Raw genomic sequence first — 288,358 nt, 5'->3', positions numbered from 1 at the left:
GGCCTTTTGCTGGTAGCCTCTGTTGACTGAAGCCCCAGAAGCTGGCCAGGGAGATGTATTAATGGCGGGACCTAATCGCTATTGCGTTTTACTGAAATTCCATTTCAGCTGCAGAAATGCCGAACGCCTGCTGGTGCAGTGTAATTTCTTCAAGCATTACCTACTAAAGGACATCATATTTCATCTCTCCATGCCTGAGGTTTATCCAAACAAAGGAAATGGGTTGTTACCAAGGAAAGCATAACTCAAAATTCCAATTATGACTGTTAAACCACATGTGAAATTACTTTTAATAATTAAAAATGGCTCCTGCCATTCTGCAGGCCTTGCTTCATATTAGGTCTGGTGCCATTTTCAGGAAAGCTAATAATCCCCAGTAAATCCCAATGACCTTAATTGTCTTCCCAGGCACCCTTCAATGACCTTTATCGCTTAGACGGTTAAAATCTAAAATAAATGATACTCATATATCTGATGTGCCAGCGTCTCATCTTCCTTGATGTTATGCGTGTTTCCGTGAGAGCCTTCCTCTGAAGACATGAGCGCACGCTTTGCAAAGAATTCTTATTATGTGTATTTTTTTTTAAATCAAATTCTAAGGTAGAGAGGGAGAAATGCCAACAAGAAAATTGTCATTTGGGAAAAGAGGTTAAAGACCACAGCAAGCCAAGGGATTGAAATGAATGGAGGTGTATATGTGGGTTAGTAATTATGAATTCCACTGAGGAAACACAAACGTGGCATCCAACCATAAAAGAGCACAGCAAAATCTACTCCCAGAAGCAAGAAATTAATGCAAGTCTTTTGCATCACAGATAAACATTCTTTTTTGCAGAAGATTTAAGGAGCCTGTGCTGTCAAGGACAGAGCACCTCTTGGCTATTTCCTGGAGAAGTCATTTTTAATATATAAATCTCATACCTAGGAATCTTCTTGGATCCAACTTCTTTACTGTTTCCCTAGAGATTGCACATTGCATCATAAATTCAAATGTTTTTTTTTTTATAAATTGGAATAATGGATGTGACTTTCATGTGATCGTGGTCTGCATTTCTGCATAATGATGCACCATTCTTCTTTGGAAAGGCTGCTCTGTTCTTAGGTGCCTTAATTGAATCAGCCATTCATGTATTCATTCAACAAATATTTCCTGAGCATATGTTGTGGATCAGGACTGTATTTATTGCTTAAAATGTGCAGATGATGGGTACATCATCTTAAAGAGAGTGTAGATGAGAGGAGGAGAGACATCCCAGTAGCTAGAAAGCTAAAGAATGACAAACAGACATGGTGATGTTGTTAGACTCACATCATTCAGCAGCTTATCTTTCAAATTCCAACTGCCCTAGGAAGCCAGAGAAAGAGAAATATGGTTTCCTTCTAGTTCCTCCTGCCATTTTAACAAAAGTCAGGAGGCAACACCAGGAATCAGAACGCGGTCCTTGGGACCTCGTCACCCTTGTTTAGGTCTCGCTCAAGGGCCTCTGTCCATGGTACCTAAGGAAGCCTGTCCAGTCTGGCTTTCCACAGCCATACCTAAACACCCACACCCATCAGAGCACCCGGATCCCTTCACCTTGGTGAATGTGTTCTCTCTGTTTTGGCCAGCTTTTTTTTTTTGCCACTGTGACAATAAGACATGACAAGAACGACAAGGTAGAGGAGGAAAATTGATTTTGACTCATGGTTTCAGAGGTTCAGTCCATAGATGGCCAAGTCCATTGCTCTAGACCCAAGCTGAGGCAGAACATCATGGCAGGAGGGCATGATGGAGAAATGTAGCTCAGGACATGGCAACCAGGAAGCAGGGAGAGCTGTTCTCACTGAACAAATATAAACCCCAAAGGTGTGATACCCCACCCCCGTGACCTACCTCCTCCAGCCACACCTTACTTCTCTACAGCTTACCACCCAGTTAGTCCCTATCATTGGATTAATCCACTGATTAGGTTGAGCTCTCTTAATCCAATCATCTTTCCTCTTTATATTCTTGCATGATATTGTGGCTCTCATGATCCAATCATCTTTCCTCTTTATATTCTTGCATGATATTACACATGAGCTTTGTGGGAACACCACATGTCCAAACCATAACACTCACCTACCCTGAACCCAGTGATTTCCAATTGTTTTTCTCCCATCAACCTGAGTTGAATTCTTCATGGTTTTATGAGACCATCAGTGAGCTCTCTAGGGCCCACTCATATGCCTTTCTTTTATCCCATATCTCTCTTTCACATGGATCTTCAACCACATGGTTTCCTTTGTGGGCCTCAAACAAGCCATCCTAGTGTCCATTAAAAGGCTTTAACCCATGATTTCTGGTTGCCTGAAGAACTTCTCCAGACAGTTTCAATCCATTTTCTCTTCTGTATCTGTTTTACAAAGTTCTCAGTTTGACTTGAGAAAGAACTTGCTTAAGGACCAAATTTATATATATATATATATATATATATATATATATATATACATATATATATATATATTATATATGCGCCAGTCTTACCACCCAGTTGACAATCTATTATTTATATCAGTTATTCATATGTCTTCTCCACCAGAATATAAGCTCCGCAAAAGAAGGCACTTTGCCTTTACGATTCATCCTAAAACCCTACTCCTTGTAAACAACAATTAGCTCTTGGCCTTGATGGCAGCCAGCTTCCAAAATGGCCCAGTGATTCATCTCTTCGTAGTGTTCACACCCTTGCAAGGCCCTCTAGGACTTCCCTGTGTAACTAATGAATTTTATGGAAATTGCAACATATAAGAGTCAAGGCTCCACCATGATAGGAATTATGGCTACTACTGACCTCCCTGTTGATTTTCTCACTCTGAGTGAGGCCAGAAATCTTGTCATGAGGACATTCAAGCAGCCCATGGAGAGTGCCCCACAGGGAGGAACTGAGGATTCCCACCAATGACCAGCACCATGTGAGTGAACCATGTGTGAAATTGGTCCTCTAGCCACCATCAGATCTTCTGGTGCTCCAGCCCTGGTTGATAATTTGGTTATGGTGTTAAAACAGACTCTTAGCTGAAACCCCCAAACAGACTGCCTCTGAGTTCCTGATGCATGAAATCTGGGTGGAATATTAAATATTTATTTTGTCTAAGTGCTAAATTTGGGGGACCATTAGTTTGCTACATCAGAAAACTGATATCACCATGCTTTGCTAACTTCTATGTCTTATTCTTGAGACAGAGCCTATCACGTAGTAGGCCTTCAACATTCGCTGGCTATGCTAAGTAAGGGAAACAGATTGACAAAAACGCCTTCATTCCATTTAACTGCGTTAAAATGAAGACTAATGACAGCCTCACCTCAGGAATACAAGATGTAGCCAACTTTTAAGAAAGGTTTTATTTTATTAAAGATGGCTATGTTGAGATCAGTATCTCATAGTTGCATAATCATGGAGGCTGAGCTGCTTTCTGATTTAACTCCTACATATCTTTGTCTTAGCAGAGAAACTGACCAGAAAGGCTTTGTCCTCCTCATTCTTTCTTTAAGGTCTTTAAATTCTATTTGCAGGTAGCTTTGCTTTCCCATCTTTTTCTTTATTGCTTCTCTAGCTTTTGTCGTGATAACAGATGCATTTTTTTAGAATCTTTCAAATTCTGCCATTTTGCTGAAGAAGAAGGAAAAAAAAAGATTTAAATCAAATTGTGGTTCATTTGTGGGACTCTCTGCAGACATTTATAACTGACAAGTGAATGCATCAGTTGCTTTAAATAGCCTGACTGTAGTCATTCATAACAAAACAAAGAGGAGCCGGCTGACTGATGGGGACTGACGGATGAGCCTTTCTGTGGAGTTGGGGAGGGTACCAACTTTAATTTTAGAATATCAGCTTTTACAGAAATCTCTGAAATATTTGTTGTGCCGATTCTGATTCAAATTTAAAGCACAAAGCAACGTGTTTAGCCCAACGGGTTGAATATGGCTTCTTTTCAATCTGCTTTTCTTCTCTGCACAGCCTGGCCAACATGCCAAACATTTATTTCTCACTCTACCATAAGCTCATTTTTATTAGCAGTGATGAGCTATCTCCATTTCCTTAGTATGCTTTCCATGAGAAGCAGGCCTTATTTGAAATTTATTTCATGTTGGAGGCATTTACGTAGTTCTACAACCACAGCAGGTCTTCAGCTGCCAATTTAAAAATGGAGAGACACTTTGAAAAGTGTGGGTTATTTTAACAATACTTTACACTCAGGATTCTCATTTTGTTGTGTGCAGATAGAATGAGGTGTCATTAAGATCCAGACCATCATGATATCTTGCAGTGTGGAATATTTAAGCCTCAGTAGTTTTTGACCACAAATTCACAATTCAAAAGAAAATATATTCAGGGTTAGGAAAACAGCAGGTGCAAAGAGAGTTATAACTAGCTCTTTTGACTATTAGGAGAAAAATAAAATTGGCAGCAATAGACTTGTTCAACTTCTGCATTTCTATTCTTAATGGTAATGATATGACCAAGTGCTACACATTAGCACTGTCAATAGGGATAGCCAATTGCATAGCATTATTGGCACCATCCTACAAATAGAAAAAGAGAGCATGAAAAAGAGAGGCCTTCGGGGTTATCAATCATTGACTTGGTGTAGCAATGTGAGATTAGCACTTTGCAACGTGCAGTGATATTAAACTTCAAGCTAGTTCAAGGTTTCTCAGTAGCTTCACTATTGACATTTGGAGCTGGATAATTCTTCCATATGGGGAACTGTCATATGCAACATAGGGTATGTAGCTGCATACCTATTCTGTAGATGCATCCTCTATTCTGTAGATACCAGGAGCATCACCCCACTCCCAGTAATCAAAAATATCTCCAGATGTTGTCAAATGGCCCCTGGGGACTTCTGCTCTAGATTATTACATGAGGAAAAAACATAAGACTTGGAGAAGATTAAGACATACACTGTCTCAGCTGGGTGCGGTGGCACATACCTGGAATCCCAGTGGCTCAGGAGGCTGAGGCAGGAGGATCGTGAGTTCAAAGTCAGCTTCAGCAACAGAGAGGTATTGAGCAACTCAGTGAGACCCTGTCTCTAAATAAAAAATAGGGCTGGGGATGTGGCTCAGTGGTCGAGTGCCCCTGAATTCAATCCCAGGTACACACACACACACACACACACACACACACAAGACATACACTGTTTCTACCATAAAGATCCCCATGAAAAAGCAAGTAGCACCATTGACCCAGAGAGAAACAGAGACTCCCAAAGCTTTGAGGGGTTTGAGGTGGTAGCTAGGCCCCCTTTATTTCATGTATGGAACTCTCAATTGCTGGGAGGAGTGTAGATTTGCTCGGCCACAGACTTCATTATACCAGACGTGAAACTCCACATTCCACTGCTTAAATGCTGTTCTTTCTTCCCATCTAAAGACAACCCTGTCACTGCACAGCTTGGGTTTAAGTCTTCATTTGCTAGAAAATGCATTGGGTTTGCATGATCTTTGTTCAAGAAAATAACTGATGGAGCTGCAAAGAAAAAGAACCCCCTTATCCTGAGCAATCATTGAACACTTCAGGGTAGGGAATAGTGAGAACTCTAATGTTAAATTTTGTCTTTTCTATTAAATGATCCCGATATCTAAACTTATCTGATAAGTTTAAAGATTCCATCTTTTAAGTGCAGCATATTCGATGCAAATGTACAGAATCTAGTCCTATCACCTGGGTTCAAATATTGGTTCAAGCTATGTCAGCATGAGCCAATTGAGCAGCTTTTTATTTATTTATTTATTTATTTATTTTTTTAAAGAGAGAGAGGAGAGGGAGGGGGAGAGAGAGAGAGAGAGAGAATTTTTTAATGTTTATTGTTTAGTTTTCGGCAGACACAACATCTTTGTTTGTATGTGGTGCTGAGGATCGAACCCGGGCCGCACGCATGCCAGGCGAGCACACTACCGCTTGAGCCACATCCCCAGCCCCTGAGCAGCTTTTTAAAAGCATGAATTTTCTATTTGTGGGAGATAAAGAAGATCATTAAACCCAACTCATAAGATTGCCTTAAACATAAAATGAGATAATGCCTACAGGTAGTTGGGCTCAATTTCTATTACATAACATCATTCTAAATACATGTTTGGTTGCTGCTGTTGCTGTTATTATTAGTAGCATTAATAATAAATTGAATGAAAATCAGAAAAGCTAATTATGCATGCAGAGATGTAAGCACTCTTCTTTGTAAATCACCCAACAATAAGACAAAGTCAGAAATAAGAATCTATGAGTTGGCTGGGCGTGGTGGCATACGCCTGTCTTCCCAGTGGCTCAGGAGTCTGAGCCAGGAGAATTGCAAGTTCAAAGCCAGCCTCCGCAAAAGCGAGGCACTAAGCAACTCAGTGAGACCCTGTCTCTAAATAAAAATCTAAAATAGGGCTGAGGATGTGGCTCAGTGGTCAGTGCCCCTGAGTTCAAACCCAGTTACCTGCCCCCCCACCACCAAAAAAGAATCTATAAGTTAATGGGAAGAATTCTTAGTATGGCTAGGAAGAAGAAAGGAATTGTAGCAATAATCATGAAAGTGAATGGCAAGGGAAAGACCTTAAGATACAAATCACACACAAAATTGTTACAGTTTAAAATATACATCATTAAAGAAGATGGTTTGGATTTGATGTGAAATAGGACAAGGTCATGCAAGTCTGTATAAATGTGGAAAACACGATTTTCTACATTTTTAGAATTTCCACTCATCGAACAGCACCTACAATGCCCTTCTCGTGGCTTCACCAAGTAGGCTGGTAATGTGACTCAAACATAACGCAAATGGCTTGGTATCTTTGCCTTCACCCATTCAAACCGCTTCACTCTCTTGAGACTCTGAACCATTCATGAAATATAATAAAGGGCTCTAATATGTAGTTAGGAAAGAGATGAAAAATGCCATGCCTTTTCTGTAAATGCTTTGAAATGAAAAAAAAATTAAATGATAGGTGGGAGATGGTCCCTGAAACAACTTCAATTTGCAGACTTTGGACTTATTTCAGAATTTTCCTGTTACCCCAGAGCTATTGCTAATAAATAAAAATGACAATATTGTCAATTTCATTTTGTCTGTTGGCACTGTGCATATGGGAGTATCTAGGTGCATAATTTGGTTGCTGTGCTCATTAAACTTTATTAGCATCCATTGGAGAATTCTTGGCTCTGGATTTTGTGCAAAATACAGACCCAGTGTTTGCAGTTCCGTTCCTTAGGTAGCCATGAGTAGGACTTGAAACTTTATTACAAATTGCCAAAATATTACACTTTCCTTGTATATATGCTAAAAAAATACTACATTATTTAAGATTGTTTTTTAAAAAAGAAAAATTGAGTTACTATCGTATTGAAATGAGCCACCATTGAAGTCCTGCTGTTCCTTCAGCAAAATGCTATGCTTCCTTGCATAATAAATAGCAAATCCTCATAATTTATCATCTGGTTGCTCCTTGTCCTGATAATTTCTCATGTGGAAGTAAACGAATCCATGCCTCTTTTAAAGAACATAGGGTGGACCAAAAAGAACACTTAAGTTCAGAGTTTTTTCAGAGCTTAATTTGACTGCTCCTCGGCTACATGAGCTTGCATAAGATGTACCTTTGGAGTCTGTCAAACAGAGGTCAAGCCATCTTCCCTGCCTGCCTTCCTCTGAGAGTCAGGCTGAGAATCTAATGGGACGGCATACATGGGTCACTTGGTGAAATGGGACGCATGAAGAGAAAGGTAAAATACAGCTGGAAGGGGCAAAGGGCACCTGTGCTGGGTGTCACCACAGTTTAGACATGTCTGAGGGTGACCTCTGGTTGGTGTACCTCCTGTCCCGGGAAGGTGTTTGCATGAGAGACTCTGTGTCTGCTTACATAGAAGCCATAATGAGAAAAGTCTGGGTCAGGCACCACTCTCTTAAGCAAGAAAAGCAAAGCACCACAAACTGTGGGTCATTGGAGATAATGAATGGTCATGCAACCACTGGTCATCCCTCTTGTTGGGTTTCTCTTCCAGCCCCTCCTCTCTGGCCTCTGGGAGCTCCACCCTAACCCTTCTGGAAGTTCCAGTAGGGAATCCCTTTCCTTGCCTGTCCACCTCCTAGAGGTCACCTCCAATCTGTCAGCTCCTTCCTAGAGCCTTCCCAGCCTCCATTCTGTGCCACCTGTCCTTTGTGCCTCTGATGCTCCTGCCTCCTTCTTGCGGGAACTCTGTGCTCACCCACATGGATGATCTGGGAAGGTCTCCTTTCAAACCCCTTCCTTTGCTCTCATGGGCAAAGTCCCCACCATCACAATCACACACACTTCAGATGTCCCTTGCATAGGCATTATGGGGCCTTCCAGAGTGCCCCGCAGGGACCTGTGGCCCTCCCAGGACATCATGGCTCATAGGAACATTGAGAACTTTTTTTTTTTTTTTTTGGACGACACAAGAAAATCCATTTACTTTTCTTCTTACAATGCTTTCGAAATTGGAATCCAAAAGCTTCTGCACTCTGAAGGTAGGATAAGAGAAGGAATGAAATCCATCAAAGGGGAGGAGAAATGTTGCTAAAAGCATAAAAAATGCTGCTTGGTGGGAATAAGTGCATGAGCCCAAGAGACAGCACCCCTGTTCACATGGAAATTAAATTCTTAGGGAAGAGAGATACAGAATGAACACAACGAAGTGGCTACTTTCAAGCGCTGGGCCAACAGAACTTGCTGATCCTTATACGAAGGGAGGTGGGGGGTGGAAGTGGGGAGATTCCTTTTACTTGAGCATCTGCTGTGTGATGCAAGGTGCTAGGCTCTGCAGAGGTGCTGAGGACAAGGCAGAGACCAGGTACCCGCATAGTGACCGGAGCTCGGTGAAAAGAGAGACCCAGAAGGGCATGAGCAAACACAGAGGGATTACAGGGCTGGGGTCTTCTGGAAAATTGAAGGAGCACATCAGAAAGATTTCAGACATGTCACTCAAAGTAACAGGCAAGAGTTTATTAGAAGTGGTATAAAATGGGGAAAGGGGACACTACCAAGGGAGAGAGTGGGTCCTCTCAGAGAGGAGAGGAACTGTGTGCCTCTCCTGCCATCCAGTTTTATTGCATGTCCTAGAGAAGTGTACAGAGAATCCAGCCCAGGTGCACCTCTTGACTTTTGAGTGACAGCAGGATGACATTAGGCTTTCAAGTCCCCATAGCCATAACCACTCTAGGCCACTCTAGGCCATGCTAAATGGTTGTAATTGGAATCTGATATGAGAGATTTTATGGTTAGGGAGAATTATCCTTATCTCCCCAATTCTGGGATCTGGTCTGTAGAAGGGTCACAAAAGTGTCTGGGTAACTGTGTCCTTGTCATTGGCATTTGGGGGCCTACATTTCTCCAGCAGATGACAGGTAGTTTTCTGAGGAATGTGACACAGTGTGTCACCGTAAGCCAGGCAGGACTGCAGGTCAATTGCTTTTTTAAAAAGTGAGAGCATGCAGGGGTGAGCACAATTGTGCTGGCCAAATTTATAGAATTATTCCCTTAACCTCATGTTCCCACTATTCATATCTGTCCCCTATCAGACCCAGGGTTCTGCTGTGAGTAGGAAAGAACAAACCAATGATCAACACACTTGGGAAAAGACACCTAAATGCACTCCTTCTCAGAGACATGCAAATCCAAACTATAAGAAAGCCTGTCTTCTACAAAATTGGGTGGGGGGCGGATTTTAAGAAGCTGATGGTAAAACTTAATGGTATGCTGAGGTTACCTGAAAGGCTGTCTCAGTCGTTAACTGCATTAAAGAGAGACATCAAAACTTACTCAGTGAAGTTTGCAAGAAAGCAGGTATTTCCTACCATTGTTGGAGAAATGGAATGGAAATTGGTATTCGCTTTTCAGGGGAAAAAAGAAAAGTGTTTCTATATCTCTTAAAATTAAAACCATTCCATTAGGCAGCTCAGTTATTGAATACACGTTTAAATATAAAAAAAGCAAATTACAGAGGTGTTCAATGAGGTAGACTGAGGAGGTCCACTAGAGTATTGTCTATGATAACAGCAAAAACCAGACCCAATTTAAATGCCTCTTAACACAACGTTCATTCAATGGTCTATCTGAAGCCATAGAGTAGGCGATCCTAATTTAAAAATAAATCCCATGCATTTATGTGTACCAACATATGTGGACATTAAAACATATTCATACTTGAAAATACATTCAGTATATAGAAATTATATTTATAAAATGAAACTATACACATCTTTACATACGTGTTTATAATAAGCAGGAGCCAAGACGTTTTAGGATTTCCAAAGCCATAGAGGGCATTTACTTTGCCTGTCTTCCTTGATTATTATAAAATGATACTGTATTAGTACAACATTTGCAAAATTAAAAATTAAGACAAATTAAAAGGTCTGTTCAGTAACAATGATATTCAGTAAGGATATTCAGGCTGTAGGACTGCATGCTTCCACAAAAGCCTAAGCCCCCAATTCTCTTGATCATTTGATGTTTTCTTAATGGATGTGAAATTCAGATATATGTCAGACAAAAGGGAGGAGAACATCTTTGAAATGCAAAGCAACTTAACTGTAATACTTAAGGGTTTTATTCAGCGCAAGGTCAATATGAATCAACGCTAGGATGAGATTTTCTGCAAAGCTCTCTTCATCATTAACTGCATTAAAAGAGACATAGAATCATCAACTAGGAAAAAGAGGGGGGGGCACTTTCTTCTTGGGCTGCTCACACTATACCTGAAGTATCATACCAGGTGCGTACAGCACAGTTGAAGCTTCTGAAAAGAAAGTGTAGCCATTCAGTGGCTTGAAACGATGCCCAACAGGGAATAGCAAACTGAGCAGAAGTTATTTAACCAGGAGAACAGAGTACTTAAAGGACACATGGTGCATGACGTTGAGCATTTTTTTTTTTTTTTTTTTTTTTTAAAGAGAGAGTGGGGGGGGAGAGAGAGAGAGAGAGAGAGAGAGAATTTTTTTTAATATTTATTTTTTAGTTCTCGGCTGACACAACATCTTTGTTTGTACGTGGTGCTGAGGATCGAACCCGGGCCGCACGCATGCCAGGCGAGCGCGCTACCGCTTGAGCCACATCCCCAGCCCCGTTGAGCATTTTAAGATGAGTATATAGCAGACAAAAAGGGCTTATTTGTTTGCACATAAAATACATAAAACAGAAACCCCATTATTGCATGTCACACTGACACACAAATACTTCCCATCTTTGAGATAAATTATTGTCCTGTTGGACAGCTGGACAGAGACCAAAATTTTGTGTTTCCCTTTTCCCTGGTATTATATCTGAGAACAGTCTGCAAACCAGGAACTGCACCTCCTAGCCCCAATCAGCTGTGGATATTTGAAGGAGGCCTCATCAAGAGAATATTCATGAAAGAATAGGGGATCACTTGCACATATGACACATCTCACACACACAAACACACACACATGCGCGCACACACACACACACACAAATAACTTACAAATGTGATTCCATATGCCTTTCTCCCTCTGGTTAGAAAGAATGAAGAGGTGTAGCACCATTTTGGAAACCCATGTTAACTATGACAGTGGTTCCATCAGCCTGGGTCCCTAAGCTGACCAGGTGCAGGAGGACACCCTCCCAACTTGCTAACCACTCTGGCAGTACTGTGTAGTAAGAATTCAACTTCGACTATGTTTGAGCCATTCAGCTGTGAGGTGTGTTGCTAAAGCAGCTAACGCCTCTTAGTTCACGCCACAGACTATGAAAGTCAAAGTCAGCTGGTCATGGAGAGTCCAAAAGCAACTACACCACGCGGTGTGCTTCAACCAAGTTGGAAACCCAGGTCAACTCATTCGAATCCAAGTCTTTTCTCTCGCATCTCCCTGGAATCGATGTCCTATGAAAGGGACAGAGATTGCCACTCAACACAGAAGAACTCTCTAGCGGGCCCCTTTTGCATTTCTTCGAGAGGCAGTGTGTACTGTGTTTCAGGAGATGTTCAAGAGGGAACATCAGAGAAAGAAAACAGTGGGGGAGTGTCAGGTAAATGATTTAATGTTTCTTACAACCTCAGGTGCCATGACTCAGTGCACGCTGGAAGCGCTCGAGCGCTATTTATTATACAAACACTGTGCACACAGCAGCCATTTGAGAACCCCGCCGTCTCCTTAGCAAGGTATAATGGGGATGCTAAGCAACTGAGCCAGAAACAAAAAATGAATAAGAACTTTGACTTGAGAAAGTTCCGACGAATTTTTCGCTTGGAAAGGCTCATACGATTGAGACTTGTTTATGAGCATATGAATGATTCTTTGAGGAAATAAAATTCATAGAGAATCTTTTAACTATGAAAGAGCTTCTACAAACATAGGATCCCATGCTTCTGTCTTTATCTTAGATCCCACCAGGATGAAGACCATGTCCAGGGGGCCATGAGCAATGGGGGAACGTGTCAGAGCAGATCTCTTTGTTGGATAATAGTAAACTTTATATATGAGAATGGAAGCTGTCAGGGTCAGATGGCGATTTTGAGTTTGAGTCTGTGATTACAATTATATCAGGAACCTCAACATAAGATAGACAGGGTTGGCATTAAGCTAGGAAAATCACAAATCCACGACACGGACACCTCCCTTCTCCCAGCAGGTCTGTCTGCCCCTGGTTGATACCCTGTTCACTCCTTCATTTTCTAGAAGGCAAAAATTTTAAAAATAAAAGTAGAAACAAGGGTGATTTTGAGTTATGCATAAAACAGCCCTGGCTCAAGCCAGACAGCTACCCTATTTTTTTTTGTCCTTAACAGTTATCAAGCTATTATTGAACATGTACCCAAAAGAGACATGAGACAGCTTTAAGTTAGCTACAGCAATGCCCTTATCTGGAGTTTCTTTGACCTTGGTTTGGGTTATACAGATCTGTTGTGGTCCCAAGGTATTAAGTGGAAAACCCCAGAAGAAAATAATACATATATATTAAGTTGTGTGCTATTCTAAGGAGCATGATGAAATCTCACACCGTCCCTCTTCATCCTGCCAAGGTGAGAATCTTTTCTGGGCCAGCAGAGCTATGCCGGGTACAGGGCCTGCTCCTCGGCCACTTAGTAATGGCCAAGTTATCTCAGTCATCTGATGGATGGTGCACACATTGTGGTACTTGTGTTTTGTAACACTTCATAGTGCCCCAAAAATGCAAACGCATGTCCCCAGCAGTTGTGATATTACAGCAGAAGTCAGGAAGTGCTTTCTTTGATGAAAAGGGGAAAATACAATATGATATTTGGAGACAGTTCATGTGCATATAACTTTCCTTAGATTTCACTGCAATAACTTTTCTTTTTTATTATCGTTATCAGTTGCTTACTATGACTAATTTCTAAATTAAACTTTATCATAGGTCTTTGTGCTTAGAAAAAAAAGAACATGGTATATATAGAATTCTGTGCTGGCCAATGATTCAGGCATTCACTGGGGGTCTCAAAACATATCTTCCACAGAAAATGGGGGAAGGGCTGTAGATTGGCACCATGTCATGAGGTTTTGGGGTGATTTTATTCACTTGATGAACACTTTTTTTAAGAGAATTTTTTAAGACCTTTTTTTGTTTGTTTATTTTTATGTGGTGCTGAGGATTGAACCCAGTGCCTCATACTCTACTGCTGAGCCACAACCCCAGCCCCTTGATGAACATTTTTTAATCTCATAGTATGTGTCAAACACTGATCTGAGTGTCAAGGAAGCAGTAATAGAGGGAATAATAGCAAGAAACCCAAACAAATCAACAAACAAACAAAAAAAATCACCATCCTCTTAAAGGGCACATTCTAGTAGTGAGAAAGACAATTAACTAAAAATAAAATGTGCACTGTATTGGATTGGTTAATAAAAAAATAATGACTTCTTAAGTCAAAACAGGCTGGAAGAAATTTTAGACAAGCTAATCAGGAAATGCCTTACTGAGAACAGAGTTTGGGACAGATTTGTGGAGGAATGGAGGGAGCCAGCCAGACAGATGTCTGGGAAACCTCATTCCAGGAAGAAGGATAACTAGGGCCAAGGGCTGAGCTATGTCGGCATCAAAGGCTGACCTTCTGGGGCAAGGGCTGCAGGGGAAGAGAAGGTGCCATCAGAAAGACAGCAGGAGACAGGACCCATCCCTCAGTCCAGGGTGAGAACTCAGGAGGAGCACAGGCAGAAGGTTGGCAGGATCTAACTAACTTTTTTTTTTCTTTTTTTGTACCAGGGATTAAACTCAGGTCACATATAAGGTAGATGCTATTTATAGAATGTGTCTTTCGATTGCTTCTATTTCCTAGGAAAAGTAGGGATCAAGGTCAACATTTGTGAATAATGATGAGGGGAAAAACATAACAGAGGCTGAGGTAGGAAGGAGTGTTTATAGTAGGCATTCAGACTGTGACACTGAACTCCACGTACCAACACCATTGGCTTTATAGGAGCTTGTTAGGAATGCAGAATCATAGTCTCCCAGATATACCTGCAAAATCCAAATGTGCATTTTATCAGGAGCGCCCCTGCAGTCAGGCACGGTGGCACATGCTTGTAATCCTAGCAGCTAGGGAGGCTGAGGCAAGGAGGATTGAGAGATCAAAGCCAACCTCAGCAATTGAGTGAGGGCCTAAGCTCTCAGGGAGATCCTGTCTCTAAATAAAATACAAAAAAAGGGCTGAGAATGTTGCTCTGTGGTTAAGAACCCCTGGGTTCAATTCCCAGTTTTTTTTTAAAAAAAATGATGATAATAAAAATGAGTGCTCATATGATTTTTTTTTTTTATTGGTGGTACTGGGATTGAGTACTGGGATTGAGTACTGGGATTGAGTACTGGGATTGAGCATGTAAGGGAAGCCCTCTACCGACTGAGCTATATCCCCAACCCAAGTGCCCATGTGCACTTTGCCTATTACTGTTTGAGAGGCACTAAGAGACTAAGAGAGAGAAGGGATTAAGGATATATAGGATGTTTGGCTGGAAGCAATAAAGGCCTATTTGAGATTAGTGATGAATTTCAAATCAAATCAGTCAGGACCTCTTTGCGTCCTCTCCAGGCAATTTCAGTGGTGTGGGTGGAAGCATCGACCACATCCAGATGTGAGTGTAACTCGGATTGTGGTTTTTCCAGGAGAATTATGATGTAGTTACAAAACAATGGCTATGATAATACGTAAAATACAACAAAATAGTAAATGATATAAAATTTAAGAAAAAGTACACAAGAAAGAGAAGGACCGGGGAGTCAGTGAAGAATGGTAAACTCTTGGTGGTTTTGGTGCCTTAGATATTCTTAGGGGGTTTGAGGTGTCGCTGGGGTTTGGGTACCACACAGAAGGAGCTGGAAAGTAACATTTGTGGCTGGAGAATGGAATGTGGTGTGTTTTTGATAAATAACATGGTCAAGTCTATGTCCATGGAACATGGTACGGAGTGCCCGAGACAGAGTAGAACAAGGCCGATGGAGAAGAGGCCACAGAATTAAGAGATGTACCTTGGAAACGTCATCCTGGCTACAGACACTAATAAGAATTGTGATACTGGTAATGTCCAAAAAATTGAGCAAATAGGAGGAGGAAGAACAGACCATGATGCAGGATAACCTGAAGGTGGATGGGAATCAGAGGAAGCGGGTGGTGCAATCTGTTGTTGGGTGGAACAGTGAGACTGTGGAGGCCGCAGGAAGGAATGGTCTGTGGGTGGCAGCGAAGAGGTGGGATAGTTACCCTGTCACCGGGTGCCATGATGCACAAGTGACGAGTGACAGAAGAGAAAAGAACCAGCCCTTAGATGGCCTCAGTGAGAAGAATGTTATTATCAGAGCAGGAGGTAAAGGAGGCTGAGGAGGCTGAGTGTGGATTGGCTGCTGGTTGACCTCCTTCTCCAATGGAAGGACTTTAGCGATGGGGACGGAGAGACAGGGCTCAGAAATGGCAATCGGGAAAGGGTCTGGAGCAGATGGCGGGCAGCGATGCAGAAGTCCTCTCCACCTTGTGATGGCCAACCTACGTCAGGCAGAGGGTGTTTGGAGGTCGTTGGTATTGAGCGGGAAGAGGAGAGGAGGTGACTCCTGCCACGGGAAGTTGGATTCTGGGGTTCCCCTTGGGTGGTACCATCGGAGGCAAGACATCCGGCTGAAGCAGCGTCTTGCTCTTGATGGGGGACAGATGAGGCTGGACACCCAGGAAATAGCAGGAAGCAGGTTTATGGGCTGCAGCTGGTTCAAAGGGGGACTTTCGCCCAAATCAATTCATCCCTCTGAACCCCGAGTCTAGAAATTCTTAGAACTTTTAACCCAGTGTGTAGAGGCAGTGGGACTCAGAGGCTCACAATTTGCAGAAGTCTATATAAAAATAGTTTTGTTTTTTTGTTTTTGTTTTTTAACTGTAGGGGTTAACTAGGCCTGAATACAAAAACAAACCAAGGACACTCTGTTTGGAAAATTAGTGCTTGGAAAAGAGAGGGTTCCCCACCTCTGCCACCCCGCAGCTGGTTTCCAAGGAACCTAGTTAGCACCATTCACTCTTACCTTTTGGATCCTGAAGGACTTTCCCTAGGATCTAACCACTTTCCTTGGAAGTGTAAAGGCCCCTGTGAAGGCTCCAAGCCCCAAGGCTAGAGGCCACTCTGCTTCTCTAAACACACATCTGGCCTGAAAACTCTCCCACACCAACATATATCATTTTAGACTAGATAATTTGTGACACCAGATAGCCCCATAATGTGGTGAAAGACTAGTGAAGGGGGGGGTGCTCAGCATCTGGAGTGCCCATCTCCTCTGGGCCCCCAGCCAAATTCAGTTATTGCAAGATAGAGCCTCAGGAAATAGGAAGCCTAACTACATTGAACTCTTTTTGCAAAAAATTCTTGCTGATAGTCTAAGGAACAGTTATGGTGAGGGTCCCTGGAGAAGCTTAATTAAGATTTTCGGTAGAGGAGGGGGTGCCACTACACTCTGAGGTGGCAGGGACCCCCCTGGCCCCTGCTGGAGGGAGCCTCCCGGGGTTGGATTTCCCTTCAAGCATGGACACTCTGGACCTATGCATAGGGCATCCTGCATGGGGCTGCTTGTAGCAATGGTGTGTTTGACTCACTTATAACAAATGGTAGTCCAGCATCCGAGAAATTCAGAGCTTCATGAAGACAGAAATAACCCCCCAAAACTCACTGCAAGAAGGAAAACGTTGTTGTAGCCGACAGGCCCCTGACAAAAGGAAGCAGCACGGAATTTAATAGCTTGCTGAGTCCTGCCAGCCATGTTGCTTAGCCATTTGATTAACCTTTGTTTTTGACACCTGCCTCTTTATGACCGGTTGTGATTGATTGACACCTGTCATTCTGATGTTAAAAAAAAGGACCTTCACATGGTGATTAGAATCAAACTTCATGCAGGTTTTTCTGTTTGCTTCTTAGTAAATCCAGAGAGAGAGAGAGAGAGAGAGAGAGAGAGAGAGGGAGGAGACAGAGAAAGAGCGAGCCCTCCTGGGGAAACTGCAGAGACCCAAGGGGGATGCAGAAAAGAAACTGGTGCTAAGCTCTGCTCCTTGATGCAGGCGCCCAAATGGAACGTGACGTCTTTCTCCTTGATCCCTCTTTCTGGGCCTGAAACACTATCCGTAGGGCATTAAATATGATCCTGTCAGCCAAAGAGTGGCCCAAGATCCTTCTCCCTCCTTCAGTTGATGCTCATTGAACTGTCATGGAATCCAAAACCAAAAACCTCGTCAACAATTCCATCATCCACGTGTCCATCTCCGTGGGACCTTCCAGGGTTTCCCGAGGAGCAAAACTTCATGTTTTTAAAGTTCAACTTACATTTGATGCTGGGAAATTGCGATAAACACAATGAAGTCTTTTGTGTTCTTTTGGTTTTTACCATTACATAAAATTGAAGGACCAAAGAGAACAGTGTATATTTCACAGAGTTTGATACGGTGTTTGGTCCTAACCGGAGGGAATCAACCAACATGTCTTTAAAAAGAGACTCTTGGGGCTCCTCGAGCAGCACATGCAAGCATTTGTTCACTTTCTTGTCACATTTCTGTTTGGCCCTTGCCATGTGCTAGGCTCTTGTCAAGGAACTAAATAGCTTCTTAAAATAATGGTCTGCAGGAAGTAAACCTATTCCATTTGGAAAAGTCAATATCAAGGAGATGTAACTCATGCACCAAGTATCGGCCAGGTTTCTTTCAGGACATCATGATCATGTTAAAAATATGGAGCTAACAATTGTGCATTTAACTAATTACGCTGAGAAAATGAGATGAAGACAGCGTCTTTTGTTCATTGAAAATGTATCTGACTGTTGTACTAGAATTCTTACTTAACTGCTATCAGAAATCCTGGCCAAACTCATTTAAGCAAAAATAATAACAGTGAAAAGTTAAAGCATATATTGTCTGATATAACTGCAAAATTTGAGGAGGACAGCTTCAGGCACAACTTGATCCAGAAAATTAACACTCTTGCTCTCTTTTTAACTTCTCAGCCAGCCTGTCTCTGCTGTTGTTTTATAGTCCCAAACTACCAGTATGGTTCTCTTTAAAAATGTTGGAAGAAAGCTTATGGGATCTCCTGGCTCAGATTAAAACAATTTACCAACATAACACTAAGGAAAAACTAGAGTTCTCTCTGCTGCCTGCCCCCAACATCTCCTTATCAATCCTAAGGAACATTCTGATTCTCTTTGTTGTCTACCTTCTTTAGACCAATCTCTTTTTGGAAGGGATGAAATATTAGCTAAGCCAAAGCTGCATAGTGGAAAAATATGGGGTACTGTGACTTATTTCTCTCTGGTACCTAGGGGATAAGGAGTATCCTTAAAAAAAGAATGCTAGGGAAAAAAAATAAGAGCCCAGCACACCCACTCTGCACACCAGGACAAATAACATTGAGGCAATCAGTTTTCAGCAGATACATTATTTCTGGCACAGCTATACAAAAACACCCTATAAGGAAATTATAATTATGTTGCCAGAAATATGTCACAGGATGGAAAATATTCCCAGTGAATGTCTATGCTTAAAAAGTCGTATATTAAACACTTGATACAATGAGATTCTATTGGACCCCATTTTGATATTACAAGATAAAAACTCTATATGGTCTGCACGCAGAGGAACCCTAGTGTAAGCAGACACACCAACCCATAAAGTGTGACCATCTTTGAGAGTTTAAATCATCAGGCTGTTCTGTTCTTATTTTTGCATAATTACTTTAGGTACTTTTCAAAATGAAAGATGTCACTTGTGAGATGGAAGGAAAAGCAACTCTCTTGTTAACATACAAACCTAGGAGTTCAGGGTAAAAGAATCGCCTGTTAAAATGTGAACCTCGGAGTTGAGGTCTACTTCTAAAGGATAATGTTGCCATGGTACCTCTCCGCACTGGTTTCTCACGGATGCACCAGAATCCCAGAGTTTTCTGCCCTTAGATCTGAGCCCTGAGGAGGTTTATATTCACTGTGATTCCCCACATCGTTCAGAAATTGCAAGATGAGATACCAGGAGAATTAGAATCCTGCCTAAAAGAGGTTTCACTGGGTCAAGTACGACCTTCTTGCAATGTGGACTCTCATTTTGAGCTGCAAAACATTTTTTCAAAGAATTCTTCGACCACGGAAATAAAGATGTTCTTTTTGTCATTTTAGAATCCCCAATTCAGCAAAATCTAGTGCGTACAATAATAAACAGATGGAGAAAACAAGACAAGAAAATATTCGGGGTAGGTACAGCAGTGATTAAAGTTTAATATTTTGTCTGGGGGGGTCAAAATAATCTTTTCGGGGAAAGCGACTGTCAGCACAGCTGGGAGACGGCTGTTGATTCTTTTCTGTCGTGTTGTATAAACATTCCAACTTTCTCATTGCAGTATGGTGCTTTGAAATCTACATACCAGTGGAGGTTTGAAAGGATGTACATACATTAGTACTGTAGTAATCCAATTTTTTTGTAAAGGGAGAGATTATTAATATTGATGGAATCATCCTATCTGCCTTTGCAAATCTCCCCATAGATGATTCTAACGCTGAAATATTTACTGAGTTTCTATGATTTCACTGAGTTAGACACTATAGAATACCAATACATGATCAGGAGGGGGTTTTGATGATAAGAAGTTTTCCTAGTCAAAGGTAAATATAGTTTCACTTAGAATAGGAAAGATTTAGTAAGAACTTATTCCTTTTTTTTTTTTTTTTTTAGTACTGGAGATTGAACCACTGAGCCATACCCGCAGCCCTTTTTGTCTTTTATTTTCAAACAGGGCTTCACTAAATTACTTAGGGTCTCACTAAAGTGCTGAGGCTGGCTTCCAACTTGTAATCCTCCTGCCTCAGCTTCCTGAGATGCTGGATTACACTGTGCACCACTCCACCCAGGTAAAGAATACACTCCTTATCTCTGGGATCCCTTTTCAAATAACTTTGTAGTGTACAAAGTTTGTTTCAGCCTTTGGATTTGGAGAGGAATCGAGGCCTAGGGTCAACTCGCTGGCCTGGCCTGTTTTATGTGACCACTCATTTCTCCGCAAGAAGGTGAACCACCGAGTACTTCCTTTCAGATTTCTAAGTAACCAGGAAGTAGTATTTAAGAATTTAAGAGGTATGGAGGGAAGATTTAACAAAGCAGATCAAGCTTCAACAGCTCCTTGTAGACTGAGAGGAAGCTCTCAAGCAACGAAGAGATAAAGAAGGTTCCAGAAACGACGTGAAAGGATCAGCATGATAAAAATTGGAATGATGCGGAGATGCAAGGCTTAAAATGACTGGCATCCTAGTTTGTCTCAAGCTTTGAGCAGAAAAAAGAAATGAAATCACAGGATACTGGAGAGAGAAAGAGAGAGACAAGTGTAGATTCCATCAATAATTGATGCAATCAGTGACAGATGTTACGGACCCAAAAGTGGGCTGTGCAAAGAGAGGGTAATGAAAGGTAGAGTTTGAATAGAGCAAACTGGAAAAGACACCGTGTGGTTGTAACATTGTGTGTTTTTAAAAGATTATTTAACTGCTGGCTGATCACAGAGGAAGAAGGTTTTGTGTAAAAGTGAAGCAGAGATAGCAACTGGGAGAGCCAGTGGTTTAGGTGATAGATCCTGGTAGCTTGGTGCAGGATATTAACAGTGCAGCACTGGAGATGCTCAATAATTGTTTTTCTATTTAAAAAAAAAAATGATACTATGGATTGAACCCAGCAGTCTATACAATTGGACTATATCCCCCGACATTTTTATTTTAAGACAGTCTCACTAAATTGCTGAGGCTGGCTTCAAACGTGCAATCCTCCTGCCTCAGCCTCCCGAATCACTGGGATGACAGGCATGTGCCACCACGCCAAGCTCAATAATAAATATTTTAAAGACAGACATGAGAGAACTTGGTGATAAATTATATGTGAGGTACAAGGGAAAGAAATTCAGTGATAACTCCTAAAATTTGAACCCCCAAACCCCAACAGGGTTGTGCTATGGACGTATTAACACACACAGTCTTCTTGGCAACCTTATGAAACGTTACTGTCATCATCACTACCCGCATGGTGCCAACAAGGAACACGAGTTACAGGGAGATTAGCGACTACTGAGACCACTCTGTTAGCACTCAGCAAAGGCAGGACTCAGACTTGGACACCTGCCTCTAGAGTCACCTTAACTACTACACTATTCCAAGATGGCACAAATACCAAGAGGCAACAGGGATTGGACAGGTGTGGAGATCCAGAGGGAACTCAGGAGAGGAACATCTTGACAATATAAACTTAGGAATCATTCAGTGGGTGACATTTAAAGCCATGGGCAGGATGCAATGTCCTAGGGCAGGGATTGAAGACACTTATTCTGAAAAGTGTCAGATATTTTAGGTCTTGCAGACCATATTGTCTCCATGGTTTGAAAGCAGCATGGACAACCCCGGCAATGTCATTTGGAAGGAACATGGAAAACAAAAGTAAATGAATAGGTTTGGCTGTATCCTAATACAATTCTCTTTACAAAAATAGGCAGTGGGGGAGGATTTGGCCTCTGGTCCTGGTTTGCAGGCACAGTCTTGGGGAGCTAAATGACTAGAGATGCAAGAGGTAATCAAACTCTTTCCATTACTGAAGGTGGAGGTGCCCATGGAAAAATAGCAAAGGAGACTGAGGAAGGGAGGAGACCAGAAAGATGGCCAAGAGGAGAATGAATGTCCATCAAAAGAGCCCCAGGGAGGGTGGTCAGGAGGTAAAGTCACACATGAGAGAGGTGAAAGAAAATTTGGTCATTTGCTTAAAGATCCTGACTCTTACAGAATAAAAACCAACCTGAGGCTCAAGAGGGTGAAATGATTTACTTAAAATCTTTTTGAGGAATATAATACGTTGGTAGGGCAGTTGCATTATTATGTAAGCTGGCTGTTCTAAAGCGTACACAAATATCATGTAATTTAGCTTCAGGTAAAGCACGATTTGGCCAACCACAGAATCCCACAGAGTGAGCTCTTGAACGTGCAGTGTGGTTCAACAAATATTGGCTGGACACCATCTGTGTTTCTGCAGGTGTATCTGACTTGCAGCTGCAGAGTTAAAAGAGATGGTGCCTACCCTCAAGGACGGTAGGTCAAAAGGGAAACTGGAAAAAGAAATAGATATTTTCAAAAACTTAAGTTGAGGATTTGGGGCAGAGGCTAGTCAGGTGCTATGTACTAGGTTGTGCCACCTCCAAAGTTCCTGTAGTTGGATGCAAAGCCATTAAGGGGGTAATTAGGTTGATGGCCCAATGTGATGGTACTTGGACATAGGGCCATCTTTAGGGGACCATTAGGGTTATAAGAGTTCATGGGAATGGGACCCTCATGATGAGACTGGTAGCTTTGTAAGGGAGAGAAAGAGAGAGAGCCTCACACTCTGTTTTCCATGTGCGGACACAGTGAGAATATCACCATCCGCAATTTGGAAAATAGCTCTCACTAGCCACAAAATCAGCCATGACCTTGATCTTGGATCTCTAGCTTCCACAATCTGTGAGGAACAAATATGAGCTGTTCAGACCACATTCTTCATGTAATCTTGTTGAGGAACAAGATGACTAAGACTCAGATGCCCTGAGAACACAGAGGAGGGACACCTTCTCTGGGCTTCAGGGAAAATTTCCTGGATGAAGAGTTCCCCCAAATATCTCCTTTAACCTGAGTTAGTACCTCCCCACCCAGAGCTATCGATAGTTCTGGACTTGCTAGCCTTTCCTTCACCACCACACATCTTCCTTTAATTAAGTTTAATTGGCTCCTTCATGTTTTCCATCCCTCCACAAAGTCCTCCCACAAATGTCTTGATGCCAGAGCGCCATATTGTTTGTGGTCCCTTTTCCACGAACCTCACACACCATGAGTCAGAGCGGACAGGTGAATTACAGTTTTAGTGAATGAATGAAGGCAGGAGAAATTGGCTCCATTCCCCCAGCGCTTCAGTGAAGGATGGACAGGGATACCCAGGCAAAGAAGAAGAATCTTGACATAAACAAGGTCTGAACGTCACCAGTATTCAAATGTCAAATTTGTCCGAATGAATATCGCACCCTGACAAATGGAGTGCGATATTCATTCGGACAAGAGGAAGCAGTTTAAGGAAAGGTGCTCACCTAGAGAGCCACATGGAGCATGTGGGCAAGAACAGGGAGACAGGAAGGTCTGAAGCAGACAGGTGGGGGGGTCTGAGACACAGGTACAGTGTTTGCTGTGTACCAGGAAGCACCCCAAGTTATTTATCATATTAACTCCTTCCGTGCCCATCACGGCCTTTTGAGATAAGCAGTATACTGTGATTCCGTTTTTCAGAACAGGAAACAGAGGCACAGAATTGGGGAGAAGCCTCTTCAAGGTTGTATAACTAGTGAGGCCTGAAGCCAAAATAGGATCCTGGACAATCAGCCTCCAGAGTGGCCTTTGTCGAGAGAGGTGGTGACCACCTTACTCAGGCCCTGCAAGCGTAGCCTAGGAAGCCTGAGTCTTAGTAAGCAGATGACTGGAAGCCATCGATGGTGACAGCAATCTGTGTAGCTTTCCCTTAAAGTGGGGAAGGCTCCTGGAGCTGTGACACTTCAGTGGAGACATCTTGAGAAACCAGGGATGACGAAGGAGGAAACAGATACCAGAAATACTTGTGGGGTAGGACTGTCAGGGTGGGTTACCAGCAGAAAGTGAAACAGAGTGACCTAAAATGAGTTGGCCTGCATGGTGGTGCATGCCTGTAATCCCCGCGGCTCGGGAGGCTGAGGCAGGAGAATCATGAGTTCAAAGCCAGCCTCAGCAAAAGAGAGGCATTGAGAAACTTAGTGAGACCCCCCCCCCCCCCTCTAAATAAAGTTGGAAAGGTGGTTTAGGCGATTAGCTGAGACAGAATCTAAGCAGGGAATGTGCAAGGAGACAGTGATCCAGCTAGATTTATCTATGCTAATTCCCAGGTGCCTTGGGACAATCACAGGCAGGTATCCCAAAGGCAGTTAGCATTGCAGTCTGAAACCTAGGGAAGAGGACTCTGCTAGACTTAAGAAGTCAGGAGTCCTCAGTGTGCAGGCGGTGGTTAAAGCAGGAGAACAATGACTCTGCTATTGTCAAATTTATGTGCATGAATATACCTGTCGGCGTGCTTGCAGCTCTGGAAGCCCAATTATTAAAAGCCTGCCACCGGGACTTTCTCAGCTGAATCTGCAAAATATATTACAAAATGGCAGAGTAACTCTATTGGTCTCAGGCTCTTGATGTGTCCCCAGTGATTTTAACAAGAAATAGTAGCACAGTCTCCTACACAAATACCCAAAGAAAAGCAAAAAATAAAATGCCATCAATAAAAATAAAATATCTCCCTTGCCAAACATAAAGGATATCGGAGTAGAAGTTGAATTCTGACGCTTTTCTTGCACTCTTTTGGCAAAATTCTTTCTTCCAACATATGAAATGAGGCGGCCTCCATTTGCCCTAACTCTGTATTTTTTTAGTTGTGACTCATAAAACTTCCTACATGGTACTGAGGAATTTCTGACAAGGGCAGACTTAATTAATGTTTCCAGCTGTGTGGAATGTTCTGAGCCCCAGGCTGTGAAGAGAGGTGTACTAAATAGGAGGTATCTATCCATTCAGGTCTAACAGCTCTTGATCTCAGCTCCAAGATCTGTGGAATTGGGGTAAAAGCAGCAATGCTTGAACCCTTCATTGCCCTTCTTGCGTCTATTTTCAAAATTGAGGGTTGCAGCCAAATCTTGTGTATTAGTCTGTGAGCAAGACGCGTGCGTATTCCCGAGACCCAGGGAATCAGACAGTGGCGGAGCTTTCTTCATACAGCGCTGATCCCGCAGCGGCTTTCACCCATGAGCAAGGTAACTGAGGCAGCAGGAAGGGCTGGATCATAGCACAGATTTCCCGGGTGAGGTCTATCACACTTTTAGAATCCCATACAAGGTTTCTAGATGAGCTCCCTGGAGTTAAAGCACACAGGGGTTGGAAACCTTGAGATGAGTTTAAAGTCTGATGGAATGCTGATTTGCATGTAATTTGGATCAAGCACTTGGTCCATCCAGGATAGCTGTATAATCTTTAGTAAACCATGAACAAAGCAATAAACTAGCCTTGCTATTAACAGTGAGTCACTAGTACTTACTAGTACTGAATTACCAGCACTGAATCACTTACCTATTGCTACAGAGCAGAGCATCCCCAGATCTGGAGGCTGAAAACAGTGCTTATGCATTATTGCAATCATGCATTTGCAGGGCAGCTGGGGACTCTGGGTTTGGCTGCCCTGGCTCTGTGGGACACTGGTGTTTCATGCTTCTCTAAGCCACTTCCTGGAACCCGCCAGCTTGCCTGAGAAATGCCCTTCTGGTGATGCTGATAGCTGAAGGAGAAGAGCAAGAGAAACATGAAACACTTAGGTATATAGTCCCTCTGGCCCCATCCATCAGTTAAAGTAAATGACATGGCCCAGATCACAGTCACTTCAAAGTCACACGGCAAAGGAGAGATATACCAGCCCACATCCCAGGAGGGATGGAGACTTGGGACCATTGAAGTCATCGAGCATAGTTAGGACAACAGTTAAAACACAAAAGTGTTTTGCTAAGTTGTAAAGACAGTGTTTTCTCATTAATCAAATTTCAAAGAACCATAATTAATCAAATTAATGTACTTACCTAATTAGCAGCAATTTAAAGGCCAATTTTTTAAAAGATTTATACTGCTTAATTATCTGCTCTGTTTCAGAAACTCAATACATATTCGTTCATCATTATCATAGCACCTTGCATTTTTATAAAACAATAACAAAAATGCTTGATATTATAACAATACATATACTATACATATACATAAAACTTTCGTGTGATTTTGTTATTTTATTTTTATTTTGGGGTACTGGGGATTGAACTCAGGGGCACTCGACCACTGAGCCACATCCTCAGCCCTATTTTGTATTTTATTTAGAGCCTCGCTTTTGCTGAGGCTGGCTTTGAACCTGAGATCCTCCTACCTCAGCCTCCCAACCCGCTGGGATTACAGGTGTGCACCACCACGCCCGACTTCCATGTGTTATTTTTGCAGACCAATGTAAGGCCGTTAAAGGGTGTACAAAGACAGTCTTGATGTGTCCTGGGTCTGCTAAAAAAAATAAAATAAATTAAATAATTGCCTGGCTGACCTCTGGTGCTAAAGAAATATCATCTTTGCTGTTCAATCCATGTTCTAAAGGGAAAAGACTCTATCCTCCCCCCACCCCACTCCAGTCATAGGTGTAAAAGGAGTAATTCTCAACGCTCCGGAATTCATGCATTATTCTTGAGTCAGGCGCTTGTACCCAGATCAGCTTGGGTAAGCACCACCGAGAAGCCAGGGCACAGTTCAGTCACTTTTCTCTGTAAGCAGAGTTTTTAGGATAAAGTGCTGAGAAAGGACAGAGTGTCCGAGGCATAAGCAGGCGGCACATGCCTAAAGGTAGCTGGAGAGAATTTCCACGGCGTGCGTATTCTCACCCCGTCCACAGTTTGCTCATCCAGCTTCATAAGTTTATTATATGTGCATCTATTCTTTACATTACAGAAGCAGTGCCCCAATCAGAAAAATCCCTTTCTTTCTCTTCCATTTTTCTTATCCTGCCTTCCTGAGGACTGAGGGGTGGGGATGTGGATAGCTTAGCCCCCCTCACACATTCCAGTCCTCTTTGGAAAGTGGCCTTGGAAACCAGCCAGGTTACATTGTTATCCTTCTGTCAATTACCAATGTGCCAGACACCCAAAGCTCTGGGGAGGACGTGCGATTATTACAAGGGACACCCAAGAGAAAGTGCCCAGTGTCATCTTCGACTTGCCAGGCGACCTTTAGAAAATCAGATGTGTAAGAGAGGGAGGATGAATTGTTCTCGGGGCCAGTCATGCAAATGACTTGAAACCACCAAAGATAGAAAGCAATCACGGCCAGGAGAATTCCAGAGAATTCTTCCCCCCTCCCCTTGCCCATGAAAGAAAGAGAACCTGTTCCAAATAATAGCTGAAGACCGTCCCCAGATATTAGTCAAAATTTACCACCCTGCTTCTATTCATGTGTCTAAATCCCAGATGCCTTCTCCCTGCCAAAAACCCATGTCTCCAATACCCGTCCTTTCATTTTTTGGTGAAGCACTAATGGTTTTATAAAATAACTTCTAAAAAATCCCTAATCCCAATGCCGGCAAACCTTTGTTTCCCCTTGGAGATTGGGCTGTGGAGGGTCAGAGATAGAATAGAATCAGAAATGCAGACAAGTCTATTTCCATCATGTGTCTACAGCAACTCCTTTTGGGGTCCTCCTCTTCCGAGGGGACTGTGTTTTCCAAAGCAGGGATGAAAGGAGGGAATTCTTCACGGCCGGAGGATTTGCCTGCTCAGAATCTGTGTCAATTAAGAGATGCTCTGAACTGCCCACGGAGCTGGGTAAGAAGAAAGCCAACCCAGACTCACCACCAACGAGGTGGTAAGAACCCACCACTTTCTTGGGTCTCTTATATACGTGTCCTTTAAAGGGCAACAGAATGACTTTGTAATTCAGCTTACGTAAGAAGTAAAGGTCACCGGCTATCACCTCCCCCATGAGCAGAGCCAGTCTTCGTTCTGAGTGGGTATGCATCTCACCCTCAGCACCTCATCAGCTAAGAGGTCCTTTTGAACTTGGACATCCAGGGTCTTTATTAGAGTTAGGTTACATAGGCGGCAGTGATTGGATCATTGCCCACACAATTGAACTCGATCTCCAACTCCCTCTGTCCTCCCTGGAAGTCAACTCTCTAATCTCATGCTTGACCTCCCCGCTAACCAGGTCCCAGCCTGTCATCTCATGGGTATGAACTCATGAAAATTCCAAGGATGTAGAAGTTCCAAGGAAAAAAAACCTGAAATTCCAAGGACGTAAAAGTTCCCCCTCAGAAGCATAAAAGCCAAATTCTTCTCATGCAGCCTGTCCTGAAATAGGAATTTACATGTGTAAGTAAATACAAACCCATTCCGAGTGCATGTTTTTGTGTATCTTCTTGAAATATCTACACATGCAACTTGGCTCTAGTGATAAACCATCGGGAAGATTGAAATAGAAGGCGTTGGAGGGACCCAAGGAGACGCAAACCCAATCAACAAACGTAAAAGTTCCTACAGTTTTTTTATCGGCAGAAACAAACATGGGGTGGTGTCTCAATAGGGCCATCTCACTCCAAGCTCAGTAACTTGCCAAAAGCATGGAAGAAGTCCCCAACACAGGTTATACATATGGCTAAGGTTTATCACAGCAAATGCACACAGAAAAAGCTAGCCAGGAAGAGGTTCAGCAAGCCGACCCCAATCAGGCATCGGTTTTGGGGTCCTTCTGTATCTGGGATCATACAGGACACACTTGTCCTCTGACAGGAAGCTACAGCAAGATTCTCTGGAATGTCTTTGCCCAGCGAAGCCCAGTCGAGCCTCAGGGTCTGAGGCAGTCATTGATTCTAGTCACATCACAACTCCCTGCTATGCTCTGGCCACAGCCATGGAAACTCCGGTAATGAAGTCAGGCCCACCGCATCAATCTTGATGTGTGTGCAAGGCTATTTTGACAAGCTAGTATGGCATGGCCTGTTGCTCCAGGTGTGCACAACGAAATCATCAATCATTAACGTAAGGAATCTTCTGAGGAGGGACGTATTCCCCGTGGGTTGGTGGGCCCAGGTGGATCATGATTTCAGGTTTCCGTTGAGACGGGTAAAGAACGAGCTATATAGAACCTTCTGTGCTAACTGCCAGCGGTAGTTAGCATGACTGAGACCTACGAGCCGCCAAAAGGTGCGCACAACACAAAAATCTTAAAATCGTGAGCAAGTGGGGTGGGAATTCTAGCTGGATCCGAGCAATGCTTAGGGCATCACAGGCTGGAGAGAGTCCTACCTTGTTAATCAAAGGGACTGGAATAAATGCACCTCTAAGGAACATATGGACTCGTGCATGGCTGGGGGATTCTGACATCTGGTTCCATCCAATGCAATGAATCCTGTCCTAGTTTTCATGACCACGATGCAAGCTGAATGAGGGCAGCCCACTTCAGTCCCCACTGCCAGGCTACGGCTCATGCCAAGTGTTCAGGAAGCAAACGATGAAATCATAAGTTAAGAATCCAAAAACCCTGATGCAATTTTTTTAAAAAAAATTTAAATTTGTTTTAATTAGTTATACATGACAGTAGAATGCATTTATGCACTTTGATATATCATACATAGATGGGGTATAATTTCTCATTTTTCTGAGGGTACATGTTGCAGAATCATATTGGTCAGGCAGTCACATATATACATACAGTAATCATGTCTATTTCCTTCTACTGTCTTTCCTATCCCCACATCCCCTTCCCTCCCCTCCCATCACTTCCCTCTACCTAATCTAAGGTAACCCTATTCTTCCCTAGTGCCCCCCTCCTTGTGGTGAATCAGCATCTGCATATTAGAGAAAACATTCGGTCTTTTGGTTTTGTGGGATTGGCTTATTTCACTTTTCATGATATTCTCCAACTCCAACCATTTACTGGCAAATGCCATAATGTCCCTGAGTAATATTCCATTGAGTATATATGCCACATTTTCTTTATGCAATCATCTATTGAGGGACACCTAGGTTGATTCCATAGTCTACGTATTGTGAATTGAACTGCTATAAACATTGATGTGGCATGTCCCTGTAGTATGATGATCTTAAGTCCTTTGGGTATAAAACAAGGAGTGGGATAGCTGGGTCAAATGGTGGTTCCATTCCCCATTTTCTAAGGAATCTCCATACTGCTTTCCATAGTGGTTGCATCAATTTGCAGTCCCACCACAATGTGTGAGTGTGCCTTTTCCCCCACATCCTCGCCAACATTTATTGTTGCTTGTGTTCTTGATGATTGCCATTCTGAAAGGAGTGAGATGAAATCTTAGAGCAGTTTTGATTTGCATTTCTCTAATTGCTAGAGACGTTGAACACTTTTTCATATATTTGTTGATCAGTTGTATTTCTTCTTCTGTGAAGTGTCTGTTCAGTTCCTTGGCCCATTTATTGATGAGGTTATTAAAAGTCTGTTGTGAGACTGAGGTTGTGGCTCAGTGGTAGAGCAACTTGCCTACCATGAGTGAGGCACCAGATTCAATCCTCAACACTACAAAAAAATAAATAAACAAAATAAAGAGATTGTGTCTATCTACAACTAAATTTTTTTAAAAAACAAAAATTAGTTGTAAAATATCTATCTCTGATCTACTTAGAACACTGCAGATCACATGCATCCTCCATACCCCACCCACTGAGGGACTCCAGGTATCATAATGAGGTATTTGACACACCTCGACGTGTGACTGTGGACCACTTACATCAGGATTATCTGGTTATCTTGACAAGAGTGCACCTTCCTGATTTCCATTCCCAAATGGAGCTGGGGGTTGGAAAAGGGCATGTTGACATGTCCTTCGGTGATTCTTGTGTCCATTAAAACAGAAGCTCTGACATAAGTCCTTAGTGCTAATTGCCCATAGGCTAAATAAATGAAGTACTCACAATGGGTCACGTCTAAATATGTACCCGTGGCTGGTTTAACAACAGAATAATTACGGACTGGGTCCCTTTTGTAGAGTATTATCTCCATGTTGAAGGTCATAGGGTGGAGGGATATCCTGCCTCTGATTCTCAGTGACGGGAAAAGTTTAATTTTTAAGCGTGCTTAAACCTTATTTCATCTTCTGTATAGGGAGAATAGAGATGTCTAACTGGCAGCATATTTTAAAAGATTAATGAGGTAATGCATGCAAAACACTTAGCACAGTGAAATGGTAATTTTAAAATGACAAGGTTTTATTAGTGAGATTTCAGGCAGGCAGAAAACAGAGACTATAGGCAGTGAGCTCAGGCCAGAGGATTTACCTGAGGGCGTTCATTCTTGGAACACAGTCACGGTCCAGACTTCTGTCTGTTTGTATTTTTTTATTAAAATTTTTGTGTTTCTTCCCTATGAATGCTAGCCTTATCTGAGTCAAAATCCATACCTTTTCCTTCCCATTTCTCAGCCCCTATCACCCTGTGCTTGAGAATCTTTTTTTTTTTTTTTTGCAATGATTTTCACTGCTAAGGTTTCAATGTGGTTTGTTCCCCAAAGTTTCATGTTTCTGAAGCCTGGTTTCCAGTGTTTGGGTTCTGAGGTGGTGGAACCTTGAAGAATGGGGCCCTCGTGGCAGATAAGTAGGTCATCTATAGATTAATGTTCCTCTCACAAAGTGGATTGAGTCTCTGAGTCTTAAGAGAGTGAGTTGTTACAAAATAAGGCCACACCAAGTGCTTGTCCCCATTTTTTGCAAGTGGCCGGTTCTCCAACTTCTCCACTGTGTCTAATACCTCCAAAAATCCCTCACGAGGATGCCAGTGACATGTTATTTGGACCCTGTAGACACCAGAATCATGAGCCAAATAAACCTCTCTTCTTTTTGCATTATCCCACCTCAGATATTTGGTTATAGCAACACAGAACAGATGAATACACTCATTATGCCCTTTGAGACAGGCACTTTGTCCCTTAGTATTTGTATCTCCAGCAATCATTACAGTCTGTGACAACAGTTGTTATATGATAAATACTTTTAAATGAACTAATGAAGAAATAAGAATGAATGATGCTTTAAGAAATATTTGGTCTGGGCCATCTGTAGGCATGACAGCAGACACGACTCAGTTTGAATTTGTGTAATGCTACCTTGTGAGTCAATTTAGGTGATGCATCTTTATTTTTTTATTGTTATTATTATTATCATTTTTTTTTTTGGTACCAGGAGTTGAACTCAGGGGTGCTTAACCACTGAACCACATCCCCAGCCCTTTTGCGTATTTTATATAGAGACAGGGTCTCACCGAGTTTCGAGGGCCTCCCTAAGTTGCAGAGGCTGGCTTTGAACTCTCGATCCTCCTGCCTCAGCCTCCCGAGTCGCTGGCATTACAGGCATGCATCTTTAAAGTGATGCTTTCTTCTTCTCATGGCACCTTTATTTATCCCATCCTTTCTGTTTGACCACTTGATTCACACGGACTCATCTGGAAGACCGTGTTCTTGAAGAGACAATCATGAGAGAAGGTCTCCTTCTTCAACATCTGAGGTTATATCCTCTCAGGATTAATACCCTGAATTAGGAATGCTGGTCTTGACCCACGATGACAACATCAGTCAGTTCCTTCTACTCTAGAAATGAGAGCATTTTAATTCAGAAATCTGCCAGGCAGTTTCCCATGTGCTGATGAACACCATGACAGTGAAGTAAGTTGGCAGAGACCACTGCTCTCCTGCATCTATTATTCTAGAAAGGGAAGGAAGGACCTTGTATTCTTATTCCCTGTACATCCTTCTCCCCCTCTATTTTTTTTTTTTTTTAGTACTTAAATATACCGAAATGTGGAATAGCTTTGTGTCTTCTAGTCCTTCTCAAAATTTGGAACTCAGCAAAAGAGACAAGGTGAAGCAATAATCATGAAAAAGAACACATAAAATAGTGAGTACCCTTTGTTTAAATTCCCACAAAAGCCTCAGGTTTTATTGCAGTATAAAAGCCACTGATGTAATGCTTGCTGGATTTGCTTAGCGGGGGCACCCCATGAAGATTCTTTGAGCAGGAAAAACAGCTGGTTTGCCAAATCTGCACATTTGGCTGTACAACTGGCTCTATTGGTAGCTTCGGGCTAGCAATATTTCTTTTTTTTTTTTTTCCTGACAATTTACATGCTGCTCCAGCCCAAGGTGTCTGAAACAAAGTCTTTGCATAAACACAGTTAGAAAAGAACTTGGCTCCCAACCCTGGTCAGAACACGGCTTTGAAAAGGAAATTCACACTGCTCTATGGTAATGTGATAAGGCTACACCCTTTCAGCACAAATTTGCTCTGCGAGGCTTATTATTTTAGATGGAATTATGCAAAAATAGAATGTCAGTAATCCATATTGTCTGCCTTAATACCATTATTCCCATTACAGTATCATGCTTACCTGAGCTGCTTGCTTTTGGAGGCTAGAACCCTCCAGATGCATGAAGACAGAGATAACTGCGCAGGAAGAGGGTTGCATACAAATTGTGCTATGTTGGCACAGATTCTCTCCTCGGCTCCTTGCAGACAAAGCAGTTTAATTCCGTGTGTGTGTGTGTGTGTGTGTTTTCTTAAAACAATGCCCCCCCCCAAATAGATCATTTTCTTGGATCTCCAAATTCCTAACTACTTAAAAGCCAGATTTGATCAAACTAATTAAAATTTCTTTGTGGACAATCACTTTGGGAGCCCAGTCAACTTCTGGAGAATACATAAATAGAATTTTAACTTTATCTGATTTACTCTAAAACAGAATCAAGTGAGCGCATTTGAAACCAAGTACAACAACTGTCTGTGCTATCTTCGGGCTTGTATTTATTTTCTAAACAATTGATTTTCCATATTATCCTTAGGTCCCAGGGCACGTCGTGTAAATACATCACAGTGAGATATAAAGTGAGCTGGGAAAATTAATTGAATTATATAGAAATTCTCTAGGGTGGTAAAAATCTATGATATGAAACATTTGAAAGTTGAAAAAAAAATCTATAACATCCATTCAAATTCAGTCATGGTCAAAGAAAACATCATTACAACTATCTTCCCAACGGGAAAATAATAGATTGTATTATGAGAATCTCTGGAACAAAAGACCTTATTATTTTTTAAAATTTGGAGTAGGGATTGGAGGTATATACTTAGAGCATGTACTTAGTATGCACAAGGCCCTGGGTTCAATTTCCAGCATCAGAAAACCAAAACAAAAGAAAATTTGGAAAAAAATCACAGAATTACCTAAAAATTGCAAGAATAATAACAGAGAACTTTCTCCCAGATCATTTGACAGAAAATTGATGACCCTCTGCCATATTACCAACCAGTAGCTTTGAAACAAAGACCCCTATGTTATCATGTGCGATTATCAAAGTCAGCAAATGAGAATTGATAAATTACTGCCATTTGAAGCTCAGATCTCATTGAAAATTCACCAGTTGCATCAAGAATGTCCTTTCTAGCCAAAGGACAATTCAGAATCACAAGCATCACTTAGCCGTGATGTCTCTTTAATATCTCTTGAGTGTGGAGCACTTCCCCTGTCCTTCCTTGAATTCATGACCTTGACACTTTGGAAAATTACTGGCAACTTATTTTTAAGACCACCACTCCGTCTGAGTTTGTGCCAGGGCACCTGGTGATTCAATTTAGTCGACACATCTTTCAAGCAGTGCTCTTTGCATGGAATCTTTACTTTTCCCATGATTACTCTTTGCCTCCTTTTGACCCCTTGGTCCACATGGTGCCTGTCAATTTTCTCCACTGTAAACTTTTCCCTTTCATAATTACCAGTTATTTTATTGGGAAGTACTTAGAAACTGTATAGAAAACCACTCTTTGTAAAACTCTCAATGCTTGTGTTCGAGTTTTTATCAACCCGTGGTTCTCTATTTCGTTGCATTGTTTACAATTGGTTGCTTTGTTTATTTTGCCTCTGACTTGGCTCTTGAAACTTCCTTCTGTCTTTACCCTCTTGAAATGTTCCCACCATATTTTGAGTTTTTTCTTGTTGCCTGTCATGGCAAGATGCTTCAGGATCACCTTGACAATTTCCCTACCTCTGCGAGGTTAGACTATTTCTCCATGAAGTCTGTGGATGATATTTAGAAGCCAAGATCTGGGTGCTAAGTGTGCACATTGAACACTCAACACCCAAACCACAGCCAGTGACAGCTTATACCACCACTCACAGGTCCTCTAAAGGAAAAAACAAAAACTAGGCAATAAGTACACACACACACACACACACACACACATGCTAAATGCGTACATTAGTATGAGTATGTGTTTCCATATCCATCTTACATAATTGAAGACTGTGAATTCTCAGCAATGCCTATAATTTCAACCCAACATCCTGGAGTTCAGTCTAGCTTTCTCCTTTCCCATATTTGTCTCTGTTAGTTTTAATTGATTTACTGAGGTTATCAACACCCCCCCCATATCTAATTAATACCCAATGGTGCTGCCACCCTGTCATTCACACTAATGCCCTCCTCCCCATTTGAACAGAGACCCCCTCACGATTGGCGTCACTGCATGTGATCAACCTCAATATCCCACTTGGGCCCTGGCAGCCTCACCAGGCCACGCTTCTGGATGGATGCTCTTCCCCCTCATCAGAGTCCAGCACACCCCTGGAGTAGCCTCACACGTTGACGTTTTACTCCACCTGGGTGCCCTCCTGTGGGTCAAAGAGGACACCAATGGACTTTTGGCATCAATGTTTACTTTTCAATTCCACCTGAAGATTTACGATTGAACTGTTCTAAAAGAGAAAAACTTGGGGGAGGGGGCAATGAAAGGGGAAAAGAAAATGGAGGGAAAAGGAGAATGGATGAGGAAAAGCTAATAAAGTCCCCACTTATTACTGCTGTGACATATTGATGTATTAGTCAGCTTTGTATCACTAGAAGATAATACTGGAGGCAGCTAACCTTATAAAGAAAAAAGATTTATTTAGCTCATAGTGTTGGAATCTGAATGTACGCTAGCACAGGCTGGGCAGCCATTCCCGGGCTGCTCCACCTCCTGGTGCAAATGGCAAAGGCCACTGCACTTACTTGGAGTGGACAAGAGATTACATTTCTAACCAGGAGCAGAAAACACTGGGAGGGGCTGACTTTTCAGCAATCCTCCCATGACGAGGAGCCCCCCTCAGGGCTGTATTCCAGGGGCACCTCCCCAGTCACCTAAGGTCTGCCACTGGGCCCACCTACTAAAGACCCAGGTCCCCCCAGTGCCAACCTGAGGGCACGGCCTTTAACACATCCTTGACTTTGTTGAACACTCAACACCCAAACCACAGCAAGTGACAGTGTACCACAGGATGCCATGAAGCATCCATAGGACACAATTGTCACATGCATCTTGGAAGCTCTTGGCGTTCCTAACAATATTGGAAGTGTGCTCCTCTAGAACCCATGACATCAGTGAGGGCTCAGCATACTTGGAGGGCTGTTATTTTGCCAGCCCAGTGTCAAGGATTCTATCAGACGGCAGATTTCAAGGCTCATTTTAACACTGAACCCTGGAAAATACCTGGAAGGGCACTAGAAGCTAATATTCAGGGACGTTTTAATTTCCGTTTTTCTGTGTTGACGCCTCTCGCAAATACGAGGAGGGAAAGTCTTCCTGTTTGCAACACGGGTCAGTAGTCCTATGTTAAAAAAGTAATAATTAAAAGCTGACAGATATTTCCATAATTTATAGCAATGTGATTTATTTTTAATAGATACTGGCCTGTTATGAAGCAATTAATCATGTCAAACATAGCCATACGTTACAGAATGGGTCATTTAATATATTATCTTATGGCACTTTACTTGTTAGAGTTTTTGAAGCTATTAAAAAACCTTCTCAGCCAGCACTTTTTTTTTTTTGCTTTGAAAAGATACTTGTTTATTTATTTATTTGTTTTTGCATTTCCAGTGAAGTGAATCCATTTCAGTACTTAATGGCCGCCTGAGTTGAGCAGGTATAGATGATTCATGATTGTATCTCATCTATTTATATTTACCTAGGGGTTATTTTCTTTTCTCCATGAATACCTAGACAAAACCAAAATAAAAAAAAGAAGAAGAAGAAGAAGAAGAAGAAGAAGAAGAAGATGATAACAGCGTGGTGTAGAGATGCCATCTTCTGTTGAATGTTTTCAAATTGTTGATTTAAACATTACAATGACATCGAGATGACTCAAGAATGAAGCTGGATTCTACTGTGATTAGTACAAACCAACCACCTAGAAGAGCATTCATCTGTTCTAACTGTGTTCCTCACAAGGGCAGGGTCTTGACTGACGGTTTTGGTTTTGGGGGTTTGGAGACCCTTAACGTCTTCGTAGAGAACAAACACCCACATCCCCAGGCTTTGGTACTGCCATCCCCTTCCAGTTCACACCACCCCACAAAAGACCTGCTCTTCCATGAACAAGGTGAAATACTGACAGGTCTAGCCTATCAAAAATGTGAATGTGCTTACCAGCGCACAACGGGACGTGGTGTGTCCCCAAAAGCTCAGGTGAGACAATGCAAGAAGGTTCAGAGGAGAAATGATGGGTCATGAGTCTTAATGCAATCAGTGAGTTGATCCCCTGATGTGATTAACTGGGTGGTGACTGGAGGCAGGTGGGGTGTGGCTGGAGGAGGTGGGTCCTTGGGGTCCTGCCTTTGGGGTATATATTTGTATCTGGAGAGTGGAGTCCCTCTCTGCTTCCTGATCACCATGTGAGCTGCTTCCCTCTGCCACACTCTTCTGCCATGATGCTCTGCCTCAACTGGAGCCCCCAGGAATAGAGCCGGCTGTTTATGGACTGAGACCTCTGAAAACGTGAGCCCCTAAATAAACTTCCTTCTGTAAAATTGTTCTTGTCAGGTCTTTTAGTCACAGCAGCAGAAAAGCTAAAAAAAAAAAAAAAAAACCACTGTCACTGAGGTATTTGGTCACATGAGACCCCCTGCTCTTCCTTTCGAATCACCTTGGTGACGTTTTATTTATAAGCTGGTTGCAGTATACCCCGCAATAGGCCAGGTGTCACTGATGAAGGAAAAAACAGCATTTAGCAAGCCTCAGTATCTCTCCACAGCCAAGCACACCATATCTGTACCTAGGTTGCTATGGATTCCATCTGGTTGGAGAGTGTCCCCCATGGGTTCACATGTTGAGACACTAAGAGGGGAGAATATTAGCCCAACTATTGTGCATAGGGTGGAGTCTACAGGAGGTGATGAGGGTTAGGTAAGCCCAAGTGATTGAATACCGGTTGCTCTGGAAGAGAGACAGAACTGAGACACACACACATACATACATGCACACTCCCTGTTTCTAGCCATGTGATGTCCCAAGCCACCTCAGAACTCAGCCAGCAGGAAGGTCATCACCCAATATGTCTTCTTGAACCTCCAGAACTGTGAGCTAAGAAACTTCTTTTCTTTACCAAGTTATTCAGCTTCAGGTGATTCATTACAGTAACAAAAAATAGACTAATCCACGTGTTTTCTGTACATTTCCTAGTATTGTTTATCTCTGAAGGTTGTCATTTTTTAAAAAACAGTTAATTTTTTTTAACCTTTATTTTGTTTATTTAGGTGTTTTTGTTGTTTTATGTGGTGCTGGTGAGCAAACCCAATGCCTCACACATACTAAGCAAGTGCTCTACCACTGAGCAAAGAGACTCTTTCTGTCCATGTGGGAAGGCACACTACTAGTGGGCATTTCAGACCAGCCATGGAAGTAAGATGCTTCTGGAAGATTTCACGTTACTCCCAGCAGAAAAGACCATTCAAGTATCGAATACCTTTTCACATATAGATGACTGCTTTTTCCCTTCAACAGAACATTCAGCTGTCGGATAAGGCCATAGAGCTTGATCCACTGGATTCAAGTCCTGACTCCCAACTTCTACTTGCTGAGTGCCTTTGAACAAGTTCCTCAGCCCTCTGTGCCTTGACTGCTTCCAAAGAATGGAGAGTCATCAAGTAAGAAATGTAAGGACGTAATCAAACACTATTACTTTTAGTGGTGGAACCATGTGTTTGCCTAACAGATAAAGGGGGCAAAGGGACTTGGAGCAAGATGCCTAGGAACCAAATCCAGCCACTCAACTGTGGCTAATGAGGCATCGGTAAAGTTGCTTATCTCCTCAGTGTGTGTGTGCTAGTGAGCTTTTTGTCACTGTGACCAAAATACCCAACAAGAACATCTTGGGAGAGTTTACTCTGGGCTAATAGTTGCAGAGATTTAGTCCGAGATGGGCCAAGTCTGTTGCCCTGGGCCTGAGACAAGGCAAACATCATGGCGGAATGGCGTGATAGTGGAGCATTGCTCCCTTCTCAGCGGACCAGGAAACACAGAGAGGAAGGAGAAGGGGTTGCAGGACAGATGGACAGTCCCAGGTCATACCACCTGTCTCAGTTACCACCCAGTTCATCCAAAATAGGATGAACCAATTAAGCTTCAGCTTACATAATCTAACCACTTCACCTCTGAACATTCCTGCACTAAACAAGAGCTTTGGGGGAACACCTCCTATCCGAACTATGACATTAGTGTTTTTTTTTTCATCTGCAAAATTAAGATTATAATCATACCTACTTCATAGAGTTACTAGAAGATTAAAGAAATGCACATAAGAACATGTTAATATCATCATTCAATAGTAAGAATGCAATGAACATTAACTCTAACAGTAGAAACGCCTACATTTAATAGAACTATTGTATTTCATTAATTGATGCACCCATGTCTGTGTATGATGGAGAAGCCCAGCAAATATTTCTGCCTATTATATCCCATGATGTCCTATAGCCCACACTTTTAATTTTCCTTCCTTTCAAAAGCCAAGATACATCAAGTTTAATAACTGTTTTTTTTTAAAGAGAGAGAGAATTTTTTAATATTTATTTTTTAGTTTTCAGCGGACACAACATCTTTGTTTGTATGTGGTGCTGAGGATCGAACCCGGGCCGCACGCATGCCAGGCGAGCGTGCTACCGATTGAGCCACATCCCCAGCCCCTAATAACTGTTTTTAATGTTGAAGGCATTATAGACCAACGCTGATGGGGAGAAATGCAGGTGGATTCATTTCAAAGGCATCAATATCAGAATTGGTCCTGAGAACGCCGATAGTGAAAGTCCCCTTGTGCACGTGTCGTGTTCGCAGGTGGTAAACGGGGCTGTAATGAGAAGAGACCACATGCAAAGTACTGTGGGGTGTCTGCCAGAATGAGTTAGTGGGACCACAGTAATAACTGAAGCAGTAAGTCCTCAGGCCTTGTTTAAAAGCAACATCCCTCTTCATGGACAGGCCGAGGGGTATTTCCATTTCCATAACATAACTTATAAACAAAAAACAGGGATTTCAATAAAACATGTGCCTTTGACAGGAACGAGTTTTATTTTTATTTTGTTTAGTACGGAAAAAGAAAGAAGGAGACCTGTGATTTGCATATGGTGATTTACATAAAGTCTAGTATTTTATTTCCCCCTTGGACTTGGAAGAATCAAGATAACCTCCCATCGCTCCTGCCAGTCTACGTAGGATTCTTCTAAAAATTACTCATTGTTAACAACAGGCCAGTTATCATTTATCATTTCATTTCATTTCTTTATCACCAGAGTGGTGTAGACAGTTATTATTCCTATCTCTTAAAGATGAGGAAATGAAGGAAATAGAATATTGGATACCTTGCCCAAGGGACCCCATGAAACAAAATCAGTCAGCCCACCTCTAGAGTTTTTTTTTTTTTTTTGGCGGGGGTGGGGGCAGACCAGGGATTGAACTCAGAGGTGGTTTACTGCTGAGCTAAGTGCCCGACACTTTTTTTATATTTTATTTAGAGACAGGGTCTCACTAAGTTGCTTAGGACCTTGCTAAGTTGCTGAGGCTGGTTTTGAACTTGCAATCCTCTTGCCTCAGCCCCCAAAGCCACGGGGAGTACAGGCATGGGGCACTGTACTTGGCTCAAGGATTATTATTATTATTATTAATTTGGGGTACGGGGAATTGAACCCAGAGGCGCTCAACCACTGAGCCCCATCCCCACCCCGATTTTGCATTGTATTTAGAGACAGGGTCTCATTGAGTTGCTTAGCACCTCATTGTTGCTGAAGCTGGCTTTGAACTCATGATCCTCCTGCCTCAATCTCCCAAACTGCTAGGATTACAGGCATGGGCCACCGTGCCTCTCTAAAGGATTCTTAATACTTACTGCACCCCTTTTGTATATTAAAGCTAAGGCACTCTGAAAACAAAAGATTTTTCTATCATCCTTATAGAACTTCTTTTTCTCTTATTCCTTCTAACTGGACTGAACAAGCACACTATACTATCAAGTATGTGTGTGTGAGTGTGTGTGTGTGTGTACAATTTATAGCTTGTGGCAATGATGTTGCCTATTTGCAGTTCAATGATATGTGAAATCAGCTGGCTGTCTTGGTCTAGTGACTTGGACAGAGGTGCTCACATTCTATAAAAAAAATAGTGGTCCATATCTAATGGGTATTCAAGGTGGCAGGCACTGGCGAGAGAGGGTAAGAGGTGGGCACACTATAAATGGGATCACTTCACCCTTAGCAAAAGTCTCTATTGTCTCGAGTCATGGGTGAGAAGAATAAGGGTATTCTTTTTTTTTTTTTTTTGCATTACCAAAGATGGTCTCTATCTTTCTTAATATATTATGCAAAGTGTACACAAATCTGTCCCTGTCTGAAAAATAAAAAAGAATGTCAAGGCCGAGGTGGAGAAGGGAGTAGCCTCCTTTGGCTGCTATGGGTATCTGATCCAAGTCCAGTGGTGCTCAATGTTTGTCTGTGCCCTTGTAGCTATTAGCACGGCATTCACAAATAAGGAAACAAACCTGAGATTTGTAAGGGAACCGACCGAAGATGTTGAAGACCTACCCGCAGCCTCCTCTGTTTCAACCAAGGGGTTAAATCTGACATTCTCTCACCATCAATGGAAAAATTTTCATCCATAAATTCCCACCTACAAAGAAAGGGAGAAAGGGGAAGGAAACAGCCTTTTTAGTGAATGCAATTTATTAGCATTGCCTGAGCCTGTGCAAGAATGTAAACGAGGACTTTTTTGTGAAATGTCTTCTAATACATTCAAATGAGTTCCTCCAAATCCTCATGTTCTTTCTGAGCTGATTTAGTTGCACACTGCTGCTGGGAAAACACCGGGGAGGGTGTGTGAACTGCTTACATCTGTAATCCAAATGATAGCAATTTAATGTGAAATGTTTGGCAAATATTGGCGGGCTGATTATTTACCAAACGCTATTCCTGCTTTTTTGGATCAAAAGGGGATAATTTATTAATTACATTGGAAAACAAAGGCTTCATTACCCTGCTATTATTAAAATTTGAGAAACCACCTGTTTTCTTGCATTTTAATTGAATCCAAGGTTCTCATTAAGAATAAAAAAAACCCAACAACTTCTCAATCAAACTTCAACAAGTGGGAATTGGCTAGTTCCGAGTGGGCTGTATAAATTATTAAATAGTGGAAAATATGAAGATATGATTCATGATAGCTATTTATAGACACGTTTGCAAGAATTTCTTAGTTTTAAAAAAAAAATCTTGTTTAATTTCCAAAGGCCACAGTTTGCCTTTCTCTCTCTCTCTCTCTCTCTCTCTCTCTCTCTCTCTCTCTCTCTCTCTCTCAGTTGTAGATGGATACAGTATCCCCGTTTTATTCATTCATTTTTGTATGTGGTGCTGAGAATCGAACCTAGCATGTCATGCATGTGAGGCAAGCACTCAGCCACTGAGCTACAACCCCAGCCCCTTGCCTCTCTTTTTCATCGAATTGAATAAATGGTATTAGGAAAATAGCTGATACTGATTAGGCTCCTTGGACATATTCTGTCAAAACCTGATAGGACCTAATTGATTTAATCCTCTAAACAAGTCCATCTGAAGAGACACATTACCCTCATTATTAAAGATGTTGAAACTGAGGCACAGAGTAATTGAGCAACCTGACCAAGGTCACACACAAGTAATTATCAGAAGCAGGGTTAGGACCCTACCCGTCTGGCTCCAAGTTTTCATTCTTAAATTCCAGCAAAATGCATTATGCTCCCAATAAATATTTAATGAGCTCAATTATTATTTTCGGAATGTGGAATGTGGAAGGACAATTGTCAGACTCATTACTTTGAATTCCATTTACACCTCTTCTATCAATGTAATAATTTGTGTTTTTCAGCTTCATATATTTTTATTAGGTTATTGCCTGTACCATGGTTTATCTAAGGTGAAACAAAGGAAGCTGTTGAATTTTACAGGAATGCATAAAAACAGTTGAGGGTGGATACTTGGCTGACCTTACTCCTTTTTTTCCCTAAATGGTCATTATTGCTTTTATTTTATTTTATTTTTCAATATGGTCACTTCTTTAACATTCACTTGCATGTTGTAAATTTTAGGAAAAGCTGGATCTCAGAGAAAAGTCCCTACTTCAGATGGAGTTTAGTAGCCACTTGCTGACTAGGGGTCAGCAGATGGGGTCCCCGCATGTTATTCTATTGCCAGAATCAAGAACTTCTAGAAAGTCTCATATTGCTCCCTGGACCTGACCAATGAACTAGGATGCCCAGTCACATATAGATATTAGCCAACCAGGAGTGGATGCTGCTGTGACTCTCATTTGTATAATTGGAACCGAATGAGATTCCAGGCAGGGAAATTCCCGTATTCCATTTAGCCCCTCTGTTGGCTTCCTAGGGACACACTTGGTTTTTGTGCCCAAGGCTGTGTGACGGAGCAGTTTTCAAACTCCCATTTTTCTGGAAGTATTTTCTACTGACTTTCACTGACAATATGAGGTGATAGCCTCACGAAGCCCTATCTGCAGTATCCTAGACAAGTCATGTTCTATTGGGATGGTAACTTGTCAAGGAGCCATGGGCACACTGGATCTCTAATACCTTTGACAGAACTATTTAACCAATGTGAACACTATCTCACGGACATGCCCAGTCCTTCTCTGAATAGCTCTGATTATTTTAAGCTAACTCTCAAAGGAAGACAAATGCTCCTTCCTCTGGTTTCTTTGTGTGGTGAGAGTACCCTCAGGGATCCAGGTTCCTGTATGGTTGTGTGACATCCCTGCTTAAGTGTAGGTGGAGCCTAGGACCTCTGATTGAAAGTATCCAGCAAAGGGGCGATGGGATGTCCCTGCTTGGTTATCTTTTACAAGATTGGTACATGGGTCTTGCTGAAGCCAGAATTAGACAGGCAGTCCATATAGATAGGTGAATTGAGTCAGACTGGATCGAGGAGGCCAATTTGAGTTTGGGAAGTTGGAGACTGTTCCTCTGGGGGATTGAAATGCCTCCAAAGCCCTTCCTTCACCCTCATCAGGATAGCCTGTCCCTGCTCCAACATGTTGCTAAGGTAACGGGTCCCAGGAATTGTCCCTCCCTACAGGGAGCTATAGAAGTTGTTAATTAATGTGTCCTGGGCTGCTCCATCTGGCCCTTCCCCCATCCATCTGCTTCTCACCTCTTGGCCATCCCACCTGAGCATCTCCTGGGCCTAGTGACAGACGCAGGAAGGAGAGAGATAAGGGGAAGAGGGCAGGAGAACAAAGGAAGCCCAGGACATAGAAAAAGGCAGAATGCCTCACTTGTGGGGACACCAGGACACCAGCTGTGGCCCCCTTCTCCCTCCCAGGAGAAGTCTATGTTACCCCCTTTTTAAATAAACCCTGCTTTATCTGCGTGCCTCTCTAAGTATGACTTGCTTCTCTAAGTCATACTTCAACATGTGAGGGAGCAGGACTCATCACCAATAACCGGTGGTATCATTGGTAGGAGACTCTCTTGCTGGCTTTGAAGTAAGCCACCATGTTATGAGCTGCCCTTTGGAGAAGACTGAGAGCACTGCATGGTGGCCCAATTCAACACCCCAAAAAACATGGAGGTCCTTGGTCCAAAAGCCTGCAAGGAACTGGATGCCCTTACCAATTCTTGCCTACAATGGACCAAACAAATGTTTCCAATACTTCAGTCACTTTTACCATTTCACACACAATGTGTATTTGAGTTATGTTTAATTTCCTTTGGCCCTCCTCCTACTATTTTCAGATTTTGATTTCCTGGTCCTTTGACTAACATGTACAATCGAAATACTGCCCACCAAACTAATAGAAATAAAAGAACTAGCAAAAATCACAGTGAAACCAACACCTCCATCCAACAGCATAAACGAGTAAGGAAAGTGACTATGAGTATAATATGATCAGTAAATTTCATGTGCTAAAAGGTGATACCTAGATTGCTTGACTCTAAAAAAGTAAATAAATAACTGATTTTTAAACCCACGAACCATTAACCAGAAAATGATCTTGTATCACGTCAAAAATAAAATATTACCTCAAAAAATAAGTCACATAAATAATTGAATCAAGGGCACTATGCCAAATCCTAGAGAAGAACACCAAGATGGCCCTTGAAGATTTATTATGTGTGGACTATGGAAAATATTTAAGATAAATGAAGAAAGGACACAATTTGAGAAGTTAGGAAAATAACAAAGGAAAATCCAATGGGGGAGGGGTAGCATGGAAAGATTAACAACATAAATTAATCGCACTAAACAAAATACCCTGAAGAACACGTAAGGCACCAGCTGCCCATTGATATGGACTGAGCATCTTCTATGAGGTTCTGAATTTGCTGTGTCATTCATCACATTTATGTGAGATTCCAAGGTATATATTCATCCTATATTTTGTTCCCAGACCCAAACCCAGGGACTCCACAGCTGGTTATTTCTTGTCATTTACTAATATCAATATAGAAAGACAGCTTAGACAACAAGTGTGCTAAGTGTTAATGAATTTTAAACCCCAGAGATTTCAGTTGTCAAAGACTTTTTTCTTCATTACCATCCTTGAAAATTAGCATTTGGAAAAGAGTGTTGAAAACCAATTATTTTTACATACGATAATTATAAATTGGGGAGTGGATTTTTTTTTAAAAAAATCGTGTTCCAAAGATGTTTCCACAAAACACACTGGTGATATTAAATGTTTTCGTGTGTATATTCTCTTCCTCAAAAGGACTTCTTTTAAGTCTTTTTTTTTTTTACTCCAGGGACATTTCATCTCAATATGAAAGTAATATTATACCTCATCTGGAATATTTGCAGACCGTAGTCTTCATTTATCAGAAAGCACACGTTGAAGTCATTTGGACTATTTTGGTTTTCCTTGTGAAGCAGAAGTATTCATCATGCTAGTTAAGGTTTATATTACCCTGTAGCAAAGCAATTTGTCATATGCCTACATCAGCTATTTCTTTGGTTATTAACATTTTCTTGCCGTGGTACATGCAGGAGCATACCAAGTTGCTATCTAATGAATCTACTTTATTATCTGACGTGCAGAACAAGGAAACTATATATGAAGACATAGGATTTGAAAACAGTGATAGAGGATATAGAACTACATTAATTAAAAGGGTATCTGGAAATACCTTACGAGAATTTAACACGTTTCACATGTAATACAAACCACCACTTATGAATCTTTTTGTCCCTTTTAGAAATAGCTTTCATTTCTTCAGTTGGGTCCACTGTAAAAGGACGCTTGGTTGAAGCTGTGAAAGCCTAAGTTGGGTCTTGAAGAGTGACCATGATTAAGGGACCGTGTCCCGCAGTCAGGCACTGATGCCACTCTCTTCCAAGTATTCGGTTGTGTCTGTGAATATTTATTAAGCATTTATTACTCTGTCCTTCTGTCTGTCTGACACTAGGGTGGTTTCTTCCTACATTTTCAAAATTCACATGTTGCTTCTGGCTTCAAGAAGTCTGCAATCTTAACGGAGAGCGTAGATTTGTTCAGAGAAAGAATGTTATTAGACATTTCAATGTAATCTAATATAAAGTCGAAAGAAGTATCAGGGAGTGCAACACACCCTTTTCACACAGGGACTTAAGCAAGCAACCTAAACAATGAACCAGTCCATTGGGAGCATGTTACGGTTTGGATCTGGAATGTCTCTCAACGGCTCATGTGTTAGGAACTGTAGCAAGGTTCAGAGGTGAAATGATTGGATCATGAGGGCTCTGACATAATCAGTGGATTAATCCACTTGATGGATTAACATGTGTATGGACTACTGGGTGGTAACTGTAGGCAGGTGGGGCATGAATGAAGGAAGGAGGTCCTTGGGGGTTGCCTTGGACTATATCTACCCCTGGCCCCCTGTTCCTCTTTCTCTGCTTCCTGGTTGCCATAAGCTGAGACCTTCCGCCATGATGTTTCTGCTCTGGAACCAGTTTACCACAATTCTCTGAAATCATGAGCTAAAATAAATCTTTCCTCCTCTAAGTTGTTCTTGTGAGGTATTTTGGCCATGCAAAGAAAATCTGACTGACACAGGGTGGCAGCATGGGGACCGGGGGAGGAGGACCTTTCGTAAATTGAAGGAAGAAATTTAGTTCCATTCAAAGGGAGTAAAGCCATTCTGGTGTTCTACATCACTCTGTTTATTACTTTTTGATAAAGGGGACCAATGTTGCCATATGTTCAAATTTTCTAAAACAGCTGATTATCTTGAAAGTTCTCAATTTATATATTCAAACTAAGATTTTGAAGGGGATATTCTGGGTAGTCTTAGTGACTACCGACTAACAAAGTGTTGACCGTTTCAGATTTATATGATAACCATTTACATGATAACTCATGCTCTTTCAGGTCGGTCTGAAGAACCCAACCTTTGTCATATGAGATACTACTTCCTTTAAGAGGTTCAAGATCTACGAAGAGCTGACAGTGTGTGTGTGTGTGTGTGCAAAGCTAGCTCATGGTTCAATTGAGCTTTATCAGTCTTTTCTCTATGGTATCATTAGAACTAGATGAGTGTTCAAATGATTGTACGTTTCCATAACAACAAAAACACCTTACAATCCTTGAAGAGCCATGCTCTGTTGAGGGCCACAGCCAAGTCAGGATGATGCATGGCATTTTTGCCAGAAGTAGTGGTTGAGAGGTGACGCCAGCGAGCCATTAAGATGATGACTTTTGAGTTTTCGTGGAGTTCCCGTTGAGTTCCGGTTGAGCTCTCGTGGGGATTCCTGAAGAGTTCGCATTGGTTGGGGAAGTGCCTGAGGAGGGATTTCCGGTTGGTGGTTCCTAGAGGAGCCACGTGGCATTCGGGAGAGTTCCTGGGGAGCGTGTGTGGAGTGTGCTGGTGGAGTTCAGAAATAAAGTTTGTTCCTCTTGAGTGGCTCATGATTTGTGCCCAGCCAGTCTCCCCCCTTCTGTTTAATTAAACAACAAGCAACGTGGCTTAGGGACTGTGCCGGTTAGGCTGTCCAATACTACATATGGTCCTTACCCGTCATTGGATGAGCTGACCTCAAGGCGTCAGCCTCCTGTCTTAGGTTGGTACCACTGCAATTGGATCATACCCGTCACTGACTACCGGTCCAGCATACAGCCATACTTGTGGATAGGCCTATGCACCAGTGGGGGGGTGAGGTTCTTTGCCTCACCTCTGTTGGCCCCCAAATTTGGCCTTTGCACCAGTGGGGGGGTGAGGTTCTTTGCCTCACCTCTGTTGGCCCCCAAATTTTAGACCATCACTAGCAGAAGGGAGGAGGATACAGAAATGCCACGACACCAAGCCAATTGACGGCTCCTTTGGAAAAATTGTACCACCGATGATACCATCTGCAAATATACCCCAGCACTACACAATTCACTGCACCAACAGATAGTTCACAATGCATACAAGTGATACATAGTCCAGGCAAGTTCTGCAAGCAGTTCAAAGCAGAGGAATCTATCAATATGTCCATTTCCTCCCAAAGTAAATTGACTCCTTGATTGAGCATTACTTGTTGAGTTATTATTCATTGATACATCAGTTCATACAGTTTACTGTGATAGCTATTGAAGAAGCTGTAGTTTGTTTTTATCTTTGTCTGTGCTCTTCAAATTTTGCTACATACTACATTCACCTGGGCAGTTTTAAATAATACCAGTGACTATTACATAGCCTTTACCAATGATACCAGAAACTTCGGTGGTATGGGCTCCAACTGTCATTATTGAAAGCTTTCTAAAAGATTCCTATGGATAGCCAAGTGTAGGAATAGGTGATTAAGACCTATTTGAGTCATACTTTGCAGCACATTAAAATCCGTCTGGAAGCTTTTGCAAATCAAGATACTCAGGCCATACACTGTCAGTTATCTATTGCATCAATAACAAACATTACATAACTTATTGTTTTAAAATAACAATTACCACATTGGTCATTTAAGTTGGGCTCAGCTAGATGGTTCTTCTTACTAAGTCTCATTCAGGGTTACTCATATAATCATCCAGTGAATGACCTAAAATAAACACACATGTCTGGTGATCGGCAGATTATTAGATAAGAGCATCTCATTTTTTTTTTTTTTGCACGTGGCCTCTCCAATTGCCCAGATTGGATTTGTTATCCAACAAACATGATTTCTGCTTTCCAAACATAGGCAAAATGATCAAGCTGTAATGTCCAAGTCTTTTCAAGTCTCTGTTTACACCATGTTTACGTAGAGCCTATTGGACAAAACAATTCACACAATGATGCTCAGATTTTAAACATAAAGAAATAAATTCCATCTCCTGAGGGGTAAAGTGGCAAATAGTGTTGCAAAAAAAATAATAATAAAATATTATGCAGTCATCTTTGACCGCTTTCTATTCCAATCAAATCGAAAATTTTGGAAGTAGGATATGGGCAGACAATTTTTCAGGACAACACAACATTTCACCAAGTTGAGAACTAGTGATTTTGATAAGGGTTTCTCAAACATTCATGTATATCAGAACCACACACAAATTTGATTGAAGTACAGATTTGTGAGCCCTATCACCAGAGATACTGAGCTACTGACTCAATACCTCAGTACCTACGGAGTGGGAGTTGGATACTTTGCTATTCTAACAAACTCCCAGGTGGTGTTGCTACTGTAGGCTCTCCATCTGCATTGTGAATGGCATTAATTTAAACTATGTTGCAAAATCACACACACACACACACACACACATATGTATATGTATGTATTGGATTTTTTTATATATATACACATATGTGTGTGTGAATAATGTAGACATGTGCATATATATGTAGATCTAAAACAGTAAGATGGTTTTTACTCATTGATTGGATTCGGATTCCCAACTTGTCAATTTTGCTACAGTGACAAGGGTTAAACTTCCCACACCATTCAGAGGGACCAAACTCACACTACATTCAGGGACAGGGGACGAAGTCCATACTCAGTAGATCAACACTGGACATCATGGGGTCCTTGATATCATTTCTATTTTAACCCTTTAACTTGTTTCAGGTAACTCAATGCCTCAGCCCTTCCCCTTTACCTCAGGACTGGAGGATCCTGCTTTGAGTCTCTAATTCTTGGTACCTACCTGACCCTCATCTCTGTTCCCAGACTGAGAGCTGACATCTTGCCTTGTTCCCCACCTTCCTTTAAATAACTAGGCCTTCCCAATCACTCTTGGAAGGCTTCTTGCTTTCTGCCACTATATTTTTATACACATAAGCCACCAACATGGTATATGATTTGCCTCCCGGGTTTCTTCCTTGAGGCTGTTGATGGTATTTTTTCCTAGATTGGTTATTTTCCATTAGCAATCCCAAAATTCTGACTCCCTAGTCTCTGAGCTTCCTCTGCCCAAGGAAGGTGATCACTTCTGCTCTGCATCACGAGCTCCTACTGTATACTAGTAGCTCCCAAGGTTGAGCCCCTGGACCAGCACCATCACCATCACCTAGGAACTTCTCTCCTAGTACTGGGAATTTTGGAGCCCCACCCTGAGTCTAACAAACCAGAAACTGCCGAGGTACAGTTCCGTAATCTGTTTCCTCCACCTTTCAGATGACTTCAATGTACACAAAGTTTGAGAAACCCTGTGCATTAGTCGGGTTTGTGTTCCAGTGATCAACGTTCCCTTAGAGGAGGGAAATTCAATTTGTGCCCATGATTTCAGAGTTTTAGTCCATGGTTGGCTGACTATTGCTCTGGGCTCCAAGTAAGGCAGAACATCATGGCGGAAGAAAGCTGCTCAGAACATGGCCACAGGAAGCAGAGAGAGGGAGAGAGGAAGGGGCCACAGGGAAGTTGAACCATTACAGGGAGAGTTCCCGGTGACCCACCTGCTCCAGCCACACCCCACCTGCCTACAATGGCCACCCCGTCCGTCCATTCAAAGAAGGAGGGACTGATTAGGTGAAAACTCTCACAATCACATCATCTCACCTCCAAACATTACCTGCATTTACACAGGAGATTTGGGGGGACACCTCACCTCCAGACTACAACACTCCGATGTAGAAAAAGGCCCCTGGTGGACACCAACAGGAAGTCTACACAGAGGTGAAGAGAGGGGGTCCGTTTGTTCCCCCTACTCTGGGCCACATCATCTGGCAGTTTTCAGGTGTCCACACTCACAGTTCTTGTCAGGTAACCGTGGCCCTCCCTCGGTTCCATTTCACTCTGGAGGCAGGACAACATTATATCCTCTTCCCACTTCATGCTTAAGAGCAGAAGTGGCTTCCTGCTGCCCCTGGGCTCCAAGCCTCAGTCTCTGGTGCTGTTTCTTTAAGCCTGTCCACACCCAGGTAACCATTCCTTTCTTTCACATCCCATCTATTCCATCTTTAATTGGCTCGTGTTTCCTGATGGCACCTTCAGACACTGCTCAGTTTCCCTCCCCAGATTTCCTTATCTTGAGCCTTCCCACCCATGACCTGGCCCAGGTCATGTGGATAATGGAGTTGGCGCAACGGTGATGGACTTAGAGGCTTGGGTTCTTACAAAGGCAAACTTGAGAGCACAAGGTCATCCCAGGCTGTGAAACCAGGAAGAGCCTTTCCTAGAGATTTTTGACCCTCAAGCACAGGCAGCTTCTGACTTAGTACATATACACACAGTCATATATGGGCATTTGCGTGTGTGCATGACATGTATGATTTGCATGCAAGAGAGAGAGAGAGAGAGAGAGAGAGAGAGAGAGGTGGGTGGGAGACAAGGAATAGATAAATAGGAGCATCAAGATTTTCTGGAAAAATGAGAAATGAAATCCGGCAAATCTGGCAGCTGCTTTGGATGTCAGAATACATTTGTCTGAAAAGTAGTAGAATGTGATTTGAAGAGCTCTTCTGTTTGGGAAGGAAAAAACAGCAATATTTATGAACTAATTCATAAACCCAAGTGGGTACTAACTAGTTCACATGATCCGGTTCTGATTTTCGAGTCTTTGCTGGTTAGCTGTTGTTTGTTTTGTTTTTAATCTTTTCTGTATGGAAATTCACAGGGCTGGTCATAGGCAGCAGTAAACACAGAACTGGTCATTTCACAGGAAGGCCTCCTGATATGGTTTGGAGGTGAGGTGTCCCCAAAAAGCTCATGTGTGAGACAATGCAAGAAGGTTTGGAGGAGAAATGATTGGGTTGTGAGAACACTAACCTAATCAGTGGGTTATTTCCTGGTGGGATTAACAGAATGGTAACTGGAGGCAGATGAGGTGTGGCTGGAGGAGTTGGTTCATTGGGGGGCGTGGCTATGGGGTATACATTTGTATCTGGAGGGTGGAGTCTCTCTCTGCTTCCTGATCATCATGTGAGCTGCTTCCCTCTGCCACATTCTTCCGCCATATTGTTCTGCCTCACCTTGAGCCCAGAGGAACGGAGCCTGGGGTCCATGGACCGAGACCTTTGAAACCTTGAACCCCCCAAATAAACCTTTCCTCCTCTACAGTTGTCCTGGTTGGGTCTTTCAGTCATAGCACCGAAAAAGCTGATTAAAACACATCAAGTGGCAAAAAATGAACTTGATATCCCGTGTCTAAAATAGTCTCATCCATACCCAGTGTGACCATGAGCTTGGCTCCCGCTTAGGGTCTAGGAGTGGCAGAGCTATAGGTATACAAAGATGGTCTTATGAGGGCTCTGTCATCAAAGCAGAGTTTTTCTCCTCCCACAAGCTCCACCAGTCCTTACAGTGTTAAAAGGCTTCTTACATCTTGAACAAGGTGTTACAATTCCGACTCCCCTTGGAAAGGTGGGTAACCTCAGAAAAGGTAAGGGAGTCCTAGCAGCAAATGACCAGCAGGGGAGGAGAGCAAAGGAGATCACTCTCACAGGTGTAAAGGAGTTCCAAAATGAAAGAAAATCACCATAGCAACAAGCAAACCTGGCCTTGGAGATGCTTCAGAGCATAGATAGCCGGATGAGAAGCCCAGGTGTCCACCTGTGTCTCACACTTTCTAATTGTGTGACCTGGGAAAATTACTGAATCTCAGTTTCCCTATCTAGACTATTCATTAATCTGGGTTGTGTATATGGAGATCAGAAAGTAATTTCCAGCGTACTCTATAAGAAGCTCAAGTGGTAAGAGCATTCTAATCTCTGGCTCTAGAAAGCACTACGTGATTACTTAGTTACGAGAAGCTCAGTGACTTTGTAAACTTCACGGCAATTTCTAGATGACTCCCAGTTACAAGGTTCCTAGGTTCCTTAATTCTAGCTCCTGCCCACTTACTCTCTCCTGATGCTTACATTTACTTAGATTTTTCTTTCCACCTGGACCGATTTGCACTGAGTAGAAGGAAAATGACTTTTAGACACCAATAATATTTCTGAGGCCAAAACATAATAAATAAAGAAAACTAGATGCATTACAAAGCCAGATCACTTTGTAGGCATCAGAGCTGAGGCAAGCGCATCACCAAGCTCACCAATGATGTCTACATCTATTCTTCTTGTTGGGGGTTCCTATATACCTAGCAAGAGTGTCCTTCTGCTTTGCCACTCCCTGAACTTTCTGTAGCTCTATTCGCTCCATGACCGTTTTTACCAGAAAATTCCTTTTGGACTCAGCCATTGTGATCCTCATCTATAATATATAATCTCCAAAATTTCTTCCAATTAAAGTTTCTCTAATTTTAGCAACACTTTATATAGCAAAATGCTGTCATAGCACCGCGAGTCCCATATGTACATGGTAATAGCATTTTAGTCTTCAGCTCTGAAATTAAGTTTTGTTCTCTAGATAAATTCCACTGAGCCCCCAGCTTTGATTAAGTCTGGTTATTAAAAGCAACCACCCTGCGCCTCTTCCTGACTACGTTGAAAACCTTCATATAATTTATTCTGCTTTTGTCTCCCCCACTGAAGGCTAAGCTTAGTGAGGGTATGGAGTTTACCTATTTAACTAAAAAAACTTTTGAGAGGTGCTGGGTATGGAACCCAGGGTCTTGAGCATGCTAGGTGAGCACTCTACTACTGAGCCACACCCGCAGTCCACAGGTCTCTTCTTTATTGGGAATAGGTCTCACTCCCCGCCACCCCCATTCAAAGCATCCTAGGATGCCCACACAATGTCAGTATTTTCAGGTTTCTTCCAATTTTTATTTTTTCTTTCGATTTTATTACAACTTTGTGTTCATAACTCCTATCTCTAGATCCATTATGTGAGATAGCCCAGATTGTGGTTGATTTTACAATGAAATACGGTCTGAACTCAGGGAATTCTGGTGGAATGTTACCTGAGAAAGCTCCAGTGGTTTTTGGCTATTAAAATGATAATCTTAGTTAAACATCTTACTTTCCGTGTGGCAATGTTGCTCTGCAGGATCCAAACAGGATGGACATAAATTCTAATAAAATATGTTCACGGGACTCATTAGTGCTGCTCCCTTGTCTCACTTAAATTTACCCTACCTGTTAATTCCTACCAGCTTCTTTTATCATTTTAAAGGTATCCATGGTCTCTTATCATTAACTATCTACCTTGTTATGTACTGCCCCCAAAATTCTTCAAGTTTTGTGCCCTGGGTTGAAGCAGAACATTCTCACAAGGTAGTAATTTTTATAAAGATGCAATTATTTTTAGTACTTTATCCTCCAAAGAGCTATGGAGAAAATTAAACATAACAAGATGATTATTATTGTCATGCATGGTGACTGAACCACGGTGTGTTTGTACAATTGTTGTCTTTTACTTATTGAAAATAAAAATATTAAAAATAGTAACTATAGCAACTCACATTTACGAAGATAAATATTAATGTATAAATCTCACGATAATCTGGTGGCATATATAATATACTCCATATGCTATATGTACTTTACAAAAATAAGAATATGAGCTGTATTCAAGTAGAATTCACCCAATATGAAAATTAGTTGGCAAATGAATAAATAGGAATTAAAAATCAGTTCTTTCAAAACTCCAGGGTCCATGTATTTTGAATAAGAGTGCAAAAATCATTTAAAGTTAAGAGCAACCACAAATCCTGTGCCTGAGCCCTTTGTAAAAATTCACTAATTTGTAATGACAAATGTTAAGTAATGACTAATGTAACTTAGTCATTACTAAAGAAATGACATTTCTCTGGTTGTACACGATGTAGAGTCACACCACATGTGCAGTCATACCTGTACCTAGGGTGATGATGTAATCCTTGGGGTTTTGTGCTGTCTTTATGTAATGTAAAATTTTTATATATAATAGGTAATAGAGCTAGCAAGGAAAATAAAGGTACACTGGCTATCCCGTGGATTAGTTAAACATTTTGCTAAGTACAAAAAGAAAACTAGAATTAAACTAGGAAATGATGGGTACCCAGATATTTAATAGATGGTTAACATGAGAAATCACAACACTTAACAATCTTTTCCACTTTAAGTAGCAGAAAAAACAACCACAAGTAGTTTAAAGTCCTTGTTGTAAAGCACGCTGTCATTAGAGTTCCCAGGGAACATTTTATATGACTGATTCCTGGGTCCCAGCACTCTCTGTTGCTGAGGAAATGCAGGTTTTCAATGTCCCTATTTGGGCATTTTTAAAAGTCCTTCTAAGCATTATCCTATCAGCTGGTATATTCCTTACATATTGCTGCATATCCAGATGCTCTAAAACTTAGCAACTTAACATAAGCAATATGCATCGTCTCCTGTGCTTTCAGGTCAGAAGTCTGGGGGCAGCCTAGCTGTCGACCTACCTCAGGTCCAGGGGCTCCCAGAAGGTTTTTACCGAGGTGTCACCTCACAGGGGAACCTAGTGAGGACGGCTGTCTAGGTACACTCCTGGTTCTTGTTCCAACCTGATCTTTCAATGACACCCCACGGCTGCTGACCTGTCCTGTTCAACAGAGGTAAGTCCCCTGGTCTAACTCGCCCTGCAGGGGAAGGGACCACAGAGGGTCTCATATACAAGCAAGTGGGACTCAGCAAAGGACGTGTCTGAGGGTGCTCACCACAGCCAGGACAGAGAGAGGACTTCAGTGAAGGCAGATTGATTTTTCTCCCATAACCCAAAGCCAAAGAACAGTTCAGTAATGATACCTTTTCAGGAGAGGCAGCCTAGGAGCGAAAGGCCAGTCACCTCTTGCCCTCTGATGTGAAGAAAGGGGAAGAGGGAGAAGGAAGAGGCAAGTGTTGGGAATGCCTCTCTCTCTCTCTCTCTTTTAAGGAAAGCACATGTTTTCTCATAGGTCTGCCTGAAAGACTTGTGGGTGTGTCCCAGGGGCTGTGGCTTGGGGTGCCCATGAATGGGAGGTGAATGTAGATGCTCTGTATTTCCCTCCAACCATGGTGCAGAAGCAGCGTGTGAGCCCGACGTGGAGAGTGCCTTTGAGTACCCATTACTAACCAGTGCACCTGTGTGTCCATCTCTTTGGACCTTCTTCTTTAAATTTACAAATCAAAGGATGAATCAGTGCTACTGTAATAAATTTAATGCAAAGCTAGTTTGCAGATTGTGTTTCATTTCAAACTTCTCACCTCATATTCAGAAAAGAGTAGCAAACACCTCTGAGTGGCTTGAAAGAATTGTAGTGAAGTCCATGAAGTTAGATTTACAGAACATCACTTCACTCTTCATCTTATTTGATTTATTTCCTTTGGATCCACAGTCCTAACAGGATTCATGATTAATTTGCTTCATACCTTTAAAAAAAATTTATTTGTTTTTCTTCTTTTTTCTTCTCCTTCTCCTTCTCCTTCACCTTCTTTGTACTAGGGATTGAACTTCGGGGCACTCGACCACTGAGCCTCATCCCCAGCTCTCTTTTGTATTTTATTTAGAGACAGGGTCTCACTGAGCTGCTTAGTGCCTCACTGCTGCTGAGGCTGGCTTTGAACTCCGTATCCTCCTGTCTCAGCCTCTCAGGCTGCAGGGATTACAGTTGAGAGCCACTGTGCCTGGTTAGATGTATCCCACTTTTAAATCGTGATGTACATATGCATTTGTTCCTTTAATTATTTCCATGGAGAGAGGTAACATCCCGCATGCCACATTAATTACCTCCTCAATGAAGATCCTACCTGCTGACCTTGAGTTTGCATGTCTGGATTAAAATATTTTTCCTCTTTGATGACTAAATGTTCATCAGTTAGTTGTTTCCACCACTGCTGCCCCCCAGGAGCAACAACGTGATGACCAAGATAATGTTTCATATAATTTCATATATTTTACATGAGTTTACATGCAATGTTTGCCTAGAGTTGGAGATATTTTAGAAATATATATAATTTATTTATAAGATTTAATGAAACTGGTCTCAAAATATAAATAATAAATAAATAAGTGGAATAGGGATATATCTCAGTATTTAAGCATTTTGGGGTTCAATCATTGGTCCAAAAAAAAATAGCTGGTTCTATGATTTTGGTAAGGACTGAATATCCTCCAAGATTTCCTTCATGGATTGAAATTTAACCCTCATTGTAAAGTATTAAGAGAACAGAAACTGAATCCAGACATGGTAAGGCCTTCAGGAACTCAGTGGGATCACATGAGTTCATTAAGGTGGACCCTTCATGATTGAATTCTCGTGGCTTTATAAGGAGAGAGACCAGAAACACACACATGCTCGATTGAAGCCTCTTGCCATCTCTTGCTGTGTGAGGCTTTGTGTCGCCTTGGGACTCTGCCAGCAAAGGGTCCATCACCAGAGGAGCCCCTAGACATTTCACCTCCAGCAGCATGAGCAAAAAAGAAAAAAAAAAAAAACTTTTTTTAAATAATAAAGTAAGCTGCCTCAAGTATTTTATTATGATAATGAAGAAGAGATTCATACAGTAGAAGGGGACAAACAAAAGCAACAGATAAAGCGTCCATAATGTGTACTTTGATGGGGGGGTGAAAACAAACAGAAGTGGATGCACAGAGAACCTGAGAAATGAGGGCATGTGTAGGTTGAAGTGGGCTAGTCATGTTAGTCCTCTGTGACCAGGGGACATGTGAGACAAACACCTGGAATGGCAAGTTCAAATCCCAAGGCAGGAAGATGCTTCCTCAAGGAACAGAGAAGGGCCTAGGGTGGTTGGAGAAAAGAGAATGAGGGATGTAGGGAAGAGAAGAGGCTAAGATCTGATCGCTAGGTAGGAGGAGAGGGCATGGTAGAGATGTCTTAGTGCCCAGTTTGTGATAACATTAACTTTCAATCCCAGTTAGATGGAGCCTTTGGAGGAGCAGAAGCGTAATATGATCTGTTTACTGAATGGAGACGGGAAAGGGCAGGTGACCACCAGCACCGTGGTAGACTTAATGGCTGGCAGCTTTGAAGCCAGGTCGTTGTTGCCGAGATGAAGAGATTGGGAACCAGGATTCTGATCTCAGGAGGCTCCTGAAGGACGTTAAGAGCAGGATCCTTGCAGAGCAATGAGCCTAAGTACATCGTCTTGGAATCCTTCTGACTGCAGTAACCCTGATGGGATGGTAGCACTTGCTGTTTGGAAGGCAGACCATGAAGAGAACTGGGGAATCTTTCTGATTTTCTCTTCCTATCAGTTCTGTTCTTTGAAGCCAGGATATCTTTTTCCTAATGCCAATCTTAACCTGCCTCCTCATTTAAAATAATTCAATATCATCTCATTTCATATAGAATAAAACCGATGTTACAGTTTGGAGGTGAGGTGTCCCCCAAAAGCTCACATGTGAGCCAATGCAGGAAGCTTCGGAGGAGAAAGGTTTGATTGTGAGAGTCTTAACTCAATCAAAGAATTAATCCCCTGATGGGATTAACTGCACAGTAGCTGAAGTGGTAGGGTTTGGCTGGAGGAGGTGGGAACTGGAACGTGGCTTTAGGGTATGTATTTGTATCTGGAGAGTGGAGTCTCTCTCTGCTTTCTGATCACCACGTGAGCTGCTTCCCTCCTCCACACTCTTCCGCCATGATGTTCTGGCTCACCCTGAGGAACAGAGCCATCCTACTCTGGGCTAAGACCTCTGACACCGTGAGCCCCCAAATAAGCTTCTCCTCCCTTCAAATTGTTCTGGTCAGATCCTTTAGTCACAGCAGCCAAAAAGCCAACTAAAAAAATACCAAATTCCATATCACGGCCCACAGGACACGCTGGTCTGGATTCCCCCTATGAGTCCAGGTCTTTAGAGCCCACACTCAGCAAAGGTGTCCATTTAGCTGGACATTTTATGCACAAAGCTGCCTTCCCACCAGATGATCCCCACTTTTTCTGCCTTCTGCATGGGCTTCTTTTCATTCCTTTTCTTTTCTTCACCCAAATAATTTCATCTCAGTCTTACCTTTGCCCAGTGCAGTCAGAGTTACTCTTACTGGGGCCCTTTCTCCAGCCCAATTTCTGACTAAGGTGTGTTTATTCCCCTATGGCTGGTTCTGGGGGCACCTGCCTTCTTCTCTCATTGCATGTCACTTTTTTATATACATCTGTGTAATAACTCGAAGAATGTCACCTCCTCCTCTCAGCCACGCCGGGCCTGTAAGCTCCACGTCTGCTTTCCTTCATCACTTATTCCGAGCATTGAGACTCACGTCTAGCACATATACGTTGGCTGAATGGAAGGATGGAGGGATGCATTCACGCATCATCCGGTTGGCTTGGAACTGAAGCCTGATGCATCTTGTGATTTCTCACCACCACTTGGTGCAATTTGTATTCTTGGAAGCTTGACTAGAAAACAATTGCAAGTGTTGATTGTCCCCAGTGGGTGGCTCTAGAGCTGGGCCACAAAGCAGCCATTTTGTCCTGTCTGGGGATAAATAGGCGGAGGTTTGCGTAAAGGCAATTAGAGCCGAATTCAACTGGTGAATTGCATTGACCACTTGAGTAAACTGATGGATTGTAATTATGTCAGTTTCTCATTTGGAAGCCTGGACACAAATGCTTTTGTTTGCCTGTATTTGGTCCCTGGCACACACAGTCTGTGAACTCAGAACAAAAAGATTTTTTTTTTTTTTTATCCTCAACCAGTATCTCCTGTCTTTGATTTTTCTCAGGCTTTTCCACATGTTATGTGAAGAATTCGAAAGTTGATTACACCCAAAAGTGATTTGAGGACACACTTGTAACTGGTTTCCTTTAAAGATTTTTATTCCAGAGCTTTTAGGGAAAGCAGAGCCTTACAATATTTTCCTAATGTCAGATTACCTTCTTTCTTTTTCTTCCAAAAAGAAATGGATGGCCTTATACATGTTTTGACTAATATGATTCTACATACACTAAGATAAATGTTTTATCTAAAAGGGCTCGAGCAAGATTTCACCATCAATCTTGCAACTTAAAAAAAAAAAAAATCTGTCCATGTTAGATCTTCCCAATTCAAGAAGCATATCTTATTTTCAGACATGACCCATAAATTCTACCTCTTAATTTTTCCAAAGGCAAGAGGGTAGGTTTCACTATCATGCAATTTAAATAGATATCTTTATGGGACTGGGGGTCGTTATTGAAACCCAGCTACTAAACTGCAAAGGCAATTGATACAGATAAACCTGAGAATGCTAAATAAAAGAACAAAGAGAGAAGAAAATAATGTGCATCTGCTGAAAGGGAAAGGTACTGCAGAATACTGATTAGGAGAGCAGCCTGGGAGTCGCAAGAAAACCTACACCAGGCAGCTTAACGTGCAACTGGAGAGAAAGGGCACACAGAATCCTGGGTCCTATGGCTGCAGAAAGACAGTATAAATCAGACGTGGCATGGTTACTCTATGCTTGAGTGTTAACACCACCTAAAGAATCGTTCTCTACTTTGCTCCTGGTCAAGAGGGGTGCAGATGAATTCATTCCCTTCTAAAAGTGTGTAGGGAAGAGGCAGCTACAAGAATTAAGTGGTTGAAGGTTGGCAGACTGAAAAAGAGGAAGATTCACAGCCCTGGTGGGATCTCTGGAGTTAAGATGGGTGTTGCTGACCTTCCTTTTCACTGGGGCCATTGAGAGTTAAATAAACAAGAGAAAGCCTTGCATTTATATAAAACGGAACCTCAGGCCACTGGGGCCAGACTCTTCCGAGAATTTCCCATTCCAGGAAACACTCAAATGCCTCCCTGTCCATCATCCCATCTGTCCCAGAGGATGCTTTACTCTTTCTCTTGACAATAATTTCATTTTTTTTTTTCTTATTTTATCTGCCCTTTCCATTACTGGTTTTCTATTAGAACTAAATAGAATAATAAACGTGAAATTTGTGGTCTGTGCTCAGTGCTCTTCTGTATGTACTCTTATTCAAGCAATTACCCATTATTACACTTTTCTTAAACACCTTCCAGCCCAATTCACTCTGGCTATTCTTCCACTGGACCGTATTATAGAATCATGGGTGTCACAGACGAAAGAAAGCATCTGCTGAGACTCTGTTCTAGCCAGATTTTTTGCTGCTGAAATTAAGAGATCTGACCAGAACAATTTTAGGGGAGGAAGTTTATTGGGGGACCACAGTGTCACAGGTCTCAGTCCACAGACAGCTGGCTCCATTCCTCGGGGCTCCAGGTGAGGCAGAACATCATGTCGGAAGAGTGTGGCAGAGGGAAGCCGCTCACATGGCGATCAGGAAGCCCAGAGAGACTCCACTCTCCAGATGCAAATATATACCCAAAGCCATGCCCCAGTTCCCACCTCCTCCAGCCACACCCTACCACTTCAGTTCCCACTCATTTAATCCCATCAGGTGATCAATTCATTGATTGGGTTAAGAGTCTCCCAATCCAATCACTTCTCCTCTGAACCTTCTTGCACTGGATCACATCCAAACCATAACAGTCCCCATTTACACATGTGGAGACTCAGTCTTAAGGAAAGACCTGGAGCCCGTGATTTCACAGTGTTTCTGCAAGGACCTCTGTCCCGTTTCCCTATTGTCCACACTTGAATTCCAAATTCAGGATCATCGTGCACAGAGGATAAAGACACTGGGTCCTCCCAATTCTGTCTCGGAGGTGTTTTTCCTGTTAATCACAGCCCCTTGCCATCCTGCTACCATGCCCCCACCTTGCTTGGGTACCACAGCATCCCCCTACCTCATATCACATCTCTTTTCTAGCTTCTCATTCATCCTACTCATCACGGAAGGCAAACTACTGGGGCCATGTTACTTCTGCTCTTGCTCAAATCCTTCATGGGTTCCCACATCTAAATTCATCCCCCTCTAAAGTCCTTTGCCCCACTCTGAATGCCCATTGCCGTGGACTGCTGCGCTTCCTGCCATGCTTCTCCTCCACCACATCCGTCAACTGCAGAGGGACCCGTCTTCTCCATGTTTAACTAACAAGCTACAAGTGAGTTTTCTATATAGCATTTACTCAGATGTTCCCATCATGTATCTTTCTTCTTAAATTCTATACATCTTTCAATCCAGGGTAGTTTGGAATTGAGAAACTGAGGAAAAATGTAAGGAAACACCATGATATGGTCTGCATTCATCCATATAGGCCTACTGTATATAAATGGGTATATGTATACATTTTTTTTAAATTTTTTTCTGGATATACATTCTCTAATCAGTTCTATTCCAAAACAAATCTCCTTCATCAATGAAAACGTCATACGAATGGAGGTTCAAAACAAAATTTTAAAATTAAGGCATTTTTTTTTATCTAGGAATTTTTCTTACTTGCCGGGTCCCTTCTTTGGAAATAAAAATAAATTGGATTTATTTCATTTGATTTATTTTTGGGTAAATTAGGGTTGGCTGTCACTGATGCCTTGATATCCTCTCTGTGCTCACAAATTGATTTTTTAATGAGTTGGTCAGGAAATGTCTTCGACTCTTTCTGGTAATGTTACCCTTTTTCACATTTGCAAATCCAAGTTGACAGTGCTGTTATGCTCAGGATAACAGGGTGTAAAGTAAAAACTTCGGCCATTGGGCTGGTTTTCCTGTCTATACAGAGGCAGATGGTTAACAGGTCTCCATAAATCTCCTCCTCGGATAACTTTTAGCACAAAAGCTTTTCCTAGAATCTTCAAAATGTGTTTGCATAGGCAAAATGGGTATGCAATATACTGCCACGCTGGATACATGGTGGATGATGCATTTGAGATCTGGGTACCTGGAATGGTCATTTAAATGTCGACTTGATTGGATTAATAAATGCTGATGATTAAGAGGCTTTTGGTTGTGTCAGTGAGGGTGTGTCTAGGAATGACTGGCATGTGGGATAGCCAAACAGAGTGCACACGCTCTACTTGAGCAGCACCGTCCAATAGGATGATGGCTTGGATGGAATAAAAGTTGAAAGAACAGGGAAGCAGCATCAGATGCAAGCTCCATTCTTCTTGAAGGATTTCTTGATTGCTGCTGCTGACATCACCTGGGTATATCAGACTCTGACAGTGATTCTCCAGGAGCATCCAGAAGCCTTTGGGCTCAGACTTGGGAAGCACTGTTGACCCCTCTTGTTCTGCGGCTTCAGCCTCTTGGACCGTGCAGCTGCTGGTTCCTCCAGCTCTGCAGCCTGCAGATGGCCACTGTGGACCCTCCAGCTTCTGGTCTCATCAGCCAATCAAATAAACCCCTTTTTATAATCATGTTTTCTATTGATTCTGCTTCTCTAGAGAACCCTGACTAATACAGTACCCAACGTTTATAATCAAATTTAAAATAATTTTAGAACTTTAAATTCTTCGTTGACTCTATGCAAGACAGAGATCATTTTACTCCACCTGAAAGCAAATGCTCAAGGTTGAAATTTTCAAACTCATAAAATTCACAAGTGTTTTAAGAAATCCTCTGGAATAGTGCATTAATACAGCAATTCACTCTGCCTTATTAAATTTGACTCAGAACTTTTTGTGAATTTCCCCACATTTGATACTTTCCCTCTAAGTTCTTACCTGCCGAGGAGTAGATGACCTTGAGTTATTCCCAGCTGCCTCCTTGAAAAGCAAAGGCAGTAACTGACATCAAACGAACACTGAGGTGATCAACTGTCAGACACTTTTTGAAAATTCAAAGGGTGGTTCTTAATGTTTTTATCTGACATTAAAGGAAGGCTTGTCACCATTTGAAAGTAGACCCTTTGGTCTTTAAACAGCAGCCACAAAATGAGATACAATGTATCATTCCTACCACATTAGCAAAATTATTTTGAAGTACTACAGTGCTTCCTGGGGTTGTATTTCATACCGGCTGCAGCAATACCACCTGGATCGTATTAATGTGTTCATTAATTTGATTGATAACTATTACTGTTCTTTTTGGCTTATAGTTTTCAGGTAAAATACTAAAGAAATTTTCCTTCCTAACTTCAAATGTGCACATTTTATGACAATGGAATTGCAAATCCCAAATGTGCAGGACATAATGAAATGGTTGTTTAAATATGTAAGATATAACATATCTCAATAATTTAGGGTGCATTTTTTCCCTGAACTAAATCAAACAAATCCTATCCTAATCCTGTTTTGGTCAACAAGAAGAGGCTTTATAAGAGAGCATTAGGGAGTCTGAATCTCTGGGTGGAATCTAGACCTAGTAATTTTGTAGCTGTTTTCATGAATTAAGGTCTTTTCTTTTAGCCCTAGTTCCCTCTTCTGGGAAGTGTGAGAAATCTAAGCATTTCTCATATTGGTTCATAGTGTAGAATACATAATAGGTTCTTAAGAAAGTTTAGCTACTACCAGGCCAAGTGGTGCACACCTGTAATCCCAGTGGCTCGGGAGGCTGAGGCAGGAGAATGGCAAGTTCAAAGCCAGCCTCAGCAAAAGTGAGGCATTAAGCAACTCAGTGAGACCCTGTCTCTAAATAAAATACAAAATAGGGCTGGGGATGGGGCTCAGTGCTTGAATGCCCCTGGGTTCAATCCCTGGTAGCAAAAAAAAAAAAAAAAAAAAAAAAAAAAAGTTCAGCTGCTATAATTTTTATTTTTTCTTTTATATACAATTTCATCCTCTGCCTATCTTCATTTGTGCTTTGTTTTGTGCATTTTCTTAAGAGTTCTTCATTTAATATTTATTGCTGTCTGCTGTCTGGATACTTATTTGACTCCTTTAATGTACAGATTAAATTACTGCTTTTAGTTAGCAGTAGATGATTCACTATATTACTGATATTTAATGATTACTATTTAATAATTATTAATCCTTAAATAATTATTAATTCCTTAAAATGTCTAAGTTAAGGTACTCAATGAGTACTCATTGAATTCGGATGTAGACATGGGATTCTATGTGGACCATGATGTGATTCCAATGTTGGTGCACAAGAGACTGGTAGTTTTAGGACATTTTTCTCTCTTCTTCAGGGGAAATTGCACTCTTTCCATGGCCCAAAGGGTGGAACTGGGATGTGGCTGGGCTAACTGTCCCCTAAAATCTTCCTTAGACAGAGATGCTTTCAGGAATAAGCATTGGAACAAAAATCAGATCAGTTAGGAACCTCCCACATTTCTTAATAGATCTAACCTCATCTATAAAATATAATGAATACTATGCCCACTTTATTTTAAAGTTATAAAAATTAGTAAATGAGGATGAAAGAACTTAGAAATATCCTGGTATGATTTAAGTATGTTTGGGTGCCTTTCATAGTGGAAAATCAGCTGTTAGAATTGTTGTCATTATTGACTGGAATCATCCTTCTCCCAGGGTTGGTAGGAGGGGATAGATAGTACGGGGCTGGGGCTGCAGAGGTCCTCAGCCCATTGCTGAGGAAATGTATGAGCAAAAATCGGAAGTCAAACAAAAAGTTCTTACAGATGAAGGAAAAAAAATGGCAATTCAAGGATACTGCCTTAAAGCCAGAATATTCCACTGGAATTCCCATAAACATGAACTACCATTTTCCTTTTATAAAATTAATGCGTATTTTAATTAGCTTTTGTGTCACTGTGACCAAAACATTTGACGAGAACGACTTAGAGGAGGGAAAGTTTATTGGGGGCTCACAGTTTCAGAGGTCTCAGTCCACACATGGCTGACTCCATTGCTCTGGAGCCTAATGTCAGGCAGAACAACATGGTGGAAGGGCCCAGCAGAGGAAAGCTGTCCAGTTCATGGTGGGGTCATGAAGCAGAGAGAGGGAGATGGAGGGAGAAGGGACCACAGGGAAGATGAACCCTTCCAGGGTATGTCCCCGATGACCAACATCCTCCAGCCATGCCTCTCCTGCCTACCACCCAGTCAGTGCGGGATGGGCTGATTCAGTTATGGCTCTCACCGTCTGATCACTTTACTTCCAAATATTCATGCATTCAGAGAAGCTTTTCCAAACTATCCAAACTGTAACATTCCACCTTGGCCCCCCAAAAGCTCCTATTCATCTCATAATGCAAAATGCACTGAGTTCCTCTCCAGGAATCCCATCATATTAACAGTTTTAGCATTGCTCAAATTCAAATTTTCCTCTGAGACTCCAGATTAACTGTTGGCTGGGAGCCCCTATAAAAATCAAAAGCAATTTACATATATTCAATGTAGGGTGGCACAGAATAAACACTCCCACTCCAAAAGGGAGGAGAAGAGCATTTGATAGAAGAATTGGAGCCATGCAAGGCTGAAGCTCAGTAAGGAACAGGTCTGGTAACTCCTCCTATAACTCTGCATATGGCAACTTGGACCCTTGTCTGTGAGATTATTTGCAAAAGGCCTGCGCAGCCCTGCCCCTTTGGCCTTGGCAACACACATGGGTTCTCTTCTATCCTGGCTCTCTCCCAGCAGCTTTGCTCTCCAGACAGTCCATATTACTGGTACCTCTTAGTTCCTGGCATCTCCGTTCCAGTCTTGGCTTCACCTTTATAGTTTCTTGCAGTACCCTGTCAGCAGCAGCCTGTGCAGCTGTCAATCCTGCTACACTTTGCCTGGCCTCCCAGTCTTCCTTAGAAATCTTGGTGGAAGTCTTCATGACCCCCCCCCCCAACTCCATTATCCTGCCTTTCTGCAGAACCAGCACCTTGTGAATGACACCAAGGACTGCCACCAGCTCATATAGCACTTGGGTCCCCTGAAATCATGGGTGTAGCAACCTCTGAGTGCTTGTGCACCTAGCTCGGCATGGGGAAAAAACCACACTTCTTGGTCACCCCCGTGGGAATATGTGACACCATGATCTCTTTTTGAAGGAAGTTTCTCTTATGTACTCTGGAAACTGTAGTGAGTCTGGTCTTGCTAATTCCTGAGATGTCATAAGTCTTCTTTCCTACTGTCTCTGTGCAGAATGCTTAGCATCTCTTTAGCAGTTATGATCTTTTTTTTTTTTTTTTTAGTACTGGGGATTGAATTCAGGGGCACTACACCACTGAGCCACCTCCCCAGCCCTATTTTGTATTTTATTTAGAGACAGGGTCTCACTGAGTTGCTTAGGATTTCACCATTGCTGAGGCTGGCTTTGAACTCGCAACCCTCCTGCCTCAGGACCCCTAGCCTCTGGGGTTACGGGTGTGCACCACCGTGCCGGGCTAGCAGCTGTAATATTTTCAATAAGGATATTTTCCTTGGCCCCACCTTTGCCTGCACTTTTCTAGCCAAACTCCACATTTTTTAAACCCTTTTTGTTCTGCTCCTGATTCTCACAGTACACCAAGGTAATAGCTGTCAGCAATATTCATGAAACCGAATGCTGTGTTGCCTTCAAATTTCCTCCAATAAATTAATTACTCCATCATCTTTAAATTCAGCCCCACAAAGACTCAAGACATGGGAAAATCTAGTCAAGTTCTATGCCAGAATACAACTTGAGTGGCCGCTAGTCCAATTCCAGATACAGTCCTCATTTCCCTCTGAAACCTCGGGAGCACAGTCTGCAGTCTTACCAGCATACTGGTCTTTTGAGTTGACACCACAATTGCCCATTGAGATCTGATTACGACATTCTAAAGCTTTTCCAAATTGTGTCTCTAAAATTTTTAACATTCTTTTGGCAAACCATTTTTTCCCCTTCTTATTGGCAGATTACATAGCAGATATATAACAGTGGGATTTGTTATAATATATTCTTACATGTCCACAATAAAAACAGTATAATTTGATGAATTTTATTCTCCAGTACCTCCCCTTTCCCTCTGCTCCCTCCCCCTTGGCCCCTTCCTCTATTCTACCAGTCTCCCTTCTATTTTTTTTTAATTTGTTCTAAATAGTTACACATAAGAGTAGAATGCATTTTGACACATTGTATACAAATGGAGAACAGCGTGGTGCAGAATCACACCTGTAGTGTAATCATACATGTTTATAGGGTAATGGTGTCTGTCTCACTCTACGGTCCTTCCCACCCCCACAGTCCCACCTCTCCCCTCACTACCCTCTGCACAATCCAAAGCTCCTTCATTCTTTTCTACCACCCCGCTCCCCCCACTATGGATCAGCCTCTGATCATAGGAGAAAACATTTGGCCTTTGTCTTTTGGGGATTGGCTTTGCATGATGTTCTCTAGTTTGCAAACCATTGCCAGAGGCTTGGAAACCAGAAGGTGAGGGGCCACTCCACTTCTTGTCACCAGTTTATTTGTCTTTTCGTTAACTTTTGTGTTACTATGACCAGAATACCCAACAAGAAAAGTCTTCAAGGAGGTAAAGTTCCTTTGGGACTCCCACTTTCAGAGATCTCAGTCCATAGATGGTCAAGCCCATTGCTCTGGACCCAAGGAGAGGCAAGGCAGCACATCATGGGGGAAGGGCCCGGCTGAAGAAAGCTGCTCAACTCATGAGGGGATTCAGGAAGCATAGAGGAGGAGAGAGAGAGAAAGGGGGCATACTAAGAAAAACCCTTCCAGGGCACGTCCCAGTGACATACCTTCTCCAGCTGTACCGAGAGTTACCACCAAGTCCATCTAGGTTGAGTGGACTAGGCTACAGCTCCCAAGATCCTATCATTTTACTTCTGAATATTCCCACAGTAAGAGGAGCTTTGGGGGCACACATCATATCCAAACCATCACAGTGACGGATAGAGCTTGCAGCTCAGAGGTAGAGTACCTGCTTAGCATGCACGAAGCCCTGGGTTTGCTCCTTAGTGCATGCGTGGACACACACACACACACACTCACAAAATGTAAAGAAAAAGGAAAAAGAAGAAAGAAAATAACAACAACAAAATTGCTGAATTTGATTTTTTTTTTGTCATTTATAATCAAAAGAAAATTGTCGAATGATCTTCCTACTATACCACGTAGCCATAAAATGAGCAATTCTCTGGCAAAAGTCATGGGTTAAAAAGACAAACTTGATAATCAATATGGGATCTCTTTCATCTGTATTTCTGTCTGTCTCTCTCTCACTCATGCACAAACACACACCAGCATGCACATGTACAGAATCTCTTTTTTTGTGTGTGACCAGTCCAGATAATTTATTAATTAAATACTTGGCTCCGTCTGCAAAACCATAATGGATTAAGGATGGAAATGCAGCCGAGAAAGAAGAAAATCTGGAAGCATTACTATTGTTCCACCTAATTAGGAGACCGGGAAAGACCAATGAAGGGTGTGCAGTGATTGCCACTCTAATGACTTGATATTCTAGATGTTTACACTTGATGCAAACAAAGGAAAAGGGAGCTTCTCAGAACACACACATACACACACACACACACACATAGGAGCAAGAAGGATAAACAATGGCACCTCCCCATGTATCTGACCCATGAATGAGGATATAAGTGCTCTTTGGGCATGAAATTGTGATTTGTGTATTCTGCATATTGCATAGCTTGGATCATTAAACAACTGAAAATAAACCTTTGTTTTTCCTTTGGTTCCTTGAGAATTTCAGAATAAATTAAGCTCAAGTAAGCTGTTGAGAAGCTGCCTAAGTAAACAGCGCTCTTAATAATTTCAATGTGGATTTTGCGGTATTTTATTTTGAATTTATGTTGGATTTATATCCATTCATGGTTAAAAAAATGATTTGTCACTAGTTTCCACATTAACAATGCACATTGTTTTGATTAGCCTCCACGTACCTTTTGATTCTTTTGTTCCCACTTCATTTTAACCAGTAAATAAATGAGAGATCTTTAGATAATAATAGTTCTATTCTGTACCTTCTCTCAATAATGATATTTTATTCGACATGCATATTCATATAATGCTACAATTTCTTCAAGTAGCTCTCCTTATAGTACTTTAATATTTGACAGTATTTAGTTTTTTATTTTGGTATTGAAGATTAAACCAGAGTCGCTGTATCACTGAACTGCATTCCCAGCCTTTTTTTATATTTTACTTTGAGACCGGGTCTCAAAATAAATCCTCCTGCCTCATCCTCCTAAGTCTCTAGAAGTAGAGATGTGTTCCACTGCTGTGGCATAACACTTGGCATAGTATCTAACACTCTATACATAATATAATTCACTATAATAATCTGTGATAGCAACACTATAGAAAGCTACTATTTAGCTAACAGCTACTAATAGCTGCTAGCTAAATTTTCCCCCTCAATACAAAGGATTTGAAAGTCAATGTTACCAAATGAAGTATCACGAAGTCAATAAATCAATAGCTATTTCCCCTAGTGATTCTCATTGTGTTATTTAAATACAATATTTTTTCTATGAAAATATCCACAAAATTTTGCATCTGATTAAATAACTTGAGGAATCTGAAATACCACGTTCAGTTAATATTTTCACACAGATATCAGCCTAAAGAATGTTTCGTATTATTTGTGCAGAGCTGGTGTGAATCTCGCTTGTGGCTAGATTATTACAACATGTAGGAGCTTTTATTTGCTACTGTGTTCCCCACGGATTCTCCTCTGTCTCTATTCTGTGTGCTCCTCATTCGTTTCTGCTTTATTTTTTTTTCTCTCTTTTGCACGTTCCCTGTATCGCTTTCTCTTAAGATGGTTGGTGACATTTGAAGGAGGAGATTTAACTATTAACATGGTCTCGCGTCTGCGTGGATGCCTTTCCCCTGAGGATCTGGCCCTCCTTTGAAATGAGCTTTAGATCTGTCAGGGCCTCTGCAGATTCACATGACTGCTAGCCCCACAGACAAAACGAAGCCAAGAAATTTGATCAGGTTATCCTAGGGCAAAAGAAAAGGTTGGTTTGGGGGGGAAATACTTAATTTCCATGATCCTACAGGGATTTAACAGCCTGATCCTCCTGAGGAAATCAGATTCTGGTTTTCCATTTATCCATCCCGCTTTTCCAAATGACCAGCTCTAGGTGGCTTGAAAGATAAGAAACTAGAATGGATTCTAAATGTTGAATTCAATTCTTGATATGGGGTTATCTTAAAACAGGGGTCAGAAAAGCAAGCTCCTCCTCTCCCTCCCCCCCACCAAACCGCCCTACTCTTCCCAAGAGCTTCAGTAGCCTCAGCCAGGAAAACCTTCAAAGAAACCTAAATAAATGCTTCAGAGCAAAAGACCATGTTAGACAAAGGTTACAAATCAGATGCTAAGTTAATTGAAGAAAAGCTTTGAGCATATTTTATCCTTTTTGGTTTCACAGAGGGGAATGATGGGTAACAGGCGGTTTCATTAAGCAATAAGGAGAAAATAAATCTGGCACCCATTCCTGGTATCCTTAAACATAGGGTGGATAGGCATCCGCTCTGGAGCATAGTTGCAACCTACACAAAGTGTTTGCAAACAGTCGATACCCACTGCATTTTTTTCTGCTTTTTTAAAAAAAAAAATGCTATATTTCTGAAGAGTAACAAATTCAAGACCCCTGTAATTTCAGAAAGGAATTAGATGTATGAGGGGAGGTCCACGTTCCATGATCCTTATGACCTTGCAAGACAAATTTGTGCTGCATGTGGAAAGTGAGAAGCCAACACCTCTTTCTTTGTTTGCACAGAACCAATTTAAATTTGTCACTTATTCCCGGGAGCTGGCCTTTTGAGGCTCGGCTCTGGGTTTCCCAGACACATAGGCAAACGTGGGGGTCTCGTACCAAGTGTGAGTGAAGAGGAGGGTGCTAATTAGGAACCATCATTCAATGTCATTTCTACATTAGATTAAGGAAAATCCATTAGAACACTCCATCTTAGTTTTTCTCAGGAGGTCAAGATCCAAGCTAGTAACCTCATCAGAACGAACAGCCATAATCACTCTTTATCCAATGAGCCCCAGCTCAAGCTAAATTTAGATCTCATTTGCATTTCGCCAACACGCCTTCTACATGTATTGTAAGCATCTCTCCACTTGGAAGAATCTATGGCCACCACCCCCATACATCTTTGTCCATATGCATTTCGTCAGACGAAGACAGTTCCTTGGAAATGTAAAGATGCTCATTCAGGGCCCAGAGACTCATTTTCCTGCCACAGAATACACCTGGGGAAAAGAAGTTTTGTGGATTGAGCCATCAGTTTTCGCCACCATGCTCTTCACACCCAGAGAAAGTGAGATTCAAGCTACTGTATGCATGCAAACACAGTTCTGTTGTTTCAACTAAATCAATTTGGACAATCACTCTGATTTTTCGTCAGTGTTGTTACTACGTCGATCATAAAATTTGTCTTTCTTCAGAGCCAACCCCTTGTGCACATGGGAGCTGACTCATGGAATTTCCTTCTCAACTTTGAAAATATATACCTAATTAATGATTCGGATTTAATAGTGATATTGATTTGGAAATTGCGGGCTCTCCACACAATTGGAGTTCACAGTACAATCAATTAACAGAGTAACTCAGAAAGGAAAATTGCCGGGATATTTCATCCTAAAATTGATTGGTTCTGAATTATTTGGATAGTATCTCAGTTATTCACTTCACTGGGTATACCCATGGCATTAAAATGAATGGTTATGATTTTTTACGGGAGACAACCACCCATCGATATTTCAGGTACTTCTAAAGATGACATTTAGTTTCTAGTTTGTTCATATCTCTCGCTCTCTCTATATATATTTTAGGTAAATATTTTCTTGATTTTATACATATATATGTATAAAATAAATGTATATGTAAATTTGTATATATGAGCTTTATATATATAATATATATAAGTTTTATATATATGATTTATATATGTTTTATATATAATTTATATATAAAATTTATATATATTATATTATATAAATTTGTATATATATATATATATATATATATATATATATATATATAGAGAGAGAGAGAGAGAGAGAGAGAGAGAGAGAGAGAAGGAGAGGAAGGGTCCAAGTACAAAATATACTTTTCAAAGGCATTACTCCAAGGACTCACCTCTTAAAAGTAGGTTTCAACTAAAGGTTCTACCACCTCCCTGAGGAAACACAGGCTGAAGATAAAAATTTGAGCAAAGGGACTTGGGGGGCGCATTTTAAATTCCAACAATAACATCCTTCTTCCTCATCTCCTTTACAAGCACGTTAGATCTCATAACTGCATTGAATTCTCCCTCCAGCATCTCCCCACTTGACCTCCCAACCACCCATCCATCTGTCATGGACGAAGAGGTCTCTCCCAAGAGGGGTCTGATAGAGCAGGGAACTCACCTTAGGGCCAGCGGTGTCCTTGGATGAACAGGAATCTCAGAGAGAGATTCTCAGAGACAGGGGTTTATTTAGAAGAGCAGGTACATATTCAAGGGATAATGTGGCCAATCTCAAGAGAGAGAGAGAGAGATGTATCTTGCAGTAAAGCAAGGGATACATGCTCCTAGGAGAATGAGGACCATCTTCAGAGCAAGAGATCTGGTTTGGAGGTTCATGGCTCTTCTTTTAAAGGAAGCTTGGTGAGGGGTAGATATCGAAGGGCATGGGGGAGTTAGGTCTGTCTGGCAGTTTTAAGAGAGTTTCTGGGGACCTGGTCCATTTCTAGGTCCTTAAGCCTACAGGATCTTCATTCTTAGTGGATCACACTGAGAAGTTCCCTAAATCATACATTTCTCAAAATATGACATCTGTCTTTATTTAATCTATTTGTTACCGGGTTAATTAATAGTGCACAGGTTGATTTTTATATTTCCCAGGTATTTGGACTGACAGGTCTGAAAGAGAGACTGGCGGAGGGACTGACTGGCCTGTTAAAAGTGTGGAACTTCTGCATCAAAATCTGATTTCCACCAAGCACGGTGGCACACGCCTGTCATCCCAGCAGCTCAGGAGGCTGAGACAGGAGGATCGCAAGTTCAAAGCCAGCCTCAGCAAAAGTGAGGCGTTAAGCAACTCAGTGAGACCCTGTCCTTGAATAAAATACAAAATAGGGCTGGGGATGTGGCTCAGTGGTTGAGGGCCCCTGAGTTCAATCCCTGGTACCACCCCATCCCCCAAAATCTTATTTCCTTGTCCTTCCTACCTTCCCCCCCACCACCCTGCCACACTATCCTACCACACATCCATTCATTCAACAACTCAGCAACTGTTAATCTACCAATATGGGACAAGTCAAGTCTTTGGAGGTCTTAACTATGAGGGAAACATGAAATCTGAATCCACCCCAGCTTGTGAAAACATCTATTCTCTTGGGGAAGCCTGGACACTGACCACGTGCCAGAACCCTGGAGTCAAAATATCTAATACCAAAACCTTGGATCCCTCCACCTCTGTAACCTTAGGTGATTTATTGACCTCTCTCTGGCTCATTTTCTCATGGTTCTGTGCCAGGGGTTACCAGCACCCCAGGTACAGCAGATCCCTGCTTGGAGGGTGTGAGGCATCTATGAAAATATAAAGTCTGAAATAATCAGTAAGGAATAAAAGACAAATCCCCAAATTGGATTTAAAAGGCGGGCATCTGATGGGTCTTCCAGCCCTGCTAGGAACTGGAAGTGAACAACTGAGCAAGGCCAGAAGCCTTTATTTGAGGGGAAAGTACGTCAAAGGTTTCAGTGTGGCAGGGATCTTGAAGGAAACAGGTTGCTTGGGGCTTGGCAGGTTACGTGTTTGATCCTAAGGCTGGGAGCAAAGGCAGGGTGCCAGCATGATCCAGGATTTCTGGAACTGGGAAATTTTAGCCAGGAGTTCCCAGAAAAGCAGCTTCCCAGCCTTCATGGCTCAAACCAACCCATAATTTATACACGGCTCTCAACATTTCTGGGAAATGCACAGCAATGATGCAAATACTATGGATGTTTTGAGAGTATACATGAGGTGTCTAAGCTCTAGCACTGAGCCAGATGTATAAGGAACCCTCAATACAAGTTAGCTGTATGGTCCCCATTGCCATTATCACTGGAAAAAAACTAAGAAGAACATTACTACTGCACTGTTAGGCTAACTAACAACCCAGTGCTCTGGAGTTACCACAGTTCAGAGAAACAGGTGAGCTGTGGCCCACGGGGCCAGTTTATTGGACGACCAGACACACCAGGACAGGTTTTCCCCTTGGAGAGTGTTACTGAGAAAGAGAGAATAAGGTGGTCAATGACCTGATCATAAACCCAGATGTGTGAACCTCTTCCTGTTCACCATGCAAAGGCATTTTAGACTTTTTAAGCAGGAGAGAAATACGATAGAATCAGTTTTTAAATTATTTTAAAATCTTTTAAGAATCCTCTTATTAGTTGACCTCTGTTAAGGCCAATTACAGATTTTCCCATTTATATATCTCATTTTTTCCTGAGGAATAAAAAGGACCTGTGTCTTTTTTTGCGGGAAGGGTTCCTATCTTGGTATAGAGGAGCTATTCAGCAACTCACCATCAATTGAAATAGAACTTCTTTGATTGGAGCCGATAGTTTAGGATTTTCATGGGATCACATTGTGTCAGGGAGGTGACTTCATTTTGTCATTTTATTCCAGGGTTAGGTTATTTCTTCAGTAAATCGAACCTGATTTATGGTCAAAAAATGTGTGTGGTGCTTTCTTACAAGAGAAAAAAGAAAAAGACTTCAGATGGCAGCCATGTCATCTCTACTTCGATAAAAGTAAATTAAAGTACAAAATCAGCTGATTATCATTCTGAGAAGCACTCTTCAATTTTGAGAACTTAATTATTCTACTGACTTCTGCCTCCACATGAACATCCTCACTCTCATTCTTCATTGTGAGAATAAGTCCCTACTTTAAGTGGAAGTCTCTTATTTGGCACGACTTTATGTGTCCGTTGATTTGATCACAGTCTGTGATTATAAAGGCCAAACAGCTACTTAAAACAGTTCACCTCTCAGAAGACAATAAATGTTGTGCAGAGCTTGGCCGGCTGCTATGTCAAGCTCATGTTTACTGAGGGCCTTAATGAAATGGTAATGCAGAAGAATCAGGTCTGCACCCCGGAGGCTGTGTCCAGGAAGTCCAATCAGCCAACAGGGACAGCATTTCACGTGGTGAGAACTGTGTGGATCTGTTAAGGAAAGATCACTGTCCTTGGAGCCTTGAAGTTGTCCCTGCAGGTGGCCAGTGCTCTGCAGCTCGTGCTGCAAGTTGCTCTGAGCATCCTCCCAAGTCCTCTTGTCCAGAGCCTCATGAGATGAAAGCGATCCCTACAATGGTCCACACTGAAAACCTCCACGGGACACCACTTGGGTGAGGATTAGGTAGTGACTCTGTCCAGTTTGGGATACAGAAAGGAGCTATTGTTTCCTTAATGTATTCAAGAGGGTCATGGCCATTTTCATCTGAACTCCTTTAATCACAGAGGAGATTTCGAGACCTATTAATGGCCCCTGTGTCCCAAATATTTAGAAAGGAAATTATTCTCATTCAAGCAGAGACACCGTGTTGACTATGTGCGTATTATGGACACATGTATGTGCTGCTCCTATTGGACAATGACCCAGTGGGTAGTCCACGCTGTTCCTTTCTCCTGTTATAATTTATAAGAACAATGATTTCACTTAGCAAAATATTCTCCAACTGGGGATGGGGGTAGGGGCTTGGGAGGAATGGAGGAACTCTAGATAGGGCAAAGGGGAGGGAGGGGAAAGGAGGGGGCATGGGGGGTAGGAAAGTCGGTGGAATGAGATGGACATCATGACCCTAAGTATATGTATGAACATACGAATGGTGTGACTCTACTTTGTGAACAACCAAAGATATGAAAAATTGTGCTCTATATGTGTATTTTGAATAGAAATGCATTCTGCTGTCATGTCTAATAACTTAGAAAAAATAAATTAATTTTAAAAAATAACAATGATTTCATTAATATGGTTTCACCTGATTCTTCACTCGCAGGTCCAAAAAAAAAGCTTATAAAGTATAAAGTTCATTAAATGCATCTGACTGTCTGTCCATCATGGGACTGGGTGTATATCCCCATTCCCTTTTAAATTCTTGATGACTTCATGTTAAGTTTACCACTTAGACCCCAAAATACCAAATATTTTATTGATAGGGCTATTTACTTCTTAAGGAATGTGAGATAAAGGTATAAAAATGTGTTTTCTACATGAAGTATCTTTTGGTATATGTTGTGCTGTTTATGATTTTTTCTTTCCCCCTTTTTCTTCCTGGTACTTCTACTTAATTTAGGAAGGCAACATTGGCTCACCTTCGAGGCTTCTTTTTTCCCTGACTTTAGCACGCACCACCATTGACCTGTTAGACTGCACTTCATATACCATTGTACTAAAGCTAAATCTCTTGGGAATCAAGGGCAAAACCAAAGTCATCCACCTTCAATGAATACACAAGACTGCATCTACCCACAGAACTCAGCTCCTAACTGGTGAAGCTCTCCAGGTCGGGAATTCCGTTTAACTCTGAATTCCCAAGGAGGCTAATTCTTTTGCCCAACTCTGTGAACAAAACCAGAGTCATGATTTCAGGGAACCTATTGTATTTTCCCTCTTTGAGATCCTTCCGAAAGGGGCTGTGTTTCACCTTCCATCTTGGACCATGTGACGGTGAGAAACCCCTATAATTTAGGAGTTTATTAGGGTAGGTATAAAACGGGACAAAACAGTTGGGCTTCCACAGCATTTTACGGGAAACCTCATCTGACCCTTCTGTAAACACTCCCTTTGGCGAAGTCCCCCATTTTATGGGGGTTTGCTGTGTCATCCCTGTGGAGTTATGGCTGGGACAGATTCTCCTCCAGGGTTTGAAGGTTGGCACAGGGATGCCTTTCATTTGGAGGTCTTGTAATGGATGTGTGCAATCCGTCAAGTGTGAAGCCTATACCATGCTTTGATTCCCAAGCTTTGAGAGAAAGTTCATGGCCAACCATCACCTTCAAAACCTGGCACCAGAATTTTGATATTCAAATCAGTGGAGACAGGATTAGTTAGCAGAGCTTTGCAGTTTTACCCCTAGTAAAAACACTTATTACCAAAATGCACATTATTTCAAAAGAAGGGGTTTTTGTTTTGTTTTCCCCCCAAATGTGTTATTTATGCTTCGTTACATGTTTTGGGAAGCAGTTTAGTTTTTTTTTACTGTATCTGAGTTTTGAACTGGATCACTAGATACTATCCCAGTATAAAAACATTTAGCATTTTATTTAAGTATCATTTAAAGGCAAATTGTATTTTTTACTTTATTTATAGGTCCATATTTTGCAAGAAATATGAAATAAAGGTAGGAATTTTGTTTACTACAGAGGCATTTTGGTATGAATTAAACTATTTTTTTTCCTTTTTCTATTACTTCTGTCACATTAGATTTGAGATATTTTTATATGTTTTAAAAAGCACAGTATTCTCTAAACATATACTTTATAAAGAAAAAGTTTATGCTGGACACCGTGGACCAAGCCTGTAATCCCAGCAACTCAGGAGGATAATGCAGGAGGATTGCAAGTTCAAGGCCAGCTTGGGCAACTTAGTGAGACCCTGTCTCAAAAAAAAAAATAAAATAAAATAAAAAGCCTGGGGCTGGGGTTGTGGCTCAGTGGTAGAGCACTTTCCTAGCATATGTGAGGCACTGGGTTCGATTCTCAGCACCACATATAAATAAATAAATAAATATTTCATCAACAACTAATAAAATATATTTTTTAAAAAATTAAAAGGCTTGAGATGTAACTCAATAGTAGAGCACACCTGCCTTCAACCCCTTAGTAATGGAAAGAAAAAAAGTTATGGGAATAAAACAAACTTTTTAAAAATTTCTGTCCTACCTGTAACCAGGGACTATTAACAGTTACCTGTCACTTTGAAATCTCATAAAAATGCATTACAATTATACCTTCATAATTAATTGGTTATTTCATCATTATGAAAAATTAAGAATGATTTTTTTTCTGCCTTGATATCTAACTCTTGCATGGATGGTACAATACAGGATGAAATGGCATGAAAAAAATTTTTTTTTTTTCTTTTTTCTTTTGGTTTAAGATGATTGTGTCTGATCTTCAAATAATCATTCTCTTTGGGATGTTAATGTTCATTATTCCGTCTAATTTTGAGAATAAAAAAGCTGCTACCCCAAGATGTGTCTTTCACTCAATAAAGCCAATAAAAACATGTTTGAAGTACAAGAATTTTGCTGATTTCATTGTATATAAGATAATTACTAATGAATCTGTTCTAGTGATTTCTGCTGTAGTTCTCAGTGCATAGTGGAAAAAAAATATCACAATATACTGGGGAGAGACTTGTTGTATCCTGCTCTTGAACAATTCCTACAAATTTAGATCAATTTTAAGTTCTTTTATTTTGAAGTGGACCAGCTATATTTAATCCACTTTGTTTTCAAATGCAAATGGTGAAGTGCTTTGCATTCTAATCAGTAAAGAGCCCCCAACTAAGTCATCATTTAATGACCTCTTTCTTCCTAGAGAGCAGAGGCAGAATTTAGACCTGAAAAGAGGATTTTCATTTTTATCTAATTGGGCTGATCTTTCTCTAAGTCTCTGTAGGCTTTCTCAGCCCTGTTCATCATGAAACACCAGCTGAAATCCATGTTGTGAAAAATGATACATTTTTATTTAGGAAATACAGATTATTGAAACATATCTTCACGTAGGAAATGATTTATGTATGTAATAATGTGCGTCTTCTCTGAGGGTAGCAAATTGTCTCACTTTTACTGGGAGCAAGAGCAAGGCCTTTCGCTGTCCACAGCCATATATCATTTAAGTAAATTGAAAGGAAAAAAAAATAGTCTTTTCTATTTACCCACATCTTTGCCATTTCCAGTTCTCTTTATTTACCTATAAAGATCTGAGTTTCCACTCGGTATGACTTAAAGTGACTTTTACCGTGTCTTAGAGTTCAGTTCGGATGGAGGATAATCCTCTAATTTTCTTTTATCTGAAGAATCGTCTTGACTTTTGCCTACATATTTGAATATTTTCATGGCACAAAGAAATTTTGAGTTGGAAGGTTGTTTGGGTCTCTTTCTTTCAGTACTGTAAATTTGCGGTAAGCACAAGGTAATATGCTGTTTTCCTCTCTGGATGCTTTCAACATTTCCTTTTTGGTTATTTTGATTATTATGCACTTAGGTGTTGGCTTTCTTTAAACTCATCTTTCTGGAGCTTTGCTGAGATCTTTGAATCTACAAATTTCTGACTTGTACTGAATTTTTTTCATTTTCTGCTATTATTACATATTTATATTTAAATTATTATATTTATACATTATAAGATATTGTATATTTATATATAAATAAATATTTATATATAAATGCATATTAAATACTGCATATTCATAAATATAAAAATATATGATTTATCTATATTTATAAAATAATATTTATATTGTAAATATATTTTAAAATACAAATATTTGTAACATAAATATTTATAAAACAATATAAATTTCATCTAATGTGATCATAATAAATGATATAAACACATAATATAAATATATTTTCTCAAATAGATTTTTATGACCCATCTCTCCTATTTTTTTTTTGTACCAGGGATTGAAACCAGGGGTGCTTAACCACTGAGACATATCCCCAGCCCTTTTTATGTTTTATTTAGAGACAGGATCTCACTAAGTTGCTTAGGTCCTCACTAAGTTACTGAGGCTGGCCTTGAACTTGCAATCCTCCTGCCCCAGCCTCCCAAGTTTTGTATTATAAGAAACAAATTACATACATGTTAAGTATTGGGAGGATTTGTTCTTTTTTTCCCCAGTATTTTCCCTCTCAGTTTTTAAGGTTAGGAAAGTTCTAGGGATCTATCTTCAAATTCAACTCTTCTCTGTTGCCTCCAACTTCCTGTTAAGCTAACTGAAATTTTTAATTTCAGATATGGTATTTTCAAACCTAGAATATATTTGGCTTCCCGTTTTGAGATTGTGTTTTGCTCTTTAAGTTTCCCTGTTTTAAATTTAGATAAAGAATTGATTATTTCCCTGAGCATAATTGTATTTGTGCTTTCAGATCCTTGTTTGCTCAGTCCAATGTCTAGGTCATCTCTGGGTCATCTTCACTGTGTTCTTATTGAGGATGGAACATGTTGTCCTATGTATTTAGATATGTACATAGCATTGTTTATTCAGTATCATTTTTCTTTTTCTATCTCTCCTTCCTCCCCTTGAATCCCCGCCCTCTGTTCCATTGACCTCTATTCTCTTTTCGTGGGACTACACCCTGCCTTTCCTCCCTCATTTTGGTCTAGCTTCTGCATATGAGAGAAAACATCCGATCCTTGACTTATAAGTCTGTCTTTTTTTTTTTTTGCAATATTTATTTTATTTTATTTTTAATTTTTTATTGTTGGTTGTTCAAAATATTACAAATTTCTTGACATATCATATTCCACACTTTGATTCAAGTGGGTATAAGTCTGTCTTATTTCACTTAGCATGATGTGCTCCTGTTCCGTCCAATTACCAGCAGACGCATAATTTCATTCTTCTAATTCAGCTGCTCAACAGATGCATGAAAAAGTGCTCATCACCCCTAAGCAATCAAAACTACATTGAGATTTCATCTCCCTCAATCAGAATGGCAATTATCAAGAATATAAATAATAAGGCTGGCAAGAATGTGGAGGGAAAGATCCATTCATATATTCGAGGGATTGCAGACAAGTACAAACACTTTGGAAAGCATCAAGGATAGTCCTCAAAGGATTAGGAATGGAACCATCATATGACCCAGCTGACCCAGTATTTATCCCAAAGAACTAAAATCAGCATACTATTATGATAAGTTGTCCTGTCTTATCATAAGATGAATAATTTTGGATTGTTTTTTTTTTTTGAGCTGATTTCTATTTTTCTCTGCAGGCAATAAATACTGCAGGAATCAAATTACAGTATCCTGTGCGAAAGGTTGTTGAAATTTGAAATCTCAAATATTTGTGTGTGTGCGCGTGTGTGTGGGTGGGGATTGAACCCAGGGCCTTCTGCATGCGAGGCAAGCACTCTACCAACTGAGTTATATCCCCAGCCCCTGGTTGTTGAAATCTCAGTTCAACTTTTTTAACCTCAGCAGGGCCATATGGAGATGGCTTGGCTTTTTTATGTCATTCTGGTTGCTATAATAGAATACCGTAGGTTGGTGGTGTATGAACAACAGAAGTTTGGAGTTCTGGAGGCCAGGAAGCCCAACCTCTAGGTGCTAGCTGGCTGATGTGATGGGATCTGCTTCCTGGTTCATAGGCACCGTCTCTTCATCAGCTCCTCCCATGGTGGAAGGGTCAGAGGTGCTCTCCAGGGGCTCCTTACAAGGGCACTAAATCCATTGGTGAATACTCCATCCTCATGACCCCATCACCTCCAACAGGCTCTATGTCCAAACACCATCTCATTGTGGATTCATTTTCAAAGTACGGACTGGGAGTGGGGGTGGGCCAACTGTTCATTCCTTAGCACCTAGTAATGCTCATTCCAGAGGATGGCCAGGCACCGGTCAGCGGTCAGCACTTACAGGTAGAATTTGGAGATGCCTCTCTCTGGCTGTCTGCTTGGTGGTTTCCCTATTTTTTCTGTTGTTCAGGTTTTCTAAGCTGTGTCTTCAGTTCCTTGAAGCTAGTCACCATGTGTTTTCTTTCCTTATTTTATTCACCTACAATAGGTAGACTGCATCCTGACCTCCACCTAGATCTGCAGATCAGGTGAGTCAGCCGGGACCGTCTCTTTCCCAGAGTTACCTCCCTAGTTCAGCATCTGCCTGGTGTGGGTCTCATTCCAGAGCCCTCAGTATTTATTATATTTTGTCTATACTTTAATGGTTTTGTCTGCAGAACATCTGGTCCTGAAAAAAATCTATCACTTAAAGTCTGTAACTTTGCATTGCAAATAATTTTTCATATGATACATCTTTATTGTTGTTGTTTTTTAATATTTATTTTTTAGTTGTAGGTGGACACAATACCTTTATTTCCTTTTATGTGGTGCTGAGGATCGAACCCAGTGCCTCCCTCACACGTGCTAGTGAGTGCACCACTACTGAGCCACAATCCAAGCCCTCATCTTATACATCTTTGAAAAAAATCATTTTATTAACTGTTTCATCATAGGATTATGGAATAATTTCTTAGGTTGAACAGTGTTCTGTAACCAATTGAATGTCAATTTTATAAGTCAATTTTATAACCATTTTTATAAGAAATGGTGAAATGGTGGCTGTTTCATATGACTCAGGCTAGTAAATACACTTATATGTATTTATAATTTATTTTATCCTTGAATATCTATAGACATAGAAATATTCTCTATTTCTGGTTATTTGTATTGCATGGAGTCTCACACTGAAATGCCTGCTTCCAAATTTATGTGCCTCTTGAAACCTCTAGCAAGTAAAATAGCTGACAGTATCATTTAATTTAAATAGTATAAAGTGTAATTTTTTTTTCTAGAATTTTTGCATGCATTGATGGTATCCAAAATGGCACCCATACAGAAACTGGTAATCTAGTTATATTTTGACTTTGCTATATTTTCACTGGCAAAAAAAGTTATTAAGTTATTTAATTTGAAATGTATTGGTTCATTATTACTTACAATGAATATATTCTGTAATGTTTGTTATCTTCTCCGTCTCTTCTTTGGATAAGTATATTGGAGCATTTTAGATGTTTAGGGATACTTGAGATTTTCATCATGAAATTTCCACCTTTATTCACATTTGAGACATTCAAATCCGCTACTCTTAGGAAACTTTTAAGAAGCTTCTATATGCAAGAAAGGAATTATTTCAAACTTATTTCACATTTGTATTGTTATGAATGGGCTGAGAAGACATCCAGACCCATGAATCTTTCCTGCTTAGAGAAAACGCTGTATGTAGGAAATAAAAGTGGTCAGTACAACTCATGCCTGGCCATGTGCCCAAAGTTTTAGTAAGGCTGGAAAAAATAAAAATTACATGGATGAGAAACAGGAAGGACAGTGCAGAAGATAAAGAAACTAATCCCTGTAAGATAAGACTAATCTTTTATGTCAATACAAACAGGAGATTTGGAACCATCGCTGTGAGCTCATTGTACCGTGGCAATAGCATTTTGAATGTCTTAGTGGTTCTGTTTACTACATTCTGAAAAACAATATAAAAAGTAAATTTCCAAGTCTTACTTAACCCTGAAAAGAAAATGAGTCCAAAGTGTTCACTGTCAATAACTGACCTACCTCTGGACTCACACAGCGTATTACATAAGAGTATTTTGTGATTGCAGAACGTGTCTGCTAATTAATATGTTTATTTTGCAGCAAAGAAAGTTTAATTGAAAGAATGATCTGTGGCCTCTAAACATTCCATAGACTAACTAGTCCACAGCACATTTGAAATCACTAAAAATACGCCTACAAAGAATGTACCGTTATATCATCATTCAAAACAAAAAACAACAAAAGTCAGTTCCTACGCCTGTCTATATTTATGCTAAACTTTTTAGAACAATTTTAATGAGATACGGCATTCATACATCTTTATGGGGTACATTATGATAACTCCATACATCTATACAATGTGTCATAATCAAATGAGGGCAATAGGCACTTCTGTCTCTTCAAACGTTAATCGTCTTCATATGCTGCGAACTTCATACTTTCCTAGTTACTTTGAAATCTGAACGACTTTAACTGATAGTTGCCTAGGGTGCTATAGAAAACCTAGAATTAATTCCTCCTCTGTGTTTCAGAGTTCCTTGTTGAACTTTGGACCTTCCCTCTGCGTCCTGTTCTTCCTGGTCTCTAGTGACCCCAGTTGCATTTCTTTCTACTATGAAATCAAAGTTTTTAGTTCCCACAAATGAGTGAGAAGATGTCGTATTTGTCTTTTTGTGTCTGGCTAGTTTATCTTACCTAAATGACCTCCAGTTCTATCCATGTTGCTGCAAATGACAGGATTCCAGTCTTTTTTTAAGGCTGAATAATATTTCATTGTGCATATTTACCACATTTTTTAGTCTTTTTTTTATTTTTAAAGAATGTTTCTAATTAGTTATACCTGACGGCAGAATGCATTTCAATTCATTGTACACAAATGGAGCACAACTTTTCATTTCTCTGGTTGAACACGATGCAGTCGCGCCATTTGCGCGATCGTACATGTACCTAGGGTAATGATGCCCATCTCATTCCACCATTGTTCCCACCCCTATACCCCCTTCCCCCTACCCCTTTGCCCAATCCAAAATTCCTTCATTTTTCTCATCCCCCCAACCCCCATTATGGATCAGCATCTACTTATCAGAGAGAACATTCGGCCTTTGTTTTTTAGGGATTGGTTTACATTGCTTACTTAGCATGATATTCTCCAACTCCATCCATTTATGTGCAAATGCCATAATTTTATTATCTTATAATGCTGAGTAATATTCCATTGTGTGTGTGTGTGTATACACACACACACACACACACACACACACCACAGTTTCTCTATCCATTCATCTATTGAGGGGTTATTCATCTAGTTTGCTTCCACAGTTTAGCTATTGTGAATTGTGCTGCTGTAAACATTGATGTGGCTGTGTCTCTGTAGTGTGCTGTTTTTAAGTCCTTTATGCATAGACCCACTAAAGGGCATGTGTGTTGGTTCCATACTTTAGCTATTATGAATAGGGCTTCAAAAAACATGGGAGTGCAAGTACAATTTTGGTGTAATGATTTCTCATCTTCTCTGGATATAGATCCAGTAATAGAATTAAAAGATCATATGATAGCGCTGGGAGCCATTAGCCAAGTAGGTATGACAATTTCCTTGCCAGCGTACCCCATGTTGCAGTGACATTGAATGTAGGTGACCTTGCTCAAGGACCAAGGTGGATTAGGGTGTTCCCGGTTTAAGATAATCCTGTTTAGGGCGTTCCCAGTTTAGGTTCCAGGTTTAAGGTTTAAGATTATTCCTGCTGGGAATAGGGCGTATCCTGCTGCCTGAGTTCCCCTTGAGTTCTCACGGGATTTAGACAGTATTTTTTGGGAGACAGATGCCCAGTGGAGGTGATTTTGGGCAGAGAACGTGGATTTGGGCAGAGAACTTGGATTTCCCCAGAACTTGATTGTAGACGGCTGGTGTGAGTTCGGGAATAAAGAGTTGCTGTTTGAATCTACAAGCTGTATGGTGGCTCGTGATTGTGTGCCCAGCCAGACTGTGGCATGATAGCTCTCTTTTTTAATTTTGGAAGGAACTTCGTACTTTTTCCCATAATGGTTACATTAATTTACATTCCCATCAACAGTGTATGAAATTTCCCCTTTCTTCACATCCTCAACAGCTTTTGTTATTTTTTTTCCCCTTGGATGACAGCCACTCTAACTGGAATGAGATGATACCTCATTGTTGTTTTGATTTGCATTTTCCTGATGACTAATGAGATTGTGCATATTTTCATATTCTTTTTGTATGTCTTCTTTTGAAAAGGGTCTATTCGGTTCTTTGGAAAATTTTTAATTGGATTATTTGCATTGGGGGGATTTCCGTTTTGTTTCTTATGTATCCTGCATATCAATTTCTTATCAGACCAATAGTTTCAAGATATCTCATCCTGTTCTCTTGTTGTCTCTTAATTCGGTTGATTATTTCTTTTGCTGTGCAGAGACGTCTCAGTTCGACATAATCTCACTTGTCTACTTTTATTTTTGTTGCCTGAGCCTTTGGGGTCCTATATAAACAATCATAACCTACACCTATGTGTTGAAGTATTTTCCTGAAGTTTTCTTGTAGTATAGAAAACAAGTTTTCATGTTTTGGTTTTATAGTTAGGTCTTCGTTTCATTTTTGAGTTAATTTTGTGAGTAGCGGGAAGGTGAGCTTCATTATTTCTTCTACATGTGAAAATATAATCTTGCCAGCACCATACATTGGAGAGACTTGTGCCAAGGGTGGTAGCCCCAGCAGCCACAGTCCCTGAGCCACAAAATGTGATGGAGACCTTCCCCAGGTCTGTCAGAATGGGTCTATGACACCACAGCCACAGTTTGGGGGCCACAGGGTGGAATGGGTCCTCTCGCTCAGGTCCTGGGTATGAACAATAGATGATGCTAGATCTGTGGTCTCACTAACCAGTGAACTCAGGAATGCGGAACATGACGGGGAACTTCCCTTGGTCCTGTGCGGTGATTGCCATTGGTGACACAGTTCGTAGCACTGTCGGCTGCTTTGATGGAGCTTGGAATACAGGTGATACCTTCTCCAGGTGCCAACGGACAAGAAGAGGTGATACCAGTGCGGGGGTATTAGTAGCTGGTCATCCCAAGTCTATGGGCTGTGGCAAATACCTTCCCTAGCACAATGCGGGGAATGCTTGGGCTTGCGGAACTCGTATCCATGCTCCCTGAGGTTTAGAACATGGAGGAAACCTTCCCTAGGTCCTGTGGTTCAAGCTCAGGTAGATCTTGGGGTCCTGTCTTTGGTATCTGTGGCCCAAGAGCTGCAGGGTATGAATGGGAATGTCTGTAGACCACACGGGGCAAGCTCTGGTGTGTAGGAGGCTTACTGCATTGGTAGCAGCTATGGTAGAGATTGCGGTGATCCCCAGAAGGTCACGTGTAAGACAACACAAGAAAGTTGAGAGGTGAAATGATAGGGTTACAAGAACCTTAACCTAGTCAGTGCATTCATCCAGTGGAGTGGATTAACTGCAGGCAAGTAGGCTGGGGCTGGAGGTAAGCCACCGGGGCTGTGCCTTTGGGATATGTACTTTGTCCTTGTCCAGTAGAGCACTCTTGCTCTCTCTCTCTCTCTCTCTCTGTGCTTCCTGGTGGCAGGTCCCTAGCTGCTTTCCTTCTGGGTCTGCCTGGCATCACCTCTGACAGAGCAATGCACTTGGCTGTCTATGGACTAAGCCCTCTAAAACCACATGAGCCCCCAAATAACCTTTTCCTCCACTAATCGTTCTTTTCAAGCCTTTGGGTCACAGCAATGAAAAAGCTAACTAAAACAGGACTCATGGTCCTGGAGCTGCATGACAGGATTGGGACAGTCTCCTGGTCCCCCGGGGACAGACTTGCATCAGCAGCCACTGCCCCAAGGCTACAGGCTGGGGAGGAGACCCTTCCTGTTTCCTGTGTGGGCATTTCCAGCAATCAGGGCTTCTGGTAGCTGTGTTGCTGCAGCTGTTGGAAATGGTTCCTGAAGGATGGGTACAGGTGAAGCCATAGCTGGTGCCCCAAGGCTGGGGGCTGGAAAGAAGAACTTCCCTACTTCCTTGGGGGCAGAGCATGGTCAGATGTTGGTGGGGTTCTGGTGCGTGGTTGTGGCAGCCTCTGGTCCGGAAGCTGCAGAATGCTGAAGGGGTGCCGTCTTCCACCCAGAAGAATATTCTAGCCCAAGTCTTCTAACAGAATCAGGGACATGCTTTGGGCCCCTAAGGTAAGATGATGCTTGGCAGCAGCTGTGGTTCCCAGGATGCTAGAGGAAGCCTAAAGTGAGTTCCTTCTTTGGAGCAGAACAGTCCCTCGTAAGACTAGCCAGCTCCCCGAACTGAGCTTAAGTCCTCTGAGGACCATGGGCTTCTGAACTTAGGGCCGTCTGTCTGCTGTTGTGATTGGGATCACCTGCCTGAATCCCCTTGGAGGGCATGCCAGCTACGATCTAAGGATCTCCTAGGTCTCGCCTCTCAAAGGTTCAACCAACTCCCGATAGCACCATCTAGGGGACCAAAGCTTTGACATGGGCCTCTGAGGGACATCGAACATCCAAACTGTAGCAGACTCTCATTGGTTCTATCTGGGCCCAATGCCTTTCATTAGTGTGGTTACCAAAGATAAAGAAACGGAAGATGCGGGTTAGTTATTTCTGGGTCATATACGAGAAGCAGGGGTAGATAGTGAACTTTGGGATCAACCTCAGATCAGCCACAGAAATACAGGAGATTCCCCAGCGATGGCTGAGCTGAATGAATGTCGGTGAATACTAAGGCAGGCAAGACCAACAGACGCTCACCGCAGCCCCCATTCCTGTTTCCCTTGGCACTTCTGAGACTCTGGTGACAGAGATTCCAGCTGCATTAGTTAGGGGAAAGTTTAAACCGTTGTAATAAAGAGACTCTGAAAGACAGCATCTCAAAGAAAAGACAAGTTCATTGTTTCCTGTTAGTAGCAGGCTCTGACCCAGGCTATCAGGAGTTCTTTCCCCATCCTCAACATGATCCAGAGTCCATCGCTGGCTAACTGGCAGGAAAACAAGTGAATCCCAAGTAGTTTTAAGAGCATGACTGGGAAGTTGCACGTGGCATTTCTCCTCATGTCTCTTTGGTGAGAACTTGTCCATGGGGCCAAACTTTGCCACAAGGGAGTCTGCAAAATAGTGTTCAGGTGGGTGTCTATGAGAGCAAGAAGGGAAAAGAGGAAAGACCGAGGGGAGAGTGGGCAGAGGACCAAGCAGGGTCTGCCAAATCGTATATGAATCAGCCCCACTTGCTGATTGATTTTTCTCCAGCATGTTTCCTTTATTTGTTGACTGGGAAACATTTCTAAACCCAATTGCACAAAACAGATGGGAGAAAAGAAGAAACTCAGACTCTTGTTGTGGCTCTTGGTCTCTGTAAAGATGAGCCTTTATATTTCTAGCATCACTCCAGTGTGATCTCACTAGTCAACAGTTTTGTCTTGGTCTCTGCAGCAGAATTGGAATGCATACCCATTTCTTCAAAGACGGCAGCTGCTCATCATACTCCTGAGTGGTACAAGATTAGGAATTGGGGGCTCATCAACATATTCTAGGCCACGAACCAGTTGTAGAGTCTTGAGAACATTTCCGAAAGCTATGGGAGAGAATGTGTTATCTGAAGTTTCATCTTGATTTCATGTTATGCTGGAAATAGAGGTTCACAGGAAACTCCTATCCTTTAAAAATATCGGGGCTCACCGGACACGGTGGCACACGCGCTTGTCATCCCAGTGGCTCTGGAGGCTGAGGCAGGAGGATGGCGAGTTCAAAGCCAGCCTCAGCAAAGGCGAGGTGCTGAGCATCTCAGTGAGACCCTGTCTCTAAATAAAATACAAAACAGGGCTGGGGAGATGGCTCAGTGGTCGAGTGCCCCTGAGTTCAATCCGCGGTAATCCCCTTCTCCCCGCAAAATACCAGGACTCTCCCAGAACATATAGAAAGTTGTCCTGCTTCATAGGCCTCTGAGATAAGAATTGACTGCAAGGATCTGCAGCAGATGACCAAGAGGAAAGCCGTGGCAGCCACCTCTGATTGGAGGGTGACAAATATTTCTGATTTGTACAGGTAATCAATGGGTGCCTGACGGCATTTGATTTGATAACACCGTTATCTTGGATTCCTGGGATAATCTAACTAATGCCTGTAAAATGAAGAAGCCCTGCTAAAAGCCAGCGAAAGTACCTGTTCTCACGACCTCCTAGGGCCAAATCAGAGGTATGAATGATTCCCTGATATGAGACAGAATATTTTACCTTTTTATTTGTTCCAGAATTAATGCTCTTTGATTCTCCATACGGGTCCTTTTGTTCTTGCACGAAAGGACAAGCAAAATGACTCTTGACTGGCAGTGAGACTCTGCAGAGGGAATGAAGGCGGCTGCTTTTGCACTTCCAAGGTTGTGTTTGAAGGACGCCTTTCTCGGTGGAACATCCTGCTTTCCTTGATGATAGCAGTTGGCCAGAAAGCCCCTGTCGATCTGCGACGACGATTCGCCTCTGCTAGACTGAAATGGCATTTCCAAAACTACAGCTCTTCTGCTAAACGATTTTTCTAGGCACGCTGCCCTATCACTAGCAACGCTGCTTTGCCAAGAAGCGACACTCCTCCAATGGCCCCGGCTCTGGGAATGGTACCAAATGATGGTTCAGGCAGAGGGTGGGCAGTAAATCAGCAGGAAAAAGCTTTGAAAAATATCCCCGCTCTTCCTGCCTTTAATATTTTCCCACTTGACTGGCCTATCTCGCTCACCTTCTGCTTCCATTCATGAAGCAACCCCTTCCTCCCCCCAGTTCCATGTGTGGTTCCCAAGGAGGAGTATTTTCACTTGACAGGGTCTTCCTCAATTGCATGGGAGAGAATTCACACCTCTCCAAGCTCATGTGATGCATTTCCACGTGACACCCCAGAATTGGAGTCTTGCTCCAGTGCCTACGTGCAGCTGGGTGACGCCTGGTAGATTAGGATTGGGTGTGAGTGGGAACTGGGTCTGAATGAAGTGTCAGACAGCGTAAGGGAGCCAGGAGAGAGGTCCCCAGCAGCAGCAGAAGGTGTCTTTTGCACGCATCTGCTCTGGCTGAGAGCTGTCTGCTGCTTCTGACTTTCCTGGAGGCTGAACATTGGAACTATACGGATGTCAGGGCCAGGAAAACCTCGTGCGATTGCCTGTGTTTGATAATATATTAAAAATATGAGCCCATCCTTGGAGATAATACCTAGGAGGTGTCTCTTGGATGTTGAAATTAAAGCCAGAGGCCTCCACAGTGCACACCTCTGAACAAACATGGTTTTTTTCTTTATTCATCATCTCGGTGCCTGCCTTCTTCCCTCCTCCCTCTATTCCTTCCTTCCTGACTTCTGTTCTTCCTTACCTTTCTCTCTCTTCCTCTTTGTTAAAATTTCATTGCCTACGGTACAGTGTGTTGCATATGTGCTGACTTAATTACCGTTCTTAGTGAGCCAGAGGCGGGTATCATTTCCACAATTATATGCAACATCAGATACTCAGAAGGACACCTATTAAGAAAAACTCTGTATTTAACAACCAATACTTCATCTCCCTATTTGGGGTATTGGGCCTTGGTATTAGCTAACATATTTTTGGATATTTGATTTAAAAAGAAGAAATGGGTCTTGTCTACTGAGTTTTCTTCCATACCCTAACACCCAAAGCATACAGTGATTAATAAATGTAAGTTCTCTGTCTCTCTCTCCAGACACACAAGTGCACACACACGAACACACACACACACACATACACGAACACACACTTCCAATGATCCTCATGTCAGGCAAACAAATCACAGAGAAGGAAAGAGCTATTATGTCGAAGAGTACACAGCTGCTCTGGCCAAAATTGGAGTTTTGGGTCTTGCCCAGTTGGATGGTTCCCCAGAAGGTAGTAAAGTCCTGAGACCCACCGAGCTGTGTCTCTCTCTAGTGGATTCTTGACCTGGAAATGATTTGCTACAGGCACAATATTTTCCTTGTTGGAATTTTATTCAATATTCTTTGTGTCTTCTTTAGAAAACATGCCACATGAATAATGATGGCCCCGGGCGGGGGGGGGGGGAAGGAAATCACTCCAGCAGCACAATTTAAAGTTAGGACGAATCCTGTCCTCACATGTGTTTGCAGTTTGCCAAGGCAGCGGGGAGGAACCTTGCCCACACAAGAACTGTCAGAATACAGGCCCCAAGGTTACCAATAACTAAAATGCAAACGTGCGTGTATTCGTTTTTAGAATATTCCGTTGAATTGCTTGGGACGAAGAATCCTGAGTTCCCCTTCTTCTTGCTCCTCCCTGGACCCCTCTCTGTAGCTGCATCCAACTCTGGAGGGGAGTTCTCAGCTCTAAATGTCTTCATTGTTTGAAGCCCTCCCTGAGAACAAAATGTGACTGTTAGGTCAATCTCACAGCCTCGGTGGAGTAAAAATTAGAAGTCAATAAGTCTGTTACCATCAAAGAGAACTTAAATGCAACAGGATTCCCCCCTCCCCTCCATGGTTTTGTGTGCATACTTTGGAAAATATCATGGTGGGGGAAGAAAATGAAAGAATTGTATGAATCGGATACAATGCCCAAGCCTGTAACTTAGTCCTATGTTGGGGCTTTTCTAAAATAAACATTTCTATTTGTCGATAGAGTTGATAAAGCATCAGAAATGGCTTTTTTTGCTTTGAGAATGAGCACGCAGGGCTTTCTTCTATAAACGTGAATAACAGACAGCATGCAGAAAAAAATCTTATAGAACAGCATGGTGAACATAGAATTGAAGTAAAGGTCTCTGAATTTCTGTATGTACTGATCTGATCGCCCATGGTAGTGCCTTCCTCTGTAAATTCAGTAGCCCCGCCACGCCTCTAAAGGCGAAGGAAAGCCAAAAGGGGATTTTTAAATAGACACATGGCACCACACCCCTCCAACAAGCAGCATTGAAAACCAGACTGGCAACCCGTGTGCGGAATATGAACTGAGGGAAACCCTCGGGAGGGAGAGAGGGGAGGGGTTTCTTTTAAATTTCTCTCTTGCAGATCAAAGGGGAGCAGCGATCCTACCTCCTCTGATCAAGAGAGGTTGCAAATGACAAGTTTTGGCTTAGGCTCTTTGCTTGGCGTGATAGATAAAAAGTCTTAAGCTTGCAACTCTCCCTGTCCCAAGGGAGTGTGCGAAGGCAGGGAAAAATCAGCGGCGTGGGTGAGGGGTGGCAGAGCAGAACCAAGGAAAAGAGGAGGGAGAGGCGTGAGCCAGTCTCTGGCAGGAGGGCGTGGACCCCGGTGCAAGCCCGAACAGGTCCAGTCTTCTCGAAACCAGCGCTGACAGCTGGAGGGAAGAGGCGGGATCTCGGCGGCGTGCAGACACCGGTGTGGATCCGCGGAGGGCGGCCGGCTAGAAACTCCCCTGGATCGCCCCGAGACGCCGGACTCTGCTCCTCCCTCTCCCCACTCCCGGGCAGCTCGGGGAGAAGTTTCCTGGAGGGAAGGTACCGGACCGATTGGGTGTCCGAGGAGACTCAGGTGTGTCCTCTTGCATGGCTCTTGCTAGCCCTGGGGGGCTCTCCCACTCCTCAGGAGCCTACTCTGGGGCGAGATGGAGGGAGGGTTAAGTAAGGGTTGGCGCCTGGGCGGAGAGGGTCAACCCTTTATGGAAAAGAAATGGTGAGCCATAGAGGGTTGCGTCCTTGCCCCAAACAGAAGCGATCGCAGGTCCCTCTGCCCTAACCTGGGTGGAGACACCTCCTCTCTCAGCCCCGGAGGTGGCTGAGGCTGGATTTGGACTGCTCGGAGTCACTGGGATGCAGGAAGCCAGATTCCTGGAATCCCCCAGCTCCCCCTTACTCCCTCTGGTCACGGATAGGTTGACACTCAGTCTCCCTCCACCCCCAGTGTCCATCCCACCCTCTGGAGAGGATTCCATACCCTCCCGTAGATTCCGCCCTCTCTAGGAGGGGGATCAGTCTTGGCCTCTGTCCCCCTGGCCATCTCTCGGCCATGACGCTCAGATCTCCACCTGCCCCCCACTCCTTCTCTTGCTCCTATTCTCAGGAGAGGATTCTAGATACGTGTGGGGTTCCGTAAATGCCCGCAGCCTGGAATGGGGATCTAGGGATCTGGGTTAGGAGGGTGGGTTGAGAAAACCGGGAGGCGCAGGCGCTACACCTCCCCAGACCAATGTGGGGGCGAGAGGGCAGGCCAGGGGGTCTGGTTGCCATGGCTCCCTGGTAGCCGAGCCTGGGGAGCTAGAGATGCCAGTCACGGATGGTCCCTTTTTCCTCTTTGTGCCTCGCTCTCCCTCTCCCTCTTTCTCTCTGAGTGTGCGTGGGGAGGGAGCAGGCAGAAAGTGATTAATTTGGAGAGCAGGGATTGGAGCCTAGAGGCAGGAAACGCGGGCCTCTCCATTCCCACTCTGGCTCTCAGTGATCTGCACTTGCCCAGCCAGGAGCAGGGCTGAGGAATTCCTGCAAAAACCCGGGGGCAGAGAAGCAGCGGCAGGTACCCAAATCCCGGGTGCGCAGGGTGGGTGGTCTGGCTGTGGGCGGAGGAGGCGGGCAGGTGTGCAGCGACAGGTGCGTGCTGCGCCGCTGGGCGCCTCCGCGGGGAGCCAGCCGCTGGCTCAGCCCCTGGAGAAGGGCGCTGGGGATTCAGCTGTGTGGGCGGGAGGGATCCACAGCCCCTAGAACCCGCAGGTAGCAGCTCGAACAGGCGCGTGCGCGGTGGCGCGCTCCCAGCGGAACGCGCGGGGCGGGGGTTGCGCGTGCGTGCAGGGCTGGGCAACCTGTAAAGCACCTGGGCTCGCCTAAGGTCCAGTCCCCCAGGCGGACCACGTGGGTTCTCATCCATCTCCCTCCGCGCGTCTGGGAAGAGCTGTGTAACTCTCCTGTACCTCAGTTTCCCCTTCTGAACAATAGGGATGGCATTGTACGTTCCACATTGGGCTGTTCCAAGACTGGGTAAGAGATCACCCCAGAGGACAGCGCAAACCCAATTGTGATGCATATCACAGACACTCAAAAGTTAGTTGTGGTTCTGAACATTTACTGGTGATACCCATCAAGTTAATTACACATGGCTGGTATATTCTCATTTCTCTGCACCTTCCTTGTAGGCAAAACGCTGTGTTTTCTGGTTTTCAGAAATAATCTCAGTTGATATTAATATTTACAGGCCATCCTAACTCTTACAAACCCTTTGGTTTGGTTTTTCAGTTTATTGATTTGACAGAAATCAGAAAGCCATTTGAGGAAACTTTTGGTGACAAGAAAATGAATTTATTCTGCATGTTTTTGGGTGTGTGTGTGTGTGTGTGTGTAAGATTCTGTGTTTCCTCTTGGACCTGCTGATGTTGTGGTTGGATTTGTGTTAATTTCAGTCTCTTGGTGATGGACTGCCCTGTGGCTTTTATAAATTTAACTGGGTTCTAGAATCTAGTGCATATATCCTGGCTTTCCATGTTGTGGCCTCAAGGGCTCTAGTAGATATTCCTGCAGTAATTGGCAGGGTGTGGAGGATGACCATTCTGTGCAGGCTCCTGAATATTGTCATCGAATAAATGGAGACAAATAGCTATTACCAGGCAGGTGTGAATATTGACTATGGCAGTTCATTAAAGTCTCTTTCAGGGTAGGTTTGTAATGACTTCAGTGCAGAAGCACAGGACCATGATGATTAATATGTATTTCCCAGGTTGCTCTCTGTTGCATCTAGATGCAGGGACCCTTCCTTTAAATAAAAGCCATCCATGTTCATTGCTACCTCATGCTCACAGAGATGTACCATGTTACCTGGTGACAAACTGTTTGCACATCTGCTGGGAACTGATACTACAAATGATATACTTATTACATTTAAGTTTAAAAAAAATGAACTGGTTTTAAATGAATTTTAAAAAAGAGAACATTTGCTTACTAAAATATAGGCTGGTGGTGTTAGACATGAAGCCATTAAGCCAGATAGTTAATTAACCATCACCAAGTAACCTCCGTGAAAGAGACCTCACTTAGAAAAAATATTTACTGGATAGAAAAAATTTTACAGTTACTTCTGAAATCTTTGAAGATAGGACATTATTTGACCTAAAATTGCTTTGTTGAAATAATTTAGCCTGGATCTCTTTTATGCAGAATTAAATAAGGGAAATTTTCAAGACTGATGTACAATTCTAGTAGGGTTTTGTGTGTGTGTGTGTGTGTGTGTGTGTGTTTTGAAGGGGCGGGGAGGTTTCTGGAGATTTAACCCAGAGACACTTTACCAATGACCTACATCCCCAGCCCTTAAAAAAAAATTATTTATTTATTGAGACAGGGTCTCACTGAGTTGCTTAGGGCTCTGCTAAGTTGCTGAGGCTGACCTAGAACTTGCGATCCTCCTGCCTCAGCCTCTGGAGCTGAGGGTATTACAGGCATGTGCCACCATGCCCAGCCAATTCTAGTAGTTTTTAACTAGGAGAATTAAGTAATAAAGAAAAGTAATGCCATCAGATTCGAAGGGATGATTGTCAGGAGATATGGTGAGTTCCTATTCAGATAGTAGAGGATTGCTTCAAGTTTGACTTTGGCTACACGCCCATCTTCACAGTGAATCTGTCATCTTTAAAAGGTACCTTGAGGAATTAGTGTGACAGCTTGTCTGAGATTCATGTGATCATTTACATATTACTTCCCAGGAGCTTTGGCATTAAATGTTCCATTTATTGGAAATTATTTTGCCCTTTGATTTATGACAGCCAACAGTGCAATAAAGTCTAGTATATTTTAGAAACAAAAATTTAGCTTTTCACCATTTTGTATTTTTCTTAAAAAACCCAAGCAGTGGTGCACTTGGAAATCTTAAGTGAGGCCAAAGACAAAGGGCAGCAGCGGACAAACAGGACCCAGAGGAAGGTGTTGAGCTGTGAATTTGGGGAGCGAATTAGCATACAGAGGTATATTAAAGAGGATCAACTTCTCTCTATACCAAGGTTGTTCTCAGTGATGAACTGTATTATCTGATTCAATCAGTGTTCATTGTTTTCTTTTTTTCAGAGCAAGTCTGAGAATACTATATTTTCAATTATGAACATTTTGATTATAGCTTCATTCTAACTAATTCACTCTGAACAGAACGCAATTATTATGGTGATTTACATACAATATGCTAAGTTAACACAGCTAATGAGTGAAAGCATGATATTCTTTCTATTCATTCCTGGAAAAATATTGTGCTAAGCATTCTTTGAAAGAAAAGATTACATTATTCAGCAGCGCTTTATGTCTACCTACAAGTAGGTTTGGCATTGGGCCATTTTCTCTATTATTAAAGTGAAATCTCTCACATTTTGGTGATCACGTGTTTCTCTCCCCTCCCCTTTGGGAGGGATGGGAAACAATTCTCAATTTAATTAGATATGGTGCTTTCTCCTTTCTGTACGTCTTTATTGGAGAAAGGATTCTGTTATTTCCTAATTTTGGAGGATGGTTAACACCTTAAACATTACTAATTACTGCAGTTTATTTTATGTGTGTTGCAATAGTGCAGTTAGTTAATTATAGCCTTCTCATTAGCACCATGTAGAGAATAATGAATTAACACATTCCTTTGATCCAAGGGACATCTAAGTTTATCTTCTGAGAATAAAAGTGTTATTGTGTTACCGAAAGTCACTATAATTTTCCCAAGAAACAACTTGGTTGGAATTCTCCAGCACTGGTTTGGGAAGCCTGGTGAATGAGGGAGATTGATCACAAGCAAGAGAGTAGAGCGCGGGTTGCCAGGCAACCCAACATTATTCTGCAATTTCTTCTGGTGTATTTATCCAGTAAACTAGAAAATTCTGTTTTGTTAACAAATGTTTTTAGTCAGTGCACAAATAGACCATAACTAATTGAGATTTTATGTATTGTGGATTAAAAAATGAGCCTTCTTACCTTCCTATTGTGTTTAGATAATAAAAATACAAAGAGGCATATTCTGTATTCATCTTGAAAAATTTTCTGTAAACAGTGTCAATTTTGTTTTCATGTAATCCATTCCTGCCCCCGAGAATACAACTTGGATATCTCTTTGAGAGTCTATTAGGAGCGTTTGCCTGTGTTTATAAAAATAATTTCAGTAAGAATCAAAACTAGAGTCTGAGGGGAGATGGGTTCACACTCATAGTTTGCCACACTTTGGTCAATTCGGGGTGCACGTGAATATTCAGTTCAAATGATGTTGCCAGATAAAATCACAGCAATAATAAACACTGAGTTTGGTAAATGTATACATGTATGCTCTGTGCTTTGAGCAGAGTGTCTTCTCCTGGTGGTCTTACCACATTATCCCTAGTGATGTTTGGGTGCATGTTATTTGCTCTGTCGTTGCAGAAGTAGACATTCCCCAGAGCTCTGCCTTAACTCCAGGGACAGCAGTCAGACCATTTTCCTGTACAGTCTATGAATTTTAGTGTGCAACACAATTTTGTTCTCAGATCATAAACTCTCAGAGGGCACACATTGTTCTATTTTATGGGTCTCATAAACCCTTACAGTGTCTGGCACAGTGGGAAGCCACTGGTATGGTGGTTAAATGCACTGGCCATATAGTTAGGCTTCCAAGACTCAGTACCCATGTTTGTGGACTTGTAGATATGTGGCCATGACTGTCATGTTGACCTCAGACTGATTTCTTTCATGGAAACAGGAATAGCATCCATACCTAGCTCATGTGTTGTTCTCATGAGCATTGAATGGGGGCAATCTGTGCAGACAGCTTAGTAGCACGTACTAAGTGCTCAATAAATTCTGGATTTTTATTATAATAGCAATTACCTTTTCCTACCTTCCCAGTGCATGAAGTGTGCTTGTGTATCACTTTGTGTGCATAAATAAGTATGAGTTGTGATCAACCCTACCACCAAATGGAATACTGTTGATTCCTGCTAATGTGCATAGATGGATACTGATTGTTTCTCATGCCAGAAAAGATTGTGTGAGTAGGAATTCTGGAGCTTGTCTGAAACTTCACCTAGAGAGCTTTAGCAACCCAGACCAGTTCATTTAGAGGCATCTGGACTTTTAAAGCTTTTATTGCAATTTTTACCATCCAGCCAAGAAGGACAAGACCTGCCTCCTATTTGGGTGTCTCTTCCATGAGATCCTGTGGGCCTAAGGCATTAACTCATGGTTACCTGGAATATGGCTGGAAAAGAAAACTATAGGAAATCCTCTGAGGCTCTCAACTATTTTTTTTTTTTTTGGCTTAAGTAGTACTTTATTTTCTGATGATCTCAAAAGTTCTTTCATTTCCTGTGTGTAGTTTCATTTTTCCAACCAGACATCTCTGTGAAGATGGTAGGAAAAAAGACATTAAACTGATTTTGCAGATGTGTAATGTGTAAGCCATGTTGAAATTGAATAATTTCACTAGATTCATATTAGAACAGGCCCAGCTACCCACATTCCTATAACGTTGGACTCGTGAATGTTTCTGTTTTACCCTGAGATTTCCAATAAGGGAGGGAGAGTTGGGTTGTTTTGGACTTCATTGTGTAAGCAAAAGGTGCATAGGTGAGAATTTCAATGTCTTTGTTTTTGTTATATTGGTGTAGGGTAGAGAAACACCTTTTTTTCTTTCTTTTTCTTTTTCCTGAAGGAGAGGAACTATGATCCAAACCAATGTCCCTTGGACTGAGCTCAAATTGATTATATACTTAGTCGATGCAAAGAATGTCTGAGAAAAAATTTTGGCCAACGTGTAAAAAACAGGAGATCCTGATAAGTCACATTTCTGGCTTATCTTAAAATGCGTAAAGTTTTTCAACCTGAGCCCCCAAACGTCTGCAGCTCCACCTGAGAGTGTCCAGGTGGAGTGAGCCATTGGTCAGAAGTGAGTGGCATGTCCCTTTGGTGGCCTCGAAGAACTCACAATGTGCATCCTCTCTGGGTCAAACCTTGCCTTCGGGTGCCTTCTCTTTCATCCTTACTGCTGCACGGGTCATCGTCCAACAGGTCAGTTTTAGGGAGTTTTAAGAGAGGGGAGCCACTTCTTTCTGAGCAAGGCAAACCAACATGGATTGCAAAGACAGCCCTGGAGCCTCCTCCCTGCCCTTCATCCTAAGGGACAGTGGGAAGGGGAGGTGAGAGCTGCTGCTCTGGGGAAGGGCTGCCAGGCAGGTCCTGTGGCTTTTGAAAGAGGAGCAGTGCTCCCGCCTGATCACCGGACAAAGCCACCTTCCTGCCCCAGGACAGCTGCTTCTCCTTCAGGATGGCTTAGACAGCCCTGTCAGTGGGTGAGAGAATGTGGCTTCAGTGGTCTGCAAGGTCAGTTCTCCCTGAGCCCAGCAGCGTGGAATCTGGAAGTTTCAGGAAGCAGACCCTGCACACCACAAAGGCTTCCAATATGGAATGGAAGTAAGGAAGGGGAGAGCTCGAGTTACCCAAGACCATGCAAAAGAGAGAGTCACTGTGTTTTCATTCAGGGGCTTCTTGACCCCCCTTTCCTTTGTCCTTCCTTCCTTTCTTCCCTTTGGTTGTCCCCCGCTCCAGTGCGTATGCTCATGAACAGAGGTGGGTTTTAGCTGTAGCCCCCCTCCCCAATTTTCAAAGCAGATTGCCCATCCCTTTGCTGTAGCTCTGCGTTCCAAGATGAGAGGCAATTCACCAGAGAAGTCTGCAAAAAGGCAGCAGCTTCTATGGTAACAGGTTTGCATTTGGAGCAGACATTCCTCCCTCACAAAAACCTTTCTCTGTAAGGGGCCAGTGATTCTCATGCAAGGGATTGCAGGTGTCTTGCCTGGGAAGGGAACACTCAGATGACAGCCTGGCAGGGGAATGTCACAGTAACCTGTGTATTTGGATCTCTGGGGGAGAGGGGGATTCCTCTTCTTTAACATATTTGTGCAAGTGAAAAGGATGAGGTAATAGGTCAGGGAAGCCCTTTTAGAATACGGAAGTGAGGAATGTGTGTTTCCAAAGGCAAGGGGGAATATTCCCCCACATCATAGGACAGGAATTGCAGTTTCCCATGATCTGATGCTATTAGGGTTGATTGTGAATACAGTTTGTCATTGTGTGGAAGACCTTTGCTGTAGAATGTAAAGAGATAAGGTATCATCTCATTGTAGGATGTCTTACATATTGATGCATTCAAAAGAAATAAATCATTTCGTGTGAAAAAAAAAAAGGTTTGAGAGAAGATAAATATTTTTGAAGACTTTAACACTGGAGACTGCATTTCCATTACCCATGGAGATTTCTTTTATTTTTAGTTGATTAAAAAAAAGATATGACAGCGGAATGCATTACAATTCTTATACATACGCAGCACAATTTTTCATATCTCTGGTTGTATATAAAGTATGTTCACGCCAGTTCGTGTCTTCATACATGTACTTTGGATAATGATGTCCATCACATTCCACCATATTTCTGATGAAACCCAGAGTATCACTTAGTATGATCAAGCGCTTGATGCTTTCCAGAGAACTGCCTCACATCATCCCCATTGACATTTACAGCAGTGTGGTGAGCGAAACGCTTGCTAGCCCATTTTATAGATGGAGAAACTGACCCAAGGTCAGACCCCTGGCCATGTAGTAGTGAGGAGCAGAATTACTGTTCAGGTATCTGACAGTGAATGTTTTTTTTTTTTTTTTTTTTTTTTTTTGCTGTTTTTCAAAGAAAATCCAGAGTTACTCTGTATCAAACCAAGGGCTGTAATGAGTCTAAGGAATATTGAGAATGTCAGCAGTCATTTTTCTGCTTTTTAACAAAGCATCTTTATTGCTATGACACTCTTTATTTATTTGTTTGTTTGTTTGTTTTGGTGCGTATGGGTTCTGTGAGACATTGAAAAGGACCAGTCCTTCAGGTTTTCATTAAATAACTACGTTGGGTTAGTGATGGGACTAACACTGTGAAGGTGGATGTTTTCAAAAGCCACCGTTTCTCATTTTTCAAGTGTGACCAGCTGCTTTGCAATCTCCATATCAGTGACTGGGAGATGGTACCCTCATCATCATGTCCATTTTAAGCTGGGAGGTGCCAACGTGCAAGGGCCCTTGTCCAGGCTTACACAGCATGGCCTGTGAGTGACAGAGGCGGGGTTCAGACTCCAAAGCAGGCCAGTCCCAGCCCTTGGCTGTCACTGCCTCTCTGAGCCAGTTGGTCATACTCTTTCAACATCCTTTCTCCTCTCTCTTGGGTGTTCATTTCTTTCTAATTTTTTATTCTTTTTAGTCATACATGACAGTAGAATGTATTCTGACATATCAGGCATACATGAAGTGTAGCTTCCCATTGTCAGTCTTTCTTTTGGTACCGGGGATTGAACTCAGGGGCACCCGACCACTGAGCCACATCCCCAGCCCTATTCTGTCTTGTATTTAGAGACAGGGTCTCCCTGAGTTGCTTAGTGCCTTGTGAAGTTGCTGAAGCTGGCTTTGAACTCACGATCCTCCTGCCTCAGCCTCGGGAGCCACTGGGATCCCGGGCATGCGCCACAGTGCCTGGATAACTTCCCATTCTTGATCTGGAATTACACTGGTTGTGTGTTCATATATGCACATAGGAAAGTTATATCTGGTCCATTCTACTTTCTTTCCTATTCCCTTCCTCCCTTCCTTCCCTTCATTCCCCTTTGTCTAATCCAATGAACATCCATTCTTATCCCCCTGCCTTGCCTCTGACTTATTGTGTGTAAGCTTCTGCTTCTTAGAGAGGACATTTGGCCTTTTTTAGGACTGGCTTATTTCACTTAACATGGTAGTCTGCAATTCCATCCATTTACCAGCAAATGCCCTAATTTCTTTCTCTCTATGCCATTGTGTATATATACCACATTTTCTGTATCCATTCATCTGTCGAGGGCCACATAGGCTGGCACCACAGTTAAGCTATTGTGAATTGAACTGCTACAAACTTTGATGTGGCTATGTCACTGTAGTATGCTGTTTTTTTTTTTTTTTTTTTAAGTTTTGGGGTATAAACAGAGGAGTGGGATAACTGGGTCAAAGGGTAGTTCCATTCCAAGTTTTCTGAGGAATCTCCATACTGCTTTCCAGAGTGCTTGATCAATTTGCAGTCCCACCAGCAATATATGAGTGTACCCCCATCCCCCATCCTCACCAACATTTACTGTTACTTGTATTCTTGATAATTGCGATTCTGACTGGAGTGAGATGAAATATCAGGGTAGTTTTAATTTGCATTTCTCTAATTGCTAGAGATGTTGAACATTTCCTCATATATTTGTTGACCAATCATATTTCTTCTTCGGTGAAGTGTCTGTTTAGTTCCTTTGTTGGGCATTCATTTTTGAAATGTGCAATGCCTATCAATGTTCCAACTACCATCTTCTCCATGGGCTAGCTCTCTTGTCTGTAGTCCGTGCACACTTGCCTGTAGTCTGTGTGCACTTATCCTAGGTAAATATGAGGAAAGTAGATATCAGGGAGTCCTTTGAAGGCATTGCATGATACTTTAATTCTGTCCTAGGAATTGTGACATTTGAAATGAGGTTTTAATGTCTTCAAAGCGATAGATTAATAGCAAGTGTCTCTCATGTGGGAGACACATTGGCAGAGGGGGACATTTGTGTCCTCCCCGAAATCTTGTCATCTGAGCATCTGTTGTTCTGAATGTTCTCATACCAGGCCCTGGGCACCAGTATATGTAAAAATCAACCTTTTTCTTCCCCGGAGCTTTTTGCTTGACATCATTACCATTCCTTTTTTTCTTGGCAGAAATGTTTCTGATGCTCTATAATATCAATATGCATAGAGTCCCCTCACATCTGCAATTTATATGTAACCAATTGAATTACACAGTTGGCATTTCTACAAAAAGGGAGTATCTGCTACTCTGGGTGAACACAGAAATAGTTGGCGATGGCAGATGCCATATCCTAATGCTGCTATTCTTGAAAATGACAGGACCATGATGATGACCCTTTCTTTATCATGAGGCTTAAGAGGAAGTACGATTCTTTTCCAAGTATGGTCAATGTATTTGGGAGTTTTGAGTGGATTTTGATTTTTTTAGTCTGGAAACAAATATAAATATATTGTTAAATAAAAAGCATTCCCAACCTCTGAGTGACTCCAAAAGGCTCTTTTTTTGTATCATACACAGCGACATGTTTGCTTCCTTCTTGGACGAGATAGGAGATGCCATTTTTTTTGGATTATACTTGGGGGAGTTTGGGGATAGGGCTTTTGTTTGATACCTATCTGCTTTTCTGGAGTAGAGGGCTCTTGACTTCACAAATGCACATATATTTTTGTGTGTGTGTTGTGAAGGAGTTTCTAAACTTGTTCTGTAAGTGCTTCTGGACACAATAGAGAATTCATTCATTAGATGAAAATGTAAAAGATGTAAAGAATATTGAACGCATTGCCCAGTGGTATGAATCTGAAGCATTGACCACAAGTATAGTCAAACAGACGAATGAAAATAATAATTTTAGCATGTATAGCCTGCAGCTGCAAGGATAATGGACTATTTGGAGTTATTTGTTATTGTTCACTGATAAAAGATATACTATTTTCAGTAAAGATCTGAGCTAATGGATAAAAATAGAAAGCCCAAATAAAAGTGTTTAAATTTGACCTTGATTCCATTTCACTCTGTGAAATTTTCCCCCTGGAAATTCTCAGGGGAGCTGGATTTCAGAGGGTCTCCACAGTCTTGTCTTTTCTATGCATACCAGTTTCTGCATGTAATTGATTTGGTCTGAATAGATTTTGAGCCCAATTGATTTGCTTGGAAGTGATATGAAGGGACCAGCCCTGAGCAGTTTAGGTATAACTTGTGTGTGTTTCTGGGAGCACAAATTCAAATAAATTGGGTTTGACCTTAACCACTGTCCCCTCAAAAAGAGGGCTGGCTCTCATCAGAGTGAGTGCCCATTTATTTTTGTACCAAAATTGATATGAGTTGTTTAAATTGGAAATTGATCCCTGCACACAAAACCTTCTGAAAAAAACCTCCCTCCTATTTTCCTGTTTCTCTGGCTGTAAACCGAGGATGGGAACATTGGTGGTAACGGCCTTCCGGTGGCAGCGGCAGGATTAATGAGCTAATATTTGTAAAGTGCTCTGAAGATAAAGGTGCCAGCTATTATTATTACTAATAAACCATTTTTCTCCGGTGTAATTTTGGACAGCAGCCATTAAAAACCCATTACTGTATTTAACAGTAAAACAATCTGCTACAGCCTAGTATTTACTGCCTCAATTAAGCATGCACTTCACTTCCGTGGTCCCTCCAAAAATCAGAGCTGGTGGGGACAGGCAGAAAGGTGGGTGGCATCCCTTCCAAGTGCATTAAGAGTGTGAGCTGGGTCTCTTGATTGTCTCTGAAGGGAGCTAGGTGCTATCTGCAAGGGGAGACTAGTTTGGCTGTACTTCCGACTCTGTGGTTTCTGAATGGAATGGTCTGCTAGCTTCAACCAGGTTTCATTATAGTGTATAATCTTTGAAGGTGGCATCACATTGTCTTTTTGGTTGTTTGATGGTGGCAGCAGGAATAAAATGGATTCATTTGGGTGATTGTATATGGATTTGTTCTGGGGTAAGGAATGGTTGTACGCCGTTCACTACTCATAAAACCAGAGTAGAAAACTGAAATAATTATATATATCTAACTCCAGTCTACCAAAATATTAAAGAAATTAAAATCGGAGACTTGAATTACATAGACCGGTTTGTTATCAGCAAATTATAGTAATTAACATGTAGTGTCAATCCCTTCGATGTTAATTTATTTTGATCCAGGTAGACGCCCTCAAATACAGGATGGTACAGGGTCGTGTGAATATTTCACACATGTTGCCAAAATAATGATCGTGTTCCTCGGAAGCTATTTTACTGCAGCAAATAAATATAGAAAAGATGAGATAAATCAGTGACAACAGTAATGACTGGTCCCCAGGTTAAATCCTCAGCCAGCATCTAGAATTCGAAGCAAAGAGGCCTCATTGCCACCTGGATCTCTGCACAAATTCACTGAAGCGCAAACATTTCATTTATGGAAACATCTTGCTCGGTCAGTCCCTGCTTAATCTTCACTTAGAAACATGCTCACAAACACAATTGTCTTTTATTTTCGTGGAAGACAGAGCTGGAGGTGAGAGCAGAGGAGAGGACTTTTACAGATTCCTTCACAGACCATCTTCAACGTTTGTTTCATTGAATTTTGTTTGGGGAATTCACCAGGTGACTTTTATTTAAACCATTTATGGGTCCAGTAGATACATATTTTGCATGTGTGATCCTTGGGGTTATCCGTAGGGAATTAAGCCAGCTTCTTGTTACTGCGAAGAAAAACACCTGAAATCTTATGTGTAGCTAAGAGGGGAAATGATAAGAAATGATTCTGAAATGTGACGTTGTGACAGTTTATATAAAATGCAAAGGGATATGGTTCCATTTATCTATGGCTACATCACAAACTAACCCACGGGCTCAACAGTCGCTCCAAACAACACTGCTTTGTGGAATCTGATGGCCCTGTGGGTCAGGACTTCACACAGGGCTCAACTGGGTGACTTCTTCTGTCCAACCTGACAAGAGTGAGAGTCCTAGGGTTTGATCAGAGGATGGCTGGTGGCCCCAAGCTGGCTTCACCTCTGGCACTGTGGGACCAAAGGCAGAGCCCTGAGGGACCCTTCTTTCCACATAACCTAAGGTTCTCACTGGTCTTCCTGGTGAGGTTGCTGAACTCTTTGCTTGATGACTCTTGACCCCAAGAATCAAACCTGGAAGTTTGTCGTCTTAAAGCCTTGTCCTGGGAAAGTTATCCTGCAAAGGGGGCACTCAGCTGTCACCCTGCTGGAGGACTCGTGTAGATGGGGTAGAAAGACAAGGAAACAGAGAGGGGTAAATGGACAGAAGTATCAACTCCCTGCTATGGTTTGAATAAGTGTCCCTCAGAGGCTGTGTGTCCAAGGGGTGGCACCATTGGGAGGTATAAAGAGGAGCCTTAGAAAGAGGGACCTTGGGGGAGGACATTAAGTCTTTGAGATTGTGCCTTTGAAGGAGGATACTAGAACCCCTGCCCCCCCCCCCCCTTCTCTCTTTTTTTTTTCCTTCCTGGCCAGGAGAAGTTTTGCCTCATGCTTTTACCATGACTTGCTGCCTCCAAAGAGGCCTAAAGCCATGACAGAACGAGTCATGGACTGGAGCCACTGAAGCTATGAGCCAAAATAAACTTCATCTTTTATAAGTTGATTATCTCAGGTGTTTTGTTATAGCAACAAAATGCTAACTCATACACCCTCTGTGAGCAACTATTTACTGAATGATTGAGTACAAAGGAAAACAAAAAGACACTGCTAGAAAAGCCCTCTTTTGCTGCCTTTAATCCCCCACTTTCTAAATATCTTATGCTTATTTGATCTTGAAAAGGAAGAGTGACAGGAGAGTGAACTTTGAATTGGGCAGCCTTAGATGCCCTTGTTTTATTTTTATTTTATTTTATTTTTCAGTTTTTGGTGTGTGTGTGGCGGGGGGGGCTAAGAATTGAACCCATGAAAGCATGCACTTTACCACTGAGCTACACCACCAGCCCCCATGAGGTGCCCATGATTTTGTCCAGAAAGAGATACTGGAGGTGAGGGGAGAGGAGAGAGACCTCGCCGTGGCTGGGAATGCTCTAGAGCATGGTTCTTAGTTGGAGGAGCAGGTCTGGTGCTATGTGCTCTGACCTCTTTGGGTATATCCATAGCTTGGAAGGGGCTTGGGCTCCTGAGACCTAGCAAGACCTCTGCAGGGTCAGAGGGGCCACTCATGCTAAAGCCCACCCGTGGGGACCAAGGGACCAACTGCTTAGATGGCTTGGGGAAGCAGGCTTGAGGAGGGGAGGTCACAGTGTCTGCATTCCCTGCTCTTCATCCATGATGACCACAAATGAAAAAGGAAGCAGTTTTTGCCCTGGGTGAGGACGTCACCCTGAGCTGCAGCGCCCTCCACCTGAGCTCTCGAAGCATCCTGTAGTGGAGAGGGGCTAATGGGTGGTGAGTGCCACATTATCCTCCCATCTCCCTGTTGTGCTGGAGAGTGTAGAAAAGAAGCCGGTCCAGAGTACAGAGCAGGGAGCTTTCCTGGGCTCTTCCTCTCTAAGTGTTCTTGGATGACAGATGAGCCGCTGACCTTCCTGAGATGTGTCTTCCCATTGCCCCTGCTTCTCTGTTTCTCAAATCTTGCCACCACATTCTTCTAGGGCATCCTCTTTCCCACAGTGCTTATAAGCCACGAAAGCTATCATTCCTACGTCTCTGAAACTTTATCCACCTCCCGAAGAACACACGTAGATGGCCCCCTGCAGTGGTGCCAGAGCCCTTACAGAAGATGGCAATATTGTTTCCATATTAAAAACCCTACTTCAAGAGTCGAATGCAATATATGTAACCCCAAAACGACATGCGACAGTGAATTCAATTCTGTGTCGATAATTCTATAGATTGCTTTGGAATGAAAGCGACCACCTGTGAACATCATTGAATGAGATATCTGTGAACAGCTAGCTATTTAAGCAAGGTAGCCTCTGTCCTGCACAGGAGGGTCCATGGCGCTAATACAACTCATAGGTATAAGAGCACAGCTGGAACCCAGGTTGTCTGATTTTTAAAAAAATATTTTTGGTCAGAGTTTTTTAATTTTATTATATTTTTGTCTTTTTATTTATTTATTTATATATGACAGCAGAATGAACTACAATTCTTATTACACATATAGAGCACAATTTTTCATATCTCTGGTTGTATACACAGTATATTCACACCAATTCGTTTCCTCACACCTGTACTTTGGATAATAATGATCATCACATTCCACCATCATTTATAACCCCATGCCCCCTCCCTTCCCTTCCAACCCCTCAGCCCCATCTAGAATTCGTCTATTCCTCCTATGCTCCCACTCCTATCCCACTATGAATCATCCTCCTTACCAGAGAAAACATTCAGCATTTGGTTTTTTGGGATTGGCTAACTTCACTTAGCATTATCTTCTCAAACTCCATCCATTTACCTGCAAATGCCATGACTTTATTCTCTTTTATTGCTGAGTAATATTCCATTGTGTATATAGGCCACATTTCTTTATTCATTCATGTACTGAAGGGCATGTAGGTTGGCTCCACAGTTTAGCTATTGTGAACTGTGCCATGTCATAAGTTATTTTAATGATAAATCTTCCAGCCCCTGATAGAAGGTTGCCTTATTCAGAAAATGCAACTTTTCTGAACAGGTTTCGTTTTTAGATGATATAGTCTCAAGTCCAATACATGTTAAATTCTGCTTTCTTCAATTTCAGAAAAAAGAAATGCAAGAAATGGCAGAGGTGGGTGGCGAGAATAACCTGTGAAGGGCTTGGGGTAGGAAATGGAATGGAAATAAAGCCAGAGACTTCCCACTGAACAGAATGGGCGGGGCTTGTAATGGCTAATTTGAATTATCAACTTGATTGCATTAAGAGATACCCATGATGAAGAGGGTGTGTCTAGGAATGATTGGCATGTGGGATAGCCAACTGGAATGAAGACCCTCCTAAGCATGGGCAGTACCATCCAATAGATGGGAGATTTGGGTGGAACAAAAATGGAAAGAATAAGGAAGCAGCAGCAGTTGCAGGCTCCATTCTTCTTGAAGGGGTTCTTGATTGCTGCTGGGATCCCCTGAGGATATGGGACTCTGGCTTCTTCACTCTTCCAAAGTGGACTCTGCCAGTGATTCTCCAGAAGCCTTTGCTCTTGGACTAGGGTAGCACCACTGACCCCTCTTGTTATGGGGCTTCAGCCTCTTGGACTGCGCAGCTGCTGGTTCCTCCAGCTCTGCAGCCTGCAGACAGCCACTGGGGACTCACAGCTTCTGGTGGCCTAGGCCAACCTAATAAGTCCCCTTTTTATAATCATACCTCCTGTTGATTCTGTCCCTCTAGAGGACCCTGACCTATACAGGGCTCCTGGAATAGAAGCAACCTCGATTTTTCCATAGTTTTCCTTTGATAAAAGGGAGAGTGTATTTTTACTCTAGCAGACATTGCCTTTTGTGTGGTCTGGCTTTTAGCAATTTGCCGATGTCTGTCCTCTCTGTCCTTTCGTGACTTTTAAAGCGCCACAAAACCTACTTCAGCTTTCTCCTCGAACACACTGAGATTCATTTCTTCACCCGCCATTCTGGAAAATTCCTTCTTCAGTCTTCAAATCACGGCACCACGGCAACCCTCACCGGATTTCTGCTTTTTATAGCCTGTCTTCTCCACCAAGGCCTGAATGTCACTGTTACAATCCCCTTTCTCGCTTGTCACTTTGGCCGGGATGTCACTTATTTCCTCAGAGTCTCTGCCTAGCTCTCTGGGGCTCTGCGGGCCAAGTCGCTGTCACGCTTGGCTTCCACATTCAGCGGGACTCGCACTTCATTATTCTCTCCTCTCTGCCCCTGGACCCTTAGAGACTCTCTGTTACCCAGCCCCCTGCTTCTGTCCTCTCATGCAGATTTCCTGCCGTCCTTTCTCCCCAAATGGCAAGTCACTCACGAATCTGTGGTCCTCTAGGCCCGCCTTCTCCTCCACTCTGCGTCTTTGCCACCGGTGCCAACTCTTGGCGCCACCTGCTATAATTCACTTGGATTTTTAACTGGCTTGTTAAGCAGAAAACTCATTGACTTAAAATGCAAGCTTCATTTTATTACTGTAAATGGAGCAGCAGTGTCAGAGGTAAAGGATGGAAAGGTATTGTAAACATTCAGATGGTAAAAGGGGCCCGGGGTCATTAACTTCTAGCTAGGAACACTTGCCTGCTGTAGATGTGAGCCCTGAGTCCTACTCTGTCTTTACAAAGTGGGGACGTTGGTAGAATTGAAATGCTGGTATTGATGTATGGGCATCTGCCTGAGAATTTCAGTATTCTCTCATCAGAGGATGGAAAGAGATTTCACAGGGAATACCAGTCGCCTGGTTCACCTGCATCCTGCCCAGAGCCCATCCTGAGGTCATTTCAGGGCAGCTGGTCCTGCTCACAGAGATGCAACCTGGAAGAAGGGCAAATTACCTCCAAGAAAAATTCATCAGGCCGGGTGCAGTGGCACATGCATGTAATCCCAGCGGCTCAGGAGGCTGAGGCAGGAGGATTTCAAGTTCAAAGCCAGCCTTAATATATTATTGAGGTCCTAAGCAACTCATTGAGACCCAGCCTCTAAATAGAATAGAAGAAAATATGGGCTGGGGATGTGGCTCAGTGATTAAGCACCCCTGGGTTCAATCCCTGGTACCAAAAAAAAAGAAAGAAAGAAAAACTCACCACTCCCCTCTGCTCTCCATTTTCCTCCCTTTACCCTTCTATATTGAATCATTAAATGAAAACCTGTGATGTTCCTGCTGTATGAAAATCACTGCGCTGAGTAGATGAACTTCAAGGGGAGTTGAACTCAGTTGGCCTGAAGATGCTAAAAGTCATTGCTTAAAATATGTTCAGAAAAATATCACCAGTATGAACCTTTAATGCATTTTCTGGGTTCAGCACCCCAAATGTTATGCATCTCCAGCGTAATGAAAGAGCTAGGAAATAAACTCCGGTATAATCCAAAACAGAGGGTGACAAATACCATAGGGAGGTCTAGCTGAAATGGTGGTCGGACTAGAGAAGAGTTGTGTTGATCATAGAGGAGTCCACTGTTAAAAGTGATGAGGGGCAAAGGAATGTTTGGAAGGCAAAAGAGGAATTCCATGGTGATGACCCTCTCCCTGAAGCAAAAGAAATGTCCAAGCTCTATTTAGTGAACACTTAATTTTCAGCAGTATTTATCACAGTGTGATCTGGTGCTATTTGAGAAAACCTGATGTGATGAAATGTGGTTTAAAGATCATTCAATCAAGAGCCTCTCTCTTTCTCTCTCTCTTTGTGCCAGGGATTGAACTCAGGGGCACTCAATCACTGAGCCACATCCCCAGCCCTATTTTGTATTTTATTTTTAGAGACAGGGTCTCACTGAGTTGTTTAGTGTCTTGCTTTTTGCTGAGGCTGGCTTTCAACTTGTGATCCTCCTGCCTCAGACTTCTCAGTCACTGGGATTACAGGTGTGCACCACCAAGCCCGGTTAAAGCCCTCTCTAATTTAGAGTCAGGGTGGAGAAAGCCAGATGTAGGTGGAAGAAGGTGGGAGACAGGGCATCTGTCTGAGGGTCTTCTTCATACTTGCTTGGTTGGTGGAGGAGAGGTTGGGGTGTCTATCTCTACACATCTTAGAGATGTTTGGCTCCCATGATGACTTAGATGCTTCCCAATTCTAAGATGACCAAAGAGTCAGCTGCTCACAGCACAAAATGCAGCACCTGCTTTATTTTTTTAGCTGGGTTAAATTCACCTCTGCATTAGGAGGTCCAGCTAGCTCTATGCTATCTAGTTTCCTCTGGGGCCTGGCTCTCAGAGCTGGAAAATGTGATTTCTGTGGTTATTCTTCATGTGTATTTTACATGTGCAATGCAAAATAATAATAATACCAAGGACCTCAGATATTAGGGTCTGGGTATGAAATGTCAAGGTTCACTAACTCTCCTTTATATCTGTACCCTCTTTCTACCTTTTTCAAGTGAAATTATTTTGCACCATTTTCTGAGAGGTTTGGATAGTATTGCTACGTTATTATTTCCTTATTGATATTGGAATTGTTTTCTAATGATTAATAACTGGGAAATGATTAGTAATGAGCTAGAGTCTTTTTAGACATTGCATTTTTTTAATACAATTTAAAACCATAAGCCATTGGCTTCTTTTAAACAGTTACAAACGTGAATATCAACGTCGATTAGGAATGGGTTTCTTAACTTCGGGCAGCTCATTAAATGACGTATCCCATTGTAAGAGTGCTGTGGCTTTCTCATTTATACCTAGAAATACAGAAAATGTAACTTATTCAAAGTTTACTAGAAGAAGTACTTGTGTTATTGGAGTTTTAAAAGCAGTAGCCACAGGGATGTGAAATATTCTAACTACACCTATTGGAATGACTCCTTGCAAAGATTAATTATGTGCAGCTAATAAGAAAACAGTAACAAGGCAGAATTTAGAAACTAAAAAATTGAGAATTTAAACACATAGTGCAGGAATGTTCATGCACACACATATAACTGCCATATATATATATATATATATATATATATATATATATATAGAATAGAAGAAAAAAAAATATATATATATATATATATTGAAAATCCACATTAGAGCACTTGTGTTGAATTATGTCTCTTAGGCCATGCTATATCATAAAGCCTTCATCAACAAAGTGAAAATCTCTTAAAATTGTCATGGATTTGCTGTATGTTTATTAGTATCCCAAGTGACATCTCTTTCTTGACCACATGCTAGGTGATTAATTATAAAATGATTCTGTGCATTAAGGCATCTCTCTCAAAAGCTTTTCAGCTTTTGAACAAAGGAACGTTGCTGTCTCTTAAAGGATTCAAGGATGACATTGACTTCTGAGTTTGCCATTTTATGATTTTTGAATTTTTCAATGTTTTCACTGATCTTTTATTTACTGGTTGCATGAATCAGTCAGTTTTATCTAATTTGTCAACTGTCTGCCTAAACCTTCAATAATTGATACAATGAGTATTCAGAAATGAGGCTATACACCCATGGAGATATTTTAAATGTAAGAATGCAGGATCTGAGGCCTAGTTGCCAAAATATGGCCAATAAAGGTAAACAAAAAATGATATGTTTCAAGTACCACTGTAATTCAGAGAGATGAAACTAATCAGTACTGAAATTCTGATATCCTGATGGTATAAATTTAAATTCTTATATTATGAGGAAAATAGTCTGAGTGATATTTAAAGTTTTGGCCCATTAAGAGTGAATCATCTTGGCTGGGTGGTGTGATGCATGCCTGTAATCCCAGCGACTCTGGAGACTGAGGCTGGAGGATTGCTAGTTCTAAGCCAGCCCTAAGCAACTCAGTGAGACCCTGTCTCTAAATAAAATACAAAAAAGGGCTGAGGATGTTGCTCGGTGGTCAAGCAAGTGCCCCTGATCAATCCCTGGTACCAAAAAAAAAAAAAAAAAAAAAAAAAAAAAACAGTGAATCATCTTTGAAGATGTTTGACATGATAAATATAAATACTACCTTTTTTTTTCCTTTTTGCTCTACTGTGGTTCCACAATTGACCTTCCTGCATGACCATCGAAAGAAAAATCTTCGATTTCATGTATCTTCTTTGATGTGGTCCAAAAAAGAATGGAAATGAATGTTCTCTTTCATAAAGCTTATGTGAGTTAATTCTTAGTCATGGAACCAGGATGTCTCAATGCGTGAATGAGAAGCCTGTGAACCCTGGGAGGGTCAACTTCAAACCAAGTCTGTCTGTAACATTCACAAACTCCTCTGTCCTTAGATATGCCTGCAGTGAGGTGTGGCCTTGGCAGGGGGTTTGGACCTGGTCTTTCTTCTGAAAGACTGACCAAGCGCTAGATGTCACTTGGCTGCTGATAAACTTATAGCAAACCCAAGACCATTTTAATGCTTAGACTTATTTCTTCATAGGTGTTAGATATCATGGACCGAGATGAATCCTGACTTTATTTTTTTTGGGGGGGAGAATGGGTAACCATGATCATTTGCACCCCAAGAACTAGCATTTTCCTAATTTGACAGTGGTTTCTGGGTGCCACACCCAGTCTTTCTTAAGCAATGTTGATTTATAGAAATACCTTGGCAGAGGCTCAAAAGGTGACATGAGCCAGGTGCTGTGGCTCATGCCTGTAATCCCTGCAGCTTGAGAGGCTGAGGCAGGAGGACCTGGAGTTCAAAGCCAACCTCAGCAAAATCGAGACGCTAAGCGAGTCAGTGAGACCCTGTCTCTAAATCAAACACAAAATAGGGCTGGGGAGGTGGCTGAGTGGTTGAGTGCCCCTGAGTTCAATCCCCAGTATCCCCCCCCCCAAAAAAAAAAATGATATGAAGTTCTACAGAGCAGAAAGACTCCAAATCAGTTTCTTCTTCTTTGTCAATATTTTTAGTAGGAAGGCGTAAGATATTAAATCACCTGCAATTAGTTGTGTGCCATTTCAGCAACCTTTTGCGCTCCATCTGCTACAAGCTGCTTGTGCTGATGAGCCGTTTCAGAGTCTGCAGACGAAGGAAATTTTAGTAGTCTGATTTTTTTTTTTCCTCTTCTCCCTCAGTCCTGTGCGCACTGGGGAAGGTGTTACCTTTTGTGCAACTCCTGAATAATTTGGTTTGAACAGATGCCTGCTGAGAAAGTATAATGTCAGGGAAAAAAAAAAAAGTGTACCTATGTTTCTGTCACTATACTCCCAGGTTAAAAAAAAAAAAAAAACAGGGGTGAAGAATCAATGTCTCCACGGCAAGCATCTGCGTGCCTGGGAGTCCAACACGCATTCCTTCATCCATCCATCCAGTATTCAGGGAGCTGTGACCACACATCCCAGGCACGGAGTGAAGCTTTGTTGTGGAGCCAGATTCCTTTCGCCCTCCCAGAGTTGCCATCACCAAGAACGTGAGCCAATAAATAAGTGAACCCCATGAAGTCATTACAGGAAGGGGACAAAGGGTGGTGACACAGAGAGGCAGGAGGAGACACTGGATAAAGGATGCTCTGAGAAGGTGCCTTTCAAGTGGGGACAGAACAGGAAAGAGAGAATCAGGAAAGGAGCCAGGGGAGCAGGGGAGCAGGCCGAGGGGAGGCAGGCGGGAAAGAGGCCGGGAGCGGGGAGGGATTTGGAGGTCACATCACAGGGCTCTTTTGTGAAGAGTTGATGGCTATGGGATAGAAAAAGAGCCGTTGGCATTCCACGGGGGAGACAGACAAGAAGGGCTTAGATTTGAACTAGAGTGTGATAAAGAGATCTTGTAAGCAAGGCAGTGACCATTTCACTCATCATGCTTCTGTGACAGTGATATAGATGCACTTACTTGGGGGTTGTTGGAAGTTACAACCCACAGCCCCCATGCACAGGTAGCCCCCATAGGAAGAAGGCAGAAGAAAGAGCTCTGTAATCACAAGGTTTAAGACACCTGTATCCAGGCTGGCTAGTAGTGAGGTGCACGGAGACCCCCCCAAGAGTCCTGGGGACTGGGCTGGTGATGTTGATGAACCCCTGCTGGTTGCAGGTGCTCTCCTGCAGAAGGAATCCCTGTGTCCTCCCTGCACTGAGAGAACTTGCTCCTTCATTCTTCCAGCAGTTGTATGTTTGATGCAGAAAGTGAGAGACATTTCCATTCGATTATTGATCATAATAAGCATGACGTGTACGGAGGGCAATGGCATAATTGTATAAAATGGATTTTAGATGACCTTTCTCCTTGCTATCAATGTATGCATCATGTTTAACTTTCCCCTGTTCAGTAGGGAAGGTATTATCCACCTCCCCCTCTCCAAGGAAGGAAACATTCAATCGTTCAGAGAGTCACTGTACAGAAAAGAAATGAGGTTGACTTTAGCCAAACGCTTGCCCTAAGTTTGGCATAGATGGTAGTGATATCAAACGCTATAAATTGCATTCTGGGAAAATTAAGATGGAAGCTTTGAAGGTTCACTTTCAGCTCGATGTGAAATGTTGCTACTGGTTGTGCAGAAAAGGACCCCAAAGAACAAAATGATTATTTGAATAACTTTTCAAGTTGATAAGAAAAATGAAAATAATATGGAAAAATGGGCAACGGGGTAGAATACATTTGAGAGAAAACACATTCTAGTGGCCAACAATAGATGTTAGGATATTTAACTTCATGAGGTATTGGGGAATTCCAAGTAAAATCACAGGAACACAAATTGTGGTTTATCCAGGCCCTAGAATGCTCCTAAGAAGTCAAAAGGAATGGATTACTAATAGGTGCAACAATATAAATCACAAACCAAAGCATCATGCTCAGTGAAAGTCGTTTATATACTGTGTGATTTCATTTGTGTGATATTCTGAAGAAGGTAAAATTGAAGGAACAGAAAGAAAATCATTGGTTTCAAGGATCGGTGGGTGAGATGAGACATAAGCATTCAGTGGTCCCTTTTAAAATTGAGTGTGAGGCATAGAAGTTATGTCCCCATAGTCTGATTTCAAAAAGCATAATAAGACCCAGGCATGATGGCACTTGCCTGTAATCCCAGCAGCTTGGGAGGCTGAGGCAGGAGGATCATGAGTTCAAAGCCAGCCTCAGCAAAGGTGAGGTGCTGAGCAACTCAGTGAGACCCTGTCTCTAAATAAAATACAAAATAGGGCTGGGGATGTGGCTCAGTGGTCAAGTGCCCTTGAGTTCAATTCCTAGTACCAAAAAAAAAAAAGAGAGAAAAAAACATAATAAGAAACCTTTTATTATTTATTCGACTGCCACAAAGAAGCATGTAGTACAGTGTTGTGAAGGTGTCAGAAGCGGGATCAAGCACGCTCTGCTGGTATGAGTGACAGATGCCACTTACCCTCTGGGAAGAGGAGTTTCAGAGCAGCCACTAAAGTGGTAGATGTTTGTACCCTTTGATTCTCCAGCCATTGCTTGATGACACTCGAGCGCCGCTCAAATATGTGCTTAAGGAGAGAGACACAAATTGGGCTTCTCTCATGCAACTGTTTCCAAATGCAAAATAATAATAAAAAAAAAACAATCTGAATGTTGTAAAAAAAAGGGATGGATGGTTTGAAATCTATAAAATGCATATCAGCCTGTAACTTAAAATATATGTGAATATATGAAATATACAGGTTGCCTTCTGTAGAACCATCGAATGAATTACATCTAAATATCGGTTCCAGAAACAGCGGTTTATGTGGAAAAAGCAGGTCTCAGATCGATACCTTGTGTGTGATGTCTACTATTTGACTAAAAAAAGCTCATATGGCTTTATATTGCCTTTGTTAAAGAATAATAATATGTGTTAAGTACAAACAAAGTGAATTGCATTGGTCCTCTTAGGAAGTAGAGGGAAAGCAGAATTTATAGAGGAATTTTAAGGGGCTTTAACTTAATTCCTTGTGTTTTGTTAAGTTACAAGGTGATCTCAGAGACAAACATGGAAAAATGTTAATATTTACTAATTCTAGATGGCACTTGCATTGGTATTTTTAAATTATCCGGGCTCATTTACGTTTCTTTTATTCTTACTTTTTTTGGTTTTTGTATCACAGATTGCACCCAGGGGTGTTTAACCACTGAACCACACTCCCCAGCCATTTTTACTTTTTTTATTTTGAGACAGGGTCTTGCTAAGTTGCTGAGGCTGGCCTCAAACTTATGCTCTTCCTGCCTCAGCCTCCTGAGCCACTGGGATTACAGGCCTGTGTCACAGCGCCCAGCTACGTTCACTTTTGTTTATGAAAGAATAGCACCCGAAAATCACTGCAAATTCGTGATTATGCTAATTAGGTTCTTTTAAGCTCCTACTAGTGGAAGTGATATCACAGAAGATTGATGGATGCTTTTTGTTTCAGCTCCAGGTCACCAGGTGCGATGAGTGTTTCTGGGTAACCCACCCTACATGTCCGTCAAGACCCACTTGCTGAGATATAAGAGAACTTCATACTTCCCATGTTTAATATCATGGCTGTTGTCAAAGTGTAGATAAAAGTCAAATCAATTTAAATTTTTCCCCATAGGAGTAGAGGGATTCCTCAAGAATAGCCTTCCTGCCCTTCACATTTACACAAGGATTTACACGTTCGTAGCACCTGGTGCCTCAGGTCAGCCTGCTAGTGTTCCTGGCAGTTCATAGCGCTCTTAACCCTGGGAATATAGATGAGCCCGACATGGCAGAGGAATTTAAACTATTTATTTAATATTAAGCTAATAAGAATATTGATGCTATACCTAACCTGTGCAAGATATTAATCCATGCTTCCTTAATACTTATTGACCTAATTTATGAAAACATTTTATACACTTAGAATACGACTGCATGCACAACATAAATCTCATCTTAAGACTCAGGTTTCTATAAGAAGCAGCATAAATTTAACTTATAAATACAGTATCACTTCATCTTCTTGCAAAGCAATTATAAGAAAAGCAGCATATATTTTTATGAACTCAAAAGGAATACAAGCCACTTATGCCAACAGTGCCTGTCATCCCAGCAACGTGGTGGTGGGGGGGGGGGGCGGCTGAGGCAGGAGGATTGCAAGTTGGAGGCCAGGCCTCAGCAATTTTAGAGAGACCCCCAGCAATTTAGTGAGACCCTGTCTCAATATTTAAAAATAAATAAATAAATAAATAAATAGGGATGAGTGTGTGGTTTCATGGTAAAACATCCCTGGGTTCATTTCCCAGTACCCACCCACCTGCCGCCGCCTCAAAAAAGTACAGAAAGTAGCTCTTAAAATTAAATTGTAAGTTTTTGTCTCCACAGTCCTGTTATACAATCTCTGTGTGTTTGCTATTGCCGCAGTCAACAGTTTTCACAAAATTAGTGGCTTAAGAACAAATGTATTCTCTTATAGTTCTGGAGGGTGGAAATCCCAAAGTCAGGTGTCAGCAGGGCTGTGTTCCTATAGCCAGGCTAGGAGAATCTGCCTCTCGGTTCCAGGGACCACCTGCCATCCTTGATTTTTTTCCTTTTCATTCCTTTTCAAGAGCATCCATGAAGCAACTCCCCGTTTCTTGTTCTGTCTCTGCTCTGTGCTTGTAGCACCTTCTGGGATGCTTACCCTCCTGCCTTCCTCCTGCAAGGACCCTAGGATCACATGGTCCTGCCCATAGGAACCAGGGTCCTATCCCACCTAACATCTTCAATTGCTTCCTCTCATCTGCAAAGTCCCACCTGACATGAGGGTAAACTATTCCCATGTTCCAAGGCTCAGACATGGACATTGTAAAAGTCGCCATGTCAGTCCACTGCCTCGCTCACCAAGCTTATCTTTAAATTTTAAATATCCTTGCCATGAAGCAACATTTTGGTGAAGGTTTTTATGGCTCTTCACTTTTGCAGTCAGCGACACTCTGAAATGTTCTAGGAGAGCAGATCTGCATTACGGAGTTAATATTGGAAGGTAAATGTGCTCTAAGTGTTGACACAGAGGGGCTAAAATAACTTTGTGTGGGTGCTGTTCCCTCTCTTGAGATTACTATTCAGAATGTACTCAGTTTTGCACAGTAACTATTATTATTGTTAAAGCCATAAAGATTAGGACCTACATCAGGTGATGCTTGCAATTATTAAGTGAGTTATTATTATTTTAAAAGCAGTTAGAACAGGGAAGAACAAAAAGCACTGGGTAAAGTATGTTCTTGCTACATTTATTGGTAATGTCACACCCATGTGAGTTACCCAAATGGATTTGGCTACATTAAGTTGCAGAGTTGGGTGGGAGAGAAGAGTGAGAAACAGCATTTAAAAGAACCCAAAGGACTGTGTAAGATGTGGGTGTATGGGGTGATGTTTATAAATCTTTCGTTCGTGGAACATAAAATTGTGGCCAGTTTTCCATTAAGTTCAGAAACCATGGGAGCAACATGGATGATCCCTACCCTGAGAGTGCACAGTCTATTGAGGTTGATCCATGCTATAAAGATGAATAATAAACATTGTGTTGGAAGTTGTACGGATTGTCCTTCTACTGCTCAGAACTTGCAATGGTGATGCTTCCCTGTAAAAATCGAGACAAAGATAGGTAAGGAGAAGGGATTAGAGTTTAGTGGCTTTTTTTTTCCAAGTAGAAATATAAGATGGGCATGGTGGCACATACCTGTAGTCCCAGGAACTCAGGAGGCTCAGAGTAAGAGGATCGCAAGTGTGAGGCTAGAGGATCGCAAGTTCAAGGCTAGCCTCAGCAAATTAGTGAGACTCTGAACAACTTAGTGAAAATAAAAAAATCAAAAATGTGCCCTCTCTCTCCACTGCTTAGCAGATGACTCAGTAGAGAGGTTCTTTTCTGAGCAGACTTCATAGAGGAGAGCTTTGAAAACAGAGTAAGATGGGTGCCTCTGTCTCTGTCAAAATATTTTCATGTTGAAAACAGGGAAAATTTTTGGCAAGGGCTGAAATGCATGGCAGGTTAATTTGTGCCTATTATTTCCAGTAAATAGTTTCACCAGGAGTCCTCACAGGTAAAATTAATGTTTATGTCATGTTAGAAAGTAGCAGGCGTAGCTGTCGTTACCAGGATTTGAAAGGTGCACGGATGGGACCCTCTCTGTCTCCACCCCTTGCCCATCTTACTTTATGATACATCGCCAGTTTTGAACGTCCATCTACTGGAACAAAGCCAAGAGGAGCGTGGTAAGCCATTCTTCATGTTTTCTGCCTAACTGCTTTTGTACAGAAGCTATATGAGAAGAAATCCAGGAGACAGGTGATAAATTGTTCCCTTGAAGACAGACCTGAAGTTGGAGTTCAGAAGAGCGCTACCCCTCCGGGCACGCTTTAATAATGTTCTGAAATGCCAGTACCAATCTCCAGCCTGGAATGGCAGGGCATTGTGCTCGGTGCTCAAGGGGGAAGTAAACATGCAAACAGATAAACACATGAGCAAAAGTCCCTGTCTTTTCTCGAACATCCTCCTTTACTGCTGCATGAAAATGGGGACTCAAAGGTTCATCTTGTTTTTTAAGGATGGTAGGTGGTATGTGTGTGGGAGGTGCTTACGAAAGACACAGAGCAGAAATCAAAGGTGACCGATGGGACATAGAATGAATTCTGGGGCCATGCCACAGGGGACAGTGGCTGCTTGGTTAAGGCGGACGCATCATGGAGGCAAAGCTGTCTTCATGGCTAAGTAGCTTCCTAGCTACTGTCTGGCACCTTGTTCCTCTTGGTGTATCTACATTTTTTCCTTCTCTTTGATTTTCCTCTGGTCACCTCTCCCTGTGTTTAAGCATCTTTCTGATCCTTGAGCTCCCTGCTCTAGTTCTTTTGTGTCTCATTAATGATTTTATTATCGCATCTCCACTCTGCTGTGTATGCATTTCTGCACTGGAGCCAAAGGGAACAGACCACCCACTGCCTCCTCAGAGGAGAATGTAAGAAGCCTGAGCGCATGCCTGTGTTTCTCTCTTATGCTCTTGTGTGCCAATGCCCACATTGATCTGTCCTTCTACTGGTCATCTGGCTATGCATCTACCTACCCATCTATCCATCCATCTATCCACCTATCCATTCAACTATCCACTCACCCATTCGTTCATTCACCCACCCATCCACCCATCTAACTACCCACCCATCCAGCCATCCACTTATCCATTCATCCACTTACCCACTTACCCATTCTTCTACCCACCCACCCATCCACTTACCTACCCACCCATCCATCCATCCACTTATCCATCTATGCATTCATCCACCCATTCATTCATCCAAGAATCTAAACATTTATCCATGCTATCACCTACCTACCCATCCATCCATCCATCCACCCATTCACCCATCCATTATCCAACTATCCATCCACCTATCCCTCCCTCCCATCCATCCATCCATCCACCCACTCATTCACCCATCCAACTATCCATCCATCCACCCACCCACCCATCCATCCAACTACCTACCCATTGATCCACTCACCCATCCACTCATCCATTCATTGACTTACCCACCTATCTATTCTTCTACCTACACACATATCCACTTACTCACCCACCCATCCATTCATCCACTTATCCATCCATCCATCCATCCATCAGTTCATCCATACACACACACACAACACACACAATGGATATGGCTATATCAAGTTGCAGAATTGCGCGCACACACACACACTCATCAAACTACCTACCCACCCACCTATCCATCCATCAAACTACTTATCCATCCATCCACCTATTCATTCACCCACCCACCAATCCATTCATCAACTTACCCACCTACCTATCCTCCTACCACGCACTCATCCACTCATCAAACTACTTATTCATCCACCTACCCATCCAACTACCCATCTATCCATCCATCCAGTCACCTATCCACCCATCCATTCATTCACTTACCCACTCACCCATCTACTTACCTACCCACCCACCCACCCATCCACTTACCCACCTACCCATCCATTCATCCACTTCTTTATCCACCCACCCACCCATTGTGGCATACAGCCTTGCTAGAGAAGCAAACAAGGCCTAAATGGATTTGTTCTGACCAAAATCAGAATTAACAAATCAGGACACAGAGGAAGTTAAGATTACTGTAATGATGTTATTAGAAGGTATAGTTTTTAACAACAATACACTTCTTTTTTAGATAGTTTTACTCAATTTACTGTGTAATGAAATCACAGGGGAGTGTTTGAAGACCCTCTTGGCATGCTTCTAGATAGGATTACATTCCATCTCAGATTTGAAAAAAAAAATTGCTTAAAAGCATAACCCAACTACCAGGAAAAATATCTAAACTGTTGTTTTGCTTGATTTTTGTATTTAGATGTCAAGCTTTTAATGGGATACTTGCTCATGGATGTAGGTATGTTTACACGTATCAGTTGTCTCCATATGTATACGTATGTGAAAGGGGGTATGTTTAAAAAATGATATAAACCTAAGTGGTGACTTAATTTCTGTTCCCCCCCCACTGTGTAGTAAGACACGATAACTAATAAAAACTGAATGCACGTGGGCTACGTACCTTCATGTGGTATAGAATGTGTTAACGCAGCAATTTTATGATGGCTCATTAGCCTCTGTGAGAGCCAGTGATAGAGGACAGCAATAGACTGCTATCAACTCTGTGAGGAAAGGGAAAGCATCTCATGTAGATTTCTCAATCCTCCGCTACCTTGAAATCAACTCAGTTGCATATCACAGACTCAGGATAAACGATCTTCTAGTTCCCGATGATTGATTTAATGGTGGACTTGACCATATGTGTATCCAATGTGGAAAGCAATGTCTGTTAAATGGACGGAATAAAAATGCTCTTTTAAGGGAAGGAAGAGAAAAGGTGATTTAAATCTTCAGATTCTCCAGGGACCTCATTAAAGTTCTCTTCCTTTAATACATTGTGCAGCCTAATAGTTATCAGCAACCCTGCAGTGTGCATTGCTGGTAGGTTAGTTTACACAGGATTAATTGTGTAATTTTGCAAGCCACCAGCACAGTGAACATTGATTTTTGCATTAGCCTCATGCGTTGTTTCCGAGGGGATTCTGTGTTCTATTTTAAGGTGGCGTTACATTTCACTTCTTATTAATTATAATTTCTGCCAACATGTTTTATGCCTGATACAATTTATTAAAAGTCTTTCATAATCTTTTTTTTTTTTTCCTAATGGTTATGTCCTTCCTAAACTTCATTAATTTTGAGCACTGATGTGTAAAAAATGGCAGAAAATGCTCTTCACAAAAGGGTCTCTGGCCAGCCGGTTACCCCTGCTTTCATTGATAAGTGGCCACAAATCTTTTGCTAAAATATGGAAGCAAATTTATCTGCACTCACTCCAGATGCGCTAAGAGAAAAATCAATGCAAGAGAGAATCTGAGAATATTGCATTTCTGAGACCAAAACGTGACTGTCTGAAGGAACCCTGAGTATTCAGAATCAAGTTCAATTTCCATAATATGGAGAAACTAATAGTGTCCTGCATTTCACTGGACTCTGACATATATAGATATATATTATATTTTTTTTTCAAAAAAAATATATAATATTATGCAATTAATATATTATTATATATTATATAATATACAGAGTTATATATTATGTATATTATATACATTAAATAGTTATATAGTATATATATTATATATATATATTTTTTAAATTTCACCCTTATAAAAACAAGAAAAATAATTGTGAATTTGGAAAGATGAAAAGGAGGGTCTTTTTGTTGGAATTTTTCAGATAATAAATTTAAATCTCACCTACTACATTTTCTCCCCTCTTTGTGGGGTTAAGAGATGTTCCTTGAAATTTTAGTGGAATCCTTCCTCATAGCTGGATTCAGAACCAAGATGATCATGAAAAACAGAAAATAATGTTAATTGCATGAAATTTAGAGCTTAATCTTTTTCACATTGTTTTTATTAGTGCATTTAATATACATGAGGGTGAGATTCCTTGTGATATATTCATACATGCAAATAACAGGATTACATCAATTCCCCAGTACCTCCTTTTCTCCTCCCTTCCTTCCTTCCTGACCCCCTTCCTCGACTTTACTGGTCTTCCTTCTCTATATTTTTTAATTAGACATAAAAGTGGGATTCACTGTGGTATATGCCTACGTGCACATAGCAGAATTGAATCAGTTTCACTATGCAGTCCCTCCCCTGTTCCTGCCCTCCCGCCTCCTCTCCCCCCCTGGATCCCCTTCCTCTCCTGATGCTCCACTTCTGTTAGACTCCCCTGCCCTCCCCGCCGCCCTGTATTATTTCACTTATCTCTCTAGCTTCTGCATGTGAGAGACAACATCCAACCCTTGACTTCCTGAGTCTGGCTTATTTTGCTTAGCCGTGTATCAGCAAATGCCACGGCTTCATTTTTCTTCATGAGTGTGCACAACTCCATTGTGTATGTACACCACGTTTTCTTCATCTGTTCATCTGTTGAGGCACACCTAGGTTGGTTCCATAATTTTTGCTTTGAACTTGAACATCAGTCACCCCCTTGTGCCCAAATCCCCCTCCTTCCCCCATCACAGACTCATAAGATAAAGTTTCCCTCCTTCTCTCACACCAAGACACCAAGGTGTCTTGGAGAGGAGGGCCATGTCTCCTGGTTTGTATTGCTTCTGTTTTATTCGAATGGATTCTCTCTCCTTCTGTTCCGCCGCTGGCCTCCAGGTGAGTGAGTGGCTGCAGTTCTGCATATAGGCATGCTGGGGAGCTGCTCAGAGTGGGTACTTTCCACGTGTGCAGAGTGACCAACTGTCCCTCATTGGAGGAAGCTGCTTTATCACTGTTGGCCCAGCTTCACAAAGGCCTTGTTTCTGAGGGATCAAAGGGCCTCTTGTATAATAAGTCTGAGCATTCAGTCCATAATGAAGAGAATAGAGCGTGTCTTTTAAGCTCCTGTATGATGCCCGGATTATGTGGAGAGTTTAAGGAAGTGATGATCCTCTCCGACTTTTGTGCCATTCACATTAAACAGAAAGATGAAAGCCAAGGTTTAGAGCTGACAAAAATCTCAAGGAGGAATATTCCGGGTCCACAGCTTGTTCACTTGCTCATAGCACACCACCAAAAGATGATTTGAGGGGAAAAAAAAATGTTTTCCTTTCGTACTGGAAGACTTGAGTGTGTTGTGTGTCTTTTTGTACTGTCGCCTTCACAAAGAGGATCCTGCACTTGACCATCGAACCTCTTATGCATGACGTTAGGGAGGTTACACAACCCCCTGAATTTCATTTTTTCTCGTTTTTTTTTTTTGTTTTGTTTTTGGTTTTTTTTAATATTTATTTTTATTAGTTTTCGGCGGACACAACATCTTTGTATGTGGTGCTGAGGATCGAACCCGGGCCGCACGCACGCCAGGCGAGCGCGCTACCGCTTGAGCCACATCCCCAGCCCTTTTTTTTCTCGTTTTTAAATGAACCTAGAAAAAAATTAACGTGCAACGTTTTTTCAAGGGTTGAACAACCTTTGTTGGATTGCTATAGAGTGCAAGATGCTGTATTGTTCTGGGTAAATTGCGGCAAAGCTGAATTAAACAATTACAACAGATTTTATTTCTGTGAATTAAGGCTCAGTGTTCTGTTTTCACGATCGAACATTGTCCTGAGTAGCTCGAATGGGCCAGATCAGAGGCACTTGCTCAGACTGTTACGTGTTTGTTCCATTGAGTGCATGAAGGGTTGTGTGTGTGTATTTGGAGAGCTATTAGACTTCTCCAGATTTTCAAATATCTTTGTGATTTCTATTGGGTTAAGAACCCTTTAGCCAGTCTGTCATTTTAGTGTGGGACAATTGAAGGGTGGATTTTGTATTTGTTTCCTGGCTTATATTTAGGAAACATTTTCTCCATCTGGAGTTTCATGCAATAGCATATTCATCCTCTACTGAATTCCCCGAGTGAGAGAGATAATGTAGACTAGCTCTGAATAACTTTGCCCAATATTTATTGATTTTTAAGATTACCTTGGGATGTCCCATAATGAAGGCCTGTTTTTCCTCCTTTTTCTCCTCCTTTTTTTACATGAACCCGCCACCTTCACTACTGCCAGGCCCAGGTTCCTCCTCTTTTGCTTTGACTTGGTAGAAAGTGAGAGATGCGCAGTTTTGCAGAGAAGTGATGTGGGCGTAACCAGTGGGTGAAATAAGTTTCAAAATCTGCAAACTAGGCATTGGATCAATGTGGTTTATATTAAAGGCTGATTTTAATATCTAAAGAAGTTTATATGAGTTTAAATTATCAACTGGGAATATATGTTTAGACTTCATTTCTTATTTTCTCTGTCTGTACGTACCTCTTCCTAAACTGGTTGGTGTCCTCCTTTAAATGTAAGCATTCCAACATCAATTTCTTTTTTAATGAAGATATTTCAAAGCATCGCTAATAATTACCTCCTCTCCTCATATTAAAATCTCTAAATTCCTTTATATTTCTCATTGATGTGCAGGAGTAATAGTAATAGCAACAAAGGCTAGTGCAGAAGAAGGTTCTGCTTTAAATTTTCTTCTCCATACACTTAACCTGAGATGTCTGGGTGTCTCCCAAGCCCCTGAACTCACTGTGAGGAGGCACAGGGGAATCAGGCTCACCACACACTGGCAGGATATTGCAAATTAGTAATTAGGGTTTTGAGTGACACGACTGTGATTGTACATCATTCTGTTGTACGCTGTCCCCTGGGGATTTTTGTACTCAATTATTTTTATTTGGTCTCCATTAAAGTTATTTTGAGAGCTGTCATGGAATTTGTACATTATTTTATATTATAATTATTGTGAATTGAGCATTTATTATAATATGATAAAAGTTAAAGCACTATGGTAACATTAAGATTCTGTCAATAATTGTAGCCTGTAATCCCCAGCAAGTTGGGAGGATGAGGTAGGAGGATTGCAAGGTCAAGGCCAGTCTAGGCAATTTAGTGAGGCCCTGAGAAACTTACACACTGTATCAAAATAAAAAATAAAAAGGGCTGAAAATGTGGTTCCATGGTTAAGTGCCCCTGGGTTCAATCCCAAGTGGCATAGTAATAATAATAATAATCATATTGCTGACATAGTTATTATTAAAGCCTAATTAATTCTTTGAATATCTTATCTCTGTAGCAGTTTAGATTATTGTTATTATTAGTAGTAGTAGTATTAGTATTTAATATTATTGGTTTTTTCTGTGCTGGGGATTAAACTCAGGGCCACACACATGCTAGGCAAGTGCTCTGCCACTATGTTACATTCTCAGTCCTTTTAGATATTTTAAGAAATTATCAAACTGGGAGTGGTGGCGCACACCTATAATCCCAGTGGCTGGGGAGACTAAGACAGGAGGATCCTGAGTTCAAAGCCAACCTCAGCAAAAGCAATACGCTCAGCAACTCAGTGAGACCCTGTCTCTAAATAAAATACAAAATAGGGCTGGGGATGTGGCTCAGTGGTGGAGTGCCCCTGAGTTCAATCCCCAGTACAAAAAAAAAAAAAAAAAAAGAAAGAAATTATTAGAGAAACTTATTGATGTACCACTGATTGATTAGCTTTATGTTTTCACAGTTTTGCAAATTAGGCATTGGCATTTAGATGTTTCTTATAGATCATGGTTCTGGTTTGCTAGGGGGTATGCATTAAATCATTAACACCCTGTTAGAGATTTACATGGTTGGCTGTCCATAAATTCTCATTACCGTCCTGGGACAGAAATGGAGCAGGAATGGTTAGCTCCAGTTTAAAAAAAGAAGAAGAAGAAACAGAAGTTTAAGGAGGTGGAAAACTCTAGACTTCATGGCTATGCAATGCCAGGATTGGTGCTGACCACATCATAGGACTTTACACTCCAGTCCGGGATTCTCCCCGGTACTTGCCCCCATCCTCTCTTTCCTGGAAGAAACCAAATAGCAATTCAGATTCTTCTCCTAAGCAAGGGACTAAACTCACTCAGGTCACTCCAGGCAAAGATAATTTGTTCCCTTTTTTCTTTCCTAATAAATCATGCCGCCCAGTATCCTCGAAAACACAACTGAACCGGAGAATATAAAGTTGTCAAACTAGAGTTATCTTACTGGCAGGGAAATCTAATCTTGACTTTTCCTCCTTAAAGTCTTGGGCGATGTGATAGAGGTTAATTGTCTGAGCTTGGCTCCTCACACTGTCATTATGTCCACCTTCTCAGCCTCATCTCCTTTATTACCCTCTCCCTGCTTCCAAACACCTCATTTCCAGCCTCCCAAGCTGCATCTATCTACTTGACTGTGCTCTGCTCTTTCTCAGGTCTAAATTTCTTGTGCTGTCCCATCCTCAACCCCTGCTCTTACACTGGAAGACCCTTCCTCTCTTTTTAGTTTGATAAACTGGGCCATTGTATTACCTAATCTAATAACTATGTGGCTTTTGAGACAAAAGTGTTTTTATATCTTAACATGTTTATTATGATGCAAAAAAGTAAATCAGGACCATTAAATGTATTTCATTAATTAGTCTTCCATCTCTCTTTACTTCTTTCCTCCCATAAGTCTTTAATACATTCTCTCCACTCTGATCCTTTCTGTACATATGGGTACATAGAATTCACATTTTGCAAAATCAAGCTCATACTCTACATTCAATTCTGTATACTTGGTTTCACCTGTATCTAGTATCATTATCTTCTAAGTAGCTCTCAGCATTCAATATTCTTTGAAAACAGCATTTTAAAGCCATAAGCCTTTCTAGTACATACCTAGATTTAAAGTACTTTACTTCTCTTTTGAGCATTTAGATTGTTATCAAAATTTTGCTGTCATAAGTATTACTCAGTAAACACATTGTTGCACATTGATGTTTGAGCATGTCTTGATATGCTTTAGTCAAGTCAAGCTTCATTTCTAGATGTGTGCAAATTGACTCAAGCCTATGAAAGTGAAAATGTACATTAGACAATTTATGAAGGCAAATGTTCATAGTGTGTACAGCAGCATATGTATATATACATTCATGTGTATATGTGGGTGTGTGTGTCTGATTGTGCTTAGCTGCTGCACATGGTGATTATCGATATATCACTTGGGCAGGGAAATATACTAAGATAATAGTTACAATACTAAGCTAGAGGCTGGGACTGCAGCTCAGTGGTAGAGCAATTGCCTTGCACCTGTGAGGCACTGGGTTCCATCCTCAGCACTCCATAAAAATAAATAAATAAATAAATAAAGATATTGTACCAACTACAACTAAAAAAAGTTTAAAAAATATACTAAGCTAATACTAAGTTAATAGTAATCATCTTTGACAGATTATTTGATTTCTTTATATGTATGTGTACAGAGGTAGTGTTGAAAAGCATGGACAGAGTTGTGGAGTGTAGTTCTGTTCAAGGAATGTTGGAGAATTCAGCTCTTGATTTGTTTTGAGGAGCTAGACAGGGAATGTCAAGATTCTGAGGCCCAGACTGAAAGAAGTCACAAGTCTCGTGGAGGGTGTTCCTCTTGAAAGCCTTTTAAATTTGTTTAATTAGTCATACATGACAGTAGAATAATGCATTTATGCACTTTGATGTATCATATGATATATATTTGATATACCATATGAAAAAAGGTTCAACATCTCTAGCAATTAAAGAAATTCAAATCAAAACCTCTAAGATTTCATCTCACTCCAGTCAGAATGGCAGTCATCAAGAATACAGGCAACGATAAATGTTGGTGAGGATGTGGGGGGAAAGGTACATGGCTGGTGGGACTGCAAATTGGTGCAACCACTCTGGAAAGCAGTATCGAGATTCCTCCAGAAAACTCGGAATGGAACCACCATTTGACCCAGCTATCCCACTCCTTGGTTTCTATCCAAAGGACTTAGAATCAGCATACTGTTGAAATCCTCTTGAGCAAACACTGGGATCAAAGCAGCAGGTGAAATGACTCAAGTAGGAAACAGGGAATAATATCCGGGGATCAGATTTATTTAAACAAGGTCCTATTTTGAGGACATAGCCACCCCCCACCCCCCGCACCCCATTCATGGTCATTCTTGACCATAGCGCCGGACACAGAGCAGTCAAAAAAAATACATACTCGAATGAATAAACAAAGACCCCCTTGTATGATGCTTTTGCTAATAATAGCAATGATAATTTCTTTTCACGTCTAAATATGCCTGAAAGGCTTCTAGGCAGTTTCTTCCTTTTAATATATTTCAGTGTGACTTTTAACGAGTTGTAATTCTGTTCTTTCATTGTGATTGAAAATGTTTGTCACTGAGCTTGCAGCCGTGAAGAACAAGAGTCTGCCTTAAAAGCACACCTATGCTTTGATAATGGCTGTGGCGATGTTTAAGGCTATCAGAGTTATAAAGCTCCATTGTGGAGATATGATTAGGGAACCATCTTGATGCCCTTGTTTATGCATCTTTGAATGAGGACATAAAAATAATACATATATGTCTGCCTCTGGGGGCTGTAAGGATGAAATGAGTTTAGTATCCTGGAAAGCTCTTGTCCTGTACCTGACAAGTAGCCCAACATGCATGTGTCCTCTTCCCCTTGCTAACAGAGGCTGCCGATGCTCTGAACTTGCTCATGGTCAACAGGTGTGATCAGGCCTAGTCACAGGAGCCTTGCCTCCATGTGGCTGTTGTCACATACATTCTGGATTGTTTATTTCAAAGGCTTTCTCTATGGATTATCTCCAGACTGGGCCCTGGACATTGTTAATGGACATTCTGAGGAGGCAGTCTCCAGTTGCATCAGAAAATAATGTAAAAATCAGGGCTCGATTCTGTTTGAAATCCATAAAAGGTTATCTGTTTGATTTATTCTTAATTTAAAACACTGACATGTTGCTTCCAAAAATCACTTCAAACATGATTTCCTCTGAAGCTCACGCTGCCTTCAACAGGAAAGAAAAAAAAAATAAAACAAAAAAACAAGAGAATGCTCCTGCCCTGCTACTCCAGGGTGATGTAGGGGAATTTTAAATTGACTCTCTTCCCTCCAATGGTTGATGAGTTTATAAATAAACAGATGATTGACAGATTGACAGGAAGAAACCTAAATTTATTAGTGAGCTTGAACATGAGAGCCGCACACAGAGAGGGTGAAACTCAAATGGAATTGAAGCTTATGGGGAGTCAACAAAGGGGTAGGGGATTAAGGTCTAGGGGGGAAGGGAGGTGCCAACAGGTTATGGAGGGTTGGGGGGGAGGGAATGCTTACTGAGCAGGAATTGTTACCCAGGTGCAATCCTCCAAGCAACAGCTACCTGTGGTCATCCCCATCTGGACCAGGTGTCAGAAACCTAATCTCTTCTCCCTATGAAAAGATCTTTTCTAGACAGGAGGAGGGTGGACACAAAAGCCTGTTCCCATCTGCTGGCCCTGCACTTCATAAATGTGGTTTTCCTTTATAGATGTAAATTTTCTTTAGAAAAAGGCAGCCTTTCAGAACCAGCCCTGTGGATCTGCTGAGGTCTGAAGTTTCTCTGAGTAACAAACTTGAGGTATACCAAAGAGATATATTTGGGATGGGATATTTTACTCTCTACAAAGAAGGAATCAGCACCCCAGGAGTGGTGGGGCTTTGAACTCTCATGGTTTGGAAAAGCACCAGATCTTTCCCTGTCACCTGGGCTGGGGACCCAGGCTTTCTGGTTTGACTGTACATCTTGGCTGAAACTTGTAGCATTTAGGGTCTTCCTGGTTCTTCAGTTTTCCTGGTTGGAAGATGCCCCTTGCTTTCAGGAAGGATCTGAATTTCCCATTGCCCCCTGGACTTCCACCCCTGGGAATGCTGTTAAGGTGAACTCCTTACTGATAGGAGCTTTATCATGTCCACATTGCATTGTGATAAAAAAGTGAAGAGTGAAGTTGTCCTCCCAAGGGGGACTATCATGGTTAATTTGAATTGTCAACTTGATTGGATTAAGAGATGCTCAAAATTAAGAGACTGCTGTGTGGGTCAGGGAGGATATATCCAGGAATGATGGGCATGTGGGATAGCCAACGGAAGTGGAGACCCTCCCCTTCAGCACTGTCCAATAGGATGGTGGCTTGGATGGAATAAAAGTTGGAAGAACAAGGAAGCACCAGCAGATGCAAGCTCCATTCTTCTTGAACGGGTTCTTGATTGCTGCTGGGATCCTCTGAGGACACAGGACTCTCACTTCTTCACATCTCCAAAGCAGGCTCTGCCGGTGATTCTCCAAGGAGTTTCCAGAAGCCTTCGATGTTGGACTAGGGTTGCATTGTTGACTCCTCTTGTTCTGCACAGTGAACGGGTTCCTCCAGCTCTCCAGCCTGCAGATGGCCATTGTGGACTCTCCAGCTTCTGGTCACATGAGCCAACCTAATAAACCTTCTTTTTATCATTACACTACCTGTTGATTCTGTTCCTCTAGAGGACCTGAGTAATACAGGGACACAGCTCATTCCTTCATTCCAGTGAATATTTATTGATTACCTATTGGGTAATATTTATTGATGTCCCTATTGGGGTTTGACTGTTCATCGTGGCTGAAACTTATGCTGGAGCTGGATCAAGAATCCAGAGCGACAGGGTGTTTCTGACGTCATTGGATTTGGGTGCTTCTAGCCCTGCACCTGGAAGGAAGAGAAGATAGTGCCTTAGTCTTCCAGAATGTTTTCAAATGGTAGAGATGAAATACTCACTCTCTTTCCTGTTAATAAGCTATGAGTGTTCCAGTCAAGAATATGTATCAACTTTTCTGGAAGCTATTTCTAGAACATCTATGACTTATGGTACTGTAACAGTGGTCCACTTCATGCTTTGAATAGAGATAGCCCTTGTTGTTCTGCCACTGAGGCTTATTTGAAGAGGGATACGTTTTTTCTCTTCTCCCTCTGCCAAGTTAATAAGTGAATCTCAATCCCCCTACAGGGAACATCTGGAATGTGGCCTTTGAATAGGTATTTTAAAAGACCTCTGTTCTCCCTGATGGGCAGAAGGACTGCCTCTGGGACAGGAATCCCCTGTGCTTCTTCTTTGCTAGCAAAATAGTAAAACTTCTTTTTCTCAAAACTGTGTCCATGTTATTAGGACTGAGCTTTCGGTAACAGTAATAGAATTCTTTTGTGTATGATTTTACACTCCCCCTCCCATTTTTTTTTTCCTGTATCTTTTTTTTCCACTTTTCCCCGAGGTACCTCCTCTCTCCTAAGTTTTAACAAACTGTACAAAAACAGTTATGTTCACATTTTCTGCATCCTTTTAAGATTTTATTAGTTGTGTTGATCTGTTCGATGCATTCATCTTCCCACACTGAAGGTTTCTGTTTTTACACCTTCTCTGTGTGAGGATTCCCTTGTGCCAACATCTTCAGTAGCTTCCATATCCTCCTTATCTCCTTCTGGGTTCATTTTCTTCTACTCCTAGATTTTCCCTGCAATAGTGAATTGTAGAGGCCACTCAGTTAACATTCTCAGGTTGTGGATCAGGATTTGGAGGCCCCCGCGAATGAGTTTAGAAACTTTGTAATAGGCGGTAACAGAGGTAGAAATAAAACTCCTGAGAAGCTCCAAAGGGCCTTGGAATACCCTGCTGATCTCTTATTTTGCTCTAGGCCTCTTCTATACAGTGGAACGCAAGCCGTAAAAAAAAGGATAAGGTTTGGAGAAATAATTCCATTGTAGTCTTTCTTCTTCCCAAAGCATCCCAGGGCACATGACCTGAATGATGGATGGTGTCGATAAAGACAGAGGCTTTGGAGTTACTAGAGGGGGTTCCTGTCTTGGATCAGCCACTGAGTCTCACTGCAACTTTGCACATTTTACCTAATCTATTCGAATTTATTTAATTTCTATAAAATTAGATTCACTAGGACTCCATGTATGGTATACTTGCATTATATAAGATAGTGTATCAACTGTTTAGCATATTACTCCAGACATGGTGTGTCTTCAATTGATATTAGAGAGAAATCACAAATGATCTTTAATAAGGGCTCAAAACTTGTGTTTTTGTAAAAAAAAAATACTCAATTAGTGGTCAAAAATAGGGACAATTTTATTCTCGAATGCTTTTTCAGGAGTCTTCTTAGGAAAAAATTCAACATTCAACATTGTCATATTGCTCAATATAAGGTTTGGCCTGTGAATAATTTCTACAAGCAAACACTACTTAGCACATGTTGTTTGCATTTCTGTGCATCATTTATGTTAGTTTTATCCAAAAATTTCTGTTCCTGTGTTCATTTTTGTTATACTCTGAGTTCATATTCCAGGGATTATTACACACATCATGTATTATTTCCTTTCTTCAAAGACAATCATTCAACAAATCTGTACTGAACATCTTAGCCTACACTTAGAGGGGAAAGGCCTCTTTGAATTGCATCAAGAGCTCATTCCTGCCAGGTGAGATTGGCTGATGGCAGAATTAAAAAATTTAAAAAAAGATGTTTTGTATTGTATTTTGGTATTGACCCAAATATTGACAAAAAGATGAGATGCTTAACTTTTCATAATGGTTTATTTTTATTTTTTTTAACATCACTAGAATGTTTCCAGCATTTACAGATCAATTGAGATTAAGTAAATTTTTAAAAGAGAGAAAAAAAAATACTCTTGATGACAAATACACTTACCTAAGATGGGCATTTTCATTCAGGGGACACCTATTGAGCAACCAGTATTTGACAGTTTGACATTCACTGTGCTTGGGTACACAGGAAGTAATAATTAATGAGACTTTTCCCCCCTGGCTTTGAAGAACTCCTAAGTTTGCATAAAACACTGTAAAGAAACCCTTTTCAACCTTGTGAGGATAAAGACTTGCAGCTGCCCAGCTGTGGTGGGCTTAGCAGCTGTCAGGTTCACAGATCATCTCCTAGGGCACCATGTGACATCCTGTCCTGGCTTAAGTTGGAGTGGGGACCTTCCAGCCAAGAGAAGCTGGAGGTCACTCAGTGCCCCTCCTGGCCTCATTGCCTGCCCCAGGTTGATGGTGAGGTTGCTGCTGCCGCCACACCCGGCTGTTACTAAGCACCCTCTAGATCCCAGCCCAGGAAGAAGCATTTTTGATATGTTAAGTCCTGCTCCTTAAACCCACATTGCAAGAAAGAGACAAACACCTCCATCTATGTGTGAGATCATTGGTGTTCTGAAAGATTGCCGGAGTGTCCTAAGGTCGCACAGTAGGTGCACACTTGGCTGTATATTTGGCCCTTCTGACTCTTTTTCTTCTGTGCTACTGTGTCACTTTTGACAGATATTATGATGGTAATGTGCTGCCTCCTGTTCCCTGAGAGTATGACATTCGCACCTGTGACTGTCAACTTAGGGAACTAGGAAGTGCCACTCACTATTAATTGTATGCATAGCTTTTATGCATTCATTTACTAATTCATCCAAACTATATTTAGCAAGCTAGTCATACTGGCATTATCAAGATACGGAATTCAGGATCCATCCTATGAAATATGAGGGTGAAACTAATAGGAACGTGTGTGATAGCCATTTGGTCTTTAATTTTGTCAAGAATGGAATCGTGATGTGTATAAGATGATATAAATTCATTGAATAAGGAGAATATACCTTAAAATGCTTTAGAAAGGTGTCGTGTTGAAAAGTGACCCATTGTCTTTCAGTAATTCTTACACAGTCAGCCTTTCCTGCGGCCACACAAGAGATCTACTTTCTCTGTCTGGGCAGCTGATGACGTCATAGGTTTGATGACAGGGCTGTGGTGGGTGAGAGATGCCGTTTTCAAATTCTGGAGACAATTATATATCTGCAAGATGTTCCTGTTCTGAGGATGTGTGGACCTGAGTTCAGCTGATTCAGAACTACCTTTTCATACCTGCCTAGGGCACATGTTGGTAGAGTAACCCATTGGATCTATTTCTAACTACTACTTGTTCTTGAGAACATTCTACATCTTCTTGTAATGTACTTTCTGTGTATTTTTCCTGAACCGAGTAGAATTTAATTTAACTAGTTGTACCTGAGCTGTACATTCTCATAGTCATGCTTTTTTTTCCCCCCATAAAAATGGCAAACAACCAAGAAGCATCCTAGTAAGCTTTGTCTTAGTATACCCCTGAATTCTTCAGGTTTGGATTTTCATATTCCTATCAGTCTCCCCTTTACATTTGGAAGGCATATTTCTTTGTATCTCTTAAGTAGAAAAAACCTTAGGGACATTGGAAGAAAAAAAAATACTTTTCTCTAATAACAAAAAATAAGACATTTGTAGTCTATATGAGTGGTGGTGAGGGATAGGGTCACTATTTCTAGAGCAAATAAATTCAGAGTATCACATATCCTTCTAATGTAATAAAAGCAGAATAAAAAAGACATTTTCTTAGACTATAGTAGTATACTGTGCTGCATGCTCCCTTAATTGTAATTTTCAGAGGCTATAGTCCTACATATGTATAACGTAAATTTTGCACAGATATACGGGTAGGCTACTATATGCTATAAGAATGCAGGATAGAAGTCAGGCGTGGAGGCAGGCATACACTTGTAATTCCAGCAGCTCAGGAGGCTGAGATAGGAGGATCATGAGTTCAAAGCCAGCCTCAGCAAAAGTGAGTTGCTAAGCAACTCCGTGAGACCTTGTCTCTAAATAAAATACAAAATAAGGCTGGGGATATGGCTTAATGATTGAGTGCCCCTGAGTTTGATCTCTGGTACCCCCAGCCCCCACACCCTCCCAACCCCACCAAAAAAAAAAAAAAAAAAAAACAGGTTAGAGGCAGAATTCTTAAAAAAAAGTAGATAAAATAACAAGTATACGTGTATGTGCATATTTTTAAATGTTACTTGTGCATTCTAAAGGATTATCTGCAAGTCTCTTTTGAAAGCTCATGTACCTGTAACATGAACAGAGATAATTCTTCATGCTTACCAAGTACACATGCGGGTGCACACACGTGTACACATGCGGGTGCACACATGTGCACACATGTACACACACACACACACAGTCATTAATGCAAGTGTCTTCTCAACTGAAGTTGAGATTTCATCGCAGGCTGCTCCCTGAGCATACAGATAAGTCTCCATGCCCAGCACCGCACAGCAGTCTTTAAACTCCTGAGAACGTGGGTGGTGGAGCCCGAACATCGATCTCTGTGCTCCTGGGTTTCCTTGACAGGAATAAAAATGTTGGGATCCCTTAGGATGCTTGCTGTGGAAGCTGTGTGACCTGGATGGGTTTTGGAGGGATGTCTCACAGAGATGTAATATTGGAACAGTCAAAGTTGCATCCCAAATGTACAATACACTGAATTTATGACATTCTTTATCACCGAGGTCCATAAAAATCACATGCTACTTTAGGTCATTTAACTTTACTCTCAGCAAATGGAACAGGAGGATCAGGTGATCTCACTTGGAATCCACATCTGCGAACATTGCATTTTCTGTATTTCCCACTGAGAGACGGTTGTAACACATCAGAGCTGGATACAGCAGAGTGGAGGCCAGGTTCCATGGTCCTTGGCTTGAATACACAGTTCTTTCAGCCTGCAGAAGTCAATAAACATGTCTGCGCTCTACAAAGGGCACCGTGGACCCACTGTTTGGGAGCCACATTCGATGCTGTTTTGTGCATTTTTAGAGGTCCATAAGCAATTTTAATTGTTGTGGTCATGCAAGTAATAAAAATGGTGTCAGAAGTAGGACTGATGGAATTGAAATGAGGCTACTGAACCAAAGTAGAAAGGACACAACACCGTCTGTGCAGAATGTCACTGGGTCCTTTGGAAAGCATGGGGACTTTTCTAACACTTACCAGCCTTTAATTTTTCTTCCCAGTGCTCCTGTGTGAGGTTCTCTCCCAAGGCGCTGCAATCTGTTTATAACTTCTTGGCATCAGTTCCTGGAAGAAGGCCAAAGAAATTGTCAAATATTGCATGGGATGCAAGTGGCTTTCTTGGATTTTTGTAGCCTTCGTTCTTTCTCTTAGGGCTGAAGATATTACAGTTTTCTATGTCTCTTAATTAGTAGTTTGTACCCGACTGAGTTAGGAATAATAGATGAAATTTAGCCCTTCTGAGCGGTATTCATTCAATGATGACAACTGGTTAAAAAAAAAAACAAAAGCACAACGTTGACTTATTTGGATTCTGGATGGGTAACAGGAACCCTTAGCTGGTCAAAGCTGTGTTCATGGGACAGCATTAGGAAACAAGCTTATAAACACCCTTAGTGACTGACAGCTCATCCTCAAATCATCTGGGAATCAGCTGCAAGAGGATTGGGTCCAAGGTTTCCTTCATTTCACGTGTTGATTGTTCTAAGACGGTCGGCTGGACGTGAACACACTTGCCTGGAGAGGGCCTCTTGATTTGAAGGCTGTGCTTCAGTCCATAATTGAGTCCAAAGGAAAGGCCTTCTGATAGAACCCTTCCCTTTTTCATCTGTATTGTTTCCTTTGGACTCGTTGGTCACAGTAGCCAACCAAAGGAGGTGGCTATTGTTCAGAATAATTCCTGGAGACCTGCCAAGGAGATATACAAATGGGGGTCTGGTGCAAAAAAAATTTGAATCTGCAAGAGAAGGCACATCAATAATTCTTTCAATGAAAAGTGCAATTATGTGGCTGTTTCCTGCAGGTCTGCCCTTTCTATGACTTCTGTTATTCCAAGATAGAAATTTACAGGATTTTGTTGTTGTTGTTGTTGTTTGTTTTTTTTTTTTAAACAACAGAACAAGGCTATTGCTTGGGTATTAAAGTAGAAATTGGAGAAAGGCAAGTTAAATGTTTGTGTGTGTGTGTGTGTGTGTGTGTGTTTGACAGAGAACAGGTAAAAATTGCTTTAAAAGTGGCTCCTTCGATGGAAATTATTTCTAAAATTACAACTTTCAAATCTATCCCTAGGTGCTATAAACTGTGAACAATGATCCTGTCTTAACAGCAAACAGGTCACAGTGGAACGAAGGGGAATTTAATTCACCGGTAAGAATATTTTTCCTTAATCAGTTGCCTCGTGCATTTTGATCGTATTTAATTAATGCAATACACAGCACAAGAGCAGAGCCAGAGGGAGAAACATGGAATAAGAGAGTGTAGAAATTTTGTGTCTACCAGTTTTAGAGAAGATATGGCCCAGGCATATGATGCAGTTAAGTGTTTGTTGTTTATTTTCCGAGTTCCCTTAACATGCTGACTTGTTTTGGAAAGAGCAAACCCCTGACCTTCACGTTATTTTTCTCACCTCTTGGCATATGTGAAGGTGCCCTCTCGAGGATATTTATCTAAATGTCACATTTAATAGAAAAATGAATTTGACCACTAAGTTCTCAGAAGCTTGTCTCCCTAGGAGGCTTGAGGTTTTGTTGAGGAATCTTGTATTTTTTTTTGGGGGGGGGGGGGGGGCAAACAGAGCTCACCCCTTCATGATCTGAAGGAATTTCAACTTCAGGAACTATCCCTGGAACTTGGATTCATGTGCAATCCGATCTGGATCCTCTCTTAGAGAGTTTTCTCAAACCCTTTGTCGCAATACTGAGTCAAATTATAACTGATTTCAAAGTGTTTGGAACAAACACACTGTGCTGTGGCTTTGGGGAAGCTGTTTACCTTTTTTACCCTCCATTTTATAATTTGCAAAGTTGGAATAATTCTTATAACTGCCTGCAGGCCCAGCTTAAACTCGATTGGTTTGATAACAGTTATTAGCACTGTTTGGTCTCTGGCACCGTGCTCAGTTTGGTAAATGTCAATAATTAGCGTCATTATTAGTTTTCAAAGACAATGTTTTTTTCAAAGAAAAAAGTTTTTCTTTCCCTTAGTCATATTTTAACGAATGATTTTCTTCTTACGTTCTTAACTGTGCATCTTGTGAACAACAGTATATATACTACCGGAAAATTATTATTTGATGCACGCAGAACTTTCCTATAGGTGGGTGGTAAATGGAACCTTAATAAATGTAAGATAATGTAGCAAGAGGCAGAGCCTCTGGCCTTGGTGAGTCATTGTGAGCGTGCCTAGTTCCTGGTAAGCCCAGGGACCTCCTGTGTGAATGGGGTTTATTCCAGGAATCCGTCTAACAGAAAACCACTTGGAGCAGACCTGCCCTCTCTGTCTCACTCACTGGGTTGGTATCACCTTATGGAATTTGCTCTGAGCAGGGCTTCTCTGCACAGGCTGTCTAACTCCAGTTAATCTACAGGTCTATTAGAAGATTAAAAACCCTTTGAGAGACACTGTAATGTCCTTAGGGAAAATTCCTGAAATCTGATTAACCAAATTCTTTCAGGAAGGTGCACTGATTCCATTAAAACACTTTTAGCATTTCGCTCTAAGTAAATTTCTTGTTCCTGAGAAACCTGGGTAAAGCTCAGAAAGTGAAGGGTAAGAAACAATATCCAGGATATTAAATTTTGGACACAGACGTTATGCTACCATAAAGGGGCCTTAATTATGGCAATGACGTATTAATAATTGCATCTGTGGCTCTCATGGAAATGGATAGAGAGCCACAGAACGCTCTACTGACTCGTTACCATGCTGCCTTTCCTTTGTTTTATTGAATTATATTTCTTGTGTTCTTTTTGTTTTTTGATGATTGATCAAATCATTTTTTTTATCAAATCATTATTTAATCCTACATAATACCTTCTCTCACCATCAATTTTCAGGGTGGTGTTTGAAAAAAATAAGCCATGCATCTTCCAGGAAGGGTTTAGAGAACCATAGTGCTAGAACACACAGGTGCACTTGCTACTTATTCCACATTGCTACATGCTATGCACACATGCTTACTTAATCCTTAATTAATTAATTAATATTAATTTTAATTTTTTGAATGTGCTGGGGATTAAACTCAGGGTCTTGTGCACTCAAGGCAAGCACTCTACCAACTGAGCTATATCCCCAGCCCCCATCCTTAATTTTTTTTAATAAGCTTTCTTTTTGTAGGCTTTTCCCCCTCACTATTCAGTCTCCCATGACATCTGCTTTAAAATGAATTGAAATGATATCCGGGTGCATTGGTACATGCCTGTAAGCCCTGTGGCTCAGGAGTCAGGAGGATCACAAGTTCAAAGCCAGCCTCAGCAATGGTGAGGCACTAAGCAACTCAGCAAGACCCTGTCTCTAAATAAATAAATATGAAATAGGGCTGGGGGTGTGGCTCAGTGGTTGAGTGCCCCTGAGCTCAATCCCCAGTACCCAAAAAACAAAAAAGGAATTGAAATGATCCCCTAGGCTCCGATGAGACTCTAACACACGAATACTAATTTTGTTCTTATATTTTCCAACATGCAAATTTATCTGAACTTAGAGCACCATTTATTGAGTTTCAGAGTTAGAATTTTCTGAGGTTGTTTGTGCCTATAGCACAGATTTAAGTTTATCCATGCAGCTTATTCATCGCCATACCTGAGTATAATTTATCCGAAGGGGATATTCTCTGTGCATCTTAACAGGAGGCCTAATGACAGAGGCTGTTTTTGCAGCAGTAGTTCAAGATGAAACATGTAGCAGAAGGTCACCTTGGGGCACACAGGAGACTGATTGATGGTGCTTATCTCTCCACCCTGCTCCTCCTCCTGATTTATGGACTTTGATGGGTTCTTTATATAAAAGGCCAGGCCACATGTCCTGATAGTCCAGGAGAGAGAGTGATATTTTCATTTAATCTTAATTAAGTGCTTTCACGTGAGTGGGGACGGTGGCTGGTTTCCCTGGACAGTCTGTGGAGTTGCAATGAAATATCGACTGTTTTTCAGGGACGCCCAGGTCCATGGTCGCAGACCATACATGTGTGTGGTCCCAGCAGGGCTTGGCTCCTCTGCTCTGCTCTGCTCTGGGGAGGCCAGGATGGCAGAATCTCACCTTGGAGAGGTGCACAGGGAGCTGCACACAGTACCTGTGCAATTTGGTTGGCTGATCCTGCCTCTGCCTTGCTCTAGCCATGGTCACAAGCCTTAGCCTCACTTGCAATTATATGTGTGTGCATGTGTGTGCATGTGTGCGTGTGTGCGTGTGTGTGTGTATGGATTCATCTCATAAACATGTCTTCAAAGGCAGCATCCACGTCAAATTTCTATTTGCATCATTATCACTGTGCACGAAGCTCAGGGTGTAGCAGATGCTTTGTAAAGAAAGGTCAGGAAGGAAGAAAGAAACGGAGGATTGGAGGGAGGGAGGGAAAAACCTCCTGCTAGATCATTTCCTGGATACCTGCTGTGCCCAGAAGTGTCTGGATGGCTTCCCTGGACTCTGTCAAATTCTAGGCACTCTTGCTAGGAGTTTCCCGTTATGCTGAAGTGTGGTTTTTGGGTTTTGATGAGTTGTCCTGTTCCTTTATCTATGCGCCTTCTGGTAGCCCCACCCTGGCCAGGTGGGTCCTGACCTCTTCCTTGGCATTTGTGTGAGTCTCCTTCCCTTCCAGACCAGTGGGAAATAAAAAGTGTGTGTGAGTCACTGTGCAAAAGGAAAAACCTCTTTTCAAGAAGTCCTGATCGGAAGCCAAATAAAACTGATCTCCTCGGGAAGACGTTCCCCAGGGTGGAACAATTAAGTGTAGTTTTGCAGTATTTCTTGAGAAGGGGCGGTTCAGAGGCGATCAAAGATTCCATCAAATGCTAGAATATCATGCATAAATTATTAATGTTCCATATTTGAAAATGATGCTAGTAAACAGTATCTCTTTTTTTTTCCTTTCCCGTGAATATGAATGCATTAGAGTATCTCCAAGCCCTCGTCTTGGAATTAATCATTCCTATCTATATTTGATGTTTACGCCGTTTCAATATTTATGGGCTGTGACGCTCCTTCATTGTTTACCTACTTCAGGGACATGCAGAAGCCTTGCAGGGACATGCAGAAGCCACACAGTTCCTTAGCCAACACCGCTTTTCATTCATCCTTCTTTTGGCTTTTCTTTGGATGACCTCCAATTTGCCTACATGATTTTGGTAGGAAGGTGCCAAAAAATACATTTTGTTTCATCTGGAGTTTTATGGACGTCGCTTTTCCTCAAATCACATACACAAATAAATGTGATTTCCAAGGCATGAAAATTCAGCGAGGGCTCCGAAGGGAAGCTGAAATAGAACAATATGTCCTTCGAATGCTACGGGTAGATTTTAAGGCACCAGAAAAAACAAAAAAAGGCATCTCAAAAATCAAAACATCCTAGAATGAGCACAGTGTTAAAAAATGGCATTTTTTTTCAGCCTAAGTCTATGATTTTATTGCAGGATTTCATCATTACTGTCAGTGGTAGGTTTTTCTCATTGCTTTACGGAAGTGTAATTGACAGTACAGAGAGCTGCACATATTGAACATGTACGATTTGGAGAGTTGGGCATGCGCAAGGCCATTCCTCAGTCAAGGCGATAACATGGTCATTACCTCCAAAAATTTCTTCCCGGCCCCTTTGTTTTGACTGATTTTTTTAGATTTTGATAGGTTTGGGTTCAGTCTTCATAGACATTTTCTTCTTCTTTTGTTTATTTTGCTTTCTTTGCGAACACAGAAGGCAGAATTCTTTTACAAAAAGAGGAACAGCTGCCATTGCCTCAAGAGAAAAGAATGAATAAAATGACCATTAAATCATTAAAGATAAGCATGTCAGGTGCAGTGGTGCATGCCTATAATCCCAGTGGCATGGGAGGCTGAGGCAGGAAGATCATGAGTTCAAAGCCAGCCTCAGCAAAAGCGAGACTCTAAGCAACTCAGTGAGACCCTGTCTTTAAATACAATACAAAATAAGCTGGGGATGTGGCACAGTGGTCATGTGCCCCTGAGTTCAATTCCCGGCACACACACACACACAAAAATAGAAATTATATATATAAAATAAAAAGACACAGAATCCCAGAAACACTTGGATGACCTCGTTCATGAGCAAACTATTTTGCTCTTATGTTGAAATTTAAAAGCCCTGCTCATGTAGCAACATGATATACTAGACACATAAAATGTCCACGTAAATACAAAACACAACCAAATGACTTAGAGCAAAATCAAATGAAAGGAGAAAATTGTGTTTCCTCAAAAAAAAAAAGCCATTTTCACCCTAAGGCAACCCATGCTGGGGAAAAATACCATGTATAACATTGACAGAAATCATAGACCTCCCCCCTGCACAGTGGTTGGAATTGGGTTGCACAGGTGGGCAGGTACTCGAGGCCTTGGAAGGGCAGCAGATCCAAGAAATTCATCACCGTTCTCACCCCAGAGCTGGGCAGGAGCTGGCGGGGGCAGCCTGCATGCAGCCTCGTGATGGAGTGTGGAATGAGGAGGTAAATCAAAGCTTCCCATCAAAGGCTCATGTAGCCTGTCTTAAGTGATCATACAGAGAAAGGCAGCCCCATGCACAAGGTTCGAAGATGAGTGCTTTCACTTATACCACAGCACCCTGCCTTATAGCATGGGAAAAAAAAAAAAAATAGGAAGGGTAGAAAAAAGGAAAAACACACCACAGCTATCTGAGAACCCTGTGCAATATAATCTCCCTTTCTTAAGGACAGCATGCACTGTTAGAAAAATGAGAATGATTTTTCATAGTGTGTTTTGAGTTCTTCTGCCTTTAATATTATGAGGACCCAGCTCGGCAGGCTTGGGTAGCTGATATGCAAGAGACATTCTGGAGTCTCTTCTGTCCACTGCAATTACACCCCTCCCCCTTTTTTTTTTTGGTACAGGAATTGAACTCAGAGGCACTGGACCACGGAGGCACAACCCCAGCCCTCTTTTGTATTCTATTTAGAGACAGGGTCTCCCTGAGTTGCTGAGTGCCTTGCTTTTGCTGAGGCTGGCTTTGAACTCAGGATCCTCCTGCCTCAGCCTCCTGAGCCACTGGGATTAAAGGCATGCACCACCATGCCCAGCGGTTACTTTCCATTTTGATGTGTGTATTACAATTCTCTTTGCAACTACAAGCTGCAGGTAAATAATCCTATATTTGAGAGATTATCGTCTGTTAAATTTCAGTTGGACCAGGGACCCCGGTTCTATTGCTAACATGCTAATTGTTAACTTCTTTCTAACCAGCTATCTCAAGCCTCATAACAGCATTTATTGTTTTTAGTATATACTGTGGCTATAACAACTTGCTTCACTGTACGTGAGTGTTCTACAGGAAAAGAAATAAAACTTTCCCTGTACTCTCCTCTTTTTGTGTGTGCCTGTGAATTAATCTATCAACAAACAACAACACAAATTAGGAGGAAAGGTTTACCCATTTTATTTGATGTGAATGATTTAATTTTTATGTGCATAGAAGCTGTCATAGAAAAAGAAGAAGAAAAACAAAAACAAAGAAGCAGTTAGACCCAAGAGGTTTATATACCATTTTAACAAAGGACGATACACTGTGGAGAAGTGGGAAGACAGAGGAGAAGGTTTTGAACTTCAATGGGCAGTGCATGGGAGAAAGTAGACGTGTGTAATGCTCATGGAAGAGGAGGGTCATTTAGGACAGTTTCTTCATGCAGACCCACCAGAGTACCAGCTTTCTGTCTCCGGGGTAATGCTTTTCCTCTTGATACAGAAAGAGGGGAGGGGAACATTATAAAGGGAGATGCATGTCCCATTTTTAAGCAGAAAGAAGGTGATATGGGGGCTTTCTAGGTTTGCTGCTTTTTAACTGCCTTTGGCTCAAAAAAGTTCTTAAGCCAGTGTGCCATTTCCAGGTGCGTATTCTGGTTTCCTTCAATTCCTGTATTTTATATTCTCCTGTCTTCGTACTATATATATATATATTTTAGATGGTTTCAATCCCGGGCAAATTTCAAAATGGCAGTGGAAGTAGAATGAATCTCCTTATCAGTTGTCTTTCCATTTGTCGGACTGTAGGACACTGGATGACCTTCTCGGAGTGCAACCTTTTTTAGGAACATTCATTCGTGGGTTTCCCTGGTTGTGCTGTGACTGTTAAGGCTGGGCTGAGGGTAGAGTAGCAAACAGGAGTAGAAAGGGTTCTTAACCTCATGCAGCTTGCAATCTATCTGAATTGCCATGCAAACAGGAGGAATGTTGCTCTGTTAAGTGCTCCAAGAGAGTCAGATGAGAATTTGACTTGCAGTGATCAGAGGCTTCTCTGATGAAGTCAGAGATAACAAGAAAACTAGGTAAGAATATAGGGATCAGAGGATCCTGCTGATTAGCTCTTATCAGTGTGCTTTCAGTCTTCTCTCTCTCTTTTTTTTTAAACTGAGTTTTGAACCTAGGGGTACTTTACCACTGAGCCAATCCTCAGTCCAGTTTTTTTTTTTTTTTTTTTTTTGGCACTGAAGATTGATCCCCAGGGGTGCTTAAGCACTGGGTCACATCCCCAGCCCTTTCTCGCTTTATTTATTTATTTATTTAGATACAGGGTCCTGCTGAGTTGCTAAGTGCCTAAGTTGCTGAGGCTGGCTTTGAACTTGCAATCCTCCTGCCTCAACCTCCCACGTCACTGGGATTACAGGCCTGTGCCTCTCTACCTGGCCTCCCCAGTCCTTTTTGAGAGAGGTTCTTGCTAAGTTAGTTTAGGGCATTGCCAAGTTGTTGAGGCTGGCCTCGAACTTGCAATCCTCTTGCCTCAGCCTCAAGAGTGTTATGTGCAAAGTCAGTGCCTCCACAGCAGAGGGAAGAGAGCTACAGATAATCTACAGACTGAGAATGGACCTGAGAGGCAGAAAACCCTGAAACTGCCAGGTCTTCTAATTTGGCAGTTTCTGATTTGAGGGTTTTGAACCAATTGGTCAACCACTCTGGAACTCAAGCTGATGATCTGTAAAAGAGGGATCATAATCTTGATCTCAGAATTGTCTCAATTAATGTTCCTGATAATTAGCCTCTTCCTCTTTAGCATCACACTGTGGGGATTTTAGACGGATCATTTTCAACTCTACCTTTTAACTTCTTTCTTTTATCAAACGGGTGGCTACGGAAGGAAATAATTTCAAGGTACCTTCCTGTTCCAACTTCCCATTTTTCCCTAAGCATATCCAGAACCGGCAAGTTCAGTCCAGATATTGTAGAATTAGCACAAGTGTTGTTGTTGTTGTTGTTTTTAAATAGACTTCAACAAAGAAGCATAATTCTACCTTTACGGCAACTTTACTTACATCTCCTTAATCCACATTGTAGCGGTTTCTGTTATCTTAGATTCAATTTTGGAGCACATATTTCTTGCACTAAAAAGGCTTTCAAGTGTTTCCGTGGGACATTTAGTTTCCTATCATGGTTGGTTTCTCCATTCGTTCTCTTTATCACCGTTTTACAGTCCTGTTTCAAATGAATTCACTTTTTTTTTTTCAACGAAAAGTGTCCAGCTGTGTTGAAAATTGGAACACAAGGAACTGTAACATCAAATGGTAAGAAATCAGCCTTCAGGACAAGTTTTCAACCACCTCTGTCTGTAAAGACCACCAGCAACACCCCAAAGCATGTTTTTTCCCCCCTTATAAAATATAGAGTATTTCTAAGACTCTTGCATCTGAAGTAAAATTATATTAAATTCTAAAATTAGAAAAGGGTCAACTATTTCACCCACCTCTCAGTTCTTACTGATTTAAATATGTAAATGTTTAGTTTGATTAGCGCGCCCCTTCTCATTACTATTTATTCTTCATTTACATTACGATGCTTTAAATTTACCAAGTTTGCTTTTGATTATATTTATGCCAAACATGGAATTTTTTTTTCTTTTGTAATTCCACAGATATAACAAAGAATCCAGGTACATTTTTTTTTCCTAATTGGTATCTTAAAATTTCTTCTCATGATGAATACACTAAGTGTCTCTATTCTATCCTTATCCTTAGGGGCTAGATATTATATACATTAAATAGGTGGTTCCTGTACTATCGGCCCTAAATTACAGGTTAGAAAATAGAGGTTGACTCACTCAGTCGACTGTACATTTGCTGATTTGAGAGTCAGACCTCCTATATAATTCTCCTGACTTACAGAGCATTTCCCATTTCACATTGCTGAACTGATTTCCCAGCATAACCCAGGTTGGGCACCTGCAAACCCCTACATGATCTGTTTCTGCTTAAACTGGTCAATCTTTGTTTGGTCAATCATTCTGGTAGTAAGTGGTATTTCATATTGATTTACCTTTTTGTTTTTCCTTGTAATACTTCCCGGTTTATCTTCTGCCTCTGTCCAAATAACCTTTTTGTTTGCGAATGTCCAATTATTCCGCTTTCATTTTGGGTGGAAGACTGGTGAGCATTGATGAATCGAGCTAATGAAAGACTATCGTGACTGTAATATAACTGTACAGACACCTACATTAGCAAAACCTAATTACCTCGCGAGTCTGAGGCTTTGCTTTGGGCATGTGATTGAAGCAGGTTGAATTTCACCTTCTGTACTCAGAATATGTGGTTTTGCAAGTTACTTGATCTCTTTGAGCTTTAGTATCTCATCAGTAAAGAGCAGATAATAGTAGTTTTTTTTTTTTTAATAGATCCATCCTTATAATTGTGTTATACTTTGTACAGCATAAAGGATCAATATTAATAGCATTACTTTCATTGTCCTGGTCACAGGGGTGAACACATGTCCCAATATAAGACAAAGGTGCACATTTGATCACCTGGTCATTCAGAGTCCTTCCCTGGAAATGTGTGAACCCAAGTTGGGTGCACAGAATTGGTCTCCTGGACAACAGAAACAAGAAGACAGACTGAAGGACTTGGATTCTTGGACTCAGGGGACCCTGAGGCTCCCCCATCACCACTATTCTTTTGTTTTTGCTTTTGGACCATTGAAATCCCCTTATATTGGGGTTTTGTGACCCACTTATGGATTCCAGTAATACAACATGTTAAATACATTTTTTTTATTGCTCATGTTCTTTAAGTTAACACTTATTCCTAACATCATCTTTTTAACGATTTATTCCTGTGGTGGTTTTCTATCTACCTATGAACTGATGTGTAAGCACCATTTGGACAATGGAGAACTCGCCGTCCTCTTCCATCCGCTAAGAGAAAATCCTTAACACGTGGTACACACTTGGTGTATTTGGGGTGAATAAATAGATGGCGAAAGAAAGGAAGTAACAGTCTTTTAAAGGGCTCCCTAATCAGAACGGCACACCTAGCATTTATCAGGCACTTGTGTTGAAACCGCTGTCCTATTGGATATTGCACACCTTTGGAGGTCAGTGGAATTGCCTTCATTTTGCTAATTGGACAGTGGCCACATCCTGTCCAGATTTTGCTATATGAGAACCTTTTTACCCAGGTGCTGGCAGGGCTGCTGTTGGCCGGCCTTCAAGCATCAGCCAGTTTCAAGGGATGGCCTCAGCTGAAGGCCACTCCTTCATGCTCCAAGCCATGTCCCCTTTCCAGGGCAGCCCACTCCTGGTGCTTGATGTGGCAAAATAAAGGTCCAGCAGCTTTGGCCCAATTCTGAACAGCTCTAGGGGTCAGCGCTGCTTCAGATTCCGTGCAGGTTAGATGTGGATGCTGCCTCCTGTCTCACTCTCTCTGTGGCCAATTAGTCTTCCTTCCTATCCCTTCCCTATAGACTGACCCCATATTTCCCTGAGTCTGCTCCTGGGGAAAGCAACCTGGTTTATTAACCTCCACAGGCCCCTGCCCCAGCTAGTAGCGAGGTGTACACTGCTGTGACTAAAAGACCCAACCAGTGCAATTGTAGGAGGAAATGTTTATTTGGGGGCTCACAGTTTCAGAGGTCTCAGTCTGTAGACAGCAGGCTCCATTCCTCAGGGCTGGAGGTGAGGCAGAACATCATGGCGGAAGAATGTGGCAGAGGGAAGCAGCTCACATGGTGATCAGGAAGCAGAGAGGGACTCCACTCTCCAGATACAAATATATATCCAAAAGCCACACCCTAATGTCCACTCCCCCCAGCCACACCCCACCTGCCTTCAGCTACCTCTCAGTTAATCCCATCCATGGTGATTAAGTCACTGATTGGGTTCAGGCTCTCCTAACCCAATCATTGCTCCTCTAAACCTTCTTGCATTGTCTCACATGTGAGCTTTTGGAGGGACACCTCACCTCCAAACCATCCCACAAGGTCTCTCTTAGGACATAAAGTGAACAGAGGCCCATCAGAGCTGGGACAGACTGGGCGTTTTCTAGGGTCTTTAAAGATGAGCTGTGTAGCTGGGACATAGGAAACCAGAGGCAGAGACATTGATGGCGCATCCGGCACCAAAGTGTGTGGGGTCTTATCAGCATGTGTCTCAGGCTGTTTCTGCTGCTTTAATAGGAAACTGTAGATGGGATACTTAATAAAGGATGAGAATTTATTTCTCACAGTTCTCGGAGCTAGGAAGTCCAAGATCAAGGCACTAGCCTCCAATGAGATCTTTCATGTTGCATTTTTTCAGGGGAACTTGGGGTTTGTTATGCAGTACATGGTGGAAAGAAGAAGAGCAGGCTTGCCAAACACTGCATGAAGCCTGTTTTATAGTAATCTTAAACCCATTTTGGAGGGGGTAGCGCTGTTATGATTTGAAACTGAAATGTCCCCCAAAAACTCATGTGTTAGGTATTGCAGCAAGGTTCAGAGGTAGAACTTTTAGGAATTGATCTGAGGGTGAGCATTATAACCTCATCAGTGGATTAATTCATTTGGTGGATTAAAAGTTTGAATGGACTACTGGGTGATGATTTAGGTAGGTGGGGCTTGGCTGGAGGACATGGGTCTCTGGGGCATGCCCTAGGAGACTATATCCTGTCCCTGGCTCCTGTCTCTTTTACTTCTTGTCTGCCATAAGCTTTCTTTTGTCATCCCTGTCTACCATGATGTTTCTGCCTTAGAGCCAGCAGACTGTACGGAATCCTCTGAAACCAGGAGCCACAGTGAATCTTTCCTCCTCTAATATGTTCTCATTAAGTATTTTTGTCACAGCAACGAAAAGTTGACTAATACGCTCTCGTGACCTAAACACCTCTTCAGGACTCTAGCACTTAATACCATCACATAGGTATCAACACCTGTATTTTGGAGTGAACACAATTAAATTGTGGAAACATTTTGGAATGTAAACCAGAATTATAATTTCCTTTGTTGTTACCCTGCTATTTTCAGTGTATCAGGATACATTTCTATCCCCATTTCTAAACACAATGGTCCTGCCCTTTTGGTCTCATTTCTGCCCTATGAAATCATACTTGGATTCAAGCTTGAAATATTAATTTTTCTTACAGAATGCTATTCATAGATGCTTTCATTCTTAATCTTCTCACAGACTTCCTACTATAATTGTAGTAAAAAAAAAGGAAAATCAGTTTTCTGGGAAAAGGTTGTTTTGAACTATGAGTTTTTATAAATTCAGCCAATTTCATATAGCTAAAAGATCTCTTTTCTTACCCACTGAAATGACTGGCATCCCAGTTGTTAGGATTAAAAGGCCATAGGGAAGATTACCCCAGACTTTCATGTGAGTATATAAACCTTTTCAGATATTAATAGTAACTATGATTTTTATGCTGTATGAACATAAAATTGCAGATCATGTAAGTAACTCTTAGAACTTTGTCCCTTCGAGGTCATGAAGAAGCACAAATTAGCATCATGGCTGTCTTTTTGTTTGATAACTAGTAAGGCTTCTGTGTATAGATGTATTTCTATGAATTGTATTATTGAACGGTATAGAAAAGGAATCTAAATGCTAAAGGATTTCATTTCATTACGGGCAAGTTTGAGTGCATGGTGAAAGTTGGTTGGCATCTGAAACTTGAAAAATGTGGAGATGAATTGGTCATGTGTGTATGCAGCAGGCTTAATTTTCTTGTATTATTTCCCCCAGTATTTCCTGACAAACTAGAATGACAGTTCTTACCTTTGATTGCCTGTAGACATCAATCCAAGGATGGGCACTGTGGCTCAGGAGGTGGAGCCAGGGTGGCTGTCATGGTTCTTGTCATGTTGGTCGCCTTCTATCCAGGGTCTTGTACAACAGTGAAGGTTGAGAACCAGGGTTCTGTCAAAATGTCTGGAAGAAAGGAGTTACCGTCTAGATATGAGATGTCCTCGAAAGCTCATGTGTGAGACAGTGCTAAAATGTTCAGAGGTGAAATGGTTGGGTTAGGAGAGCCTTAACCCAGTCAGTGCATTAATCCACTTTAATGGATTAATTGGGTGGTAACTGTAGGCAAATAGGGTGTGGTTGGAAGAAGTGGGTCCCTGGGAACATCTCTTTGAGGTTTATATTTTGTCTCTCATGAGGAAAGCTCATCTCTTTGCTTCCTAGTTACCACATTCCTGAGCTGCTTTCCCCAGCCATGCCCTTCCGCCATGATGTGCTACCTCACCTAAGGCCTAGAGCTATGGAGTCAGCCATCTTTGGACTAAGACCTTTGAAACCATGAGCCCCACATAAACCTCTTGTGATGTATTTTTCAGCAATGAGAAAGCTAATTAAAACCACAGCTGTCTCTAGATTGAGTGTGTTCCTTACCTTGTCTACTGCCATACTTTCAACTCTGGAGAATTGCTTGGATTTGCACCCCCATTTCCAAAAGAGCAGTGAACTGCCCAGTGTTATCTCCACGATTCATCAGTCACACTCTTTCTTTTCCACTTTATTTGAGCTTCTGCTTAGAATTAAAGATATTTTAAACAAACAAGAGTTTTCTATTCCTTTCTGTGTGGATGTGTGTACATTCATGGAAGAAGACAGAGGAGAGAATCATTGTGGAGGAATATAACGTACAAATATAATAGAGCGTTAGTATATATTCCGGTGCTTTACCCAATCTGCAAATTAACATGTAGCATGACATATTAAATGACATATAAAATGACACCATAGCATGTCATTTTCATACATCACCCAATAAAGCAGAGCTTCTTTGGAGTGGCGTACAGTTGTTACAACCTCAGTGACAACTTCACACAGATTCTAAATGTATATATAGTGATCTCTAGAGTCATGGCCCACAGTGGCCTTGCTTTAGGGCAGAAAAAAGGGTCAGAGGGTGTTAGTTTTCAACCAGGGGCACTTTTGCCATTCAGTGAGAGTTTTGTATTTTGTTGTTGTTGTTGTTATAATTAACGAGGGAGAGTAGTACTACTGGCACATAGTCAGCAGAGGTCAGGGATGTTTATAAAATCTTGTAACACATTCAACAATTCACCATGAAAAAGGACTTATCCAAACCTTAGCCATGCTGAGTGACCTTGACTTGGACAGTATACCCTTTGCCCTGCCCCATAAAATCCCCAGGTAAATTGAGGGATGGGAGCCAGCACAGTGGCCCATGCCTGGAATCCCAGCAGCTCAGGAGGCTGAGGTAGGAAGATCACAAGTTCAAAGCCAGCCTCAGCAAGGGTGAGGTGCTAAGCAACTCAGTGAGACCCTGTCTCTAAATAAAGTACAAAATAGGGCTGGGGAGGTGGCTCAGTGGTTGAGTGCCCCTGAGTTCAATCCCTAGTACAAAACAAAACAAACAAACAACAACAAAAAAACAATTTAGGGTTGGGGTCGGACCTTACCAACTGTTGAATGCCGTTTCCCTAGAACACTGTGTATCAGTTGTTCAGCGTAGGTTTTGACTGGCTGAGTGAATGAAGGACTTGAATTGCACAACTGTATTTTGCCAGCCTCAGGATTTGGGCTAACAGCAGCTGTTATAGCAGCAAAGAAGTGAGTCTCTCTCTGTGGTTGCTTTTATGTGGAAATTCCAATTAAACAAAGGGACATGATACATAAGTGATTGACGATGTCCCCCCCACCCCCCGAATTTTTCCACGCTGTCTGCCATTCTCTAGTTAGTTAGTCCTTAGCATTTTGTCTAGCTGGGTCACTTGACTGGGGTAAGCCTCCTATTATGGAGACATTCATTTTAATTAACTCAGTATTTCTCAGATTATAGGATGGATAACATTGATGAAAAATAAAGTCCTCCTGGACAATGTCAGATTTGATAGCATTAACCAATGGATAAAGCAAATAATTGTTTTCTTTTTGATGTTTCCTTTTAAAATCCCATTTCTGTCTTTTGGATAAAGTCAAAGGCTGTTTTTTTTTTTTTTGTTTTTTTTTTTGTTATGAGGATTTTGTAATTTTTTTTTAAACACTTGCTACGATTTATTTTTCATCAAAAAGGAAGCAGGGCCCTAAATCGAATTTAGCTGGGCCCAAAGTCTATTTAGAATTTATGGGTTTTAGTTTCAATGTACACATTTTTTTTTCTATAAAGTGGTAATAATTTCAGTCCCCAAATAGGAAGCAAAGATTGAAAGGGAACGTAGGGTCCTTCAAAGACCCACCGCCCCGACTTAACCCCTCACGTCTTCCTGCTGGCTGGCTGTCCAGGCTGCTCCTCATCAGCACTGGCTGGAGAAGCCCTCAGAGTTAGAGAGAGTCTTGATTTCATGGGGGACATTTGTCTTGCTCTTCTGAATCAGAATTGTGGATCCTGCATCACACCCTCATTCAGGTTCTGAAGGGCTTTGTGGTACCATTTGCTGCCACCGTTCGGATCTTCAGTGTCTTTCAAAGTCCACGTGGTGAATGCTTGCACCCCACAGTGGTGCCATAGGTAGGTGGTGGAGCCCCAGGTCACGCCTGCTCTTTCTTCCCCTCTTTCTCCTTCTTTTCTCTTCCTCCTCATTCTTTCACTCCCTGCACTCAGACCTTGATGTGCTGATTTGCCACAGGCCCAAAGCAACAGGGCCAACCCATCTTAGACGGAAACCTACAAAACTGTGAGCCAAAATGAACCTGTTGTCTTTGTGAAGTGGATTATGTCAGGTGTTTTGTTACAGTGATGGAAAGCTAACAGAGACACCATCCCAACACGTAGCCCTTGACTTCTACTTCCACACCTTTGTGGAGGGGGCTCCTCGGGAGGATTCATCCACGTGTGCAGGGCACCAATCCTGGAGTCATGTTTAATGGGGCCTCAAATCTTTCTCCCAGGATTTTTTCATTTGTTTTGCTCAGTTCTGCCCTGAGGGACCATAGAAAACACATTCTAATCCATTTTCTATGAGCTGCAGATGTTTGAGGAATAGTTTAATCTCTCACTGGAGTCCTGTCTCCTCCAGGAAAAGGAGACTGAATCCTTGAACTTTTCCTCCCACACGACAGCGACACCTTCTTCCGGCTCTGGAGTGTATCTCTGAACAAGTGCACCTTGTCTGAATTGATTTTGAATAGAATCTCCTAAACCTGGACATGATTTTCCTAACTTGCTCAAGTGGACCAAGGAAAAATGAGAAAATGACCTCCTACGTTCTAGATACCATACTTCTTTTCCTGTATCCTAAGTCAGTAATCTGTTACTAATTTGTTAGTAATTTCATCACAGTCATTAATTCCTTTTTTTTAAAAAGTAATACTATTATGACACTTCTTTATTCTGAACTGACGTCAATGTTTATCTCATCTGCATGTATGTGGTGTGTGTTGTGTGTGTGTGTGTGTGTGTGTGTGGTACTGAAATATGATTAAATTGTTAAATACAACGAGAAATGGGGAATTCCAAGGTATATGGAAATGTCACACAAAGTCCAAATGAGGAGCTGGGTGTGCATTTCATTTTTTCTTAGCATGTTTCAAAGAAGTATTTCTCCAAGTTTGGTCCTTGAGCTGCTGATACCAGCCCCATCTCACTGAGTATCACCTTGTTTGCTGTCTTGCCTGCTCCTCTTCCTATCTACTTTGCTCTTGTTTTATTTTTACCGATTGTCATTATCACTGCAAAACATTTTAAAATTTTTGTATTAAAAGGCTTCCTGAAAGTGTGCGCTTTGATTTTCTACTGTACCCACAGTACTTGGGACCCAGCCCCTCCGAGCATTTATCACAATGTGTCTCTTAAATGAACAATGCGGAGAACACCCTACACAGTGACTTCGGATGTGATTGCAGATTCCTGGGTCCGCCCTCCGCAGCTGATGAGTTAGAATTTCTGGCAGTGGGACTCAGAACTACTTTATCTATATTCTAAAATTTTACTGTGACTGGTTTTGAATAAGTGCCCAGTGCAAAAATCACTGAAAATGTAGTGTAAAGAGTAAGGTTTGAAAAAATTAAAAATTTGCCATCCTTCTTATTCTTAAAGGAAGGTATAAGTCTGTCTGAAGGCACTGGAATTTTTTTTTTCTTAGTACCTGGGATTGAACTCAGGGGTACTTGACCACGGAGCCCCATCCCCAGCCCTATTTTGTATTTTATTTAGAGACAGGGTCTCACAGAGTTGCTTTGGGCCTCGCTTTTGCTGAGGCTGGCTTTGAACTTAGGATCCTCCTGTCTCGGCCTCCCGTGGCTGGCTAAGGCACTGGAATTTTAACTCAATTGCTTATTACTGGACAACTGGAGATCACTATCTCCCGAGGCATAGAACATTTTTTCAGACACTGGTTTATTATTTAAAACCATAAACCTTAATCGGAGCCTGTTTGGATGATGCCATAGATTGAGAATTCACTCCCCATCCTAAATGACATTCCCGTGCCAGTGGGGCACCGAGTTTTGTACATCACAGAGGCTTTCAGACCAAGGTAGCTGACCCAGATAAATCATTTTTAAAAGTTGCATATTTGACACACCTGACCTTTGTGAACCGGGTTCCAAAGCCCGGTCTCAGAAGTTCAAGTGGAAGGAAAGGCCTACTGAGATGATTCCATGGAAAGAGAGGCCCTTATTTTCCCATAAATTTCATGACTAATACAACAACAGACAAGAGCAATAACAAACAAATAAGATTAGGGAAGCCAAATGGCTTTTAAATGAAGTTATTTTGTTTCTCAGACTTTTCCATGAGGAGTCAGCCACTCCGTGTGTATCAGACTGTCAGAAATCAGCCTGTACTTTTTTTTGACAGTTTGAGAAGCCTTGCTGTCTGCCCCATTTATTGTTTATTAAATTAATGGTGCTAATTTTTTTTTTTTGGAAGTGAATGAGAGTCATTTGAATGATGAGCTAATATGCTAACCCCTGTAATGTTTTAGCCACATGTTCTGCCCCCAGCTCCTCAGCCAGGTCCCCATGTCCCCAACAGGTTTTAACCAATGCAGATGCAGATTCACCTAACACAAGTACAACCCAAAGGGGTCACACAGAGAATAGGTCAGTGCAGAATCTCCTGTGTGTGTGTGTGTGTGTGTGTGTGTGTTTATCATGATACTTATTTTTTACCTCCAAAGGAACCATGAGATTGATTTGAAAAGTAAATAGATTGGTGCACACCTGTCAACCCAGCAGCTTGGGAGGCTGAGGCAGGAGGATCACAAGTTCAAAGCCAGCCTCAGCTATGGCGAGGCGCTAAACAACTCAGTGAGACCCTGTCTCTAAATAAAATACAAAATAGGGCTGTGGAGGTGGCTCAGTGGCTGAGGGCCCCTGAGTTTAATCCCTGGTACCCACCCTCCAGGCAATCAGTTAATCAATCAATCAATCAATCAATCAAGGAGGAAAGGAAAGAGAGGGCAGAAAAGGAGAAGAGGGATGGAAGGAAGGGGAATGAGGGAAATAGAGAAAGTGAATGAGAGAAAAGAAAAGACAATGCTATTATTTTCCTCTGTGAAGCACCATAGAGTAAATATGGGCTGTTGTTACCAAGATTAAGTGTTGCACTGAGGTTAAGAAATATTGCCATTTTGAATTTCACTCGCCTCGCCTGTGTGATCTCAAAAATTCGTAAATTCATAGAGCTCTCAAAAATACACAAATATACAGAGCTCTTACTTGAGAAATAGATGCATCAGAGCTGAATGATGCTGAGCAAACCTTCCTACCTTAAAACCTGTGTGGCTGTGTGATTAATATCTCTGTGAAGTTGGAAACACAAAGAATAGAGTGAGTGTTTTAAAATAGGAGCCGCAAAGTTAAGGACCAGCTCTGGAAGACCTAAACCAGTATATACAAGGAGAAATAATTTTTGAATACCCACGTAATAATTGTGACATAGTTTTTGCTGGATTATAGCTTAGTCTTCAATAAAATAATGGGGAGAAACTTAATAATATGTATTCTTCATAACTGCTTGAAGTTGGTAGTCTGAGAGTTTTAGTATTTTGAGTATATTTATATTCTAGACCTATGTAGTACTAATACATCAGGGATTAGACATTTCCATGTTAATCAGTGAGACTTCTGGAGATGGGGAGGTAATAAGAAATGGTGGGGACCTGGGCACAAGATAGCAAATGTGTTCCACAGAAGGAAAGTGCTGGTACCTCTGGAAGTTTGCCACCCAAGCTACAGCAAGTAGGGTTGTCAGACGTGCTACATTTTAAAGGAAGGGACAGGAGTCAGAATTTCAATGTTAAAACTCCCAATGTTAAAGGAATGGAAGCGAATTGAAGGTTCCCCAGTGCAGGGTAAATCAAGCACACCTGTGAGTAGGTCCCCAGTAGGGTCCCCAGTCTTCTCCCATTCAGCCACCCATCAGCATTACGATTAGTTGTCCTTACTTAACGATTCCTATAGACCTTTAGGTAAAGAGTATTAAGTATTAGTCATATTTAGTGATTTGAAGAGTAATTTTCCATGCACAATCCAGAATGACCTTTAAATAAGACTGACGCAAATTCTGTGCAAGGTCAGGGAAATTTGGGGAGTCGATTATTTTGAAGATTTCTGTGCTAATTAGAATCCAGATACTCCAGAGCCGGAAGGCAGCATCATCGACCCCCCTGCCCCCCAAACCTTTGGTCCACTCAAGTGTCCTGAGACTCCTGGTAATCCATCAAATGAACTTCTCTCCATCTGAAAGACCTAATTCAACTGCATCCCTAGGGTGTTATTGGTGCATTAAGAGGTTATGGCTCTTGGAATGGTTAATCAAAATAAATAAATAAATAAATAAATAAATAAATAAATAAATAAATAAATAAGGTCAACGGCTTGCTGAGCAGTTAGCTGAACATTTCTAATTGATAGCAGGATGACTCTGAAGTCTCCATTTCTTTGTGCTCAAGTAACATGTATCTTATTTGGTTTTCTTTTTAAATGAATGTCAAGGAAAGGAAGGGTGCATTTGTTCCTGCACAGGAACGGGGACAGGGCACACTGCATAACCCATCATGAAAGGTTCCCTGTGTGCCACCTGCATTGGTCACCGCTCCCATCATTCATGCATCTCTGAATCACCAAACACCTGTCTGTAGCTATGATTTATTTATTCCCATAATTGATTGATCAAGTCCTGTTTTCTCAAGGACGTGAATGGGATCACAGCTTTGATCTATCTGTGCAGGGAATTGCCTCTGTACCTCTGACTTTGGGATTTCTGCCCTTCTTGGAACACAGGGGCACTGGCCACAACTGGGCTGGCTTAGTGCACATTGAAAGGGTGATTTTAATGATGGCCACATGTTTTGTACCATTGTTAGCTACGGACACCTGTGTAAACTCTGGGTTTTGTATATTTCCATGTATTAAGCCAAATTCTGTAGAACAAAGGGCTGATGTTGACTGTAAAAGAAAGACCTTTCCTGGGGGGTGGGGGGGACTCCCTCCCCAGGAATCTGCTTATCTCACATAGATGGAGCTGCTCTGCTGCCCCAGCCTTGCCTTCTGAGATGCCCTGGAGATTTTTGTTCTACTGTCTTTTTTTTTTTTAATTAATTTTTAAAATTTATGTATGACAGTGGAATGCATTACAATTCATATTAAACAAATAGAGCACAAGTTTTCATATCTCTGGTTGTATACAGAGTAGATTCACACCAATGTGTGAATCTTCATACATGTACTTTGGATGATTTGATGTCCATCCCATTCCACCATCCTTGCTAACCCCCTGCCCCGTCCCTTCCCCTCCTGCCCCTCTGCCCTATCTAGAGTTCATCCTATCTCCATCTCATCTCTTCTACTTTCTTTCTCCCTGGGCTGCTCTGCATACCCTAGGTCATCCCACAGACCTTACTGTAAGGATAACCAATGAGTGGTTAAACAAATCGAACAAGTCTTTTTATGTACTCTATTCAAGTAACACTAAACCCATTGCCACATGAATAGGACAAATAAATTATTTCTTTATGTACTTTTAAATTGAGCCCACACCATAAATGAGACGCTTCTTAACTGTGGCCTTCACTGTCTTTCCTACACTGGGGAATCATTTTTAAAAGATGAACTTTTACATCTCTCATTTTGCATTCCTGAAGAATTAAGAATTTAGGAGTAATGAGACTGGGTAGTTTTTTTTTTTTTTTTTTTAACAGACATAACAGAAAGAGAGTCATGGTTTTGAAAGCCCTACTCTAAAGGAATAGCAGGGCGGGTATTTGCTGGGGATATCTTCTTTAAGAAATAACTGGGGAACCGTCAAACAAACAAACAAAAAATCCCTGGCCTAAGCATTTCGACATAGTACAGATACTACTATTGACCTACTGTGTTCCAAACACAAAGATTATAGAATCTGAACAAATTCTCCCTTCCTGTTTTTGGGATATTCAAATTGGGGGAATATTTGGGAAGCGAGAGGTCAATTTTCATAATCTAAATTAGAATGAATGATCCTTGGTCTCCCAACAATGGACATTCTGATTAATAGAATCCTCTTGGGGTTTTAAGAGGAATGTGTCATTCTGAAACACAAGGACCTTCTGTCTCTTTCCACAATGCTGGTTTGCACAAAAGACCAGGGCTCTCAGTGAGTCAGACTCTAGCAGGCTGGATAAACATTCCTTTCCAATCATTGCTTCCTGGTCAGGGATCATGGTGGCTTTGAAAGGCCTTTATTTGGAGAGTTTGGAGAGAGCTACAAGTGAGTTCCTGCCCTCTGCAGTAGGAGATTTGGTAAATTTCTAATGACATGGTACACGTAGCAGCAACGTTATACCTATCTGATGTGCTTTGCTTCTGTTGCTCTCCACGCTATTGCAAATCTGACAATTTATTAGTCATGGGAGCTGTGGGCCAGGTGCTATGTTTAGCTTTTATTTGCATAATGTCCATTATTTAATTAAGGAGTGGTGTGGCAGAGTAGTTAAGAGGGTAAGCTCTAGAGATTAAACACTGAGGTTGGTGTTCTGTCCCCTGTTCACCAGTCAGCTATTTGAACCTGGCCAAACTGCTCAGTATTTCAGTGTCTTAGTTATGTTACGTATAAAATGGAGAGACCATGGAAATACATGCCAGGTAAGATGTTATGTGCTTAAATCAGATAATGCAGATCAAGTGCTGAGAACACAGGAAGCGTTCAGTTCAGTGATAGTTTGCTGTGACATTTCTATAATGTCATCCCATTAACACTTGCCATGATGTTTTTATACCACTCAATGATAGACCCAAGACAAAGAACTATGCTGTATCCTCAGAGATGAAGAATCGAGGTCTACAGCAAGTTCTTTATTGAAAACCAACCGATTTTCTAAGCCGAAATTCCACCTCTGATTTATTTGCTCCTAAAGCCCAATGAGGGAGGGAAAGTGTGTAGAAGAAGTTAGAAGGTACTTCTGCACCTGAAATGTTTCTAGAAATCTATACAGTCATTTATTGTCCTCACATTAACTTAAAACCTGCATACATACGGAAGGTGTGGAGATGAAAAGTCAGAATTTATCAAGTATTCACAAGGTGGATGGAATTCAAGGGCTTTTGAACTGCATGGTTTCTAAGAGATGGCAGTGGAATGGAGAGGGCCATAGTGAATTGGGAGAAACCCAGTGGAAGACACTACTCAGAATTGGAAGTTCTCGAAATCCCTGGAACCTTGGTTAAAATATCAAGCCTTCTAAGAAAACAAACCAACCATTTCATGCAGAGAGAAAGAGAGAAACCATGACCAGGGGTATTTGAAGCAGGATAGGGGTGCTTCACCTGTGCAACTTGTTCCCCAGGGGCAGATCACGTCCCTGGGGCACCTCTCAGAGGGTCTATCAGAGGGTAAGGTTAGTAACCAGGGCCAGCCTCGTCCTGCAGAATCTTCTGTGAATATACATACACTTAGGGAAAGATCCTTTTTTTCTCACATTATGAAGAATTACGTGGTTTAGTCAGCATTTGGTCCCAAGCTTGGTAGGAAGGGGAATAGCTGGCTTAGCTCAAGTATCTTTTCTTTGGACCTACAAATGGCACTGGTGGGGACCTACAACTGTGGTACCAGTTGAGTGGCAAATAGAGACACCTCTTTATCAAGGGGAGCTAATATATTCCCATGAAAGAGACATTGGTTGAACAGCAGTTAGGGAGATGCCTTGCACCTCTATCTGCAGGGCAGACGTGCTAGTTCTGCTGAGACTCTAAGTTTCTTTGCTGTGCATGAAACTGTGAAGGAGCTGCTTTCTTTCCCCAAGGCACCAGCTAGCACCAGGTGGGGGCTCTTTCTTTCCTGTAGAAGGTTCTTTGCCTTTTGGCCTTGGTGCTAGCAACACCAGCATAGAGGTTGCTTTGGAGCACCCTTTCTGAGTGGGATTCTGTGGTATTTTCCTGCAGCCAGATGCAAGGGATGAGATAAGATTTGAGCATCATTTCAAACAAAGCAAAAGCCAGTGGTAGAGTTTCTGAGCAATGCTAGCAGATTGGTATCTTCCAACCAACCTGTCAGGAGAGAGAATGGATATTGGCCAAGTCAGACGAGTGGGATTTCCAAAGTTTAGGACATTCCAAGATGCACATTAGCTTCCTAGTGCAATAATATTGCAAAGGGAGCTAATAAGAACTGAAGACATTCCTGGCTCCTCTTGCAGACCTGGGAAACCCTTTCTCCTCCCTCTACTTGAAATGCTAGTATTGAATCTACCAGAAGCTGGCTGATCACCAATCATGTGTCACTACCTCCAAGGCATTCACCCACATAATTTGTCTTCATGATTTTCAATATTGCTGCATCTAGTTCCATTCATTCCTCTGTGGTTTCTCGTTTTTATTTCAAATCTGATAAGATCCTAGGCTGTATTTTCCTTGTCATTATTATTATTTTTTTTACTGTACACAGCAGCATTTAAATAAATGCCTCTTGAATAATTGAACAAATGAGTGATAGCAGTTTTGTTAAGGCAGGTTTACTCAGCAGAAAGAGCCCCATTAAACATTATGCTAAGAGCCTCACCATCATCCCCCAAGTGACCTCTGGGTTCAGAATTTAATGAGAATTTGTTTCCTGGCCCTGGTAGCAACTTCCTTTGCATAAGATCCTAATTAACCACCTCGAGGTGATGTAGGCCCTGGGGTGGGAAGTGGTTACTCATTTCCCTCTATTTTTTGTTCATATTTTACTTTTCAATATTGAATTCATTTGCTTAGAAATTTTAATATTAAGAAGTTTCTTATAGCCATTATCTTAAAATTATGGGACTTTTCAATTTTTTATTTGGTAGGTGAGAAATTAAAACTAAAAGCGTACAATTTCTTCTTTTGAGGACCTGAAATTATCTCATACATTATATCTCATTATTATCACTAATTTTAACATTAACACTTAATTAAACCCTTGTGTGTATCTTAGAGGCAAAGTCAGGTTCTGATTGATTTTCTCCATGAAGTTCTTGCATGAAGCTTAAGAAAAACACTAAATATCATACAGGTTTTTTTTTTTTTTTTTTTTTTTTTTTTGACAACAAATGTCCCTAAGATTTAAGAGTTGTTTTTTTTTAAGAAAATAGATTTAAAATATGAACTATTTCCAAAAAGCAATGAAAAGCGAGCTAAGCTGCATTTTCTTGAAGGAAAAGATATGGCAATTATCACAGAGATTTGTAAGCATTGGTGAATCGTTTTTAGCAATGAGTTGAGCTGCCTCTCAGTCAACTTTAAATGCTGTCTTTTCCTATTAAAAATGGTGCATTAGTTCTGTGTCACAGATGGTGGTTTATTCCATTCAAATTTGTTGTGAATGTCACATTTTCTGTTGATTCTTGCTCCAAGCGTGTTTTGCCCTAACACATGTTCCAGATACACACACACACACACACACACACACACACATATATATATATATATATATATATATATATATAATGAAAATGGCCATTGATTTCTTAGGCTCTGTAATGTATTTATATCAAACAATGAGTAAAACAATTTGGAATAATATAGAATTTTCTAGAAGTTTTAGCAATGATACGGAAAGTATATTAAGAAATCATGACCAGCATGGGCTACCAGTTCACATTTTGAATTACATTTCATATGCCCATTAATATAGGTTATCTGTTCAGTTTTGGAACAGAGAGTATAAAGACAAAGCATTGATTCATATGGTAGTCAAAATATTAGCTTCATTTAGACTTCCCTGGTACAAGTATGGATGAATGTGAAAAAGATGTTGAGTGGAACTTTGTATTGTGTTGTTGTTATTTCTTCCTGGTTAGTAAATAGGGTTCACAAATGAATACAGAAATGAGCCTGGTGTATTGCTTGCTAGGGAGTCCTGAGTCCTTCCTTGGTGGTTTCCCAAAAGCTGAAAGAACAAACCCAATTTCCAGCCACCTGTCTTATACACAGGCAGTTAAGGAGCAGGAATGGGGGAGAGGATCTCTCACATAGTGGCTCTTGATCTCGTTGTTAGCTGGGGGCTCAGCTGGGGATGCCCACCCAAGCACCAGCAGCGGAACCTCTCCATGATGGCGGTCTCAGGGTAGCAGAACGTCACGCACGCTGATCCTGGATCTTTCCGAGCAAGCATCTTAAGAGAACTTAGAGGAAGAGGCTTGCTTCCTCTGTTCTCGCTGCAGAAGATTAGCTACGAAATGCCTTGGATTCTTGGAAAGGGGCAGAGACCTCATTTCTTCCCAGGAAGCTGTCAGAGAGTTTGTGAACATGTTTTACACTTAGCACACTATGAAAAACCAGGACTAACACCCCAGTCCAACCAAAATGCCTCCTATTTTCCTAAAGACTAAGCCAGAGGATGGGGACTTGTGAAGCCTTCCTTTGTGAGGATGGAGGTAAACAGCCTACAGTTGGCAACTTGGAAGGGACAGTGGTATAAATAGAAAGCCAGGGCACAGAGCCGGGAAGGCTGATATTTTCGCATGATGCTCTGGAAATCAGGAAACGTGTGACATGGTTATCTGACAAATAGATTCACAGAAGCCACAGAGAGAGGAAGGAGGAATCAAAGTGAACAGTGATAAATGTGCGTAAGAGCCTTGCGTGGGATGCGTGGCAGGTCTTCCATTGAATCCCGGAGCTGTTTGAAGCACTCTTAGGAGGGAGTCATCTTTCATGTTAAGGGCATGAAAGATGTTAAGTGTGACACTTGTATTCGGTCGTCATATCTCCAGCTATTAACAATCACATTATGATGAAACACTGTTTCGATACGTGCAGACTCTGAAATCATTGAAGCAGATGTTTTCTACAGTAGAGTGAGATTTCATCAGCATTGGGTAAGCAAAATTCTATTACCCCTAAATGACATATATATATATATATATATATATATATATATATATATATATATATATATATATGGAATCCTACCAATGCTGTGAACACAGAGCACTATTTAGCTATTAAATCCCTTAACATTTTTATTGCTTTGTGCTTTACCATTATTTTGGATTGTTATTTAAAGCATTTGATAGTTGTACAAACTCAGGTAGCAATGCCAAAATATATTGGGCCTATTGTTATTATTATTATTATTATTAGATACTGGGCATGGAACCCAGAGGGATTTAACCACTGAGCCACATCCTGATCCAACCCAGTGCCTCACACGTGCTAGGTGAGCCCTTTACCACTGAGCCCCAACCCCAGCCCTGCTAAGTGAATTTTTCTTGACCAAAATGAATTTGCCCTTCCTCTGTCTACGCTCTTGTGCCCCCTGAAAGTTGTGAGTTTCCCCAGCCTCGGCCAAGGGAGAGTTCTTATCCCGGAACCTGAATCAATATATTTCAGTTTAGGTGTCTCCCCCCACCCCCCACAAGGAGTTAAGCTTTTTTAATTCCATGGAGATAATGATCACTCCCAAACTTAATCATCTTCCTCTCAGCCTCCCTGTTATCTCCTTTCATCTTATTCAGGGTCTCCTGCCCCAGACATTCATTGTTTTTCCATTAACCCTCATCAATATCTGCTTGGAGCTGAAGTTAGTTCCATTAACATTCCCCCCTGTCCCTTCCGCATCTCACCTGCAAGGAACTGGCAAAATCAAATACCGTCATGAAATCAGGGGGACCAGAAGTTCTGATGGCAAGCCCATGTTGCCAATCATAATGACTGCTTTCAAAAAAGAATCCTGTGTATCGAGTATAGCTGCTTCTTATTTCTGGATGTTAACATCCCTGCTGCAGTCGTATTAGAGACAATGGGATAGCGATATCCGTGCGTCATGTATTTACCTATTAGTTGTGTTTCCTAACAACTCCCATCTCTTCTCGCCCAGATTATCATAATTCTCCACGCTGTATCCAACAGGTTCATTTTGGAAATACAAATTTGATCACCTCCTGTTTGGAATAAAGTGTCTTGGTGATTTTCCATTCCACTTGGGGTAAATGGAATGGCCAAGAAAGCCTCAGTAGACTTCAGACTCAAGTTTGAGCAAGTTAACCCTGGTTACACCAATGCTGCACACTCACCTGGCCTCCCTTGAGTTCTCCAAGTCTCTCTGTCATCTCAAGGTGTTTCAGTGATCACTTGCTGAGGGTCACTGGATATGTGGTGTCCCAAAACCTCATGGGTGAGACAATATAAGAACGGTCAGAGGTGAACTGGTTGGGTTTTGAGAGCTGACACCTACTTGGTACATTAATCCACTGACAGAATACCTGGGTGGTAACTGTAGACAGGTGGATGTGGCTGGTGGAGGTGGGTTCCCAGAGTGTGCCTGTGGGGTTTATATATTGTCCCCGGTGAGCAGAGCTCTCTGTGCTTCCTGGTTGCCATGTCCTGAGCTGCTTTGCTCCACGCCCTTCCGTCATGATGCTCTGCCTCCCCTGGGGCCCAGAGCAATGGAGCTGACCATCTGTGGACCTCGGAAACCAGGAGCACCACACAAACTTTCCCCTTTGTTATCGTCAGGTCTTTTGGTCATAATAGTGAAAAAGCTGACTACAACATGTCATCTCTGGGTAGACTGTGAAGAGAGATCTAGACACAGTCCTGCTGGTCATCCTGCAACATCACACACACACACACACACACACTTCATACAGAATTCAGAAATCAAAACTTTTTCAGTATAAATAGGTTAGCCTAATACAAACCATGCTCAAATTACACTAGTCAAAACTATTAAGCGGACTAAAGCTGTCTTTAGAAAAGCAGAACAAAAAAGCCTTCTGTTCAGATCAGTTAAATGAGAAAAGAACTGCCTTCAGAGACCATTAATTCACAATCTTCTACATCCTGAAGCTGAAGGTTTCTGGAACCTTCATTCAGTTATTTTCTGGAGCATTGATTTTTTTTTTTTTTGGAGCAATGTTTTGAGCATTATTTTTTCTGAAGCATTCAGTTATTGTACTCTATTGGGATGTAGGCCGATCCTTGCAACCAGGAGCTGCTTTTCCTAGTAAGCAGCCTGCTCTTGGCTTTTGAATATATCTAACGTGATGTTTGAAATTTAAATTGGATAATTTTGACGAATTTTTGAAGCATCAAAGTCATATGCAATTGGAAAATTTCGTTCCACATTTCTGCAGGGCAAGGTTGTACCTGCCTAAATCGATGCATGATTTTCTCTCTGTTTCTTTCATTTACATGGTGATTGATCCAATTACTGAAGTGGAAGAAGCATTATGGATGCTTTATTGAATCCTCAAGTTCTCTAGGTCTACCACTGTGATCCTGGTGACATCTTCATTATTATTCTCATGGACCATGTAGTTTATCCTCAGCGTTTTTATGAGACAAAAAGTAATATCTTGGGCTGGGCATGTGGTGCACACCTGTCATCCCAGCGGCTTGGGAGGCTGAGGCAGGAGGATCATGAGTTCAAAGCCAGCCTTAGCAATGGCAAGGTGCTTAGCAACTCAGTGAGACCCTGTCTCTAAATAAAATATAAAATAGGGCTGGGGATGTGGCTCAGTGGTTGAGTGCCCCTGAGTTCAATCCCTGGTACCAAAAAAAAAAAAAAAAAAAAGTGATACCTTCTTTTTTCTAACCAAGCAATTTGGACAGTAAGTTCTGTTGACATCCCAGGGCACTCTCTGCCACACTGTATCTCCAGTGCCTTGTGTGACATTTAGTTTTTGCTATAGCCTTTGGGTCGGGGATCACTCTGCCTTTTTCCTAATGATGAACTTGCCCCTTAGAGCCCTGAGTGAGTGCTCAAGTTTAACCTCTGTTCAGTGGTAGGGACAAGTTCTAACTTATTGTGTGACTCACGATCTAGCATCACACCCTCTTATGAGAGTATTTGGTTACATTATAAGATTTTATTTCTTAAACTTCCTGTTTACTAGTCAGACATCCATTATCAGGTTGAGGGGAAAAAAATCAATTATTTGCAAGACAGAAGCAAATATTCTACTTGCTCTCCAGTTCTGCATGGGTGTTTCAACTTCTATAATATTAATTTTTATCTCTGTTGATGGGCGTATAGGTTTGTCTCATCTCTACAGAAAAATCATATTTTATAAATTGCTTTAGTTGCGAATTGGACTGACACAATTTTGTCATCTATCGTAAAAAATTTACTACTTTGCTACAGAGAAAAATAGCAGATGGTTTGCAAGAGGTCACCTGCAGGGAGAATAGACACCTAGGGAGCAGGTGTTTTGCATTTTTCTAGGAGTCTGCCTTATTATGCATGCATGACAATGTTGCATGGGGAATGTAATAAACTTGCTTCTGCTTTATAATGAAAAATCTTTATTTTCCCAAACTGAAAAATGCCGTTACTGTGATTCCCAAGAACAATTTTCAGTCTGAAAAGAATACTTATAAGGATAAATTTCCACAAACGGAAACTTCTATGAAATTGAAACATCATTAGCAATCATGATTAAAGATACCATTAACTGAATGTGTCTTATGCGCCAAATGATTTGCTAAGCCTTTTCTTCTTTTATTCCATTTAACCCTTAAAACCCCTTTTAATAGATGGAAAACCTGAGAATTTGACTGTGTAAGAAAGTAATTCATGTTCTATAAAATAATGATCACAGGACTTGGGGTCAAAGACTGGTTTGGACTCTAAAATCCAAATCACCTGTGTAGAGGATTCATTTATAAATTATTTAAAAATAAATATTATCTATCCACTGTCATTATTACCATTATGTTTTCTCTATTAAAGTGCCATGAAGATAAAGATCATCATATCTCAACTTGCCCCTATATTAAGTGATATGGTATATAAGGATACATGATAGATACCCACCCACATAGGTTTAATGAATCACCTGGATCTCTGAAGGATTAGAGTTGCTTAAACACTAAATTGTGATGGCCTTCCTTCCCAGATGTCTTCAGGGTGTTGGGGATGGGAATGGGCAGAGTTTTCAGCCTGCTTGGAAGAATGTTGGTGTGATATAAAGTGGGCCCCCCCTACTGTAAGAATTAAAGTTCAGGGACAGCTTCATCCTCACCGTGAGGTCTTGGTGAGATGCTTCTGGAACCAGTCACAGGGAAGCCCATCTTTGGGAGGGTTGCTATAACCTGAAAGAAAGCAGGAGATGGGTGAGCCAGGAATGGAAGACAGAGACAGGCAGAGATAACACAAGAGAGTTTATAGGTCAGAGCTGACAAACAAAGGCACCTCCCTCCATAGTGGAGACAGGCAATAGAGACTTGGTGTTGGAGACTTTTATGGGGATGGCTCAGGGATTAGAGCTGGGTGGGTCCTGATGTGGGCAATTAAGGGTGGGGTTGGTACACCTTGGGCGGGAAGGAATGTGGGTGGTGAAGGGATGGGTTGGTATGAGGGAGTGGTGAGCCTTTCTCACAAAGGCCCTTGGGCTGGGAAGGGAAACCTTTCCTTAAGATGGCGGCTGTCACTTAAGATGGCCACCCAGATGCTAAGCAAGGACCTTACAATACTCCAACCTGAAATATGGACTTCTGTGGATCATGTAGAGTCTGAGTGAGGCTGTGGTTCAGGACATCAGTGTCTTGCTCATCAGCTGGTGACTGGTTACAGGAGCAATCTCATTTGAGTACTGTAGAAAATAATAGCTCCTCCTCCTCCTCCTCCTCTTCCTCTTCCTCTTCCTCTTCCTCCTCCTCATTCTTCTTCTTATTAAATGAATGATTTAAAAATTCTTGGAATAGTATCCATCACACAGTATATCACACAGCATGTGTTGTTGAGTGGTTGTAACCTCCATATTAAATCCAGGAAATAATTTATTATATGCACCAAATGGATTTTAAAGAATTGAATATCTGTTTGGAAGCTGAAGCATATTACTGATAAAATGTTAAGGTATTCCAGGTCCTGGAATTAAATGCTAAAGTGTTAAGGTATTCCAGATCCTGGAATTAAATGCTAATGCAATCCACAGCTGGGGAATCATAAGGGAATTCTGGAAAAATCATATTATAAAAAGCAAAATAACCAGTGTGCAGTGGTGCACACTTGTAATCCCAGCAATTCCAGAGGCTGAGGCAGGAGGATCACAAGTTCAAAGCCAGCCTCAGCAATTTAGCGAGGCTCTAAGCAAATTAATGAGACCCTGTCTCTATATAAAATACAAAAAAGGGCTGTGGATGTGGCTCAGTGGTTAAAAGCCCCTGGGTTCAATCTCTGGTACCAAAAAAAAAAAAAAAAAAAAAAAGCAAAATAAACATGAGAAGTAAGAAACTAGGATCCAGTGGTGAAATCAGAGTCTAATATTCTATTCTACATGTCCACATAATATCAATGCATTTAATTTAACTGTTGGCTGAAGAGTGTAGCACTGAACCTTGTATATTTTCTCATTTTCTGCTCTACCCTATTTATGTCCATATGTTACTTTTACCCTTTTCAGGACAACAAACTGCTTTTATTTCAAATTATAATCATTATGACTTGGAAATATGCAAAAAAAATGTAGTATTCAGGACTTACATGCAGTTTTTACATTAGGAATTCAAAGAAAATAAACACCTGGTTTATGAGATTGTATTTTCATTTGCTTTTTCTGCCCTTTCTCCATCCTCCCATTTCCTCTGTTACCTTTATTTCGTTTTGTTTATTATTTTCAGTACTAGGAATTTAATCCAGGGGTGCTCCACCACTGAGCTACACCCCCAGTCCCCCACCATTTTTTGTTTTTTTGAGACAGGATCTTGCTGCATTGCTGAAGTTGTCCTGAATCTTGCCATCCTCCTGCCTCTGCCTGCCTGGAGGCTGATATGACACATTTGTGCCACCGTGCCTATCTCCTCCTCTTACCTTTGACATTGAATTGTAATTGATGTAGGAATTAAGAATGAACAACCAGCCAAGGGAACCTGTCACTCACTCCGTTATCATGTAACGTCAATGTTTTTGCTTTCGTCTCGGAACGTCTTTCTTTCTTATAATGAGGAGTTTCACAGTTACAGTTTACAGATTTTTTACATCTGTGCATGGGATGTAATTATAAAACTTCAGAGTTATAGACATTTGTGTGGTACTTCACGAGGCAGAGAGATGGAGCTTGGGAGTGCTTCTGTGTGACAGACAGAGGAAACTTGGTGGCTAAGTACTTCCTCAGCGCGTGACTGAGACTCTTGTTCCAGCTCAAGGAAGGAAAAAAAAAAGGTCTTCAGAATATAATACTGAATTAGTTTATTTGTCTCCTCTATGGAAATGAGGCCAGGAAGCAAATTAAAATTACAAGAGGTTGCAAAAAAAAGAATGATTTTGCTTACTGCCCATGCAGGGGCCTACTAGCTTCTATGATTTTAACCTTTTAGGCATCCTCTTTGGAGCTGATTCTCCTCATGAGCCATGGGTGATCCCATTGAAATAATTTACGAGACGCCCACGTTCTTTCCCCAGGTCCCCACTGTGCTAAGTGGCAACTGATGAGAGATCTGTCATGTTTGGAAAATACCGTGAGGCCACATGTTAATTTCATACCTGTCAAGAGATCTTGCATGAGGTCCCATGGGGCCTTTCAGTGTGTCACAGTACCGCAGGCATTCCTTAGTGCCTTTCAAAGCAATGACCCGTGGCCAGGAGATCTTGTCCTAACATATGGTGACATCTGTCACCAGACTTCATGATTGGCATAAAATTAACCTGTTTTCCTACAAGATTTGCTGTTTTTTTTTTTTTTTTTTTTTTTGCATTGTCCATAAAAAAGATGAGAAGAAACTATATTTGGAAGCAATTTACTATGACTTTTCAAGAAGCATCATGGTAGAATTGGTATAGTAGACTTAATAAGCAGCATCTTTGCAGAGGTATTCAGTAAAGGAAATATTTTAAGTATATAGGAATAGCCATCTGTGGACATCATGTAGGATGGAATGCTTCAGTGTCTGAACTCTGTAAAGTCTAAGAAAGGAGCAAGAAGTGGCATTGGGTCTTGTACAAGAAACGCCGAAGAAACTTGGGTTTTGGATATGACTTTGCCCTGGTCTTGTCAAGAGTTTAATAAAAGCCGCTCTGAGATTCCTCAGATTTCTGAATTTCTGATGCTTAGACCTGGTTATTCTAATGAGGACAAGAGAAAATGAGATCTATAAAATGAAAGTATTCAGAACTATGACAAATATCTGAGAAAAGTGGATTAATGGTATCTTTTTTTTAAAAAAATTTGTTTGTTCTTTTTAGATATTCACAACAGTAGAATGTATTTGGACATATTTTACATACATGGAGCATCACTTATTCTAATTAGGATCCCATTCTTATGGTTGTACATGATGTGGAGTTTCATTGTGATGTAGTCATATAGAAACACAAATCCTTGGCAATTTAGCAGTTACTTTTCAGGATAAGAACAGAGAAGAAAGTACCTAACATTTATCTATGCCTTCCCACTTCTGTAAAATAGGAAAAAACAAACAAACAAAAAAGAGTCATCATGGAGACATTAACAGGTTCTTTGCGTCTGTGTATTAATTTTGGATCTTCTGCTACATCTTTTTTTTTTTTTTAATATTCTTAGCTTCTTAAGATATTTTAATTCAGGGGGAAGCTATTTTCTATAGCTGGTCGCTTCTTAAGTTAAATGCCTCTCTGTAAGTTCTGATATCCCAACACAATAGAGAACAAAGATAAATTTAGTCGTCTTTTTTTCCTTTTCTCTGCCCACCGATTCTCAGAAATAAATGCTGGTATTCTTCTCTGATCTGAACTGTTTGCTCTGAATCCTGGAGTAATCAATTTTTCCTGGCATTTCTTAAATGGTCTTTATTATTCCGTGAATTCCCTTCGAAAATACAAACATTAGTCCTTGTTCTTTGGTTTTAGAAATTGATGGCTGCTGTGCTTTGAAGGCATGGTGGAGTTGGGATGATGGAGGGGTTAGCACCAAAGCCAAGTTCAAACAAAGGAGGCCAAGAAAATGGTACCCGGACAATGGGAGCCATGGTCAAGAACCATGAGGTGTAATCTGCAGCCGGCACTGGGGATTTAAAGACTGCTTAGTCTTGATTAATAGCAGCCATAAAAATAAAATGCTGAGCCAGGGGAAAACAAAATTGCTCTTGAGAAGTTACTTGAAAATGTGTTAATGCTTTGACTTGATGAGCATTTTTTTTCTCTCCTCCAGACTGGGTATAAAATCATTGCATGAAAATATGGATTTTTCACACGTTGCTCAGTCTTTATTTTTTAACTGCTCATTATAGCAATGTTGGGATAAAATCAGGTTTCCGCTAGCCATAAAGAAAATAAAAAAGTTAAGAAAAGAACAAAATGAATAAAACAAGATCTAGGAAGAGGCTGTATTGTGGTGTCTGTATTTTTGGAGGCGAGGTTTTAGGTAAAACTTCTGAGAAATCAGGATCAATATAAAATGTAAGATAAAATACAATGTTTTAAAACCTTCTTTGTAGGCTTAGGACATTTATTTTAATATTTAATATTTAATGCCATCAATGGGGGGGTGGCAATTTTTAATCTAAAACAATGGGGTTTTTGTGAGGGTTTGTTTTCAGCAGACGTGTGCTGATAGGCACAGTATCTGCCGTGGTTTGGGGAAGTGTTCCCTGTAGGCCCACCTGTAGGCTTGGTCCGCAGCATGGCACTATTGTGCGGTAGCAGTACCTTTGATAGACAGGGCCTACTGAGGGTCCTTAGGTCACTGTGGACATGCTTTGGAAGGGAATTGTGAGACCTCAGTCTCAGTCTGTTTCCTGGCTCCTGATGCGAGCAGTTTGTTCCCCGCCAGGCTACCCAACATTGCCATCTGTTGTGCTCATTAGAGGCCCAAAGCAATAGGTCCACACCGTCTTGGACTTGACCTTCCAAACCTGTGAGCTAAATGAACATTCTTTTCTCCTTAAGTAGCAGGCCTCAGGTATTTCATTATGGTACTGGAAAGCTAACCAATGCGGTATCGAAGGCCTTTTCCTAACAAAATACATTACAAAAAAATTAAAAATGTCTTCTCCAAAAGGGGGGAAATTATTGTGAATGTTTTTATTATAACCAACACCCAAGGACCCACAAAATCATTTATACAAAAACGAAAGTCCGGAAACATTTTTATTACTGGTGAAGTTCAATTCCACATAGTTTCTGTCATTTTTACTACACTACGAAGATTGAGGAGGTTCTACCACTGTAAAACATCCCCTTCATCACCACCAACTGAATAACTGTAGGAGAAGGAATCAATGAAGAGTAAAAAGATAAATAAGGAGAAATTTTGCTTATTGGTTGGGTGGTTAATTTAACAAATATTCTTCTGTCATGGGTAATATAGTAAATTTTATTCCTTTGTCTTAGGGAGTAAATAGCTAATAGTAAACACACACACACACACACACACACACACTCTCTCTCTCTCTCTGTCTCTCTGTCTCTCTCTCTCTCTCACACACATACACACACACATACACACAATCGATGGTATCACAATCTCTATCCCCTTGGTTCTTAGTTGGGGTGATTTCGTCCCCAACTGGAAGTCTAGTAGTGTCTAGAGATGTTCTAGATTTACATGGCTTACAAAACTGGTTTCTGATGGTGGATCCCAATGATTATGGCAAATCCTCCTCCGGTGCCCAGGATATCGCCACCCAAGGAGTTGTCCCATGTAAGATTTCAGTAGTGCTCAGGCTGAGCAGCAACTGTTTTAGGTACCTTGGTATTCCTACTAATTGTACAGCCGGAATTCACTTCTTCCCTGACTGCTCATCACGAAGTTGCCTAGGAGCTTGGGAGTTTATACAACTTCAAGAGCACAACTGGAAGCGTCCTTACATCTCAGCATCCAGGTCCTGTGCTATCTTTCTTCTGGTTTCCTTTCACCTTTATCATTTTGCCCTGCTATTACACTTTCACCTCAAAGTGACCCAGGCACCTCCAACACCGTCTCTTCTAAATCCTGAGGAGACATATGGGGGTCAGTGTGGTTCTGTTCTACCAGTGCCCAAGGGCCTTCTCTTGCTGATAGTGCACCTCGGGTTTTGCTGGTGCTGCCAGACTTTCCTGAGTCTCAGTCTTAGCATGTGTCCAACTCAGCCGTGGTTCATTGGGTGTGTTACCTTGGCTGGCCTACAGTGCCTTGTTTCATGGTCAAAAATCAATCTGGACGCTTCTGTGAAGTTTGTAGTTGTTTTTGTTTTAAATTGGCCACCTTTGAGTAAAGCCGATTGCTGTCCATGATGAGCGTTGGCCTAGTACAGTCAGTAGAAGGACTTCAGAGAACAAGGACAGACTTCTCCCAGCCAGGCAAATTCTGCCAACAGACAGGATGCAAAAGTGGCCCTGTGGCCTTCTGGCCAATGATTCCTGTGTCTTCCTTCAGAAACCCATGAAGATCTACGTGGCTCCATGTTCTGTATTTCCTCACGGACAGTCTGCTTAGTTGTGAAGTTGGTAACTGCTATTACTGAGTTGTCTATTTATCCTTTCAACTCATCGGTTTTTACTTGGTATATCTTAGGAATATGTTGTTCGGTGCATGTATGTTCATAATTATTTTATCTTCCCGATGAGTTGAATTGTTCGTCTTTTTAAAAATGTCTCCTTGGCTCTAACACAAGTTTTTGTCTTTATTACAGTCCATTTCATCAAATGTCAGTGCAGAGGAAGCAAAACATTTTGGTTACTTTTCCAAGATTTCTCATTCCTCATTTCCTGACTTCAATCTATGAATGTCTTTGAATCTGAAATTGATCTCTTCTAGATAACATCAAACCAGATCCTTTATTTTTAAGTATTCTGTCAATCCCTGCTTTTAATTAGGGTGTTTAATAAATTAATCCATTTGCATTTAATGTCATTACTGATACGGTTGAATCAATGTCTGGTATTTTGCTCTTTTTCCCTCTGCAACTCTGTTTTTCTATTTGTCCGTTATTCTCTTGTGTCAAATAAATGTTTTCTAGTATATCATTTTATTTCCCTTACTGTTTATTTTAATGTGTTTAAAAAAGTTTAGTAGCTTCCCTAAGGATTACCCACTGATGTAAGGGTGTTCTTTCCTTCTTCAATCATAATTTGCATTATTAAAATCAACATTTAACGGTGTTTAATAATAGTTAGGTTTGTTGGAGGAATGGATATATTGGCACATGTTTTTGGAATGTTCACTCTCTTGTTTATTGATTCACCCACTCAGATATTGTTCAACACACATATGTCGCACGCCTGTTATGAGGCAAAGTCATTTCCAATTAGTGGGTAGACAGTACAGAAATACAAGTCCCAGTTCTGATGGAACTCAGAGGCTTTTGGTGAGCCTTAAAGAACAAGTAATTCAGCCCAAGATGCCACTGAGTGTTTTGTTATAATAAAGCAAAGAGTTGTGAGGACCGACATTAGGTTATTGGACACGGAAGGTCTTTCTGAGGAGACATTTAAGGTGAAGACTGAATAATAAGAGGACAGCGAAGCAAAGATGTGAATGAATTATTAATGAAAGTTGTCTCATTTTTTTATGACACACACCTACAGTTCACCATGAAAGTGCAAAGAGATGGTCATTTGGGGGCATTCTGGTCTACTTATCTACCTATGCCTGCAAAAAATACCAAGAGTATTTATGCAGAAAGTTTTAGGAAATGTTTTTAATCGCTTGAAAAGTCTAAGTCTTCCTACTTTTACATTTTTTAATGGGTCCATTCAGCCCTACCAATGTAAAGGTATTAAGTCTTGTAATAATGCCATAAAGCAGATGAACCATTAAAAAGCTAATGTGTGTTGCGATATGAAGACCTTACAGCATTCTATGTGACAAGAAATGAAAATTGTTCAGATAATTGCACAAGTATGATTTCTACCGTCATGGCAGGAAAATTCTGGTTTGATACATATATAGGTTGAAAAGGAAGGAGAATAATGTTTATTTATCTTTATTTTGTTTCTCCAACCTCAGCTGGTCCAAGGACATGAGTCAGATTAATTGATTTTGCCATAAATTTTAATTGGGTTGAGTTACCCATTGAACACGGGTAGGCTGAATAAACTGGGTTGTATTTTACATAAATTATATATACCTAGGGTATAGAAAACTGCAAACTTCTGATTAATGGGTTCATTTATAATTCTATTGGAAATAGATAATGAAATTAAGTATAAAATAAATCAGAAACCATTGTGTCATTCTTTTGACCAATCAAATAATATATTGAAGATTTTTACACTCTTGAATGTCTCCTACTAACTTGAAATTACTTGGCACATAAGGTAAACAACAAATGTTTGTTGAACGATGTTTGAGTGGATGAATTAAGGGACAAGAGAATGAATGTTTGGAAAAACTTATTTGTACATGCTACCATTCATCAAATAAACTTTGCTTTCATTAATCATTGTTAAATGTGGAAGTCCTGCATAAAGAAATTCGCATATATCTCCTTCGTAAAAGTAGGCTTATCTCCTGGAAGTGAAGGATCTTTGCAAGCCTGGAATATTAATTAGACTAATGAATCCATGATCGCCTCTTCAAGTTTTCTTCTAGATGCTGGACCAAGTCAAAACTGGAGTTGTAGGTCAAGCATCTTGATGAAATGCAAAATATTGTAAAGGAAGGAGATGAATTGCAAAGTAAGACAGTTCTATGCAGAAAACACATCATCACGATGGGGGCGCCTTGGGCATTTCAGTGACATCTCATGAAGTCCTGCCTACCTTGTCCTCTACAAATGCCATTGGCATTTAAAAGAACCAGATAAACCAATGCATATTCTTCCACTGCTTAATGGGGACTGAGAACAAAATTCAGGACTGTGAATTTGGCATAAGATCACACGAATCAAGGAAGCCAGAGAAGAGAATCATTTCAACAGTTCCTTCATGGTATTTTCTAACATAGTAATTAAAAAATCACAGGCCCATAAGCCTCCTTGTCCTCTGGAGAGGGGAGCCTGACTCCTCCCCAGATGTGCAACAGCAGGGAGCGATTTCCACTCTACCTGAGTTTAGTCAGCTGTAAAATGGGGGTACTAAGGGTTTTCTTCCAGCATGTTCTTATTCAAAGAAGTACTCTACAAAACATGCACATAACATAGGCAGCACTCCGCACAGAATAGCTGTATTATTAGCAGTGTTTATTTTGTGCAGAAACAACTAAAGAACCAAAATAAAAAAACAAAACTAGGGTCTTTCTATGCTTCTGTGGTCACTGCTCATTATGAACAAATTGGGACTCTGTATTGGTGCCTGCAGTAGGAAAGAGAAACGGTTTCCCTGAGGGAGACCAGGGTTTCTGGTCTTGTGGTTACTTTTCCTCACTTTTCCCCATTATGTCTGTCTTTGGCCTATTTCTTTTCCTCCACCCACTTTTGTAATTGTGCATAACTCCACTAATGTACAGTAAACATAATTTATAACGCACATGATTCAAAGAGCTCATTGCCTTTGTGTTCATAGTTCTGAATCCAAGTTAGATGTCACCTGCTAAAGCAGGCTTCCCCAAGAGGTCCACGTTTACCTGCTCTGGATTCCAGTGGCCAGTCTGTCTCCCTTCCTATCATTAGATTATAAACTCTAATGGGTCAGTGATGACCTCCGCCTGGGACCCTAACTCAGTCCCTAGACACCAGCTCCAGGTCTGGCCCATGTAGATGCTCAGTATATATTAGAGCTTTGCCATAGTCTGTTTTCATAACATGATACCCCAGACTGGGAAGTTATAGAGGGAAGAGTTTTCTTTTGGCTTGTGTTCTGGAGGGCCCAGGTGCGAGGGCCTCATCCGTTAAGTCAGGAGGCTGGCTGTGTGTGCCTGTTCTTGTCTCTCCCCCTCTTCTAGTAAGGCCACCAGTGTGCAACGATCTTGGGCTGCACCCTAATGCATTTAATCCTAATCGCCTTCCAAAGACCCAGCTCCAAGCACCACAGGTCACGGCAGTTGGATTCAGTTTCTAGCCTCTGGTATCTCACAATAGGGGTTGGGTATCAATCTGAGTTTTCCAAAAGGGACAAACCAGATTAAAATCATAGCCATGATGAAGACCATAGTGGCATAATTGCCACTTGATAAGTTTACACACCAAATGGTCATCTTAACTTTTCTTGTATAAATCTGTGCTGGGACACAAAGCGGGTATATGACTTTGTAGAATTTTTTTTTTTTTCCAATAGAAATGTGCTTTGGGAAAGAGATTGAGACACCTCTGGGTAACCTTAGAATCCACCCTGGAATCTCTTCTACAGAGATTATAAATGCCTGTGGTTGATTTGATATAATCAACCCTTTAAGTACCATTTACAATAAATGTAACTAACTGGATTTAATAATGAACTTAATTTTATTTATTTATTTTTTAAAATATATTTTTGTAGTTGAAGTTGGACACAAAACCTTTATTTTATTATTTTTTATTTATACGTGGTGCTGAGGATCCAACCCACACTGTACACATGCTAGGCGAGTGCTCTATGGCTGAACCACAACCACAATCCAGAACTTAATTTTATGATTGCTTAATTTTGTAACTGTGTTTATCAGTAATACGTTTCTTAATCCTCAGATGTTTTCTGCCATATCCTTTACTGTGGATTAAGGTGAGTGATTCTGTTCTGAAACCAGTTCACAATATTTGCTGATATCATCTTTCTTATATGTGTTTTCAGCTGCAGTTCTTTTAAAGATGTATTTTTCTTGTTGTTGTTTTTCTGAGGGTCCATATATGTACTGCTATACTGATATTCTTTAGCAAGCTAACTTTTACTTAGATTCTGATTGAAACATCTCCCCAGAATGTAGAACAAAAGCAAAGCTAATTTATTACCAAGTCAATCTCCTTAGTACAAGGGGTCTATTTTCCATCAGAATGTGAGCTAGTACTTTAAGATTTTACCTTTAATTTGGAATCTGCTCTCCACGACTCTAACCACATTAATTTTTGCAAATTTTAGGTGCCACACACATAGAGAATTTACATATACACGTGTACAATTTACATATGCACATATACAATTTACAATACCGCCATAAGGTAATTAGCAATTGGTTACAGTTTGCTGCTAATGAGGTCAAGGTTACAGATTTACTCTTCCTCTGAGTCTGTCTTTTGGCTTGGTGCCATCACCACTGATTCTACAGGCTCCTAGGCTGCTGTTCCACAAATGCTGTTTGTCACAGGAGGGGGCCACATAGGGGGACTGGAGGGCCGCTCTGTAGGTAGCCCCCTGCCTCTCCTAGTCAAGGCTCAGCGTTTTCCTGACAAATGGCACATGTGAGGTGGCTCCCTCTTTGCATTCTGATTATTGTCAGGTTCTATCCACAGGGCAGACTATTGAAGGGTTTTTTAAATCAACAGGAGCAGAAACACCATCTTTATATGGAGAAGACAGCTTATCATGAAATGGAGCTCGGGACGTAATTAATGGTGTTTTAGGAAATACTTGGAATTTTAGTCTAGTTAGCCTAATGAAGACTTTTCCATTTTAAAAAAAAAGAATTCAAAGCTTTGGCTTTATGAGTTTCCATTTTGCACCGATTGCTGTATTTCCTTCTGCTACACGTCTTTCATCAAGGTCTCTTGCAATGGAAAACATGTCAAATGACAAGAAGCGGCATGATCCAGGGGAAAACCTTGGAGTAGTAGCCAAAAATTCAAGTGGAAAAATAATATCTGGGGCTCATCTGCTTTGCTTTTGTTTCTTAGTCTTATTCCTTTAAACTTTTTTTTTTTAACTTAAAAGAGAGAAGCAAAACAAATATTTTATCTGATACTTAGCGGGGGGGGGGGAAAGTGCTTGCTACAAGTCAGATTCTCTTCTTTATTTTGAAGTTCTAAACACCTGAGAGTGTTGGATTGTGCAACTATTTATCAAATAATAAGGTTCTTAATCCTTGGAGTTTTTTACTTCTGTATCCTCTACTGTGGATTAAGATGAGTGATTCTATTCTGAAACTAGTTCACATATTTGAGAGAAGTTGGAAGAAGTAGCTGAAAACAAAATCAAAATCAGTTCGTCACTTTTTCATAATTGGTGGTAGGAGAGTTCAGTAGTCAGCACCACCAACACTGGATTCCTGAAAGAAGACCCTGCTCTCAGCCCAGTGTTGGGTTCCTACACACCTCTGGCTAGTGGTTTGTTCACAGAGGAATGCAGGACCTTGTTCTATATGTTTCTGTTTAATGACACATTGTTTAAGGTATGTATTCACTGACATTGTGCTCAGAGTCAACAGCCCTAGGGCCCATGAGGAATGAGCTTACGTAATGCTTGCTTTCTCTCCAAGGCACTTCATACTCTTTTATTACTTAGGAGCCCTCGATAGCACATCAAAAGTACACCATTAGAGCGCAAGCCACTTAAAATGGCAGAATCCCCACGCCAAACCATGAAAAATCAGAGAAACTAAATAGATGGAGAAACGGGCTAAAAGTTTGGAACGTGAGACCTCAACGTGAAGGCAGAGCATCTGAGGATGTGCACTGGGTGACTCAAATTTTTTTTGTCTGCACATGCATGGAAATGACCACGAAAGTGCTACGCATATTGATTTTGGAGATATAAATTTACCTAAGAGGTAGATTTGCAAATGCAGAATCTACAAAGATTGAAGACCGACTTTATAGGTATTTTACATTAGGAAACGGAAAAGGGTTCCTCGTAGCCACTCAGAGAGCCAATGGCAGACCTCTGTTTAGTGTTTCCTTCCTTCTCTTTGGTTCCTTGTTTGCTAAATTGAATGACAAATTCTAATTAGTCATGCCTGACTAGAGCAGTTTAGGAAAGAGAAAGGACTTTATCACAGCCTTCTCCGATGATCCCCTGGTCCTGTCCCTGGTGCATAGTAGGCATTCAATTAATGCTTGTTGAAGGAATGAATGAACCCCTCTCTGTTTGGAACATTCTAAAATGCTATGAGCATCAAATGCTGCTCCGTATAATTGTAATCACACAAAAATTTCATCTGTGAATGACAGTTTTAATTCTTCTTAATAGTATAACTGGCACTAATTCACAAATGATTGATATGATAAAGTTTGATGCTTTATCATAGGACTTTTACTATAAAACAGAGTTTGCCTGTCTAGTGTACACATTTAGGTGTAAGTAAGAAACTGGCAACCCCTTTAATGCAAAGGCAAGAAGAAGTGGTTGGTTAGTTAGGGAAAGGAAGAAAGTTGATTTTGTAGTTACCAAAGGGGAAAGAACTTCTGGCTGGGATGGCACAGGTCCGTAGTCCTAGCAGTTTGGGAGGCTGAGGCAAAAGGATCCCAAGTTAGAGGCCAGCCTCAGCAACTTAGTGAGGACCTGCGCAATTTAATGAGACCCTGTCTCAAAAGAAAAATAATAAAAAGGGCTGGGAATGTGGCTCAGTGCGGTAAGCGCCCTGGGTTCAATCTCCAGTACCGAAAAACCAAAAAACGAAACAAAACACAAACAGAACTTGGGCATTTATTTATCCCCCAGGATAACAAAAAGTATAATAAACATCTGTGAAATCAGATACCTGAACTTGTGTGCTTCCTCACTGTTATAAATATGTTCTACGTGTACCACTTGCAAAACAAATTGGATAAGAACATTTTTTTTTCTCGTGTTGATTTTTTTTCTTCTCTCAGGGGGAATTCAATATCCAGTGCTGGAAAGAAACCTCATTCCTCTGGCCATACACCCAGTATTTGCCTTGACACTGTTAGAGCCACCAATACAAACTTACAGAATAAATAATTAGCTTCCTGTAACTACACAGAGAAGAAACACTTCCAACGTTCTTTGCAATTAAGAACATACAGTTACTCTGCAATAAGGAGATTTTTAAAGGTCAATTTTTTTTCTTCCTGGTTTCTTTGAAATATTGACTGATCCCTGTTTGCACTGGCTGACTGAGAACCTTTTGGTCCATGGTTTTTCAAAATGACTGTCAGCCAACATAATGAGCCTTGGACCAGTCTAGTAGCTCTGCTCACATTTTGTCTGCAGAAGGATTTTAACATCCTGCTGACTGGGCTGGTCCTGTGGAGCCTCACAGCAGGAAAATGTCTCTTGCAGCTCAGCTTATAAATATAACCTTTGCATGCTTGTAAGTAGCCTTTCTGAGGCAAGGCTTAAGTCCACCCTTGAATCCAAATGCTCATTTTGGTCTCAATGCTAAACAGGAAAGAGAAAAGCTGGAAATCTTACATCTTGCTCTTTGCCAAGTGTTAGAAACTGTCTGTTACTGGTTATCTCATTTTCTATTGCACAAGCTCTGGAAATTGTGAGTGTTCCTTACAAATTGATACTGCAGAAATGCTGACTGTGTGTTTTAAACCCTCTAAAGCCATCTAAGCAGCACGCTTTTTCTTTTCATTGAGGATGCTTTTCAAGTTAAGACTGTCAGTGGGTGTGTTCTTCCTCCCCACAGAGGAACTGTTGCCTGAAGAAAGCTTCATTTCTGTGTCTGCATATTTAATCACAAAGTTCTGCTTGGCTCGGCCATATATTTGCTTTTTGCTCTTTTACTTGTTGAAATAAAAAAATCAGTTGTTATACTTGTTCAGTGAGTCCTTTTAAAATAATTCTTTTGTAAATAAAGATTATAATAGCCTTTATAGAACGACAGGGAAAATTAATATCACCAACATAATTAGTCAGTTTGATTTCCCACATCCCAGGAGGTAAATCTTATTGGGTAAGGGCATTGATACTTTACCCACGTGAAGTCCCAATGCTTTTTTTTGAATGATTGTTATCAACCTGACTCACGGGTCATGGTGAGACTCAATAAATGTTTATTGATTGGTTGCTTATATATAAACGTACAGATCAGGGTGGTTTATGAAATAAAATGTTATGCTTTTAAAATAATGAAGTGCTTTTACATTAAAGTTTTCAAATGTTAAGTTATAAACTATGCAAGAAAATTTACTCAACTGTGAAAGAAATAGCTTTAATTAAAAAATAATCAGCATCTTTCCACCATTGGCCTAAAATAGAAGCAAGTACAAAACAAACAAAAAGCAATAAATGTTCAATAATTTTTTCAGCAATCAAAGGTCAAGAAGTGTATGTGCTGATGTTTGCTATAATACCCACCAATTCCTGACAGTTTACACCTCTGTCCTGTTAAGGAATCCAAATGACAAGTCTGAGTAACTGTGACTTAAAGATGTCATTGAATATAAATATAAATTTAAATACCCAATAACATAGCACAATTTAATATATGTGTATATATGTGAATATGTATACTATGTGTAACATATCTGTGTATATATGTGAATATGTATAGTATGTGTAATATGTATATATAGGTACACACATATATATACATATATATGTACATGTATATATACACATATATTAAATTGTGCTTCCCCAATCTATTATGTGTGAAAGCTATACAAGATTTTTAAAACAAAGTCTGAGTTACACAGAAAGATAAATTGATCATGATCTTCTGAAGCTATCCATACATTACCTGTGACCTCTGTGTCTTTTAGTTCTTTTATTGTGTATTCATCTAACCATGAATCAAAACATATTTCAGGGGAAAAATTGTGGGTGTCCTGAAAATACACTGACTCATCTTCATTATTCCCTAAATGTTACAGCATAACCACCATTTTCTACTGTTTGCATTGTATTAGGTAAGTAATCCAGCCCATATTTAAAGTATACAGAGGGTGTGCATGATTATATGCAGATGTGATGCTACTTAATACAAGGGACTTACTTACCCAGAGATGTTGGTGTACAAAGGAGCTCCTGGACCCAGTTCTCTGAGGGTAGCAAGGTACCCCCTTAATTGCATGTGCTCGAAAACACACCAGTTACACTTTGACTGTGATTCTGCAAGCACTGACTACAAGTTATACCAAGATCTGTCATAACATTTGGCATCTAAGAGAAAAATTCTTCCATCTTCTCTCCTTATTCACTCTTGTCACTAGATTTAGGAAGTGAATCATTTTCTAAATCCATTTAAACATAGTGCTTCCTCAGTATCCATGGAGGGTCTGGTCCAGGCTCCCCAGGGCACACCAGGTCCTTGGTTGTTCAAATACCTTATCAAATGGCATAGTACGTCCATACCACCACCGACACACATTTCTGATATATTTTAAATGATCTCTGGTTGATGTATAGTATCTAACAAAATGCAAATACTATGCAAATAGCTACAGTTATATGCTCTTTAGAGAATAATGACAAGAAGCACAGACTGTACGTGTTTGGTATGAATGCAGTTGTATGTCCTTGAACATGCAGCCAATTCTCAGTTGGTTGAGTCTCAGGATGCACAATCTGTGGTGGAGATGGAGGGCCAACTGTGTTTTCTAAATAGGAAACTGTGTCAGCGTCAGGACAGACCTGATTGCCGTGGAAGCAAATATTGGTCGACTTACCGATCCGTTCCATCCCAGGATGGAACGCATACTGACCTTCTGGGGGTGACGCTGACCAAAGCCAACCCTGAAGTCACCCATCAGTAAACACACAGGCCCAGCCCTGCCTAAGTAGCAAAGAGTTGCATGTCATTAACACTCGTGTTTATTGACTTGATAAACCTTGATTGCTTCCTATGCACCAGATACTACAAGGTCCTAATGCAGCTTATACCATTTCTTACTGCAGTTGTACTTATTAAAATTTGGTTAATAGAGAGAGAGAGAGAGAGAGAGAGAGAGAGAGAGAGAGAGAGAGAGAGATAACTTTGATGATTATGGTCCCCTGTTTTGGCCCTCTCTCTCTTCCACTTCTCTTCTTCTTTCTCTCTCTTATCCCCCTTTCTCTCTCTAGGTCTCCTCCTCTCTGTCTACCTCTCCATTCTCTCTCTTTCTCCCTCTCTCTCTCTCTAGTCATAAATATGATTCCACTGGGTCATTTCTGTGTGAAAGGCTTGCTTTGCTTTGCAGTCCCCACCCCAGATCTAACAGGCATTTTAGGGAGTGGGGTGACTTGGTAATTTTTTTTTTTTTGGAGAGGGTCCATTTGAGTGATAAAGGGTTAAAGGTCCATGCAAAATTACTTTTCTTACATGAGTGGTCAGTGTATCAAAAAAGGCTAAACAAGAAGTTGAAAAGCACACAGTATTTAATCATGAGTGTTTCCAGGGCCCCAAAGCCACACGGGAAGCAGCTGCTTAAACATTGCTTGCCCTTTGAGTAATGGTGAATAAAAAGGGTTTACCCTGTGTAAGACTGAAACAAAACCGACCCCTCCGTCAGAGCAAGGGCCACAAAAAGCAGAGGGTGGACATGTTGGGAAAGATGTGAGGGATGTAAAAATGTGTCCCAGGTTTTGTTCTCTGAAAGTAATTCAGAGAAAGATACAACAGTCATCCATCTCTAGCAGAGGTCCGAAATAAAAATGTAAATGGTGCCACCCCCAAAGCAGTGAAAGGTCAATCCTTTGCCTTTGTATATTTAATTGGAATTGGAAATATCAAAAGGCCAATGAAACACCATATTCTAAGCACAAGCCAAGGACTGATCAAGCCACGCAGAAGCTGTGGCTTTTCCTTTCTTTCTGTTAACTCTTCCCTGCTCACGGCATACTGACTGGCTTGTGTCCTGAGCGAGGATGGTCCACACCATGGGTGCCTGAGTCTTATTTTATTTTATTTTATATTTGGTACTGAGGAGTGGACCCAGGGGGCTCTTACCACTGAGTCACATCCTCAGCCCCTTTTATGTTTTATTTTGAGACAGGGTCTCACTAAATTTCTCAGGGCCTTGCTAAGTTGCTAAGGCTGGCCTTGAACTGGTGATCCTTTTGCTACAACCTCCTGAGCCGCTGGAATTACAGGTGTGCACCACCACACCCGGCCTGGGCTCACATTTGAAGTAATGATGGTCTGCTAATCCTGAGTCTCTCTCATTTGGTATAGGCTTAGAAAATACATCCATGGGACTGGACTGCTCCTTCCTGGGTAAACTTGGGGATCACAGCACAGTTCTCCGCAGAGAAACACTCATAATTTTCACACCACCCCCCTTTTTTATGTCTTGAATGTACCCAGGATTTTGGACCCCTTCTTACCGAGTATTCTAATTTGTGTAGCTTGAGTCTTCTGTTGGGTCAGCTGAAATTTCCCTGGCAACATCTCATTGTGCATCTAGCTATTAATTGGTCCACAGTTATTTTTTTTCTCTCTCTCAAAATTAGTAACTACTCTTGGCCTGATCACTGAGTTAGACCCGTCACTGTATACTTTTAATCTACAGAATCGCGTATCTGTTAGAAAAGTAAAGATTTTTCGGGGAGTGGTCAAAAACAGAACTCAACTAATACAGGAATAATGGGATTTATAATCTCATACATCAAGGTTATGTGAAACTCTGGGCGGGGCTGGCCTCGGGATGCAGGCTCTTAGGACACGAGTCCCATCTACCCCATTTCTCTCTCTCTCTGTTTCGTTTTTATTTTCCTTTGACTTCTCCAGGAGTTTATAACCATAGTCATTGGGGGTTTGTGGCTCATGTTTTCAGAACTTTACAGACACACTGTAAAAGAGGCTTTGGAAGCTCTCGGAGAATGGTTCAGCTGTCACAATTGGGTCCCAATTGCTTGTCTTAGGATCCATCACAGGTGTCCTGGAAAGACTGAAGCCTTGTGGAGGCCCCAGCTTAGAGCAGGAACCCACACCCCAGACAAAAATGGGTGATAAGTTATTTAAAAAATGAGGAGAGCTGCAGGCCACGGAACGATAATTGTTCCTCATATCATATCCATTGCTTGGAGACTTATATTAGCAAAACTCTTTAAGGAGAAGGTAAGTACTTAAGTCAGAGAAGAGTTAAAGTGACATTCATGTTCTCAGGTTGGGCGAATACATATGCTTTTAATTAAATCAGCAGAATACACAGGAAGATGGGGGTAGAGATAGGAATAGAAGCTGGTGTGAGGAGGGTATAGACAGGATCCAGGACAGAGAGCTATGGAGAACTGAAGAGGAATAAGAAGGGGAGAGCCAGGGACAGAAAGGAGCAGAGAGTGACATGGGTACTTGAATAGGGATAGGGAATGGGGCAGGAAAGTTCACTATTACTTTTTTTTTAAAATAGAAAATTAAAGTGCTTTTATTATTGTTCTTTGTTTGCATTTTTGTTTTGCCATTATTGGGACATAAAATGTAAAATGAGGATAGTGGGTACAATGGATTGTCAACTTACAAATGCTTTCCTGATAGGGCACAAGCAAATCTCATAACAGATCTCAAAGACCGGTGCTATTTTTAATCAGTGGTAGAGAAAACCTATTCCATTTTGAAATCATAGAGTACTTCAAACACGGTGGAGCGAGAACAAAGCTCTATCCAATAATGAGTGAGTGGTGTATATTACAGAAGGACTTGTTCCAGTAGGACACTTCAAATGCCATTTATCTGCTGCTTCTGCTTGGGTTTGCTTTGTATCCTATGGAGATGCTCTGACCTTCAGCTTTTGTGAGCTTCAAAGAGAGCCCCGTTTTTTTTTACCTCCACGCAGCGGGGCTGGAGAAACAATCCCTTGCTTAACAACAGGAAGCCAAATGGATTTCAATATTGTGAATTCTTTACTCTGATGCAGCAAATGTTATCTGGACCATCTCAGTGGGCTCCTGATTATAGAGTCGGATGACGCTTCAAAATGCAGACAGACTCACAGGTCTGGCTTATCTATAGGTCCAGAGAGAGGGTGTATTAGGAGACCAATCTTCTTCGGTTTTTTCAGTGGCTCAGGAAGGAGATAGTTTATCAGCATATGAACTTTGCTTGTTTACCCTCATTATAATGGAATACCTGAGGTAATTCACTTACAAAGAGAAAAGGTTTATTTTGGCACATGATTTTGGAGGTTATGGTGCAAGATCGGGGAGACTTATGGCTTTGGACCTACAGTGGGGGTGCTGAATGGTAATAGTGGGGAGCAATGTATGTACTGGTGGGCCAGGAAGCAAAGAGAGATAAGAGCCGGGGTTCATACATTCTCTTTTTGAGGGTGCTCATGCAATCAGTGTCCTAAGGACTCCTATTGGGCTCTGTCTCTCAAAGTTTCCACCAACTTTTCAATAACTCCATGGAGTAGCAAGAGCACTGAACATCAAACCACAGCAGTTGCCTATCCCCAGGGAGATCGCTGTCAGAATTTCAGCCCATGATATTAAATAGGCATGCAAATGAATTCTTGCAGAAAATATTTCTTGAAGGCTAAGATAACCCAGAAGGTAAAATTTCAAAAAGAGATTTTCATGATTCACAGATCTGACCCATTGCCAACATTCACTAATAATTTCGATTATAAATTAATGATAGATAATTTTTAATGGCTGATCTCTAATAAGGTAAATAGAAGGAATCTGGTAAGCCCCTCATAGATCAGCTGATAGAAAGTGACATTAATAAGACTTGATGGTGTTAGGGGACTCAGGCTTTTAGCTTGGATCACCAGGATGGCTAGAAGTACTACTGAGTTAGGAGTTGTCATTAGGGGAAATTCCATGCAAGTTTGGAGTTTTCTCAGTTTAAGGAGCCTGATTGCTGGAAACATGCATCCAGGCAGGAATTTGATCTGATGCAAACTTGGGCGGGGTGCTCTGATATTCTAGATCTTTATCCACATGCGGGTATTGGAGAGCCAGGGTGGAAATAGAAGGGATCCATCATCTTTCAGGGGGCTGCGTTATGAATGACTGAGCCGCAGCCACCTCTCTTCAGGGCTTTTTCTTCAGGCACAAATATACACAGCTCAGCCTGCAGACCACTGGAGTGGCCAAGGAAGAGAAAGATCCAGGGGAGCGGCACACCTAATGCTTCAGATATTCTCTCCAGAGGATACTTCTCTGGGGGAATTAGGTAATTCTGACTCTAACAAAAAAGAAAAAAAAAAAAAGAAAATATAAAAGAACAGCTATCCTCTGTGGTTATCATAATTCACTGCCAGGCTTTTACTGGCAATTCTAATCCAAAAAAACAAGCAAAAGTGATTGGTTAGAGCCAGCAGTTACCTTTGGAGTGCCATTAACCCCCGTTGAATAATTCAGAAGTGATTCCGAAGTTACTGGGGGTGAATTTTGCTCCTTCAGAGAATGGATTCTTTTGCAATTATGTAACTCTTTGATGCGATTCGGCATTGTCTAGTTAGGAGTGTGAGAAGCCCTTGCAGACATCCTTGCTGTGAAAATCACTGCTTCTAAAGAGGAGCATCATGGCCATAGGGTGGTGGTGCAGTTATTATTCTATAGAAATTATCTCGCATCTACAGCTCCTGCAAAAAGAAGTCGCTCTTCAGGTCACCCACGGGCAGGTTGGGGTTCACCCACCGCTCCCTAATGAGTCACACTGCAGACGTATTTAAATTTTATTTCCCCTTTGATCATCTAACGACATTGAATTCAAATCACATGACAAACCACAACATTTATGAAAACTTAAGAGCTGCAATTTATGAGTGCTAATGCTCTCTTAGTAGCAGAGAATGATAATTTTGAGTTCTTGCAGTTATGGAGCAGATCACTCTAACAAGGAAGAAATCTGCTAAAAGTCACTTCTGTTCACCTCAGATTTAATCTGACTATGGTATGCTTTGTCACTTGAAGGTAACTCAGGATTTCTCTGTCAATGACGATAATATTGTCTTTGGTGTCATGAAATCTAATGTAAAAGAAAAAAAGAAGAAAATTCACATCCAATGAATGAGTTAATGTTGGAGATGTTGGCAGAGTTCAAAATATTTACACTACCCGCAGTGCCCTCTGTCCTAAGTATAGATTTGACTGTAGAACTTTAAGAACTCCCACAGTGTTTCCTTCATTCTTTTCCTAAACTGAAATGAAAATAACTAGTAACTTGTGGCAGTCCCAGGAAAAACCCCACAGTCCTTACCTGTTAGCTCTATAGGTATCACCCTAAATTTGCCTTTTTATTCACTTAGCAAAGTATTATAGATCTATAGATATATAATTTATTATAAAGTATTGCAATATGTTATAAATAAAGATAAATGTTGTCCGGCATGATATGGGGGAGCAGGGTAGATGCACAATCTTTAACTTTTTAATTTCATGTTTCTTTACCACATTTTTCTTTCCAATGGGAATTGTTTTATTATAAAAGTAAGCAATAGCAAATTAATTTAAGATGTTACATGATAAAAATTCAGAAGTCAAAAAATAACAAGTGCTGGCAAGGATGTGGGGAAAAGGGTACACTTGTACATTGCCGGTGGGACTGCAAATTGGTTCAGCCAATTTGGAAAGCAGTATGGAGATTCCTTGGAAAGCTAGGAATGGAACAACCATTTGACCCAGCTATTCCCCTTCTTGGACTATACCCAAAAGACCTAAAAAGAGCATACGACAGGGACACAGCTACATCAATGTTCATAGCAACACAATTCACAATAGCTAGACTGTGGAACCAACCCAGATGCCCTTCAATAGATGAATGGATAAAAAAAAATGTGGCATTTATACACAATGGAATATTACTCACCACTAAAAAACAACAAAATCATGGCATTTGCAGGGAAATGGATGACATTAGAGCAGATTATGCTGAGTGAAGCTAGCCAATCCCTAAAAAACAAATGCAGAATGTCTTCTTTGATATAAGGAGGGCAACTCAGAACAGAGCAGGGAGGAAGAGCATGAGAAGAAGATTACCATTAAATAGGGAGGAGAGGTACGTGGGAATGGGAGAGAGAAGGGGAATTGCAGGGAAGATGGTAGGAGACCCTCATTGTTATGCAAAATTACATATAAGATGGTGTGAGGGGGAAGAAAAAAGAGAGAGAGAGAAATGTGTCACACAGTAGATTGGGTAGAAAGAGGGGAGAGGAGGGGAGGGGAGGGGGGGATAGGAAGGGCAGCACAATACAATACACACTAGTATGGCCCTATGTATAAACGTGGCTGTATAACCAATGTGATCCTGCAATCTGTACACGTGGAAAAATAAGATTAAGATTACGTACCCCATTTGAATCAAATGTATGATATGCCAAGATCATTCTAATGTTTTGAGCAACTAATAAAAAAATTAAAAAAAAATTCAGTACATATTTTAAAAATAACATTGACATTGGAATCAAAAGTCTAAAATTGTTAAACATATGTATTTGGGTAAACTGTATAACTTAACTCAGAAAGTTGTGTCTAACTGGGATCATTCAAGTAAAAGGCCATCGATTCCAAATGACACGGAAGCCGATATTGCTTTCCTGCTCTTATTTCTTATTCATGGAAAGTGAGGGCAAGATCTGGGTTACGGGTCGGGATTCTGCAGTAATTCTTCTCATGAAGTGCAAGGTATGATCAGTCAACTTTGTCAGCTCTAAAATCATCATCAGAGCAGAAGACGAGCCAAATGAAATTATTAGCTCTTTATGAGTTTCTCATAAGTACCTCGAAATCATATTTTGTATGGCTTTAATAGAATAGAATTGCTTTTGGTAATCTGTACAGCAAGAAAATTAAAATTTCTACCAACACATCCTAGGCGTTCATCTATCAGTTCCACTATTTGCAACACAAATTCTTATACCATTTTTATGAATCTGAATAAATAAATCCTATTTAGCAAGCTTTGGCGTGTGGTTATGCATACATTATTTCTTTAGTATGTCCCAAATCTCGTTGACTGGGGTTGATTTGCTTCATTATGGTCTACCTGGAAGTTTTGAATTGACTAGAGGGATATTTTTATAAAATACAATTTAAAAGTTTAAAAATAAGTCTATTTTGATTGACAGGTATCAATTATACATATTTATCGGGCACAGCATAATATTTTGGTTCATGTATAGATTGTGTGATTATCAATGGAAGGTATTTAGTTTGTCCATTATCTCAAGCTGTTTTCATTTGTTTGTAAAACAAAAAATTCAAAATTCTCTATTCTAGCTATTTTTATTTACATGAAACAATATTGTTAACCGTAATCAATTTATTGACAAAACTTTATAATTTTCAATTTATTGACAAAACTTAATCCTTTTTTCTATGGTGAATATGCTAATCAACATTTCTCCAACAGTGTGTAGAGTTCCCCTTTCTCCACCTCCTTACTGGTATTTGTTTTTGACAATAGTCGTTCTAACTGAGGTGAGATGATATCTCATTGAGTACAGATTTTAGAAATATTACTGATATTGGATCCTAGACCTAAAATTATTAAACATATACATTTATATGTTCATAGGTGAACTGTGTAACTCTACCCAGAAAGTTGTGTCTCACTGGTATCATTTAAATAAAATAATAAAATTCATCCTGGTTTTGATTGGCATCTCCTTGAGGAATAGTGTCTTGGGGAATTTTTGTACCCTTGTTGACCCTGTGAGAGATATTTGTTCAGTTCTTATGCCCATTTTTTAAAATACGATTATTTGGGTTTTTAACTGTTGAGTTGATAAACTAAATATTTTAGGAGAAAATATCTAAGGTTTTTAGCATTCACTTATAGCATTTAGTGTTTTTAAACCAATCAATTGCCCCAGGTATTTTTTGTCTGAGAGTGTAGTGGAAGAAATGTGAGGCACAAACAGAAGTTTTGAAAATAATAATTGTAAAACAGTTTAGATGTCACAGATCAAAAATCAGAAGCTCAAAAACATGAACTAGTCCTTGCAATCCTGAAGCCTCCTTCTTCCTGAAAGAACGTACTAATGTCCTGTCTAAGTGATAAAATTCAGCAGTAGTTGATAATTATGGTGATCCCTTCCAGCCACTACCAGATCTTTAAGTGCATTTGATGATTAAAGAAAAACAAAAACATTCATTTATTGGAATCTATGTTGCAACACCTTGGGAATAGCCTTACGTTAATGGGTATATAGTTTTCTCAGATTTAGAAGAGTATTTGTTTTTGTTTTTGTTTTAAATTTTGAACAATGGCTTTATATGGAAAGTTCGAAGTATATTATAACTTCTCCATGTTTATATTCTGACCAGCTTTGATTTGTTCATTTTTCAATATTCGATCGATATTGGTTGGTTCCAGTGGGTTTGATGAGGGTTTTTGTCTTCTCTTTCAACCTGGTTACAAGGTACTAATGACAAGGACCATCTTCAGCTAAAGTTTCCCAGGCAAGAAAATATGTATTAGCCATCAGCTGGCACATGTGCCCGTGTGTGTGTGACACGTAGGAGGCGTGATGACAGAGCTCTATAAGAAAGCTTCCCTGGAGGCTGACAAGCTGATGTTTTGGCTCATGTTCAGTTGACTTTCCAACTGAGGGAACAGCCCTCACTGTGGGGCTGCTTGGAGCCCTGGTGCACCGTGGAATTGTCTGTAGGTCATAGAGTTCTTCATTATTTTATACTCTGTTCATACAGGAGAGTCTGGACAAATGTTTCTAGAGATTCCGCCTGTATTTTGGAGGGGTGGAAAGATTGAACTCAGGGGCACTCGACCTCTGAGCCGCATCCCCAGCCCTATTTGGTATTTTTTTTAGAGACAGGGTCTCACTGAGTTGCTTAGCCATTGCTGAGGCTGGCTTTGAACTCTAGATCCTCCTGCCTCAGCCTCTGGAGCAGCTGGGATTACAGGGACATGCCAGTGTGCCCAGCTGAAATTCTGCCTGTATTAAATACCACTAGTTTTATTCTAGGACATTCTTCTAGCATGCATTATGCTAATTACCAAGCCACCTGATATTTTTCAAATTAAGACACCTGAGTTGAATGTAGTAGTCAATTCAGCTACTTTTGATTAGAAACTTTGGGTTTAACTAATTCCTTCTGGATATTAACTAATGGCATAGTTGAGGTAGATTGCAGTTCAGTAGCAGCTACATAAGTAGCATGCCGACCATGCTAAAGTATTTTAAGGTAAATTTTAGGAAATGTCATACTTTGCATTTGTTACAGGTACTTGCAGAAGCACTAAAACCTGTGAATATAGTTTGCCTTAAGTAGACATGGATAGCATTAATGGGATTCGCTGAAAGTTCCATTTCTGTTAACCTTTAGAGAATTACTACAGCAAGGCGCACAGAGTGTAGCTCAATGCTTTAAACATTTAAAGCCATATTTACGTTAATGAGTATTTCAGAAAATTCAATTTTTGTGTTGTCTTAGCATAAATGAGAAAAAAGATGTTTTATATTTAATTGATATTCTATTTATGCAGACAAGAGTCTCTTGTGGGTGTACACACACATACATATATATACACACACACAGGAAATTCATCTGTTTTTGTTTAGAAAAAAAATTATTGAATGTGTCTAACACTTAGCAGGCACAATAAAGATGAATTGAATCTGATGTCTGTCTCAGAAATGTACAATCTCTTACAAATATGTAAATGAGACAAGTGCAAACACACCTTGTGTGCCCTTATTTAAATCAGTTTTATACATAGGGTGTGTTCACCAAAGACATTTGAGTAATATAAAGAGGTGAATAAAACACATTTAAGCCACCTAAAACATATATATATATATATATATATATATATATATATATATATATATATATATATATATCTGATCATTTGGCATTTTAAATGAAGTATTTAACTACCATCAAACATTCTACATAGTTTATTATAACTTTTAAAAAATTCTGAATTCTTACTTATGGGTAATTTTTTTGGTCATTATTTTCTGGATCCATTATTTTTGAGCATATGTATTCATGAGGCAAAGAGCTTTCTTTCTATTTCCTTATTGAAAATTCCTTTCAAGATACTGAGTGAAGTTGAAATATATAAGGAATAAACAGGAAATAAGTAGAAGGGAAAGTATTTAATTCTAGAGCAGAGAAGAATAAAAAGCAAATTTAAACAAAAAGAACAATCATCTAATTGACACTTAGATATCAATAGGTATCTATGGAAACTATTATTAGTCTTCCTCATTATTACTTATTGTGATCGAACCCTGAAAGATAATTATGAGGGTGCATTGTTTAATTTAAAACCTTATTTCCTGAAGTTGATTTTTCTGCTATAGTTTAGAAATCAGTTATGTGTTCTAATTTCACTCATACATTTTAGTATTCTGTTTTTCTCCTCCTCCTCCTCCTCCTCCTCCTCCTCCTCTTCTTCTTCTTGACTTTAGTTTTCAGAGCAGTTTAAGGTTCACAACACAATTGAATGGAAGATGCAACATTTTCTCTCATCTCCCCTGCCCCAAATAGCATGACCTCCCCCATTACCAGTATCCCCCACCGAAGTGGTACGTTTGTTTGAAGTGAGGAACCTACATAGCACATCAAAAGCACCCAAATCCAGGGCTGGGGATCTAGCTCAGTTGGTAGAGTGCTCACCTAGCCTTTACAAGGCCCTGGGTTCAAGCCCCAGCACCACCCATAAAACCAAAAAAGCCCAAATCCATATTCAACATTGGGACTGGCTCCTGGTGCTCTACTTTCTAAGGGTTTGGACAAATGTATTATGGCATGTACCTTGTATTTGCTCCCTGTTCCCGAATCCCTGACAACTATTGACCTTTTTACTAGCTCCCTAGTTTCACCTTTCCCAGAATGTAATATAATTGAAATAGCCTCAGTGAGTGGCTTTTTTGTATGGATTTCTTTCACTGACCAATACACATGTACATTTCTGCCATGTCTTTTCATGGCTTGGTAGTTCATGTGTTCTTAGCATTGAAATACCGTTGTTTGGATGTACCACAGTTTATCTATCAGTTTTGTGTAGAGGTTTTCCATTCCTTTGGGTCAACCTAAAGAGGACAATTGCTATTTGCATGGTTAAGAATATACAGAGTTTTTGAAGAATCATTTCCCTCCTTTCCAAAGTGACTGTTCCTTAGTAGTGTATGTAGCAGACATGTAATGTATTGACCACACAGCTTTCTTTTCACCGACCGTAGTAAACAGCGTCCCTCCCAATGGGGATTGGCAATTTCAGATGAGGCCATTTTTCTTTGGGAGGAACTGTGCTGAGCCATGACAAGTAATTTAAGCTCCTTGGCTCCTGCCCACTCATCACCAGTAGCACTTCCTAGTTATTGCTACAATCAACTGGCCCACGTAATCCACACATCACTCTTGGAGAGCTACTACCCTGTTTGGAATCCAGTAAGATAGAGGAGTTTACCATCTTGAGAACTGGCCACCTAGAATCCTCTCAAATGAAGCTAATACAATGCTTTTGCCGACTGCAACTCCTTAAGAGATGTGAGCAGTGTTGAGCCGGGTTTATATACTCGGTAGAATTTGCTGAGCTGGGCACTCAGGGTCTGCACATTTTAGAACATCGGTGGGTTTTCCTTATTTCAAGAAATATTCCCTAGGTGATCATCCCTGGTATATAAGGTATTTGTGAAAAATAACTCAGAAGATATCTTCCATGTTGAGATCTAAGATCATGTTCTCCATCCCTGCAGTCAAAAACGACCTTGATTGTTGGTAGTTTTCTGTATCATTTTTCACTCTGAAAAAAAAAATTGAATTAGATGTCCTTGCAATGTACTATTTGCCAGATGTATAGGGAGAGAGAGAGAGAAATCCAGTTATATTTGCACCATAGCTCAACTACAGTATTGACCTAATTAATTAAACAAATGGCATTATGAATGATATTAGTTTATCCCACATTAACTAAAGCGGATGTTTTTCCAATAAAATCAATGTGCTCATAATAGAATCTACATTTCTTTGAACCACTGTATAAAAATATGCCAGCTCTGCAGGAAGGATGAATTAACACTTCGAGCACTCCCTTTGTCTTGTCACTAAAGTGACATGAAACAGAGTCTGAATGGATGCGGCTGGGTTGTACAGTATTTTTGTTGTTGTTTTCAGAGGGAGAAGCAAGCCATTAAGGGTTATTTCAGAATTACCGTGTTTATGACACTTGTAAATTGATTGACAGTATTAGCCAAGCACGTGATTGAACAAAAGCTTTTAAATTTTCTTTTTGTTTATCCTTGTTCCTCAGCTTTGAGATGTTGAGTGATTCGGGTCACACTTGAGGCTTATGGAAATGTGCAAGACTCCCTCCCTCCAGCAACCTGATTCCGAATCAGGGCAACAGTTTACCCTGGCCTGGCCATCACATAGAGAGAGCTGTTTCATAGAGGGACAGCTGGGGTCAGAGGGAAGGAAAGGTGACATCCATTCCATCATGAAAGTGTCAAGTGGCTTTACATCAGACTTGCCTGATGCAACTCAGGGACATTTAAGCCCTTCTAGTGGAGAGGAAAAGGAAACTTTAAACTATTCCGAGTTGCAACACCAGCTCAGCCTATCACACAAATCCAGTGAGTGATTTTTCAAACTATTGTTTGGGCACCCGTGTCAAAATAGATCCCTTCCTGCTGCCTGTGAATCTATTGCAAGCTTCCGAGCAGAAAAAAAAAATGTTGAATGATTTAGAATGCAAAAGTGAACTCTAGTCCCCAGAATTCATAGCAGCTAAAACAACTTGATGGTGTTCCTTAGCAAAGAGGGATGTCCCTCACATGTAATTTAATTGGTTGACTGCATGCATTTCATGTCTTCTGTAAAAATAGTATATGGGCTATCACTGACATTTCTGCTTTATGTAGTGAATGCTGTAGAAATATGGGTTTTTATTAATATGTTTTTAATTTATATATGACAGCGGAATGCATTACATCCAAATTCTTAAAATCACTGTTTTAAAAACCCATATTATCCCCTGGAAAAAGCGGATTCTTAAAATAGTCATTTTAAGAATTTCCTTTTTTTTTGGCCCTCTTTGAATTTGCTTTGTTAAATTTTCTCCTTAGAAATGTGACCGGAACACGTTTGTGAATAATGATCAAGAAAAAAATGGCAAGGTACCTTTTCTAAAGTTGCTTTTTCTCCATTCACCACACTCATCTGATGTGATTCTGTCCTAGGATGAAGTCGAAGCCTCCTCATTTTTAAATTCCAGCTGACAAATTAGAATAATTTGATTTGCTAATGGGAAAATAAAAATATTTGCAATTCATTTTGACCACGAGAGAATCAGGGTGTCAAAGGTTCTCAGTAAACATGACATCATTACTGTGATGTGAATGGGACGTGTGATTATGGGGAGGTGATTATTATTCAGAACACAGTCAGAAAAGCTTTTGGCCTTTGAACTGATTTTAAAATAAGCTTTTCATGTTTGGTTTATTGGGGTGGAATATATGTAGATAATGGTCCTAGTAAGAATTTATTCTTCATTCCTTTTTTATCCTTTTTTGCTCTATTTCATTAGTAGAATTTAAAATAGTCTTCAGTGGAAACAATGCAGAATTATGGAAATATTAAAATATCCCCTAAAATAGAAAAAGAACCTCCATGTATATTGCACAGTTTCCGCTATTACCAATATCACATCAATTCTGTTATCCTGTTCTTTCTATATCACATAACTATTTCTGCATTGCAAACCATCCCATAACCTCCTCATTTAAAAAAAATAAAAAAGCTACTGTTGCTCCTGAGTCTCTTGTTTCTTTGGGTTGCATTTACCAATCTCAGCCATTCTTGTCTGATATTGAGAAGCTGGTGTTTGCATTTGTGTTCAGCTGTGGGTCACTGGGGGCTGGCTGGTCTAGGATGACTGGGTGTTGGTCAGCACTATAGTGGTGACATGAGGTGTGACAGTCATCTGACCGTAGAGTGGCCCAGGCTCATTCTTGTGGTAGCCAAACCATGTTCCCAGGGACAGAAAGAGAAAAAACTTGCATGGCTTGTTGGGATACAGACTCAGACCTCATTAGACCAAAGCCTGACAGATTCTAGAGGTCAGAAATTGCTTCTTGGGAGGATCTTGTGATAATTGTAATTCTAATAGAAGCTGCACAAATTAACCATCCTTTTTGGATTAGAATACTGTTAGTAGAGACCAGTCCTCTCACCATTAAGAATGAGGTGATCATCACCATCACTGCTCTGTTAGAGTTCTGTGCTCATTATATGCTACCCAACTTAACCCTAATAACTATGTTATGCTGCAGTCACTACCCCAGGCACTAGCAGGGATGGATGAGAGAGGGCAGATTACCTGCCCTGGGCTGCATAATATGTGGTGTCTTGTTCTGACTGAATTTTCAAAATCTTATTCTGTGCACATCATTCTCTTTTATTGGAGAGTCCACTGGTCTCTATAGCTTGGAGTCAACAAGAGCTTAGTAAACTGTCTTTCCTTTCCAAAGGCAGAAGATGAATTTAAGTCAAGCAAGTGAATTTGTATGTAGATTTGCCACCATATGGAATTCACTTACAAAAATTAGAGCTTGGTTGATAGAGTGATTGCCCAGCATGCATGAAGCCCAGAATTGAGAGAGAGAGAGAGAGAGAGAGAGAGAGAGAGAGAGAGAGAGAGAGAGAGAGAGAGAGAGAAATAAAATTGGAGGGATCTATGTGGCCACTTTGTAATATTGATCATATAATAGGTTACAGGTTTTTGTTTTAAAAAAAATACAGAGCACTTTTTTAATCTCTTGTTGCATCAGAAGTAGCCCTATGAGGTATGTCTGTGTTTGTGTAATACTCTTAATTCTTAACCCACCAGGCACCTGGAAAAGCACAGGTGGTCGGGGTGCATCAATTGTATGATATGACACTAGAATCTCTCTTCAGGTTGATGTCAGAGATGATGGTTTTTGTTTCCAAGGAGGAGTTAAAATAGAAAGATTAGATCCAGTTCATCCAGATGCAGGAACATTAATTGATTTGGTTTTGGATCTGAGTTAAAAATTAACGTAAGCTCTCAGATATCAGCTTTGTGAGTCTGGGTCTCCAAAATAGTTTAGTATATTTCACTCTTGTTTGAAGTATCAGCTCCATCCTGAGTTCCCATAATGGATTTTAGCTCTGCGGTCTGGCAGGAGAACTTAACCTCATATTCTTTCAAGAGAGATGAATGGGGATATAATTTTATTGCTGTCTTATTGTTGTAAAACAGGATTACTGAACAATGTGCCCTTTATGCATGGGACAATGAAATTAAGGCTGACTTTTCTTTCCCATCTAAAAGCTATTTGGAGGCTTCTGTCACCACTTAATGGAATCTTGCTTGCAGGGGGTCACACATTAACTTTCAGTAATTTTAATGATATAGCCTATGAGCCTACATTCACCTCAGGTAGATTGAAGCTATTCCCTGCAGGAGATAAGGTCAGAGGTAGAATTAACCATGACCCGTATTCTGGGACCTGATGAAGTCATCAATATTCTTTAGGTCTCTGAATAGGTAGTCTTTGTCTTATTTTTTTTTTTAAAGGCAGGGGTTCAATGTGGCATTTTTCATGGGGCAGAATTTCGTGGGTCAGGACCATGTACTGAATATCATTTGAATTCCAAAGTCAGATCACCACTATTGAACAACTTTTAGCCAAGAGCCAGTGTGTCCTATGCCAATTATGGACCCTCCAACCCACCAGCTCAAATTAGGAGAGTAACTGAAATTGACCCTCTCTGTTCTCATGTATTTGGTTGTCCTTCTATCAGAGTGAGATGATAGATGAGATATTAATCTGGAAATATGGTCTCCTAATAGCACCGTGGTTTCAAAAGCCTTGCCTCTTGTAAATGGAGGGCAGCTCATTAAACACATAGAGATGCCATTAAAGAGATCACTGTCGAGTATTAATGGAACAGAATATTAAATAATACATTGCAGGTAAGGAGTGATGTGCAATTGTAAATAATGAATTTATATCATAATTATGACACTGTTGCAGAAGAGAGAACAAAAAGAAAAATTTAAAGGAGAAGGCATTAGTTTTCTTTCGACTTTTTTTGTCTTCGAAATAGATGCATGACCTGTTAACTCCCAAATCTGTACCCATGTGTAAAGCTCAGTTTATTTAGTTTGATCAGTGTCTCCTTTTTTACAATAAAATCAACATTTTCTGTGTTTTATTTGTTTGATTAGAATAACACTTCTTTTAAAAGGGGGTGTCAATTAGCATACTGTAGCATGTACAAGTACTTTAGATTACTGATAAAAGTTCTCATTTTAGGAAATGTTCTGAAACAAGCCAAGTTGATTTTTTCTCTAATTCTCATTTTACCGATGGGGATCATTGGGATCAGAAAGAAATTGAATAATGTTGTTATTCTAGATCATAGTTTGGGGGAGAGTATAATGTAGGGGATTAATCTGACTTATTTTTTCCTTCAATCTAACTTTTCTTAAAGTAAAAATATAAACTGGATTTCTCTCCCTTAAAATTTTCAAAATTATAAAACAGTCACATCGGGTGCTACTTTAAATTTGATCTACTTCTCCTGTATAGGAAAGACATAGGTCATTGATCTTCTAAATTGCAATTTGTGAAATAAACAGTCAAAATACCTGGAATTCAATATAAATTTAGTGACTTCTCTGTGTCTGTCTTCATTCTTTCTTTCTTAAAAAAAAAAAAAGCAATTCTAAGGGAATAAAAAGAGTAACTGACTTTTTGGGGTGGGAGGGGAGAAAATTATACATTTGAAAAAGCAATATGATTTGAAGCATATTATCATTGTGTTGTTATTTTTCAAGACTATATAGTAAACAATGTTTATATATCTATTATTGCAATGTTTGGGGAAAAAATGATATATCCTACTATAAAGTAAAGGAAAATTGAAATTTTACCCTTATTCTGTTTCATTGGAAAATTTAATGGGACCAGTCTCGATTGGTGGTAACTTTGAAGTGAATTACACATTCTGCTTACATGGGAAGGTGTTATCTTCTGCTTGAATCAAACCCACCTCTGTAGTTTAGTGAAAATGGCTTATCCTCATTAGTTTGTTCTCTCCCCCCCCCTTCCCTATTCCTTGCTAAAAATATTCACTTCTATTGTGACAACATTGAACACAGCAAGATATTTCACAGAAGGATCCAAGATTTGTCTGTGTGATCCTTAGTGATGACTCTGATAGGGTTCGGTGCTTGTTAGAAAAAAAAAAAAAAAGATTGTAAAAGAGCTCCTTTTGAATCAAACTAAGTGAAATTATCCTCATAGCCATTGACGCTCCGTACACTGTATTAGGGAGCTTTTTAATAAAAATTTCCTTTGACTTGCAAACATGACTCATTGGAAAATTAATGGGACCAGTCTCGATTGGTGGCATACCTGTAATCTCAGCATCTCGGAGGGAGGCTGGGTCAGAAGGATCGCCAAGTTCAAAACCAGTTTTAACCACTTAGTGAGGCCCTACCAACTTAGCAAAAATGAGGTGCTCAAAATAAAAAATAAAATAAAAAGGGCTGAGGATGTGGCTCAGTGGTAAAGCACCCCTGGGTTCAACCCTTGGTATCCAAAAAAAAAAAAAAAAAAGAAAAAAGTTTATGATTTATATTATACTGTATATCAACTGTCATGTATTTTAAATATGAAGAAGAAACACATCACATTTTTTTGTGTGGAATTTGTAGAGAACAGGTTCATTAAAATGGTTTCAAACAGAAATATTTATTTTATTTCTGGGATGTTGACATTGGAGTACATGAACTGAAATATCATTCTCTTTATTTTTAGAGTTTCCAAGTTGTCCACATCTGCCCAGCTATCCAGGAGAAGTAAGAGAGACATTACCATTTTCAGTCTTTCTGGGCTTTCTCCTTCCTGAAGAGCGATGGGGACACTTTTAAGTGGAAGAGGATTCATCACATTTCCGATTCTCCTCCTGTTACAGTCGTCAGCAGCAACTGAAATACCACTCTCAGGTACAGCGACAGCTTTCAATTGTATTTGCATTTCAGTTTTTAAGTAGAATACTTGTGGATTGAGAATGTAACTTTTTCATCATATTTCTACATATTTTCCAACAATCTGTCATAAGGATTCATGCATGTTTTTCTTTCTTTCTTCCTTTCTTTGATGGATGACACTAGGCTACTATAATTATTTTGTAGCTCAGGATTTTTGTTTTTTATGCAAACGTGGCCTATAGCAAGAAACATGACTGATGAATAAGGTGATTTTTGCCATTTGTCTAAGATACTCTGCAATAGTACACACAGCTCTTATTTTTTTTATATGTTTAAGTCAGTTTATTTTAAGGATGATTTTTATTTAGAAATTACTGGCATTCAACAAATTGTAACAAAAAGGAATTGAGTAAATTTTGTATTCTTTCTCAAAATAATTATGTATTTTAGATGAAAACAGTTGAGGAAATAAGAAAACATCATTTTATAACTGAAATAATAAGCTGATACGATCTCCAAGACTAGCATATTATGTAATTATGTAATGTGTATTACATAATTATCCTCATAGCCATTGATGCAAATTTTACCCATCATAGATCAGATTTAACAAATGATAAGTCTTTAACAGTTCAAAAATTGTACATCAAGTACGGAATGTAGGTACTTAGAGAATATTTCTTATGTTGTAAAAATGCAGGCTATTAAAGATCCTTGAGAGGTTGTTGAGGAATTTTTATGGTACAGCTCAATGATGATTCCTTCTGTTTCTTCCATATATAATCTGAGAGTTATAAGAGGCATTGGTTGTTTATTAGGATCTTGGCATTGGACATGATCATTGTGAATAATCTGAATTCTAGAGAAATAGTCCTAACCTCATAAAATTCACTAAATGTAGAAAAGCGCTAACATTGAACTGCAACTTTTCCTTTTGAGGTACTCAGACTTTTTATGAATAAAAAAGAAAACAACTCTCTGACTATATACTACAATGTGTTTTTAAACCATTTCTGAGGGTGGTTTTAAATTATCTGTTGGAGAGGGGCTTCACCTCACCCAGTACCCTTCCATTTCCCCAGCTGGGAATCCCTTCTCTACTACTTATAATGGTTGGTTAGCTGGCCCCATGGCACACACCTATAATCCCAGTGGCTCGGGAGGCTGAGGCAGGAGGATCATGAGTTCAAGGACAGCCTCAGCAACTGAGCAAGGCCCTAAGCAACTTAGCGAGACCCTGTTTCTAAATAAAATACAAAACAGGGCTGGGGACGTGGCTCAGCGGTCGAGTGCCCCTGAGTTCTATCCCTGGTATCCCCCCAAACAAACAAATAAATAAAAGTATAACAGATGGTTAAGCCTCTGTTCACAATTCTCATTCCTTAAGGAATTTTACTCCCTGCCATATAGATAAATAGATTTAAAGTGCTGTGTACTTTGAGTGCAAATCTTCCAGCCTTTGTATGAACCGTGGAATTTCATTCTGGACTCGCCCACTTGCAGACCTTCTGGCTGAGAGTCTGAAGCACCCTTCAGTAAATTCTTTTCTACAAGCACGTGATGCCAAGGTACCAGCAGCGGAGGTGCCACCGACATTCGTGATCCCTATCCCTTTCTCTAACACCTACCTTTTCCTTGCGTCTTTTCTCCCTTGCTGATCAGGGTTGAAAGATGTGAAATTTGGTATTAATCCACGCACACATTTTTATCCTGGTTGTCTCGGTGACTTATTCATTTTCATGCTGTGATGTCCTTTGACGACGATTGTTATAAAATATTAATGGCTTGTTTTCAGAGCAACTGAATAGTATCTGTTTATTTCAGTCCTCCAGAGCACTCGCGGGTAAATGCGTCTAAGGCAGGTATCCAATTTGAATGTCAACGCGTCTGGTGTCTCTATAATTGGCCTAATTATAGAGGAAAGGATTTATAATGTAGAATATATATTCATATAAATACCCAAAGGTTATTAGCTCCATTCCCTGAATAATTAGTTATTGCTGAGCTTTTACAACCTTAGCAAATTTAAGAAAGAATAATGTTATAATAAACAAGTTGTTCTCAAATTATTAGCTGATGTCTTAGGGACTCTCACCATTGTGCTTCTTCTCTGCCCATTTATGACTCTAATAAGATTTAAATAATACAAATCTGCAGTGAGCTCAAGACTTAGAAATAACTGTCAATCAGAAACAAGGTAAATGTCAATGAATACATGGATTCTTTTTTTTTTTTTTTTTTTTGAGCATGGCTAAAATGCTTCTGAATATCCAACTGATAACTGAACCTAGTTATTATTCATAAAGTAATAACACTCTCTTATCAGATTTATTAGATAAAAATAAAGAAAATATAATTTGGGGATTGGGAAGGGAATTCAGGTATTATTCTAGGCTGATTGTTGGTGCTTAACATGCGGTTTGGTTTGTGGACCTTGGCAGTCCCAGTGATGCCTTCAGATGGTCGATGAAGTCAACTTGTTTTGAAATGTCCTTCATGTCATTTGCATTCATGATGCGAAAGCAAAGGTAGAAAACTGCTGCTGAGGAACAAGTCGGACCTCAGCTCCAAACCACACTACATAGTGCTCAAGGTTTTCTTCCTGGCTGAATTCTCATAGTAAAGCAAACCCCTCCAAAATACAGAACAGAGCAGCTCTGCTGGACACTGCAATTGCTGAAATTGGGAAGCATTCTTAAAACTTCCCTAACTCTCCATCCTTGACTTCATTGGCTAACTTTGGGATGCACCGGCCATGCAGCAGGTGTGAGATAATTCTGCTGAACCCTAGTGTGAGGACTGTCTCTTTCTTGCCTCTGGCAATTGCCTGAGACCTTGAGCCCTTTACTCGTGAAAGCATGACTGACAGATGAATTATGGTTGCTCACATATTTTCTTCCAAATGAACCCAGGAAGGCTGTCACTTCAAGATAAACAACCGACAGTCTACTGTCAATGATAAAATTGAAGTGTTCAAGCAAAAATTAGAATCCTGGAAAACTTATGTCCTTGACAATGACCTTGAGTTTCCCCCACATTTATGAGTTTTCTGATTGGATCAGTGGTGAGATGAAAAAGAGTGAATTTTTGATCTGCTGGGATGAAATGTGTCTCTGCTGAGAAGAGCTATAGAATTAATACTTTTTTGAAAGGACCACTGTGGGCTGTTCCAAAAATCATGCATAAGTTAAAAATAACAGGTAAATTTGTTTTAAGGCCGCAGAACACAAAAAAAGTTCATTGATAGGTTGCAGATTCTGCATTGCAATAAGCATGTCCTAGTCAGGGAGATGATCCTTCATCAGTCAGAAAGACTCTAAAATGTTCCACACTTCTAAGCTACATATCTGCATAAGGCTGATTTTTCTTCATATCTTTAAATAAATTAACCTCTTGCACCAGGAAGAATGCAGAAGCAGATACAGGATGTAGCTGCCTTCTCTTGAGAAATTGCAGAGATTTGCATTAATGTAAAAAAAAATGCTGCTCTCCACATGATAGCGTTATTCACAAAATGTTACTTATTTTAAAATGGATCGAATTATGTGACATGAATTAACATTTTAAATGATTTTCTGTTTTAATTCCACGTTGTAAATATGAGCTATATAACCTGCATGAAAAGAAGTGTTTCGGGCCCGACTTATAATTTTTAAGAGGTTAAATGAGTTTGAGACTAAAATTCTTGAAAACTACTCATTTAGGCTGCATCCTAAATATATGATTGTGAGAACAGAGAGTGAGTGATTTAGGGCCTGGTCAACATACCAGGTTTCAGGGTCCTATTTGATTTGTCCCTGTACTGGGGAATACTAGTCATCTATCTGGGCTCATTGCCTGAGGGCAGATTGCATTTCTCAAAATATATTTGCCAAAGATGGTTCCTGGTTCGAAACCTTTTGCATTTCCTTATGAATTCAACCTGGTGGCTTTATTGCAAGTTTTAAGGACTTTACTAAAAAAGGAGCATCTCAATTGGAAAAAAAAATGCAGTAAATCTGTGCTTGCATTTTTATCTGTTTCATATTCCAAATTTGATCCAAATCTGTATCTGTAATGCATTTTATTTATTCATCGATCCCCTTGTTATTTTAGTTCATTATTTCATAGTCACGACAGTTGAGTTGCTTAATGAAGGGAAAGGCAAAATCACCTCCTGCTTTTAAATTTTTTTATTTGCTTTGAGGCTTATTTAACTTGCCAATCACTAGCTGTGTGAGAGGATGAAGGGACACATTGAGCACCAAGTATGTGTCAACTGCAGCCCCCGACAGATTATGAACTGTCTGTTATTTTTTTGTATCAGTGAATATATGTCGGTTAAATTTTACAAGGGGAAACAGAAGTAACTGAAAAGATAAAAGAAAAAAAAAATTTTAACATGGAAAATGACGAACACTAAATCAATCCATGGGAAAACTTATTTTTAACAAAACCAATTCGCAGAAATCATAAGATAAAGAGAATGAGCGGGGTACATTTTCCTTTGTAATGAACAGTAAAGGATTTTTTGGAATCTTTTTTCCACGTGAGAGTTTAATGGTGGTAACAATGTGGAATCCACCGGTAATCATGAGTTGCTTGTGGGGACTGTCCCTGGGTAGAATGTTAGCATCTATGTAGCATCGTTGTCATTTAAGGTACATTCCTAGGAATTTATCACCAGGCAGTAATTCAATAGGAAAATCGTATCTGCTCTTGGATAGCTATTCAAATACATGTTACCTGGAAAGAAAAGAAATAGAAAAAAAAAAAAAAACCTCTTATGTTCAATAATAGAATTGGCAAGTAACTAAGTAACTCAGCCTATCAATGGGAAACACCAACAGAAAAGCAGTGAATTCATTTTAATATCTAGATAGAAGCATGGAGAGATCTAAGCAGAACTTCCCAAAGGACCGAATGAAGTAAAATATGTACTCATGTCAACAAGGACTGGATGCCAATCATTTTTGCAACAGATGTTTTTAAGACCGTGATAAGATAGTTTTTCTTTTGCTTTAAAAATCATGACGTTTTTCTGGGGTTCCGTATAATGAACATGTGTGGCACCTCAAAATGACAACCAGGAAGGACATTCCTTAGCAGAGAATACAGTTGTCCAGAGGAAGTCCCACTTGGTCTATGAATTGCACTTCCTTGTCAGCCCACAGAGAAAGCACAGTGGAAGGGTTTCTGCTACAACTCAGTAATTGTTGCCCACCTTCTGAAGACTTGTTCTCTAATTCAGTTCAACAGGTTCCAACCATCACTAAGCAGTCCACAGTGCAAGTCGCCTTTCCTTTCGATGAATATTTTCAAATTGAGTGTGAAGCCAAAGGAAATCCGCCACCCGAGTGAGTATCCCTTCAAACCACATAATCATGAAGCGCACACCGTCCTTCATGCTAATTTTTAATCTGACCACCGTGAACTTGTTGCATTATGAATGTAGAACGGAAGCTTAGGGTTTCCAAGTGTATGATACGAAGTCTATGAAAATAAAGTCTCCTAATTTTACACATTACCTAAGTGATATAAAAAAGTTACATCACAGCTGGGCAGGGTGGTGCACACCAGTCATCCCAGCAGCTCAGGAGGCTGAGGCAGGAGGATCGTGAGTTCAAAGCCAGCCTCAGCAACAGTGAGGTGCTAAGCAACTCAGTGAGACCCTGTCTCAAAGTAAAAAAAAATAAAAAGGGCTGAGGATGGGGCTCAGTTGTTAAGCACCCCTGGGTTCAAACCCCAGTACAAAACAAACAAACAAACAAACAAACAAAAAACCTTACATCACTGTCCACAGAACTGTGACTCTCTTATAATGGAGAAGGAATTTAACTGTGTGTGTGTGTGTGTGTGTGTGTGTGTGTAGACCCAATGCTGCCACATTTATTAAAAACATAAAAAAAATTATTTTCCTGTTTGTCTGTTGGTTTTATCTTAAAGGAATTAGGTTAAAGAAAATATTTGGGCTAGTACCAAAAAATATGTATGTAGGGTATTTTTCATTGTATTAAACAAGGAAATGGTGAAATAAGTAAAATAGTAACCATTTGACAGAAGACAGTAGAGTAATAAAATATGTGTTTAGTACCTTTATAAAATGAACACAATTCAATTGGCAAAGTTATGTGTTTAGCATGGTCTCAAATACATGACTAACTAATAGAACTGGCGTGTGTGTTTTTGATGTTGAATGAGCTCTTTGCACAAACACTTGCACATGTACACACACACACAATTACATTGTACATTTATATTTATTGTAGTCTTTAAACTATAAATAATGATACTGCATTACATTTCTAATTGTAAAAAAGAAATTTAAATAACAGGGACAGAACAAAACCAGTCTTTGGTTTTATTGTCTTCATTGAGACTGCATTTGTACAGTTTTTAAGATCTCTCAGATTCTTCTGAGACCCTTGTTTATATTATATTGTATTCTACTGTATTATGTTTGTACCATAAAATGTCTTGGTTTTGTCGCTTTGTGTATTTGTGTGTAAATATCTTTAAAAATTAAGAACCCTTAGGATTTTTAGGAACATGAAGTTGATTTTTCTCTTGTAGGTTTTCGTGGACTAAGGATGACAAGCCTTTCAATCTTTCGGACCCTCGGATAATTGTGTCTAACAATTCGGGAACATTCAAGATCCCAAATGAGGGACACATATCTCACTTTCAAGGGAAATACCGCTGTTTTGCTTCTAATAAACTAGGAGTGGCTATGTCGGAAGAAATAGAATTTATAGTTCCGGGTAAGTGTTCCATTCATCGTCAACCGTTTTAGTTAAGTATTAGAGAAGTGTTGCATCCGGCTGTCATTGAATAAAGCAATATTGATTTAGGCCATTTATATATGCCTTATCATTCATGGGAAGGGGAAAATCTCTTCCAGGTCTTGATAACTTAAGATTGGATGACTTTGGAAAGCAACATAATTTGCTGTTTCTATAACCTTAGATCTGACAAGAGAGAAAATAATACTCACCGTGTTTCCTAGGATCAGGATTAAGTTTTACATATTATTAGATCAGCTAAACTAATCTGCAGTGATGGAAAATTCCAAAGCTTCAGTGTCAACACACATTAATTTCTTGATAAGTCAGTACCTATGGGTTGGGCAATGCTTAGGGGCCAGGATGTCCCTGCAGCTCTCTGGGTGATCCACATGGATGGAGATACCATCATCCTTGGGTTGAATCTTAGGAAACTTTCTACCTTGGTGCATGAATCTGGGGGAGTGCACTTAAAAAGTTATGTACTGGATCCTAAATGCTTCAACAAGAAGCTACCAGACACCTGTCTCATTTTTTTTTTGGGTGAAGCAAAACAACTTACGTGGTCCCAGTAAATGGATAGAGCTAGAGACTGTCATGCTAGGTGACATCAATCAATTGTCGAATGTTTTCGCTGATGTGTAGAAGCTAAACCAGAATAAAGGGGTGGAGAGGGGAAGAAGAGGAGTTCAGTAGATTAGACAAAGGGGAATTAAAGGAAGGGAGGGGGGATTGGAATAGGAAAGACAGTAAAATAAATCATATTAATGATTTTCCTGCATACACATATGAAAACACCTAAGTTAAACCCACCATGGTGCCCACTCACCAGAATGGGGTCCTAATTAGAATAAGATATATTCCTTACTTTTATAATTTTATCAAAATAGATTTTGCTGTTATGTATAATATATAACTAAGAAGAAACAATAAAAAGTAAAAAATAAATAATGAGTTGGTGGCATGTTACATGTTATGCTATGGTTTAGATGTGAGGTGTCCCCCAAGAGCTCACGTTGAGACAATGTAAGAAGGTTCAGAGGAAAAATCATTGGGTTATTAAGGGTCTTAACCCAATCAGTAAATTAATCCCCTGATAGAGATTAACTGAGTGGTAACTGAAGTGGTAGGGTATGGCTGGAGGTAGAACTGGGGTATGGCTTTGGGTATATATTTGTATCTGGCGCGTGGAGTCTCTCTCTGCCTCCTGGTCACCTGGATGTGAGCTGCTTCCCTCTGCCACCCTCACCTCCCATAATTTTCACCCCCACCTTGAGCCCCAAGGAATGGGGCTGGCCTTCTATGGACTAAGACCTCTGAAACTGTGAGCCCTTAAATAAACTTTTCCTCCCCTAAAATTGTTCTGGTCAGGTCCTTTAGTCACAGCAATGAAAAATCTGACTTAAACCCATGGTCCCCCTTAAATAATGTGGGTACCCATTAGCAGAGGAGACCGAGCCATCTCTAACAAATATGGCAAACTGTGAATCACTTTGTCATTGAGGGTATTATTTATACGCAGAATAGAAAAAAAATATAAGAAGCAAATCTAAGTATATCACAAATTGAAGATGTAAGTAGATAGAATAATTGCTCCAAGTGAAGGAGAATCTATAAAGTGTAGTACAGCAATTCTAAACCATAAGCATACAAAATTATTAAATTGAAAGAGATGGAAAAGCTGTTCTGAATAAATGTTTTCCAAATGGAAGCAGGTATTCATCATATCAGTCCAAATAAATTTTATTTTAAACAGACCTTTTCTGGAAGTTAATTCACTAGGATATATGATACTGAAATGTATACATCAAAAGTAGACCTGAAAGGAGAAATAGGCAAATCTGTTATACTAGTGAGAGATATTAAATATATCTCTTTCATTATTTTGTAACTCAATCAGAGAAAAACATTAGTAATCCCATAAAAATTTAAACAACCCAGTTATAAGCTCGAGCTAATTAACATGTATAGAATATTGTATCTAAAACTGTGAAATGCATTTTTTTTCCATGGGTAAGGGAAGAAAAATTATATTTGAAAACATTGAACTATGAAAGAAATGCAATCAAAATATAATGAAGCTACAATCACTATAAATGGAATCTAAAGACAACTTACATATTTGAAAACTCATTAACATTTTTCTAACTAATCATAGGTTCAATAAGTGTTTTAGTCAGATTTTTTTTTTTTTTTTTTTTTTTTGCGACTGTGATCAAAAGACCTGATAAGAACAACTTAGAGAAGGAAAAGTGTATTTGGGTCTCATAGTTTCAGAGGTCTCATTCCCATGGATGGCTGAATCCATCGCTCTGGCCCGGAGGTGAGGCAAAACATCATGGTGGAAGATATAAGTAGATAGAATAAATGCTCCAACTTAAGGAGAATCTATAAAGTGTAGTATAGCAATTCTAAACCATAAGCATACAAAATTATTAAATCGAACGTGGAGTCTCTCTCCTGGCAGAGAGAGCTGCACTCACCAGAGACAAAATATAAACCCCAAAGGCCTGCCCTCCATCCACACCCTACCAGATCATAGTCACCACCTAGTTAATCCACGTCAGTGGACTAATGCATTGATTAGGCTCAGGGTCTCATACGTAAACCAATCGTCTCACCTCTAAACTTTCTTGCACTGTCTCATGTATAAGCTTTTGGGCAACACCTCATATCTAAAACCATAGCAATACGGGGAAAGAGAAAATACTGTCAAGTGAGGATAGTGAAAATTCCATGCAACAAAACATGTTCGATGAAGTTAATAGCATTATGTACAGGAATATTTATCATCTTTAAAATGTAGGAAAAGGAGAAGGGATAAAAATTCAATGATGTAAGCTTCTTAGGTAACATAATTTTGGGGTGAAATTGACTGATCTGACTTAAGACAATAAAATAAAGTGAAGGGAGACATACTGTGGATCCAGAAAATAAATTCAACTGAGCGATGTATATAACCATTATAGTGAAAAATATACATCTTCATTTACTTTGGTGCCTGGAAGGATTTTAGTTGTATTTCTTTCCTTCTTCACATTCTTTACCTTTATTTTATGGATCACCTTTTTATGTACTCAAAATTACTAAGTACACAGCATAGTGATCCATCTGAAATAGATGTTCTGGATTATTGAGGTATTATAACCATAGTAATTGACACAGCATATACATGGGCTTTGGAAATTGGCTTTAGAAGTTTAAATTTGCAATGATGTTTAATAGGAAGTGCCCATGAACTCTAGATCAGGAAGTATTGCCTTGAAATTTGTGGCTGAGAATCCCGAGACTCTATTATATAGAGAGTCAGCTATACCTGTACTGAACTTGTATAGACTTTTTCCCTGTTACTATTCCCTAAACATACAGCATAACAACTATTTCTATAACATTTACATTATGTTAGATGTTATATATAGTCTAGATATGATTTAAAGTATGTGGGGTGATGCAGGCAGATTATGTGCAAATATTATGTCATTACGTATAAGGGATTTGAGCATCACAGATTTTGCTATCCAAAGTAAATCCCACATTTCTACCTGAGGGAAACTCTGTATATGTAGCTACCAGAAATAAATTAAGATTAGAAATTTGAGAGACAGAAGAAGAGAGAAAGAGATTAAGCATCTGTTTTAGAAGACAAGAAGACATCAGGGTGATACCTAACCTGAATTCTAGTGGTTGCTATGGAGACACAAAAGAAAAGGCAGTCACCAGACCTATTGCAGAGAAAGAAGTGGCATGACTGAGTGTGAGATTCTACAATTAAAAGATTTTTTAAAATGTTTTCTCTCATTAGCTAAGTAGACTAAGTGCACAGACGAACAAAGGATCCACGGTAATTCTGGGCCAGAATATGACAGTATTATAGTTAAGAGATGGAGAGTTGAATCTAAACTACACTGTGGGTAATTGCTGTCTCTCTTTCTGCTGCTCTAGTAAAGATCAAAATAAATTGGGTTTCTTATGCATCATTTCCAGCCTTTCCTGAAATTATTTTATCATTGGACAGCTTTCCGTAATCATCTATATGTTGAATAGGACTATCACTCCAGTCCTTAGGCGTTTATCAATCTGAGACCATTTAAAACTTCCGACACAACCTCTAACAATGGATTTTCCTCTTAAGCTTTAGAGAATCGATTCTTCTTTTATATTAATAGGAGCTTTGCCATTTCAGTTGTTGTTCGCTATAAATGCAGACTTTTATACGCATGGTTTAGTTATTTCTATTTTCAACAATATTTCCATTTAGTTTCCTATGGAAAGAGTGAAGGAAAAAAAAAAAAAGCCCAATAAGCAGAATGTACCATTTACACATACTTGAGAAATCATTGAACTAAATTGGTTTTCTAAGATGCAGCATAGGGATTTAGTCGGTGAACTAGTCAACAAGCCTTCATTAAGCTCTTCTCATATGCCATCCATTTTCCTAGGTGTAATATAGTCAGCTTTCTATCCTTATAAAAAAATAATAACTTATGAAGTGAAAAAAAAGTATTTGGGCCCATGGTTTTGGAGGTTCCATTTCCATGGTGGGCTGACGTCATAGCTTTGGGCCTGTATTGAGGCAGACATCATGGAGGGAGTGTGAGAGAGTCCAAAACCTGCTTACATGATGAGCTGGGGCAAAGAAAAAGAGGAAGAGGCCAAGGATCTGTTATCTCCTAGAAGGACACGCCCCCGATAACCTAAGGACCTCTCACTAAACCCCGCCCCTCAAAGTCTTGCCACCTCCCAACAGCGCCACCTTGTGGACCAAGCTTCTAACACATAGGCCTTTGGTACCCCAGCCATAGTGGTAGGTAATAATATAGGACTTAATGTGGGTGTGGTAGTGTGTGTGTATGTGGGAAATAGAAACTTTTTTTTTTGCCTTCATTATAAACTATCCATAGAGTTTAATATAATTATATAAATAATGGTACTTATTATAGTACCCTTTAGGAGTCAGATCAGGTCTCTCCATGTAACATTCTAACCTATCCCAACTTCTACTGATTTTTCTGTTCTCTGATTTTTAAAATCCTTTTAAGTTATATGCAATGCCAGGATATACCCTGACGTAATCACAAAATCATGGATCACAGCCCACTCTAATTCAATCCCTAGTACCCTCCCTCCACTCCACTGATCCCTCTTCAATCCACTTACAATTCACTTTTTCTTCGTTAATTAGTGTCCTCTGGATACACCCAATACTGGTACCCACCATCCACATCCATGCACACACATGCAAAAACTCACTTGAGTTTCATTCCACTGATCTTTCCTCTATTTTGATGAAATTCCATCTCACTCTTTTTTCTTTCTCTCTCCTATTTTTTTATTTTCTATAATTCTTACCTCTCCTTCTATTTTGGATTAGTTTCTTTGTATCAGAGAAAATATTGTACCTTTGACTTTTTGGGACTGGTTCATTTCACTTAGTATAATATTATCCACTTCCATTCATTTACTGGCAAATGCCATAATGCCATTCTTCTTTATGACTGAGTAATACTCCATATCTTTATCCATTCATCTGTGGAAGGGCATCTGGGCTGGTTCCATAGCGTGGCCATTGTGAATTGTGCTGCTATAAACATTGATGTGGCTATGTCACTGTCCTGTGCTGATTTGAAATCTTTTGGATACATGCTGAGAAGTGAGATTGCTGGGTCATGTGGTGGTTCCATTCCTGGTTTTTTGAGGAATCTCCATACTACGTTCCATGGCGGTTGCACTAATTTGTAGTCCCACCCACAACACATGAGTGTGCCTTTTCCCCCACATTCTTGCCAACATTTATTATTACTTGAATTTTTCATACTTGCCCTTCTGGCTGGAGTGAGATGAAGTTTCAATGCAGTTTTGATTTGCATTTCTCTAATTGCTAGAGATGTTGGACATTTTTCCATATATTGATTGCCCATTACTATTTCTTCTTTTGAGAAATTCCTTTTGAGGAATTTCTTATTTTGAGAAATGTCTGTTCTTTTTTTTTTTTTGAGTTCTTTGTATATTCTGGATATTAATTCCCATCTGAGAAGCAGGTGGCAAAGATCTTCCATTCTGTAGGCTCTTTCTTTACACTTCTGTTTCCTTTGCTATGCAGAAGCTTTGTAGTTTGACGCCATCAGATTTTTTTTTTTTGGTGGGGGGTTACTGGGGATTGAACTCAGGGGCCCCCAATCACTGAGCCACATCCCCAGCCCATATATATATATATATATATATATATATATATATATATATATATATATAATTTAGAGACAGGGTCTCACTGAGTTGTTTAGCACCTCACTTTTGCTGAGGCTGGCTTTGAACTCAAGATCCTCCTGTCTCAGCCTCCTGAGCCACTGAAATACAGGCATGTGCCACTGTCCCACACACCATCACAGTTTCTTGATGTTTGATTTTATTTCTTGTGCTTTAGGGAGTCTTGTTCAAGAAGTGCTGACACGTCGGAGGGTTGAGCCTACATTTTCTTCTTGCAGTTGTGGGATTTCTCATCTAATTCCTAGATCTTTGGTCTGCTTTGGCCTTTGTGCAGGGTGAGAGATGGGGTTACATTTCATTCTTCTGTGTATGGATTTCCAGTTTTCCCAGCACCATTTGTTAAAAGGGCCATCTTTTCCGCACCGTATGTTTCAGGCTATCTTGGCCACGTCATGGTTTTAACTGTATTAAATGCACAGGGTGGGACTTTTTTAGTAAAAAAAATATATTTAGTGCAACATCATTGTGATTTTTGTATTTAAACAATTGCAACATCCCCTTCAAACTTCTCTCTGCTCATTTGCACGTAATCTCTTTTCCCACCTGTCAGCCATTGCTACTGACCCATCAAATTTTTCCTTCTCTAAATTTAATTTTCTGGACATTTTATGCAAAAGGAATCATAGGCGGTTTTTTTTTTCCACGTGGTTTCTTTCTCGTAGTGTTTATTTTTTTTTTCTGCTGCAGTTCATGTGTGCTGTGGCATATCTCAGTACTTGCTCCTTTCTGTTCCTGAGTAATAATCCATCATATGGATGAACCTCATTGTTTTTTTTCCCTTCTATTCATATGTTGGTGACTACTTAGATTATTTCCACTTCCCTGGCTATTATAAATGGCGCTGTTGTAAAGTCTCTGGTGTCTTTAAAGCATTTAGTGGTGTCCTTGTTGGAGATTGTCGTACAAATTAATTAGAATCCTTAAAAGTAAGAAAGATGGTGGGCTATCATATCCTCCCTCCTTTCATTGCTTTGGAAATGCTGCATGAATGCATATTGTTAGTGATTGATTTATCCTGCAGAGGCTGACGAAGAAAAGAAAGAATAAAAGTAATCACTCAGTGTCCACATGCTATGGAAATAATCTAAGAAATGGTGGACTCAGAGATGAAATCATCTATATAATGTTTTAATAAAACCCAATTAGAGTGACTAATGTGCCCGCTCCCTACATTTGCATATCTTCCTCAGATTCCTCAGGACAAGTTACCTTAAGACCAAACCTGGGCTTCTTACCATTCTGGTTTGGGAGGGGTAGGAGAAGAAAAAAAACACGAGTCTGTTACTATGTGAAACCCACCAAAGACGATCGGTTTGCTCAGTTGAGAGGACAACTTTGAATTTTCAGGGTTTAACTATGGCTGAGGGTTTTGCACTCATTCATCAGGGTTCGTGAATGATGGGCGTGAAGCGGGCTGCATTGGAGTTCCTTCCTCGGCGGGGATTCATTAGAAGCTCATGGGCTGAAAGGAAGACTGCAGTCCTAAGTGGATTAATGGGGTACTCTACAGGAAATGGGAATCAATTAAATCTCCTTACAGATGGAAGCTGAGGGTGGGGGGACTTCAGCCCGCAAGCTCGGTAGCCTGCATTCATGATAATGACGGCGGGCTAGAAGCCATGTGCCAAGCACATTGAAGCAAAATCTACAGCACTCAAAAGCTCACCAGGCCAGTTCTGTAAACAGAAAGACAAGTCAAAATAGATAGAGCTCTTTGGCAAAGAAAGATTATCCCAGGGATGGGTAGGGGGAAATAATTCAATAAATAAATCATAGGCTGTACATGGAATATGCAATCTCCACTCCCCTCTCCACTTCCTCTTTCAACTATCTGTATAAAATCACCAAAGTTGTTAAAATACAGGCTTACAAGGAGCATCCAGGGCAGCAGCAGAGGAGAACGCGCCAGTCCTTTGCTGGTCTCATCTCTAGGCACGTGGCTGTGTGTATCCTGCAAAGGTGCAATATCTGAATAGTTATCATGTATATTGAGCACTTTTGAGATGCCAGGGATTATTTCAGTTGGTTCATATGAAATATGATATTTAAACTTTGACACAAATCAAGTTAGTTAGGCGTCACTGTGTTTTGCATTTTACAAATGAGGATACTGAAGCATATTACCTAAGAAAATTCAAGGACCAAGGTAGCGGTTAACCCAAAGATACTGACTTCAGAGTTCATAGGTGTGACTTGATGCCTTATGGTGTTATACACCATCTACTCTGATGGTTCAGGTTACATATGCTCTAATTATGCAGAAAGATGTGCTTCCTTGAAAATAGCTTGGGGCAGGTGTGGTGGCCCACACCTTTAATCCCAGTGGCTCAGGAGACTGAGGCAGAAGGATCACAAGTTCAAAGCCAGCCTCAGCAATTCAGCGAGGCCCTAAGCAACTTAGCAAGGCCCTGCCTCAAAACAACAACAACAACAACAAATATATATATATATATATATATATATATATATATATATATATATATATATATATATATATATTTTGAGATGTGGCTCAGTGATTGAAAAAGTAGCTTGGTAGTAGAATAGCAGAATCATATAGCAGGGAAACCTTTAACTTTATTTCTTTAAGGCCCAACAAAATCTGCAGTGTTCCATAACTTGGTAGTGGTGAAGCCACCAATTCCTTTTACCTCCAAGTGACACAGGTGTGAATTCTACTGAAACTCCCTGAAAGGTAAAGTTATTAGTGAGATGGTACAGGGGCACTGCTCAGGCTAGAAACCACTTTATCCTGTGGCATATCTTCTAGATACAAAATCTTTTGTCAAAGCCTTCTCTATTTTCATACAAAGAGGTTATTTTTTTCTGTATGTTGGATTGAAAGAATCAAGATGATGAGTTTTCAGAGCTCACTGGCAGCACCTAAAGTTTTAGAACTCAACTCCCACAGAGTTCATATTCACAGGTGTGCTGGGCTTGAAGGAGACCAAGGGTAAGTTATGAAGAAGCCCAACAGGAACATATTTAAGTGTCACTTACATTCTTGGGGTGGTTCCTAGAAATTTCTTCACTGTACTTCATACTCAGCCTCTTTGAGAACATTCAGGAGACGGAAGTTGCAATGTGCCTGATTAGCTGATTTGATGTTATTTGGAAAGGAAACATCTGGTCATGGTTGATGGGATTTATGGACATTCTGTAAGTCCTGCTTAGGTATAGTAGATTCTGATCCCTGTACAGAGAAGGCGTTCATGGTTATGTCCAGTGGGCAGAGGGGTTGGAGAGGAAGGGAGAGGGCATGAGGTTATAAATGATGGTGGAATGTGATGATCATTATTATCCAAAGTACATGTATAAACACACAAATTGGTGTGAATATACTTTGTATACAACCAGAGATATAAAAAAAAATTATGCTCTGTATGTGTAATAAGAATTGTAATGGGAGTTCATAACCAACTTGAATCTAATGTATGAAATATGATATGTCAAGAGCTTTGTAATGTTTTGAACAACCAATAAAAAAAAAAAGAATTGTAATGCATACCACTGTTATACATAAATTTTAAAAACCCCCAAAACATGATTTTTGATGTTCGTGGAGTTCCCCTTGGAAATATATTGGCAACCCAGAAGAGTGTAGTTGCATCACACGCACAAAAATTGTTGTTTTACAATTTACTTTTTAAAGTCTCATCTGTCCACACTCAATAATGCTAATTAATGCATATCATAAGAAAAGCACAATTAGTTAGTGGCTTGACTTTTTTTTTTTTCTTGGTACCAGGATTGAACCCAGGAGTAGTTAACCACTGAGCCACATCCCCAGTCCTTTTTTTTATTATATTTTATTTAGAGACAGGGTCTCGCTAAGTTGCTTAGGGCCTCCCTAAGTTGCTGAGCCTGGCTTTGAACTTGCAATCCTCCTGCCTCAGCTTCCTGAGCTGCTGGGTTTACAGGTGTGCGCCCGGCTATTTGACTTGTTATTATATAGAGTCATGTCTTCCTTTGCATTGAGGTCGACTCTGTGCTCACTCTTGCATTATGTTAATTAAATCTAACATTTATCCGTGAATATTAAACTTTTTGCATTTTTGAGTACAGGAGCAGACTATCTAGTTTCAGAGTCAAATAAGACCTAAAACATCCTGACAAATTAATTTCCTTTACCGTGTTCCTTCTGAAACTTTAATTAATAAATATATAAATATTCTTTCCTTTTTTCCTGATACTAATTTCGTCTTTAGTTAAAAGCTGTCTCAAAGACTTATGGCCTGTGTAAAAGGGTTTGGTAGATGTATAAATTTTCTCTCCTTTCCTTTTTCATTATTGATGCTTTAGAAGCCAGTTGGGTTACATATTTACAGTTTTATAACTAGAATTTTATAATCTACATTTAATTAATGAGGGTGTGTTTGAGCTTCCCTAGTTGCACTCTCTGAATCATTAAATTTCCTTGAATGCTCTGAGAAATCAGTTCTCCAATTAGGTATTGATGCACCTTATTAATTATCTACTTTACTGTAGATATTATCCAGCGACCTGTGTATTTACATTAAGCCTTGTAAAGTTGGCTTATTATGGAGGATTATTATGGTCCTTCCATTTTCTGATCTACTTTGCCTTGCCTCTTTTGCTCTTGGTAACTGAGTTTAAACAGATTAAACAGTTGCCTAATGGGGAAGTGTGCTTCTTTTGAACTTTGGTTATAGTAAGTAACACTAAACAGGTGACTTGCATTTGAAGCCCTGGGCACCTGACAGTTTTGTATTAGTTGCTACATCTTATTTGCCTAAGATGTTCTTCCTCCAGAATGACTTGAATAACATTAGCCTTCAATGGAAACCAATGCTTGACCCAAGAGCTGCCAATGATATTTTCTACCTAGGATCTTAACAGAGTGAGTTTACTGAATGTACTTTGAGTGGGAATTTTGTGCTGCTTCTCCCAGAAGCATGATTCACAGCCGCTCGTCATTTCAAATATGTTTCCAAGAGACATCTGCTCGGATGATTTGATCAAGAGGGAATCCATCTACTGAAGCACTGTGGCACGGCTGAATTAGAAAGAGAACTAAAGTATGCTTTTCCCAAATTGCAGAGACATTGCAGTAACCCCACAGTAACCTCCTGCAATGCTAAGCTTTGAAAGGCCCCTGAATTTAGACAAAAAGCAATTTATTGTAAACAGCCAGGGCACCCATAAGAGAAATGTCAGCAAATACCCTCAACTACTCAAGAGTTGGGGTTGAGTTTGAAAGGATGCATGACAATGTACAGGAAATGCACAAAGCTTCTCAAAAGAGACTGCAATAATAAGAAGGGCTTTGTATTTCCAAGAAAAAGGACAATTGGTTGTGAATCACAACTTAATCAAAAAAGATAACAATGGGAAAACCTGGTTATAAATTCCATCAGGGCAGGACTGTTACTAATTCCTTCATGAGTTTATTTTCTCCACCAGAGTTTGCCTAACTCTAGAATGCAAATTTCAAGAAAGTTGAAAGGCTCCCACATAATATCCAGGCAGTATGCATTTTGAATATCCTTGTAAATACTCAGAACAATTTTAAACATCGATGTTGTATTTCACATTCTGCAGTTCTGACTTATAGTCACGTTGTAACTGGATTGTTCTTTCAGGTAATTGACTTCAATATGAGAAGGAGACCATAGGTGGAAATATTAGAAAGTTTCCTACATCAATTTCATTTCACTTAAGGTTTCATTTATTGGAGTGACTCCAAGATGGTTGGCTCTCTTTGCAACTTAAAGTAGTCCTGTTTGACTTTTTCATTATGTTTTTGTGATTTTTCCCACATGGGCTTTGAAAAAAAAATTTTTTTTTTGATGTGGTTTTTACTCTGAATGGAATAGTTACCAGTCACATTCAAGGCCTTTGCACTAAAGCAAGAGATAGAGAATACACCATGGCCAAAAAGAAATCACAGTGTTTGGAGAGAAAAGAGTCCATGTCTATCAAAACTAAAAAAAGAGCAAACCCTGTGATTTGTACCCCTGCTCTGAAAGATATGTACAGGGGTATTTTTGCCTTATTGATGTCACATAGCAAAAAATATCTTTCTCTAAGACTTCACAGTGCAGAAGTGATGTGCAAAGTTGCATAAGAATGTGTATCAGAATCTTTCTAGTGCTTACCTCTATAGGGCAAATGTCAGAACAGGGTTGAGTGTCCTAAAAATGTTTATATATTTTTTTAAATGGAGAATTTATTAAGATATTAGCTGAAATGAAAAGCTCATTTTGAAATAATGTCTTAAAATGATCTTCATACCAGGTGTTCCCAAATTTCCCAAAGAAAAAATTGAGCCTCTGGAGGTGGAGGAAGGAGATCCTATCGTTCTCCAGTGTACTCCTCCTAAAGGTCTCCCGCCCCTACACATTTATTGGATGAATATAGGTAAGTAATGCTCTGTCCCGGGGGGGCATCATGCATCATGGAAATCATATAAAAAATCCAAAAAAATAAAATATTCTTATAATAGTATCCATGTCGACTCAAGTAGGTTTGTAAAATGAGGTCCAATGAAACCTTGTCCCTCATCCTAAATACAAATGGAATAGCGTACCTGAAAACACTAGAAAAGTACTAAAGTTATCTCTTGATTTTTATCATATTTCAAAGAGGAGAGGTTCTCCAGATGACTGAGTGTGTCTGTAAAAGGATAGTTTCCATATTCCAAAACAACTGGTCTACCCTTGGTATATAGGCCGTGCTAGAGTGGAGGAGGACTTGATTATGTTGCTGGTTTCCTTTGTCTCTGTGAGCAATGTTCTGCTTGCTAAATGCAGTGACCCATAGCATATTTAGTATCCACCTTGGTGCTCAGTTTTCTAAAAGGCTTGCTGACTCTCGATCTGAAATCTCAGGCTCCTGTAGAGGCCACGTCTAGTGAGCCTTAGCCATCTTCCTGGATGTGCTTTTCACTGTGGCCCACAGAGAAAAATATTTATCCAGCACTCAGGAGGTAGCAAATGAAGCTACTCCTGGCTACCATCAAAATTTCCACATTCCAGTCACTCTAGAACATCCCAGGCTACCTCCAGGACAGGGAGGTTAATATTATAGACATCAGTTTTGGTGGGAGCTCTGTTTTAAAGAAATACCATCTGAAGCAAATGAAAGTAAGAAGTAGACCTTGATCTCAATCGATCGGGTTTTGGATAAGCCATTGTCGACCAGCACAGCACAGGTAGAGAGACCTAGATGGTAAGAAGAATTTGAATGCACAGATTTCTTGTCCATAAGAAAAATCAAACCAATTAAAAAAAAAGATAAGAAAAATCAAGTCAAATAAATAACAGACAAGAAATAAAAACGATGAGGTAGCACCGTCCCCCCCTTTGACGATAAGGTATTTCTTTTCAGAATTAGAACACATCGAACAGGATGAGAGAGTATACATGAGCCAAAAGGGAGATCTGTACTTTGCAAACGTGGAAGAAAAAGACAGTCGGAACGATTATTGTTGCTTTGCCGCGTTCCCGAGACTAAGGACAATCGTTCAAAAGATGCCAATGAAGCTCACAGTGAACAGTTGTAAGTCCAAATAATTTATCACAGCATCGCGTGCGCTGAATGCAAATACGGTGTACGATTTCATCCTGAGTGAAGACAGTTAAAGACAGGCTGGTCTTTTCCATCATTGTTGAGTGCAACTCTAGAGACTGTATCCAGATGAAAGAGACATCTGCAGCTGCAGGTCCACAGTAGCTCTGTCTCTGGCAGCCAGAAAAAAAATCAAATCTCAATTCACAGTCCAAATGTGTTTCATTTGACGTCTGCAGGATCCAGGCATTTTCAGTGGCTGAAATACACAGTGAAATCCCAGGGTTTTCTTTCTTTTCTTTTCTTTTTTTTCCCCTAAGCCTGTCTCAGGCATTGATTGACCGTGACCTTGGATAAACTAGCAGGCTGAAAATGGGAGAGAACATAACAAAGACTCAAAAAATACAAAGAGTCTGGTAATAACATTTCCATCACATCAAGCTTTTTCTTTGTCCTCGGACCAAATTGGCAAAAGTTATTCCAATTGCCCCCTTCTTTCCTACTTGATTCTGCAGATGCTAGTCTGGGTTCCCAAATGGGAAAAAAGTAATTAGTGGGAGGAAGAACCATAAGATTCAAAGGGAAGAGATAATCCCCAACAGTTCCCCGACTGCATAATTGGCCCTGGTATATTGAAAGTTGGCATCACCATCCCATTGTCTAATTTGGTACATGAGTTTTTCGTGATTATGTATGAATGCACAGGGTGCCAGGCTTCACTACAACATTTTTTTTTTTTTGAGGATCCTAATTTCTCTTTAATGCAGCTGTGACTTGTATCCTCCCCAACTGGATTAACGTTTGGTGATTCAAGAGGAAGCTAGCTCCTCTTAAAATCCTCTTTCCATGTAAACCTCTAGTCCAATGTTCTAGTGAATCCTGGTTCGACCTCATGTTGTAATTTTCCTGACCAAAAAAGTATTTGATTTTTCATTCTTTCTTGATATCAGCATCTTCCATTATGTATGTGTTTTCTTTTCTTCCATATTTTTTTTTTATATTTCAGTAAAGCATGCTAATGATTCAAGTTCATCCACAGAAATTAGTTCCAAGGGTAAGTCGAACTTGGCATGTATAGACTGTTCTCATTTTTTTTTTCACCTAAAGTAGCTCATTTTCATCTCAGAATTTGAGTTTTTTCCTTTACTACCTTCACAAGTTTATTAAAATGGTAATATTCTTATTAAGAGACTAGCATAGAGGGTATAGTTATCTCCCTTCTCTTTCTTACATGCAAAAGGAGTCGTCTTTATAAATCTGTAGCTTTTTAAATATAATGAAAAAATTACAAATAATAGAAGTAACATACAGATAGATAGCTATAGTATAATGTATATATTTGATGGAATAATTATTTGGGGTCTCTCAAAACATCTCATGGTCTATGAGGTTGATAGTCATTCAGTTTTTCCCTTCCTTTATGTATAGCTAAGTGTCAAGAGAAATAGGGAAACACTGTGTTACATGCATGTTTTGTTTTTCCTGTAAGATTTCATAAAATACTTAATAGGCCATTATGCATTGTGCTTCTCTGAGAAAGAATATAGTTGGAAATAATTTCCCCACTCATTTATCTACGGAATCTTTAATTTTATTTGTTTCCATAGATCATTTATCAGAAATTGTGTTCAATGTAGGATGTCTCAAGCTTAATTAGAGAGTGGACTAGTTTTCTAAGGTTAGAAGAATCATTTACAGAAATGCAATGTGTAGTCCTCTCCTATCATGTGGACTAGAGACTGAACTCGGATTTCTAATACATGGGTGATATCAGCAGAGGTGGCTGAGGGCCCCCCTTGGCATACCCTCCGTGTTAAGGTGGGCTGATTCATCGGCAGTAGTTTTCTTGGCGATCAATAACTTCAACGTATATTTTTCTGTATCTTCTAACACTGAATTGAAATCTTTTCAGCCAGGTGTGGTGGCACACACTTGTAGTCTTAGCAGTTCAGGAGGCTGAAGCAGAAGAATCACAAGTTTGAGGCCAGAGCCTCAGCAACTTAGCAAGGCCCTAGGCTCCTTCCATCAGAAATCTGAATGCAAAGTCCAGGAAGGGTGTATTTTAATAGAAACCTTATCAAATACTTAAGCACATTAATTAATTTTTTTTTAAAGATCACATAACCACCAAGCATGGTGCAGCCTGGTTAAAGTGCAGAATATAAAATCATAGCCTATCAATTAACTTAAGGGCTTGGTCGAGAAAGTATTGGAATAATGCTGATTTTCTGAATTAGATGAGGTGATGTAAATCATAACATTTATAAAACTTTTCATTGCACTTAGCACATCTCAGGGACAACCCACTCTTTCTGCAAAGAGGGAGGGCAGTCTGTTTCAACAAGGAAATAGAAATATGTGTCTGTACGTAGATGCGTGTGCACACGCATAGGTACACACACCTACCTAGATTGCCACAGAGTGTTAACTATCTGCCTTTGAAAATGTCTGACTTTTCTTTTCTCTTTTGTAGCAAATTCCATCAAGCAGAGGAAGCCTAGGCTGCTACTGCCTCCCCCGGAGAGTGGTGGCGAGTCTTCAGTGTCCGTCCTCAAAGGGGACACCCTGCTGTTGGAGTGTTTCGCCGAGGGCCTGTGAGTACCCTGGCTCCTGCTCGGGACTTGGTCCACTCCCTGAAGAATGAGACATCCGAGAGAAATGTGCTTGCATGCATGATTTTAAATGCTTCGCTTCTTTTCTTTAAAATAACCCTGGTTACCGAATGTCTCAAAGAAGTGGCTGGGACATCACCCTGCAGACTTGAGGCCATGACTGAAATTGGCTTGTCATCACACCTCTGTGTTTGATTGGTGATATTGTGAATGGAGAGGACAAAGGTGGCCTTCCCCTTACCTAAGCCGGTGGTCTAAGACGGCTGCGCACCTTGCAGCCTAAGGTTGCTAGCCATGAGCCTTGGTCCTCCTGGGCCAGGTTTGCCCTTTTGGCTCGCTTGGCTGGTCCCACTTTTGTTTGTTACAGTGCCAGCTCTGCCCCTTCTCATTTCCATTTATTGGTATTCTATCCCACTGCCCTTTGCACACAAGCAGGTTCAGACCACGGAATTCAAGAAAGTTTCATGTCAAAACCCAATGAGCTCAGAAAGCAATACACTTTTCCAATTCCTCCACCGAAGCCCTAAGGGACCTTGCTTGGTCATCTCTTGGAGTTGTTATATTTACTGAGTAACTGTTGCAGGGTTCTCTCCCAAAACCACAAGACAACAGGGCATTCAGCAGGAAGCAGTGTGTATTCGTGCAGACATAGGCTCAGTGGATTCTTATCCAGAACATTTAGTTAGCATTAAGTGTGGGGAGGCATAGCCTTACATACTCTTGTTAGGGTCCTTTACCTACGAGTTCTTTGTTTCCCACAGGAGGTAATACACATTTCTGGTTAGGCATTCTATTGCTGTATACAGAGTAGCAAGGATGTTACAACTGAGTTGTGGAAGGCTCACATTGATACTAATGGTGTCCTGTTATCTTTTTCTGTGCTCTGAGAAAAAGTCTACCACATAGCTTCTCATGTCTATGTAAACTGGTGCCCTCTTATTTAATATTTGGTCATACCAGGTCACCTGTATCTACCACTATCCTTCTGCATGGAACCATCCCTCCCTACTATCAGGAATTCCGTGAAAAAAAAAAATATTTTTCCTTCCCCGGCACCCTGGTTTATTCATTTACACCTTAATCAGTTTTGTAACTATGGGCTTTGGGGAGTCTGTTGAATTGAACAAGGATTTGAAATTTTAAAGTCGCTCGTTCATTATTCAGTCTATATTCCAAATGACTAATTTTAAATTAGATCATAAAGAAAAGGCATGGAAATTATTGCTTCAAGAAATCCTACGCTTGGTAGATTGTTCTTTCCACCCAGAACAAGTATCTAGGTTGGTTGTGTGAATCAAATCACCTGTATACTCTGACATGCTCTATATGCTGTGACATGACCCCTGTTTAGGATGTTTGGTCTCTGCATTGTGTTAGGAGGTCACAGCCCGAACTCTCAGTTTGATGGTAACCACCACCATTTGTTGTTGTTGTATTGGTATGTGTTTACAGTGGTCACAATTATATTTTTTTTTTCAAGCTTTTGTGGGTTGGTCGGGGCAAACCTCCCAATAATTCTTTTCACTGATCTCTCACAAATGCCATCATTTACCTTTTGAGTTGACTGAACAGACCGTCCTCGGAATACTAGAAATGCTCTCATGTGCTTTATAGAAATTAAAGTGTCATGAAGGGATATGTAAAGAGAGTGCTCCATGTTCAGGATGTGGGGATTCTGAAACCTTGTCCCAAGAGGTTTGGCTTAAAGTAGTTCTTATTCATGCAAGGTTTGGTTTGGGCATCCTGTCTATCTAGTTCTCTTTCTACATCAAAGTGACACATTGTTTAAAAAAAAAAAAAGTTTTGAAATTTACTCTATTTTTTTCTGGGGAGTTTTAAACCACCAACCTTTCATAGTAACAAAATTATAACCATAGCCAAGACATCCTGCCCTTATTTTGTGTCAAGCATTTGGTTTTGGACTTCACACACATTAACTCATTTTACCCTCTTCAGTACGTTTTTGAGACTGTAATTATTCCCATTAGCACATTAGGTAAATGAAACCCAAGGGCCCTCTGGGAGAAGTGAAGTCACTTCTCTAAACTCAGGGAAAGGTGACTGGGATTGCCTCCTGCCTGTCCCCAGCTGCAAATTACATCTAAGTCTAACTCAGTTCAGGATAATGTGAGAATCAAGTGAATGGCTGGAAACATCATTACCCAAGTGCTATTAGGAAATGTTCCTGAAGTTCGAGAAAAGAAAAAAAAAAATTGTATGACTCTATCTAGAAGTTCTCGCAGTGACAGGAATCCACCCTTCGAGAACATTGCATGTTCCTTCATGTGAGTCTCAAAATCAGCTTATTAGATTCTTTGGAGGGAAAGGTATTAGAAAACTGGTCATTTTCAAGGACTGGGGGTAAAACAGATCTTGTGGAGAGTGAGATGCTGGCACGATTAAAGCAGACTCAGGAAAAACTCCTGTTTGGAAGGCACCAAGGTCCAGAGAATCCTGGGGCTTGGCAGATTGCCCCTGTAACAGATGGAGAGAAAGACAAGTAGGCAGGAGACCTGGGCTACTCCTCCTGTTCGGTGTGTGGGCAGGAAGTTAAAGCCTAATGCTCTCTCATGTTCCTCTCTGACCATTATTACAATTTCCTGAGGACGGGGGCCAGGTGCCGCAAACATGGTCCAATATAAGGTAGTTGCTTCCAATCCATAATCCAGGTCAGCCCTTGGGCTTTGACAGAAGGTGTAGAGAACAGATGTGTGTCAAGGGCCTTCATCTAACCTGCGGTGCTTTTTTGCATAATAATTATTTTACCCATTGCCTATGCATACAAACAATTTGAGATAATTGATAGAAGCAATTTGAGGTAATGGCTTAATTATTAACTAGCAATAATTAAATTAGTAATTGAATGGATAATAATTAATAATTTGGTGGCAAGCAAATATTTTAAGAATGTAGAGTTAAGAAGGACAGGGAGTCCTATACAAAGCACACGGTAATAAAAAAGGACAGGATTAGATTCAGATGGACTGAACTGCTAATATGTCATTTTTTTTTATTCCTGTGACCTTAAGCAAATTAATCAGCTTTGTGGAATTTTAGATTCATTACTGATAAAATAATGCTAACCATATCCAAGTTTAGTGCAGACTCAGAAACTTTCAGGTTTTAGTGGTTAAAAGGATTACGGTAAGGAAGACCATACAATGTTAATAAAAATAACAAATCAACCTTCCTCCACTCACCCTTTGTATTCCAACTGGGGAGGGAAAAATAAAATAAAATTGTCCTCTACCACTTAAAATTAGCCATGTTTAAAAATCCCATCAATTTTCACAATAAGGGGGTTTTTCTTTTTCTTTTTAATATTTTTTTAGTTGCCTATGGACCTTTATTTTATTTATTTACATGTGGTGCTGAGAATAGAACCCAGTGCCTCACACATGCAAGGCAAGTGCTGTACCACTTAAAACCAGTGTGTCTCAACTCCCTTGCACATAAAGTCTGTGACAGGTTACCACTTGTCTTGTTTGTATGTTTTTTTCTTTTTATACTATGAATTGAACCCAGAGGGGGCGCTTAACCACTGAGTCATATCCCCAGCCCTTATTATGTTTTATTTTGAGACAGGGTCTTCCTTAGTTGCTTAGAGCCTTGCTAAGTTACTAAGGCTGCCTTTGCACTTGGAATCCTCCTGCCTCAGCCTCCTGAGCTGCTGGTATTATAAGTGTGCATGTGCTAGTGCTCCTGGCTTGTACGTATGTTTTAATGGAGTGAGGCAAGGGAGATTTGATGTTGCCTCCTTTCCCACATGTCCTCAGATGGAAAAGCTTACATCAGTAATTCCAGCAGCTTGGGAGGCTGAAGAAAGAGGATCACAGGTTCAAAGCCAGCTCAGCAACATTGAGGCCCTAAGTAACTCAGTAAGACCCTGTCTGTAAATAAAATACACAATACGGCTGGGGAGGTGGCTCAGTGGTTCAATCCCCGAGTTCAATTCCTGGTACGCCCCTCCCCCGCAAAAAAGAGTGGAAAAGCCACAGGATTAGCATTTTACATACTGTGAAGTCTTAAATTGCCCTGACATGAGTGGGCTATGCACTTGGCTCTGCATCTGAGCCACCTTCCCCAATGCTACTGTCTTGGGGACCGCAAGGACAGTCCCAGCTTCCCTTTCCTGGGTCCTACTTTATCAGGTTTTTCAAATTAACTGCAGGAAAGAGGGCTATAATCTCTGGCTCCCTCAACCTACCCGTAGGAATCTTTTCCCATTTGGAAAATATCTTGTAATTTATTTTATTTATTTATTACAGACCGACTCCACAGGTGGAATGGACGAAATTGGCTGGCGATTTACCAAAGGGAAGAGAAACAAAAGAAAATTATGGCAAGACCCTGAAGATCGAGAACATCTCCTACCAGGACAGAGGGAATTACCGCTGCACGGCCAGCAATGACCTGGGAACAGCCAGCCACAATTTTCATGTCATCGTCGAAGGTACATTTCCCCGGATGATTTTTAGTTTCTACTTGAAACAGAAAAAGAATTCCTGCCATGAGTGGGGCTTGGACTATGTCCTGTGAGTGTTAAAACAGGTGAAGATTCCCAGCTTTTTACTTGAGCCTGGGCACAGAATTATAATACACGTCAGTCACTCCAGTTTGTCATGAACCTGCCAAACCAGGGTGGGAGGGACACATGAGAGGGACAAAGGACAAGAAAAGGTCTCACATGAAGGACAGACAGGGATGATCTCCAGATTTGTTCATGTATTCATTAAACCTCTTCTCCTACATTGTCTATGTGACAAATGACTTCTATAGTGACCTCGGTATGATCAGGCCCAACCTTAAACAGTACGAGAAGGAAGGTCCAAGATGACAGATTAGGATACACACCATCCTCCACGGTGCCTGGAACAACATTTGGACTTGGCGTCTCGTGGCGTCTGTAATTTTCTGTGTCTTTATTTCACTTCTCCGCACATTAGTTTCTTCACCAAAGGAACGTGCCAGGCAAATTGGTGTAGCACTACCCTAAATTCTACATTTTTTTTTCACCCATATCTTGAGTTGAGATGGTTCTCAATATGTTGCATGGATGACGTTCCATGTGTTGTATGGATCTTGAGTTCTGATGGTTTTCAGCAAGTTGCTACTGGGGATGTAAGAATAGATAGTATAATATGTATGGTACACAGGTTCATTCTTATTCAAAAGCACAAAACACACAGTGTACAGGAGTCATCTCTGTAAATCCAAGCTTTATGGATCAGTGGAGGTTCTACCATCTTTTTAAAATTTATTCTAATTTGTTGTACATGACATCAGAATGCATTACAATTCGTATTATATAGAGAGAGCACAATTTTTCATATCTCTGGTTGTGCACAAAGTAAAGTCACACCAGTCATGTCTTCATACATGACCATCTCATTCCACCATCTTTCCTACTCCAATTTTCCCTCCCTCCCCTTTGTCTTATCTAGAGTTCCTCTAATCCTCCCTTGCTCCCACCCCTCCCCAACCCCATTATGAATCAGCATCCTCATATCAGATAAAACATTTGGCATTTATTTTTTGGGGATTGGCTAACTTAGCATTATATTCTCCAGCTCCATCCATTTACCTGCAAATGCCATGATTTTATTCTCTTTTAATGCTGAGTAATATTCCATTGTGTATAAATGCCACATTTTTTATCCACTCATCTACTGAAGGGCATCTAGGTTGGTTCCATAGTTTAGCTACTGTGAATTGTGCTGCTATAAACATTGATGTGGCTGTGTCCCTGTAGTGTGCTGTTTTTAAGTCCTTTGGGTATAGACCAAGCGAGGAATAGGATAGCTGGGTCAGTTTTATCATCTTTTGTTGTATTTGCAGAGATAAGTAGGCAGTGATGACCCCACTTAATAAAGAGGGAAGCCACACAATGTGGCGATTGGGGCTCTCCCCGCTGACAGAAGTGCAAATCATCTGATCTTGCTGTGAATTTGACCAATGCAGACTATTTTCTGTGGGTCTGACCACATTGAGGCCTTCCATCTGTGGTTAAGTTGACTGCATTGATCAGATTAATGGAATGATTACTGCATTTGTACTTATTTAGTGCCATGTAGGCTAAGCCATTGAAAGGGGATTGCTCTCCCAGGCTACCATCTAGATCTTCTCTCTAGGGCTGCCATTAATATTCCAATAAAGTTCACCTCTGAGAGCTTCAGTTTGCCCAAGGAACACCTAGGTAATGGTCTGTTGTTTTAATTAATGTGAAAAAAGAGAGACTCAGACACAAATCCCACTCACGAGCAAATGTTAAGATAATTGATTTTGTAATGACCTTGTTCCGAGCAATACTGTGTCTCTAAACCCTCTCCACCGTGGATATGGTGAATTGTGATAGAACGAAAACCACAGATGAGAATTCCATTTTCTTTGGTTTAGCAAGAGGAGAAAGTCTAATACTATAGCAGGAAGTCTAATACTATGCACTGTGTTCACCCCGTGGCATCAGAGATATACGCCTTTGACAATAAATCCTTCACAATGATATTCACAGAGGAAGTGTTTGAAAGATTTATTTTGTCTCTAAGTTTAATCATCCTCTGAAGTGTCTATATGATAGGGCTACGTACTGCTACAAGGATATTTTTCTACAACCCCTTCTCCTCCCCAGCACACACTAACCCCACCAATCAGACATGTGTAATTGTTAGCTGTAGCAACTCTGAGTTGCTGAGTGTTTCAGAAAATCCTTCCAGATGGCTGGAACATCACTACGGTAGCTGAATATTTTAACAATCTGGCCACGGATTTCTTGACTGTTAAGACCGAAGCTTTCAAAAAGAAACGCAAGGCTTGCAAAATAAATAAATAAATAAATAAGCCAAAGATGTAAGAATTAATTATGCAATTAAAAATGTCAACTGTCGGACTCCAAAGGAATATAGGTTTCCTGGGGGAAAAAAAATTGTTCTCGCTACTCCTAAAACAGCTAGTAGCACTGTCAAGATGTAAATAATGTGTTTATGAGGAAGAGTTGATCATTTTTCTCTTTATTGAGAAACTACTTAAGGTGCTCTGGAAAGTATATTTTTAGAATTTCTCTTTACGCGTGCATGCAAAGAGAGAATGGTTCTCATCGAACCCTTTTGGTCCCTAAAAGGGTGAAAGCAGTAAATATAATTTTCATTAATCTTGTGGAAGGAGGAGTTTACTTTTAGACATGATCATCATTCCCCCCACCACCCACCCCGTTCCTCCTCCTCCTCCTCCTCCTCCTTCTCTTGTTTAGAAACCCAAATTAAATATCGAGGGCTTGCCATTACAGGAAAGGGTAATTATACTGGGAACTCTAAAAATCTAGCCCATTCTGAAAACACCCTAGGGTTTGTAGAAGTCTAGCTTGTATTGTTTTCTCTCTACTTGTGATATTTCTTCTCTATTACAAAACACAATCCAAATCTATGCCCTTATCATTTCACCGACAACATCTCAAATCCAAAACTTTTACTCAGTTCAGATTCTATAATATATGAGAGTAAAATAGGATGTCTTCACTGTACTTTCTAGGTGTCCAGGATACTGGCATTTACACACTCTCTAAGAAGAGATACTGGACAGGAATGGGGAATTTATTTCTGAACCAAGAAATAAACTATGATCCCCAATAACTTCAATTGATTTCTTAAAAATAAACCCCCCACTAATAATTTTTGTGTTATCAGCCTCTGAATCAGTGAAGTCTTTTAAATTCTACAAATTTAATTCAAAAGATTTTATTAATAATTATGCATTTATAATGTAATCCAAGATAGGCTTGAGTCTTAAAAGGACACTGTGAAATCTAATGCATTTTAATCATAACCAATGTAATTGGTTACCAAAGTAATCCTTCTTTCTTTTTTTCTGTACTGGGGATTTTACCCAGGGGCACTTAACCACTAACCCATGTCCCCAGCCCCTTTTATTTTATCTTATTTTTATTATTTTTTTAATTTTGAAACATGGTCTTGCTAAATTGTTTAAGGCCTTGAGAAATTGCTGAGGCTGGCTTTGAACTTGTGATCCTCCTGCCTCAACCTTCCGAGTTGCTGGGATTTCAGGTATGTGCCACCATGTCTGGCTAAGTCATTGGTATTCTTAAGAAAATCTTAATTTCAAATAAAAAATCTATTTGTGGCTGGGTGCAGTGGCACATGCCTATAATACCAGTGGCTTGGGAGGCTGAGGCAGGAGGATCACAAGTTCAAAGCCAGCCTCAGCAACATAGGGAGACCCTGACTCCAAATAATTCACACACATAAACACCCATATGGCTGGGAATGTGGCTCAGTGTTTAAGCACTTCTGGGTTTTATTCCCAGTATATATATATATATATATATATATATATATATATATATATATTACTAAAGAGTTGCAGTTAAACCCAAATTTGATGAATCTAACAATTGACTTATTGGGTTATAAATATTTAGTGGGAACCTACGATAAAACTTTAGTAAGAAAGTACCAGCTGTCATATGATTGACAGGCGTCAACTTCCTGTCTTATTCTCCTCCTTGTGATAAACACCTCTTAGGGGCTGGGGATGTGGCTCAAGTGGTAGCGCGCTTGCCTGGCATACATGCGGCCCGGGTTCGATCCTCAGCACCACATACAAACAAAGATGTTGTGTCCACTGAAAACTGAAAAATAAATATTAAAAAAAACACCTCTTATTACCTTCTTTACATTCTTGGCACTAGATATTTGCACCCCTATTTTCAGTAGCATAAAACAAATGTATCATCTTTTTTTTGGTTACAATTATGATAAATTGGGTAAAGTTACAACATAAAGTTTCATCTGTTTGTCATATATTTCAGGTTAATAGATTAAAGAATGACATTTAGTAATCCCCCCCAAATTTTCAGTGTTGGCTATTTTTTGCTCTTTTTTTTGGGGGGGGGGTGGTACTGGTGGCTTTAACACTGAGCTACGTCCTTTTTACTGTGTATTTTGAGATAGAATCTCATTATTTGCTCAGGCTGGCCTTGAACTTGAGACCCTCCTACCTCATCTTCATGAGTCTCCATGCCATGGCATCCTTCTCTGGATTCAGTGTTTTTGTTTGTTTTTTTAGTTTAATCTCATCCTCTAAATAAACTTGGCCTTATCCTTCAGGGATACAGTTGCATGTTCTGAGCTTTGGAGAGCATATATTTGTTCTCTGTCCCTGCTTGCCTCTGGACTGCACCTCAACTGCCCCAATCTCCCATCCCTTAGCTAACTCCCCCTGCCCCACTGTGTTCTTGCAGTGAACTAATCAGCAACAAGCTGGTGTGTTCTGTAACTGCCTGCAGTGGCGAGCATGGACCACCAGGGTGCAGTGCCTGCCGACTCGCCCAAGGTGGCTTCTGTCTTTTCCACTGAAGTCTCTTTGGGGACGGATCCTTGCATTTTAACTTGAAAGCACTCCACATATGTCTGTTCTAAGCAGACCTCACGCCTAGCAGAGGAGATCCAAGGAAGAGTGACTTTCCTCCCAGGTCTCAGGAGATCACTAGTCTCTTACCTCTTCCTAGGGACTTCAGTTCTAAGTGTCTCAGCCCCTCTGCAAGGGAGGGCAGTGTCTCCCTACCTAAGTCTCCCTCAGTGTGCGTGACGAAGTCCTCCTCTGCTCAGGAGCTGCTTACTTCTGCAGGGGAAGGAGGCATGAGAAGACCACATCACAACATCCAAGCATTCACAAAGTTTATGAAGAAGGGTCAAGTTTATTCGGAACTTCTTTTTTATATTGTTTTTGGTGCCAGGGATGGAACTCAGTGCCATTTGACCACTGAGCCACCTCCCCAGCCCTATTTTTGTAATTTTATTTAGAGACAAGGTCTCACTGAGTAGCTTAGGGCCTGGCTTTTGCTGAGGCTGGCTTTGAGCTCACAATCCTCCTGCCTCAGCCTCCCAAACTCTGGGATTACGGGCATGTGCCACTGTGCGGGACTCCGTGGAACTTCCTGAGTCAGTGGATAGATTTTTGGGGAGCTTGGATTTATTTAGAAGCACGAAGCAAGAGTTGGTCAATTGACTTGACCTGGGACCTGGTTTTGGTCCAAGTTGGTAAGATAGTAGTGAACCAGAAGCCATTCCCATGGCTTCAGACTCTCAGCGCTGCTTATGCATAGGCTAAGTCTACAGATCCTTGGCAGGTCCAGGAGATGAGGATTCTTTTACCAGTGACTCTGGGAAATTTAGACAAATTCTCCAAAGCTCAGCTTCTGTGCATAAGTTGAAATGGCTGGATAAGGTGAAACCTTAAGACCCTCTTTTTTTTCCCCCTAAGAGTAATGGACCTTAATTTAGACTCCAGGAGATGATTAATGAAGTTTGTAGAATAAGAACAGAAATAGAAATCTGGATTTTGTTACACACGAAGATTTAGAGAAATGCCATCATTTGGATGACCTTTATTTTTACGTGGTCTGAAACCAGTAGACAGAGTACAATAAACATAAACATAAGGTTCTTGGAGAATTTTTTTTTAACTTCCAAATTTTTTATTTTATTGGGGTTGAATAAAAGAACCCCCCAAAAAAAGAAAAGAAAAAAAGAACAATGACATTGAAAAATGCAAAACAAACACACCCTTTACCTCAGAAAGTGATCCACAGTATATAATCCAGACAATTTATATATTAAATTATGTGACTAAATATTTCCAGATTTATTTGTGAATACAAGTGTTCAGCTTGGAATTTAACAATTAAATCCACACCATATAGAATAATTCCAAAGGCATTTCTTTTGCTCAGACTTGAATTTCGTACTTATTTGTGTATATATACACGTGCGTGTGTGCGCGCGCGCATGTGTGTGTCTATATCTTACTTGTTTCTCCTGGGGAATTTATAGATATTTTTGCATAATCCCCTTCTTCCTCCCTTACTTAATACATACTTAAAAGCTATTTTTCGGGGCTGGGGCTTGCCTAGCATGCTTGAGACACTGGGTTCGATCCTTAGCACCACATACTAAACAACTAAAATAAAGGTATTCTATTCATCTACAACTACAAAAAATATTTTTAAAGCTATTTTTCATTTTCTGCATACTTATATCTTTAAAAATTTTGCTTTTAAATAAAAGCAGAAATCCAAAATGTCTTGGGGGAATTATCCAAGCAACAGCTGCCGGAATTATTACCTGCAGGTTTTGCACAGTTTTCTCCAGAATAAATTAATCCAAACCATCCACACATTAAATATTGTATTTCCTGAAGACATAGTCACATTCTTAGGGTGACAAAACATGACAGTGATACTTGAGCTAAAGAAAAATGTTTTGTTCCAAAACACCACCTAGAATTCTACTGTGAAGCATTAGGGCGCAGGAAGATGCCAGTGATTTCCATATTTTATTTCTTCCAGGATTGCTTGTCGTCTTCACTCCCTGTCCCTTTTCAAAAAACAAAATCTCTAGGAAAATAATAGTTTCCATATCAATTGGATAAATAGGAATAGGTAGAGATACATAAATGCTATGAAATCATTAATTAATAATTTGAATGTTGGAAATTCAAATACTAGTACTTTGAAATATTCCCCAAATGTATTCCTAAAATATCAGCCTTTTTCAGAGGCTTTGCTGCAGCTTGCGGATAAGCTGGAGTCAGCACATAAGGAACGTCCCATGTTTATTCTTCCTTTATTTTCTGCTAGTGAGATAGATGCTTGTGTAGCTAAATGAAGTGGTTGCATTTAACTATTTTTAGCATGTTGATTTATTATACATGCTTAGCATCCAGATTAAGTACACACATACACACAAACACACGCACACAACAGATTGCACAAATAACAACGCCCAACTTGCTTCACAGAACAAAATGTACCAAAAAAAAAAAAAAAAAGAACTGTGATCGACTTGGTGGTGTCTGCCCTCTGCTGGTGCTTCCGAGTACTACAGGCCTAAGCATTTGGGGACCTTTTTGCTACAGATCTCTGGAAACCTCTTCTCTTTGTTTCCAGAACCTCCACACTGGACCAAGAAGCCCGAGAGTCGCGTGTACAGCACCGGTGACAGCGGCATCTTGCTCTGTGAGGCGGCGGGGGAGCCGCAGCCCACGATCAAGTGGAGAGTCAATGGCTCCCCAGTGGACAGTGAGTTGAAACAGCCCGTGGGGCCCCATTGCAGAAACCCTGGCTCTGTGTCAAAGGGACTTGGGAAGTGGCTGACGAGCAGGACAGATGGACCAGGAAATCAGAAATGGCCTGATTGGAAGCAGTCTGATTTCTGAGACCTGAGGCCTGGTGGCCTGTGTTGGCATGCCAGCTCCGTGACCAGTTATGGGCATATGAGGAAGCCTCTTAGAAACTGTTCTTTTTTTTTTTTTCCACCAGGAAAAAGGAGAGAAAAAAAAATAGCAGTGAGTCATGGGGCTACTGTGTGGATGAAATAAAGCAAGTCACAGGGCGCTCTGCACAGAAGCTGCCACCTAAGCAACAGCCCCAAGTGTGCCTTATTATTATCATTTCATAGGACCCTCAGGAAACCTTAGCCCTCCATCCTTAATATCTTCAAATGTGAGATTCCCCCCTCCCATCTCTTTAGAGAACAGAAAAAGAAGTGAAACGAGGTTTGGACTTGTCATTTCAAAAGGAAATAAGAACAGTTTTTAATGGATAAAGATTGCCAGATAAGAAATGCAGATTAAAACATAAAATCATAAAATTTTACATTTGAATGCTGCTCTCTTTGCAAAAGGCACTCACAGATTATCAGAAGAACCTTAGAGAGGTCGTACTACTTTTCATATTTAACAGATTCTTGTCTCCGGTAATATTTATGGAGTCCCTCTCCTGCACGGGATCTTATGGCTTATTTCTCGGGATCTACCACTGAAAAAAACCCAATGCTGCTCTCCTGGTTCGGATGTTCTGGTGGGGAGCAGTGGTCGGCAGCCGGAGGAGCACATGGGTATGCTGCACCAAGGTAGCAAATAGCTAGATATCAGTGGAGCACATAGGACCTCAGATCCCAGGGAGGGTTGCTGCATCAGGTCAGATCATAAGATTCCTGTGGTCCTAGGCCTTTGAGCAGTGCCCTGAAGGAGATAAGGAACTCAGCCCTATAAAACCTGTGAATGTGCTTTCAGGCTGGCGAGGTCCGTGAATATGAAGAGGAGTGTTTGGCCTGGGAAGGAAAGAAAGGAGCCCCCGTGACTGACCAATGGGCAGTGCTGGGCCGTGAGGTCAGCCAGCAGTGGAGGCCCAGTGCAGAATTTCAGGGAAAGCCCAAGTAGGGACCTGGGATTTCCTTGGCCGTGGATGTGTAGCTCATGCAGGATTCTGAGCAGAAGAATAGCATGCTATTATTTTCATTTTATTGAAGGAGATTTCCAGTCTCTGAATGGGGACTCTGATTATGTAACTCCAGAAGGGGACCGTGTGAAAGATGCTGGGGACTCGGGCCAGACAGGACATCATGGTTAGGTTCTGGATTTATTCTCAATGTGGAGCCAACTGGTTCATTAATGATGGATAGATCACGACTGAGAATAAACTTAGAGTAGCACAGCGAAGTCCTGGCAGGCTTGGAACCCAAGCCTCCCCTGCAGAACCCAGGCCCAGGCTTCTTTCCACGGCTTCTGGACCACAGTTCTCCCTGTTCCCCAGCAAACGGGTCCCAACTGTCCGTAGTTGGGGGGGTGTGAGGCCAGCAACCCGACAACAGGATCCAAATCCTCTCTCCACTCACACTTCTAGGAATTCCTGTTCTTTCTCCCTTTCATTTCAAAATTAAGCCCAAGTGAATTCTATTATTGAATACAGGCCTTATCTTTTCACATGCTGGGCATAGAACAGCTTTGAAAGATAGATTTTCATGACCCACCAGTTTGCAGACATAGTGACCAAGGCTTACAGAAGTCAGATCACTTACTTAAAAAACAGGTCCATCAATTTAGGGCCAGAGCTGGGGCCCAGGGACAAGTTAATGGGTGACCTTTCTCCCTCTGCACTGCATTCTTTCCCACAGAAGTGACCAGAGACAGAATTGACAAGAGACTTCCTGAATTAGGATAGGACTCATGTGTTTGCTTGTTTTGACTCTCCATCTCCTGTTGGCTGCGGCCAGCATGTGACATGTTGTGCAATGTCCTTTCCTGGAAGGCACACTGGAGAACGTTTAGTTTAATTGTGGTTCAACTTAAACAGGAGGCCATCACCTCGTTTCTTCCTTTTGCAATACTGTGTTGATTCCCAGCTGCCCAGGGGGCCGATGAGGATCAACCGTGCAAACTTAGAACTCTGAGTTGGGGTGTGGGGGTGAAGGGTCAGATCAGAAACGGTCTCTGGCAAAGTCCTTTGACAGTTCAGCCTTCAAGAACTTGGAAGAGCTGTTCGTCTTGCCCCTTCTCAAGTGACAGGTGATAAATTGCCCCTAAACATCATGTCTGCTGTTGCATGAGTATCACTGTCACCAGGGTCTGGGAGGAAATCCCTTCTTTGGCCTACTCCGGCTCCTGTGGGCAGCCGCAAGATGTTTTCCTCCAGCCTCAACACCAGCAGTCTTGCATCTGACCGGCCAGTTTTCTATAATCACAAGTGCCTCTGGCCAAAGCCCCAAAAGCGTTTCTGATTTTAAGAAGCCGTGCAGCTACAGGGGCCTATCTGGATGATTCAGGATAAATTCTGTGACTCAGAATCTTTCACTTTAATTACGTGGACAGTGTTGTTACTCCAGGTTAGGGAATGTAGCCACAGATCCTGGGAAAAGATCCCAGCCATCACTCAGGGGCTCTTTTTCCACCAACCTCCTAGTAATGTTTGGTGAATAAAATGGTCACCCAACGTAATCTTTTCAGTTTTTTTCTGTTCGCTGGGTAGAGCAGATCTTCAGGAGCAGGGGGTCCAACAGCTCAAACACACAGACCAGGCACTGGTCACACAGCTCATGGTCAAGTGGAAAATGTATTCACTTAGGACTCCCAGGGAGGATAGGATAAGGAAAGATTTCCATTTGAATATGTACTATTCAGTGTTTTCTATAACCTAAAATGTACTATGTCATTATTTAGCATCATGGAACCAATAAGAGAGAAAAAAAATGGGATAGATTGTGATCTTGTAGTGACTTTTACAGTAGATTTTTTCGCACGTGCGCGCGCGCACACACACACACACACACACCCCCGACATTCCTCTCCTATGTTTTCCTTTCCACTGTCCATGACTTAGCAAGGACTTGGGATTTGGAGGCAGAAATGTTACCAAATGCTGTGGGATGTATCGTTCACGTGCTCTGAATCTAACTTCTGAAATGGCCTCCTAGGCCAGGTGCCATGGCACACGCCTATAATCCCAGCGGCTCTGGAGTCTGAGGCAGGAGGATTGCAAGTTCAAAGTCAGCCTCAGCAACTTAGTGAGGCCCTAAGCAACTCAGTGAGATGCTGTCTCTAAATAACATACAAAATAGGGCTGGGGATGTGGCTCAGCGCTTGAGTGCCCCTGAGTTCAATCCCCGCTCCCCGTCCCCCCCCCCCCCCCGTCCGCCAAAAAAAAAGAAAAAAATAAAAAAAATTTAATGGCCTTGTACAAGTTGTTTCAGGGAATTCTAAGCAGAATCAATGAGACTGTGCATGGGGCCCATCCATCAGAGCTCTTAGTTCCTTAATAAATGCATCAAAAATATCAGGCATGTTCACTTCCGAGATCGGAAGTGGGATAGGTGTTACTGCCCAAATGTGGAAGACCTAGCCCTGGCCTCACGAAGGGGTTTCATCCTGGGAAAATGAAATATGTGAGCCATTGTAATTGAAGCAGTTAAACAATAACGAAACGAGGAATGAGTGGTGTGCGTCGGAAAATTCCAGAAGGAAGAGCAGTGGAACAGAAATAAAGGTGTCAAGGAAGAAAAAACAGCATCCATTGTCGGTAGATTGGAAAGAAGAGGATGGTTTGATGTGGTGATTTGTGCTGGGTGGAATCCGGACCTAGGTTCAGAAGAGTAAGCAAGGATCTGTCCGTGTCAGAACCTGAGCACCAAACAGAGAACCTAGAATCCTATTATGAATTGGGCTATGCAGGGGCAAGGAGCCACAGACCAGCAGATATTGATAATAAACGTTAAACTTGGATGAAGAAAATGCGAAAGGTCCTGAAAAGAATCATCCATGATGCACGCGGAGAAGGCTTTAAAGAATTGGCTTCCGTGAACTATGATTCACCCTAAAATGGCCTTAAAATATAAATACTGTGTGACACATTTAATAAACGGCGTATAAATGTTTTATGCCCTATTCTTTATCATGCTGACATTCTTTAATTCCTTTCAGACCATCCATTCGCTGGTGATGTTGTCTTCCCCAGGGAAATCAGTTTCACCAACCTGCAGCCCAATCACACTGCCGTGTACCAGTGTGAAGCCTCCAACGTCCATGGCACCATCCTGGCCAATGCCAACATCGATGTTGTAGGTAAGCGCACCTGAGAGCAGGCGGGGATCTTCTGTCTGCAGAAGAAAAATGGTCGAGGGTCTGGGTTACAAGTCCCGGCTGAATTCTGGACACAGAAAACATGGGGAAGAGATCAGAGCCTCATTCTCCTTCGCTGTGGGCATTTGATGCACTATACTTGCAAAACGTATTGAATGTGGCTACATTTGTCATTCAAGAACGTGTCCCGTAATAGTCAAATCTCTTCCACTCTTATTAATACAGCTGAGATGTAGGAAAATGTCATCCGCATGTACTTCTTTCAGGAAGGTCTGAAACGGTATTTGTGTCATTTGCAAATAGATGTTGTTCCATTGATCCAAACCAAAGATGAAGAAAATTACGCTACGGTGGTTGGCTACAGTGCTTTCTTACATTGCGAGTTCTTCGCTTCACCGGAGGCAATCGTGACCTGGTAAGCCAGCCCGCCATTTCCTCAGAGAATGACTGTGGGTAGTTTGTGCCTGTTTCTTCATCCATCATTTGATGGACTGCATGGCGTCCGTGTTGTTAACATGGAGCTAATGCCTCAGAGAAATAAGGAAAGCAACTTAATTATCTGCCGCTACAGGAAAACATTGCCTGGATTGCTAGCATCGTCTCACGTGGGGGAAATGCCAAAGGCCATTTTTGTTCATAAAGAAAAACCAAAGAATCGAAGTGATTCCTAAGACAATTTTAAAGATAGATTTGCTTTTCCATGATGGGGGACATCTAAAGCCATCTATTACCCCTTTGCTGTTATTTCAGAATTCTCTAAATAATGATCTAAATCTGCATCTCATTCCAAACATGCATGTTTATAACTTTACCAACCATCGTTGTGATTTTTTTATTTCCAGTACTTTAATTGGCAATCTGAGTTCAAACTCATTGTCCTATAGATCTACCATATTGGCTTCTTTAGTGAAAGAGCTTCATTGAACTTCGGTTAATAAATGTTTCCGTTGCCCTTCAGAGGTGGGGTAGGGTCCTACAATGGTGGGGCACATTTTGCCTGTACTTAAAATCGTGATCTTCTGTTCACCGTGGGGTTTTTGCAACTGTTCGTTTAATAAACACTTCGTTAAAATATTATTTATCTCGCTCATTGAAATGGTTGGCACCCTCTTAAATTTGTCTACCAGAGCAAACCCCTCACTCATCTCAGCCTCATCCAAATCCTCTGTGAGCTGCAGCCCCGGCTTGACTTCTGCAATTTTTAGTAGAGCAGTTGCTTATTGGGAAATGAACAGGGTAAATCAAGCTGAGGCAGGAAATATTTGGAAAATGGATGAAGGTGGGAGAAAATGACTCTGGGGTGGGTAGGGTAGATGTGATCCATGTCTACCAAACAGGGAGGATTCCCTGGCTTATCGTATTCTGGAATATCCCTTGTTCTCCCAGGACAGCAGGAGGCTTAGAAGGTTCATTATCTCTTCCAATGACTGGCTTTCCCATTCAGTACCCTGGAGCAATCCTGAAGTAAAGGGTTCTCCATCAATTAGCCAGAAAATATTTATTAAGCTCTGAGGACAGAGGGGAAGCGGTACTGATAGCTCTGAGAAAGGCAGAGGCGTAGAGCAGAGATCGGATTTCCTTTAGCCACAGTCTATCTGGGCAGATAAGATAGTATCTGTGGCCAATTCCAAGGAAAAAAAAATGTCAACCCCAGTGGGATATTCCAAAGGTCTGCTGAGCTCCTGAAGCATTGCTAAGCCCAAATAATACCAGGGATGAAACTCAGAAGAGTATACAATTCCGTCACACCCCAGGTTGACACAAACTTTGTATCTCCACAGGGAGATGGCAGATGAAGCACAGCCTCTCCAGGGCAGGCGGTACCATGTCCACAGAAACGGCACGCTGCAGATCAACAGAACCACCGAAGAAGATGCGGGGTCCTACTCTTGTTGGGTAGAAAACTCTTTAGGAAAAACTGCAGTCACAGCCAACTTGGATATTCGAAGTATTTTGATTTCGTTTTTCCTTTGCATGAATTCTCACAGGGGTTCATTGTGTCTTCAAGTGAAACCACGTGATTTAAGTTTGCACACCTGTCAAAGTCCTCTAGACCCCTTTTCAAAAGTGGTGGCTTGCAATTTCATCAGCCACTCGGGAGGCTGAGGCAGGAGGATTGCCACTTCAAAGCCAGCCTCAGCAAAATTGAGGCTCTAAGCAACTCAATAAGACCCTGTCTCTAAATAAAGTGCAAAATAAGGCTTGGGATGGGGCTCAGTGGCAGTGTACCCTGAGTCCAATCCCTATTACCCGCCTCCCAAAGAAAAGACTTTTACAAGCATGACAGAATATAACACATACATGGATTTATACAATTTTAAGAGGGAGCTAGGTATCCTTGGTGTTGGATATTTGAAAGTTTTGAAATGTCATGTTATTTTTTTATATATTTCTATAATGGTATTTTATTTCAGTAGTCAACTCAAGGTAGTATTACTGATAATCAGTTCTTTCAGATAAACATTTCACTAACTCATAAAAGCTGTGCTTTCATAAAAATTGAAGAATGTCAGAATGTGGATTTTTTTTTTTTTTTTGAACCACAAATAGTATTTTCTTCTGTCTGTCTTCATGATGCTAGTCCTGAGAACTTGTGAATAGCCTCTTGGGCATCCCTGGGGTTTTGACTTCAATATTACTCAGAGAAAACACAGAGATTAGAAAGGACCTACAGGGACAGAGAGCGGGATTCGCTCTTGTGTCACACTGATGTCATGGCCTCTCACCTCGTTCTGCCTGGAGGAGAGGAATCATTTGTCCAATCATATGTCACTGCATTATCTTCTCCCTCTGCTGTGACTCAATCTCCTTCCCTCTCTCCTTTATCTTTTTTCTTATTCCTTCTTTTGATTTTCCAGTATGCTTCTCTTTCTGTGCCCTAAGGTAGCCAATGTGCCAAGCCCATGGGCTATATTTTTAGATGACACAAACATTCTCCCCCACTGTGTGCTCATCTCTGAAGTCTCCCTGCATCCAAGTATGTACAATGTTAAGATGCTCCTAAGGAGTTAATGAAGATGACTGCTTCTGTACCTCTATGTCAAGGGTCAGCCATCAGCCAGGGTTCAGAGTCAAGGAGAGGGGATCTAGAATCCAGAGGAACATTATTGCTGCCCAACGTGTGGGCCTCGGCACTGCCCGTAACCAGACAAGCTCAGGAACTTTCAGTGTGCTGTGTCTGTTTTATGTGTTAGGACTTTGTAAAAATCACAGGGATGAAGGGCCAGGGGTATGGTTCTGTATATTTAAAAGAATGTTCAGCAAGACGCTAACTAGAGGAGGAGCTGAAGGGGTACGTTTTGGTCTCTGCTGGGCCGGGTTCAAAGTCTTTTTCAATTCTCTTAGTAATTAGGAAGCCTTGGTCTCGCACTCAATTTCAGCCTGAAATTGTTTGTGCAAGGTGGGAATATTAATATTTATCGTTATTATAATTTTAAAATGCCACAGTGAATGTACCAAGTCCCGGAAATACGATGATCACTCATTCGATGGTGTCTATTTTTATGAAATGATTTTTTTTTTACTTTGAATTTAGAATTAGGATAAGATATTTAATCATCCTTGATATTTAATCACTTTAATTGTCACTTCAAGTTTTGTGCCTGGGACATGGAATAAGCAATTTTATTAACACTTTTACCTTTTTGAAAAATCATTTCATTGAGAAACTTGTTGATAGTGAATGTTAGACACAGTTGTAGAGTTGGAGGTCAGTTCATGAAATTTGTTTTTTACCTCCAATAGGGTTCCCAGGTACCAAGTGCCATATTAAAAGTGTATCTCTTTCAATTTTTCATTAAAGAGTAAAGATTGTTTTGTTTTGTTTTTTCTTTATTTTTTTTTTTTTTTGTGGTGCTGGGGATTGAACCCAGGGCCTTGTGCATGTGAGGCAAGCACTCTACGAACTGAGCTGTATCCCCAGCCCCAAGACTGTGTTTTAAAGCAGTCATAGAGAAGCAACTATTTTTTTATATTTATATTTTCTTGATTTTTAAAACAATAAATGATAGCAGAATGCATTACTATTCTTATTACACATGTAGAGCACAATTGTTCATGTCTCTGGTTGTATATAAAGTATATTGACACCAGTTGGTGTCTTCATACATGTGCTTTGGATAATGATGTCCATCACATTCCACCATCCTTGCTAATCCCCTGCCCCCTCCCTTACTCTCCCACCCCTCTGCCCTATCTAGAGTTCTTCTACTTCTACCATGCTCCCCCTCCCTATCCCACTATGAATGAGCCTCCTGATTCATAGTGGGATAGGGAAACATTCAACATGTGTTTTTTGGGGATTGGCTAACTTCACTTAGCATTATCTTCTCCAATGCCATCCATTTACCTGCAAATGCCATGATTTTATTCTCTTTTATTGATGAGTAAAATTTCATTGTGTATATATGCCACATTATTTTTTTTATCCATTCATCCACTGAATGGCATCTAGGTTGGCTCCACAGTTTAGCCATTGTGAATTGTGCTGCTATAAACATTGATGTGGCTGTGTCCCTGTAGTAAGCTGTTTTTAAGTCCTTTGGATATAGACCAAGGAGAGGGATAGTTGGGTCAAATGGTGGTTCCATTCCCAGATTTCCACAGAATCTCCATACTGAAGAAGCAGCTATTTTTCAAGACAGCCATAATATCAATGTTTAAGCTTTCTATTGTTGATACTATTAATTTATTTTTGTTTTAAACTACCATCCACTGTTATGCAGTCAACAAGATTCAAATACGTATCAAATACCTAATTTGCAAAGACTCCCTGCTGAACTCCACTGTGTAACAAAACAGCCTCAGACTTGACCTTTGTAAGGCTCGCTTTCCAATTCCCCGTGTCCATGTTGGTAGTCACGTGTGCATGGTCTTCTGAACTTAGCCTCGGGTTTCTGAATTAACAATAAGCATGCTAATAGAATATCAAATAACTTTCCATTTTATTACATGATGCATCCAAAGGCACTAGAAAAAAAAAATTGTGTTATTTGCAACTTCTAGAAGCCTTTGTTGGCTTACACTTTTCTTTGCCCAAGAAATGGTAAGAAAAACTGTCAAGCTATTGATTTGCACTTTTCCCTACATTTTTTCCAGGGGTCCAGGCCTGCACAGAAATGAAACAGTAATGATGTGTATGATGTCAGATTATATGACACAAGCATCGCAAGAGGGTTTGACAGTGATGTTGACAATTTGGGGCTGATTAAAATGCAGGTCATGGATCCCAAGGTAAGCCGAGCTCTCCAGTTCTAACTCATGTCTTTGTTTGATGAAAACAGATGCTACAAAACTCCGAGTTTCTCCTAAGAATCCTCGTGTCCCCAGATCACACGTGCTCGAGTTACACTGCGAGAGTGTATGCGACTCACACTTGAAGCACAGTTTGAGGCTGTCCTGGAGCAAAGATGGGGAAGCTTTTGAATTTAATGGCACAGAAGATGGCAGGTGGGTCAAATCTCTGAAGGGCCATCATCTATGTGTGGGCTGAATTCTTTGTATTAGGAAAAGAAGAGTTTAATTCACAGTGAATTAACATAGTTCAGGGTTCAAGTCTTTAGTTAAAAGGTCAGACGACACTCGTTTGTCTTTTCCATCATGTTTACATTCTTGTTTTTAGGAATGACTTGTCACATGACATGTACCATCCTTGTAGTGCCTGAACCAGAAGCCACTCCAGGTAGCCCAGCCCGATGGGTTGCACTGAAGTAGGTGCTTTTGAGACCACTGGGGATGTGGCAGGAGCTGGGTCGAGTGGACACTGCAGTTGTGATCTAGATACCCGGAACTTGCTGCTCTCTCCATAGCCACCTCACCCCCTTGGGGTCCCCTGCAGAGTCCAGCCACTGCCCACTACCATGTTTGCCAGAGCCACTGTCTGCTCACCTTGCTTCATAGAAAGATGGTGCCCATTTCCCTTCAGCCTCCCAGACTCCTAGGAGAACTTTTTGCTGACAAAATTTCAGTACTGGAATTCTTGTTGCTAGAAAGTACTTAGCAACTATAGTCCTTCCATGGTATCCATGGGGGAGATTGGTTCCAAGACCTCCTCCAGATACCAAAATCTGTTAATGCTCATGCCTTCTATATAAAATGGTGCAGTACTGCCTCTAACCTCCCTTTCAAGCCAGGCTCCTTATGCTTTGAACCTCACATCTTACACTTTAAATCATTTTTAGGTTATTTGTAACATTTGATACAATGTAAACATCAAGTAAATAGCTATTATACAGTGCTGTCCGGGGGAATAACAAACAAGGACCTTATATATTCAGTACAGATGAACTTTTTGTAAAAATATTTTCAATCCACAATTGTTTGAATCAATGAATGAAGAATCCTATGGGAGTGGAGTCCTGGTGTTGTATTTTAGAGTATTCTGCACAGGAGGACTGTGGAAGGCAGGGGAGCATACAGAGATGCCAGGTAGCACCAGAGAATGTTAATAACACTGAAGAGGAAAAGAATCCATCAGAATCAAAAGCATCAGGATGCCCGCTCTGTCCCTTGAGAATGTGTGGAAGGTAACTTTGAATCCTTTTGCACTGTCACTTAAGCAAGGGTTAAAAAGCTACCATCTTGGAGCCAAATCTATCCTAAGTCAGATTTTGTTATTTATGACTCTGAAAGGTATTTCAACGGGACACGTGCTCTTCCTGTGAGACCTTAGCAGGATCAATTGAAAGCATGGACTCCAGTGGGTGGCTTGGCTTTGAATCCCAGCAGTGTCACTGATGGCTTTCCATCTGTGTTGCCTGCACTCCACATTCTAGAACGTGGCTTGATGGAAAACACTAGGGGTCAACCTTCATCGTAGGGTGATTGTGAGTGAACTTACCAAGCACTTAGAAAATAGCACTGTGGACCCCTTTGATAGTTATTATTGGTACTGTTCATTTCCCCAGGCTTCTTCTTTGTTTGTTTCTGTAACTTGCTTGTCCTCTATTGGTATTGGGGTGTGTGTATGTGTGTGTGTGTGTGTGTGTGCATGTGCACATGCATGTACATGTGAGTGCATGTGTGATATGTGTGCATTTGTGTGCACGCACCTGTGTGAGAGTGCACGTGTGTTCAGGCTCACCTTTCTCTGAAGGCGCTGGCCTCCGCCCTAGCACCTCATCTGCTTCCCCCTCTCCGTCCTATATGTGCAGACTTGTAGGAAGATATTGTAAACATTGCAATTCATTGTCACTGAAGCAAGAACTGACGAACTCTACAGAGCCACACGCTGCCACAGACAGCTTGACCCTCACATTAGGTCTCAGTCAACCTGTCAACTTCGGAAATCAGCCCGAATTCTCTCTCTTGTCAAAATTACCCAATTACCTCGGTTCTTCCATGGGATCTCTGGGCTGCTTCCAGGAAGAGAATTGGAGACCACGCTTCATCGGGGATGTGACATGCACACTGACGGTGTGACCCCAGCATCTCTAAGCCAGGCTTTCAGGGTGACTGGGTTGTACTGTTTCTTCAAGATGCTGGGATTGTCACTCAGAGGGACCACTGGCTATCCAGTGGACTGAGCAAGTGTTGCAGATAGCCCAGCGTTCTCTGAACAGGCAGTGGGACAGTAGCCTGAGCTCAAGAGGGGCCTCAGGTGTGTGCAGGGCAGAGGGAGTAAGTACTGCCCAGGAGGAGTTGGAGTTTTTTGGTACCAGGGATTGAACTCAGGGGCACTCAACCACTGAGCCCCATCCCCAGCCCTATTTTGTATTTTATTTCGAGACAGGGTCTCACTGAGTTGCTCAGCACCTCGATTTTGCTGAGGCTGGCTTTGAACTCATGATCCTCCTGCCTCAGCCTCCTGAGCCACTGGGATTACAGGGTTGGCTCACCACGCTGGGTGATAACCACAAAGATAAGCTAAGTTTAAAGTGTTCTTAGTTATTCCCTTTGAGCACTTTTTCTCTCAGGCTGTGTGCACGAATCAGTTCATATGATTTGTACTTCTAAAAAGAAAGAAAATATTGGTATCCCCATTTTTCAGATCAGCTGAACTGGGCTCACTTTTTTGTTTAAAAATATATACGTAGGAATTGATGGGCCTGCATTGCATCTCTCCAAGTCATCACTTTGTCATTCTGTCCTCAGTGAAATGTGGCAAGTGCACAGAGGGAAGGCTGATGTGGACAGGGGATGATACAACTGGGCAATGCATATGAAGGGGTGGGAGGTTTTCCAGCTAGCAGGCTACACAGGTGTGGTAAGGTAAGACAAGCAGAGGAAGGAATCCAGAAGTACAGAGACAGAAGTTCTTTGAGCAGCATCCAGCTGAACTATGATAGGAACAAACTGCAAAGAAAATATGTTGTCGTCTCAGGCACTGAGAATTTGGAACTGTTTGTTACTGCAGCATAACATAGCATATCCTTGCTAAAGCACAGACTTCTCAAATTTTGATGTACATCAGGTCAGAATTACTCTCACTTCATCATCAAATCATCCTTGTCCCACCTTCAAATATTCTGATTTGAAATGTAGACCGAGGCTAGGGCATGAAATTTACGACAATCTTCTTAGGTTCACACCTACAACCTGATTTTAAGATCACTGTATCTTGATTAAGGTGAGGAGACTATAGAATACTCATGATATTGAAAAAAACTGCATAACTTAGCAACGGATTACCAAAAAAAATGAGCCTTTCTGACGTGAAGTAAATCTATGCTGGGGCACAATATTGGCCAAAAAAATTTGAGCTCCCACTGGCCCTTGTGGATAAATAGCTTCATAAGGGTATTAAAGCCTCATTTGAAGAAGTTTAATATCAGAGTGATTTCCTCATCTAAGTGGGTGACCTTGTCCGGCATTGTAGGTACATGCAATATTATGACACTGTATCATATAGATATATAACTGACATGAATGAAAAAATTAATTTATGTCAAAGTTTTATTTTGTCTAGAACCATAGTCAGAATTGTTTGTTGTTGCTGTTTGCAGTGCGGGTATTGACCCCAGGGCTTCATGCACGGTAGCCAAGAGCTCTACCTCTGAGCTATATCTCTAGCTGCTTATAGTGAGACTTTTCATCAACCAGATCAGGTAGTATTGATGGGCAAATTGTGAAACTATTGGTGTAGGTGTGAGGCTTATTGTCTATAATCAAAAGGCAGAACTTTTGGGGCTGGGATTGTGGCTCAGTGGTAGAGCACTTACCTAGCATGTGTGAGAACTGGGTTCGATTCTCAGCACTGCATATGAATAAATAAAATCAAGGTCCATTGACAACTAAAAAATAAAAATCAATGAATAAAGTTTAAAAAAAGGGGCAGAACTTTTGACTACACTTTGAAATAGATTACTACAATTCAAACGTCCAACAGTTTATGAGTTTTCCATTAGAATTTTCAGGAAGAGTCACTCTTTGCCTAAGAATGACACAACATTATTTCAACTAAATACCCACTGCCACGAGTATATTCTGAATTTAATGGCATTTAAAAAAAAAAATATATATATATATATATATATATATATATATATATATATATATATATATAAAAATTATGCTGAAAATATGTAGGTATAGGGTAAAAGGTATTATAAAGAATTAATTCTCTTTGTAAATTATAAAGACAAAGTTAAAAAATTACAAGTAGTAAAAACTCTGCTGCAAATTTGGCAAAAATGGAAGAAGAAAACGCTGGTTGAAATGAGTTTTAGAAAGAAGTCCTAGACTGCCACCTACTGTCCACACACAAGTCCCGTGGTTTAATCGTTATCAGATTTCAGTAGGATTCCACCTGGAGACAGAGCGGGAGAGAAAACGGAAGCTTGTCAAAACCAGAGTTTTTTTTTAGACTCTGTGTCAGTTGTCCTGGTTCCTAACCAGGTGGGATTCAGAATCTGCCCCTGGAAGCCGCATCCAGAGGTTGATGCTGTGTAGGGTTCCCAGCTCATGTAGCGAGAATCACCCAATACACCTTGGTCCTGTCCTGACCCTTGCGTCCCCGATGGTAGGGTATCCTAAGTTTTTACTTATGTGAACTGAAATTAGCCACTCAGAAGGCTGAGGGTCATGTTTTCTCTCATGTGGAAACTAGAGAGAAAAATGCTTCCTCCCCCTCTCCCCCAAAAAAGTGTGTGGGAATCTCATGGAAATCAAAGGGACATAAGGGACATCAGTAGAGGAGACCAAGGGGGGCTGCCCAGAAGGAGGGGGAAGAACAGCAGTGGTACTGAGAAAAGAAATCGACCAAAATATACTGTTCAATTATGCGCATGTGCAAATATGTGAACCCCACAGTTATAAATAATCGTAATGCACCAATTTAAAAAAATAAAAAAATAAGACGCTAACATACATATACACATACATACGTAAAAAGAAACATGGCATCCCTTCTATGGCTATGTGGACATCTCTGTATGCTCAAATAATACTTGACCTCTAGTATTTATCTGGGGCCTTCTTTCCGGATGTTTGCAATTTGTGGAATTGTTTTTTTTTTCCCCTCTTTAGAATCATCATCCATGGGTAGTATGTGCCCTTCAAAGGCTTCTGTTTCTATTGTTTCTGTTATTTTTATTCTCATCGGATACTCTCTTCTCCTCCCTGGTAGGATAATTATTGACGGAGCCAATCTGACCATTTCTAATGTCACTTTGGAGGATCAAGGCATTTACTCCTGTTGGGCTCAAACTGCTCTGGATAGCGTGACCGAGATGACGCAAGTCACTGTCCTCGGTAAGTTTGCCATGACTTTGATGATTGTGCTCTGTTGTTCCGAGGTGACAAAGCCTAGGGATGATTATGTGAGCCCCTGCGCATCTATTAGTAGCTGGGGCTTTTTGTTTCAGAACGAATCCCACTTGGAATGTGTTCTCCTCCTATAGAAGATGTTAATTCATACTAAATTTCTTTTCCCTTCCTGGGTAAGTTTGCCTGTGTCAGTGTGAGGTTGGCGATGCTATCAAGAGAAAGAGAAAGCAAGGTGTGCTCATGCCCCTAGTCCCCTGGAGCTCCCTGCCCTTTCCTGGGGTGCATAGAAATGAGGCTGGGGAATGGAGTTGGATTAGCGAGTGGAATGGTCTGGATTGGGGGTGTAGTGCTGGATGCACGGTGGCCATGCTGTGTACCAGAACCACACAAGGAGCCCCCCAAGGTCCAGCGAGGGTGGGGAGGGATGTCAAGTGTTCTGCATGCCTTTGATTTTTAAAGTGATAATCCTAATTAGGGAACAGTGTGCACACTTCACTGAGTGTAATCAACGCGATCGTCCCTGAAATCACCAGCATTTATGGCTCTGGGCCCCTCTACAGGATGTTTTCCAATTTCCTTTGTGGACCTGTTCCCAAGTAGCTCCTGGAAACCTGCCCTGTCATCTAGCTATCTTTTGGTACAAGCCCACAGGGAGCCCTGGGAGTAGCAGCGTGTGTGTGTGTGTGTGTGTGTGTGTGTGGCCGGGGGTGTTTATTTCCTTACCTCCTCCCTGCAGGCTGGCTGTATCTCCCAGGGAAGTTAATTCCCTATAGGAAGGCTTTCTGCATGCAATTTCTTCTTACGGGATTCTGGTAATGGCTCTGTCAACCTCAGTATTTCAAGTCACCCCTACAGTCAATCCCTGGAAACCCTAGGTGCCCCGCATGTTGCTAAGGAATCCTTATTAAAAACTATAGGACTACCCCAACACATATGAGCTATTTATTTCTTCTGGGACCCTGACTTACACAGACAGTGTTGCAATTTCCATTTATTCAGTTTCACTGGGCACCCTTAGTCTGTTTTTTTTCCTTCTATTTATATATTCTTATAACAAGGATTGAACCCAGGGGTGCTTAACCACTGAGCCACATCCCCAGCCCTTCTTATTTTTTTAATTTTGAGACAGGGTCTCACTCATTTGCTTTGGACTTCTCTAAGTTGCTAAGGCTGGCTTTGAACTGTGATCCTCCTGCCTCAGTCTCTCAAGGCTCTGAGGTTACAGGCATGAGCCACTGTGCCCAACTGCTTAGTCTTTATGTTAGCTGGTTGATGTTTCTTAAAAGCATTTGATTTTGCTGAAACTCCTCCATCATGTGTCTAGATTGATCATGTTAATGAACAGGACTTTGTGTTCTTAGCATCCTGGTCATCGGAGTCTCAGGTAGGTTACTAAGGGTGCTGTAGATTGGGAAGGAAACAGTCTCCTCTGAGGTCAGCAAGTAAAAACTGGTTTTACAGGTTGGGATTCATGAAGTGAAGCCAACAGCCATCAAATTAGGTTCTACTGTGGGGGGGAAACAAAGAAGATACAAAGTTCATCCCAGTTGTAGGGGTATGAACTTGGTACAGTGGGACTGTAGCTTTGGGCAAGATGTTTGGTGGTAGCTATGTGAGTTTCTGCAGGGTTCTGTATGCAGAAAGATGTAATCTTCTAGTGACTCTCCTAACCAGATAGTAATGATTCACCAGATAAAATGCATAAGTATCAAGTAAATTGGAGTTTATCACATGCACCATGAGTATAGGAGTATGTATCAGGATCCATGAACTTTGCCTCTGAATGTTCTGAGTATCAGCCGTGATACCGGCATAGGCTATGACCTGGCCTTTAGTATCTCAATTTCCTTGCAAAATCTAAAGTTCTGTCTATATGATGAGTCTGCCACTCTCTGGAACCATTGCATTTTGGTAATTTCAGATCAGTAGTGGTTTTGGTACAATTTATGTATAAAGTAATGCTCTAAGCTTTTAAAAATAAACTTAAAAATAATTTTTGAAGAATATTCTATGAGATAGGATACATTTAAAAAACCACTCCCTTGAGTTTGAATTCCACTTTTTTGCACTCCAATCTCAAGTTTTAAAAAGCATATTTCAATAATGCATGGTGATAAATGTTGATTAACCCACATGTTGTTTCTAAGACTTATATCCTAGAAAATGATTTTATTTTATTTTATTTTTTTGTACCAGGGATTGAATCCAGGGATGCTTAATCACTGATCCACTTTTAATTTTTTTTTTTTTTAATTTTGAGACAGGGTCTCTCACTAAGTTGTTTAGGGTCTCACTAAGTTGCTGAGGCTGGCTTTGAACTTGGAAACCTCTTGTCACAGTCTCCCTAGCTGCTGGGATTACAGGTGTGTGCCACCATGCCTAGCAAAAATAATTTTTAAAAGCACAGGTTAACCCATTTAGTCAGATGTCATTTCCCAAAGCCTTAACCTAAAGACGCTTTCGGAATATCATTATCTAAAGTCTCAGTTGCAAGCTCATCAAATCTAGCTCCTTATGATCCTCAGGTGAGATTTTAATCTCAGATACCACGCTCTGCATTCCTTGTCTCCAGAAAATTAAGAATTTAGTGGACTCTTACTAAATGCTAAGTAGAAAACCAGAGTTTTCTGTGCTCAGAGATTCAGAAACCTGGTCATGAAAAGATACCCTCTTGTTTTAGGCCCTAATATTTGGACACAGTCAGGGATGACACTTGAAAAATCAGAACGTTGCGTTCTTAACAGGAAACAAGGCTTTTTGGTCAATGTCCATTTTCAACAATTCAGCAGCACTTAGCTGCTACTTTCCACTCAGAGAGAAAAGAGCCCTCTGGAAAGCGATGTTGGATAATACCCTCATTGTCTCCTCTGGGCAAAGACAAATATTCTAGAGGACTTGAGAAAATTAAGAGCACATTACCGAAGCAAGGACTCTTCGAGATAAGATTTTTTTTTTAAATGTTGATTTCATTTTGAATATCCTAGAAATTTCTGTGTCCTTTAAATGTAGACATTCATCACCCCCTAATCAGCCTTCCACTTGCCTTCACACCAGTGCCAGATCTCCTTCTCGTAATGTAAGGTGATAAAAGTGGCTACTGTACACCAAGAATATATGTTGTCATAAATTACAATGGAAATCCAAAATAATTGCAGAAAAGAAAGGTCAAACTCATGTTCCCGATCTTCTTTTTCTATAACCATAGGACCTAATTTTTCTTGCTTTTACATGATATTTATACACACGGTTGAAGTGCCAATATGTTTTTCACTTAGCATTTAGTCACAATTATGTAGAAGGCATCGTGGACAATGCAGAAATGAATATAACAGGGTCCCTAATCTGGAAGATTTTTTTTTTTTTAATCACACACAGATGAGCAATGAGACCTCTAAAAGCATGAGCTAGAGGAAAGTAGATGACCCATTTGGGACACATTATGTTTCCCAAACTTGATTGAGCATAATCATTCCCCAGGGAATGTGTTTACCAACGAGGTTTCCAGAGCCAGCTCCTTCGGTAACACAGAGATAGGACACAAAAGAATCCTTCATTCAAAACTACTCCTAAGTGAGCACGCCTGTAATCCCAGAGGCTCAGGAGGCTGAGACAGGAGGATCGTGAGTTCAAAGCCAGCCTCAGCAACTCAGCGAGACCCTGTATCTCAATAAAATACAAAAAAAGGGCTAGGGATGTGGCTCAGTGGTCAAGTGCCCCTGTGTTCAATCCCTGGTACCAAAAATAAACCCCAAACAAACCAATAAAAAACTTCTCCTAAAGGAATTCTGAGGCCCACCATCAGTCAAGGTTGGCCCTTTGAGCACCACAGTTGGGCAAAAGTGAAGTGATACGTCCAACTGCAGAACAGCTGGGGGGGTCCCTCTGTTTGAAGCAGAAGCTCCAGGCTGGGGAGAGTTGGATGGAGCAGGGTGGAAAGACCTGGGCCCAGAGAGGACAGCAGGTGGGCACTGGGTCTGAGCCAGGGAATCAGGGAATCAGAGGGCATCGACCTCCATTTTCCTTACCTTTGCCTTACTTTATTCGTTAGATGCTCCGGATCCCCCAGAAAACCTTCACTTGTCTGAAAGAGAGAACAGGAGTGTCCGGCTGACCTGGGAAGCTGGCGATGACCACAACAGCAATGTCAGCGGTAGGAAGACTTGGAATGATCATTTTCTTTAACCCACAGAGTCACATTGGAATGGCCCCTTTGAACACTTCCTGTTTTGTGTCAATCTTGGTGGACCTTCAGCCTAACCAACCTGTTCTAATGTGTTCCCCTTGTTCCTCCGGCCAGAGTATATCATCGAATTTGAAGGAAACAGGGAGGAACCTGGCAGGTGGGAGGAGCTGACCAGAGTCCCAGGAAAGGAGACAACAGTCCTGTTACCCTTGGCCCCCTATGTGAGGTACCAGTTCAGGGTGGTGGCCGTGAACGAGGTCGGGAGAAGTCAGCCTAGCCCGCCTTCGGAGCATCATGACACACCTCCAGCAGGTGAGCAGGGTGTCTCCTCAGGTGTCTACCAGAATGTGCGTTTGGATCCTTCTTTGAACATTAAAAAAAATTAAAATTTAATTAAAAATTAAATTAATTAAATTAATTAAAAAATTTTTAAAGTTGTATAGGATTTCAGATTTGTCCAGATACCCTGAATAGCTCCGTAAAGTAAGGAAGCATAAGGTGTTCAAAGTACCCTGGTCTCAGAAATATTTACCTAGTTGTTGGATAGACAGGAGGGTGGTCTGGGGGAACACAGTGTGGTGATGAGTTTCCTTGTCACTTAAACATCATGCTTAAACCGGACCAGAGAGGAGCTCTCCACTGAAGATCCACTGGTGGAGATGCCAGGGATCCAGTATTCTGATGTCAGCTTTTGACTGTGACACTCGGTTAAATTTTATTCATCTTGTGCATACAAGTATTTCTTGTATCTTCTTGTGTAAGTTGGCAGAATACTCTTTATTTTTTAAATCTCACTAATATAGATCTAAAATAATTTGTGTTGGTGAATTGGAATTGAAAATCAGTGTGGTCATAACATATATGATATATATATCACTGTGGTTCAATGAAGTTGTGACACAGAGGTGAGCCTTTATAAATCATTCAAGCAGGACTCTACAGGTGGATGTATATATATACATATATACATGTGTGTGTATGTGTGTGTACATATATGTATATGTGTGTGTGTGTGTATATATATATATATATATATATATATATATATATATATAGAGAGAGAGAGAGAGAGAGAGAGAGAGAGAGAGAGTTGGGGAGAAGGGCTGTGTGTGTGTAGTTCAGTGGTAAAGGGTCACTTCTTGTTTCAATGCCCAGGATATTTTTGTGTGTGTGTATACATATATACTTTTTTACATATATATAATATATATTATATATATATATATATATATATATATATATATATATATAACATACACACACACACACACACACAAACACACACACATCTCCTGGGCCTTGAACCCAGGAGGGGCACTTTAACACTGAACCATATACACACCTCTTTTTACTTTTTATTTTAGGACAGGGTCTCCCTAAATTGTTGAGGTTGTCCTCAAATTTGCAATCCTCCTGCCTTACCCTCTAGTGTCATTAGGACCTCAGGTGTGCACCACTCTGTCCAGCATGACAGTTATTTTTTCCTGAGTGAAATGAATGTGCAAGGATATAATTCCTTTTTTGGACTGACAAAAAGCAAGTTGAGGTAACTGAATTTGATACTTGTATGATTTTAGTGTGCCGTGAACTCAGCACTCACCTCCTGCTTAGCTATTTCTAATACAGTGGATCCATCTGAATATATTTCATGGTGACATGACATGCTGTTTGCTGCATCGTGTCCTTAAAACTTGGCTGATGGTGTTAATTCATGAGCTTTAATTTTCTTCTCTCAGAAGTAAACATTCACAACATTTATATAGACCAACAATTGTAACAGAAAAAACACAGCAGGTTTAGAATGAAAAAGACATTTTCAAAGGACAGGTTTAGAATTTAAACAAGGAGGTTTAAACCTAAGATGTATCCAAAACCCAGTACTACCCACTGGGTAGTTTTGGAGGGGAATGATATGGCGATTTATCTACTGGTTACAAAGTAAGGAGAAAAAAATAGTTCTGTTGCTTGTCATTTTTCAGCTCCAGACAAGAACCCAGAAAACATAAGGGTGGAAGCGTCTCAGCCCAAGGAGATGATCATCAAATGGGAGGTGCGTATTCCGTGATGTGTTGTGGGTTCCTTTGTGCCTTTGGTTAAGGACAGAGCAATGCATGTTTGCAATGTGAAATCACTTTGATTCCACGAAGTTGTGACACAGAGGTGAGCCTTTGTAAATCATTCAAGCAGGACTCTACAGGTGGATGCGGTTGGTATCTTACTGAAAGTTTCAGATTCCCAGTCTTTTGATCATCCATGTTTAAATGCTCTCACTTTCAAAAGACACAGAAAGCCTTTCACTATGTGGCTTAGTAAGGGCAATGCCAATGGGTGAACACCACCCCCACTCCACCCCCTGCAAGTAACAAGCACCAACCCCTGTGGCCATTTTGCACATTCATTTCTAATTCCTAGAGCATCAGTAACACCGTGTTCTAGCTGGAGGAACTGGGGTCCGAGATGATGTGAGATGCTGAGGGTCTCCCCCTTCCTGCTCAGGCAGAAGTGAACAAAGCCAGGATTAAGCTTAATGTGCTAGGGCCCCTGGTGTAATGCCAGTGGCTTGGAAAACTGAGACAGGGGAATCGCTAGTTCAAAGCCAACCTTGACAACTTAGGCCTTAAGCAGCTCAGTGAGACCCTGTCTCTAAATATAATATAAAAAGGATTGGGGGTGTGGCTCAGTGGTTATGCACCCCTTAGTTTAATCCCCAGTACCAAAAAAACAAAAGGCTAGGATTCAAACATGGGTATGTTTAGACATTCAGTTCTACCTTCCCCCTTCACGTATCCCTAATAAATGCTGTTAAATAGACTTTCCTCTTTACATTTGGGGAAAAATTATATCTTCTGGGATAACTTCAATTATTCTAGCATCATTTATCCAAGTTTCTTCTGTAGCAGTGAAGCATGTCAGTTTTTATCTAGAGCTTAGACATATTTCATGAGGAAATAAATTGTCCCACATGAAAAAAAGATTACCATTCAAACGTCTGATTAATCATAGGCCTCCAATATTGATTTCATTGAATTTTGCATAAATATAGGACATTTTAGAATATAGGCTGGAATATACTAATTTTTTCACTTTATTGTAGATATGATTTATGATAGAACTTTAAAATGTATAAAGTTCATTTCATTTTTTTTCCTTCATAGTCTTTGTATTCATTATGTACTACCATGGTTGAACCTTACAAATTATTTCAGCAATATTTTTACATGAACACTAACATTTTACTTCTATTTTAGTGATGTTACATTTTGAAAATTTAAGACATGGAAATTTCTTTTTAAAAAAATGGTACTACTGAGAAACTTAGTACTACTAAATGGTACTACTTAGAAATTACTTAGAAAAAAATGGTACTACTTAGAAACTCCTTAGAAACTAGATATATTCAAAAATATTATTTTGTCCTTAAGTTTGCAGTCATAGGGGCTGGGTTTGTGGCTCAGTGGTAGAGTACTTGCTTAGCATGTGTGAGGCACTGGGTTCAATCCTCAGCACCACGTAAAAATAAATAAACAAAATAAAGCAATTGTGTCCATCTATAACTAAATTTTTTAATTGCAGTCATAAATAGTTATTGCTACATCGTCTTGATAATTTCTTTGAGTCTGAAATTATGTTGACCATTTATTCTTTTTTAAAAATATATTTTTAGCTGTAGATGGACACAATATCCTTATTTGTATTTATTTATTTTTATGTGGTGCTGAAGATTGATCCCAGGGCTTCACGCATGCAAGGCAACAGCTCTACTACTGAGCTACAATCCCAGCGCTAATCTTTATTCTTTTAGAGTATTTTGGTTTTATTCTCCCAAGTTTTGTGGAAATTTCCAAGTTACATAGAACTTTCCAGAAGGTATAGATGTGGAACTGGTGAGATGACAATACTGCTGTGTAATTTGCAGGTCAGTCCCCCAGAGAAGCCCATGTTCCACCAAAGTGAACTTCTGAGTCCCTCCACTGGGAGCGCCATGGAGCACGGTGGAGTCAGGTGCATCTTTTGTACAGAGAAGCTGAGGCTTTCAGTGCCCACACCTGGGTGCCGCCCACTGACTCAGTAACAAGAGCAGGGAAGGAGTCTCCAGCTTCCTTACAGCTCCTCTTCTTTATAAGCGACTCTTTGCTCCCAAAAGTAGCCCAAGACCTAACTTATGTTCTTGGAATAGGATGAGACTATCCCAAGAAAGTTTTTGTAGTTTGTCTTTGAAGAGCAAATCTCAAATGAATAAAGTGACTGGAGCTAGGAAGTAGACACAGGGATTTGGAACTAGACTGACAGTTACACTCGTGTGTGTATAACTGTGTTTCATGTTATTGTGAAGTATCACAGTTCTGATCACTACTGACACAGCCAGCCATGTTGAAGAACATTCATTCATTGAGATTTGTTTTTTCGTTTTGTTTTGTTTTGTTTTGCATGAATCATCTGTGAAGTTGTTAGAAAGGAATTAGATGGTGGGGTGGACAAGCAGATACTGTATGGAGTTACCTGACTCTGCCCATAGCAACTGACTCACAAAATTATTCCTAGCTGCAAATGATCAAGGAGACACAACTTTTTTTGAAAGTTGATCTTTCATAAGAGGATTAAAAGATGAGCAGCAGAAAAAGGTGCCCTTAATTTCAGTTTGTTTTAGCATTAAATAGAATTCAATTTGAGTAAACATTAAATTTTAATTTAATGCTAGAATTAGTTTTCTTAGTTGGCATTACCTTCCCAAGTCTACTTTTCATGTATTAAGTAGACCATGACTCACCTGTATTGTTTAAGTGTTAACATATAATGACATTTTTCTCAGAATAGAAAAGAGCCCCCTATAGCTTAGTTAGGTACATAGATCAGAATAATTTTTACTTGGCAGTTCCCAACTATTCATAAGCATTATTTTATTCGTATGAATTTTTCAACTTCTTTCAATAAATAACAAATACCTCATTTCAAAAACACCCCCAAACCAACCAACCAACCAACCAACCAATTACCAAACTTTCTACCAATACTGGTAAGTAGAGGCTTCTTCATCTACTGTTTTTTTTGAGCATAGTCAGCTTGTGTAGCTCCTGAAGGACCTGAGGTTAACTATTTCTGCTGAAAGTGTAATAAAATGATCCACCTGCTTTAACATGCAATTAGTAGACTCCAGTCAGCTGATCTGGCGACTCCAGTTAGAAAAATGTATTCTTGAAAATTGCTATGAGAACAGATTGTAAAAAGTGTTCCCACTGCAAAAAATATGTGATATTTTTGAGATATATTTTATATAATAATTTAAGTCATATTTGTGAGATACACTAGCTAGCCCAATTTACCTTTTTTGCAATGTGTGCCTTTCTTAAAACTACATCTTGTATAAAATAAATAAAATTTTTGTCAATTAAAAATAAATAAAAATGTTCATTTTTTTTTAAAATAGAATTAAGGCAGTGTGGCCATCTGTCTAGCTTCTAGGTAGAACATTAAAACCTTGGTTGGTTCATAGGTTTCTTTGAAAACATGTTAGCAGTGTAGACTCCTCTTTTTTATACAGTTGTACATGAAGATTCTTGCTAATTATCATTGACTTCTAGAGACTTCTTCCTCATGGGCAACACAGTAAAGAGAAGTGGTGTTTTACTCAGCTTCTTCACTGCTGTGACTAAACGATCTGACCAGAACAATTTTTAGAGGAGGAAAAGTTTGTTTGAGGGCTCAAGGTTTCAGAGGTCTTGGTCCATAGAAGGCCAGGTCCATTTGTCAGGGCTTGAGGTGAGCCAGGAACATCATGGCGGAAGAGTATGGCAGAGGGAAGCAGCTAACATGGCGGTGATCAGGAAGCAGAGAGAGAGACTCCACTCACCAGACATAAATATATACCCCAAAGCCAGGCCCCAATGCCCACCTCCTGCAGCCACACCCTATGGCTTCAGTTAATTACATCAGGGATTAGCTCACTGGTGAGGCTAAGGCTATAACCCAATCATTTCTCCTCCAAACCTTGCATTGTCTCCCATGTGAGCTTTTGGGGGACACCACATCTAACCCGTAACAGCAAGCCTTGTATCTCTACTCCAGTTCTTCTGCTGTTCTCTTTTGGGGAGCTTATTTGAGAATATTCTTATTTTAAAGCCAAATACGAAGCACGCTGCTGCTTCTTCAGAAGTCTGGTCAGCCAAGAACCTGTCAGCATAGCTAAAAGATTCTTCTGAACACTCTCCAGTTTATTTTAAAATTTATTAGAGAAATTTATTAAATTTACTTCTTTTCGTTGGAGCAAAGCACATATAAATTGAATAATGTTATCTGTGCACATTTATTGTCAGGAGGGGCTGAAGGAAATTATAATTCTGGATTGCTCTGTAGAGAGCTAATAGCTGATTCATTTCTACAGCGCTAAAGTCCCTGGTGAATTTATATGCGGCTTGTATTAAAAATGTCTTGGAGTAAAGCTTTTCAGTAAATGCAAGTATTAACAATGACTGTGGAATCTCTCAGAAAGTTTTTTGTTTTGCTTTGATTTTATTTTTTTGCTCACAGAAAATTATTTAAGTATTCACCTTGGAATGGGCATACAACTTAAAAATATTTGCTGAAATAAGCATGATACTTTCAACTTAATTCTAACTTATGCTTCTAATAAGTATTTTAGTAAATTAGATGGAATAAAAAAACCATTACAAATTCTGCAAGAACATTATATATGGTATTATTGAATCACCCACATATAAAATGAAATTACTGTTAATGTAAGTGAACTTTATATCTAGGATTAAAATTGTATTTTAAATGTATTTCGTACAACTGAATCGCTTAAATAAATTTCCCATTTTGTGAAATTAAATAAGTGGCTTAAATCACATTGATGTTTTTTTAAATTAAAGTATTGCTTAATTAAAAGCAAGGGTGGGAATAATCAATTTCTTGTGTTAGAAGTTTCTCCACCAGACACTCGTATACAGTAAAATAAAGTGGATGAGAGAGGCACATGCTCTTAAAGAATCCGAAACAGAGTAGTTAAGAAGCTGCGGAATGATTAATGTATAAAGAGGAACTACTGCTACTGGGCTCTGGGGTATAAATATGATTATTTTCTAGAATGAACGTTAGATTGTCTCTCTTCTGTCATGGAAGAAAGATGGAGCATGAGATTAGTGGAATCCTGTGGAGGAGAGCTCTCCTCGGAAAACCATGGACATTCCACTCATGACTCAAGAATCCATGGATACATTTCGGCGAATTACGTTGGAGTGATAATATAATATATAATGGAAAGTTCCTGCACCAGCTAAAACTTTCTGTGGAATGTATTTGTAAATTGTTTTCTAGATGAAAACTTTTAAGATTTAACCAAAGGAACATAATTCAGGCATCTCAAGTGTGGGCTTCCCATTACTTAGGAAGGCACAGGACTGATTTGCAAGCATAAACCTAAAGAATAACAGCAATATTTTACAACTGTTCTGAACCAAAGAAGAGTATTTAAGATCTCCCAAAAAAAAGCGATCCTCTCTTGTAGCATTGCTTATACCACTTAGGATGGATGGCTCATCTCGTCTCTGGGTCAACATGTCTATGATGACATCAAATGGGGTTTTTCTTTTTATTGGTACAAGACACTCATGTATAATAGAGGGTTCACTGTGGCATATTCATACATGCACCTAACATACTTTGGTCAGTTTTATTCCCCACTATTTCTCCTTGCCCTCCTCCCTGCCCTGACCCTCTTTCTTTACCCTGTTACTACTGGTCTCTCATCTATTTTTTTTTTCTTGTTACCGAGGATTCAACTTAGAGACACTCAACCACCGAGCCACCTTCCCAGCCCTATTTTACGTTTTATTTAGAGACAGCGTCTCATTGAATGGCTTAGTATCTTGCTTTTGATGAGGCTGACTTTGAACTTGGGATCCTCCTGCCTCAGCCTCCCAAGCCGCTGGGATTTACAGGCAGGGGTACACTACTGTCATGAAATCCCCCTTTTCCCTTTTTTTCTCTAGATATGAGAAAAAAACACTTAACTCTTGACTCTCTGCTTGGGACTCATTTCATTCAGCATGATGTTCTCCAGTTCCACCTCTTCACCTTTGAGTGACAGAATGCCATTCTTCTTCATGGCCGGTAAAACTCCATCTTGACCTATTCATTGAATGTGTTTGGGCTTCTATTTTAGCCTTTGAAGTCCATGGAGCAGAATGGGCCGGGCCTGGAGTACAGAGTGTCCTGGAAGCCCAAGGGAACCTCAGAGGAGTGGGAAGAGGAAACGGTCACAAACCACACGTTGCGGGTGATGACAGCTACCGTCTATGCACCTTATGACGTCCAAGTTCAAGCCGTCAATCAGCTTGGTGCTGCACCTGAGCCGCAGTCAGTGACCCTGTATTCTGGAGAAGACTGTAAGTGATGTACCCGGAAACCCCTTAGCACTCAGGAACACTTTTTCCTGAGCATAGTGCATTTATGTCCACAAGCATTTTGAGCACCTACTGCATGCAAAGAGAATATACGAGCTGGAAAAGGTAAAAGAAATAACTTGCAGGTTGAGTGCAGGATGGTTGATCAATACAGGGTGCAGAAGAAGTACTTGGGATGTTTCAACTTTGTTTTCCCAGAGAAACGTTCTCTCTCTATTTTGAAAATCAAGGACCTGAAATTATCACTGAGCTCAGTTAAGCAATACAACTGTCCTGAACTTTTAAAGGTCTTCATTTAGCTTTGCCCTTCCTTTTGAAGGACTTCCCAACAGATCTGCTGCCAAGCCATGAACCTCACCTGTCTGTCTGGAGACTTCTTATTACAAATAAGGCAAAGACCCAGATTTGTATATAGAATTGTATACACACACACACACACTCATGCCTACACCCAGCAGCAGTTAGGAAGTGCTGGTGATATGATCATATTACTAATTGCTAATAGCATTTGAACTGCTGCAAGCATGACTAGAAAAAGAGAAGTCTCTGTGTTCCATATCATTACAAATGGGGAGTTATTTTCATTATTTCTTTCAGCATCACTTGATCTTCAGATTCTTCTACTCAAAAAGAAAGAGTGGAACACAGCACTTAGGACCTATTAGCCCCAGATGCACGTCTGGGGTTTATTCCGTGTTATTAATCTTTCCTGTAGAAGAGGATAATGAGAGCAATCTCATAAGATTACTCTAAGGATTACATGGGTTGGCTAATTTAATCTTTAGAATAATCCTATGAACTGTGCCTGACATATAGCATGTGTTCGATGAGTGCTTTTGCTTTTAAATATTTGATTAAACGAATTCCCAAGTCGTATTTTGTATTGCTGGTGTAGCTCATTTGCTTTAAAAGACAAGATGGTCACAGGATGTTTCCCGGTATGTTGTTTTAAATTCCCTTTACATTTGCCCACGTGATAAACCTCCAGAGAGCCCCATTTCTTAGTTTTGTATGGGGCATTCTCTTCCAGGAACCCATTTGGGCTGAGAAACTCCTCTGTAACGAGGAAATCTGGTTTCCATTCAGATTTAATTTCACGAAAGTCTTGTCCCTAGATTAAGCAGTATGAGAATCACCTCTAGGGAAGGATTGTCATCTTTGTGTTTAGAGGTGGTTAAAAAAGCTCATCAACCTTCTGTGCTTAACAGATCCTGACACAGCACCGGTGATCCATGGGGTGGACGTTATAAACAGCACGTTGGTGAAAGTTGGCTGGTCAACAATCCCCAAGGACAGGGTGCACGGGCATCTGAAAGGATACCAGGTCTTTATCACCCCTTTTCTTATTGTTCTGCTTGTGTCTCTCCTGAGCCATGTGAGCTAATTTTGGAGGAAGCCAAGAGAGAATCTGCCACCGCGGTTGATGTGTGATGGATAGGTGAAAAGGCTCATGTTTTCATTGCAGATAAATTGGTGGAAAACAAAGAGTCTCTTGGATGGAAGAGTGCATCCCAAGGAAGTAAACATTCTAAGATTTTCAGGACAAAGAAACTATGGAATGGTCCCTTCCCTAGATCCCTTCAGTGAATTTCACTTGACCGTCTTAGCCTATAATTCCAAAGGTGCTGGGCCCGAGAGTGAGCCTTATATATTTCAAACACCAGAAGGAGGTAAGAAAATAACCAAGGTAGGGGTTGGGGTTGTGGCTCAGTGGTAGAGCGCTTGCTTAGCATTCGTAAGGCATGGGGTTTGATCCTCAGCACCACATAAATATGAATAAATAAAATAAAGGTATTGTGTCCACCTACAACTAAAAAAAAATTTTAAAAATTAAAAAGAAAAGAACCAAGTACAATAATAATTTTAACAATGGGAATTGTCCAGTGGCCTTATTAAACATGGCCTCCCCTATTAATAGTTAATACATACTTGTTTGAGTTAACTCCTCAATTTCTGTAACAATTTGTAATCTAAGAGGGCTTATTAGGAACTTACCACTTTTACGAGTGTTTGTTCATGACCTTGTGTTTTCTAGTGCCTGAACAACCAGCTTTTCTCAAAGTCATCAAAGTTGATAAAGACACTGCCACTTTATCCTGGGGACTACCTAAGAAACTAAACGGAAACTTAACTGGCTATCTGTTACAATACCAGATAAGTAAGTAGCAATTTGCATCAGGGTTCACTTGCTTGTAGGTCACTTTTTAACAGGAGGATTTGGCATGCTGTATTAAAGACCTAAGGATCACCTAAGTCCATGTTTTGGAGGCTGCAATACTTCCTTTATAGCACACAGGTCTGTAAATCCACTTGCAGGAACATTTCAGCCCCCAACTGTTTTTATAAATAAAGCTTTATTGGAACAAGACCATGTCCTCTTATTTACATATTGCGTGGAGCTGTGTTCTCACTAGATTGGCCAACCAGAGTTGTTGCCACAGAGGATTCCTGGTCCTCAGAGTCTAAAATATCTATGGTGTATCTCTTGGTATAAAAAGTTTGTAGACCTCAGTTCCAGAAGAATAATAATGTGTCAGTGGGTGCCAGAAAACATGTGTTTACTATTCATTACAATTTATAAACAGAGGCCTTGGGAATTAAGAAACTTGATCAGGGACAGTTACCATGCAACATAAAGAAGATTCAAGAGGCTGCGGTTGTAGTTCAGTGGCAGAGCACTTGCCTAGCATGCATGAGGCACCAGGTTTAATTCTCAGCACTGCATATAAATAAATAAAAAAAGGTCCATCTTGACAACTAAAAAATATTTTTTTATTATTATTAGTTGTTCAAAACATTACAAAGTTCTTGACATATCATATTTCATACATTTGATTCAAGCAGATTATGAACTACCATTTTTACCCTATATACATATTGCAGATTCACATCAGTTACACATCCACTTTTTTACCTACTGCCATACTAGTGTCTGTTGTATTCTGCTGCCTTTCCTATCCTCTACTATCCCCCCTCCCCTCCCCTCCCCTCCCATCTTCTCTTCCTACCCCATCTACTGTAATTCATTTCTCTCTCTTGTTTTTTTCCCCTTTCCCCTTACTTCCTCTTATATGTAATTTTGTATAACAATGAGGGTCTCCTTCCTTTACCATGCAATTTCCCTTCTCTCTCTCTTTCCCTCCCACCTCTCGTCCCTGTTTAGTGGTGATCTTCTTCTCATGCTCTCCTCTCTATTCTGTTATTAGTTGCTCTCCTTATATCAAAGAAGACATTTGGCATTTATTTTTAAGGGATTGGCTAGCTTCACTTAGCATAATCTGCTAAGTGAAGATTCAAAGCACCGTGACTCTCATACTGCACTGTCTCATCTGCCTGGAATACACGGTTCTGGTCTCAACCCTAAACGTACTTGTGTGTGCAGAAGCCTATATCACCCTCACACTGGTTCAGGTAACACGGAGAGGACCAAAGTGTTGTCTTTGGATCATGACTCAGAAAATAATCTGCCCATATGCTTCTGTGCCATGGGACTGAAAATGTTTAAGCAAAATTAGATCATTTTGAAATTGTAGGACATCCTTGCTATAACAATCTTCTCATCTAAGCATCAAGTTAAATGGAAAATCTGGGGCTGAGGAGACCACAGAAAACTTACGCAGTAGCCTAACAATGAGGATTTTAGAATTTGAGGGTGTGAAATCTTGTATGATGAAAAAAACGAGAAGAAATCCAGTCTAAGGGGCTTAGGAAAGCCAGCCCATCAGAGCTCCAATGTGCTACTCATGCATCACTTAAAGATCTTGCAGCTTTTGCAGCGATGACTTCTGCAGAGTTGGGTGCGTGTATTTAGCTACTTGTAAGCCAGATTCAAATGGAAGTAGCATTTTTTGAATGCTTGCTGTGTAGCAAGATCATTACCAAATACATTCTCTGCATTATTTTATTAAAATAAAATAAAAAAAACAACAACTAAGATCAGTACTGTCAGTATTCCACGGAAGCAGGAATTGAGGCATACCGAGAACACTTACCTGGGGGTATATGTAACTTCATTGTAATTCAAGGAACATACGTACTTATTTGGTGACACACATTAAACTAGGAACCATATAATCATTGTCTAAATTGTCCCTCCAGGAGAAGATTAAAAGTACTTAAGTCAAGGATACAATGAAAATAATGGGGGAAGGTCCATCATTTTTAATGAGTACTATGAAGGTGGCTGGTTCCAATATGGCATAGCGATTAGGAATGCAATCTCTGGGGTCAAATGATGATGGTTTATGCAAATCTCAGTTTGCCAATTACCGACTGTAGATCTGGGCAAAGTGTTTATTCTTGATCAATCTCAGTCATCCCCCAATGCCTGAGTAATCAGTAATCCCATCTATACCCTAAGATTTGATGAGTCGATAGTTATGAATAATTAAAATAATTTCTTGTGTAACACAGGCATATGAATAAGCAAAACTAAGGGGCCGTGTCCCTTGAGTAATGTGAAATGTGAGGCATCATTATCTTGGTTTATTCCTCTAGTCAATGACACCTATGAGATTGGAGAATTAAATGCTGTCAACATTTCAACTCCAACCAAACCCAGCTGGCGTCTCTCAAACCTCAATGCAACCACCAAGTACAAGTTCTACTTGAGAGCTTGCACCTCCAAAGGCTGTGGGAAGCCCATCACGGAGGAGAGCGCCACCTTGGGAGAAGGGAGTAAGTACCCCAGCCTTCTGCACCTTGTGTCTTGACACACCCGTGGTTCTAACAAAGAAATGCACCATGCACTCATGGGAAATGAGGAAAGATTGCAGTCCAAATCTGTCTGACCTTCTGTTTCCCGTGAGCATAGATACGGAATTTACTAACACTGTTGGCAAAGTTCACACGGATGAGTTATGAACAGCAGCAATCAGACCCCAGCCGAGCCTACACTAAGTCCAGGAACTGTAATTCTTCTTAATTAAAGTAGGAGACACGAGGTCATAACATCATTCATGAGGTTGGTGGAGGGATATTTTTTCCTTGAGTAATGAATCCATAAAGGATAATATTTGCCTTTTGCCTCAACAGGCATTTTGCAACACAGAGATAATGTGTCTTATTTCCAGACCTGGATTCATATCATGCATAGATTTATATGTCTCTTTTGTTTTACTATCTGGTGGTTGATACCAACTACCTGAATGGAAAGTAATTATGATTTCACTTCCAGTTCAATTCTCCTTATTCAACTAGACTTTTCTATCTTATAACCATTTTCCTTCCTGAATTATTTCTCCAGTTATGATGTTAGCAGTGTTCTTCCTAAAATTTTTTTTAATACCCATAGGCACCAGCAGAGAAATAAGCTTGCAGAGTAAAGGGAAAAGCATCAGAGGAACTGGTGTAAATCACTAAGAAGTTAAGAAGGACTTCTGAAGGGTTCAGGCTGGTCAGACCTGGGGGGATTTGGTGGAAAAAGAAGCAGTGGGTATTGGAGAAGGGAAATACACGCATTTGTTTACCATGTAGCAGGTGGCAAATATCGTTCTGTTGTAAATGCTTTTCCAAATTGTAGATTAGAAAAACAACAGATTCAGGGGGAAGAAATACCAAGAGGAGAAAACAGTAAAGAAGAACATTAAATTGTCTATCATTTATTAAAGAGAGATTTTAAATAGACATGAGTTTGTGAGTCACCGTAAATCAGTGTGTCTCTACCTCTTCTTGTTTCTACTTGATCTTCTTTGTTTTCTTTTTGGTACTGGGGATTGAACTCAGGGGCACTCAACCACTGAGCCACGTCCCCAGCCCTATTTCGTATTTTATTTAGAAACAGGGTCTCACTGAGTTGGCTTAGCACCTCACTGTTGCTGAGGCTGGCTTTGTTGGGATCCTCCTGCCTCAGCCTCCCGTGCTGCTGGGATTAAATGTGTGCACCACCACACCCCGGCTTCTACTTTATCTTGTTAACAAAATTTTTATGTTCTTCCAAATCCTTAAACACTTAAAACTCACTTAAATAGGAAGTAGATACATTCAGATAACCCGCAAAGGCATCCAAAAACTATTCCCAAGGGAGAATAGAACACTAAGTGCAAGAAACTGATTTATCTTCTCATAAAATTTAAACTAACTTCAAGAGGGTGGTTGGACACTTTCTAGTGACTAAAAGATCTTATTTCTTAGGGATTCAAACTGGCATCCAGGGTTCCATTCAGAGATGAGAAGTCGAAATAGTCGTCACCTAAATACATCCTCTAAATATATACAAATAAATTCCGTTATTTTTAACACCAGGTTTGAAGGCACAGAAATGGTTGTTGGATAGAAACAGGAACATGAGATTCATGGGAAATGCTAGTCGGATTCTTGCCAATTTGCAGCATCAAAGGAAAAAAAAATCACACAATTGCCTCACCAATGTTGCACATTCTAGCATGTAGGTTGAAAATTTGGAGCTGGGTTGCATTCATGCTTGACAAATTGGGGTGTGGAGGGTGGAAATGCCGTGTGTGTGATTTTAACTGGTGCTAAATCATCTCTCTGCAAACTAAAGATATCACTAATGTTCTCTAGTATCTTAAAGCAGAGTTCTTCATTGTCTTATGTGTCGATAATATAAAAATGTTCCTTACTAGAGTGTTTGTGCTCTTTTTCAGGAATTTTCATTTTCAATTACCAGCTACTGTTCCCTTCCCCAGTTGACACTGATTTCTCTTCTTTAGGCATGTCTTGCCATATGTCTTATCCTTCCCCCCCTCCACCCCACACTGGGTTTCAACATGATCTTTGCAAAAAAAAATGTATATTTCTGCTGAAGAGATGCATCTTGGCATCATTAGATACTGCAAAAAATGATACCTTTTGTGCAAATTGGAATCTACTACTGCATGTCTGTCTTCTTCCTGCTCTGCCTACATAGCCCATTTTAAGATGGTTTGGTGCTTATTTATACTGTGTTATGTCATAGACATGCATTTTTTTTAAATGTCCTCTGGTTTTTGCTCCAATTTTCAGGTGACTCCCATTCCATAATCTGAGAGAGGGAAAATAAATGAAATTAATTAGAAATATTATTTTATGTGATTAGTTGTTTCAATAAATCATATGCTTTTCTCTATTTTTTCAAAAGTTTGAACTACTTAACATTATACTAATATTTCTTTTTTCCCCAGGCTCAAAATTGATTGCATTCTATTTCAACGTTGATTAATCCTAAAGGCTTTGCTCAGCTATATAACTGACCTTATGTTGTCCAGGGTGCCACTTTAAATAAAGGCTTTCAGTTGTTCATTAACTATATAAGCAATTTGTATTCTATAGTGAAGTTATAACCAAATATTGAAGGTAACATATACCCATTTGAGACAGAGTTTACATAAGTCCTTATATTCTAAATAAGAAACACTTTATTTCATGTATAAATTGTTATATCGTTTTCAGGTTTGCATTTGTAAAATTGAGTTGATTCCTAGCAAAACTATATATTAAATGCAAAAATAGTTTGCATATTTGGTTGCAAGATCAGAAATTTTATGTATGTAATGAAACTTGAGATGAAATTTAATGAAACTTGAAATGAAATTTATGAAATTTAATGAAACTTGACTCATTTTCATCTGTTACTCTGAGGTTCTACCATCAATGTATTGACATATCGATAATTCTTTTTGGAAAATTATTAATTTCTCATACCACTTTCAAAAATGTCAGTGAAACCATTCCATTTAAATGTACCTATAAACCTGCACTTTATGTAGCTTAAATTTCCATTAATTTCAAATATTTAATATATAACCATATTATGATGCTATTCCATCAGTATTTATAGAGAAGATCGAGTCGAAAAGAATATGTATGCATTTATAGGTGTATATGCATGTGTATATACCTATATGTACATACATAATATAGTGATTTAGTATTTAGTTATTTTAAATATATTTAAGTGAAATCATAATGCCATATGCTGTCAATTATAAATCAAACAGGCCTTTGTCATTTCCCCACTAGGTCTATGAAAATCCAAATTGGACATTACAGAATATAACTTCTTTGAAGTCTGTGTTTGGGTTTGAACCACTCACATGACCGGGCAGATTTATAGACCATTCCATCCACAACCTATCATCTCAAGAGCCCATGAATCAAACTCATTTCATTTATTCATTTCAGCATATTAAAAAAAAACAAGTCTTGAAATGTTGATATTCTCATTCATTCCATTATTCAAGACCTATTTAAGAAAATAAAATACTAAAATGGCTTGATTTTTTTTCATCTCAAATAACAGAATTTTTTTTTTTTTTTTTACCTGTCATATCCTGCCTTTCAGTGATGACATAATTTATATGATTTCACTGTGTACCTTTCTCAGGTGAAGGTGTCAGGAAGATGACAGAAGGAGTAAATCTTACTCAAAAGATTCACCCCGTAGAGGTATTTGAGCCGGGAGCGGAACATATAGTTCACCTCATGACTAAGAATTGGGGTGATAACGATAGTATTTTTCAAGATGTAATTGAGACAAGAGGGAGAGGTGAGAAACGAGCTTCTGTTTGGGGTAGTCTTAGGCCGTCCCTCTGTGTCCGGTGAATTCATTTTACATTTCACATTAAAGACAAAACCAGAGAGTCCCTTAGCTACGAAGGGCATCATGTCCATTTTTATTGCCACAGCATTTTAAAATCATCCAAACGAAAAACACCCCGCAGTCGTTCAGTTGATCCCTACGGTTTCTACCAGAGTTGTTGCTTAAAAATACCTCCTGCTAATTAACGCATGTTAATAACGAAAACTAAAAGGAAAACAAGAACCCAACCCCAACCCCCAGAGGCTCCATGGCGTTGTGCTTATAACCAAGTCAGCTCTTGCTTTCTTAGCCCCTCTGCTTCTTGCCTACTGAACGTCACCTGTCTCCACTGTCCTCTCTGGTTTTCTTCCCAATCAAAGCAACTTTCTTAATAAATATGGAATGATTCCTTAGTGTCCACCCCACCCCCCCCTGCCAAGGAAAGACCCTCAGATCACTTTTCTTCTGGGATCATTCCAAGGAAAAATAATATCGATGTCATTTTGGTTGTTTTAAAAAAATTCTGATTTCCCCCCCAAAGTGATGTGATATATACATACTGTTCCTAGCGTTAAGTGTTGTGACTTCTTTTCGTACAACAGAATATGCCGGGTTGTATGATGACATCTCCACTCAAGGCTGGTTTATCGGATTGATGTGTGCAATCGCTCTTCTCACACTGATACTGTTAACTGTTTGCTTTGTGAAGAGGAATAAAGGTGGGAAGTACTCAGGTAAGACTGTTTCTTCCTGAGTGATTTTTAACAAATGGTGTTTTCTGGGATGCGTTCTTCAGAAACCTTTATTTTATATTGCACATCAAAGTGAAACTTAAGCAAATTCCATAAATATACTAGATGGAGAATATTGCTCAATGAACCAACTAAAGAGAATATGTGTGGTCTATCCTATTATCTCTAAGTAGTTAGTTGCTCTCTAGTTTCTAGTATTTAAAACAGGCTCTAACAAGGCACATAATAGTTCCACGCTTTTATTTTCTATCCATAAAATATCTGAGATATTAAGGACATGTATTCATAAATCACACAGGTGCTTTTTGTTTTTTAATTTAATTTTTATTAATGCATCATAATAATACATAAGGGTGGGGTTCATTATTATATGAATATCATAGGGTTGCAGTCTTCTGTGCACCTAGCGTCATGGGGTCATAGTCATTCATGCACCTAACATCATGGGATCACTGTCATCCAGACACATGACATCATTGGGTCACAATCCTATATACACATAGCATCAGTTTAATTCCTCAGGACCTCCCCCTGGTCTATTTTCTCTACTGGTTTCCCTTCTATAATTATGAGATGCCCCACCCCTAATTCTCCGCATCCCTCTAGCTTCCACAAATGAGAGGAATGTCCTAAGAACAAGTGACCCCTGTACCCAACTATACTATGCTTCTGTATACATACATGACTCTGACGTTTTTGTTCTAGTGCCTTCCAGAGCACTGGCTCCACTACTCTATGTTGCTTGAGTTAACCATTGCATTGCCTTGGCCATGCATGAATAACAATGTGGTGCTATTTAACATGACATCAGTTGGGTACCCCACCTCTTGAGTTAATGGTGTATTCCGTATAAATAGAAAGCATTCTTTTTTTCTATAATGTTTGCTTTTATTTTAATTGCATTCACCTTTCAAACTTATTTTGTCTTTTTTTCGGATATATGTATTATCATAAATAATTTTGCTTAGAATTCATCCTGCTTTTTATAGGAGGGAAGGTTTAGACCCCACAACTATTTGTTATTAGCAAGTGGTTCCTCCAGCAAATATTTATTGGGAATCCATCCTATACATAGAACCATCAAGGGTACAATTTTCTCCAGTTTTTTTAAATTCCATGGATAATTTGTGCAGTTATGCATCTCAGGTTTTTCTCTCAATTATGAATTATATTCGTGATGGCTCATGAATATTCTACATCTCTCATTGGAAACTTTTAAAGAGATTTAGCATTCCTCTTTGGGTATCCTCAACAAAAAAACTATTAGTGAAGTGCAGATTCATATATTTTTAAAGAAGTTCCTCAAATCATGCCGTTAAAAAAAAAAAAAAAGACAGTCCATCTTTTCAAATTGAATGAAAACTAAGAGAATTGTCTGGACAGTACTAGTACTAAGTGCCAAAAAGGAGGATGGTTTATTTCCATTTTCCAAGGAAAGGGAAACCATGACTTGTATCCCACTGTTGGAAATAAATCTAAATTTCAAAATGTTGCAGTAGCCCTTGATAATTTGTTGTTGAGGCAATTTTAGTAAGACAGTGATACAGAGTAATTAAATGATTGATTTCTTTTATACATGTTAGTTTAATGACAGATCTGATAGGGCATCTTGAAAATGTTTGGATAGTAAAATGAATATTCACTAATTTGGTCTTCATCGAGGGGCCAGTATAAAGTGACTCTTTCAAGATGTGTGGACAATATAATATCAAGTAATCTCCCGAAGATTGGCAGCATACGGCCGGCATAATGAAAACTACATACAACCCAGACAATTCCTTTTCTTTCTTATCACTGGTTTCAGAAAACCTGGAATTATGCTGTTCTTTTTGATTCACTGCCTTTCAACTGCACTGCCAAAGCAAATTTTTGCATTATCCACATCCCTACTTTTTTATTTTTTATTTTTCAGTGAAAGAAAAAGAGGACTTACATCCGGATCCAGAAGTCCAGTCCGTGAAAGATGAAACTTTTGGTGAATACAGGTAAATGGTAACCTTCCTTTTCAAAATGCACATATTCATCAGGTGTACTAAAGGTGCAAAAAAGGGCGTGTGATACAAGGACACCGCTGTTACTTAGCTGGAATATCTCCTTGGAGTGGATGAAGTATCTTAAAATCACTCTTTAGCATGGCCACAGTGAACCTCGGTCACATTCACTCTTGTATCCACAGACACATGCGTATACCTTCCATGCACCTACGAAGGTAAATAGGTTACAAACCCAGCCCTCTAGATGACACAAGTCCGTGAGGGGAAGATACTTATAGATGCAATTAACTGAAATTAACTAGTTACACAAAAGGGAAGGGATTTCTGCCTGGGTGGATTCTACAGAAAGAAATATCCAAAAGAGATAAGGATGAGAAGATTGTGTCGCTGTAGTTGCTGGGCAGAGCACGGCCAAACATACAATAGTATATAAGGGTGCCATACATGGGAGAAAGAGCAAGAAGTGAAGTGTAAAGTAGGGGGCTCTCCACGATGTGTTGGGACTCCTTTTCAGCCAGGTGTGGTGATGCATGCCTGTAATCCCACCAACTGGGGTGACTAAGAAGGATTGCAAGTTCAAAGTCAACCTGGTAAGATCTTGTATCCAAATAAAAAATAAAAAATGGTGGGGATGTGGTTCAGTGGTAAAGCAATCCTGGGTCTAATGCCTAATACTGTCAGGGAAGAAGGGAAACAGAGCACACCCCAGTGACCTACTTCCTTCAGCTACTCCCCAACTGCCTACAGTTACCACTCACTAGTACATTAAATCATTAAGCCATCGAATGGATTAATCCACCGATGAGATTATAGCTCTCGTAATCTAATCATGTCACCTCTGAATATTCCTGTATTGCCACAAGAGTGTTTCCAGGGATCCCTCATATGCAACCTAAAGTAAGCCTGGCTTACTCCTGGTCACTTAAGAGCATCAGGGCTGGATGAGGATCCAGCGTCCACACAGCAGTGTAAACAGAACCTGGGAAATGGAGCCCTGGCTCCACATTTCCCTCTTGAAAGTGACACAGGCCAACTTTCCTTAGTTTTCTTTGGCCAAAGCAAGTTACATGTGGAGATGAATAACTCTGTGTGGATAGGAAGTACCACCATGCCATGTTCCCAGAAGGCTGAGGTTAGATATTTGATGAATAGCACTGGTGTATACACACATCAAAAATCTATATGTTTAAATTAGATTTTTTTTTCTGAATCATTGCTTTTTCAGGTTTTATAAATTAATTTTTTTCTGATATTCATCTTTATAAAACTAATTGGTACTTTAAAAAAAAAATCCTGATCAGAAATTTAGAAAATTGTATCACTATATAGTTTGCTAAATTCAATTTGCTTCTCTTGAAAAGCAAAACCCACCCTATTAATAGACGTACAGCACTTATGTTTTTAAAATACCAACCTCTTCTTCTTATTTTCAGTTTAACATATCTGAATTTGTTAACTTTTATTGATTGGTTAAGTTAAACAAAGGAAAAATTGGGGAAGGAAATGGGAGAATCTCTGGGACCAAAACTAAAGAGAGAAGATCAAGGCTTGAAATCCAACATCTCTGAAGAATCATAAATCAAGAGAAATAGCATGGTTTTTGTCTTAGTGCATTTAGGCTGCTATCAGAAAATACCATAACCTAGGTGACTTCCCCAAGCCTGGAAAGTCTAAGGTCAAGGTCGTGGCAGATTCAGTGTTTGATGAGAGTCAATTTTCTTATTCTCACCTGGCACCTTCTCCCATGTCCTCATGTGTTGGAAGGAGCAGGGGGGGTTCTCTGGACCTTTCTTAAGGTGCCAATTATGTTCATGAGGCTCTAACCTCATGATTAATAATCACCTCCCAATTCACTGTGTGAATTTAGGGGTTTCACAGACTTTGAGACCATAGTGCCTCTTTGCCAATCAATAGGTTGAATCTCCACATGCCCCCCTACCCACCCCCAAAGCTCCTGAATTTAAGAGAAACAGAAGTTTTGTGAGTGATAGAAAAATCATTTCTCCATTACTGAGAAAGGTGCAGCTCACTTGTGACTCTTTAAGTAACTGATTTGTGAAAATGTCCTCTGAGCTTCCCGTCCCTACCTGTCTCCCATGCTAATAAGAACCCCTGGAGAATTCTAAAGCCTGTTGGCACCGGGGAGAAGGTCTTGCTTCGGATGCCTATGATGAGCACTGGATTCTGTTGAACCCTTCTTTTTTTACTTCCCAGTGACAGTGATGAGAAACCCCTCAAAGGAAGCCTTCGGTCCCTCCATCGGGACATGCAAGCCACGGAAAGTGCTGACAGCTTAGTCGAGTACGGAGAGGGAGACCACGGTCTCTTCAACGAAGACGGATCGTTTATTGGCGCTTACACGGGGTCCAAGGAGAAGGGATCTGTGGAGAGCAACGGAAGCTCCACAGCAACGTTTCCACTTCGAGCATAAACACCGCCCATGCAAAGGAGGTCCCGTGTCACCCCAACCTTCCATGTGCATCTGTCCAAGGGAGCAAGAACGTTCACGTAGGAATAGAAACATGCCTGCAGATTGGCATCCCGAGTGCCACGCGCTGCAGAGAGGTGGAGAATCATAACAGCACTGCCTTCAAAGATGGAACACCAGACACTTCAGGCCACGTCTTATTTTATTTTATTTTATTTTATTTTTTTTGCTTTACTTTGCAGGTGCTCACAATGCAGAACACAACAACAGATCCTGGGTTTAGATCCACCTCCTCTGAATCCAAAGCACCCCTTGAGCACTCCACATCGCCTGATTTTTTCCTGTTCACTGTGTGCATTGATTTGCCACCTTTGGGTTTAATCTCTGTGTACACATTGGTATTCAGTCTCTGAGAACTGTCTGGGTGACTTTGCTTCCTTGCAGGTTCAAAAGATCCTAAGCAAACTGGTTATTTAAAATGTTAAAGAAAAAAGAAATATGAATATCTTATTAAAACACTTCCTTGAATATATACAGTCTGAATTTATTATTTAAATGTTAGTAGAAAAAAAAAGTTTTAGGTGAAAAAAGCAACTAGTATTTATTGAGCTCCTAACTCTTTGCCCCAGAGATGATCATGTTTAAAACAGAGTTATAACGTTTTAATTTCAATATCAATTTTTTTAAGAAAATTTTTTTTTTATCAGTTATAACATTCAGAAGCATCTTCATTTCTTGTTCATTTTTAGCTTGTTTTCTTGTGGCACTAACTTTAGCTTCAAAGGTGCAGTGGTCAGAAGGTCCTTGTACAAAGAACAGGTGTCATGTGTAGTACCTGGTTCTGAATTCTAATAGGCATTTCTATGTCATCATTTCCCAGTTGGTCACTGTGACCTTTTTTTGTTTGTTTATGTGGTGGTACATTGGCATATGTTTCATGAATGCATTGTACAGATTACGTTAGTATTTCCACAATTTAAAACCATAGATGTGTTTTATTTTGGAGTGGGAAAAAGAACCCCGGGCAGGCATGTCTGTACAGGTAGAGTATATAGTTAGATTGCCGTCTTCCTTCTTCCAAACTGCAGCCAGTGACCTGAGCTTCCTGAACTGAAGACTTTGTATGAAGCCTTTGGATTTTGTTCTTATATCGTGCTTTTCCAACCGCCTCAAAATCAAAGCTCATATAAATATGGAGGGAAATGATTTCCTGTTTTTCAGAGTAAGTTTTTGTTGTTGAGTGTTCCCTTATCCCAGTCCCCAACAAAGAAAATTTATTGACAGTGCACATTCCTATGCATAGATTTGTGTAGATCACATTTTAAATGCATTTATAGTGAGATTTTCTTTTTCTTCCCCTATAATTTCCTCCTGTCAAAGTCAGTGCAAATTCAGGGAATTGAGTTCCTGGTTTGTGGGCTCCTAGTAGGTCCTTTTCAAAATAATATATGGAAATGTTGTAGAAAGTGGTACGAAGGACTGTTCATACCTATCTGTAAAATTGAGTGTTCAACTTCTCATTTAATAGAAACCTGTTTAACCTCACCCTGAAACGATTAGGTATTTAAAAGAAATTGACTCACAGATGTTGCTTTATTTTTTTTTGAAATGTGATTATTTAATGTGTACTGTTAATTCTGAACCTATAATTTATGTGATCCATGATGTATCTTGGGGACCCAACCCTGAGACATTAATAATGGCTGATGAAGTCATGTGCATGGAATAATTGTCCTTTTAACCTCATGTGTCCTGCAAGCCCACGGGCCAGAGATGCAAGTCTTACTTAAAACCATATTGATGGGCTTGGAATTGACCACACTTCCCTGGAAATAAACATTCACCGAGGGAGATATCCCGCCCCCCACCCATGTGATTGCAAGGGTCCTCACATCCAACACTGCAGTTTGAGCCTCTAGCAGGAGCTGATTTCTAAGGCACAGAAATCAGAGGTATCCTCATGTCTAGATTTTTCTGAGAGGCATGTGTGACGCTCAGCTCCCGACCAGGTGAAGGCTGGGACTCTCAAGTTCAATTCTGCCATTATTCTATTCCTCTTCTTGGTCATCCCTGAAAAAGTGGTTTTAAGAAGGTCTTGCAGATTGGAAATAATGTCTCAAAGGTGAGAATTCGATCCTTTAGAAATATTAGAATCTTAAGTCAGAAGTCAATGCAGATATGGAAATATTGACTCTGAGACTTTGTCATCCTTTAGCTGAGAAACAAGGTGCCTAGTCATATTTTCAGAGGGTCAAAACTGACAGGCATGAAAAATGAGATTGGATCGTGTCTGTCTTGTGCCCTATCTGATGCCTCTTCTCAATACAACGTGGCTTTTCCTAGAAACATTCAACATGGAATTCCATGACTTTCCCTGGTTTTAGTTATGAAATTATTCATGTGTTATAAGAGTCAGAATAAGTTTTAAATGAAAAACAAAATCAAGTAGGTTAAACTGGATTTTATCCTTTTCTTTCAGAAAATGAGTAACAGAGTCTGTGATGTGCAGTGTTGGTTATTAATAGGCAATAATTACTTGCAAAATGCCCACTGAATAAGAGCAGCCAGTACCTAGAATTCTGTCCTTAATTGGCTTTACTGTCTCTGGTGTACCGTCAATGTGACTTTAATGTGGTCGAGTGCATATGATCTCAAGGATCGTGGATGGGGACAGCCTCCTAGCGAGCTGTCCAAGGGCCGAGTAGATCCTACTCCTCTTCCTGGTTCCAGCTCTAATTTTATACATCAACCTTAGGCAAGTGGCTTCACTCCTTCGCTTCAAACTCTCAACTTACGAAGTGCTAATGATCTTCGTCACAGGGTGTTCTTTTTTTATGAATATAAATTTGCAAATGATAAAAAGCTAAGATGCCTTTTAACTTCATAAACAAACCTGGAATCGAATTATGTATCTAAAAGTCACCCCCTCCCCACACACACACCAACTCAACTTTTATCCTGCGAGCACATAAATATATTTTTATAGAAGAACAACTCTACAGAAAAACAATAAAAAAAATAAATCTACTGCTTGCCGAGCAGTACGATTTGCACATGCCATTGAAAATTATTAATCAGAAGAAAATTAAGCAGGGTCTTTGCTATATGAAAGTGTTTTTTTCCACTAATTTTGCATGCATATTTATAAGAAAATGTGAATTTGGTGAATTTATTCTGTTGGTATAAAGGCATCTGATATTTTAGATGTACCCATGTTTATAAACGTGTAGAGCACAATGAAATTATGCTGGAAGTCTCAAATAATATTTTTCCTATTTTATATTCATGGAAGAGATGAGCTAAAGAGAAGACAATAATAAGAATGTTGGTGTGTTTTTCTAAGCATCTGAAACGTAATTGCCAATTGAACCCCTAAAGATGTTTACATGCCTTTAAGATATAATTCTTGTAACAGTTTTAAATTGGTTATAATGGGATTGGGTTTGTAATCTGTGGTAGTACATATCCCAGTGTTCCTATAGCGTAATAAGGAGGGCTGAGCCAAAGCTTACGTTGTTTTGTATCTTACATTGTTTGATTATATCATCAGAAGAGATGAGAATATGTAGAGCAGGTTCCTCCCCAATTTCCATTTTTATTTTTTACTTAGGTTAATACTCACAGTAGAACTTTATTGAAATGTGTTTGTATTGTAGGTGGTGTTTGTATTATGCTTCTGACTATGTATGGTTCAAAACTATTTTCACTACACATGAAATTCAGCTTTCAAAATAAAAGTTCAACTTCATGTACTCTACAGATGTCTGGATTGTTTTCTATCCGTTTTTTAAGAAGAATCATTCATAATGAATGAAGTATAAATCAATGAACTATAAGTGAGGCATAAGTAAAGTCCTTTGATTTGAATTAGAATTCAATTTTTTTTTTGCAAATAGAGTACTTGACATCATGAAGATCTATAAAATGTAATGTCAATAAAATTTATACTTAAACACATATAACTTTAAGATCAAAGTATATTCATCTGTTATTTTTTTTTTCAAGAGGATGTCCAGTATGTTATACTTTCAAATATGGCTAGCAGGTATTTTTCACAGTGTTTTAGAGTTGGGACACCCAGTCTGGCTTGGTAGACAATCTATTGAAAAAAACCTTGAAATCCTTTCATTTGTACTAAGAATCTTACATACATTCTCACATTTAGCCTTGGACTAACCTTTGGCTTTAGAACTAGGGCACAAGGAGGCTGAGTAACTTGGTGTTACTACTGTGAGCAAGGACTAGAAATTAAACCCATGGCTGTTGAGTCCAAAATCAGGTCAATAACCATTATATAATACATATTCTTTAATTCCTCCACTCCTTCACATCCTCTTAAAAAAATGCTAAAGAATGGTGTGTTTCATTTCATGCTGATTCACTGATTATGTTTACAAACTTTTGGTTTTGAGATATGTGGTCAAGATATATAATAGAGGAAATAATATACATAAAACAATTACATATGTGAAGTCTACAAAGTAGCAATTCAGAAAAATTATTTTAAATGAATCACAAACATCATATTCCCTTTACTTCTATGAGAAACTGGGAGGGGGGAGATTGTTCCAGAAATATTTTTCCACAATAAGCGTCCTGAATGTTTTTAGGATGATTATTCTGTGTTCTTACCAGAAACTGAAATATTCAATGAAACCGGTCTCTTCTTTTTCTATTCTCACTTGATAGTCCATAAAATACAATACACAGATTGAGTGAAGCCACTTTCCAAGGATGTACAGTTTAGTAAGTTACTAAGCTGTTCTAATACAATGGCATTTGTATCATCAATATAGCAGCCACTGTGTGAGCAATCTGATCCTATATATACATAAGCAAATTGTAAAAGAAGGAAATGGTCAGATATTCCCTGAATTAATTATATATATAGTCAGATATTCCCTGAATTAATTATATATATATATATATATATATATATATATATATATATATATATATATATATAAAATGTGCAACAACTCAAATATATAAATTCTGTGAGCAGGTCAGGAAAAATGTTTATTGGCTGGTCTATTTATAACAGAAAGGAAAATCTAGAATTTGTCATAGTAATTGCTAATGTAATCATTTTCCAAAGGTTTCTCGCATCACTTTATTTTCCATCAAAGTACTTTGGAAATTCTGGTAAAAACAAATTAATACATCTGGTGCGTTACAAATTGCCAAGAGAATATGTTATCCACACTTTGGGGATCCTGCAGCTATCTGCGGACTCAATCTTAGGTGTCTGTCCCACTGTGTTGACACCTTAACATATCTTGTCCAACTAAGATTTTGATTGACAGGTGCAGACAGATGACTTGAAGATATTTTCAACACAGTACCCTTCTGAGAGCCGAGGAGGTGTTTTATATGAATTTCTGCTTGACTTTCTCTGACGTCTAAAAGATACATCAAACTCAGTGTTTTAAAAGTGAGTGCATACTATTCCTTTTCTAAACCTGTTTTTTTTTTCCCAAAAAATGTGCACTTCAGGAAATGACAATATTGTTGTCCAATGCTTAAGCCAAATGCACAGGCATGAGTTAAATGGAAACTCCTCAAAAGCAGAAACACAAATGGCCAACAAATATATGAAAAAATGTTCAACCTCTCTCGCAGTCAGGGAAGGGCAGATCAAAAGCACACTGAGATTCCATCTCAGTCCAGTTAGAAATGGCAGCCATCAAAATAAAATGACAATAAATGCTGGAGAGGATGTAGAGAGTAAGGAACACTTTGAAACTGTCGGTAGGACTGTGAATTGGTATGACTACTATGGAAATCAGTGTGGAGGCTCCTCAGAAGGCCAGCCATGAGCCACCATAGGACCCAGCTACACCACTCCTTGGGATCTATTCTGAAGAATTAAAGTCATAATATAGCAATATATGCATACCTGTTTTTAATATCAGCACAATTCACAATAACCAAACTATGGAACCAGACTAAGTGTCTGTCAATGGATAAATGGGTACAGAAAATGCAATGTATATACACAATGAAGTTTTATTCAGCCATAAAGAAAAGTGAAATCATGTCATTTGCAGGAAAATTCATGAAGGCTGTTCTCTATTTGCACTCTTCCTCTGGTGTTGGGTGTCCTAATAAATGATCCCAGGAACCCAAGCCTTCAAGAGTGCTTGAATCCATCTTGAATCTATTCTTTCCCTCACTGTCCCATATCCAGTCACCTTCTACAGTGCCAACTCCAAAATATATTTTAACTTCACTTATTTTCCTCTATTGCTATTACTACCACCCTACGAAATCCCAAATCATCTTTCTCCTGTAAGAATGAGGTCTTCTTGCCTCATTCTTACTTGAATATTC

At 40.6% G+C, this 288,358-nt stretch overlaps 1 protein-coding gene across 7 annotated transcripts; it reads left to right on the top strand.

Annotated features, from left to right (window-relative positions):
* The first annotated feature begins 93,657 nt into the window (after nt 1-93,657).
* Chl1 (cell adhesion molecule L1 like) lies at nt 93,658-285,782 on the top strand. Of its 7 annotated transcripts, none has more exons than XM_046425672.2 (28): nt 93,658-94,162; nt 140,452-140,529; nt 205,280-205,467; nt 210,683-210,788; nt 212,005-212,192; nt 224,736-224,858; nt 225,828-225,998; nt 227,014-227,061; nt 228,481-228,601; nt 232,888-233,072; nt 240,579-240,710; nt 244,886-245,026; nt 245,348-245,459; nt 246,826-246,992; nt 250,327-250,492; nt 255,609-255,733; nt 259,797-259,898; nt 260,046-260,243; nt 261,911-261,981; nt 268,093-268,315; nt 269,542-269,657; nt 269,799-270,003; nt 270,369-270,491; nt 272,831-273,010; nt 276,657-276,818; nt 277,454-277,585; nt 279,516-279,588; nt 281,812-285,782. In XM_046425672.2, the coding sequence occupies exons 3-28, from the start codon at nt 205,377-205,379 to the stop codon at nt 282,026-282,028; spliced, it is 3,678 nt and encodes a 1,225-aa protein (XP_046281628.1). In that variant the 5' UTR covers nt 93,658-94,162; nt 140,452-140,529; nt 205,280-205,376; the 3' UTR covers nt 282,029-285,782. The 7 variants fall into 7 exon arrangements, with proteins under 7 accessions (XP_046281628.1, XP_058428994.1, XP_046281626.1 ...); XM_058573009.1 differs by lacking the exon at nt 93,658-94,162 and adding an exon at nt 94,885-95,137; XM_058573010.1 differs by lacking the exon at nt 93,658-94,162 and adding an exon at nt 121,525-121,825.
* Nucleotides 285,783-288,358: the final 2,576 nt, after the last annotated feature.

Source organism: Marmota monax, unplaced genomic scaffold (assembly GCF_021218885.2).
Source record: "Marmota monax isolate L192 unplaced genomic scaffold, Marmota_monax_Labrador192_F-V1.1 WCK01_AAM20220418_F8-fsc00028, whole genome shotgun sequence".
Taxonomy (NCBI): domain Eukaryota; kingdom Metazoa; phylum Chordata; class Mammalia; order Rodentia; family Sciuridae; genus Marmota; species Marmota monax.
Note: the sequence above shows the minus strand (reverse complement) of the source record. Positions and strands in the feature narration are given on the sequence as shown.

Coding starts and splice junctions, on each gene's coding strand:
- Chl1 (XM_058573011.1), top strand. CDS start 205,377: ATGGGGACACTTTTAAGTGGAAGAGGATTCATCACATTTCCGATTCTC. Junction 224,859..225,827: donor CATTTATTGGATGAATATAG/GTAAGTAATGCT, acceptor ATTTCTTTTCAG/AATTAGAACACATCGAACAG. Junction 279,589..281,811: donor GAAACTTTTGGTGAATACAG/GTAAATGGTAAC, acceptor TTTACTTCCCAG/TGACAGTGATGAGAAACCCC.